The sequence below is a fragment of the Acanthopagrus latus genome, chromosome 20 (genome assembly GCF_904848185.1).
Source record: "Acanthopagrus latus isolate v.2019 chromosome 20, fAcaLat1.1, whole genome shotgun sequence".
NCBI classification, from domain to species: domain Eukaryota; kingdom Metazoa; phylum Chordata; class Actinopteri; order Spariformes; family Sparidae; genus Acanthopagrus; species Acanthopagrus latus.
Window position 1 is genome coordinate 7,139,439 of NC_051058.1, and position 228,029 is coordinate 7,367,467.

At 41.8% G+C, this 228,029-nt stretch overlaps 15 protein-coding genes and 1 long non-coding RNA gene across 28 annotated transcripts; 10 read left to right on the plus strand and 6 right to left on the minus strand.

Moving 5' to 3' along the window:
- The first annotated feature begins 24,960 nt into the window (after window positions 1–24,960).
- On the plus strand, window positions 24,961–59,626 carry shisa8b (shisa family member 8b). Its single transcript, XM_037082307.1, has 5 exons — window positions 24,961–25,065; window positions 25,623–26,308; window positions 40,317–40,441; window positions 52,122–52,235; window positions 57,831–59,626. Exons 2-5 carry the CDS (start codon window positions 25,665–25,667, stop codon window positions 58,418–58,420), a joined length of 1,473 nt encoding a protein of 490 aa, XP_036938202.1. The 5' UTR covers window positions 24,961–25,065; window positions 25,623–25,664; the 3' UTR covers window positions 58,421–59,626.
- Window positions 59,627–65,509: 5,883 nt separating this feature from the next.
- On the minus strand, window positions 65,510–69,645 carry LOC119010287 (desumoylating isopeptidase 1-like). Its single transcript, XM_037082311.1, has 6 exons — window positions 69,241–69,645; window positions 69,099–69,120; window positions 68,911–68,980; window positions 68,658–68,767; window positions 68,131–68,253; window positions 65,510–67,486 (listed from the first exon to the last, which is right to left on the minus strand). The coding sequence occupies exons 1-6, from the start codon at window positions 69,326–69,328 to the stop codon at window positions 67,405–67,407; spliced, it is 495 nt and encodes a 164-aa protein (XP_036938206.1). The 5' UTR covers window positions 69,329–69,645; the 3' UTR covers window positions 65,510–67,404.
- Window positions 69,646–69,730: 85 nt separating this feature from the next.
- xrcc6 (X-ray repair complementing defective repair in Chinese hamster cells 6) lies at window positions 69,731–76,084 on the plus strand. Its single transcript, XM_037082306.1, has 13 exons — window positions 69,731–69,867; window positions 70,257–70,346; window positions 70,648–70,760; window positions 71,476–71,617; window positions 71,914–72,165; window positions 72,379–72,565; window positions 72,756–72,942; window positions 73,234–73,402; window positions 73,635–73,796; window positions 73,931–74,060; window positions 74,864–74,964; window positions 75,077–75,193; window positions 75,380–76,084. Exons 2-13 carry the CDS (start codon window positions 70,274–70,276, stop codon window positions 75,577–75,579), a joined length of 1,833 nt encoding a protein of 610 aa, XP_036938201.1. The 5' UTR covers window positions 69,731–69,867; window positions 70,257–70,273; the 3' UTR covers window positions 75,580–76,084.
- Window positions 76,085–76,214: 130 nt separating this feature from the next.
- Window positions 76,215–81,324, plus strand: LOC119010286 (GTPase IMAP family member 8-like). Of its 2 annotated transcripts, XM_037082308.1 has the most exons (8): window positions 76,215–76,428; window positions 76,653–76,787; window positions 77,317–77,394; window positions 78,845–78,895; window positions 79,082–79,132; window positions 79,242–79,292; window positions 79,543–79,572; window positions 80,180–81,324. In XM_037082308.1, exons 2-8 carry the CDS (start codon window positions 76,742–76,744, stop codon window positions 80,905–80,907), a joined length of 1,035 nt encoding a protein of 344 aa, XP_036938203.1. In that variant the 5' UTR covers window positions 76,215–76,428; window positions 76,653–76,741; the 3' UTR covers window positions 80,908–81,324. The 2 variants fall into 2 exon arrangements, with proteins under 2 accessions (XP_036938203.1, XP_036938204.1); XM_037082309.1 differs by having other exon boundaries at window positions 76,215–76,787.
- Window positions 81,325–84,697: 3,373 nt separating this feature from the next.
- josd1 (Josephin domain containing 1) lies at window positions 84,698–93,725 on the plus strand. Its single transcript, XM_037081320.1, has 5 exons — window positions 84,698–84,909; window positions 85,461–86,385; window positions 86,482–86,610; window positions 88,029–88,223; window positions 90,990–93,725. The coding sequence occupies exons 2-5, from the start codon at window positions 86,015–86,017 to the stop codon at window positions 91,087–91,089; spliced, it is 795 nt and encodes a 264-aa protein (XP_036937215.1). The 5' UTR covers window positions 84,698–84,909; window positions 85,461–86,014; the 3' UTR covers window positions 91,090–93,725.
- On the minus strand, window positions 92,715–97,007 carry LOC119009754. The gene is made up of 2 exons (XR_005071815.1): window positions 96,351–97,007; window positions 92,715–93,003 (listed from the first exon to the last, which is right to left on the minus strand). It is a non-coding gene; the product is annotated as an uncharacterized LOC119009754 (long non-coding RNA).
- cbx7b (chromobox homolog 7b) lies at window positions 95,269–106,987 on the plus strand. Its single transcript, XM_037081319.1, has 6 exons — window positions 95,269–95,668; window positions 98,293–98,336; window positions 98,823–98,888; window positions 100,161–100,227; window positions 100,447–100,807; window positions 102,136–106,987. The coding sequence occupies exons 1-6, from the start codon at window positions 95,600–95,602 to the stop codon at window positions 102,336–102,338; spliced, it is 810 nt and encodes a 269-aa protein (XP_036937214.1). The 5' UTR covers window positions 95,269–95,599; the 3' UTR covers window positions 102,339–106,987.
- Window positions 106,988–108,318: 1,331 nt separating this feature from the next.
- Window positions 108,319–132,302, minus strand: ep300a (E1A binding protein p300 a). 5 transcript variants are annotated; one of them, XM_037080886.1, is made up of 31 exons: window positions 131,777–132,302; window positions 129,074–129,756; window positions 127,506–127,685; window positions 126,825–127,155; window positions 125,983–126,096; window positions 125,480–125,719; window positions 125,045–125,150; window positions 124,742–124,867; window positions 124,086–124,203; window positions 123,584–123,725; window positions 123,035–123,109; window positions 122,734–122,819; window positions 122,338–122,490; window positions 121,328–121,819; window positions 120,652–121,060; window positions 120,389–120,507; window positions 120,005–120,068; window positions 119,640–119,815; window positions 118,426–118,514; window positions 117,232–117,342; window positions 116,940–116,996; window positions 116,748–116,825; window positions 116,574–116,641; window positions 116,002–116,152; window positions 115,598–115,744; window positions 115,385–115,498; window positions 115,116–115,281; window positions 114,777–114,944; window positions 114,496–114,657; window positions 114,040–114,321; window positions 108,319–113,915 (listed from the first exon to the last, which is right to left on the minus strand). In XM_037080886.1, the coding sequence occupies exons 1-31, from the start codon at window positions 131,868–131,870 to the stop codon at window positions 110,661–110,663; spliced, it is 8,556 nt and encodes a 2,851-aa protein (XP_036936781.1). In that variant the 5' UTR covers window positions 131,871–132,302; the 3' UTR covers window positions 108,319–110,660. The 5 variants fall into 5 exon arrangements, with proteins under 5 accessions (XP_036936781.1, XP_036936783.1, XP_036936780.1 ...); XM_037080888.1 differs by having other exon boundaries at window positions 122,338–122,421; window positions 125,977–126,096; XM_037080885.1 differs by having other exon boundaries at window positions 125,977–126,096.
- A 7,910-nt stretch (window positions 132,303–140,212) lies between these two features.
- l3mbtl2 (L3MBTL histone methyl-lysine binding protein 2) lies at window positions 140,213–152,689 on the plus strand. 4 transcript variants are annotated; one of them, XM_037080896.1, is made up of 18 exons: window positions 140,213–140,242; window positions 141,088–141,509; window positions 141,646–141,739; window positions 141,900–142,033; window positions 146,387–146,462; window positions 146,572–146,651; window positions 146,947–147,064; window positions 148,830–148,964; window positions 149,245–149,333; window positions 149,441–149,687; window positions 149,843–149,892; window positions 149,974–150,078; window positions 150,215–150,362; window positions 150,915–150,997; window positions 151,108–151,342; window positions 151,518–151,577; window positions 151,670–151,846; window positions 151,939–152,689. In XM_037080896.1, exons 2-18 carry the CDS (start codon window positions 141,165–141,167, stop codon window positions 152,340–152,342), a joined length of 2,580 nt encoding a protein of 859 aa, XP_036936791.1. In that variant the 5' UTR covers window positions 140,213–140,242; window positions 141,088–141,164; the 3' UTR covers window positions 152,343–152,689. The 4 variants fall into 4 exon arrangements, with proteins under 4 accessions (XP_036936791.1, XP_036936789.1, XP_036936790.1 ...); XM_037080894.1 differs by having other exon boundaries at window positions 140,214–140,242; window positions 151,515–151,577; XM_037080895.1 differs by lacking the exon at window positions 140,213–140,242 and adding an exon at window positions 140,407–140,548 and having other exon boundaries at window positions 151,515–151,577.
- Window positions 152,690–153,563: 874 nt separating this feature from the next.
- Window positions 153,564–161,461, minus strand: chadlb (chondroadherin-like b). 2 transcript variants are annotated; one of them, XM_037080899.1, is made up of 12 exons: window positions 161,277–161,461; window positions 159,906–159,997; window positions 158,162–158,338; window positions 157,877–158,071; window positions 157,418–157,573; window positions 157,166–157,311; window positions 156,294–156,575; window positions 155,995–156,214; window positions 155,573–155,846; window positions 155,071–155,483; window positions 154,769–154,935; window positions 153,564–154,323 (listed from the first exon to the last, which is right to left on the minus strand). In XM_037080899.1, exons 3-12 carry the CDS (start codon window positions 158,336–158,338, stop codon window positions 154,023–154,025), a joined length of 2,331 nt encoding a protein of 776 aa, XP_036936794.1. In that variant the 5' UTR covers window positions 159,906–159,997; window positions 161,277–161,461; the 3' UTR covers window positions 153,564–154,022. The 2 variants fall into 2 exon arrangements, with proteins under 2 accessions (XP_036936794.1, XP_036936793.1); XM_037080898.1 differs by lacking the exon at window positions 159,906–159,997.
- A 144-nt stretch (window positions 161,462–161,605) lies between these two features.
- rangap1b (Ran GTPase activating protein 1b) lies at window positions 161,606–169,299 on the minus strand. Its single transcript, XM_037080901.1, has 17 exons — window positions 169,214–169,299; window positions 168,677–168,849; window positions 168,193–168,311; window positions 167,949–168,076; window positions 167,524–167,583; window positions 167,231–167,410; window positions 166,953–167,087; window positions 166,293–166,451; window positions 166,080–166,193; window positions 165,891–165,990; window positions 165,365–165,449; window positions 165,041–165,209; window positions 164,839–164,922; window positions 164,619–164,721; window positions 164,420–164,508; window positions 163,029–163,150; window positions 161,606–162,902 (listed from the first exon to the last, which is right to left on the minus strand). Exons 3-17 carry the CDS (start codon window positions 168,302–168,304, stop codon window positions 162,818–162,820), a joined length of 1,725 nt encoding a protein of 574 aa, XP_036936796.1. The 5' UTR covers window positions 168,305–168,311; window positions 168,677–168,849; window positions 169,214–169,299; the 3' UTR covers window positions 161,606–162,817.
- Window positions 169,300–170,199: 900 nt separating this feature from the next.
- On the plus strand, window positions 170,200–185,176 carry zc3h7bb (zinc finger CCCH-type containing 7Bb). 3 transcript variants are annotated; one of them, XM_037080890.1, is made up of 21 exons: window positions 170,200–170,498; window positions 171,364–171,425; window positions 171,525–171,561; window positions 171,847–172,044; window positions 172,931–173,089; window positions 173,377–173,517; window positions 173,604–173,646; window positions 173,743–173,984; window positions 174,141–174,423; window positions 174,938–174,996; window positions 175,192–175,291; window positions 175,555–175,716; window positions 175,794–175,999; window positions 176,090–176,190; window positions 176,322–176,503; window positions 176,613–176,692; window positions 177,010–177,281; window positions 177,524–177,629; window positions 178,556–178,664; window positions 179,194–179,327; window positions 180,237–185,176. In XM_037080890.1, exons 2-21 carry the CDS (start codon window positions 171,367–171,369, stop codon window positions 180,270–180,272), a joined length of 2,709 nt encoding a protein of 902 aa, XP_036936785.1. In that variant the 5' UTR covers window positions 170,200–170,498; window positions 171,364–171,366; the 3' UTR covers window positions 180,273–185,176. The 3 variants fall into 3 exon arrangements, with proteins under 3 accessions (XP_036936785.1, XP_036936788.1, XP_036936787.1); XM_037080893.1 differs by having other exon boundaries at window positions 173,743–173,975; XM_037080892.1 differs by lacking the exon at window positions 170,200–170,498 and adding an exon at window positions 170,519–170,799.
- A 1,635-nt stretch (window positions 185,177–186,811) lies between these two features.
- tefa (TEF transcription factor, PAR bZIP family member a) lies at window positions 186,812–197,701 on the plus strand. 2 transcript variants are annotated; one of them, XM_037081704.1, is made up of 5 exons: window positions 186,812–186,968; window positions 192,972–193,319; window positions 194,010–194,227; window positions 195,054–195,265; window positions 195,753–197,701. In XM_037081704.1, exons 1-5 carry the CDS (start codon window positions 186,893–186,895, stop codon window positions 195,772–195,774), a joined length of 876 nt encoding a protein of 291 aa, XP_036937599.1. In that variant the 5' UTR covers window positions 186,812–186,892; the 3' UTR covers window positions 195,775–197,701. The 2 variants fall into 2 exon arrangements, with proteins under 2 accessions (XP_036937599.1, XP_036937598.1); XM_037081703.1 differs by lacking the exon at window positions 186,812–186,968 and adding an exon at window positions 191,249–191,658.
- A 3,573-nt stretch (window positions 197,702–201,274) lies between these two features.
- phf5a (PHD finger protein 5A) lies at window positions 201,275–203,154 on the minus strand. The gene is made up of 4 exons (XM_037081559.1): window positions 202,999–203,154; window positions 202,644–202,667; window positions 201,833–201,999; window positions 201,275–201,493 (listed from the first exon to the last, which is right to left on the minus strand). Exons 1-4 carry the CDS (start codon window positions 203,048–203,050, stop codon window positions 201,404–201,406), a joined length of 333 nt encoding a protein of 110 aa, XP_036937454.1. The 5' UTR covers window positions 203,051–203,154; the 3' UTR covers window positions 201,275–201,403.
- A 419-nt stretch (window positions 203,155–203,573) lies between these two features.
- On the plus strand, window positions 203,574–212,103 carry aco2 (aconitase 2, mitochondrial). Its single transcript, XM_037081944.1, has 17 exons — window positions 203,574–203,635; window positions 205,391–205,533; window positions 206,149–206,407; window positions 206,501–206,593; window positions 206,684–206,842; window positions 207,046–207,196; window positions 207,308–207,412; window positions 207,601–207,692; window positions 207,914–208,019; window positions 208,148–208,305; window positions 208,403–208,476; window positions 208,569–208,680; window positions 208,768–209,046; window positions 209,152–209,343; window positions 209,574–209,706; window positions 209,914–210,035; window positions 210,164–212,103. Exons 1-17 carry the CDS (start codon window positions 203,600–203,602, stop codon window positions 210,296–210,298), a joined length of 2,349 nt encoding a protein of 782 aa, XP_036937839.1. The 5' UTR covers window positions 203,574–203,599; the 3' UTR covers window positions 210,299–212,103.
- Window positions 212,104–215,202: 3,099 nt separating this feature from the next.
- On the plus strand, window positions 215,203–225,440 carry csdc2a (cold shock domain containing C2, RNA binding a). The gene is made up of 4 exons (XM_037082249.1): window positions 215,203–215,596; window positions 221,063–221,435; window positions 221,711–221,833; window positions 222,429–225,440. The coding sequence occupies exons 2-4, from the start codon at window positions 221,248–221,250 to the stop codon at window positions 222,589–222,591; spliced, it is 474 nt and encodes a 157-aa protein (XP_036938144.1). The 5' UTR covers window positions 215,203–215,596; window positions 221,063–221,247; the 3' UTR covers window positions 222,592–225,440.
- The last annotated feature ends 2,589 nt before the right edge of the window (window positions 225,441–228,029 follow it).

Sequence of the window (228,029 nt, forward strand, 5' to 3'; positions counted from 1 at the left end):
AAATAATAAGTTAATTGTCCCTTTTTTGAAATTATTTGCCAACAGTTTATACTTTTGTCCTTTTAAATGTCAAGAAACTACAAAGGTCGGACCCTCAGTTTTTGCATTTGCTCTGAATGAATGATCATGAATCAGATAACTTTGTAAAGTCATCCCATCTTATTTCATGCTCGTTGTTATATATATATATCAGTATACAGTATTTACTTTTCAAGTATAAAGTGGCATCAAAAGGTAATTCTAAACGGAAATACAAGTACCTGAAATGTGCACTTACCAGTTACACCACTGTTGGATTCCTTTAACAGTGTTTCTCTGCATACACTCATGAACATTGGTACACTCCTCTTCATGTAGTCGTTTTACTTTGAAATGTGGCCGGATGTCCCTACAGATTCTCACGAGCCGTCTTCTTTTCAGTTGCTGATGAACCAAGAAGTGGTGAAATTATAATGATGTGTCAGATTCCTCATGTTTGTAGAACTTCTAACATGGATCACAGCAGCACGACCTTTGAGGAAAATGGCCGCTATGTGAATACATGGTCTGTTCTGGTTTTTGGCATTTTCTTCCTTGACTTCTTGAACCAAACACTAACCATGTTGTCATCTTTACTTATGTCCCGCTGGCACAGTAGAGTATAGTAGTAAAAAGTGTCAGGGGTTGGAATCGAACATCAAGGGCGTCATTTTAGAGCCACCATTTTGTTCCAGCGTGGTCCGTTCAGGGAAAAATCCCTTGATGAAAAGAAAATGATTTCTATCCAGTGACCAGAATTAAGGGGGGATATGTGTTTGTAATTACAGAGCTCTTGTTTTGAACAGTGAGGCTGAAGTGACCTCTTCATCACCATCATCTCCTCCTCGTTCCTTTCACTGTGACGCCGGGCTGAATCGAGCTCTAATGCCCTGTTTGACTCGCTCACACTCTTCCTCTTCCAGCCTTTCAAGTTTCACTCAGCTCGCCCCTCATCATCTCTCAAAGACCCTGATGAGCCCTCAGTAGCTCTCTCTCTCTCTTTCACTCACACACACACACACACACACACACACACTGAAACTAGCACATACAGATATCCAATGCACAGCACGCAAACATGCAATCAGCTCGGCACATTCTTATAGATTCATTTAACACACACACACACACACACACACACACAGGTCACAGCAGCAGCTCCCGAGTGCAGCATCAGTACCATCACCCTCTCTCTCTCTCTCTCTCTCTCTCTCTCTCTCATACACAGAGCAGATAAAAGTCCAGAGGCCATGCTACTAATTAACTACAGTGAGCTCCAAAGGGCCGCAGCGCCACAAGGGCTAAAGATCTCCTCTGTATTCCACATCCCACTGACAGGAGGCCGCCACCCTGCAGCCAGCAGACACGCATGATTATTACTCAAACGTGCTCAGAAAACCCTCTTTCACCGAAACGTTAAAGGTGCGAAGACTGAAGAGAACGATTTCGTTTTCATTGTAATGAACAACTCCCACATGTGTTGTATACGACTCGTCTTCATCACAGTTACTCTAATGATCACCCGTTAAGCAGCTTATTAAACTCATTTTTTACGTTTCTTGTTAGGTGGCGACCTCTAGTGGGTGAGGTTATTATTACAGCAGGGAAGCAAAAGTTCGGCGAGGTAGAAAGAGCAGCAAAGTCCACATAGGTGGGAGGTCAAGGACGGGTGCATTCGACTTAGACCCAGACAACCACCGATTGTGTCCTGTGTGAAAGTAAAAGTCAGGGGTGAGTTATTTTAACTTACCAACAAAGTTAAGCGATGTCATACAACTGAAGTTACATGCACGATGTAGGTATGTTCCTAACTGAAGTTACGTATGTAATGTAGTTATTTTAAGGTAAACTGCAATGTTTCCCTAAACCTGAGAAGTTTTACTGCCTAAACCTAACAAAGTAGTTTTAAACTTAAACCTAACAAAGTAGTTGTATACCTAAACCTAACCAGGTAGTGTTCTCTGAGCATCCAGCATGTTGTGTTGTTTAGGAAATTATGATATATGTCATTCTGGGAGTCACTGGCAATTGACCGGTTCAGTTGTTTAGGTCTGAGGATGTGTTGGTTGTACCAATACCAGGTGCTGTTTTATACAAATGTGAAAAGACTTTGGTATAATTTGACTTTGAATAGAAGTTAGTCATAGTAATGTTTGACCCCGTCAGTTAGAACAAAGGTATCACCAGTATAATCTTGAATAGTTCGTTATTCTTGTTAAAATCATTTCAGTATAGTAGTAGTCATAACTGTTAAAGGGTTGTAGTACTAACTGTTATTTCTTTTGCTGTATTACTGACACAGTTTCTCCTTTTCGTCACGTCACAGTTGTGACAGATGCAGTGCTCTGCACCCTCAGTGCATGCCTCATGGGGACCAGTGCAGACAGAAGATACAGACACTGCACCCACACTCCCCTGAACATGTCCCCACACACAACACATCCCTCATGTTGTTCCTGCAAAACTATTTGAGTGGAGGGATGAGTCCAAACAATGACTCTTAACTGGATTCTATACTGAAAGAATCTCATAAAGTACTAAATAATCCGCTAAATTACCATGATCCTGACACATTAAAAAAAGAATCACAACTTCTCATCAGACCTGTAACAGCTCAGAGGAAACTGCTTTGCTGCTTTTGTTCCATTCAGTTCCGTACCAGCTCGCTCCACCAGCTTTGCTTCTGTGGATGTGAAACAGATGCAGGTTTTGGCATTTAGCATAACAGAGATTGTTTGTGTAATTTTTAGCTGGGCACCTTCCCTTTAATGAGTTGTCAGACATATGGAGAAATGTGCTTATTTTCCCTCTTGCCAAAAGTCAGATGGGAATGGATCGGTCCCACTCACTGGTATGTGCTAGACCCAGGAGGTGATTAGCGTAGCTTAGCATAAAGAGGGAGAAACAGCTTGCCTGGCTCTCTCTATATATTATCTCTCTCTCTCACCATATTCACTGTCTTTGTTCATTGTATCACAATGTTGGTGATGACTGTAACAGCAATCAATGCTTAATTGCAACATCTGACCCATAATTGAGCTAAATCCTGCACACCGCCAAAGCCGAGCATGCACGTTTTAGTTTGTTCACCCGAACCGCCTCGTGCAAATGTTTCTCGCCGTGCCTCCCGTTTCTTTTTTGTGTGTGTGTGTGAGGTTGTATGATGTGAGAGGAGCAGTCAGGTTTGGGTGGATCCTGCTGCGACGGAGGAGCCTTTGATAGCAGAGGATGTGAAGGCTGACATTTGCACGGGCTGGGGGGCGATGGAGGGGGGGATCAGGAGGGGAAGTGGGAGGCAAAGAGGAATGAGGCCGCCGAAAGAATAGCGGGAGTGTTTTGCTCTACACCTGTTTGTTTGAAAGACGAGAGGGTGCGTCGGCAAAAGAGACAGAGAGCGAGATGGTCGCAGTGGAAGCCGTGCACCCAGCGCAGATAAAACACAGTCACTCTGAGCGAAATGTAAAGTCCTCTGATCCACAATCTGAGTGTAAATCATAGTTATTACAGTTGCCTATTGATTGTAAGGCACAGGTAACAAGTCTTGGTGTGTGGCTGTGGGGGGGCGGGTACCATTAACAATTTACAGAAACCAGCTTTAGTACAATAAACACCTGCCAGATGCACTTCATATGGTGATAATATTTAAATGTTGTGTTTATCCCTTATCATACTGCCCTCAAGTGGCAAACATCAATTAAGTTTTCAGACCTGAGCGAACTTAAAGGAACAGTTCAACCTTCGAGCATCTGTCCGTTGGCAATTTCCATTGGCTTGAGGGTGAGCAAGAAAGAAAAAAGTACAAATGAAGTCTCCTGAAGCCCAGAGATCGCAAATTGATCCTTAAAAATTTGAAATGTACACCCTTCTTAAAGCTGAGATACTCAATGTAGCCAACCTTAATAGTTAATAAAGTTTTGTGGACTATGAAACGACATCTAACTTTCCATGAGCATGGGGGAGGTGACTGGATAATGACTGAATTTTCAGTCATGGGTGAACCTGTCCTTTAACTTATCGTATCTCGTTGCCTGTGACAGTCGTTTCTATCAACCCAGTTTGTGAGTGACATTTTAAAGTTTTAATAGATTTTCAATTCCTGATCAATCTCAACATAACGTGAGTGAATTTTCCCCCCGCTCTGAAAAATAAATCGTGGCACCTTTGGGCGGGGCGGGTTCACCCTCGGTTGACTAGCCGTTATGTAACCTTGGTGCAGCGAAAACCGTGTGAGGGCGAGTTACACAACGCACCATGCTGGCCTGGTTCAGAGTTTTAAGTTTTGAGCCGGTTGGAAGGGGACGGAGAGCGATGCAGCGGAAGGTCAAATGTTGGTCCACCTGTTTAAAAGCTATTGAAGCCGTGGGCTGCAGGAGAGGCTTATGTGCAGAACAAAGCATGTCTGACTAGGAACAATGAAGCATGAATGTCAAGTTAGGCGCGATGGCCCGAGGCATCAATTTCACTCTAGATCAATGGATCTTCATTAGCATACAAGGGGCGTCAGACAGTTTGACGTCTAGCTAGGGCCCACTGGAGCTAACTGGTGTCATAAGTCCGATATGAGATAAGTTTGATGAGTTTGTTCAGAAAAGCGCAGAAACTGTTTCATGACTGTTGTAGATAAAACACGCTGAACAAAAAGCTCCACTTCTGATCCTCCATTGTAGTGGACAGATTTCGGTTGGTCGTGTTTTAGTTCAGCGGTGTATCTGTGTCAAGTGATCCGATTCCGGATCAGCGCATGATACTGAATGGACATGATGAGAGCACAACATGAAAGTAGGTTCATCACAATGGAAGCATCAATGAATTGACTGGTTTAGCCCAAACAGCCCTGAGCTCTCAGTTTAATTGGAGGGAAGCATTAGTTCAGGCGCTTGATGAGAGCGACTGAGCAGAGACGTGATCAGGCCGATCGTACTTAGAATCAGTTACATTTAGCAGAACGGTGGGACAACCGGGACGCCGGGTACAGTGACAACAGGGAGAGTCGTTACGGGATATTTATGTGTCGAAAGCATCCTGTAAGCGGAGTAATGGAACAGTGTCGGGAGTCTGTCTGTCTGTTTCCTTCTTCCAATTTTTTTTTTGTTCAAAACACACACACACACACACACACACACACACACACACACACACACACACACACACACACAGTTCTACATTATCTCATCTGCAACAAAATGCCATCAAACAGTCCACCATCTGTTTCCTCCCAATTAGTCTCCTAGAAGAAATATTTCGCTTTCAGCACCAAAAATAACTGAAGTTCCCACGAAGCTCACGTGCAGCATCGCTAAAAAACATTTTGTGCGTGCGTGTGTGTGTTTGTTGTCGTAGTAACAAGAGCTTAATTACATGCAAAGGATAATTAATGACATCGGGTGGTATTTTTATCTCTGAGAATGCAAACACAACAAGACCAGTGTGAGCTGGTAAAGATTGGATGTGCTCAGGAATATTCTGAGCAGATACTTGTGATGTTTTCTATGTATGTTTCACTTTACTTTCTGTCCATTGACTGCAGGGGAGAGGAGGAGGGAAAAGTTCTGGCAATGGTGGCTCAGTGAGTGCGAAAATATAATGAAATGCCATCCAGGATGCTCTTCTGGTAGAGAAAAGTAGTTATACTTAATTTGTATTGCGAACTACACACTATTAACTGTCACTTTTAATTGATCTAAACTAGGGTTTGGAACTGTTTCACCACAAATGCATCAGAGTTTTCTGGATCTGCTGCTCCACCATCTGCCCTTGGGGTGCCCTTTTTATTTGTTTGGCCCCTGTCCCTCCATGAGCCGGAGTCCACCCCTGCTGAAAACACTGCGTGAGGTAAATATGGGATTGTGTACTGGAGGAGAGTTGTTGGGAGTGTTGGGGTCATGTTTTCCTAGTTTTGGCAATCATTCCCACGCCCTTTCTGATATTGCCGTGCCGGTGTTGTTCTTGGAACGCCGTTAGTAATGTTGATCCAGGACCAACACAGCAACTGACCGATCACATTTTGTAATGTCGTAGTGTCGTGACTTTGGAAAAACATGCGCGTGGGAGAAGTCATCCTGTCTAACACATGGTTACGCACTGCGAAAGGGTCTGTTTTAACACAAAAACTGTTCTGCTAAAAGTATTTCTGTTGGCTTATACTGACAGAAAACAGAACAATATGTGAACTTTATGTAAAAATGATAAATAAACAGTATAACAGCATGTTCCAAACCCCAGTCTCCTGGGTAACAGTCCCGTATTCTACCCATTCAGGCACAACATCTTCCTTCAAATTTTGATTTTGTTGTTTTCTCTCAAGTTGCAATGAACGTCCCAGAACAACATAAAAAACAGTGTGGTGTAGGAACATCACCAACATGGCGATATTAATAACAATAACACATTCACAAAGTTGTGGATTGTCAAGATGCAGCATCATTGCTGAATTGACATGTGGTTAGTCATATGAAGACCAAAATTGGCCAAAATCAAAAATATACTTACTATACTATACGACTCGAGATAATACAGGAATAAATACCTGAGTGGCATTTTTAGTCTTCCATATGGTCAAACTTGGAAAGAGAAAAATAATATCAAAGTTTTTACCAAACTGACCCGTCATAAACACCCAAACAGTCTACAGACAAACCCCGGGGGTTCAACTACCTCAGATACTTCAGATTATGATTAGACAACTTGATTTTACTATTGGCTTGTTGACCATGTTGTCCCATTGGACTTTGTCGTAGAAATGTTGCTTGAGTTTTGGTGAGTAACATACTTTAATTAAGCTGGAACTGATGGACTAAATGGAGTGCATGGTTACAGCATGGTTCCTAGTTTTTTGTTGTTTTTTCCAGCCAGGGATCCTTGTTGCACATCACCACCTCTTCTCTCTCCTCTCATTTCTCATCCACCTCTTAAATGTCAAATAAAGGCCAAAATGCCAAAAAGAAAAAAAAAAAAAAAGATATAATGGGCAAAATGATAAAAATGAGACCCAATTATTTTGTTGAGCTGGAATTTCACAAGAGGAAGTTTTGACATCCTCATACTCGATCTTTCAGTTAAAGTTCACGGCACTGTTCGTTAAAAATGGTCACAGACCGGCTGGTGATGTGTGTGTATGAGTGGTCACTTTCGGGGAAAGGTGGCTCTTTCGAAGGACGCTCATCTGGGTGAAACTAGATTGGTGACCAGGTAGGGATGATGGGTATTATTTCCAGTGCAGCCGACATAATGACTTTCAAGCCCATACGTCCCTGGGAGACTCTGGGTGATTAACTGAGAAAAGTGAAAAAAAAAAAAAAAAAAAAAGCAGGGAGGACTGAGCGTTGTGAACCAGACGAGGGGGAGGCGATACAGATGTGGATATAAATAAAGACAAGTTGCAGCAGCGAGCGCAATGGGATGAGGAAGACAGGAAGTAAAGGGAGAGCCGGTGGAGGCCCCAGAGAGGACGAGAGGGGAGCTGCAGCACCGTGATGTGTTGTTCGCTGTGATTAACTCCAGAGAAAGAAGGCTGCTGGAGGACTTACCAAAATAGAAGCTCCCTATTAAAATCAACTACTGCGACTGCCACTCACCTGGCTGCTGCTTAGCATTGCAAATGTACACGACAACAAGGTACATCACAGCGTCTATAGGAAGTCAGGAGGAGTTTGTCCTTGTTCCTGCGAGATAGCGGATGTAAAGGCGGATGCGTGCCATCTTTGATTTACGGGTGTTGTGTGCAGAATATTGAACTAGATTATCTTAATTTATTGGTAGCAAAACACACATCTGTTCCGCCTCTGTCGGCCTCTAATCAGGAATTTATATTGGGAACTTTGGGGGAAATCTGCGGGATTATTTTACTGCAGACAACAGAAACAGGCATAGAGGTATGAGGCAAATGAAAAAGTTGGGGAACATCCATGACTTCTAATTTGAGATCAAACTTCACATATTGTGAAAACTTGGTCTTGAAGGCCACATCTAGGATATCAGGGGAGATGTGAAAAAACTTCAACTAAACTGAAGCAGCCCAGTACACATTTACAGTTCCTATGACTTGATTTTCATATCACAAGGGTGGAGGGAATGGTAGGAGAGTTACAGCTATAGGTGAGAAAGCTGGCAAGCCAGTGACCACGGTTCAAGACTTTGTTTCAACATTTGTAAGTGGGATATCGCTGGATATTTTTAAGGGGAACTCGGGACAATTTCCAGCTGCGTTTGTGGCAATAAAACCATGTTTTCTTTAATGAGACTTCTGGACATCTGCAGCCACGTATATGCACAGCTTTCACTGCAAGAGTTCAACATTCATTAGAACATCCCCACGCTCAGAATAATTGTCTTCTGTCTGTCCTTTCACGGCCCCAGACACACACACACACACACACACACACACACAGCAGCATGTTCAGTCACTACCACAGTTAGGATAAGTGGGTATAGCAATGCTTTCAAAATCAGATTGGGAGCAGAGAAGAAATCTGATTACTGACCTGCTGCTTGTAAAACAGTTTATAGTAACCATGACGGCTTATTTAATTACACTGACTGTACATGTACAGTATATTTCAATGTTGGATGTAATGATTAAAATTGAAAGTATGTTTGGCTCTGAGATTGAATTTACAACCTGATATTTATGTCTATGTAGACGTGCATAAGCTGTTTCAGTGTTTGTCTACCTGCCTGGGGACTGCAGATGGAAATCAGCTAGTAGCCTAATCCGATATATCTATTATCCTTTTATGAGATGGATGTTTTTGTAAATGGGCCCACCAATAAAGGTAATAAAATAAGATAAGATAAATATAAAATTAACTCTATGCAGTCTCACTGTTCTTGGACAGTCTGATCACCACAATAAAATACTAGCGGTTAATGTTTCTGCAAACCACTGATGTGCTCTGGATACTTTTGACAAGAGGTTCAGACATCTCCAGCCAAAAGATGATCTTTTCCTAACCCTAACCAAGGGGGTTTTGTGCCTAAACCTATAAACGCAGTGTCGGCACAGGATGTTAAATTGCAACATTAAGAAGTGTAATGTGGCAACTGGGTTGTCCTGAAGGTTTTAATGTCCTCTAATCATCCAGTCATCATTAGCTCCTCACACACTGCGTCAGGATATCTTGGTGCTGGTTATGTTTTTCTTGTTTTCAGACTGAAGCAGCAACTCTCTCATCTGCACTTTGTGCAGGTTTTTAAGGATCCTCCCCTCCCCAGTTTCTGCGCTCCGCGTCACAAGTGTGCTCTGTCACAGATATGAAAGCTTTGCACTAAGCCGTCCCTCATTCTTCTGCTATATTTTCTCTCCTTTCTTCCTCCCACGAGTCGCATTCAGACGCTCCGGTGTGTTTGTCTTCCTTTTTCCTCTATCCCTCTGAGGACAGGGTTTAACTGATGACTGCTCAGTGGTGGACATTTATGCTAAGTGTTATGCTAAGCTTAGATGAAGCTCCTTCCTGATATTCCTATTCATTGCTCTTATTTTACAGTTTTCTTGAAATAACTTTGTCACACGTAAAGCGCTTGTTCAGTTTCTTATCCAGGATGCAATTTCGTCATGGCTGCAACACATCAAACAGAATAAATGTACTATTTCCGACACATACCGTCCTGACTGTGCTGCCTTCATACAAAACAATACTTTGCTGCTCCGCCGAGAGGAAGCTCCGTGATTGGCCGAAGTAACAGGGAGCGCTGACACCGTGACCTTTTACAGCTGCGGGTCTCTGGCTGAGTAGAAGTCGATGGCTTGACTTCATCAATGGATTTTATGTCTCTTGTTGTAAGGTTGAGTTGTCGACATTCAAAATTAAACTTTGGTTGATCCACATGGGGGAAACTCGAGCAGTGTCTGATTCAGGAAAATAAGCAAAAATAAATAAACAAATGAAGTTATATAGAACAGCATCCATGGGTTAAACCATAACAAAACTTAAATAGGCTATGAAAGTTACATGAAATCTCATGAAAATCTTGTGAGCTTCAGCAAAAAGACCATGCAACCTCTTCCCTTACAGTAACTGTTCATTTAATGATCTGTCTACTCCATCAATCAATGGGACATTGGGTCATTGTGTACAGCTGTTCGTCAATGTTGATCCATCCATTATCTGCCCATCCATCCATCTCTCCATCTATGTATCCATTTGTTACTCAAGGTTTTCTGCCCTAACCGGAGGCCACAAGGGCAAAAACATCACTGAATGTCTATACTGTTCATGGTGTGTGTCTCTGTAATAAAGTATTATCTGCAGAACTGCAAGGCAACTGTCAGGCAGTTAACACCCAACTTTCACTCTTTTTTTTTTTTGTTTTTTTTAAAACTTTTTTATATTCCTACCTTTTTACATATGGTCTAGTATGTAGGATTTAAGATCATCTATTGGGAGTAATGAAATATAATCGTGGTTTATATTCACATGGAGCTGAAAATCATTGTTTCTTCATTACCTTCGAATCAAGCATTACATGCACTGAGGGGATCAGGTCAGAGATTTATAAAGAAGAACTGGATACCAAGTGCAAAGATGGTGCTAGTTCAAACTAATGAGCATTGCTCAACAGAGGGCTTAAGCCAAAAAGATTTCTCTTAACTTCTGGGTTTACATCCTGGTTATGTGGCTGAATGTTGCAACGTTTTGTAAATATAAAACTGCTGTGCATCAAAATTCATGGCAGAAAGAGTCATAATTGACCTGGTTTGCAGTTCGAGGTGTCCTGTCAAGAGTTTTACAGACGTTCTTTTTAAAATGGCAGTCTATACTGGAATACCGGAAGTGGCGCTGGGCTAAATTGGAGGCGAGGCTGAGTGGTGCTGTCCTGTCTGGGTTCTAGTGAAGTCCATGAGGCAGTTCCTCTTCCAAAGAGTCTGCCGTGTTGCACGGCCGTGTTTCTACAGTAGCCCAGAACTGACAAACCAAACACTGGCCTCTACAGAAGGTGTTTTATGTGGCCACCGTAAGGGAGGGCGAGACGAGGGAGATTCATTTGTTTGCACGCTGCAACATAACCGCTGGGTGCCATAACATCCTGCACAGTGATGTGACAATTATTCATATGTTAAAAATCAGAATCAGTGGCATCGACTTCCCAACTGACCTGTAGTCAGTACAGCTTTGCATTATTTGACCATTAAGAAACAACAGTGGCGCGACACTAGAAATACTATCTATGTATCTAATGCATACTGTTAAGTTATTCATGGTTCACAGAGTCAAGCCACTGTCAGGATTGGTTAATTAAGCGACGTAAAACATAACAAGATCGAGGAGAAACACGGTCGGGGCTGATTCACACTATTGTCATCACTGCATAACCTCGTTAGGCTTCGTCAGCTTCTTCCAAAATGTGACTTTCTGCAGTAAATCAGCCAGCCGGCGTTTAACTAGTTGGCATGCAGCCTGCACTTGGCGAGCACTCTGAATCCCTGGATTATTTGCATCTACATCATGCCGAGTCTCTCCAGTGATGAATCACGATGCATGTGTTATGTTATTTTAACACGGCTAAATCACCCCCAAGGGTTTATACATTGTTGAGCAGCACGGCTCAAGGAGTGGCACCGTGCCGGCTGGTCAGTGGGTGAGTCCACCACTTTGTTAGAGGCGGAAGTATGACAACAGCCTTTTACAGATATTTATGGTTTCTTCCTCCTTTACATTTACATTTTTTTAAGAAACGTCATGACATTACTGGATGGAACTCCACCACATTTGCTGTGGATATTCATGACTTCGGCAGGATTTAAACGCTTTAACGGTTTAATTTTTCATTTGGCACCATAATTTTTTGTTTTTTTGCGATTCACATACATTCAAACTGGATCCTGAAAGGGATCATCTTAAACTAAAGCTGAAACTTTTTCTGAAGAGGGATCAGTTTTGTGCTCATGCATTGTACTTGTAAGGTGTTTTCTTGTGTTGTATTACAGTTTGTGATTTATATTGTTCTGTTTGTATAGTACGGCCTTTTGGCTGAGTTCGTGTTTGTACTGTACTGTAAGAAACACAACTTATTTTGTGTGATATAGGCTATTACATGCAGTAAAATATTTTTCAAAAAGCCCAATAAATGGACAGTGCTTAGTCAGAGACAATGATGCTGGGTGTTCTTTACACATACATGGTGACATGCAATGTATTTAAATTTATGGTTGCATTAGGACTTGATATGTGAATTTACAGTAGCGCTTATATGTCTAGTGCTGTGATTATGATTGTGGCCTTGTAGGACAAAATTATTCTCAGTAATCCTCAAAACAGGGAGGTTACAATATATATCACGATATAACTGACTATGATCAAGTTTTTATCTGCGTTTGCTGAGTCTTATCTCCAAACTCGGGTTATGTTACAGACTAAGTTGTGCGAAATTTGAGGTAATGTATTCAAATGACTAAAAAAGTGTTGTTTTTTTTAGCAACTTTAATGTTGAATCACACACAGTAAAATCAGCACTTAGGTATTTGCTGTGTGCTTTTGCTCAGAACACACGATCTAACCAACAGGACATAGGTGTGAAAGCTGTGAGGGAGGAGAGCGGATCAGAGCATGGAGACACAGAGGCCGTGGGGAAATGAGATTCATTATAGTTCTTTTTTAGAAACGACGCCAGTAATGGACGAGGCAGCGTCAGGGCTGATTTGTATCTGTTGAGGAGAGTCGGGGGCCGGGGAGAGGCCCTTCAAATTGCTAATCAAAGCCGGCCGCGGAGAGTGACAGCTATTCTCACTGGGTGTCTGAACGGAGCTCATTCACTTCTATAAGTCACTGTGTGTGCAGTTGTAATAGGCCCAAATGAAGCTGGATATTTGCATCTCCTTTGATTTGGTAAAGGTCACTGCTGACAGGGAGGCCCAGAGGGGACCGTGTGGAAAATCACACACACACACACATACACACACACACACCAAACGGTCCCCTGATTGGAGACAATACTTTGCTTTCCTCTTTCTTGTGTCTAAATCCTCCAAAATAAGACACTCATTCTTTTAGTTATTTCTTTGTACTTTTTAGCGTGTGAATAGCACACAGTCAGAGTGTTTGTGTGCGTCAGTGGATGGTAGCTGTAATTCAGGCCCTCTGGGCTCTGCTGCCCTCTTTGTCTTTGCTTTTCTAATTGGCTGACAGAGTGCAGCCAAACAGTCAGAGGAAAATTACAAATCATTCACCTAACGGACTCTAATAACTCTGCCGTCCCTCTCTGTCTTTGTGTTTCTTTCCACACGACTTTCATGGAACACAGGGAACACTTAGGGTGCCACGCTGGAGAGCCAGACTTCGACCTCACCAAGCTTTTTCCTTTCATGAGACAAATTTGTTCAAGTAACAGGTGAATCAAGGCTTGTGAAAATCCTGAGCCACCGAACAGTTGCATTGGGTTTCAACAAACACCAGCGTTGCAACACTCCCGTATCCCATCCTCTGCTTTTCTAAAAATAAAGAAATGAGCTCTCCCTCTGTCAACAGGATGCAGTTTATATGCACCAACCTTTATTTCAATACCAGCGTAAACGCACTCAGCAAAAGCAATCGATGTCACTGTTGTTTTATGGATTATGGGTGCAGCCATTCTGCTTATTGTGCCTGGCTTTAACAGACAGACATACAAGCCAGTCAGTGATCAATATGGAGCTGGGTAACCCTCAACTTAAAGGTCATGCCCAACCAATTCATATCCGCAAGTGACAAAAGCCTAAAAAAAATATGATGAGCACAATGAAGCGGATGAATTATATAAAAATCTTGACTGCAGAACTATCGTTGTACTTCGGTGTTGTCCTGCATGTTCAGACATACTGGATTTTTCAGTAGAAACAGAAATAATTTGAACGAGGTAATTTTGTGTAAAAAACAAACATATACCTTTAATTCTTCCTTGCACATTTCGCACAGCCTCTTCTTCCTGATTTTGCACTTTTTATCTTGATAATCGTGGCATCAAAAGATGGAATTTTTTTCTTCTTTTTTACTGTCCAGAAAGCAATTGTCTTCTGTTGCCAGAACACAATTTTGGTAGTTTACGTTTCTGCAAACCATGGATAAGTTCTATTATGTACATCTCATACTTGGTGCAGTTCGTGCTTTGTAAAAAAAAACCTGGAAATTTTCAACCGGACGTCCATTACCTGATTTGTTTGAGGAGACTTTTTTTTAAACTTTTTCTTTTTTTTCTCTGTCGCAAATAAAGCTGACATTTTTGACGAAACAGTGGGACATTTTTTCAGTCATGTCTAAAAGTGACAAAGTGTGTGACCAAGTGTTTTTTTGTGCCTAAACCAAACCCAAACCAAAAGCATAGTGTTGTCACTGAACCCAAAGAGAATGTAAAGCTTCAACATGTCGACGTGGTTTGTAGAAACATACGTTGGCAACATTTAATTGGACAATTGGATTGCTGCTGTGGACCGAGAGGTGACTGATGACGGAACAACATGCAGGCATGGATGAAAAATTCTCAATTAGTGTGAATGTGACGCCTTTCTTTGCTGCGCTGTGTTATTTAAACTTTTACATGAAACATTACCTTATGCAAATGTTGTGTCACAACATGTAATTGTGATCTTTTTTAGACAAGAACAGAGACATGTCACAACGATGCATAATGGCCGCGAAGCGATGTTTCACCTCAAGTTCCCTTGTTAAAGCAGCAGCCGACGTATGACCTTATGTGTACTGTGCTGTGTTAATGCATGAGGGAGCAGACAGCTACGGACGGAGATATTTAAATGATTCTCCGGGCGAAACAAAATGGAGCCGGGGCAAACACTTCCCGACGTCACATCTCATATCAACAAATCAAAGCCCACCACCCCAAGGAGAGCTGTGAAGTCAGCAGGATTTAGTCTGGTCAAAACATGTGGAGCGCTAAACGTCTTTGACTCCAATCATTGTGTCAGTCTGACGGCTTGTTCGCCGCGTCGGTCTGTTGACGTGGCGTCAAACGAGTTCAGTCCTGCAGCATCGCAAACATCAGGCTCAGTCAGTCATTAGCTCTGTGCTGTGAACTTGTAACGTGCACTGACAGGCTGAACACACACACACACACACACACACACACACACACACACGCTTACTCGGCGCACATTTACATACACACGTAGGCTTGTGTGAGATCAAGGGATTGACAGCTGACACCTCAAAATCAAGACTTTACTGTACGTCAATAGAAGGGGAATAAGAGAGATAAGAGAATAAGGCTCACACACACAAACTGCACTTGACACACAAACATCACAATGATGCACCAAAACAGTGCAAGTCATAGCATTTCATTTATTACCAAGCTTGTTTGTAGTGTGTATGTGTGTTTGCATGTGTGTGTGTGTGTCTTCCAGTGCCTCACAAGGTAATTTGTAATTACCTTTTCCAGCTCCTTGGGGTATAAACTCTTCATATTAGAATTTGGTCCAATGAGAGCACACAGGAACAACACAGACTCCACTCGTGACCATATGAATGCAGATAAAGCATTGCCTGAATTAACATATGTAATTGGTATTCATTAAAAGGCCCTTGCATGAGCAAAGGCTTTATCAGGCGGAGTCTATTAGAATACTAACATTGGCGTTGCACTGAGAAGTGAAATGAGCTCGCTGACTTCATTATTGCATACAAAGTTCACAAAAAGTAACAACATATTGCAATTATATTTAAAGGACACCTATTATGTTGTTTTTTTATTTCCCTAAGTGTGTTGTAGAGGTTCTTGTGCATATAAAACATCTTCAAAGTTGAAGTGACTACAACAAACTTTCAGTTTTGTTGATCCTTACGGCCCCTTTTTCACAGAAGCAATATGACACCAGCACCCGTTGCTGTAAAGATCAGTGCTAGTGCATGCTGGCAGCGCCTGCATTTGTTTTGGAAGTGAGTGACCGGTTGTGATCGGACCCAGGCATTAATAATAACTACATAAAACAGCAGTCTTCTCTCTGATGGTCTCGTTTGCTGTTACAGGTCATTAATAACCATCAGAGGAATCATAAGACTGTTTCTTAAACACTTAAAAGTCCATCGTAGTCACTTTGGAGAGCCCATAGATCTCTGACACTGTGACATCACCATGTCACACATTTGCATAATATAAGGCTATATTCACGCTGGAAGTTACACCAACTTAAGCTTAAAAGACGACGGAGCAAACTGGAGTCACGGTGAGTGGTGCTGGCTCAGGCGTGCATGAGCTGACCGCCAAAGCAATCTGCATATTTCGCAACAAGGCCTTAAAGAGACAGGAACTAAAACAGAGCGTTCCAGAAGAAGGGAGGAATCCAGAGCTGCTGCACTGGACAGGATGAGAAAACGGGTGTGTTTTTTGAAGATTAAAGCGTCCTAGCCTGTTATAATAGTAATCCAAAATAAAATTATGAGCCTGAAAAATGGCATAATATGTCTCCTTTAACATTCTGTTTATCCCAACACTATCTGAGCTCCCAGTGACTGCAAAGAAAAGCCCTGAAAGACTGGAAGAAAAATCACCTCTAAGCATATTATTCATCAGGGTTCATGTAAAATGTGTTCTTTACAGCTTGACCTCAGAGGCTACATATCATCTCCACTGTGATGTCATCTGTTTGCAGTAATTTTCCTCCACTGAATCCCATCAATCGATATAGAGTAAAAACATGCAAATGTATATCCCAGCTCGGTCACACAAGCTCTTAGTAAAGTCACCGAATACATTATCCGACACGCAAAGGCATGCACACAGAGCTGCCTTCATGAGGCGGTTGCATGACATTATGCTGTACGGGCAGAGATCGATGGGCTGATGTTTGTGATCCATCAGCTTCCTGTTTGAAGTGTGCGGTCAGTGTGCTTGTCCCGGAGGAGATGACCTTATAATCGCCTGACCCAAAGCCCTGCACCCTGCCACACCAGCTGAGGGACACAGTACATCCTGTCTGCCAGGCGACGCTAATGTACAGTAACTCTAAGTGTGTGTGCCTGCGGGTGTATACTGTACGTTACTTCTACAGTCTCAGTCTGCTTGTTTTTTTGCCAGACATTTGTTTTCAGATTCAAGTTGCTGAAATGTTGTTGTATAAACAGTTTAATAGACACATACTGAATAGATATTTAGACGTCTGCAACATTTTCCAGTGTATTTTCACACACAATAGGTCAGCAGATTTGTTAAAAACAGGATGTTTACGATAGCAGAATCTGTGAGGGAGCATAAAATACAATTTACTGGCCCATGTAGATCAATTTGTGGTGCAGGAAGTTGGTTGACTCTCTGAATAACCTTTGGTCTTTAGGCTGCGTCCGTGCACACACACTGAGGCTCGACTGTGTTGGTCACCTGTAAATGTCGGGATGCACAATTATCACTCATGCAATGCAAATAGAAATGCCAGGAACATCGACTGCCCTGAGACAGTCACAGAGAGGCGCTGGTCTGACCCTCAGCCGTGACAGAACGCAGAACAAAACAACACAAGTCCTGCAACACCAACTGATGTGGCACACTGCTGTCATCCTTACCAGTGAGGCTACCTGACTATGTTTTCACTGTATTAACAGTATATTAATAGAGTTATTTTATAATATAAGGACTGGGAAGCTTACTGATAGCTTCAATTTTTTTGAGCAACAATCCATCCCTGGAACTCTTCATAACTCTGCTAATTTAGAGTTTGTTTTTTTTCCAAACCTTTAGCTAGCTAGCAAGCTAAAATGATCACAAACAAACAATCAATTAAATTGATCAAAGATACTCCAAACCAGCTTAGAAGTTAATCATATCCATTATTAAATTGAGGACAAGTTGTATGCATGCCTGCCACTATTCTAGCCTATTCTGAATACCAACCTACCATCTTCTACAACCTCTACACATGTGCGGTATATGGTCAGATGCTTTTTTGAGCACTGTATGAATATATATTGCTTTTTAATGGCTTTATTTGATAGCATAACTGAACAGAGAAAGTAAATGGGATACGAAAGAGAGAGATATAGGGTGACATGAAGGAAAGGGCCACACGTCTAAAATCCTGGGCTGCAGCAAAGACACAGGGGGCCCAACTGAGCTACTGGGGCACCCCAATAGTCAGATGTTTGACCGAACATTACAGTTTTGTTTTAACAGGTCGTACTCATTCTAAAAAGTCACACATGCCAGCTGAAAGCAAGTTATACAGCCATTTAAGCAGCTTTCTGGTGATGTACTGTAAATGCTAATGTCAGAATTTACCCTCAGTGACAGTGCTGACATGCTGACGTTTAGTAGGTTTAATGTTGGCCGTGTTCAAACTCTTCATTTTGAAAGTTAGCAGTAGCTAATCTGAAGCTATAGGGGTTAGCATATGTTTTAGATATTTGGTCGTCAACTTAAGTATTGGACCACTTAAAATCTTGATCCAAATTGGTGCAAATGAAATGATAAGAGGTCATAAAAATGATTACAGTTGAATTGGAAGGGGGCACGAATGTCCCTATAAGACGTCATGGCCATCTACCCAAGAGTTGTTTTGATGTTTCGGTCCGAAACAAAGTGGTGGACTGACTTGCCAATACTGCCTTGCCATGAGACATACCAGCAGAGTAACTAAAAAACAAATACATTTTAAACTGACAGAATATGTGTGCTTCTTGTTTACAAGTGATTTGCACATCCTAGCATGAGAAAAATATCCCTTTGATTGTAATTATAGCACAATTCGTCAAAATGGGATTTGCGCAGCGTATCGCATGAGGAAATCTCTGACTTGTTCTACTGTAGCCCTGCAGCGTTAGGTTGGTCCACCGATTGGAAAGTTTAAAGGTCGCTCCACCATCCCACCTCCTCCCTTTTATTTCCCAGGATCCCCTGAGAGGGGAGCAGCATCAAAGCCTCGCCTGGATCAACTCATTAAGGGGCTTCCCTCTGATCACAGCGCTGCACGGCTCTTCAGCCTCAAGTGGAGTACTCACTCTCTCATGCACACACACACACACGCACACACACACACACACACACACACACACACCATCATCCATGCAGACAGAGACGGCCCCGCTTTCAAAAGCACCAATTTAGAATCATCAAGTTTTATTCAAAGTTAGACCCATCCTCTGAAATTGCTTTTTAAGCAAGACGTAATCTCCTCTCTGCCTGCTGTACCTCTGTTTAATATCTGCTCAGCCCTCGTATCTGAATTAATAAGACATATATGTATTTAAATGATTGTAGTCAGATCATCCAGAATGAGTTAGTGCCTACGGGTTTTAAGAGCTCAAGAGCCTAATTGTTTTTAAGGACTGATCCTCTCTCGCTTAGCCTGACATCACCACACCAATCCACCGTGCATATTAATCTGGAACCTCTCAGTTCATTTTTGAATTCGGCTGGCGTTATCGATCCGCACAGACCAAAATTCCTCCCGATGCATTTGGGTAGACCTACAGCCAATCAAAGCAATGTAATGTGTGACACAGCACTGAGCCAAGACCAACCATTTGTACGTGACGTGAACTTCATCCATGTCGATCCCCACAAGGTTTTCTTGGAAAACCATGGACGCAAACATCTTGTTGTTCAGCACCTAGGACTGCAGGATACAAAATAAAAGCTGGCAACATTCAAGCTATAAGGCAGTGACTCCCAGTTTGGTCGCTTCCCTGATTTGTTCCTCCCACATCGTAAAGTACAACAGCTTGGTCAGTGGCCTGTGACTTTCTGCACACCTCTCCACTTTAGGTTTTGCAAGTACAGGGCTCTGTGGCAAAGTTTTCTGTGACAATTATTCAACACACAGTTAAACTTTTATATAAGCTTGCTGACAGAAATTTCCCATTTTATAACTTTTGAACCGTTCGTAACGTTGTGAAACGGTCACGGTTCGGTTTGGTTTAGCAACAAATCTACTTGGTTAGTCTTAGGTAGAGATCATCCTTTGGGCTGAAACAGGTACGTTACTTGTGCTCAGTCACTTAACTTACGCATCATACGTAACACTTAATTAACATAACCGTACGTATGCAGCATAGCCTCAGCAAGGGTCTTCGCTGACTCTTGGTCACACACAGGATTAGACCACCTGCATATAACTCAAACAACAACCCTGACCAACCCCCGACTTGGAATTCTTCTCACTCACTGTGATACCACACTGCACTACCAAACATCACATAGTCTTACAAGGTCCAAGATCACTGGTCTACATGGTCACACATGGGCTGTTGTTGGCTCTAGGGTGGACATGTAGGCCCATATCTGCTCAAATGATCGGTCAATCAAAAGGCTGCCATCTCAGGATCTCTGGTTTAGAGGTTTAATGGCTTTTTGCAGTTAAAAGCATTAAAAAACATCTGCAATCACAGCAATTGTTATGCCATTGTGGCCCCCCTCTAATCATGGAATACTGTGCTTCGGACTAAACATGTTACTGAAATGGATCCACTGGACATTTGGGGACACGAGAAGACAGTTTTTGTTGGAGTTTTGACATTTTATCGGTGAGTTGGCACGACTATCTGAATGCTAGTTTGCTAGCTTGTTTGTCTGATTGCACCTCGCTGATGTGGTTAAGTCTTATAACGTGAATAGAATCACAAGAATCTGAGCCTTCTGTGGCATGTCTACACGTGTTTGCCTTTTTGCTTTTGCTTTGTTCTTGTTGTTTGGCAAACTAGCCGGATGGTGGTTAGGTGTCTCATCTTTAACTCAAACATTAAGATGCAAGGCTTCATTACCTCCTCCGCAGTGGTTTTCTCTCTGTATGGTTGGTGTCAATAAAGAAGCGCTTTGTTTTGCAGCGACTGACACCAACACCTGAGACCGACTTTTAATTAATAACACTTACTCCACTATCAAAACTCCTTCGTATCCTGCTGGAAAAGTTGTGATGATATGGCGTCTCTGCTTGTCAGCATGAGAAAAGTTGAACAAAAAGCCCCCCAAAAAAACTGCAGAGTAGCAGTCGCTGATGTGAACATGTGTTTTAAGATTAAGTTCTTCCCGTTAACATGTATCAGTGGAAGCACACAAAGCCAAAATATGAATATTCATAGACGCTGTGAAGCCATCGGATGAAATATTCAACACTTTCGGGATATTCAAAGTGTCTCCTAATGAAGGGGGCAACACTGCTCGGGTAAATCAGAGACCTGCAGGCGCTTTGTGGATCTAGTTCAAGATGAACATTAATTCAACAGGATTATTTAGAATTCATGTGGTGACAACAGCCCCTCTGCATTTAAACTGTACCCACACACACACACACACACACTCCCGTCATCTTCATTTTCCCGTTCCTATTAAATGCTACAAAAACACACCGTGCCTCCTCATTTAGACACCTTGACCTCTATTTTCCTAAAGGTGCCATGTTGTCAAAAACAGGACTGCAAAAAAACGACGTTTTCATTGGGAAGAAACGTATCTCTATTTTTTTTTTTTGAGCTCTCCATTTAGGGTGAGATGGCAATTTGTGCATTTGAATGCTGTGAACGTTACCGGAGGTATTGTGCGCCAACACAAAACAAGACGGTGGTGTTCGCGAAACATATAGCAAATGGAAAGTCAAAACATCTGCACACTCATCCCTTCTGCAGACACAGACCATTTATTTTTTCAGTCACGCAGACCCCACCTCGCCAGAGCAGGAAACAGGCCACACACACACACAGAACAATAATGTGGTAGAAAACAATAACACACACACACACCTCTAAGCGTACACCCGCACTCCAGAATACCAGAGCATTAGATAAAAATATGCACACTTCTAAATGTATTCCGTCCGGACAGGTAATTTAAAATGACAATAGACTTCATCCAGAGAGACATAACAAAGAAGTGCAAAAGTAAAGCCCCCTTTCTCTTTAATAATCAATATTGATGAAAAAATGAGCCACTATCAAATCAAGTAAATTAGTTACGCTTAATTTTATACATACATAAAGTTCACCAGGACTTCGTCAGGATAATCGTCTTAGTTTCAGCTTGAGACTACAAACTTATAACAGAAAGCCACCCCTGGAGTTTTCAAAGACACAATCCAGTCGCATCACAGGAAGTGAAAATCCAGCGTTTTTGGAGCTACTGCTTCAGTTTCTGCTTTCTAGTCTGTGTTTAGTCTCATGCTAAAATCTAAGCTCGACCTGATATCGCAGAGTTGGTGTTAATTGCGATCTTCCAGGATTTGTAATTGATGTTTCCCCTGGACCATCATCGCAGATGACCAGTCATTTTGTCATAGCTTAACAACTGAGTGCAGAGGAAAAATGTTATCCTTTGTTAGAATATTTTTTTAAGGGGGCCTTTGTTCAGGAGGTTAAATGATGTTGGTGTTGTGTAGCAGTACGATGCTCAGTTTCCCTGTCAGTGCTGATGGTCATCTACTGCAGGTAATACACTGACTAGGAATAAGTACCTCACACAACCTTACAGCAAAAGACCCAAACGATCACTTTTAGTGGATTTGCATATAAATATATAACAAGAATTCCTACATATTGTCTGTTTAACGTACATAAGTTACGTCACATGTGTAATGAGACTGAAAATAGTTACTTTGATGGGAAATGGGATCTTTTTATAAACCTTGCTACGTTTTCTCGAGTCTGTGGCCGAACAGGAAAATCAGCTCTCCGGCCAGACATTAGTGAAAGTGTTGGTAACATATGAAAGCATCAAATGAGATGAATACACTTGGAAATAACATTTTTTTTTTTAAAAATGTATGTAAACCATTGTGTTCAGTGGGTTTCTAACCAGAAGTTACTGTTATTGTATGTAAACAAACATTGCTATTGGCTCTTCACCTGCATGGAAACTGTGACATCAACCTGCTGCTGTGATCACTTCCATCTCATCACCACTCTCACAGGCGTCAAACGGTGGAAAATAAATGCATCCTGTAAACAAATAAATATATTTATTTTCATTTGCTCTTCCCTTCATCACCGCTGCCTCTATGTTAACCATCTCCCTCTTCACTCCTCCATCCTGTACCTGTCGCCTCTCCGCTCCTCACATCCTCACGCCCAAACTCTCGCCTCCGTCTTCTTCCTCTGAACCCGTCGTCTCCGCCTCTATCTCCGTGCGTCTCTCCTCTCCCATCTTTGGTCTTCAGCCAATCGTTCATCCCCCTACCCACCTCTCCCTCCCCCACCTCCTTCCTTTCTTTCCCTCCTTTCTTTCCTTTCTTGTCGGCCCTCCTCCCCACTGCCCTACATTTACTCCCTTCTTTTCACTCTCTCTATTAGTCTTTCCCTTCCCCATCTCTCTCCGTCTCTCTCTCTCTCGCCGATATCCAGCACGCAACGGAGTGAAAATCAGAGGGAAAGTGGAGGAAGCGTTGAGTTTGCTCCGGAATGACAAGACATAAAGGAGGGGATTTTGGGAGAGGCGATTAGAGGGAGGCAAAACAAAAAGCCCCTTGTCAATCTGGCTTATAATTCCATTAAAATTGTACATGTGGTAGTTTACTTTGGGTAAAGCTCTTATAATTGGCCTCAGCAGTGGCATCGGTGTGTGTGTGTGTGTGTGAGAGAGAGAGAGGGACAGCAGAACACAGTTTATGTGCAAATGAGCAGGTGTTTATCTGCACTTTGTACATTTTCCCATGTGCGTGTGTGCTGAGTTTGTCTGTGTGGGTCCAGTGTGAGTGTGTGCATGCATGTGTGTGTGTGTATGTGTGTGTGTGTGCCTTTGGGAGTGTGTGCCAGTCTCAGCTCCAGGTTTTGGCATCTCCAGCGCAGGTTGCGGATTTAAACAAAAGAAGAGGCGAAGCTGGAGTTGGACCCTGCTGACTCCTTAAATCTTTCTGATGCAAACAGACGGGCTCAACACACACACACACACACACACACACACACACACAACACAGAAATCTGCAAACAAGTGTGTTATCTATGCTCGAGGCATGAGGGGATGGCAGGGAAGAAACGGCGAGAGACGGGAGAAGAAGGGGACTGCGAAGTGGGAGATGAGAGATTTGGAGGTGGGGTGGGGGGGTCGTGTGGTGATTCTCATTTGTGTGTGTGTGTGTGTGTGTGGTGTGGGGGCTGGGGGGTGCAGGAAAAGCGGGGGACAGACGTGGACGAGGAGAGCGATAAGTAGACGATGAGCAGGAGTGACCACAGCAGATGTTGACCGTCCTCCGCCTGCCATGCTAACACATTTGACATACAATCACACACACACAAACACACACACACAAACACGCAAACACACTCACACACACAGGCAGACAAAGAGAACGACACAAAAAAGACGAGAAAAAGATGAAAAAAGTGACAAATCACTCAGTTACAGTCCACATTTCAGTTTTCTCCTTCCTCGTTTTTATTTTTTCTGCCATCTCTTTCTCTCTTCCCCCACCTCCTCTCTCCTCCTCCCAGGCTTTTTTCCTCTGGGGATGATGGGAGATGCAGCTGGATATAACCCCCCCCCCCCCCCCCCCCCCCCCCCCACACACACACACACACACACACACACACACACACACACACGCATGCACACACACACTCTCCCTCCTCTCTCTCTCTCCCTCTCTCTGTCTATCTGGCACTGAGCAGAGGTAAACAGGGGAGGAGATCTCATTTGGTTCCTGAACTGTTGCAGCGCTCAGTGCCGCCACACACGTTCAGTTCCAGTCATACACACCTTCAGTGTATGCGCGCACACACACACACACACACACACACACTTACATACACACATACACACACTCACTCTCACGGCGCACAGGGGTCTTGGCAGCAGGAGATCCCGGACCGGTCTCGACTCTCAGCTGCCGGCGCAGACTGAGCAGAGGAGGAAACTGAGAGAAGAAGAGGAGGAGGAGGAGGTGACACGGGAGGAGGAGAGAGGGCGAGGAGAAGCAGAAGGAGCGTGTGTGGCTTTGTGTTTGTTGGATCGAGCACCCCACCACCACCCCAGCTGACAATGGAAAACACATGAGGATGAGAGGAGAGATCTGCGGGGCCACTCGGGGGGGACAGAAAATGCTGCTGAGTAAAGTTTGCGGATGTGTCTAGAGGGAATTTTTTTAGCCCTTTGAACTTTGGGGAAGAACCGCGGAGGAAGGGTCAACCGTGCACACACCGCGAAGAGACAAAGGTGAGAGCGCTTTCAGAGGATTCTCAGCAAGTTTTGTTTGTTTTATTGCTGTAAAAAAAGGGGGGGGGGGGGGGGAAACAGGATTGTGATTTTGAGGGTTTACTTTGTGTCAGCTGTCTCACCTCAGAATCAAATATTCGACTTCAGTCAGTCGGACGGCTGATTCTGATCATTACATTTGCCTTGACTGAGCTGCTCTTTTAGACCTAAAATTGGTTAATGATCACGTCTCACCGTGTGTTAACGGTCTCCAATAGTGATTCTCACTGACCTGTTTAAAACGTCCTCCAGCCTCCCTTCATTATTGACTCCATAAGAATGTGAGATCAATACATACATCATGTATTTAATCAGTCCAGCTCGGATCAGTGACTTTAACAGGAACCATCTGTTTTTTGTCGTCCTCTCCAAACCGCAACTTCAGCTTTCATCCTCAGTGAATTTACTGCTTCTTTGTTTTAACAGGTTTGAAATGATACACTGAAGGCATCTAATAGTGATTCTCCCTCTCGTCTTTAACACTTCTCCACCTCTCTCCAAACGTTTCCTGTCCAAAGCTTGCAGGTGAGACGCTGGACAGAGGGGCTCCTCCCAGCAGCATGGCGGCCGCCAACCAGTCCTCCTGCCACCTTTTCTTCTTCCTCCTCCTCTCCTTCCTTGTTTCTCGACCTGCCCTCACCCAGGACCCGTCCGTCACGGCCGGGACGGTACCTCAAGGTGACCCGTTCATTGTCCCCACCACCCTGGCCAACCAGACGACTCCCCCCTCCTTGGACACCACTCAGAACACTCCTCTGGAGACAGGGCTGTCCACTCCCACCAGCGGTGGGGACGCGGACGACGAGGACGTCCCTCCGGTCGGTGGGACACGTTGCATGGGTTACTACGATGTGATGGGCCAATGGGACCCGCCGTTCAACTGCAACGCCGGCGTCTTTCTGTACTGCTGCGGTACCTGCTTCTATCGCTTCTGCTGCCAGTTCCGCCAGCAGCGGCTGGACCAGAGGATCTGCTCCAACTACGACACTCCCATATGGGCCAACACCGGCAAGCCTGTGGCCGCCGTCACCGAGGGCCAGGAGGACCAGGACCGGGACCGCACGCACCTCATCGTCTACATCATCTGCGGCGTGGTGGCCATCATGGTGCTGGTGGGCATCTTCACCAAACTGGGCCTGGAGAAGAGCCGTGGAGGGAGCGGCGGAGGAGGAGCGGGGGCGGGACATGCTGACCTCAACTCCAGGTGAGGAGCATGAGGGTGTGTTTAAGTGTGTGTGTGTGTGTGTGTGTGTGTGTGTGTGTGTGTGTGTGTGTGTGTATGTGTGAGTATGAGTGTGTATGTGGACATTACGTCAAAGCTGTTCCAACATAGGGAGGACTTAAGCCGGGGTGGATAGAAGCCTGAGTGTGTGTGTGTGTTTGCGTATTTGCATGTGTGTGTTTTTGGATGCGTTGAGGGGATATTGGAAAGTTGGAAATTCTGATTTCAACTGAGCAGAAGAGACAAAAAAAAAAAAATTTAGTAGAACGTTTTTGAGGTGCAGTTTCACCAACATTTTAACATGCCAGCTTGAAATTTACAACTTCCAACTTTGAACGTGTGTCTGTAGGCCTACTAACACGTTTGCATGTATGTGTTTGCTTGCATGTGTGCAAAACCGTCTTTTTTCTAACAACACACAGGAAAGTGTGTGACCAGCTCATCCCGACCTTACAAAACCTCTCAGAGCAGAAGTTGATCACTCTGTCCTGGAGCGATAACTTTCATACTGACATGTACGTGAAGGGTTGGAGAGAGGTAGGACCGAATAGCTGAGAGAATAGATCAGAAATCCGAGCCATGTCCCTCCCTGAGTCACTGCTCAGCTCCATGCATGCCCATATGTCTCCACACTCCCACATTCATTTTGATTTTGCTCATATTTTTTCACATGATTTTTCTAATTTTGCATTTTTCTTTGTTTTCATGTCTCTGTGCTTGTTTTTTCTTTGTCTCTCCTCCTTTTCCATTTTTTTTTTTTAAATTCTTTTTCATATGCTTTTGTATTTCACTCCTTTGTGTACCATTGGCTTCGCTTGTAAGCATGACTTATATTTGAAATAAACAAAAAAAATCTGGAAAAAAAAAAAAAACATAAAAAAAAAAAAAAAATCGACCAAACCCTTTTTGTTGCATTAGCTGTAAGTTCGCCTCGTGTGTGTGAGGTTTTGCAGTGGGCACGGTTCACATCACATCCTTATGCTTTTGGATTGGAAAACAGGTGATTAAAAATGTCATCACTAACGGATGATTTCCACCCCATCCATCCATCCATCCATCCATCCTTGTGTAGAGAAGACATTTCTCACATGCGAGCAAGCACAAAACACATTTAAACACACACTCCCGCTGCAACTGGGTTCGATATGTTGGTCCGTGGGTTCAATCTGTTCGCCTCAGGAGATCATTACAGCAAACGGCGCACAGCATGGGCTCAAATCTCCCCGCTTTCATCCCAAACTATCTAACCCTCGCTGGCTGCCGCTCCTTATTCTTTTCCGTCTCCGCAGCTCATTCTTCTCATCTCCCCGAGCTCCTTGTTGCTGATCTCCGCAAACTTCGTTGCACATGACACCGTTTGTTCCGTCTCTCTCTTAGAATTTACACTGTCGTCCTCCTCGCCGGCCTTCCTCCGCACCTCCTGTGAGCTGGCCCTCCTCCTCCAAGAGCTGAGGCCGCTCACATCTTCATCGCCTGCTCCTCCTCCTCCTCCTCCCTCACCTATTCTTTCCATTTGTTTCTTTTTGCATTTCAATTGAGGTGGCGGACAAGGGGACACTCTCCTCCTCGCGTGTCTCCCATTAACCTGAGCCGCCAAGACTCATTCGGCGGATAACACACAGCCAGGATTAATATTTCCTGCAGGGTAGCACCTCACTGAAATAGAAACACTCCGGCTGCATAAACACCCTCCCTTCTCTCCGTGAGCCCATCTCGACAGATTACCGCTCCTCCTCGCGATTAAACAAATTTCACCAAGATTACAGCTTTACCGTTTCTGGACTGCTCTCTGCCTGCACGCTCATTTAGTTATTAGCCTGCTGACATAAATCCCTGGTCCAAAAGTGCACGTGTGGCTAAGACCTCGTGGACTCGCACGCGCTTCATGAGGTGGAACGCATAAATATGGATGAACGCCCATCCACTTTAGATTCCGATACTGATGCAGGGATGAGGTTCAAAAGGCAACTTCTGCGCTCTGACGTGCACCTTTTTCCCCCTCTTCCCTCTCCCGCCGTCTTTTTTTTTTTTCTTGCTTCGCCGCAAACATCCTGAAAGCAGACGATGATTAACGCTCCGAAATCCCACCGGTTCTTCCGAATCAGCTTTGAAAGTTAAAATCCAAAGTGATCCTCCTCTCAGATTACCCTCACACACACACACGCACACACATACCTTCTACTACGTGAACTCCGCTCCTCTCCCAGGTTCGGTGTGTTTGCACGCTGCACTAATCCTCAGCCAACAAAAGGAAACAGAGAGCGTCGCCTTAGGTCACACGTGTCACGTCTAATGAAAGGCCTCAACCGGAGAGAGGCTGGCCTTACACCCAGAGAGTAAACAACCACACAAGATGACCTTCATGACTGTTACGCACACACACACACACATGCACGCGCATGTACACACGCTGATTTATAGTTCAATTAACAACAAGAATGATAGTGGTGGCATTTAGACTGCAGGAGTATACGGTTCAGCTCACCGCAGCGAGGGGTCGCGATAGCCAGGAGGTGACTGCAAATACGACCTCCACCTTACACGAGCACGAGAGGCCCAGGACCAACACGGTGGCAGCGGAGGTCACATGGTTTAAACGGAGTGTGTGTGTGTGTGTGTGTGTGTGTGTGTGTGTGTGTGTGTGTGTGTGTGTGTGTGTGTGTGTGTGTGTGTGTGTGTGTGTGTGTGCAGATGTGGTGGAAAGTGAGAGTAAGTGCATCCATGCAAGTGAGTGCAAGTGTGCATGTGCATGTATGTTTCCTCGCCGTTTGTGTGGCCCCAGCGCTCCAGACGTCATCAACAAGAACAACCTTGTGTCTCCAAACATCAGATCATACGAATGTAATTATATATTCAATGAAATTCCCTGATTCATTTTGGTCATGAACTCTGCTCACATGTAACATGTCAAATGATTCGTCTTTAAAGGTACAGTGTGTAGTTTTGGGGAGTAATTGATTTGTATTTCATGCCAAAACAAACTAAATAAACTCTTTGTTTTCATGACTGAATAAACAACTCAATAAACAAACTGACCACAAACACAGTTTCATACTGTTCTACTTTGTTTACAGTTGGCGGACCCTGCCACCTTTCTAGCTCCAAACAGTGTTCTGGGGATCTTATTTCCTTCTAGAATAGCTTCTTTACTCAGTTATGGAAAAAATGAATATGTCTGAGTTTGTATCATTACCTCATTAAGATTGTAAGCACAAAAACATTCTCAGTTTGAGTTTCTTCTCCAAAGCTACATGGTGCACCTTTAATCTGAAAACAACATGTTTAGTTCTGGTGATGCAAGGTTTTCATCCGCCATCTACACAACATGCATACAGATCTATGTTTTGTGTGTGTGTGTGTGTGTGTGTGTGTGTGTGTGTGTGTGTGTGTGTGTGTGTGTGTGTGTGTGTGTGTGTGTGTGTTTGTGGGCTTTGTTAGCCACCGTGTTATGTAATGAAGGACACCGCCACTTGAAGGGCTGCCCCGTCCCACTCTGGCCTGATTGAGGGCCGACAGATAAGCAATACTCGATACAGCGTGGGGGTGGGGCAAACATATCGGCCGCGACCACACGCAACAAAGGGGAAACACTTTTCAGCCGCTCTCTCTCTCTCTCTCTCTCTCTCTCTCTCTCTCTCTCTCTGACGCGCACATGATAATGACATCAGGCTACGGCGTCATGGTTCATATTTAAGGTTCATTTTTGGCTTGCTCGTGGAATTTTTTGGGGGACAGTTTGAGCCTTTTGGGCTCAAGTCATACTTTGGCACCAAATATATCGTCATTTAAACATTTATAACACCTTCAGGGTGTGTACTCTGGTTTGACCTTCTAATATAAGGCTGCATAAAAGTTAATAAATGTTTATAAATTAGTAATAGGCATTAATAAAAGCAACCTTTGGTTCTAGGAAATCCCTTCAGCCAGAATAACTTTGTCTTTTTGAGAGCTCTCTAATCTCTCTTGATGGCTTATTAGAAAGTAAGAAACTCATGCCCCTAATAATGACTTACATTTAGAACTGCAGACTTGAAGACTTGTTAGAAAGCAATTAAGTCATTCATAGTGGGTCACCAAGTTTCTTAGTATTGAATTTCACATCAGATCTGAAGTTACAGATGTGAGCGGACCATAAAAAAGGGTTCTTCCATCACTGCAATCTGCAGGGGGCTGCGATTGTAATGAATGGATTTTGTCAGGACTGTCCAAAATCCTGCAAGTTGAATTCTCGAGAGGACTGAAGAGCAAGAAGAGGAAAAAAAACTATACACTCCAGCAAGAGGGATTTTTCACAACTTGGCAACCTTAAAGCCGTAATTATTAAGTTATTACCGATAAAACATTCATAGATAATTTATCAACATTTATTAACTCAACTTATAAACCTTTTGTATATCATGTCATGTTTTAAGAAGCATACTCTCAGCATCACAGCACTGATATCAATGTGAAGTTTCCTCAATTCAAGTAAATACTGCAGATGTCTTTTTTTCACAAAATACAAAATTGCAGTGTTTTTTAAAAAAAGTATGCAAAAGTCATACTAGAGTAAAAGTAAAGACATTGTGTTAGAATGTTACTTTTGTAAGTAGTGAAAGTCACCCGTATGAATTGTACTTGTGTAAAAGTCTGAGAGTATCTAATAACAAATGTACTTGTAAGTTTTAAAAAACTTACAAGTACATAGAGTACATACTCTACTTTTTATTCCAATAATTAGAAACTTTTTGATAATCTATTGACCCATAGTATACAATATATACTTGTAAGTTTTTTTAAACTTGCAAATCCAGCTCACCAGTGGACTGATGAATTCGCAGATATAAAATGTAAAACCTGCTTTTTCGGAAACTTCACTGCTTTTCTTTTCAAGTGGCCGAGAGCAAAGGTTGAGTTAGTGAGTCTTGAAGCCTTGTTGAGTTTTTATGAGGAGAACAACTTTTCTAAAGAAGAGATCACACTCGCTCAGAGTGGCTACAAAGTCATGATGGTGTCCATAGGCTTCCACTAAGTATGGAAGCCGTCACATGAACATGAAAACATACCGAAGAATGTTACATTTGTGCTCACTAATGTACATGATGTATCATATCTTGGAACCCACACACATATCGGCATCAGAAAATTCAAGCATACACATCTGTTGTGCTATTTCTGTGATGAGCTCCACCTCTCTGTTGTCGCTCGTTTCACAGTGACTTCCTCTGGATTTAAGGGAGAGGTGAAAAAAAAAAAAAAAAAAGACACTCCAGGCAGGAAACAAATCACACAAGTGTGAGCCCAAAAATACCTGCCATGTGTGAAAACACGTTTTCACCAAGACGTGGAAAGAGGCAGAACTTTCCCACAAAGTTGCCTCCCCCTCTGCTCTACTTTCTCATCTCCCCTCCATCTCCCCTGCCTTCTGACTACCTCCAGGGCTGTGCTGTCACTCTCCATCACCTCCGACTTGTCACCACTGTGGGCGCGATCATGTCTCCATGCATGTGCGCATGCGAGCCAATGTGTTAAAACGCGCACACGTATGCGCCTGCGTCACTACTTGCTGTAAATCCCCCCCAAAGTGAGAGGACATATAAGTTGACAGTTTCCTGGCTGCATCAGATGTGACAATTTTCACCCTCCAGCTGCTTTACCTTCCTCTCGCCTCTTCTTGCTCCTCCTCAGTCCTGCCAGGCTCTCGCCGGGCCCACACACACACTTAAATGTGGGTCAGCGCCCACTGACTCAAGGGTTTGGCTGTGTGCTGTTTTTGTGTTCGTCAGTCTGTTCATCAGGGTGAAGCTAAAATGTTTGACATATGAAAAAGTTGAAAGATTGGATGCTTTTCTTCATCCGTCATTCCTTGAAGGTGGCATTCCCATTTTTTAGGACCGAGTAAAATAGGAGATTCCGAAGATAAACATTTTGCCGGTCATAGTGAAATTCATATCAGTCAAAAGTGAAGTTCGTACGACCTGCAGACACACAGTGAGTCGGCCCCTGAAGCTCCATTTCATCCTTCATCCAAACTTCTAATGGGCCATCTGTTTGCAGCTTCAAGCAGGCATGGAAACCAGCTAAAAACAACCCAGATAAACATGTGAGATTCTCGGAAACTTTTAATTTAGCACAAAACTGCATTTCTTCCATACTGAAGCTGTTTGAAGAAGGAAAAAGAACAGACTTCAAAAGGCTAGTCTACACGTTAGGCAGAGTGAAAGCGGAACCACTCAGATGATACCGGCGTCACGCTGCTGAATAATACCCCAGAAAAAACCTAAAGGGTGCTTTTAGATCTGAAAAGTCCCCATATAAACTTTCTTGTCATTATCTACTCACCCCCACACTGACAGAAATTCAGGTGAAGTTTTTGCCGTCCGCAAAACATTTCTGGAGCCTCACAGCAAATACGTGTACCTGCAAATACCTGCATTCTCCTTAACAACGGGACTTGTTTTAAAACAACTCGAGAAAGAAAATAAAATGGCTCCACAAAGCCTGAGTGGTATAATCCAAGTCTATTGACGTACCAAGAAGCCACTAAGGTAACTTGTAGTGGTTTTAAAAACATAAAAAAACAAATGGCAAAAAAAAAACAACCCAAAAACATAAAATGGCTCTATACAGCTCATCTGGTATAATCCAAATCTCTGGAAGAGGCAAAACTGGCTTTAAAAGTCATATATTATGCCCTGGACACATGGTCATCCACTTCAGACTTGGGTTACACAAGATAATCTTTGTGGAGCCATTTAAATCTCTTTTTTTCAGTTGTTTATCCCCGTCTACTTCAGATATTTTGGAGAATGCTGCGCTACTTTTTTGCCACGTAGCTCCAGAAATGTTGAGTGAACAACTAAACTTAACCTGACTTTCCCCCAGCACATGAGTAAGTACATTTTACTGAATCTTTTTTTTATGAACTTTTTCTGTAAGTTTTGTAAGTGCCAACAAAAACAAAAGGCACATGACAACCTTGGCGTTAACGGGAAAGTTAAACAAGCTAGTTTGTTACTGTTAGCTTGAAAACACAGATATTCACAGCAAAATAATAACCAGGTACTGATAAAGTGTATTACCACAGAACTGAAAATCATCCTTTTGAAAGTATTTGTTCGAAAAGGACAGTCAAAATATACAAAACCTATAGGTAGAGAGAGACAGACCTACAAGTTAGCTTGTTAGCATGAAAACAAAACCAGAACAGATGACACCTACCTACCTGCTTAATTATAACCTAGAAAACAATAAAGGCCTTTTAATAACTAATAAATCACCATGGAACCGCATGTATTTTAATTTCAAGGTTGTTGAGAAAATCTTTGTGCTCGATGTCTAAGCTATATTTGCTTTTATTAGCATAAAACCACCCTGATTCTGCCTGAATCTAACAGCTCAACAATAACCCATTTAGCTATGTAGGCTAGGCTACTTGCAAATGAAAAAAATCACCATATGTGTCACCATTAATCCTGTTTGTCATGCACATTTATAATTACAGCTCCCTACATGTCTAAAAAAGACCAAGCAGTCAGGCAGTCAGATGCAAATAGAGTATACAGTAGCCTAGATGTTAATGCGTCATTGCTTCCATGTTTGTTTGTTTTATGACCCAAAAAAGCACACAAAAAGCATGTTTGTCACACAGATAAATTGTAAAAGTAGAAAAGTTCCTGTCAAACTAATCATATATATAAGTTATTATATATGTATCTATCTTACATATGTATATATTATTCTTGATAATATGAAAGTTACATATATTTTACTGTGGGCTATGTTGCAGCAGTTTGAATTTCTTCATCAATTTACTTGTGTCGACTTTGTCTTTGACTTAAACTTGCGTCTACCTATGACCAACATCATTTTTTATTTTTTTGTTTACAAAATGATCTCACCTAAAATGTTAAAGGATTTGTAAAATGTACATGAGATTTCAGAGACAATATGAGCAGACGTGAGAGGAATCTAAAACAGAAGAATCAACACACTGACGTCACAAAAGTACTTTGTGTGTGTGTGTGTGTGTGGTGTGTTTAAGACGTAAGTTGACACCTTCTCATTCTTAATCTGTAATTGCCAGTGACAGGGAAGCTGGTCTTAACTGTGTCTTTGATGAAAAGTGGGAGCAATGACTGACAGGAGTGCACTGACAACAGAGGGGAAAATAAAGAGACTGTGACACTGATATCTGACAGTCGTTTTACTTTTCAGTGGATTATCTAAAAGTTTTGTTTTGTAGTTAAATCTCTGGAGGGATGGTGTCTAGAAAATTTGGAAGTGGTTTCAGACAGATGGTGAAAGTACTGTAGTGTGTTGATGAGTCCAGTCGAGGGACATCACTGATCCGTCCCCCTGTGTGTTTATGAGTGTGTTTGTGCGTTTTTGTAGTGAGTTTTATCTGTCACTTTGTGTTTATTACTCAAGCTCAACACGGTTCTTTGCCAGATAACTTCCCAAATGTTATCGAAAAACATAAAAGCTCGACACAAATGTAGTTTAAATCTTAATTTCACTGGAACCTCAAAGACAAACTTATGCCATAAAGTGCTGCGAAAAGTGCACCCATGTGCAGCCACATGATCAATAACATGTGCATTAATGCATGAACATGACATGAGGGTGCTGAGCATCCCATCTTTAATGTATTCATTTTTCAATAATCAATGGAGTCGTGCTGCAGAGCGGCAGAGGGAGTATTTCTCTGTTTGAGGGGGTTTTGTTAATATTAGTTATAACAAATCACTGGGCGTGTGTTCTGACCTGTGTGATCTGTGTGGACTAATTGCTTGTTACAGGACATTAGCTAAGTCTCATCTCAGTGTGGTTTTAATGAGATGGGAGCGCATGGAGATGAGGTCTGCGTTATGTAATGTTATGGAGGATAAGGACTCATGGATGGAATATATACATTTCAGATAGTCTGTAAGGTTCCTCTCTCACAGAAACAAAGGAAGCCTTTTCTATAAATGGGTGTAAGAAATGCAGCCCAGATTAGGGATTTACAGGTTTCCTTGCTAAATTTACCATATTTTGCATTCCGTTTGCATTTTTTCCTCATTTAATTATCCATCTGACATCAGAAGAAAGGGGATGGTTTAAGGAACTCAGATTCTCAAAGTGAGCAGGACAACAAAGTTGAGTCATTTAGGGCATTTACGTGGAACTTGGCTTAAGAAGGATAGTCCTGTGGAGGGAAGTGCGTCTATATTTGAAGGTGTTTTGATGACATGATGACAACTGGTTGGATTTGTGGTCATTTCTGCAACTGGAGGACCGATGATGTAACAATAATGTAAAGACAAAGGACACGTTTCAAAAAATGTTTGATTCAATGCTGTAATACATATGAATCAGGGTTCGACCAGTATGTTTTTTTCAGGTGAAAATACAATAAATACAAAACAAATTTTAAGCAATCAATGACAAAGGTAACTGACATTTAGAACCATATACATTTGCAGTATAATCTGAAAAACAATATACAGATATTTTTGATGTAGTAAAATATTGAATATCAGAACTGATGACTGATCTGTTCCCTATTTTAATCACAGCATTGTGATGCAGATCATTTTCTGACTTTTGGCAGGTTGGAAGGAAGTGACATTAGTAATAAGCTAAAAGTTAGAGACGTTAAATCTTAGTAGTAGTTGTGAAGAGTGAAACTACAAAGAATCTGAGGCAAATGTTTCTAAGGCGCAAAACAGGCAGCAATGGGGTGACAAAATGTAGTGACAGTGTATCAGAGTTGATCCAGGCTGCACTCCATTAACAAACATGCGCCCGTTCATTCATAACATCACTGACTTGGACTTCATCTTTGGCAGCCAGCACAAGCCGTTTACCCCACCTCGCCAGTCTTAATCTTTAAACCAGCTGCACGGACATCTTCGCTCTTTCAAAGGCATCCGCCGAGACGCTGGTGAAGCTCAGCCAACGCCCCATAAACACTCCACAGCCTGGAGACAGGTGAAGTTTTTTTGTTGCAGATTAAAAGTCCAAATCAGCAAGTTGTTTGAGCGGCGAGCCAAGAGAAGAGTGCATGGAGGCCCGAGGCGGTGCACGGCAATGAGTCAGAGAGGGGATGAAGAGCGGAGAGAGACTGGAGGAGAGGAAGACAAATGATATGGTTTAAGGAGGGGGAAGACGAGAAAGAGACAGATTTAGGGCTGAGTTTAGCTGAGGGGGGAGGCAGAGAGCGGAGGAATAAGGAGACTGAAAGGAAAAAGAATTGAAAAAGAGAAGAAAAGATAAGAGAGAAAGTGATTTACATCTCACATCGGGAGGCGTTTTAGGGCTTTTTGTTGTCTGATGCAAATATTTAGACGGCAGCAATTTATAATCTAATACAGACTTTCACGGCCCCGCACACATTCACTGTGTACACAAAAGGATTCACAGTAAGATGATTAAGATATGAATTGATTTGAATGAATGAATTTAATATCCTGTAACAAAATAAGGCTCCAGAAATAGTGTGACTAATAAAAGTGTGACTTTCGGGCTTATTTCTTGTTGTCAATGTTCTGTTTGGTGGCTTGATATGAGACCTCTCATCTACTTTAGTTAGTGATTTTCTACATTATCAATAATTCCATTTAAGTTCTTATATGTAGGAATTGAAACATTTACAAACGTGTATGTATCTCTGTGATCACTGGAGTTACAGTGTAGAAACAAGTGATGGGGCGAAGTGGCTGAGACACCATTCAACCTATTACAAGACCCTGCAGCAGCAAAATGGTATTGAAGTTGTTATTCTAAGGTAAAGTAAGTTACATTATGTTGCTTTAATATTCCAAGAGCCCAATTTTTTCCCTTTAATAATTAGTGTTTGGTGCCTTTATTTTGAAAATGTAAGTGGATGTTGCATATTTATTATTGACCATGAAATGAGCCAGTGTTGTTTTCACGGGAAGGCGACGCCAAGCGTGACAGTGACAGGGTGAACTGGCAGGTCCGTTACACACTTTGGCCTGATATCTGGCTGTTGTTTGTTTTGCTCGCTCATGAAGGAGGGTGATTATTCATTGCTGTGTGCTACATGTTCTGTCTCTGCAAACTTCTGTGTGAACGAAGCGACACAAGACGATTATCGGTGGGAAGAAGAAAGGTAAAATGATGACATCAGATCAGTTGTTTAACAATGAAGACAACAACTCCCATGACCCACCGCTTCTTCACAATGACATCATCAAACTGTCTTTTGTCACCACTTTGACTGAGAGACCTCTAGCAGCGGAAATTGCATGCTTTGTATTTAATAAAGCCCAAAACAGGCCCAAGAAATAAACCATCCACCGAGTGTTTTAGGTTGGATTACTCCTTTCACAGTAACTAAGTCGCACAAACTGTACACACGTACCATTTGTTTACATGATATGATATGATATCTGACATCGAAACCACATCATGCCAACACCAGAGTCCCTGCAGGAGACATTTTGTGTGACACTGTTACTCCCTGTGATCATCACACCCACAAACAGTTTGTTGATGAGCGGAGAAGAGGCCAAAGGGACTCGCTTTCCTGTTTGAAAGGTTGGGTGTGAACAAGCTGCCCCTGGCCGTCACTGTCAGGTCCATCATACACTAGGTTGTGTGTGTTTTGTGTACCTGTACGTGTGCGTGTATTTGTGTGTGTGTGTGTGTGTGTGTGTGTGTGTGAGTGAGACTGTGAATGATAGAAAGGGCTAAACACATGAGCTTCGTTAGCGAAACAGAGGCACCAGTGTTTGAATTATTGATCAAGGGAGTGAATTCCATCAACACTGTAAATTCAGCAAATGCACAGGGTGCGGAAATATGTTTATTCAAAGTGATGAGTATGCCTGTGTGAGTGTGTGTGTGTGTGTGTGTGCGTGTGTGTGTGTGTGTGTGTGTGTGTGTGTGTTAGTGTGACAAAGAGGGAGGTGTAATCAGCTCTGGGAAAAAGGTTTGGGTGGTCGGCAGTGAGTCTTTAGATGATACTGAATTAATGAAATGAAAAGGCTAGGATCGACAAGAATGTGTTTGTGTGTGCTTGTGTGTGTTTTGTGCATGTGTTAGTGGTGTGTGTGTGCGTGTGTGCGTGTGCGTGTCATTCCTGTGCATTTCTTTCATCCAAACACAACAAGCCCCCGAGTCAAAACACGACCATATTGCAGGAAATCTTGCCCGTATGTCGTTCAGCAAAAATGGCCGCCAGTCAAATACAGCTGAGTGGAATTTATGGTGGAGGGGACACAGAACAAAACACACATAAACAGCAAAGGAGATGAGGCACTCTGAATGACATCTTTCTCAGCAACTATAAAATGCAGGAAAAAGGCTTAAAAACCAATAATTCGGCTCACTTTAATGATTGTAGTAAAATAAACCGGATTTGGGAATTAACGTTTCTATGAACCAGTGATATGTTTGCCATTTGAACGCGCTGTTGGCTATGTGCCAAACTCACGTCTCTACAAAATGTGTTATATCCAATTCACTTTACATATTTATGACTTTTAAATCAGGAAGTGGAGGCGATGGTGGCGGAGTTAAAGAAGAGATAGCTGCCAAGCCAGTGACCACTGTTCAACCCTGTGTTTCAACATTTGTATGTGAGAAACCACTGGATTTTTTTAAGGAGACCTCAAGACATCTCCAGCTGTGTTTGTGTCAACTAAAACAGGTATTTTAAGCCACAACATGATCTTTTCCTAGCCCTACCCAAGTGGCGATTGTGCTTAAACCTAACCAGACCATAAGCAAAGTGTTATCAACATCATAAAACACAAAATTGGACATGAAATAGTGTAAAATTGCAACATTACAGTGATATAAGGTTTCAGCATATCTGTGGTTTACGGACATGTACATTGCTAACAGTTATTCTGGTAGAAAGACTAAAATTGAGAGATGTTAAGCATCAGAGTGGTAAAACTCAGTCCAGTCAAATGTATCCGTATTGTATATCTGGTTCAACATCAGCAAAATGTTGATGAAGGTTCTCATTCATCCAGGTCATGGTAACTCTAATTTTGGCACAACATAGCGGAGCATTAGTTCAGGCACGGCACTAAGGTCATGCTTGGCATCAGCTGATTGGCATTAGATGCTTCAGTCATGTGTCACAATCACTGGCTCATTGACAGCTGTGCAGCTATCAGATGACTAAGCGTCCAACCAGATTCAAGTAAGTGTAAATTGCAGCCATTATAACCTGATAACCGTCAGTATTACTCTGCTGATGTTGTCATGGGGCGGGGGGGGCGGGGTCTTTCTCCAAGCAGATCCTTGATCCCACAAAGAGCAAAACCTTTTCTGCCATATCTAAGCACTGCTAAAAATGGCCAGTTCCTCGACTTAAGTTTCTTATCAGCCCAATATTTTAAGGCAATTGGCAAGAAAGACAAATAAATCATTTCAAAATGGCTGTGAGGTTTACTGGGACTATAGGGGAATCTGGCTTCTGTTTGTCTCTGTTGACCTCTGACCCAAACCCAAGCACACACTCTACTGATTTAAAATTACTGTACACACCACTTCTTTTCACATCGGATACATAACAACACAAACACAAGCTGGCAGGAATCATGAAAAAATTGCACAGATTGCACACACATTCACACACGGGTAACTTCCACACACAGTGTGTCACCTTCCCTCGGGAGGAGAGTTTTTACTGTAAATCAACTGCTTGCATGTATGTGTTCACACGTGTGCTCCAACTGTTCTGGAAAGGTCTCACAGGGGACCAGCGATGCACATCTGGAGAACAGATGATGTTTGTTGTGTCATTCACTGACAGTCTGAAGTCGTTTCAGAATCAAGCTGTGCAACTTCACAGCCTTTTTTCTTTTTTGAAGAACTTAACCTCAACAAGATGTGAAACAACAGTGCAACAATGCAAATTCATATGTTCGAAATGATACAAAATAAATAAAGAGTGTGTTAGAAATGTGTCACTGTGGTTCAATCTAGTCAATATTACACGTTGAGCACTAATTTATGTTAATTATGTTTACGTGTTGCTCTGCAGGACACTGACGGACCTGCTGAAGCAGCAGGGAGGTGAGGTGAGCTCAGTGGAAAATGCTACGGCCAGTTCGCCCAACGGAGGAAGAGCCAACGGCGTCTCAGCCAGGATGCTGCGCAGCAGGAGTGGTGAGTGCTGAGAGAGGCCGCACACACACATACAGACACACACATACAGACACACAACACAGCATACACCACTGATACGTTCACATTTGTTCATGTCATGTACCCTATTGACATCTCTACAAAACATGTCATATCACGTTGTTCACATTGTGGACTGACTGTCATATCAGGAGGTCAAAGGAACAGTGGCAGAGTTAAAGGCCAGAGGGCCGCCAAGCAGCTGACCACAGTTCAAGACTGTGTTTGAACCATTGTAAGTGTGAAACCAGTGGATATTTGTAAGGAGACCCAGGGACAATTTCCAGGTCTTTGTGGCAACGATATTAGGTGTTTTTAAAAACACAGCATTGTAACATAAGTACAGCGTTGTCACAACAAAAAAAGTGAAATTTGACCTCAAGAAACATAAAGTTGCAACATTAAAAAAAGTGGAGTTTCAATATAACTGTGGTTTACAGAACTGTACATTGTAGACATTTATTGTGGTGATTCCCTTAACAATATACTTTAGGTACCAATGCTGTACCTGCAGTAGCAAATCTCTATTGCTGGTGTAAGAGAGAAAAATACAGTGAAATTGTGTGTGTGTGCGTGTGTGTTTGATGTCAGTGGGTCCCCTGCCAAATGACTAAAACATAAAACAACTTCAGAGGAGCTCAACAAACAGCTTCCATGCAGCAGTTTAGATTCAACTCGTTTTGTGTGTTTCTGTTTTTCTCTCTTTATCTAATGAACAGTACTACGTGCAGGCTCATTGATGAATTTCACTCCATCCAGTTTTCTTGAAAGAGGAGTTTCACACCTACACTTAAAGTGGCGATCTTGAAGATTTCTGGAAGCAGGTGTGTTTTTAGACCTCGCTGCTTCCCAAACATCCAGTGTGACGTCAGTCAGTTGGCAGCTTCGCCATAACAATGCAACATGAAAGCAAAAAGTGAATGATGCCTTCCGAGAGAGCCATTATGACACTATGCTATTTACTGAATTAAAAATGGTTGCCATGAAAGTAACGTTATGTACATAAAAGCGTTGGGCAATGTCTGCCAAATCTGTATATGACGATGTCTACAATGAAACATGGTGATGGACGATGACGTCGTCGTTTATGAATTTGAGTCAGTGCCCCCTCAGTGTCGTCCCAACTTAACTTAGCTTTGTTCAGGCTCATATGCATAAAACAATGTTGGCAAAGGAAGCTAAAAAAAGAATTGTGTACTAAAATGGCCCCCAGGACAAGAAACACTGCTGCCACAGACTTAACCAAGTGTCATGGGTTCGCCTAACTGAACAATTTTCAAAGGTGTTTGAGGCAACAAAAAACAGCAATTTTTAACAAGACATCTGGACATCTCAAGCTGTGATTGTGTCAACCAAACTTAGAGTTCCTAACCCAAACTATAACAAGAACATGACCACAGGTCACAATGTAGAACTGAAACTGAACCTAAAGAATCATAAGTTGCAGCATCCGCAAAATAAAGAGGTGAAAAGTTTCATCATGTTTATCGTTTGCAGGGACGTACGTGGCCATTGGTGATTGGGTCGAGCTAAAAGTTCACAAGTCGCTGTTTCCATTTCACTTGGTCGCATTTTCGTTTCATCGGTGCATCTACTTATCCACCAAACTTTCCAGTATCTCAACTTTTTTCAAACTCTGGTTTTCTTAAATACCTACTGACACTGTTGTCAGTGCTGCTGGCTGCTGCTACATCAAAATGCCTCCATCTACATAGATGAACTCGCTCACTCCTCATCACGAGGAACGCATGCTGTTCAATGCTCAGACACTAGACACCTAATCCAGCTAAGTTGGCAGCAGTGATGCAGATTCATTGCAGAACAATGCATGCTACACATTATTAGCACTCGCTTGTGAGACTTTTTTTAGGCAGCGCTGAGGGGGGGAGGACGGAGTGAGAGATTGAACAATAGAGCACACTCATCTGTAACTAGAACACATGCTTGTTGCACGTGCAACACCGGTGCGCTACACTCACACACGTAAAACTGTTTAATTAGTATGTTAATGTAGGCAGACTGCACCCCTTCAGGCAGCATGTGACATTTTCCCCACAGTCTCTATACATGGACATACAGCTGCCTGTGTGGAACAGATTCTGACCAGGTGCATGCCACTCTGCAGCATCACATTGCCATTATATTTTCTTTACGTTCGGACTCTGTCGAATTTGGTTGTGACTGTACGTCCCCATGTGTGCAGATTAGTATGCATGTTTGTGTGCCTGCAAGTGAACATGTGAGCGCGCATGGGCGTATGCGTATCAGAGGGAGGGAGCGGGGAGGACTGTTTGATATGAGGGGCCCCCTGCAGCGCATATCTCTCATCTCTTGCTATGTAGATTTCACACACTGCTAATGACACGATATGACATAATGTATGAGGTGAACGCAATCCAGACTGGTCATACTCACTTGAAAAAGGATGATGGATACCCAGGCTGGAAGCAACATTGAAAAAGGAGGAAAACAGATGTCTGTTGAGCGAATGTGCCACACCGGCAGTGGCCTTATCATTTCACCTCCAAGTTATTGAGCGAATGTTGCTTGTGGCCAGAGAGCCCAAGGTACAGCGAGAAGCAACGAGGCGCAGGAAATCTATCAAGCGGTGATGGAGTGAAAAGAAGACGTGATCCTCAGATACTAGAGAACTTGAAGGCCCTGCAGTTATCACATGATACATATTAATGACCACATATCAGTTGATGTCAGTGGCTGACGTGATCTCTCTTGGCTGGTGTGTGTGAAGTGTGTTGAAATACGGTGCCCGTTATGTTCGGTCGGAAAGAAAATCTGCAGAGTCATGTGTGACAGCAGCTTGACTGATGCACATACACCACAAACAAATGCTTTTTAGTACTTTAAATTATGTTTGTAGACACTAAAGTTTATATAGGTTTTACCATTTCGATTTGTATTCCTGGGAAGCAGGGAGTTTAGACTTATACAATTACAATTAAGTGTTATATATATGTAACTATTCTAATAACTCAACAACAAAGTGTAAAATGTCACATTTTGTACATTAAAAGGGGCAATACGTAAGAATTATAGCTAAAAATATCCAAAAATTGAAGTTATCAACAGAATATGAAGAAATAACAGATCTGAAATCACATCACATCACATGTATTGTGTTGCAAAGATATCTACGGAAGCTAGCATGCTAACCAGCTAGCACAGACCCGTCCCGGTCTAAAGCTTCTGTGCGAGCAGTGTAATCACCAACTCACCTGGTTCTCTGAACTCCCAGCAGGGACCGCTAGCTGCACGGGTAACTGAGCTAACTAGCTAAAGACGGCTACAGTAAGCAGCAGATGCTGGAGGTGACTCTAGCAATATGCTTCCCCATGTGTCTCGGTTGCATATACAAGCCTGTGGACCATTTGTTTAATGTTGCTGGATATGAGTGCCTCCCCAGTGCCGTTCCACAGAGCCACTTTAAGGTAGACCCTGTTTACTTACCGTTAACAGCTAACGATAGCTTAGCCTGGCTGACTTCGGAATGTAAACTTACCAGTGAATGTTGAGCTGAAATTAGCCAGCTAACAAACGAGTTCTTTTAGAGTATACCCCGGGCAAAAGAACACAAATCCTTAAATTACAAAATCTTTGGCGCTAACAGTAAAGTATGTTTCTCTTTTGCTAGAAGTGAGCCAATTTATAACACCTCTGCGTCCTGCGCCAACCAAATGTTTATCAGAGAAGTTCTACTCCCAAATACAGAGACAAAACTGATATCAACCCTGCAATAAACTAGTAACTAAGTTTCAAATTTTAATTATCACATAATTTTTTGCTTTTTACTACACTTTACTGCCCAAAATGATGTTTTATTACTCCATGGCCTCTCTGCTTCCTCTGATTTTCTCTCAGGTTCTTTTCCTGGCTTCCCAAATTCTGTCTTTCCTCTCTTCTTCTGAGCTCTCTCCCGCTGCTCCTCCTGTTGCTGCCCTCAAAAAGGTTTAAGTCGTATTTCGTTGTCGACAGCGTAACCGAGGAATTTTAAATCCCCCACTGCTGCGAACCGCCGACCGCCTGGGGATTGACGCGATCATCCAGCTGCTACAGGAGGGCCACACGTCCTTCAACTGCTGGATGTTTTTCAAGCACATGGTGCAGCCTTGCGAAAGAAGGCAGCGTGCGGAAGCGAATTGGCTAAATGAAAACACAATGAGTGAAAAATGCAGGTGTGTGATGTGAGCGAGTGTGAAGTGACAGTGGCGAAAGGCAGCAGACTTGGCAGAGAAATCAGTGTCGATGATACCAATTGATGCTAATGTGTTCCGTGTTATGCACATTACACCCACTTTTTCCCAGAGGAGGAAAATGTCCACTGGCTGTTTACGATCAATAAAAACAGATGGAAATGAACATAAAAAAAAAAAAAAAAAAGTTCTGCAGGCTGCTTTGTGTAAATACAACAAAACAGAACTCCTCATCACATCACATCACATCACATCAGAACCCACAATGACAGGTGTTGATTTTTGGGAGGAAAAAAAGCAACATTCGTAATTAGAACTTGGCCCGAAGGCCGTCTTATAGCACGTCAGCTTGAAGCTGTGTAAACATGTACTCTTTTTGGTCATAACGTGGTTTTAAGAAAATTCACATCTTGACATTTGAGGGTCATCATGAATCACCTCCTTCTTTCCCCGATCCTCATCCTCTGATCACCCTAATAGACTCATGTCTGATTTCTGCAGGAATGCTTTTGCTTTTTCTGTAAGACAACGTGAATGTATGCTGGCACACATGCGTATGCAAATACAAGATGTAATGCAAAATGCTCCCTAATTGAGTCACAGGACAAAGCGGAACAGCACATAGATTTCCTGGGCAGAAAATAGCTGCAAATTATTGGTTTTTCCATGGTAGGCAAGATGGCAGACAGAGGCGTTTGGAAAAAGTAATGCTCATTACACACACAGTAATTGAACACTTTTGAACTTATTGGGTGCAAGTGTTAAAAGGTCTGCTAACTGTTCTCTTTGTGGTGGACACTCACTTTAAAGCAGAGTAATGTAACTTTATGAAAAAAAAAACAAAATCTTCCTGCTACACATGAAAAGCTGAATTCAAATTCAGAAGAGTGCATATTGTAATTGTGGAAAAGAAAAGCGAAAAGGAAGAACCATCACTATGAATCAAATGCACCCCTACAAGCACTGTGCCTTTAAGAAGCAACCGTTCCATTAATATGAGTTTAGAATACAGAGTGTAACACAGGTTGTATGACCTGCTGTCTGTGTTGTTGGAATTAGACAGAACATCACGAACAACAGTCAGCTGCAGGATTGCTGATGTAATATAGCGGTAACTACCAGTAGGCAGCATGTCACACCACACAGATGGGGAGAAGCAATTTAGAACAATTTCGAAGCAATGTGTTACAGAGATGCTGGAAATGTGATCAGGACCGGTTTTGAAGGTGGGTCTTGGTAGACAGCTGAGCTGCACTCAACTACTACCTTCACTGGTTGGTGCTGGTGTTGTACTGTGCTGTACTGTATACCTGGACTCTGTGCAGATCTAGTTATCTCACAATGTCTTCACCAATATCACTGATGGCAATATGTGATGGCATGTATTTGTATTCCCAAAGGATCAGGCTGATGACCTTTGTGGTCCTCCTGGTCTGATCACACAGGTGAGGAAGGTGAGTGCGTCCCATTCACTAAGCCTCACCCAGTATTATGTGATCCAGTGACATAAAAGGGGTTTGGGTGATCCTTCAGAAGTCACAATACAGTAGGATGAAGACTCCAACTTGTGTTTCACTGCATCTTTATTGGTTAGAAATGCCAAAAAGTCAGAAATCATCATTTACATGTGCCATCAGCAGCTGACATTAACCGAGCGCAGGAGGCAAATATTTGGTTTCAAAGTCTCGGGACATGACTCATGGCAGAGAAAGCTCGAAGCAAAACGTGATGACCTATTTATCAAAGACGACCGCAGAAGTGGCGTGACCCAGTAGCAAATCACTCTTCTACACAAATTTCACCTTGTCTTCCCTCACTTCTCTTTTTCATTTCTTTTTTTTTTTTCGGCGCCCCAGCTGTCAGAGGAGTCGCTTTCATGGCGCTCATCTTCTCCAAAATGTTTCCCTGCGCTCTCGACTCTTCCCTGGGGGTCATGAGAGGCAAACTACTTATTCTTGTAAATTAATGATCTCAGGATGAATCCCCTGCTCGTGTCGTGTTGATTACTCTGACAAGAGGCGCGTATGCGACCAGCTCAGCAGATCGCACAGAGCAGGGATTAAAAAAAAAGAAAGAAAGAAAAGTACGTGTGGGTGGGAGAGGGTTGTGTTTGTCTGCTCTGACTCTGCTGCAGTAAATGATGATGCACGCAGACTTGTATGATCTCACCGATGACAGGCGTTGGTGGCCTACGCTCGGCTTTTTTTCGCTTTATTCCCGCGCCGTCACTCTCTCTCAGTCAGACGAGCGGGAACGTTCACATTTCATCTCGGCGATGACAGACAGCATGCGGTGCACTCTCTCCTTCATCACTCTCCCGGCGGCACTTATGGCTGCTTTTATGTATCGCTCCACGCACAAACACACTCTCAGGTTTGTACACAGAACGCACAGAAAACACGTGTCGGCCTCGCTGCTTTTTCTCAGCGTTTGTCACGGTCGTGAGCACTCACAATAGCACGCCAGTGGAAACAGCGGTCAGATGGTATAGTTGTGTGTGTGTGTGTGCTTGTGTGTGTGGGACAGAGAGAGAGAGAGGATTCCCATTACATCAAAAACTCCCTGAGCTCCTCCTAAAAACTTAAACTCCTCTTAAGTTGCTGACCTGGAAATGAATCCCTATCTAAATGTCATGATGGTGCATCATTAGCGCCTCTGCTGAAAGTTGGTTAACTGCTTCCAGACCAGCAAGAGAGTCAAAACAGTAGACAAAGTAGATGCCTGTGACTGTTATGACTGATATTTTATTGATAACCCAGTATTTTTGCACGATGAGCGAAAAACTTCTCATATAAAAAAACCCTGCTAATCAGAGAATGTTTCACGTCTTCATGGCTTTATTATTTATTTTTAAGTGTCGTTAACAAGTGTCTTGTAAAGGGAAAATCGGCCATTAATACACAATCAGGAGACACAACTTTAGTATTCCTCACTTCTTAAAAATAAAAAAGGTCACATATTTCATCTTTTACTTTCCTTTACTGTTTAATAGGTCCCTGTGCATGTAAAAGATCTTAGAGGAAGAAGTTAATAAGGTCAAAGACCGTTCATGCAGATACACTTCTCCTGAAAAGCCTCGTCAGTAGTCCCTCCTTAAATTCTGCAACTTGGTGACGTCACACTCCGTCACCATGTCACACATTTGCATTTATTATTCCGAGTGGCTAGTTTGGCACGTATGAATTGATTTAGCACATCTAGCTGCTCTGTTGTTGTTAGCGGTGCTTGCTCCGGTGTGTGTGAGCTGACCAATCAGAGCAGACTGGATATTCAGGAGTTGGGGCCTTAAAGAGACAGGAGGTTAAACAGAGTGTTCCAGAGGGGGGAGAACAGATGTGTTTTTTGAGTATTAAAGAATGTAAACCTATTATAATAATCCTACATAAAATTATGAACCTGAAAATGAGCATTATATGCCTCTTAATGAGCATAATTGAGTAGCAAAGGGATTGGCTTATACGTGTATTCATATACTTTTTGAATTGATGATTTTGCTTCCTCCATGTATAACCTTTTTCTGTACAGTTTTCAAAATAAAGACTTTATTATGAGAAGTTTTAAATATAACTTCTCAAGAAATATTTAAATAAATGAACATATTTTTCATTCTTTAGTATTTCTCTCACTCTCATCATGTGGACAGCCCTTTGCAACTCAAATACGTGACCTACTCCTCTCCGGGCCGGGTCGTTCTCTTCGTCCCTCCGATCTGTCAGCTTCTTTCATCACTCCCAAGTCATTCAGACAGATGATACAAAGGGAGCCCAATCTTCACCTTAATCATCCCCCGCCAGTGACTCCCGCCGAGAGAGAAGATGTTACATAACTCATTATGCAGTGTTCCTGCCCTCTTGTTCTGCGCTTAAAAGATCTCGACGCCAGACGCTCACTTAGCTGTGCTTAATGGAGAAATTAATATGTGCAACCATGCTGGAGTTTTAACATTTACAACCTTGGAACTGGAACCTCTCCTCGTTCCCTCAGTTCCTGTTGTATGTGTCGGCTTGCGCATGCACTTACATACTTATTCCATTACGCAATCACTGAAACCTTGTACCTGAAAGAGGGTTTGGCCAAGCAGATAGACTAATTAAGGGGTATTGTGTATGTCTGTGTGGGGGAGCGTGTGTGCACTCGGGCATGGTTACTACAACACAAGCATTCCGATTTAGGTTTGTGTGTGCATAGCTGAAAGTTTGTTCATGGAATGTGGGACTTGAGATAATAATTTTAAAAAAAAGTTTTAGGAGATAAGGTTTGCAAATTCTTAAATTCTTGTTTTTTCCAAAGCTCAAAAGAAAATTCTGATTAAAATCCTCTGTAATTTATACTTTTCCCACTCAGGACAAAAAACCTGGCTTTTGTCTTCTGTGAGAAAGAGTTCAATTGGCATTCATTCCCAGGTCAAGTGATTCTGCAGTAATCAAGGGTGTTTTTGGCTCCAGATCATCAGCTGTGATGGAAAAATATCACCTGGTGGACATGCTAATTTCCACCCCAATTCTGGCACAATGGTCTGATTTGCGTTGAAGTTAAGGACTTCTCTATCCGTTTATTCTCCAGTTTTCATTGGGAGCTGAGTCTGATGATGAAGTATACGGTCTGCTGCTTCTACGGTTCAGTTTTCGGACAATTTGTGAGGTCAAACTTGACACACCAGAAAAAACAGAAAGGCAAACTCCCCAGAGCAGATTTATCACTCTAAAAAAACTGCACGAAGACACTAATTTTGGTGTGAAAATGGTACTAAATGCTGGTCAACAAGAATATGACATCACATATAAACTATTGATAAAAGATGATCATGTCAGAGCCTATTTTATTGTTTACCAGCAATCTCACGAGTAACATATACTGAAAACACTTGAAAAGGATGATTGTTTGAGGTTTACTTCCTTTGGTGCGCCGGTACTGCAGAAAAATTATGTCAAATATCGGAAAAGAAAATCCACACTCACACACTCCTCTTTGCCTCTAACAATAACCAGTGATTATATTGTACAGTACCAGCGTGTCTTATAACTTATAACTTGTCAGTTATTTACGGTTGCTCCAGTGGCGTCTTGAGGAACAATACGCAATGAGGTCGTGGAGGATGATGATGTAAATAGTGATGGGTAGTGATGATTTTGATGACAGTGTGAAGAGGAGGTTTTTTTTCTCATAATCCGCTAATCTTGCACATGCTGAGAGGTCAGCACCTCTGTATTACACTGGCTGATACACTGATCACACACACACACACACACACACACACACTCCGTGGCTAATCAGCTTAAACCACAGCGCACAGCACATGTATGTGTGTGTGTATGTGACAGTGATTAAGGTAGAGGCTCAGAGTTGTAAATGTTGTTACTGTAAAGACTAACCCCTGACATTTCTCCACCCACCTGGCTTCAGCATCATCTTGTAATTTATTCCACCAACAACCCGCCATCCTCCATGTTTCTCCCTCTTTCACCAGCTCTCTGTCTCTGTTCGTCATCTGAACCACACATGACTCTTTCTTGTGTGTGTGTGTGTGTGTGTGTGTGTGTGTGTGTGTGTGTGCAGTCATTAGTATTCAGACATTGTGCCGTGTACACCTCTTTCTTAGCACTGACAGTCACAGATGTGATGAAATCTTTCATCCCTGATGCTGTGCTTCTTCCACTGTGACACACACACACACACACACACACACACACACACACACACACACACACACACACACACACACACACACACACACTTTGGCACATGTGTACTTGTACACTGCGAACCAGATTGCTGAGCATGTCAATACACTTAACTGTTTCATTCAGTCAAAAAGATGCATCAAGTAAACACAAACAGGGGCACTGACACACACGCACACACACACACAAACACATTTTATAGGTAAAGATGTTAAAACAAAAACTGATTCTGTTGCTCAAATCAAGATGACATTCTAAGCCATGTTGTCGGTGTGTGTGTGTGTGTGTGTGTGTGTGTGTGTGTGTGTGTGTGTGTGTGTGTGTGTGTGTGTGTGTGTTATTTGGACATTCGTGAGCACTTCATGTGTGTCCATCCGTCCCCAGGGCTGACATCAAGTCCACTGACTGCATCAGTGGACTTCATTAATGCTAATAGCCAGGGCCTCGCCCTCTCAGCTAGTTTGTTCCATTGTTTATTAACCTCACTTCAGCTATCACAGGACTGGCTGGCTCTAATGGTATGGGCCGCTGTCTCACCCGAAAGTAACCAGCCTCTAAGTTAAAGGGGAGATGAATCTAAACTCACGTTAATCCAGTGTTTGTGTGGTCTCTTATTCATTGCACATTCCCACCTGAAGGATTCCCAGTACAACTAATGATGGACTTCAGGGCTACAACACAGGAGGTAATGAACGAGGCTAGAAACATCCCCAATTTGAATCCGACTGGATCACATCTCTCTCCATCTTTACTAATAGTGTAAAAAGACAACGCAAAACAAAAACTGTTTAAGTGTCTCATACGGTGCAAGTGGGACTGTGAAGCAATGCACTTGTGTTGTTGTATTCTGCTGGTGAAAAAAAGGTGGAGGCAAAAAGATCAAGAAGCCAAATGAGTGAAATCACTGACTTATTTCTATGCACAGACATTTGAACCTGAACTTTGTCAATGTTCAATCAGCGTCAGAAAATATTAAACTTCACTCCACTTTGCTTACAACCAGAGCTCCCGAGAGTCCAAAAAGATCCGACAGATGACCAACAGGTGTTGCGAAACAAATACTCACTGCAGTACAGAAAAACGGTGAACAGGAAGTTGCCACCATATTGTTTCTGTACTGTGAAAAGGGTGGCTGAAAAACTCTGATCAAACTGTTAAACAAGGCAGTGCAGATCAAATACGAACAGTGCCCTCGACCAAAGGCACTGACTAAGACCTGGAGTTCTTCCACGGGTGCGTACACGCTGCCCACTGCTCCCTCGGGATGGTTTGAAAACAGGGTACCAGTTTCACTATGTTGTATATTGGATGATATGTGACCAAATAAAAATTCTTCTTCTTCTTCTTCCTAAATTGTGCTCACATGCTGCACATGAGTGTGTGTTGGATTTGGGGCTGTAGGAAAATTACAATGAGGCTGCCATGTGTAATCGGCAGTGTGTTCGGTACACACGGGGTACTTGAAGGTGACAGGGTGCTTCCAGACTGCACAGGGTGGAAGGAATTGTTGGTCAGTTGGGTCCCACAGCTCGTTTCTGCTCCAGGGCTACCTAAGGGGGTTAATCCAGCCACGCTTCAATGCCACGATTTATTTATTTATCATCTAAATATGGCTACTATAGTATGGTTACATCATCTATAGAACAGAAGAAGGCTGGAAAATGCAAATATTAATTGTATGTATGAGACAGGACGCACACTCTGATCTAGACCATGAAGATAATGTGATCACTACCACTGACTCCACCCCTCTCTCTGCCCGTCTCTCACCAGAACAGTACCATCTGAATAACTCAGCTTACGGGCCGTTCGGACAAGGGCTGCCACACCCGCACAGCAACCACAGCACAGTGGGACTCAACAAGTATACCTCCCTCAAAGCTGTAGGTAAGTCGGCGACAAAGACACTCACAAGGTGACGCTGACTCCAATCGACACGGTGACCTTTAAGTACAGTAGGATGGCAGCAGAGGAGCTGTCAGGCGATGAGGGAATCTTTGCCTCTTGGCAAACTGGGAGGTGATCTTATAGAGGAGACCATGCTGCTCCTGTTGTGGAAGTGACTCTGAGAGAGACTGATGTAATCTGGGGTTTTCCTTTACAGTTCCCAGTGGCTCTACGAACTGTCCAGTCAGTTACACCGTAGGTTTAATTATAGTGCTCAAATGTCTTTATTGTTTTACATATCAACAATGCTGCGGTTTTATTAAATCTAAGAACGTGCCACAATATTTTTAAGCAGAGCTCTTAGGTCACTGCCAAGGACAGAGCTCTATATTACATGTACTTCATGTAACACAGTCTCTGGGAGCAGCAGTGGAGCTCTTTTAAGCAGAAAGAAGCGACTGGGGCGAACATGATGAAAACTGCGTGACTGGGGAGCATACCTCCAGTGTCTTCACTTTGATTTTATCTATACAAAATAAAACTTTAACCTCATTTAGAGTAATTCTCCAAACACTTTGCACATGATGTCTGAGACTTATGAAAGCTGTAAACTCACTAATCTTACATGTGGTTTTCATATCAAGGAAAAATGTTTCGGTATCTGACTAACACACTAACACACATAGAAAAAGTGGTAACCTTAGTCAACATTACTGAATGACACATTTATATTTAATTAAACTGTTAACAAACAAAACAATTTATAAACCATTTATTTATGTATTATTGTAAAGATGCAACTGATGTTTATAACAGATTAATAAATACTGTAGTTCATCTATAAAAAGTATTCGGGCGAGCATTAGAAAATTGTAACTGAGGTATGTAAAGCTTTACAAATGCTTTATAAGTTGTTTTTTGCAGTATTTTGTTGTTTTGTCTGTGAACTGTGAATTTACAGTTATTATAAAGTGTTACAGAAGAAGCTATGTCATAATATTGGCTGCCTTAATCAGCATTTAGGAATGAATAATTGACATGACTATTTTTTACCACATTTACTTTAAAGGTGCATTATGACCAGCGTGACAACTAAGTGCTCCTAACTGCTGCTACCTGTAGCTGCCTTTAGCTAATTACCAGAGATAGCTGTGCAGTTAGTGGCTCAGACAGGGAGCTCAGGGACCGAGGGTGTTTTAGTGTTTACACCGTTAGCACAGGAACCTTGGACTGGGAAAGGTTGGAGCTAGCTGGTTAGCACTGTCAAGATTGCATTAATCCCAATCTTCTAGTTTACAGTAGCACATATGGACACAAATCCACCAAATCCATTTGTTTTACTGAGGCACAACTTTCCTAAGCGTAACAATTTTCACTTTTTTGAACATTGTCCTTTGGGTCACTATTAGTGTGGTCTCTAACTGCACCTCTGTAGTGACTCAGACGTGGTTTCGTAAGAGATTTGTCATGTAGGTGCAAAGCTACTACAGTCATGAAAAGAGGCTGCAGGGTTTTTACCAGGTGACTGTACAGACGACAAAGGTCGGTCACATGTTGTTGTTGTCCTTGAGTAGTAGTGGGTGTTACAGTGTACACAACGACATCCAACCCCAGGCGTCAACCACCAGAACAAAACAATCTTCTACCAGTGAGCCAAAAGGCAAATCACGGCTCGTCAATGTAGATTTTTCGAGCAGCAGTGCTCTTTACACATTGTACATGAAATATATTTACACTTTTTTACACCTCGACAGATGAACGTGCTTTACAGTAGCTCCTGAGGTAAGGCCCCCCCAGCTCATGAGCACTAAAAACAGTAATTGAGTATACATAAAAGTTTATGCAGTTTTATATTTTGTAAGGTAAAAAATTGATCCTTAAATATAAATGATCCCAAATTATAAATTACTACTTGGGATCCTATTTTCCCACCTGTTCTTGAGTCATAAACACAGAAGACAACAATTTAGATCAGACTTAGAAAATAAATCGCACAATCTCTTTTCTTACTTGCCTCCAGTGCTTAGGTAAAGTACCATTTTGTATCTTAACAATACATTTAACAGATGCTTGTTTTTGGCCCGTGGCCCAAGTTTCGGTTTTGGCCCTCTAGGCGAAAAGATTTGGGCAGCCTCACGAGATTTGCCGCTTTTCAAATCCAAATCCATATTAGATAAATAGTTGTGACTGGGCCATCGCGAACCAGGTCGCAGAGAAATCTGTCTGAACATGAGCTCACAGATTTGTCCAGTTCCCAGGCTTACTTCACGCAGTAATTAAGTGTCAGTGTTATTTTTACATTACTGGGTTAATGGATCAAAACAGGCCTTCTGTTGGGTGGTTTCAACCCATGGGTACTTGGGTAAAATTAACACCATAACGCTGACACAGGGTCAAACACCCAGTTGGTGCTGGACAAAGATAACCTAGTATCGAGTCTGTGCTATATTGACCCTAAGGCGGGTCCATTTTAAACTCAGTGTATTTATAATTATATATCAATAATTATTTCTCAAAGTTTTGATTTGAAGCAGTTTTAGTACCTGTTTTTGAAAAAGACATGTAAAAAATAAAAAGCAGCTACTATCAGTGGACCCATCGTAAAAACACACACAGAGACAAGGTTACTGCTCATGTAGCCAGGACGCTAGCGGCGATGACCTCAGTTTTTAGTTTATTTAAATAATTCTCTGTGACATTCATGCTAGCCCATGACACACACGCACGCCCACGTGCACACTCCAGACTCAGGGCAAGGGTATTTATAAACCGTCACTGCTGTGTCCCCACATCCTGACACACATACCTTTACATCCATCATCTCCATTGCGCTCGTCACCGCTCTCTTGCCTCCTGCCCTCTCATCTGCCAGCACAAGAGGACTTGGAGGAGGAGTATTTACCTTCGGGGCACACACCAAATGGAAATACTTTAATCACTAGCTTTCCTCTTTGATCTGCTTCAAACTCTCTCATCCTGACTGTCCTTCGTCTTCTTCAGATTCTCTCTACATGTTATCTTTTCCACTCATTTAAAGGTCATTTTTTCCCCTCCAATTTCAAATTTTATGAACGCGATGGTTGCATTTATTTGTAATGTGAGAAAAGCACAACTTCTTTGGCTCATACTGACCCTTCCTATTGGGCACAGCTTTTCTACTTTTGTATTATTTCGTCATTCAACTTGCTTTCTATACTATCTGTGACTCAACCTTCACTTACTCCATGCTGTGCATCTAGTTTTACATCCAAAATCATCTCTCTGTTCACATTTGCTCATACTGTAAACTGTTTTACTGTTGTTCCTTACTTTCATTAAGCATTTCGCTAACATTAACCACCATATGCTAATACTGTAGCTAGCTAGCTAGCTAGCTAGCTATAGGTGAGGACAAAGAGGTAGAACCCCTGAATAAGTTAAGCAACTGTGTATTCTAATAATTAAAGCAAGGGTCATTACATGAAAAAAAATAAATCATGAATCTGTTCCTGCCACAGGCCCATAATAAGCCCATCCAATCATATGATTTGGTAGAGTCAAATGATTGGACGGCCTTGCTAGCCTGTCTAACTGTGTACCTGTCAAGACATATGACCAGAGTTTCCCAGGAAGCAACGAGGATAAATTGCTAAAGCTATTAGCGAGCCAGTCGCAGAATGGAAGAGAGCAGCCACAGTGAGAGCTTGACCACTTTAAGTATCCTAACAATAGCCATATTTGTTGATAATGCTCTCCGGGACAGCATCCCTCCACAAAGCCAGTTTGACAAACTGGCCGAGCCAGGTAATTACAACGTCACGTTAGCTTGCATTTTAAAAGATGCAACTGTAAAACCCTGGATAGATTTTTTAGCATCGCAACCCCAGGGAAATGACTTGTTTTACCATCACAACTTGAGGCGTTCTGTTCGATATCATTCAGAAAAAGTTAAAAGAGCCGCACCATTAATTGTTTTAGTCCAATTCAAGAGAGGAAGTCAATTTTTTTTTTGGCTTCACGGCCCACTGAGCAGCTTTGATAGGGATAAACATGGCTCCGCCTCCGACGCTGTATCCAGATTTCCCTTATTGGAGCCATGGTACACAGCCACTGAGCCACAGAACAATAAGTCTCTGCAGCAGAAACAGACTGGTGGCTAACCCAGTAATGCTAGCACATAGCACACACCTACAGCAAAGAGCAATAACTGCTGAGTGGGGGTAGCAGTTTCACGCCAAGGTACGTTCATTACAGCTATTTTGCTTGTGTTTGTATGATTGCAGCAGTTAGCAGCGTTGTTTATTTATGTATTTATTAGACCAAAAAAGCTATTATAACTTCTTAAATGTAGCAAACTAGACACTGACATGTCTGTCAAAGGAGAGGTGGTGTTTTTTTTGGTTGGATTTTTTCGAGTGATCGGAGCTTTAAGAATGCAAGTTTTCATTTGTGAAAAGAAGAATATGTAATTTCCTGTTTAAACCATCCATGGCCTCCCTTTAAAAGTTTTTCTGAAATACTTTGAGAGGCAAACAAGGATGACACTGCTGACAGGTTGGAGCCGGGAGGTTCTCGCATAAATGCATCGTGGATTAAGTGTGATTCAGTCGTCAGTGCTCCTACAATGACAAACTCTGTGTTTGCACATTGACAGTTCATTTTAGGCTACTTCTGCATGTGACTCAGAGCTGCATCAGACTGTGACAAATTAAATATGACTCTAAAGTATAAACAAGTTTTAAGAGGCCAAATATAGCATGTTTACTTTACTGGCCTAATTGTGAAGGGTTCCAAACAGAGCTTACAGTATACTGGAATATCATTCTTGTGGATTCCAGCTTCAATTTCAGTTTTGTGTCTTTGCCGATCGACCTCACGAGTAGTTGCTGAGATTTGAGAACATGTAACCTTGCCACAGTGAACAATGACAGGATGAGAATGGAGCAGATGGTCAGACAGATTGAAAGTATAACAAGTGTTTTACAGATTATCTAAATCCATTTATTTGGAGGTAAAAACAAAAATCAAGCATACCTACAGTTACCTGCAGTGCCTGTCTCCATCATTTCACAGGAAAACTGTGTACGCACAACTACATAGAGTAGGTAAGTCAAAGTTGAAAAAGGAAGTCTGCCTGGAGACTTATGCAGATGTTTAAAACACGGATGTATTATTAAGACCAGGATACAACAACGCGCTGAGCCTTGCTTCCAATTTGGCCCAGTTTTGCAGCAAAAAAACAGTTTCTCTGTCCACCATCATTACAAAAGACCTGGCAAACAAGGTCAATTATATTTGTAGCTTTCTTTGAGCCAAGAAAAGGATGTAAAAAGCTGTGACGTAATTAAACCGTGAAGGCAGGGCCCACAGGAGAAACATGACAAACACCACTGTACGTATTCAGTGGGCCACACAAACAGGAAGTAAACCCGGACGCTAGAAATGTTTTTGGAGAATGCAATTCTCATTGGACTGTATAAGATCCATTTTTGGGGTTTGTTGTGAGACTAGATCCAATCTTTAACAAACCGAAAGGATTGTATAACTTTACAACTGATGAATGGTCTGTAACTGTTCCTCACATGCTGTCACCACACACCCCTTTCTTTGTTACAGCGCACAGTGCTTCTCGTAGCTACTACAAGAGCTTCCCACTCATGGACTTCACCCAGTACCAACCTGTGGCGCCTCCTGCCTTCCAGCCTGTGGTGCCATTACCGCCCAAAGAGAAGTCGTACATCCACCACCACCAGCCCATATCAGCGCATCACGACCTCCACGCCCCCCTCTCAATCTCCATCCCCTCCAGCCACCTGGAGCACTCGCGCATTCCCAAGACCACCACGCACCCGCTGCTCACCAGCTCAGCCTTCAAAGCCTGGGAGCCGACTGGCCGCCACGTCCACAGGCAGGCCTCTGCCCCGGGGCAGACCTCCTCCTCCTCCTCCATGCACAGCTCCACCCGGAGACATGCCTACTCTACCCGCAGGCAGCAGAGCATAGAAAACATGCCTGATCTCTTCAACCATCCCTACGGGGGCATGTATGGAGGAGCTGGAGGGGGGGCAGGGCAAGGGCAGCATCTACAGGGGCAACATCCACAGGGTCAGCATCCACAGGGGCAGCACCCTTCTCAACCCCCCTACTACCACCACACCAGACAGAAGAGTTACTCCACCCACAGTACGACTGAGGTGACCGTCTGAGCTCCGAGGCCTCAGAGGTGTTTTAGCATACTTAAAGTCTTTGGTGTTAGCTAAATGCCAGAGTTTGGGACTGTTGGCCCAACAAATGAGGGATATTAAACGGAGAGATACATTCAGATGCAAAGAGAAGTTTTGATTGGTGGAAACAATGAGGCCCAGGAGAAAAACAGCGTAGCAGAACAACCACTCTGACAGATAATGCTTGAAAAGATTATTATTGGACTCTCAGGCTCGCACAGCTGTGACAGATTCTCAGTAGTTTTGGGAGTACACTGTGGTTTGTTAGGAGTTTGCGGTTGTACAGGCTTTAGGTTGATTTCGTCCGTGGAAAGGTTTTATGTGTTGGTTTCCTGTCAGTGAATTTGTGTTAGCCAAGTAAGTTTAGGTACAGTAGGTCAAGTAGGGCTGTTAAAACATTCCACAATGAGCCGGGAGCCGACCAAACTGGCATCCAGAGCACAGACTTTATGACATGGTCAATTGAAAGAGACAATCAGTGCAAACATGCAGCTATTTTCAGTTGCTGCATTTGATGCAAACACGGTTTATTACAACATTTAATTTCTGTGCGAAGAGTTAGACCTCAGGAACTATTCACTTAGATAAAGGTACACTGAAAATCTTTTATCCATATTGGCAACCAGTCGAAACCTCCCTCAAAACATATTCACTGCTCGATTCAAATTAAAGACTTAAAGAATAAAAGTGGTAAATACACCTAAATACTTTCTTGCAAAGAATTAGATGAGAAGATTGATACCACTCATAATTGTATGCTTAATAAGTAACAAAACAAATGTAACACAATAAAATAACTCCCTGGAGTCTTGTTGTGTCAAGATATAAAAGATACAAGTTAAATGTGTTGATAAATTAGATTTTTAATTGGTAGGCGAATTTTGTTACCTTTGGAAAGATCCAAGCTAGGTGTTTTTCCCTTGTTTGCATTCTTTATGCTAAGCTAAGCTAACTGACTACATATTTAACACACAGACATGTGTGGTATCAATCCGCTCATCTAAGTCCCAGCAAAAAGTGAATAAGCAAAATTTCCCAAATGTCGAACTGTTCCTTTAAATTACTTTTATTAAGTCACTGCTGTATTCAACAGGTACCTGGACATCAGCAAATGAATTAGAAAACAAACAAATAAATAAATAAATATATAAAATAATATGTAAAAGGTAAATATATCTCAGTGATAAATAAAAGATAAACGTATCATCTGCCTTTTAACAGAAACATGAGATTCAGATTTTCAGAGTAGTGTTTTCAGTGGTTATACTGGTGCACCTGACTTATTCATTTAAATGCATGAGCACACAATTTAGCACATCTTTATTGAATTTCCTAACAAATCATGTAAATGATTGCAAACATGAATAAATGTTTAAATTACGGCGCATGCAACAAGAAATTAAAATGAGTTTATAAGTGCAGATGTGCAAAGTGCTTGCTGAATATCAGGCGCACCAATGAAAAAGTTAAGTTACAATTGGCAGATTTTGGGATGCATGTTGCCCTGGAGCCCTGAGATTACAGTATTTTAATACAATTCTTTGCTCAATTCTTTGTTTTTGCTCTCAGCCGTCATGGAGTGGGATTTTGATGCCAAAAATATGAGCACCAGGCTACATATTATTTAAGCTGTTCATTGCAATGCTCAATTAGTTGTGTGGAGCAGTAAAAATCCATATAAAGCATGAATGGAGCACAAGGGTTTTGAGCGATACCCCAGTTGCTTATTGTCTGGTATAAAAAATCCATTAAAATGCCATTAGCCATAAAAATGTGACTACAGATGATCATCCAGTACTTTACCACAGTTAAATTGTATAACGACATCCTCAAACACCCATAAAGTTTACATTTCTGTGAAATAGCAACTATCTTACTGGATCACAGAACAATCAGTCAGAAAAGGCTTTCAGATTAGGATTTAATCTAGAAAATGTAAAAGTTACATGAAATAAACTTAAGTATGTAATTTGTATAATCGTAAATCATCTCAAGGTAACACAGTTCAGGTCATTTCCAGGCCCCGTAGATGCCATTCTGTGCAGTTCTTTCAGAAATTCCCTTGTTCTTCTTGTAAAAACACCTCAACTACTTTGCATCTCTCGGTCTACCTCCATGCACAGCTGTTCTCTCTGCGTTTTGTTTCCTTCCCCTTTCGGCCTCTCCCACCCTCTTACCACAATGAAGCGCTTTGCATTCTGTGCCATCAGGCCAAGCATACAGGGACAGCATCCCCGGGGTCACATTAACTCGATGGTGAGGACAATGCCACCATCATGTCAGCTCCCATCAGCCTCCATCCCGACCAGAGAGAGGGAGAGGAGGAACGAGAGGGGCAGAGAAAGAGCCAGAGGCTGCGACTCTTTAGAAAAGAAGAGAATGGGAGGGGAGGGGAGAGAAGAGGAAAATAGAAAAACAAACGTATGTGGCTGCGTGTTTTCCTTCCTTGGGGGAAGGAGTCACTGTGGATCTGGGTCTCTCACTACTGAACCGTCTGGGTCATAAATCAGAGTGTATGGACATGTGTGGATGCCTCTGTGTAATTTCTAGCCCCCAGGCACCATTGCAGGGGGATTCGCTGAGGCATTTCTGGACCCGGAGCGTTAAACATTTTGCATCTTGTCTCCGAGGCCTGGACAGCAAAGGACACTGCCGCTATGAACGTGCAACAGTTAATGCAACGCCTCCATCGTACTTGTTGGTGAAAGTTTGTGGCTGCGACACCCTCAGGAACTGCACAATGAAGCGAACTGTTGATAATTGCACGTGTGCACGGAAATCCTTCCCTAAACTTCTGTAATATTTGTGCGAACAGAGCAGAGAGGATATTACGATGCTATTTTTTTTTTTTTTTTTATTTGGTTAGGTGTTAAGTTCTTTGTAGCGGTTAAGATTCAAGCAAACAGATTAAAGGAGGTGAGACGGAGCCAAGAACAAATGCAAATGATTGACAAATCATAGAATAACAACGCAACACATACTGTAGCAATGACCAAATGTCTCTTTGCAGCTCATCTACGCACTTATATAAACAGCATAAAACACACTGGGGCTGTAGTCACTGACAACACATACATTCCCAATATGTCACCAAATCAGATTCTGGTGTCTCAGTACTCCACATCAACATATGACATATACAAGACCTTAAAGGTGATCTATATGCAAGCCTATTGAAAAGCCTTTGATATCATGCTTTATGTAGAAAAGCACGACATCTGTGAGCAGCTGTGATCCTGCCATAACAAGAGAACATCGTCTTCCCTGATGGAGGACATGTTTGGCGGCGTCACACCAAAGAAGATTGGTGAAATTGGATTGCATCACACGCATAAGGAGAATCCTCACATTGTCCCTCTCACATGATCTCATGGGGAGGAAGATGTAAACAAATGAAGAGTTGGGGCGCGACATCTCGCATCTTGTATCTCTGTGGTAATGATAATACTTTGCTGTATTACAAATAAACAAAACCCTAAGATAAGAAGATGAATGAGAAAATGGTGGGGGGGACGCAATCATGGTGGTTTATCCATCTTCAGTGAGAACCAGACGTAAGATTTTAGTCATCAGTTGTATTACCTGTCAACAGTAGTACACTAGTTAACATTAGCCTGAGGGGCTACGGTTGTTCACAGTTGCTTGACAACACCGTCAGCTGCTCAGGGACATCTCTTTCATTGGCTATTTTGAGAGTACTGACCTACTGACGTAGTGAAATTCGGAGTCGTCATCATTTGATATGCTTAAAACATGTGGTATAAATTTATTGTAGCAGTTTGGGAGTTTTAAGAGGAGTGATCACACCAAAACACTCACCGTCCACAAGGATAGTTTGATCATGGAGATACGTGATCATAACTGCCACTCCATATTGACCCCCAAGCCACACACACAGTCATCAAAGACAGATCACAAGACGTGATGTTTTATGAGTATCTTGCTGCCGGCTGAGCCCTTTCTTCACATCCACTAAAAAACACCAACATACAAGTCTGTCTTTCTCAGATTTTAACTGTCTATTCAATATGTTGGCGCATTAAAGGATAAGTTGACCCAAAAATGAAAATTCAGTCACTACCCTAACTGCGATGGAAAGTTGGGGACTTGTTTTAAAATGTTCAAAAATGAAAAATAAAATGGTTCCATGGAGCTTATTCAGCTTAAGGCAAGTCTCAAGGAGCCACAAGATCTCAAATTGATTTAAAACGGCATTAATGACACCCTCAACATGTGATGGGTGCAAATGCTTTTAGCAGCCACAATGAAGATTTCTACTTTAAAAGGGGTGTGAAAAACATCTTTTTAAATCAGTTTGGGATCACTTCTGGAGACTTGGAGGAGTAGCTAATGACTGAATTTTTATTTTGGAGTGACCTATTCCTTTAATAAGTGACATTTAGAGCACTGTGACTGGTGGCGTGTCTATAATCTTGTCTCTTTTTCACTGGACACATCTCTTCTGATTTTTTTTTTAATTCACTTTGCTGCAAACACTATGTCTGATCACTGACTGTGTCTGATTACCAGTGCAGTAAAGGATCCTGCGCAGGCTTAAATTCCTCTCGATACATGTTGTCATGAGTCTGGTTTAGAGGCACAAAATCAGTTTTTATAAGCAATAGTTAGGTCTTCGCTGTGAACGAAAGCTTCCAGTGTTTCTCTTCTCTACCTGTACAACGGAACCCCTCTGTTCTTTGTAGATCAAACAAACCTTTTTTGTTTTCATCTTTTACTGATAAATGTTTGACATCTTGTGTACATTATGATTCAGTATTTTTGAACACATGACATTTTCTAGGTTGTATGTAGTGCAAACTTTATCTGAAATCACGTGTTCTGCTTTATTTATGAGTAATGTGTAAATATGTTTATTTATTGGAATTTCCTATGTATTTTTGTTTAAATAAGGGCTGTATGAACAAAGTCATTTTAATTCTAAGACTATTTATTAGAACTGGTGTTGATGTCAGATTTTAATGGAATATATTAAGTCATGTCAATTTTTCATAACATGAAACGATGCATAGAGAAATCTTTATTAGCTGAGTTGTGCAATTTTCTGATGTGCAATAGAGGAGGATAAAGCAGGCCTATTGTACTGTACCGTATGTCACAATATTTTTCACATTAGTGGCAAAACACGGTGACACATTAACTGTGGTGTAGGTAAAAAAGCACACTAGTTGTCTCACACCATTGATAATGTTTCTACTGTGTGATTACACAATAGTGACAAAAACAGGTAGTGTTGAGTGTAAATTTGATTAGCAGTGAAACATTTGTGAAAATGCAGCAATTGGTTTCAACATATAGAGAGTAGACTGTGATATTCAGTGCTGTTAAAGAACATTGGACTGACACTGCTGAACTGCAATACAAATAGTTGGTAACACTTCATAATGACCATTAATAAATGGGAAATGTATTGTTAATCAAACCTTAGTGAATATCTATTTGATTTTTAATAAATAATGAAATTCTATATAACCCCTTTAGTAAAGTAGACCTATTATGCTCATTAGTTTGTTTGTTTTTTCAGGGTTACAACCAGAACCGTTTACATGCTTTTATGCTCAAAGAGCGCATCACTTTTCTCACACTGTACAGTGCTACAGCTCTGTATTACCTGTCCATCTGAAACACTCCGTTTAAGCTCCTGAATACCCAGTCTGCTCTGATCGATCCACATATGTCTGAGCCAGCACCACTGACAACAATGGAGCAGCTGTGCCAAATTAATTTAATTAATCATTATTTAAAAAGTGCCAAACTAGCCGCTAGGCATAAATTATGCAAATGTATGACATAGTGACATAATGTGATGTCACAAAGTCACAGAATTAAGGGGCAGACTGTGTGAACACACACAAGAATATTTATAAACCAATGAAAAAGCACAATAGGTTTCCTTTAATCAGTTCTAAATGTTTATAAAACAATTGGTTAAAAAATGTTTTATAAGGAATTTCATTGTTTGTTTAAAGTAAAAACGTAACAGTTAATTACATTTTTATTAACTATTGATTTACCATTCATTAATGATGGTTATAAAGTGTTACCTTATCATGAAGTGAATTCATCGCACTTTGACACTATGAACCTCTGCAGGTTGTGAAGTACCTTATAGTGTCTTTTTAATAAAAGAGTATATAAGAGAACAGAGCTATTATAAATGTATAAATATAAATGACAGCCAAGTAAATCCAAAGTGTATTGGTGTGATATACAGTATGTAGCAAAAATGTGTAAATACAGTACGTACTTGTACTTGACAAACAAATTTATACCCAAAATGTTCTAGAAATGTTCTTTGCAGGAGATTGTTTAGTAACTGATGCCACTTTTGAAGATGAAATATTAAAGATTGTAAAAATTCCATTGAGGCTTTGTTTGACTTGTGTTTGTGTCAGAGAAATGTTGGATCTTTGATTCTTTTGGGTAAAACACAATACCGAGAGACATTAACGGGCTTGGCTAAATGCTGAACACACTGAACCAACAACCTCCTTAAGTCAAAAACTTTAAGAGAAGTTCTGTGTGGGAGCACGCAAACGAGTGAAACATCATAATTAGACAATATGGATTAAAGTTCTCCAACTCTTTGTTAATAGTAAATAGTGTGTGTCATTGATGGGAATTGATTCCAAAACCACTGCTATGATTACAAGTGATCACTGACAGGAGATTGTGAGCACACTTGTGGTTTCACCATCAGCAGCTCCTCCTGATCTCACGGACCCTCATGCAACATTTTCCCAGGTGGTATATGAAACAGCAACAAATCACAAACATGTCCCAGTTACCACTAATTCCCCCATCAACATTACAAACGTAAACACGCTCGAGATTTATGCGTTGCCTTGATGGATCAACAACCTGCCACCACTGAAGTGATCCTGTAGTGTCCCCCTGTGGCTGTTCATCATACTGCATGAACAAAAATCAAGAGAGGATGATTTCCTGAAATCTTACTAATCCGCACTCATTCAAATGACAGTTCACTATGCTTTGCATTTTTGTAGTCATTTTAAAATGCGAGAATGGTTATGAGCCGTTCTTCAACACAAATCAGTTCACAGCATAACAATTTTAATAATAAAGGATATTTTAATGTCATACACATTTCACAACGTGCACCTTGTACTACCAATTACATCTAGTACTAATGAGCCCTGTCAAGTTATAAGTTGTTATAAATAACATGTTAATTCTCTATCGGTTTCACAGTATGACAGGTCATTAAAAGGGGAGTTCAGTTTATCTAGAACAGGCATTTTGTCAAACAAGTTCACTGAAGTGCAAGAAATAAAACAAAATCATTATACAGTCCAATTCAAAATAATTATAAGTTACTTTAGAGGCCATATGTTGAATAAAAATGGAAGATCATTTCATGTGTTTTAACCTGTTAAACTTGATCAAGTATTTGTAAGCACAGGATTTCGGTTAAACATCAAGTATACTAAAAATGTTAATGATTTCAAGGTAGCTATTCAGGAAGTTAACTGTCCTGACACGAGAATAACTTCAGAGTAAAGACACTGATGGCATCAACAATATATGTTTTTCTTTAAGGAGGGATCAAGGGCTCTGCAGTAAAACAGGTAAGTGGCTGTGGCTGTATATAATATTTACCATGCCAGTAAATACAAATTATACAAAACTTCAACTTTATTAAGTCTTGGCAAGTGAAGTAACTGAAGATGTTCAAATGATTGGTCCTGTACTATTGCGCACACAGTACGATGTAGATGTTCCTGAGTGAAGCATCTCAGAGGTCACACGTGTGTACACCCTTCAGATCTGGTTAAACTGTAATATCTAAAACACTGAATGCAAAGAAAGGCCAGCAGAACTGTTTTACTGTACTCATCATTTAAACTGTTCCTTACTCTGGCCTTGCCTTTGAAGTGCAGTCCTGTCATGTCAATCATCACAGGGGAAACCCTAAGCACTTAATGACACAACTTTAAAAAGCGGAATGATTAAGAGAACAGTTCAGTGAGTATGTGTGTGTATTCTGATCCAGATCCAGATAGAGTAATGTAGCTTTTAAAGTAACACATGTAGAGGAGTGCAAAAAAACTTACAAGACCTGTTAACACATTAGAAACACAAAATGAAGCATAACTCGACAGGTATCAGGAGGATTGTGATAAATTGTAATAAATAGCTTTACTCACAATGAAGGGAGGCTCTAAAACCAGGAGCCCATATGACCACAAGGTGGCGCTGGGGGGGAAACTAGCATCTTATAAGAGGTATTACATGGTGACAAGGAGGGTGAGAGACAAGGCTGTATGATAAAGCTGAGGTATGATGAAGATAAAAGCAAGTTATATACCAAGTTCTATATATACCAAGGAAACAACATATCTTAATTATTATATGTTTAAATATTAAGCATCTAAAAATGTTACCTTCTCGTATCTGAATTTGTACATATCAATTCATTTCTGGACTGGTCCTTCAATTTTGACCCACTTTTAAATCCCCGAGTCCCCAAGTAAAGGACAAAGTCATATTTCAAAAGCTTCTTAAGAGCACAGCTGTGTAAAAGGGTGAACACATCCTCTAAAATACCAATTCTTAATACAAATCTTGATGATATACTGATTAACTATTTGGCCGAACCAGGTAAAGAACACCAATGATATAAAACACACAAAAACTCATAGCCGCACTTGATTATCTCAACCAGAATAGAAACTACCTGTTAAGTCCCCTGGCCCCAGTGGCTGGCACACTTCAGATAGGCAAAATGGGAAGAAACTGAATGGCTGAAAAACTGAAGAGAGAAGACGGTCCAAACGATGGCTGGTTAGCTGGAAAAGTGACTTAGAGCAAAGATCAACCTGTAAACCACAGGTGTCATCAGGGTCTGAATGATGGCTGTTGGTGAGTCACGCACTCTTGCCAAAACCCTTAAACAAGAGTATTCACTTTAATGAGCAAAGCCCCATCTATCGCTGTCCAGTTATGTTGTTGCCTCCAGGACTTATGACGACAGAATCCAGCAATGGACGGAGAGCCTGGCCAAAAGGCCTAAAGAGGAAACACAGCAGACAGTAAAGGACTGATTGAGCAAACCAAGGAAAGACCAGGAAGAAATATAAAAGAAAGGTGTCAATGTTACAGTAACTAAAATATCAATATTATTTATTTTTTTTAGTATCATATCAATATTTCACTGCAATAGAATATTGTTTAAGTGTCACCTCCACGGGGAGGTATATATGTGTATGTATTTATGTTTTGGGAAATAAATGGGGGGAATGCAAAAAATATAAAACAGAAATTTTCAAACTAATAACTTCATCAATAAATGCACATTTAAATGGTAAAATTAATAGAATAAATACAAAGATAAATAAATACAGAAGCAATTAAAACAGAAATATTATTTCATGCCATTTTGTAAATTAATTGATGCCTACATTTATGTTCAATATTCATTTTGGTGCATTTAATGGAAAACAAATTTATAAGGTCATTTATTAATTTATCTTTATCTTGGCAGTTTCAGACCTCCAAATGATCAGCTATTCAGAAAATATGTAGGACTACAATATTATGAATTCAACATTTCTATTGCTGCATCGCCAGAGATAGCTAAACTACAGATTCAGAAAAGACAGATAGAAAAAAAGGAAGATCATTGAAACACTTATTAAATTGAGTGAACTCACGTGGACAGAACTTCAGATGGAAGGTCTGTGATGTACGATGGGATCTTTTTGCCAGTGAGGAATTGAGCCACCTCGTTGCTGAAAACGTTGCAGTTGTGCTCAAACACGTTGTACTTGTCACGCCTTGGCACAAGGAGAAAAAAGATGAGAGAGAAAGAAATGAGACAGACATATTTCAGAGAAAAGACAGAGAGGCCCGACAGGGTGGGGATGGGTGGGCGAGCAGGAAAAGACAAGATAGGAACATCTTGAGAGATAACAGGAAGAACTGTGAAGTGTGAGACTTTAAATATGTCCTGCTTTCTTTATTTGATTGTTCGTTTTTTGTTCCTCTTGGAGAAAAAGTACATTTTTTTATTCTACAAGAATTACAGGCCAAAATGAAAATTCACTTTGGCGTGTAATTCTTACAGGCATCTGGGGCAATTTCCTGGCATAAACATCTTAAAACGCTGTAGGTTATCTTATTTACACATTTTGCCACACAAATGTTTTTATTTCACTAAATCAGTGTGGTCAACACTTACCCATATGTGGACTCTGACAGTGAAGCCAGGTAATCCATGAAGAGCTCTGCAGTCACCTCAGTGGAGCCAAGGTGCACGATGGAGTCTGGTTCACCCAGCGGAGTGCCACCCTAGGAAGCAACACATCTTGTTTAGTTGCATTTGATAAACACTTGTTGATCAGATACTTTTCCTTTACATTAATTAATGTGACAAAGGACTAGTAATATTGCATGTGCTTTGTATTTGAGGAAGGTATGATAATGATTCTTACAGGTGGACAGTTGCTGATACCCTCTCCTCCATAGAAATACTCCTTTCCATGGACCACAATAGCAGTGTGCCTGTAAGACACCAAAACACGTGTAACAATACAAACCAAACCGCTGAAAACTGTTAACTATAGATAACTGAATCGTCAGATGACTTGTACAAAATAAGCCCGTAATAAACTGTACTTACCAAATTCCATCAAGTTGTTTCCCTGCGATGATTAAAAAAAAACAGAGCGCAGTCAGAATGACTTATTGAAGTGTTACAGGTCTGATCACAGTTTCCGGCCTCCACGAGTCAGACCAACAGGTAGCTATTTTCATAAACTTACCTAGCATGACAGGACTCAGCTGTCGGGCCATGCCTTTAGACAAGTCGTAAATGTACAGTAGCGCTGGGTAAGAGTCGGTTTGGTCCATGTTTAAAAAAAGGAATTTGTTCAAAATGACAACTGCAGCTACTCTAGCGTCAAGTTAGCTGACTCACATCCAACAAGACTTGACCGGTGGGTTAGCTAGCTTACCGGTAGCTAGCAAACAAAACTTTCAAAATAACTTTCAAAATTAAAAGCTTATCGTTGAATTGTTACAAGCACAGGCTACAGACTATTTACATTGAACGTAGGAAATAAAGTAACGTTAGCGAAGACAAATCCACTAGAAACAGGCCGAGGACGCCGGGTGCTGTGTCACTCTCTCACTGTAAACAATAACATGACTGTCAAAAAGTGCATCCACATCATGATGGAGGAGCGAGCGTCCATTCTTCCGGGGTCGAGCCTCTCTGTGAAACAAACCCCGCCCACCTCTCTACGATTGGTCAGTATCTTAGATTTGTAGACAAACGTCCAATAGACGACGTGCCGCTCAGTACGCTTTTCAGCGTGCTCGTTCACGTATCTGAACGCGCGAGCCATTGAAACTAGTCCGGACTTGTGGGCAGAAAGTAGCAGACCACCGTAAGTTGACTGCATGCCCCTACAACAAATAAATATCCATTCATGTTTTTTAATGTTTTTAATCCACAAAGTTTGCGTTCATTGTCAGAAAGATTTCTTAAATATGCTACCTCAAGATACCTGAGGAACGAACAGTGGCTAATTACAAGCTAAGCTAGCCTGCTAACGTAGACATTGCCCTGGCCATGTTAACACCTAAAATGAACATAACTAATATAACCATTAAACATTATTAATTGTCAGAAATGACTGTCTTATGCATACTTATTGTTGTAGGGCGAAATAGGCACTTTCTATTTGTTACAGTAGCTAAGTATAGGTATTATTCAAGCTAACCAACTTAATGTTACTGTTGTTGCATCCTGTTCAACTGCTGAATCCTTTGACAGAACCAGAAGCTGCACAAATGGCAGAGTGGAACGCATACTACCGGAATGAGGATGAGGAGGAAGAGCAGGAGGAAGGAGAGCAATCTGGAGGTGAGATTAAAGCCTCCTCACTACTTCATGTGAAGTGCAAATTGGTCAAAATTATTCGCCACCTTCAATCAACTCTGATTTTGGCATGGCATGTTATCATTACTCTATGTATTTTACCAATTAGAGGGCTTTATTTAACTCTGCATGCCATGCAGTCAAGTATGTGAACTACAGTTTTTAACACATTATTTAACATACAGATTTAAAGATTTTACCAGATACAATTTTAAAACCATACATTAGGGCGTAGTCTGAACCATTAAAGTTACACAACAACTAACCAGGCTCTGTGTCTTTTCAGGAGATTACTACAAGACAGGGAGAGACAGTTTGGTCTTCCTGGTTGATGCTTCCAGGGAAATGTTTGTCAAAGGAGAAGACGGACAGCCCTCCAACTTTGACATGACCATGCAGGTAAGATGGCCAGTTATCTTTACTGTCTTTTGCTTTGTCTCTGTAGTGTACTGCCTCTTTGGTTCATGTAACAGCCATCCTTGTACTGCAACCACTGGAAATTTTCGTAAATTGAATTGGGTAATTGTTCCAATTGTAATATGTTTGGGAATTGCAAGAAATGTGCTGGAATTATTTCAAAAGTTAGGTAAAAGTTGAGTCAATTAGCCTGTCACGATAATTAGATTATTGATCTATCATATGTTATATTTACCACATAATTTACCATTTACCATGTTATAGACTTATGAATGTATGTTTTTATGTATGTATGACCATAATTTTTTATCTCCATATTACCCATTGTTTTACATTTGTGCTAGTTTACATTAAAATGTCATGGATATTTTAGCCAACATGATAGCATTATAACGCTTGGATGCAGTATCTGCTAATTCCAGTGTCTAATTTTCAAGAATTAAAAAGTTAATTTGTCTCTAAAAGGATATACTTGCTTTATTATGATATATTGTTATCAAATCATTGGCATTAAAATGACAATAATGTCGTTAGATAGTTAGATAGAATATAATAAAAGAAGTTATCTTGACAGGCCAGTCCAGTTTTTTGGATTAAGAATTTCTAAGTGTAAATAAGCCTCACAAAAGTATTTAAGACTTTATGTTTTGACTGAAATTACATGAGAAATGATCATGTCTGTGTTGTCTCCTTGTAGGTTTTGCGCAGTGTTTACACCAAGAAGATCATCAGAAGTCACAGGGACTTGGTGGCTTTAGTTTTCTACGGCACAGAGCAGAGCAAAAATCCGAGGAACTCATTCAAGCACGTCTACGTGTACCATGACCTTGATGAACCTGGTAAGATGCTGCAATTTTTAAACAAACACCAACCAACATTTTTTAGTTACAAATGTTATATCACAAAAGTAAGCACACCCAAAAAAAGACCAATGTAATGATTTTAGTGAATATATACATCAATGCATGACTTATCTAAAATGTAAGCATTGTGAGAAAGTTCTGCAATGAATTCTTTGAGCCTTCGCAGATCAGAATGCATTTAGTAATGTTTAAAATTGCTCTTACTTCCCTGTTCATTCTTTTTTCCTCATCTTTACTCTCACATGTGCCCGTCAATCCTTTATTTTCCATAGGTGCAAAGCGAGTGCAGGAAATAGACGCTCTCCGGGGAGAAAAAGGTGCCAAGCTAGCAGCAGAGACCATGGGCAGCGGAGAGACATCATTAGGCGACGCCCTGTGGTGCTGTGCCAACCTTTACAGTGACATCAAGCTACGCCTCTCTCACAAGCGGCTCATGATCTTCACCTGCAGGGATGAACCACATGGGGGCGACAATACAAAGGATCGACAGGCTCGCACCAAGGCCAATGACCTCAAAGAGACTGGTATGTGGAGGCAAAGGCTGCTCATCTCTCAGGAAAACCTGTAGTCCAGTTTAGAAAATCTAATCAGGCTGCAGAAACTCTGTTGGCAAATTTCAGTTTTGCAGACTAAAAGTAGGCTACAGGTGCAGTTTCACATTAAATGTGAACTTTGCAGCTTTTATTGTGCCAAGCCTGTATGTTATGGACTTTCTTGACTCATTTGTTCTCTCCAAGGTGTTGTCATAGACTTACTGCATCTGATGAAACCGGGTGGCTTCGATGTCTCACGCTTTTTTCGTGACATTGTAAGTCCTCCGGAGGATGAGAGCGAGTTGGGACTGCAGCTGGAGCCTAGTGACAAGCTGGAGGGACTCCAGAAGCGGGTGTGGGCCAAAGAGCAGACAAAGCGAACCCAGGCCAGGTAGAGATCGGTGACACATTAGCATTTCCAGATTAAGCAGATTAAAAGTTATTCACACTGTCTTGAATCCTGCAGATGATTTATCACCCAGTCTTTTGCTTTCTTCATCCACTGTGGTTTGTCTCTGTGTCTTTTGAATCACTCAACCCCTCCTCTGTCATTTTCTTTACACCTTCTATGCCATCTTTAGGTTAAACCTGTGTCTGGGTGAGGGCTTAAACGTTGCTGTGGGAATTTATTCAACAGCTGTTTCGGCTAGGAAACCATCAGCCTGTAGACTTTACAGGGAAACCAACGAGCCGGTCCATAGCAAAACTCGAACCTTCCACACCCAGACAGGCAGCCTGCTGCTGCCCAGTGAGATAAAGAAAGCCCAGGTAGCAGCAGTCTCATTATAAGCTCTTTTTGATTTGGTATCATCAAAGTGTGTTTTGAGAAAGATTTAAACTTTTATTTACATGACTCTTTAAGTTACACAGTGTAGTAATGACCCAGTAATACATGAAATTATGTTCCATTACCCGCTAATAGACATGATGACAAACATCTTAGCAGAAAAATGCATCAGCCAGATCAAGACTTACTGAAAATCAAGTAATGATCAGCATCACTGTCATTATCTGATTTAATTCAGTGTTTTTGTTTTGTCTCCTGCACATCTGCTGTAGACGTTCGGTAAGAGGCAAATAGTAATGGAGAGGGACGAGGTGGACGCCATCAGGAAGTTTGAAGATCCTGGATTGTTTCTGATCGGCTTCAAACCGATGGAAAAGCTCAAAATTCACCACCATATCCGACCTGCTGTCTTCCTCTATCCTGAGGAGGGTGAAGTGAAAGGTAGCACTGTTTGTCTGCCTGTGTCTTATTGACTTCAGACCTGACAGGAAGAATCAGTTGATATGTTTATGATATTTTGCCTTGAGTGTTGTCTGCTTTTAAACATGGATGCTTTTTAGTTTTGTTATTTTAAAATGTTGTACCATGAGTGAACAGCAGAACCTCTCTGTCTTGTCTGTTTGAGCTCTAATGTATTGTGTCTATTCTAATGTATGCTGCGTTCTCCATGCAGGCAGTGCGTGTCTGTTCTCTGCTTTGATGAAGAAGTGCAGTGAGAGGAATGTGTTCGCTCTGTGTCGCTGTGTTTCTCGCCGAAATTACACACCTCGATTTGTTGCCCTGGTGCCACAGAAAGAAGAGGTGGACGAGGGGAAAGTACAGGTTACACCACCAGGTAACACACTACTGAGCTCAGATGGAGTTCCACTGGGTTTAATTTCTCCAAAGTGTAGCATATTATAGCAAAACTTCAGCTTATTTTGCCAATTAAATTTCAAAAGCGGATGTCACCTCTTTTACCTCTATCAGGTTTTAACGTCATCTTCCTGCCATATGCCGACGACATGCGGACTCTGGATCCTCCCCAGTGCCCATCTGCCTCACAAGTACAGGTGGACAAGATGAAGGAGATCGTCTCCAAGCTGCGCTTTAAATACAGGTACCTGTACATGTTCACTGCTTTAAAGAAGTCTTAGTCCTAGTCCACACGTACACTGGACATACATGCATGCCACGATAAACAGGGAGGGGACTGTAAACTCTGGTCAGTTGCTTAGTTTCAGAAAATACTATGAATGACGGAGGGAAAGGTGATTGCTTGTCACAGAATATTTTTGATAAATGGTATTTTGTCTGTTAAACATTGTACAATGCAACAGCCATTTTGGCACTCTTTTCAGTCATTGTATTGTCAGTGTCCATTTCTGTCTTTCTAAATATAAGCAAATTGACATCCATTTTGCCACAGTACAAACTCAAATACTCCAGTATCATAATACATCCAGTATCATAATACATACTACATTTGCTAATGACGCTACAAACACTGATAATGTGTGGGTGTGTGTCGTTTCTGCCTGTGTTTGCCAGTGATGAGTTTCTGAATAACATCACCCTGGCAAGAGTTTTTAGTTTTAGTGACCTAGAGCAGCATTTAGACGTGTACGAAAAGGCCAAAACACAGAGAAACAGCTTAGTTTTCCTTAACCATGTACATGTGGGCATCCACGTTTAAAATGATTCTGTAGATTTTCAAATTCTGTATTCCTAGAAAGCAAAAGTGTGTCTGTAAGTTTCTTCAGTCACTTCAGAGGGATACTATTCATGCATTTAATTTAAAAGAAAAAGGTAACTCATTTATTTTCATCTGCAATCAACAAATGTTATCTCTGTTCATAACAACAAGGTCATTTCAATGGTTTCCTTTCTGTAACATCTTTTATTCTTTGCAACGTAACACAGGAGTGAGGCCTTTGAGAATCCAGTGATCCAGCAGCATTACAGGAATCTGGAGGCCTTGGCTCTGGATATGATGGTTCCAGAGGAAACAGAGGACCTCATCAGTAAGATGCAGACATACAAACTAGCAAACAAAGATCTTGACTCCTCATGTGGTTGATACAATCACTTATCATCTCTGTCTCACACTGTCTTGTCTCTCTTTGTCTCTGTCAGTGCCAAAGGTTGAGCAGATTAACAGCCGACTGGGTCCTTTGGCTCAGGAGTTTAAAGATCTGGTCTACCCTGCGGACTACAACCCTGAGGGCAAACCAGCTGCCAAACGCAAAACAGGTCAGAGCTGGAGTCTAAGCTAAATATCTCTGTTCTGCCCCAAAAGGCCATATTTCCAGAGATTTGAATCTAATTATTGATCAGCATTGAATACTTTGAAATACTTTTTCTGACTGCTTTGGTCATTTTGTGCTATGGTACAGTAAAAATTAGACTTTCCTTTTGACTGAATGTCTTCTCTTGCAGCTGATGCCGGAGGCGCAGCTGAGAAAAAGCCCAAAGTGGAGGTGCCAGAAGACGAGCTGAGGGCCCACGTGCAGAACGGCACCCTGGGAAAGCTAACTGTGCCCGTGCTGAAGGAGGCCTGTAAACAGTTTGGGGTTCGGACCACTGGGACCAAGAAGCAGGAGCTGATAGATGCTTTGATTGCCCGGCTGGGCCCATGAGGAGTTAGAGGTTCTCCTCACTGTGCCTTCATGAGCTTGTTCAGATCAGTGTGTGTTCAGGCCCAGTCCACAATCCCAGTTCTGGTACATTTTGCAATTCATTTTAAAGGCAGATAACGGTTTTAAAAGTCACTGTGTGACCTGTAATTTGGGACAGACAGGACACTGATGAGAGTTCAATAAAGGGTTTCCTGTTGTGTTTGACCAGATTGAATATACCTTTTTTAAAAGGCAGCATGGTGCAGTGCAGCTCACTGCTAATGTCTGCAGTTTGTTTGTCAGTTCCACATTACATGAATAATGTTTGAATGGAAAAAAGAAGTGATTTTCATGTAACCAAGATCTCTAAAACTGGTTAATGTGGGTAACAATATATTGAAAAAGTCTTGTGTGCATTAGAATACACTGTACTGTAAACATAGTCATAAAAATACTCCTAACTACTTATGGCACCTGTTGATAGTCTTGCATTTACTTTAATAAAACAAAATCTTTTACAGCTCTACATCTGCTCAGTTTATTTGAATAACTGCCTGAGTCAGTACACTGCACTTCTTAAGCTGCACTTCCAGTTCTTCTTGCAGCAGGAAAGAAGGTGTGTCCTTCCAAAATAAGACCACAGCATTATCAGCATACCGGGACCTATTCACTGCATTGTGTTGCCACACAGCAGAATAAAGTAAGGGCAATATTCCTGTTGGGGGCAGGCCTACACAGGCAACTTGTTTCTTCACAACAGCAGGAAGAAGGGAGCATAAGACAACTTTGACCTCATGTGAGTTGCGTCAGGTTTTGATAGAGTGACTGTAGATGGCATTCCTGCGGGAGGATTTTCTGACTACACACCAGGTAATGGAGCTGTAAGAACATTTCAACATTGCTGTGGGACAAGAGACTTGTGTCGACACATGTCGAGCGTTTAATGCATGGTTTGAGGCTTCGCTATGTGTATACATACAACTGACTGATTATGGAGCTTTTCATTGTTGTGAAACTAGTTTCAATTTGATTTTGTATGATTACATACACGCTGCAAAATATTTGTCAACTCGGGTGTTGTGTTCAACTTTTAGGGCCTTTATTTTACAAGTTCTGAGTAGAAGTGCTGTCACATATTCCTGCTACCTTTACACCGGCTACCGGCTGTCAACCACAGAGAGAAATGGAGTGTCAGTGTCCACAGGAGAACTCTGAGGATGCTGCTGCAGGTGAGAAGCCGATTTAAAAACTCATTGAACATAATGTAGTTCCTATAGACATTAACGATGTCTGCACTACTTTATAGAGATCATACAACATATTTATATTTTAATTTAAACAGGGGTGTAATAACTTCTGTTACAGACTTCTACAATGTTGAATTTGTGTGGAGAATTTAGTCTATAACATCAAGTTAGCAGCAGAATCTTTTTGACTTGACAGTTTTAATTTGCTAAGCACAAACAAGACATTTTCATAGTGACATTTGAAACAGTTCTCTACACAGCTTCCGTGAGCTGCCATATTAAAAAACTGTGCTTAGGTTTCCTGTATTGACCCAATCCTGAATCAAATGAGTGATGAAAGCATTTATTTTGATTATAAACCTGAATTCACACACACAAAGCCCTGCGTAGAACAATAGATTATTCATGGGAGTATTTCATTCTGGACTTAACATGTGGGTGAAAGGTCAACCCCATGATAAGTTGTGTACAGCACTGCAACACTAAAGTCATGCTCCCCTTTCCTCCACAGGCTGGTGGATGAACAGCAACAGCGTCCAGATGGGAGCTTTCACTGTGGTGGGGTATCTTCTCTACAGATTCTCACAGAGTCAGTCCCTCACCAACACACACGTTCACACTCATTCAAAACAATACAAAACCGTCAATCCCCCTTACATATAGCCATGTTGTTTCTCTTACTGATTGGTCTGTTCTCCTCAGAGATAAAGTCTAAACTAGATATCACAGAACATCTAAAACACATCCTATGAAAAATTCTCCTAACAAGCACTTCCCATGAGGCCAGATTCCTCTACACCTCCATTGTCTTCAAAAAGTTATGAAACACACCTAAAAGAGCCACACCATCTTACTGAACATGTTTGTTAAAATACAGTTAAAGCAACATTATGTGGTTATTTGTGTTTTGTGCGTTTTGGCGCCCCCAGCTGTCACTTTCTCTCTTCTTTGCTTCCTCGTCAGCGTTATTTTTCTTTCACATTCACTTTTGTTCACCGCCGAGCCCGTTACTGTTGCCCACCTCCTCCACTTCTGTGATAGCGGTGTAGACACCAGCCTTCTCAGGAGCTCTCCGACCAGAGTCGGAGCGCTGCCGACAGATTCCTCTCGTCTAACAGAGTTAACTTGTAGCTACAGTACGCAGCAGTTACAGGTTGTCTTCAGGAAATCCAGCGACAGAGGAGGACATCAGAGGGAAAATCAGATGACATTTTGAAAAATATGTTTCAGTTTTATCAAAATCAGTGATGGTGCTGTGTGATGTACTGCAGTGCAGCATTACACGCTGTAGTCCTACCCACTCACTGAACTGATACAGCACAAAAAAAATGAGAGAACATTCATCCTATTGTAAGTCACTGTTAAATTATTTTTAAGCTGACATTTTAAGGCATAATACTTACAAATTGCTGCTTTAACCCCACATACTGCAATGTGCTGCTGACCTGTCTACTGCTAAAACTAGTTCTCAACAAATGCACAATCATCTCCTGCTCAGCTAACATTTACTGAAACACCAATGCCCATCTGTTTTAGTAAAAGACTGAGGCACTCTTTAAAAACAACCAAATCAAACAACATACAGAGTTTGTGACCTGTTTTAAAGATGCACGTCTCTAACAGGAACAAATTGGCTTCGGGCTGACTGCCGCAGACACGATAACAAAGTTAAAAAGCATTATGAATTATTCATACATAGATACACACCGGGAACCACAAAAGGTTTTTTTAATTCACTGGAGAGCATCCTGTTTTCCCTCCACATTTGTTCTTCTACGCGAGATGTTATTAAAATGTAAACTTTGTCTCATTTTCTTTTTTTCTATTTGAATTATAATTTGCTGCTGGTTTAGTGAATTAGAGAAATCTGCACGGCGAGGGCAGTTTGCAGGATCGGAACTTTAATGTCTCTGATTTCGAGATTCACCTTTAGTTAGCCGCTTCCATCAGCAAGTCAGGGTTCTGTCTTGTCGTGGATTATGTCTTCACATTTACAGTATTCATCTGAACGTACTGATCGTGGTCTGTTTTCCCTGCAGCACTCCCAGCTCTGATCCGCTGGCCGATCCGTCTGTTCTGCTCTCTGACTGGTGAGTTTAGTTTTAGGGTGATCAATCAGAGGTCACAGTCTGGTTTTGGCTGACAGCACACAAAGCTGAGGTTGCCATCAATACAATGGGTGAAACACCTCTCACGATCTGTTACCATCCTGTCATGTTTGTGTGTGTTGTGGGATAAAATCACCGGAACAAGAACATGTGTTGTTCCTACCCCAGGTCTGACAGCTCTTTGGAGCTGGGTGAGTCGCCTCGTGGGAACCCTGCGTGGTACAAAATATACATCCCTCATTTCTCATCCATAGGAATAAAAACACAAATACCACTTATGTTTTAAAAAGCCAGATGCTAACTTTTCTGTCTATGTCTTGTGTCTCAGGGATCCAGAGCCTGTTTAAGTGGCTGCGTCGGATCTGGCGGTTTTTCGAAGGTGAGCGCTGCCCGCATCTGTGCTGGGATGTCGTTTACTCTTCACTGTGTGCTTCAAATTGACTTTTTAAAGTGAAGGTAAACAGGTCAGGAGAAGTGTACAGTTTGAGTGGGCAGAGGACGTGACTCAGAAACTCAGCAGACACATGACAGCAATTTAGTATCTCAAGGGACTGGAGCTATTTTAGTGACAGATGAAGGTAATAATTACAGGCCTATAATAACCGTCTTACAATCTGCTCCTCCATCAGGACTTTCCTCCAAGTTCAAGTCAACCACAGGTCAGTTCACTAGAACCTGATACCATTCCTGGAGATTTTATGTTAAATCATCCTAATAATCTTTTTTTAACGTTTATAAACTGATTTTTCCCCAAGCTTCTGCATAAAACTATATAAACTTGCATGATTTTTGGATCTTAGTGCTTTAAAAACTGATGTAAACTATGCATTGCTGGATTTGAAATCTAATTGGCTACTTGGTGCATCAGTCAACTGGGGACTGGCATGTAAGAGGCTCAGGAGTAAGGAGAAAGAAGCGAGAGTGGGTCTCTACACGATCACTCTTTGGCTGTTTTAGGCTCTATGGCGGGCACATAAGCTCAGATCTGCACAAATGAACTGTCAATCAGATTGCTACTTTCTCCAATGTACAGGGATTATTGCATCTGATGTGAAATGAGATTCTTGTAACAGATTTTTTTTTTTTTTTTTTGCCATTTTGTCACCATTCAATCATAGAATACTTTGTTTTGGGCTGAATATGGTGCAATGTTTTGGGGGCAGCGTCGAGGGTTCTGCTTTCTCTCGCTTGTTCTGGGCTGAGAATCACAGCTTTTTCTCTAAAGTGCTTCATCGTTTATCTGATAAACACTTGTGACTTTTACAGGGTCATCCAGTGAATCAGACAGAGACCGGACCCGCAACGGTTCCAACCAATCTAACTTGAGGCTGATCCTTCTGGGGCCCGCCGGTGGAGGAAGAACTTCCCTGGCACAGACTTTGTTAGGCAACAGTGAGACAAGGACACCCATGGGTCCCCTAATGGAGAGTACCAAGAGGTGGACTGTAATTGATGGTGAAGAGGTTGCAGTGATCGACACCCCAGATCTTTTGGGGCTATCGTTGGGGAGCAGCATGAGAGCCAGGGAAGCTCTGAGGAGCCTCCAGCTCACCAGCCCTGGACCACATGCCTTCCTGCTGGTGATCCGCGCTCCTGCCCCCAGCACGGGCATCGATCAGGATGCCGGCCGGGCGATCAGAGCCACCCTTCAACTGTTTGGAGACGAGGTCGCGGGGTACATCATCCCAGTGCTCACCCATGCAGACCATCTAGGTCGAAGGCGCACTGTAGAACAGCTGCTGGACGTGGACGCCGGAGGTCTGAAAAAGGCTCTGTCTCTATGCGACCAGAGGCCAGAGCTGGTGGACAACAGGCCTGGGTGCCCCCTGGAGGAGCAGAATGCGATGCGCAGTCAACTGATACGGCGTGCGATGGAGATGAAGACACAGAGGGGACATTTTGTCCACGAGCTGCAGAGGAGGGAGGACCACATCAGGGAGGAGCTGATGGCTGAAATGTCATCTGCTCTGGCTGGAAAACTGGGACACATGTAAATAAGAGAGAGAGACTGTGCTGTTGGTCTTTGTGACAGAGTTGCCCCGGTGTTGAAAGCATAAGCAGGCCGGATTCACTCAAGTGTTAAATGTGCAATTTTAGCTTTAAGTGCAAGGGGTGATTCTTTGGCCGAGGAAGTTTTGCCAGTCTGCTGGTTCACCACTGTCCCAATGAATTTACTACCTCTGGCCGCCTTTTGGTTTTCAGCATGCCACACGTGTTTTTGGTTACTTATGATGTTCGCATACACGTTTAATTTTTCCCATCCTGGGGTGTTGTAATCCTTTGCTGACCTGTCTATTCTTTTGTATATGCCTGCTCTGCTCCAGTGCTTTGCCCTCCCCTGTCTTTCATAATTCAAAAGAGTTATCAAACTTTAAAGATGGCACGGGGAAAATAAACTGAGGTCATACTGAGACTAGAGTTCAATTTACTCTGTGCTTTCTCCAGGATCCTCTGAAACAGCATTTAGACCAAGACGTTACCTAAATAAACAAGCCCAAATGTAATTGCTGGTTTTATGGACTGTACTTAAGTTGGTGTGAACAAGCATCAAGCATCATTTTGGCAACAGATGACAGTGACAAGTTGATATATGGTACAACAAGAACTGTGATTTAATATCAGTCTAGCTTCAATTGTGAAATATCAATAGCATCTTTACTTCACAAGTATACTGTTTGTCGCCAGTGCAGTGCAGTGGAAACCCACTTTAATTGTTGTGGAGTTGAGGTTGCCCACATTTTTATGACCTGAAACACAAATTAGTCTCGTAAAGCACATAGGCCATGTGGTTAGAGAGAGCGTTCAACATAACAGTACAGCACCCTCAACAGACCAGTCAGGTTCCTCATGGGCCTGATAACGTAAAAGGAAAAAATAACACCCACTGGTCTGCTGTTCTTATTCCAAGCCTGACCTCCGACCCGAGAAAAAGACGCAATTGTAGAAAAGTGGTTTGATTTTGAATGGATGGGACTGGAACATATTGGACTTTCAGATAAGTTTAGCTGAAGAAAAACTCGACCTTTTCTTTCAGCACAAAATCTGCACACAATACCAGCATTTCTAAGCTTATTAAATTTGAGGCTACTGACCGCAGTATCAAGTGACTCCTCTGATTCAAAATGGTCACTTGTTGTTGCCGAATGGACGTGCAAATATTTGCGGCTTTTTAGCCACTTTTAGCTCACATTCAGAGGGGCTGGCAGACCACAGAGTAGCTAAAAATAAATTGAGTAATATTCCTCAGATGGAAACAATCACCACATCAAATGGATGACAATATGTTCTTGTGTCTGCTCTTCGCTAACATGTGGGCCACAATAACTCGCAAAGCTCGGAGTCGTGTTTGTTTCGCCCCCTTGTGGTCAAGAATTACTAAATGCAGCTTTAAAGTCAGGTCTGGTTTATTTGGTGGTGATTGCAAAGGAGTCACTGAAAAAGTGTGTCGTTTCAAGCTACAATTTAAAAAAAAATCAACAGAAGAGGAACAAGTCCTTTAAGTTTTTGCAGCGTTGCTAAAGAAACCACGGGCTGAAGTGATTCATTGTGTCACATTGTCTTAACAAGAGGAGACCATCAACAATGTCATCATTATGTTAAGTATATCCTGGAAGCAGCTCTTGAGGACATGAATCCATTGTTTCCTGTGGATCCCCTGTGCATTGTATGCCATCTGAATTCTGCACAAGAAATGCAGAGTCAGTCCAAATGAGGCCACTATATAAAGATGCAGTGAAAGAATGCAAATACATTCAGTGGCTATAGCTGAGGAGATATCTGCCCCAGATACCATCAAAAAAAGGAGATTTGACAGACTGAAAATCTTTAAGTTGAACATTGGTACATTTTGATATCTGGTCAGATGACTTGGAGGCAATTCAGCTTGTTGTAAATACACAAATAAATTAATATTCATACTTTATTCCTTACATTGTGGCCTATTTATACATCCAGCAGACACAGTCGATAACATTCATGTGGGGTCACTCTGCTTTAAAGGGAAATTCTGGTATTTTTTAACCTGGGCCCTATCTTTAACATTTTTGTCTTTATATTATTTATACGTTCCAAAGGTTTTGCTTTATCCGGCCGCTGAGACTCGATTACAGTAACTGCCATGTAATCCTTTGGGGAAACTCCAACCCTCAAAATGACATCAAATAAAAGTACTCCCTTATGCCACTGACAGGCTAAGGCTGTTATTCAAAGTGTCTAACAACATTACAGAGACAATTCCAATGGCGATGTACACCTTTTTACTAATAATAAGACCCTTTGTCAGGTCAAAAAAGTTAGTTTAGATCAATTATTACGTAACAGCTGCTGAATATCATGATGCATTGTCATTGCTGCTTCGCTAAATGATCAATACAAGGACAAAACAGATGTTTATTTTTTGTGAATACATGTGGTGAAGGGAAAAAAAACAGCCATTGTCAGCGGTGACATCTGCAGAATGGCAGAATCCACTTCAATGTAAACATGAGGGAGATGTTGTGAAGAGGCTCCCTGTGTCCTCATCTGCACCACAGCCACATAATCAGCAGCACCCTGAATGATGTCTTTGACTAGTCAGCACTTCCATCCGTTGACAGAGTCTTCGAGACAGTTTTTTACGTGACAAAAACACAAGTCTCGCCCTGAAATCTCGCAAGATGATTTGTTCCAGTTGTTGCCTCATTACGATTGACAAAATCAGTGAATCAGCCATGATTTTAGAAATAAATATTTGCCTTGCATTTCCTTTAAGTCAGCTCCAAAACTCCCTCAAACTTCTCACTCAGGTTTTCTCCGCCGTCCTCCTGCAACAGCTCGACTCTTGTGTAAACCTGTGGGCCCTGACACACCAGGCTGATGGTCAGCAGTCAGTCAATGCCAATGTTGGGGCTGTCGGTGAGTCTCTGTGGCCCTAGTTTTTGTTTTTGTGTCCAGCACCAATGGCACACATCAGTACAGTGGATGTGAAGCATGTCAGTTGGATAAATCGCTCTGACTGACTGCTCAGTTAAGTGAATCAGTGCACAAGAGGAGAGGTGAAAAAAACAAAACAAAAGGAAAGCTTTCGAGCCTTTTGCATTAGTGTCCGTGATCTCACCCATTTAGAGGTGTTCCTCATTATGTTTTTGCCTCCATCTCTTTGCCAGTGCCATTTGCCATTTGCTATCAGACATATTTTCAGTAGGATGTGGCTTTATGAGTTAGTTAGTTCGTCGTCAGATGTAGTCTTTGTGGTGTGTTCACCTGCAGCTTTTTTGACCTACACACAGGCAACTAACTAGTCGGCCTGCGTCGCCAGTTGTTTCTTGATGTCAGCATGGGGGTCAGTTTTAAAACGACATCTGAAAAATACAAGGCTCTTTAGCTGCAAAGCAAGTAAAAACCAAAACAATGTGCTAAAAGAGGCTAAAAAGCTCCACAAATCTCAGTGAAACTACACAGTCGGGATATGATAACCTGTGGCTTCTCAGTCATGTGATCCATCATTGACCTGTAAGATACTGGTTATAGACACTTGAAGCATTCAGTACTCAGAAAAAAAAACCAGTTCATTGTGTTAATACATTCAAGATTAAAACTCATCAAAAAGTTTTTTGTTGTTGGTTTTTTTCTTAACTACTTGTAGATGACTGCTGCAGACGGGATGCAGAGCAGCATTGTTTTAAACTTTTACTTGTGTATTTTCGACTTGTCCAGGAAGAATACGGTTGGACATATAGGGTTTCGCAGTCTCAGGGGAGGGACTGTCTCCACTGTCTACTGACGCAGGCGGTGACAGCAATATGGAGCCAGGCAGACGCCACTGCGCATGTCCGCGTGTGCACGGACGGAGAGAGAGACAGACCATAGACAGAGAGAAAGAGAGCGCTGTAGCAAGGGGAAAACTGGCAAAGACAAAGGACCGAACAGTGTTTGGGCAAAAGCAGCGGAGAGTAGACTGAGTTTTCGGACCGGTTTATGACAGCCCGGCTGCGACACCGCCGTCGGGAAGCGGCCAGGTAAGTGCTCGGAGGGAGAAAACGAAGTTAGAAGACGTGAAGGAAGCGCCGTGCTTGTGTTCGCTGATAGACAGCAGTCACGTAGAGCAGCCAGGAGATTAACGCCGAATATCTGCCACTACCACGGATTAAATGCATCTGTACGTGCGTGGTGTCAGAGTATAACATTGGCCGTGTCTCCCGAGTGGACTGTAAGCTCTCTAATGTGTGCGTGTTGTTGTGTGCGGGGCTGTTGTTGTCATATGTCGCTAGCTTACTTAACAACAGCCTGCTTCCTCTCTCCAATCCAAGCTGCTGGAAATGTTTACCTTCTGCTCATTTTTAGAGTCTGCTGACCAAGGGGAGGTTGGATCGGCTTCTAATATGATCTCAGCTATCTATCATTACCAACAACAGCATGAGCATTGTAATAAAGTGTTGTTTAAGGTGTCTGGCTGCTGTTCAGATTAAGAAAAACAGCAGTTATCAGAGGTCATTTCGGGCTCTGCTAACTTCTGTTGGGAATCTGGGCCCATGATTGTTAATTTTAAATGAGACTTTCTCTCTTTTAGGTGTTTTCAGGCACTGCTCAGCATCAGATCCCCTCTCTGGTGTGTTACAGTGGAAGTGACGCTTCATGGTCAGCAGCCTGGGGATGGAAAGAACTGCAAAGCTATAGGCTGTGTGACTGGATGGAAAGAGCTGTCAGCGGGCGCTCACAGATGATGGAGGAAGTGGAAATGCAAAGACAGCAGTGGCAGTTTGATTGATGACACCGCTCCAGTGTTGTTGGAGGAGTGATCTTTCATTTGGGAGCATCTGGAGTATCTGCTTAAGATTTCAAGTTCCGTTTTTTGTTTTGTTTTGTTTTTTTCACCCACGCCCTCCTGCTGACCTTTCGTCACATCTCTCCTTTAAAGCGAAACAGCCATAGGTCTTATTCACCTTGCAACCCCCTCCTCTCGCGCATCGAGAGCCACAAGCCTCCTCTCTTCTCTGAGAGGTTGCCATGGAAGTGGTTGTCATGATGCTGATGTAGCGTTCTGAAGGAAGTAGTTGTGGAGGTAGTGGTGGAGCCGAAGGAGGTGGTGCCGGCGGCGGCGGCGGTGGAGGTGGTGTTGAAGGGATGGGGAGCGCTCCGTATCCAGCCGGTGAGTGGAAGGGGAAGGGGCGAGGCGGCCTGCAAGAGCTGGGCTGCATGCGCTGGAAGGTCAGCAAGCAGAAAGGTGGCGGTGGAGGAGGGGAGGTGGTGGCAGTGGGAGTGGAGGAAAGGAGGTCCAGGGATCCCACGGACTCTCAGCAGCAGCAGCAGCAGCAGGATCTCTCATCCTCCTCTTCCTCCCTCACCCCCCCACTGCCTCCCCAAGCCTCTCTGACACCTCCGGCCATTTATCATGAGAAGCAGCGGAGGGAGCTGTGCGCCCTGCACGCGCTCAATAACGTCTTCCAGGACGGGACGGCCTTCAGTAGGGACACCCTGCAGGAGATATACCAGAGGTGGGGAAGCTGGTGTATCAGTCTATGTTAATAATTACCTTGTGGTCATGAAATGTTGGGGATAATCTGTTGTTGTCTCTCCACAACTTGTTGCAGGCTTTCTCCCAGCACTCTGGTGACACCTCACAAGAAGAGCATGCTGGGAAATGGGAACTATGATGTAAATGTCATTATGGCAGCCTTGCAGACCCGAGGGTTTGAGGCAGTTTGGTGGGATAAAAGAAGGTATGTAAGGCTGATGCTGCAAACTTAAATTTCTCTTGTTACTACTGTTGCACAGTAACGCTTTTATTAATTTTTGAAAAAAATTTCACCCTAGTTTAGATAAATTATTACAACAGCTGCTGAATATCTTAATATCTTGTCATTGGTGTGTTCATAAACCATCACTGTGAGGATCAAACGGATGTTTATTTTCAGTGAATACACGTGGTGACAGGGAGAAAAGTCAAACAACCATTGCCAGCTGTGACATCTGCAGTATAGCAGTATCCACTTCAATCATAGAGTGTAAACATGAAGGAGATGTTGTGAAGAGGCTCCCTGTGTCCTGATCTGCACCTAAGCTACATAATCAGCAGCGCCTTGAATGATCTCTTTGACTATTCAGCACTTCCATTGGTTGACAGAGTCTGCGAGACAGTTTTATCAGCATTTCTGTTTTTCTCATTAACGGGCTTACATGACTGTTGACGACAACAAACTGCCACATACTTGCTTTATCAGTGAAACGTTAATGTTATCAGAAAAGCCATATTCCTGTTTCTCTGTCTTGACCAGAACAGGAACTAAATCAAAGCTGACCCCTGATCTAGTGACAAAAACAACAATAGTGTTCTCTGTTGCTGATTGACGCAGCAGTGGTTGTTCGACCTACAGCATGTGATTACCACGCTTACATTTTTGTCATTGTAAATATATAGGAGGGTCGTGTTTTTAAAACACAAAATGTACAGATTGCCACTTTAATGCACAGTATGAAATTTCTGCTGCTTAAGGGGGCTCTCAGTCAGAAACAAAAGTAGGAAGTAGCATGGGATCATGGGAATTGTTGCCTTCAGTGTCAACACCACCACCAGGCAGAAATGTTCATGGGCGTGGTAAAGTTTTATTCACGTTACATTTAGTCACATTCTCCAGTGAACATTGGTGTTAACATCACTCTTCTTGTCAGTGCATGTGAGTCATACTTACCGGAGACTCTAACAGCCAAAATTAACTACTACATACTGTTGTATTTCTTTAGAAGAAAAAATATCAATATGAGAACATGTAAATAAAGACTCTTTCCACTTATGATAACGATCTTGGTTTCAACATTTAAGGTTTCAGTTCAGGTCATCTTCCAGTATCCTTAAACCCAGGCCTTATATTTACATGTTTTGGTGTGTTAATTATTCATGCTTACCAAAGGTCCTGGAATCAGGCCAGTAGATCACCTTAGCTAGCAGCTGGGAAACCAGCTTTAATGGTTGCAATGTAATCCTTTGGGGAAACTTGGACTCTCATAGTTACGTTCCACTAAAAAGGCTTGTTTTTTGCCACCTATGATGCCACCTGGTGAAGTTAACATTCTAAGTGTATGAAACCTTACGGATATGATTACTCTGTTGATGTCTTGTCTGTTGTCTTCCCTCCTCTAGGGATGTAGGCAGCATTGAGTTGTCCAACGTGACCGGCTTCATTCTGAATGTGCCATCCAACCTGCGCTGGGGGCCTCTCCGGCTGCCGCTCAAACGCCAGCACTGGATAGGAGTCAGAGAGGTGGGAGGGGTCTACTACAACTTGGACTCCAAGCTGCGTAGCCCGCAACCCATCGGCAACCCGGATGAGCTCAGGTGAGAGTGACGTGTTTAAACACATGTGATGTGTGCTGCGACAGCAGTGGTCAGAAATGTTATGTCAACCAGGGTTATGGGATTTGGAATAGTTATAGATTTATCAGTGTGGAAACACCAGATTTTACCCCTTTTAGCTGCAGGGTGGTGATGGTGATCTTTTATCTATTGTATTGGTCTGTTCAGACTGGACCAGGGTAAAATTTATTTATAATGACAGTATCAGCTAAACTGCTATGAAACTTGATTGTTTGATACTAAGCTTAATCAACACTTTCTACAGCTGTAAAACGGCCTTTTAGTTGTTAACACATTCAAGGCTTTTACTGTGAAGCAGCAGCAGGAAGTGTTGAATGTGCAGTAGAGTAAAACAGCAGCACAAATCATCGCTGCTCTGATAACACAGAAGAGGAGAACGGGTCACAAAATAATGTGGCCCCTTTTGTTAGATACGATAGACATAGCTATTATGATGATGGGCAAATTCGTTATAGTTGCCTGCATGTCAACATTAGGGTAATTTTGTTGTTGTTATAGTTGTCATTTCAAACAGCTATGTTTTCTAAAAACCTTGGTGCATGCCTTTACAAAGTTGTTGTTGAGAAGGTGTCAACAGTTGAGAAGGCCGCGAGTCAACTCGCATTTAGTCATTTTCATCACAGCTCTTCTTTTTGATAGATACCTTGTTGTACACAGAATGACGCAGAAGAAAACTTAACAGTGGTGGAAGTAGAGAGGGGTGACTTCTCTGACTGGAAATCTGATAGTTTCACATCACAGATGATGAACAAAAGTGTAAAAAGCGTGGGTCTTACAAGTCAAACAGGAGAGTTGAGTGTGGGATGGGTGTGCTCAACTGACACCAAGTCAGCAGAGGAGTGAATCATGCATTTTTCATATTTGTTAGTAAGGTGTAAGGAATGGAACAGAATACATCTGTATTGTGTGTGGAAATGTGTCTTGGTCTCTCCAAATACATGTAATAACAACATAAAAATAGATAAACAGTGACTAAAATAGACAAACAGGCCAGATCACATTACACATGAAAACAGTTGATATCATGTTCATGGTTTACATCTCATCATTGCAGAAACTACATTAGTAAGAATTTTTATTCTTTATAAACATGAACATGAAAGTATCTGCATGAATGAAGTAATCACAAACACATGACAAATACATATGCCAAAGGCATTCGTCTGAAGTGTCAACTATGAGTCAATTCTGAAAATCCAGAATCAGAAATAGCCTTGGTTTGAGGAAATACACATTTTATATAAAAACATGCCAAGCTAAGCAAATCAGCTGCTGGCAGTAACTTCATATTTAGTTTACAGATATGAAGAGGTATCAGTCTTCTTATCTAACTCTTGGCAACAAAAAGATTGAGTGAATTTCCTTAAATGTCAAATGATGCCTTTTAAAGTAGCAATAATCCATTTTTAAAAGATTGTATATCCAAAAATATATTTTTTATAAAAATATTATATCAAATGACTATGTATAGTCATGTATAGTCAGCTCAGTGGAGTTTTTTTGCATTTCTTTAGCTCATTGTTTGCGACTTTTGCCCTTCAAATTCCACTCCTGTGTAACCTTTTTCCAGCAGCAGGAAAATTAGTCATTATCAATATTGTTCATCATCAAAGGCAAACCCCATGCAGGAGGAAGGATGTGGCTAGTAGCAGCACTTTCGCAGCAGCGACTATGACTGTGTTGACCAGGGGTGAAAATCGGATGTCAACTTTGGAGGGGACAGTGACATGAGATTTTCCTTAAGAGAAATTCTTAAGGAAGACACTGAAAGCAGTGATGTAACTCTGCTAACAAACACCCTGTCAGCCTCTCAGATAAGGAACATTATGTTTGATTGCTGCCCTCTGACTGGCTTAAATTCAAACAGCTTGCAAATACCAGATGATGTTACTCTAGCTAGCTAGCAAATTTCAGCCAGTGTGACTTTTATTTCAATGCAACGAAAATGAAGATTGGTGACAGCTGTAAACATGATTGATTGCAATGAGTGGTAGTGGTAAAGAAATGCCTAACAAATCTTTAGAAGAGGTCAGCCACTAATGACAGACTGTCAGATTGTGAGAGTGGGCAGTGGAAAGTTGGTGGGGGGAAGTGGATCCAACCATTGTGAGGCACACGGGGGGCGTTACAAACTTTTGAGACTTGAAGAAGTTCCATTTCATGTATTGAGAGGACTTAGTTGTGTTTACAGTGGTATATTAGGGGTGACAAATCATATTTTTCCCTGGAATCATGTCCCCTGTCTCCTCTGGGATTTACACATATGGTGCTGAGGTGTGGAGGCTGCTGTAGTTGAGCGACACAGCCATCACGGGCTGCTCACGCAAGCAATGTGGCTCTGGCGGAAAGCTTTTACAAACCTATTGCATACAAGCAAATAACATGTGAACACAGTGGAGTATTAAACAGCTAATGAGTGAGATATTCCCATCTGGAGTTGCTGGAGATCAAAACAGGAGCAAAAAGGAGACTAAATATTGGTGTTACAATTATTAGGTAGCCAACATGACCAGATGTGTTAACACTTTGAGCATAACAACTTTAGAAACTAATACTGTGTTAATTTGTCTTTGCTGCCACTCAGTACCCAGATGTTGAACTTGCAACTTTAAGCAGGTCTACCTTTTATATTGTCGGGTTCGCTTTCTTTCTTTATATAAATTGGCAAAAAAAGATTTGCTCATCCTGCATTTCATCATTATAACTGTGTTTTTCAACTCACCACAGGAAGTTTCTACGCCAGCAGCTGCGAGGGAAGAACTGTGAACTCCTATTGGTCGTCTCAGAGGAAGTGGAGGCACACCAAACATGGCGTTCTGATGGCTAAGGGTTCCAGCAGCTGACCACAGCTCCACCAGGGCCAACGGGCCAATCACAGAATGAAGAGGAGAGGACGCAGACGCGTGCACAGCCAATCACATGGATGCACACTTGCAGATGTATTTTTTCCCTTTTTTGGGTTTTGTTTACACAAACATTGCTGGACTCAATTAAGACGCAAAGCGATGAAGGAGGCAAACACTTACAGGGAGAATCAATGAATCACAGTCCTTTACTCACAACACAGTTAAGACTTATAGAAAGTCACTCTTCTGTTTCAGCTATTCCTGTGTTTTTATATATATGGACTATTTTTCAGTGTCAGTTTTGATCTGTTTATTGTTTTTTTTTTCTTTTTACTGTTGAAGTTTCCAAAGTCATGGGAGATCAGGCGTAATGAAAAATGCTGTGTTGATCTGCCGGTCTCCCTCAGTGATCCTCCCTGCTTCAGTCATGATGTTCGATGATGTGTCTTCGTGTTCCTGTCCTTCCCTTCATGTCGTGAAACTGTCTCTGTCCGTATCCTCCATCCTTCACTTTCACCAAAGCGTGCCCTTCCTTTGCCTCAGTGTCACTAGACCTAACTCCTCCTCCTGCTCCTCCCTGTCCCTTTTTTCATATCACATGTCAAAATCGGTGATTTATCACCTTGCCAAATTCATATTTCATCCACCTCCCAAACACTCCTGGCACAGTCTGAGCCTATACTGTACAGAGCCTGTGCTGACACAACAGTTTTATATGCAACAAAGCAATGCAACACCCAGGCAAGCACTCCCTCTAGTGGAGGTTTGCCTCAATTTCCTTTCAAGGAAGAAGTAAATGCTTCATTCTTCCAGTTTGTTTTAATTATTCACATTCAAATGTAATGGAGAGTTGTTGTAATCAAGGAAAAAACGCAGTTGAAACGATGATCATCTTTCACTAGAATTTAACTGTAACATGGTTTAATGTTTATGAAAATAGAGTGATAAGAAAACATGTTTAAATCATAGATACAATCAAGCTTTCCCTAAATCTAAGTGACAGAAATAGAAATTGGCCATACTTTGTGCAAAGAATACAGCATGGCAGTTAACATTTTGGCCGTGGAAAAAAGCCCTTCTACTCACAGACTCGTTCAGGAGCTTTTGACTGAGTCACTCGTTCCTTACCGGCAAAACAAGGACAATTAATTAGTTGCATTAGAGGTAATCTTTTAAATGTTTAAACCACATTCATTTATAATAGTAAACTGAATATCTTTGGGTTTCGCACTGACAATCAGACTAAAATCGAGCAATTTAGATTGAATTAAATTTACATTAATTTTGTTAAAATTTGATGCAGATTTTTTAATTATTATTTTGCTGACCAAATAAGGTAGAGATTATAAAGATAACCTTGAGTTGCAGCCCTACATTTCAGTATAGAGTTGTGTGGCAACTGAGTAAACTTAAGCAGCTGAAGTCAAAAGCTCCAGAACAAGGGAGTAAGTGATCTTCGAGCGATAATCAATATAAGAGATCATTTTTTTTTATCGTTACTCATCAATAGAACCCACTTCTGCTTAATTAGAGCCACAATCATTTCTTGCACAGTGGTCAAATGACACCACACAGACAGATGACAAAATAAGGGAAGATACTTATGATTCATTGGTAGATTTTTATTTTTTTTTTCCCCCTTTGGCTCCACTCTGGTCCACAGGGTCACCCCTATAGCAGCCCTCTGTAGCACAGGAGCTCAGCTGATGCAGGGTTCCTCTTCTTCCTCTTCTTCTTCTTCCTCAACATCTCTTGTCAAACCTGCCAAACAGCTCTGAGAGGATGTCACAGCTTGTCCCACCACGTCATAAACAGTCAGCAGTGGTCTCTAATGTGCGATGCTTCAGTCTTGTGGAGGGGTTTTGTGGGAAGTTGTCAGATGGAGTGCAGTGTGCCTGAGTAGAGTATAATGTAGAAAAAGAAAAGAGAAAGTTGACAGGTTGTGAGCACGCGTCTAGTCAGATGTGTGTTTGGTTGATAATTGTGAAATGAGCCTTTTGAGAGAGTTTGTAGCTTTCAAATCTATTTGCGTAAGAGAAACTGTTATACTGTACGTGTATTGTCTGAGACAATTGTCAACGACAATATTGGCCTTAACTTGTTTACATAAAAAAATATTTGTTGCTCTAAAAGATTAAGAGGGGCTGTGCAGTTTGACATCATTTCAGGAGATTTATTCCAAAGCATCAAGTTATCGTAAAAATCTAGAGGGAAAACGGCTGAAGCTCATCCAATGTGATGTTTTCACTTTTGCAGCCAAGGGCTCTATGCTTTATTTACGGTTATTTGAAATGGTATGATTTTATAAAGACTAGATCACATGTTTTTCCAATGGTTCATGTCTTACTTTGGGATGATACTCTTTGATTCCAGCCCAGTCCGTAGACCTTTAATGTCATATCTAAGTGAACCTGAATCAAACATCAGAGAGCTTGTCATTCATTTTGCTGAGATACCCAATCACATCGTGGCTAGCATCTCACAGCTGCATTCAACGTTTGATTTTTTTGCCATGACAATCGTTCAGCCCTTAAACTGATTGTCACTGTATTTTGTTTTGTTTTTGTATTTTTTTGCATAGAAATAAAATGCTTATAATGGCACTTTATGTATAAGACACAGTGTGGGTGTTTTTAAATGGGTCATTATTTGCTTGGAAAAAGTCATTGTCCTCTCTTCTTTGCTTAAGTAAAGGGTAACTTCACTAGTTTCACACCTTACTAGTAATATGCATATGTGCAAACATCATTTAAAGCCTTTTGTGGCTCTAGAGGAAGTTGCATGTAATCTAAAAAATGCCTCCAGTGATGTCACTCAGTTGCATTGTGGGTAATGTAGGGACAGGAATTTGATAATTGCATGTCTATAATTCATTATGGATTGTTTAAAAAGAAGCAATCAAAACTGATAGCAGAGCCAGAGCTACCTGGGACTCTACCCACAATGCAGTTAAGCCAGAGTGACGTCATTGAAGGCTGTTCATCTGGTTACACACAGCTGTCTTCGAGCCACAAAAGGCTTTATACTACTTTTGCTAACATTTGCTATAGTGCTCCCCAAGTCCTGTAAATACACTTCATATGTAATATTGGTGGCATTTCCCTTTAAGTACATTTTCTCTGGCACTGTACATATTTGCTTTTTTTATTTTGTGCTATACATTCTAGTTTGGGAACTACTGGATTAACTACAAACTGTTTGTATAAAGTAGCTAAGCGCTCTGCTACCAACAACTAGAGTTCTGTTTTTTTCACACATGCAACAGTATGTTGCAGTAACAGTAACATGTCAGATTGCTCGAATCATGATGATACCTCTCTGCAAAACTAACATAATAATGTCTCTGTTTTTCTACCAAAATTCATTCTTAGATATAAAACTGTTTTCTAGGTCCTCTAGACATACAGACCTTTTATTATGATCTATTTTGTGGCATAGTCCAATGGTTAAATGTTTTGCTTTGTAATCTGGTGAGCGGGGTTCAGTTCTGACAAAGAGCCTATTCTTCATGCTTTCAAAATATTCAGTGTCTAGTTCAACTTCAACTTCAAATCATAAGCAGTCTTAACTTTTCATACCACCCTTTCATTCAGGTAAAACTGTAACTCAAATCCAAAACCTGTTTAAGCCATTTAATTTCTGCAAGTTTAACTGGAATATTAGATTGTTTTAAACCGATTTTAATGAGTTTATAGTGACCCTTGGTATTTATATAACAAGTTACACAGATACAAGTTACCTACGTAGAATTTTATCCCAACATTTTAGGAGCAATGACAGAAACAAAAAACGTTCTAATTGTCCCTGCTCTCCCCTGCTTAAAGGGGCAGTGTGATAGTAATAATGACATTTACAATGTTAATGAGATAAAGATACCATGTCAGAAATATTCCCATAAGTGAATAAACAAGCTACTCTCAAAGGAAAATAAGATCCCCAGAACATAGTTTGAAGCTAGAAAGGTGGCAGGGTCCGCCACATATAGACAAAAGTAAAACAGGATGAAACTGGCATAAAAGAAGGTACTTTTAAGGTAAAATGTACAATTATTAGTCTCTACTTTTAGTTCAGTGCGACCCTGAGTGCCACTGCCAGAGCGTTTTACATGGTAGCGTGACTCCAGCGGGCGGTGTTGTGGATGCTGTGGGTCCATACACTGGTTGAATGATGAGGATGATGAGGCAGCTGACGGCGCGCGCGGACTCATTTTAAGTGGGCGCGCGCTCCGGCAGACGGGCGCGCGCGAAGCGGTGTGCAGATGTGTCGCAGATTTTGTAAAGTCACTGGGCACTCGGAAAGATCCAGTAGGAGGAAGTCTCCCCCGGTTAGTGGGGACCCCCTTAACATGTCAGGGAAACAAGGCGGCTGAGGGAGAAGCGGGAGAGGAGCCGAGAGCAGCACGCTGACACCAGCAGTCCACGTTAGCTCAGTTTGGAACGAAAGACGTTACTTTGACAGTTAAAGAGCCGAGCGGCGGCCGCGTGCACAGGGATGGAGCTGTCAGCGATCGGGGAGCAAGTGTTCGCTGTTGAATCAATCGTCAAGAAAAGAGTTAGAAAGGTAACCCCTGCACGTTTTAACCCCAGTGTGTCAGCCAGCTAGTTTAGCCGCGGGACATGCGAGGGGGACGCATTTTTTTAAAGGATGCTACTTTAGATGCTAATGAAAGCTTGAGAGATTAAATGAGCAGAATTGCGCGGCTAATCTGGTTATCTAATTGCAGGCTGTGTAGAAGGGGGCGGGTTAGAGGAGGACGTCCCTTTAATGTAGCGTGGAGAGTGTTGTCATTACAACGCAGTTTAGCATGTCAGGTGTTTGGTTAAATAAGCTGGAGGAGGACACGGGGTGATGTTCGTTTTGGGCCTGTTTGCCTGCTAATTGGATTTGGGGGGTAAATTACTACACGGTGTTGACAAAAGAGGTGCGCAGCTAGAAATTGTGGTTCCCCCGTGGCGCAGCACCCCCCCTGAAACTCCTGTGTTTACAACTAGTTCCCCCACCAGGGTTACTCGTGTTATGACAGGCTTCTCTCTAGACTATTTAACATTGATTCAACACTTCATGATGAAAAGTGCCTCAAATTATGAAGTATAATGAGTTATAAGAACAGATAAAAATGGAGCACATATTAGCATTCAGTCCCAAGTAGCACCTTAATAATGAGATTTCCAAGTAGTTTGTGACAGCTCTGCCCTAATACAAGATGTTGGGATGCATGACATGGAATTTTTCTTTCAATTACCTGCTTCTCATGGCTGATACTGTTGATCACAAACGAAGTTTACAAAGTTGCTCACTACCACCTCCTGTGCCAGAGTGTGTAGATGCAGTGCCTGTTAAAGCTGCTGTAAGTGATATACTTTTATTGAAATAAGTATTAATAGCTCTATATTTCAAAGTGTTTGGGCAGTAACGGATGTCTCTCCTGCCTTCGTTGATTTGTCAAAAAGGTAAAGAAATGTTTTGGTATCCCTGCCCACTTTATCCAATCAGGACAGAGAACTCCACAAAGAGGCAGTCCTGTCTGTGTGTGAACTCGTAGCGAGTAGGATCCTCCTGTTTCCTGCTTTGTATGGTCATTATCATATTCGTGTGGTGGTGTACAGAGGAGAGAGCGGATCGCTAACTGCAAATTGGGCAGGAAGTTAGCTAAAGTGAGAACAACACTTAAAGCAGCTTTAAGTCAATTAAGGCAATTTGGCTTCCTATTATCAGCTCTCATTATTAGCTTTAATTGCACCGTTACATATGAACAGTTGATGTAAAATTTCCATCAACAGGCCATTATTGTATCAGTCTGATAAATATATTGTGCATTGTTATATTTTCAAATCTCCTCAGTGGTATTTGAGTATCAGTGGTAAATGCTAGAACTGGGCATCAGAATGAAATATCACAATATTTTTAACCAAATATCTCAGTACAAATATTACAGCAATATCATAAAGATGACTATTGATACTTTTACTTTACAAATTATTAACATAACATATTTTTTTTATTTTTATTTTTTTTATAAATAACAAGTTATTGATATCTGATATCACTGTTGTTTTGCAGTTCAGTCTAAAATAACCATCACAATTAGACTTTTTCAATTTAAATGTATAATCATCAGTCCAGGGCCTAATTTAAAATATTATTTTTCAGTTCTTACGCAAGTTTTCTCATAATCCTGTCAGCCAGTGGCACCTTATTTGTCTGCATTGGTGTAATCACTTTATGACTGGAGAATTGGCGCCACCTTATGCTTATCTCAATGAACCAACTTCGTCGTGCAATGGGAATGGATGGAAGGAAGCATTCATTCACTTTCTTTGCAGATTTTCTAGGAATTCTGTAAATATTTGCAATGCAGTTGGATAGAAACTAATGAAGAGAGAGAAGAAATCCTCAAAAATCTTTGTCTTCAGCAAATGACATACATTATGCTTGAGAAATGAGTTAAATGTTAAATGTGATCACCAGAGTCGCTGATATTCAAGCAACTGATTAAGCAAAATAAAATTACAGCACTAATTTACAGAATGTATGCACAAAGTGCATAACACTGACATTCTGCTTTTACTAAGTACATTCACAAGGTGTATGCAACAACAATATGGCAAAATATGCAGTTAACAAAATAGAAAGGTGCTAGTGTGCAATGTAACTCTGTCAATTGAGGCCCTAAGTCTCACCCAAAAGACAGTAGATGCATTTTTGTTGTTTTTTACTGTGTGTGGGGAACTGGGTGAGTCAAATGAAGTCGGGAAAAGTGGTGACTTCACCCTCTGAGAACACGTTTTAGGGCTTGGAATTATTATGGGATGATGTCACCGAAGGATGACTAACTCTGAGAAGCATGGCTGGTGTATGGAAGACATACTGCTCATTTTATATTATCTGTTAATTATAGATATTGCCTGATGGCATGGTAACATCCTCCTACACATAAACTACAAATAACCAGCAAGAGCATAAAGGAATGTAGAGTTTAAATAAGTAAGAAGATGGTTTTCAATATTACCTTAAGGAAGCAATCATTGTTGACAAGCAAGAAAACCTTTTATAGATGTGGATGGGCCAAATATGCACCACATGGGTTAAGGTAGTAATAAAAAGGCAGTGAAAAGCTACAGTAGATATAATTTATGACATTAACCTCTCGGCTGATGCTGCTGTGAAACTTTATGTCTCCACAGGGTAATGTGGAGTATCTGTTGAAGTGGAAAGGTTGGCCTCCAAAGTGAGTATGTAAAATCACTCAGAAGGATGGCTGGATTATATATCGCCTGTGAATGTACATCATGTTCACACTGACATAAGACATGGAATGCTGTTGGATGAGCTAATGTGAGAAGCCATTTGACAGATTGACTCCGAAAAGTACGGAAAATGGTTTTCATGACTTCATGATTATGTGTCTAAACTCTGTTCAGTTTAATGGTCTTATTGGCAACAGAAACGCCCCCATGTCTGGCGCATTTTGTGATTAAAGAGTAAATGATTGGTTAAGTGTGTAGAAGGTACTACCCACTCTGAGTGTTTACTCGGCGTAGAGATACTATGAAGGAGATAAATCTGTAGATGAGTCCATTTTTCAGACAACACACTTTTTTCCAGCAAGAATCCTTTTTAAAATGGAAAATCTTAAACAACAGTGTGGTAATAAACTGATTTAATTCCCCGGTTGAAGGCGGTGACGTGCAGCGTGTTTTTGTATGTCTGGCAGGTACAGCACATGGGAACCCGAGGAACACATTCTGGACCAACGCTTGGTGCAGGCCTATGAAGAGAAGTAAGGCCCCACTCAAACTGCCTTGATGAAAAGCCCTTGCCTGGATCAAGGAAAAGCCCAGAGGGTTTGACACATAGTGGAGCAGGAATGTGCAGAATAAACCACTTTTCTTCTTATATTATATTAATCATAAAGAGCAGCACACCAAGGCCCAGATCCAAGACCTCTGCAGCTGGCAGCAGCATGTGTGTCAGATTGTAACTAAACATCCCAAGACTCACCACAGCCATATTTAAAGGCATTTGTAAGGAGTATGTTGCCTCCCTATTAACTCCAAAGGTGGTCAGACACACATAGGGCCATATTTAGAGGGGAGGTTTAGCTACAGTATTCCTCTAATATGGATGTTATTTTTTAAATGAACAGACTGTGTACTCTGGTGTAGTATTGTCACAAAAATAGATTTTTAGATAGATTTGTCCCTGTCATATCCCAGTGGTATCTAAGATCAGTATTTACCTGGTATTGTAGTATTGTATCAAACTCAGACAGTAAAGTATTGTGACAGTCCTACCCTGGTGGACTGACAGCAACTGGCACCAGATGTTTTTCTCTGGAGTATTAAACGATACCATTAATTTGAAAGGAGGCGTGCACTCAAGTCAGATTTGCTTTAAGGGCACCCTGTGGAGTTTTTTTTTTTTTTTTTTTTTTTTTTTTTAATAAACAAAGCTTTCATTTACATTCAGTGTTACTCACAAAACCACCGTTTTAACTTGGCAGTTCAGAGTCTTCATTGGTTGGTCCCTGTGTGCTTCTCCTTTATCTCTCTCTTTTTTCAACTTGTTTTCTTCTTGTTTTGTTTTAATGATTGATGCCTCTTGTCTTTCCAAATGTGTCCTTTGGGGACAAAGATTGAAAGTAAAACATTTGGTTTACAGTGAGGTATTTGAAATATGATGCCTTTTTGTTTACTTGTTTACCTGCTATTGGTTTTCTTCTTTGCAGTCCTGCTGGTGTTTTTAATCTTGTTACTTCCACAGTGTAATAATGTAAAACCTTAGTCAGAAATGTCATCATTGTGTTGATATGGGTGAGGACAAACAAAACAGAGCTTCACAGTGCTACTAGTGGTCAAACACTCCACATGTTACCTTTTGAGGACAGATGTTTGTTGATAATACACGGGATATGTTTGTGTAATTGTAATCCAGTGGACAAAGAAAAGAGTCAAACTGAGTGTAATAACAGCTCCTAAAATGGTCAGAGAACATGTGTACAGGAGACATTTTGTCATCCGCCTGTTTTTTAACAGTGTGCTTGGCTTTTTAGAGAGCAGAGAGACAGAGCTCTGGGTCACAGGAGAAAAGGATCCAAATCCAAAAGACTTCTTCTGCAGGTAAAGTTTGGTGTTCAATTAAAAAAGTTGAGGAGTAAAGTTTTTTTCTAATCTACAGAATTTATACATCATTTTTTGTTTGGTAATACAACTATCTTTGTTTGCCCCTGTCCAGCAACGTTGCTCTAAACCAATAGTTTGATTTTTCAGTCAAATAATTGATTTTTCACTTAATACAAGTTTTACTTGTTGAGTGTTCTCTCTTTGATATTTACTCAGAATACTGTCTACACCATGGACCTCCGCAGCGCTCACAAAGCTCCTGAGAAGCCTCCGCCTCGCCTGCGACTCTCCTTGACACGCTCTCTGGTCTCTGAGGACGAGGATCAGCCGTACAGTGCCTGCAGGCAGGACCCACAACCGCAACTGGCACATCAAAAAAGCAAACCCAGGAGGTCACAGTTCAAGTGCCTAGACTCAAACCCTCCAAGTCCCACACAAGAGGACTGGGAGGTTGGGGGAGAGGAGGACGAGGAGGAGCAGGAGGAGGACAATGTTGAATATGAGGAGGACAGGGAGGAGGAGGAGAAAGAGGAGTCCGTAAAGGACACAACAGAGAAGAGCGGATGCATTTTAAATCGTAAGTGTGTCAGTCGGTCAGCCAGTAGACTCTAATCAGCATCACGACCCAGTTTACTTGACTCTTTGTGAACCTTCTAGTAGACATATACGGTCTTTTTAGTCAGTGGGCACGCAACCAAAAACATGAAAACTTCCTCGATCAAGAGCTGATTAAAGAGCAAATTATGTAGAGTTCAAAATGTAGACTCAGTAGAGAATCTGTATTTAAAGACTTGTGCGAATATAAATGAAGTGCAACAGTTAGTGTAGAGTCTCTACGAAGATCTACTTACAGTTACACATTCTATAACAAAATGTATCTTTTGGCTTCAACATTTGACACCATAACTGTGAGAATGAAAAGAATGAGGCATTTAAAGGAGACATGTTGTGACAATTTTCAGGATAATGATTTTATTTTGGGTTACTACTAGAATCGATTTACATGTTTCAGTGCTTGAAAAAACACAGCAGCTGCAGCACTGTATTAACCCTCTGTCTGAATCACCACACTTGCACAACTCCTCCCTTTTTTTCTAGGCAGGTCTCTTTGCCTCTGTCTTTTCTGTAAGTGTTTTTTGGCACTTGGCCTGTTTGGTGGTATATGTTCCTATAGCAGACCGGACCTCCCTAATGGAGTCCTCTGCGCTGACTGGACAAAGAGCGTAGGGATACCAGAAAGTTCCTTGTCTTTTACTGCATGAGCAGGGGGAGGAGATACATGGATTATTATTATTAAGCACTCTATAGTGATTTCTCTTTGAATACACAGTTATTTAACACTTATTTTGATAAGAAACTAATGCTAACAGCAGCTTTGATTGAACTTGTGTTACCCTAACCTGCAAAAAGCCACCAGGATAAAGTCAAGGTGGTGCTGTAAAATGTGTGAAACTTTAACAAGAATTTGAAAATGTAAATGGCCAAAACTGGTCCCTTGATCTTTACAAAACCAGATGTGATCAGCTAACAAGCAGTCGGCGCTCAAACTTTACAAAATCAAATCGTGACCTTTAAATCAAAAGTCAAATAAAAGCAGGAAACTGTGGAATCATGATACTCCGAATGATTTAAAGTTGAGACTTCCTTGTAAAAAAAAAAACAAAAAAAAAACTGAGGTTGTGTGCAGACTGTGGCACGTCTGTCACCTCAGAACCACTCAGAGCTGTCTGTTCCTGCCTCCTCTCTGCCTTTGTCAGTTTATAACATCTATCAGAGCAGAGATAATCTATTCAGGCCAGTCCAGGGAGGTTAACTCAATAACAGTACATGTGATATGCTTAATGCAATGCAACTCTACCTTTCCCCCCTTCCAACTTTCTCTCTCTGTGTTCCCGTCTCACTCAGGACAGAGAACAGAGGAGTGGAGCTCCGCTATCAGACCAGACGAGGTCACTGGAGAAGAGAAGCCGGACGATGATGCCTGGAGACCCGTCATCGGTCCAGGGGAGGTGACCATCACAGATGTCACCCTCAACTCCCTCACGGTGACTTTCCGAGAGTCGAGAGTGCCCAGAGGCTTCTTCAGAGAATGGGGCCGGGGGGTCTAAAATAAATAAGTCTGAGTAGGTTGGTGGGGAGGGTGCTGCGAGAGGGAGTTTAAAGGTAATGGTGTCATTGCTGTGTGTGAATGGTCCCTCTCTGTTACCTCTCGCTCTGCTCTTCCTCTCATCAGCTACTTCCGGCCTAGTCAGCAGGTCGTTTACATGCACAGAGTCATGTGGAGAATAGCTGAACTCCAGTCAGTGTTATATTTAGGTTGAGCTGTTCACATTCGGTACAGGTGACCTTGAGTTGCCTTGAGTCAAAGGGTTATTAAATAGTTATAACTGGTTGCGACTCAAGTCGGTGAAATAGGTTGAAACCAGCAGCAGTGAAAAGCTCCGCAGGCGACCTTTAAAGCAGTAACAGAATGGGCCTCAAACATGATAATTATTCACTCTTTAATCTAACATAATGAGTTTGCGTTAGGGCTGCAACTATTTTCATTATTGCTACGTCTGCCAGTTATTTTCACAATTAACGGATTAATCGTTCAGTGTGTAAAACGTCAAATATTTTCAGCGAGACCTAAATTGGGTCTTAAAATTGCTTCTTTTGTCCGACCACAAACAGTTCAAAACCCAAAGACCCTTCATTTAACCAGCAGCATAGACAGAGAGGGATTACAGTAACCCTCTCTCTACATGGCTCTGGGTATAACTTAGTCGAGAGTTGCACCAAACATTTTTTTCAAACGTGTCTGCACTCCCATCTAGTGAGTTTCACTGCCTCTGCCATTGCTGCCGCACTGCAAGCTGATTAGCTCGCTTGTTTATTCAAAGTTTGTCAAACGTGTCGTGATTCTTAACAACATCGCTCTTGACGCTGCACTTCGTTCTTTAGCAATACACCCACCGAGTGTGATGTTTGGTCGGAAGAGCGGTTAGCGAGGGAAAATGTTCAGAACAATTTCAACAATTAAAGAATTCTGAAAGTAGTTGGAAGTTGGGTTGCAGTGGTACAGCATGGGATTCTTATGGTCTCAGAACATTTACAGTTGCAGTGATCCTTAAAGGTTCAGCATGTACGAATCAGCCACCTGTCGGATTCAGCTGCTAGTTAGCTCAGTCAGCGGTGCAACTAGTGATCTTGACTTGGAGCTCAAAGTGGTGTAATGAGAATGGGCAGGGCGGGGAGAACTGGCTAGCACGCTAAATTCATAGATATCTCTGCAAAACAGTATATTTTTGTAGCATACTGTCAAAACTCTTGTTTCTTTACATTTTGTTTAAAATTTTAGTTGATTTTTTAAACCTAAATTCATACATATTTCAACTTTAACAGAATTAAAATTTTAGAATTAGAATTTTTTCAGTTGACGAAAATGTATTATTATAGGATTCTTATTCCTAAACACAATTTATCATGACAGACACTAAACTTGATATAAACTTGAATTTTATTTATTTATTTATTTTTGGTAACATTAATACAGTATAATTCAATACTTTAGGAAAGCAAATAAACACGGTAGGATAATCACTAACTTCGTTTCCCCAGTTTACCTTGAAAACAGTATATTGCTAAAACCCATGTTGGCAACCAGTGTTAGATTGATTTATTGACTGCTCGTTCAGCTTTAGGTTGCATTTGCAAAGTAAATACTTTGGACAGTCCTCTTGAACATAGTGGTACAGCAGTATAAAGTAGCACAGTAGCAGATTTATGACATTTACATTTGGTGACCTCATATCATGTAATGTAAATCAGAGGTAGACGATGAGTTCTCTGTGCATGTAAACATGGCCGCTGTTTCCATCTCTTCCACACTAAATTAACCATCAGTACTGGACTCATACCTATTGTACATACTCCTTACTACAGTGAGGTGGGTTTTTGCTGTCAGTCCCATACTAACATGCGGTGATGTACCTGTATCCTGTGAACACATAGACTGTTACTTCTGTACAACACGTGGCTTAGTCTTGTATGCGTTTCAAACTCCTCCGAGAGCTGATTTGATCCGCCTGCATGCCTTTCTCCTCCAGTACAGTTATAGCGATGCAAACACGCACAGTGTAGTTTCCTCCATCCGCCCTGCTCTTTATCCCAAATCATACCAACACACCATACTAGTGGTGACCGAGTATTGTACCAAAATAACGTGAAAAACTAGATGAGACTTGGTGACAGAATGTATCATGGAATTGCACTGTATTCACTGAACGTCACGAGGGTTTGTGTGTCCATCAGGAGCCTCTTTGTAGAGTTTGACCAACAGGGTAAATCAAATAGTTTACGTCTATTTTATAAAAAAAAAACTCCAAAACGGTTTAATTGATTTCCTACCTTCCAGCTACCTTTCACAAATCAGGAAAATCAGCGTTCCTTCTTGTAATCTATAAATGGAAGCCCCTTTTAAAAAAAAAACATTTTCTCGTCTATAAAAACAGGTGAAGGAAAAGTCTTTGGGATCCTTTTTCCACAGTGAGTTTGAATTCCTCCATGCATTCTGAACACAAGACAGGAATGTTACACTGCTTGGTAACACACAGCTCATGTTTAGGGTGCATGAAGAAATTAAAACTCACCTAGAAGAAAAAAAAATGATTTTAGTCCTATTTACAACAGGGGTCAGTGGTGCCCTGCTGCCTCTTGTGGCCAAAATGAAAATGACAAAAACAAGCAGACAGAAAAATGATCCTTCATCATCAGAATATTTTTCCTACTTTTCTCTCAGGGCTTCCTTATTTATTCAAGTTAACAATGTGTGTCTCCTTTATTTATTTGTTAGGCTGTGTAATAGTGACATGATAATGTGAAAAACTGAACCAAAACTAAAACCAAAAGGAGGATCATGTGAATTTAGAAGTTTTGTCTCAGGACGGTCAGCATCTCTATATGGGATGAATGTAGTAGGTTCTGTACATAACGACCCTGAAGACTTCCCTTCCTGAGGCAATTTTAGCGCTGGTCGGACAAAATCGCCCAAAAATACATTTCAAAGTTTATCTGAAGTGTTAGCAGTCTGTGCCCTCTTTGTGTCTCCACAAAATGATACAGACAAGAAGACTTCAAGACTTCAAAGACTAGCTTCAGATGAAATCTTGAATGCATTCTTGCGTTCAAGAAAGGCGACTATGGTTGGATCTGATTATTAATGACTGGCACGAACTGATGGAATGACGACAGGAAGCTAAACTCTGAGTGTTCGCAGGGGCGCCTGACTGCTGTTATGAGACAGTTCAGAAGAAATGTGAGCCTGTCCACTAAGGGGTGGGTAGCAGTCAGAAACAGCCAGGAACCACTGCTCTGTGTCTTGGATGTGGACTTACTAAAAACACTTGAATACACCAACAAGAAGAGAATATGTCTGCCAGCTATGTCATTATGGCATAAAGATGAACTGCATGGCTGTAATGCTGTATAAAATTAAATTAAAACAGAATTCAGTCATTTTGCAAACAAAAATCAATGTGGATAAAGATATTAAAATAAGTATCTGAGTCCGAAAGCATAGGAATTTCTAAAACTGCAACTTCGTGACAACAGTGCGAGCTACATGAGAGATAAACTGCTGTTGCCTGGAAGGTAGGAAGTCGATCGGAAAAACTGTCATTATGGTTTAAAAAAGTGGTCAGCAGTGGTTTATACAGTATATGCAATCTGTAGTTAATGGGCTAAAAACTAACCAACATGACCGCCATCAATCAGACAATTAGAAACAAATGATAATAATAAATTATTCTAAATAATTATATTAAAGCCATTTTACTCATAATGGCGCATTTTGAGATCACATAAACTTAAAGTAAAATATTTCCCATCGGTTTTACAGACTTGTTTCATGCAACTGTGTTCAGGGATAAAACTGCAAAGTCACCAATCTAAAGCATAAAAAGCTCAGCCCTGAACCCAGCGTGTCCAGTATATCTGTCTAACCCTGCTGGCTTCCTGCCCAGTGGACACAGAAGCTGAGCGTGATGTGTCACGTCGGTGGAATCTCCCACGGTGGCGTCCCGTCGGTCCTCAAGTTGTTTGTCCCACACTGAGGGCGATGGGTAAGCGTCTCGTGATTCCGAAAACAGTCTCTGTGTGACGTGAAGCCGCAGGGAATGGAAGTGCCTGATGTCGCATCATTTTCATCCGTACGGCTAATGCCTCTCTTTATCCTTTACACACACACACACACACACACACACACACACACACACACACACACACACACACACACACAGAGTAAACATGAATACCGTCTCAGCTTATTTGGCTTCTGTATGTCTGACTGCACTGTTCCTCCACTGATGTTATGAAGACTTGAAATGTGAGCAGACCTTAAAGGGGAGGAAGATGGAGGGAGAAACATGTATTTTTTAAGTCGTTATTTTTCTACATTTACCTGAATGTATATTTATTGTTTCAAGACACCTGTGTTTTTTGTCGCGCAGATGACTGAACAGAATAGTTTTTATACAGTTTGTGATAACCTCTGAGCTGATGCCATATTTAAATGTACTGACATGACAAAACAAGCACCTGGATTTGACGTCGCCTAATGTGGTTGCTTGTGCTGCTTTTCGTCCACCACTGAGCGAAGAACCTTGCACTTTATTGTGATGTAAACCTGCACATTACCTGCTCCGCTCCATTAAGTGTCATTGTGTATAGAATATTTCTATGGTAACATTAAAATAAATGTTGCTCATGTTTAATATCATTTTAATCCACTTTGTTCCATTATTGTTCCTGTTCTGCAGTTCTCACCTTAAAGGTCCCGTGTGAGGCTCATTTTCAGGTTCATGCTTTAACATTCAGAAAACACATTATTTTTCTCTGACTGTATATCACTCCAGCACCTCTATTCACCCTCCGTCTTCACAGTCCTTTTTAGTATGCATCTCTTTCAGACCCCAGTCCCAAAAGGCCCTGTCTACTCTGATTGGTCAGCTCTCACAAGCCTGAGCAGGAGTCGCCTAACGTGTTTCCACATCAGCACCCTGGTGTTCAACCAAGGCCATGGGGGTGGCATGGTTGAGGGCAGTGACTGTGTAGTCGTGACGTAATCATAAACTTACTTAAGTTCTAATGGCTTATTTAAAGGCAAAGTTTTGAAATACAGCCTGTGTGCATTTCTCTGTGGATTGGTTGACTCAGGAGCTGTTTTGATACTGTCTCTGTAGCTAAACAGCACGTAGACCTGCTTTATAATCAACAAAAAGAAATCTCACTTTTCACAATATGGTTCTTTAATCACACTAAGGGACTATACACAAACAATGAGTGGACGTGCGAAGAGGGAGAGGCTTACGTATTTTGATTGTTTGATGCCAAGTTGAAAAAATGTGATATATAATGGCAGCTGATAGTAGCTCAGCTGCTAGAGAAGGTCGACCAGTGATCGGAAGGTCGCTGGTTCGAATCCCGGCTCTGGACAGGGTTGAGCTGCATGTTAAAGTGTCCTTGAGCGAGATGCTGAACCCCACATTACTCATCAGTGAGGGCCCTGCGATGAGCTGGTGACTTGTCCAGGGAGTACCCTGCCCTCGCCCTGAGACAAGGCAGGGATTGGCTCCAGCAGCAACACGACCCCATGGAAAGGGATAAGCAGCTATGGACAATGACATGACATGACATAATGGCAGCTGATTTTGAACAAAATAGTAACTGCTTGGTTTTATATTTAGGTGCAGATGAAGAATTCAGAACAATTTCACAAATTACACTACTACATTACACTGTGCAATCAGCATTTACAAGCTGATATGTTAATATTAAGTTGAAGTAGAAAACTTGTCTATTGGCAGTTAAGTTATATTTTTTCATGAGTATTTGATAACCACATTTGAGGAATCATTGCAAAGGATGCGTATTTATGTATATTACTTGTAAATGATATCAGCCTGTCAATTGATTTTGCAAATGTTTTACTCCCCTTTGCGATGTTGGCCTGAAGAAATCCTGCATCGGTCAGGCTCTAAATTGCTGTAGTTATTTAATAACCTGCAGAAAATATCTTGCATTAGTATGAATAAATAAGCAACAATCAAGTCTTTTTTCCAATGGTACAAACATACTTTATTGTACAATTAATTTATTGGCAAAAAACAATCAGACCACCAAAATAACTTAAAAAAAGAAACTAATGAAAATGGAGCAACAGTTATTTTTGCTTTCTCTCAGCAAGCACCAAAATTGTTAACAAGAAGAACAAAAAAGTGGTCAAAGATTCCATTTGAATACTAAACAAATATTTAAATAGTCTTATTTCCAGTCTCTTTTAAGGAGAAGAAATGATTAAAACATAACTATTTGTTCAGTTGCCATCGGTTTGTACAGTGATTCAGTATGTTTACAACTATATTCATGTACATGAAACATTTCTTAAAAAGGATGGTATAATATACTCCGCGGCCTCCCCAGGGCAAACTGAATGACTGTCTGCAGTGTCTTTTTGCATCACCATAACATCTTTAATACAAAACAAAACGTGTTTTTATCTAATAATTCCTGTAGCTTCAAGTTTTATTTCCAAAAAATAAAATTAAATAATATATCTATATATAAAAGACAGTTTTTCCTTGTTTTTCTTATAAAATAAGTCTCAAGATATATTGCCACCTGGTTCTGATGCGTCCCCTCCCCATACCCAGCAAGCCCAACATTTTGAGAAAAATAGTGAGTATGTGAATAATGTGTCTTCAGTCCTCTCCATAAAAAGCTAAGTGACCAAATTTAAACTCTTTCATATCACACCTCTAATCAACCTCTGCATCGGCTCGACTTCATGTGGATTTCATGTCTACATTTTGAGATTGTTCAGGTGTGTGACTTGTTGCAATAACCCCTCCCTCCCCAAAACCTTGTCAAAAATACACAGAAAAAGGCGCATTGGTGCTTGTGACCTACTACACCCCATACTGTACCTTTTAGAAAAAAATCTCAATACTGTACAGTAGCTCAGGAGTACTTTTTTTTTCTTTTACAGATACAGCAAATATCCAATCAAACAAGAGGGGAAACGAGCAGCAGAAAATAGTTTCTCTGCTCATAAGGTTTTAAAGTATGTACAGATTTGTTTTTTTTGTTTTTTTACATCTTTCACTTTCATTACAAAAAAAAACAGTATCTAAGTCCACCATTTCTTACTTTGTACAGTACTAACATTGAATTAAATCTTGTGGCTGAGAGGCAGTCATGAGGAACCAAGGGGAAGAAGAGAAAGGACTGCTGAAAGGGAAACCGTTGCGGGGCGGGGGGTGAGGATACAGGCAGGATTCTCTTAAACCTCTGCAGCCCAAAAAACAGACAACTTTCTCCATGTCACAGTTCATAAACAAGGTTGTAATATATGTACACGCACAACCTTTTAACATCAGCCAGCTGGAAACAGGAGCACAATACACCTCTGACAGCTAGACCATCGGACATCAACAGTTCATCCCTCCATTTTGAGCAGGGGTGGGGGGGTGGGGGGCTGAGGTTCAGGGTAGGGAACGTGTGCACATTCATAGAAGAACTGAAGATGGAGGGTGGAGAGGTGGCCCACAGGTGCAAGGATTTGTTCTGCGGATCTGGTCATCATTTGCAGAAAAATATGACCAAACCCACGGTCATTGTCACCCCACTCCCCAGAACACTGTTGAGGTTTAATTTCAACCTATAAACCCTGTCAAAAAAGAAGTAAACTATGAAACCTGGCAAAATCAAACTGCATTTACAGAACTCTCCCTCCCACCTATCAAATTAAATAAATTCTTTATGAGTGAATTGTTGCAGTCGCAGTAAAATGTACATTTGCTGTGAAAACTGTCCAGAAGATGACTCCCGTAACAGAAGATATGTTGATGCTTGTTTTTAATGATCCATCAAGGGAAAAAATAATAATTCAGAAATAAAATATACTTAACTCTCTGCAAAATAGATACAAGTATGCCTGGGTATTTGAAGAGGAAAACGGAACAATAAAAAAGGTACATTGTGTCAACTCACTAATTTTAGCCACATTTAAAATCTTAAAAATATTCATAAAAAGGCAAAATTCTCAGTCCCCAAAAATATTGTGTCATAGACTAAGGAAGAAGTATCTTCAACCTGAAACACTGCCCTTCCACCTTTTGTACACAATTGGCAAAAATATATAGATATATATTAACAGCAATAACTTACCATTGTTTTAATTTATTCATTTATTGACTTCTAAGATTTATGTTGCATCTCCCATAGGAAGGAAGCTTCAGTTCTTATTTATACATCACAAAAATATTTAAATAAAAAATAAAAACTTCTAAAACCCCAAAGCCGTAGTCCAACCTTGCTCTCATTTCATGGCAGTTTGTCGTTTGGGGCAACTGATCAGAGCATCCAGACAAAGAGACAGTATGGAGTCAAGGCTACATCAGGTCTAAACTGTTGTGGTTAATGTTCGTTCCCAGCTCCTGGTTGTTGTTGCTGCTGTTATTATTCCCACCCAACATGTCCGACTGTCCTGCCTGCCCACTATGCATCCCAGTCATCCCGCTCAGCTGGGACATGATGGAGGACTGGTCTGAACTGAACTGACTGGGATCTACAGAACTACCCTGCTGCTGAGATAATGCCTGCTGCTGGGACTGTGGAGGTTGGGGTGGTGCCATACTGGGGTGGTGTTGGCCTAGGTGGCCTGGGTGGGGTGAGCCAGTCTGGGTCTGAGGGGAGATGCGATGAGGTGAGGGTTGAGGCTGCGGTTGGGAGGAGGGCTGCATGCGCGGGGACGGGCTGGAGTGCGGAGGCTGTGACTGCGGCCTTGGCGATGGTTGAGGTGACCTGACCTGACTGCTGAGTGAGCCTGCCGGACCAAGTCCTCCCTGGCCTTGGAGATGGGGGTGAGGGGACTGCGCCATCTGCTGTTGGGGACTCATGGGACTGCTGTGTTGGGCTGGAGAGCCCCCACCAAGGTGCTGCTGCTGCAGGAGCCTCTGGTGGATATTCTGGTGAATCATGCCTTGGGAAGTTTGCGACAGTGGGGGCCCGCCACCAGCTCCACCTTGTTGTTGTTGCCCCTGTCCTGGTCCACCTTGTCCAGGCTGGAGTGGAGGTCCCCCTGGTCCTCCAGTACCTCCACCAGGCCCTCCATCCTGTCCTTGATGCCCGCCTATAGAATTTTGTTGCTGCTGTTGTTGCTGCTGCATCTGCATCTGATGCTGAAGCCTCTGTTGGAGCGCTGCAGCTACCTGTGACATGGAGTTGGGGTAGCCCTGCTGCTGGCCTAGCTGTCCTGGTCCACCCTGTGGCCCTCCTTGTTGCTGGGGACCCCCAACAACTCCACCCCCAGGCTGGGGTTGAGAAGAGGGGGGTATCCCTGGTTGTCCCTGGCCAGGTTGCATGAAGCCTTGCTGGCCTGGCTGCTGCTGGAGTCCTTGAGGTTGCTGAAACTGTCCATGGCTCCCCATCTGCTGTTGCTGCTGCTGTTGTTGTTGTTGTTGCTGCTGCTGCTGCTGTTGTTGCTGCTGCTGCTGCTGTTGTTGTTGTTGCTGCAGGTGTCGTCTCATCAACAACTCTCTGAACTGTGGACTCATATTAGTCATGTTGCCTTGTTGCCCTGTTTGCATTGCTCCCTGTTGTTGTTGCTGTTGTTGCTGCTGTTGTTGCTGCTGTAATGCAGCAATTTGCTGTTGCTGTAGATTCCCAGGCAACATTGGGCGCTGCTGCTGCTGCTGCTGCTGTTGTAGCTGCTGAAGCTGAGCCATGGTGGGCATATTCCCTCCACCTGCTCCACCCTGAACCATGTTCATCCCCGGCTGTCCTGCCTGGTTCACATTAACCTGCTGTTGTCCATCCATGTTAGCCAGCTGGTTAGCCCCGGGCCCTCCAACACCAGACAACCCTCCAGCAGCCCCCTGGAACCTCACACCTCCAGGGGCCCCTTGTGGAGGCCCTCCTCCTCCAGGGCCACCCTGACCACCCTGATACCTGGCTGCTCTCTGTCTGATAAAGGCGGCCATAAGAGTTGGGTTGGAACGAAGGATGTTGAGGACTTGCTGCTGTTGGAGGGGGGAGCTGGGAGAGCGCAGTGTTCTCAGGAGGTCTTGTAGTGCTGCCTGGGGTAGGTTTCCTGATGCAGCTGCGCCTGCTAGTGCAGCAGGTACTCCTGCTGCCCCTCCTGATACACCCATTACTTGCATCAGCCCACGGTTTCCCGGTTGTGGCTGTTGCTGATTCATCGGCTGTTGCTGAGCAACTGCTGGCTGCTGCTGTGGTGCCATGTGACCCATCATGCCTGGTCTTTGTTGCGGGTTCATGGCTGGTCCCCCAGCACCCCACTGCTGGTTCGCTGACTGAAGTTGTCCACCTCCCTGCTGGACTTGTTGAAGCTGCTGCTGAACTTGAGGAGGCAATTGTGACTGAGGGCCACTTTGCTGCATCCCTGCTAGCATTCCCTGTTGCTGTGGGTCTAACATAGTCCTGCCAACAACTCCCTGAGCCTGGGGGGGCATGCCCTGGGCCCCAATGTGGGGCATGCCCATCTGGGCCTGGGTGTTCTGATGGTGAGGATGTGGGGGTATCATGCCCCCCTGACCCAAGCCACGAATTTGGGCCTGGGCCTGAGCCATCTGTCTCTGTGACTCTGCTAGGCGCTGGATTTTTAAGGCTGTCTCTACAGCAGCAAGAGGGGGCCCTTGCTGCTGACCTTGTCCTGGCATGGAGCCCTGGCCCTGGTTGGGCTGTTGTTGCTGCTGGGGTGGGGTGGCTGGACCCAATCCAGGTTTGCCCAGGGACTGGTGGAGAGGGGAAGCTCCAGGGGGTCTGGGGTTGTACGGAGGCAAACCACCAGGGTGCTGCTGCTGCTGGAGTTGCTGGACATTAAGAGGCTGCTGTTGGAGCTGAGGCACCATCTGCTGCTGAGGAGAGTTCATCATCCCCCCTCCACCTCCACCACCCACTTGCTGAAACTGATGGAGATGGTGTTGCTGGGGCATGGCCCCACCTTGCTGCTGAACCTGCTGCTGTTGGACTGGAGCTCCCATTCCTCCCATTCCACCCATCCCAACTCCCTGCTGCTGGGGAAGTGCAGGCATGTTCCCTTGGGTGGGTGTCTGTGGAGTTGGAGGTTGTGTACCCACAGATGTAGGCGTGCCAGGACCAGTAGCTCCATTGTTGGCTCCTGGAGAGGGCAGGCCATTACCCCCCGGAGCTCCTCCAGGTGTGGGCTGGCCCACTCTCTGCATGCTGGCCATCCTCCTTCGTAGCATCTGGGCTTGCTGAAGCCTGTGCTGCAGCTGCTGCTGGCGGAGCTTGTGCTTGATGTTTAGGCAGAACGGGACTGGGCACTTGTTCTCCTGACAGTGCTTAGCGTGGTAGCAACACAATGCGATAAGCTGTTTGCAAATGGGGCAGCCACCATTGGTTTTTCTCTTGCAGCTTTTTGTGTGCTGAACAACACGTTTCATCTTCTGACAGGACGGTAGAGAGCAGTTGGCATTTCGACACTGGCAGGCGTGGACAAGGGACTGGATGCAACGCTGGATGCTGAGGCGTCGAGAATCTCCAGGGCTCTGAGTCGTAGCGGCAGACTGGTTGCTGCTCTCGTCATCCAAACCAAGGCCTAACTTCTCCATCTTGTGCTCGTGGCCCTTAGTGTTGTAACATGTGATGCAGAGGTCGTAATCCTGTGGGGGATGGCATGAATAATGGTTAAAAATGTTGAGACGTGAAAATAAATTCCACAGGCTTCATATTTTCCTACAGGTTATCAAGAATCAGAACTACCAAAACAACTCTTTCCCATCTCACCTCACAGACAGTACAGTGGAAACGAGTCTCCACATGGTGCTTGCATTCGTTACAAGTGTAGACAAAGCGGTCCTGACTTTGGTTATGCAACTCCACCAACATGCACATGGAGCTCCACTTAGACCTCCTCAGCGAGCTGAACTCTAGGTGTTTGTCCCGAGCTATTGTCAAGAAAGCATCACGGCCATCCATGAGGTCACATGCCATAAGGCCATCAGGGTCGACAATAGGGGGCAAGGCATTTGCCATAGGGCCTGCAATCAGCCGGATCACAAAGAACACCTAGGACAGAAAAAAGATACAGGAGGGATGGGTGAAATGTGCTTATTAAACTTGAGAAAAATATGGAAAGTCAAGTCAATGATTGAGCCTTCCTTCAGTCCACTCTTTCCTCTCCTTCAGTTAAGTTGCCTGAGAGTGGTGAGATTTAGGTGTAAGTATTTATTTTTCTCATACCTCTTTGTGTTTTTCCATAGTAGCGTAAAGTTTCTGTGAGAGATCATTGGAGACATTTGGCATCCCTGGCTTCTTCTTATTGGCTCGGCTCAGGCTGCTCTTGTTCTTACTCGTCTTCTTGTTGTTCTTCTTCTTTGCGTTTTTACTGTCACCTTTTGAGTCCTGCACAAGAAAGAAGGGGTAATATCAATGACAGACACAACAACCTTTTTTTCAGCACAACACCACAGAGCAAAATGTATACTCATCAGGAACATATCGTTAAATCATAGCATTCGTACATCAATACTCTCATTGGAAGTGCTGTTCTCCTCCCGTTTCCTCTCCTCCTCCTCCTGCTCCAGCTCTTTGATGCTCTCCTCCAGCACATTGGGCCAAAAGTCACCCTCAAAGTAAGGCAACTCCTTGGCACTGGTCAAACGGTCCTCTGTAGCCTGCTTGAAGATATCCTTTTGGGGTAAATTGAAAATACAGTTAGTGTGTAGTGTTTTGTTTGGACGGTAATCAAACAAATAGTAACATCACCTATACCATTATACATATACTTTATCACTGTGCTTCTCGCAACTTCCAACCTCGAATCTCCAAAGTTACCATTCTCTAACACATGGCCTCTCTACCTTGTAATCGTGCACTATCCGCTCTGCCACAGCTTTGTCTAACATCTTCTTGTACCACTCCTGGAGGCGTTTGGGCTTTGGAATCTTCTGATCTGCAGGGTGACAGTGGAAGATGTAGTCATCCCCTTCACTGGGAGGGCAGGCCCAGATGTGCCCAGTGACGTACCTAAGGAGGACACGCCAAAAACAGTACACAATAAGCAAAACTGAATAAGCATTCAGATAGCTGTAAGTAAAAATAAATGTTTAAAATGAGGAGCACTACTCACCCCAACTTCTTGACATACTCCAAGTAGCCAATGAGGACTTCATGGTAGACTGCTGTTCTTAGACTGCGAGGCCGGAAGAAGTGTACGCTGTCCAGGTAGGATATGTATACTCGTCTGAGATGATGAAAGAAGAAATATTAATGTTTTAAGAAAACATTTCATTTTCAAGAAGCTACGTATTTAGTTATGCTTCTAATATTGAGGTGTCCTTACCTCTGGTTGGGCTGAGGGCAGTCAGATCCGTACTCTTGAACATGCATACCAAAAAAGCAGACTTCTGCTCCGTCAATGTCCTCAAATGCAAAAAGGGCTTTTGTCCTGTATGGAAATGACTCCGACATCTCTCCACTGTCCACAAATCTGTCGACAAAAACAAGAGTATAAACTTTGTGCCAGTAAAATAACAGAAAATATATCTGCATCACTCAAATCATAGCAAATTACTCATACAATATAAGTTCTTGAGATTGAATAACCCTACTATTTTAAAAATCCGCCTGAATGCAATTTGACAAATCTGTTCTATTCTATTTGACAAGAATTAAAACAGACATCTCTAACTATTGATGGGGAGAGCAGGATTTGTTAAAACTCAACTCGGACAATGTGTCTCTTACCTGGACTTCATGCCTGGTTTGACCTCTACAACTTTGTCAGAGACATGGACGACGCGGATGGTGACTTCTCCCGACTCTGGGTGGTTCTGTCGCTTAAGGAAGTCATTTATCCTATTCTCGAGGTAACTGCCCAACTTTGTCTGTGGCAACCCTGTGTAGGGAAGCCAGGCAACACATTTTAGTTTTAGTTTAATTATCTTAAAAACAGACAGAAAAGTAACTTAAAGCTATACGAAATCAGATTTGGAATTCTGCTTTATCCAAATACATATGTAGGTATACTAGTGACAAACTGTGCAAAGCCATTAAGTAACCAAGTTACAGTGTCAGAAAAACTACACTGAACTATAATTTTATTTGGTGTTGATTTTATACAATTCTCTGGCTAAGTAGTGATGGAACTAAAGTTGAAGACTGGTAAATGATGATATGAGATGATTTTGTGTGACAAGAATCTAAAATGAATAGGTTACAAGTCTAATACACCATGTTTCTGTATGAAAGGTGTACACACACATAAAACAGACAAAAACAGACAAACTGGATAGAAGAACAAGAAGTATCAAGCTTACTTTTGGCAGAATACTTGTTCTCTTTCCTTGTCTTATTTGCCTTCTTTAAGCAGCCATCACATACAAAACTGTAAACAAAAAAAGAGTTGAATTACATGTACTGAATTTGGCTTTTACCATTTCCAGTTGTTCTCAACTCAGGTTGTTTTTTGCTTAACATTGTTTGCCTCTCACCCCGCTGGCCAGATTGTGTCATTGTGCAAAACACAAATCTGATGCATCCTGCGCCCACAGTCCATACATTCAACAAGCCTGAAAAGGGGGACAGAGATGAACATACAAATTACACACTTTGGTCCTCTAAACAAAATTCCATTTCAGTTTTCTTCGAGAATGCTAAGATTTTATATTTGCAGATCAACTTACAGCTCAGGGTCCAGTGTGTCATTCTTCTTCTTCTCAAACTGTTCCTTGTTTATAGATCTGAAATTAATGAAGAGATGGTGTAACAATGTGTAGGATAACAAGAAGAAACTTTCAAACTACAGCAAGAAAAATACTGCTGTGAAAGTTATAATAGTCAGGTATGATTTAAGAGTTGGTGGCACATAGCTATACAATTAGGATAAGATAATTAAGGCCAGGGTAATCACTTTTCAAGTTGATACAAGAATTTTAAGCTGGGGTTATCTTGCTTTATACATGGACTATCACTCACGTCTGTGGCTGGGTGGGGTCGTCGCCCAGGGAAACCGTCTCTCCCTGGATCTCGTTGAAACACTTCTCGCAGAAGTGGTACCTGTTAGCAAGAAGCCCAAATGTTGGTGAACTACACCGTTCCCCACAGCACAGTCAATCACAGACAGCGCATGGGAGGGCAGTCACCAATTGGCACGGGACATGGGCATGGAAGGGTGCCACAAGTGGAGCAAGCAGGAAGTAGGAGCGCAGGACAGCAGAAGTCGTCATCACAACAGCCAGTCATGATTTTGAGGGGTGAGGGTGAGGGGATGGGTTTGGAGGTGCATGGTTGGTCAAGGCAAAAGCAAGCCAATGTTGATATCACAGCCATTGGAAGACAGACAAGTCATATGGACCGGGAACAAGAAGAGACGAACATCCAAGACAAAACACAGCAGAAAGCCGAAGCAAAGCACTGATTAGCAATTTGGACATGACAGGATGAGCAACAACAACAACCAACATCACAGTTGGCAGAGCAGGAGCAGAATCAACAGGGGCTAAACGTGAGGAGGGAACTGGAGCAGGAAGTTGCAGCACAGGACATAATGCAGACACTGAACAAATGTGAACAAGAAAGCACAGACGACTGCTCAGCTGTTCATTCATTCAAGCTGTTCATTTTAACGTCAGTCCTTTCACATTCCATTAAGGCCTTCATAGGTGTGTAAAAAAACAGCGACAGGAAGCACTTTTTTTTGCATTATTGCTGCATCTTCCTAAACGAATGTTTACTGTGCATTCAAAAGATCGTCTTGTGCAAATGCACACAGCACTAAAGAATCAGAACATTATCAGTGCTTTTGACGGCAAAGCTTTTTGTAAACACTTTTTTTTGTTTAAACATTCAGTGCTGAGGTGATATTTATAGTTTCATGACACCAAGAACAACTTAAAGAATGTGAGAGGAGAGGACCGACTGTTAAAATGCCAGTGCATTAGGTGCCAAACAAAGGTAAAAAACGGGGAACATGAGGTGAACGGAAGCGTTTAGAGAAACAATTTATACACTGATGACTTTGCAAGAGAAAATGAGAAATGGTATACAATTCAATGTATACTTTTTTGCTTAAATCTTTTAAAATGAATCCCATCTATAATCCCTTCCTCTTAAAGTGACCCATTCAAGCACCAATCTAGTTGTCCCTCCCCTATTAGTTTCCCTCCATACCTGTTCTGATAGCTGAAGTAAGCTGCGTCTCGGGGAATAGTGCACAGCTGCTTTCCGTAGCAGCACAGTGTCTGGGGAGAGAACTCCAGCTAATGGACAGAAACAAAAAAGGACATATTAATTTTCCAACTTTAGCGATGCTGACCTCAGCTAATCGAAGGTCAGCACACCTGTAGTTAACATTAACTGGTGCAACATATGAGAGTTTAGTCGAAACTTAAACATGGTTTTCCCAAAAAGATTTTACAGACTTTACGTGGAACTGCACTATTATAGTCCAACTGTTTTATGTTACCATTTATATTGGCAAAATAATGATTACAAGCTAAATGTAAGATTTGTATGGCCAAATATATTGACTGGGACATGAGCATCGCAAAATCCGTGATATTGTCAAAATGAAATATCATTAGTGACGACAGTCCTGCTGTGTGAGATGAACCTATATCCACATTATAACTGGAAAAACTCCCCCAGTGGAGTGCTTAAGCTCATTTGTTTTGGGCTTAGTTATGTAAAAAGTAATTAAAGCTACTTCACATTTCTGATTGTCTGACCCTTCAGCAGGCCTCTCATAATAAGGGCCAATCAGTTTTGTTATTTGTCTGCAAAACCAAAAATAGCAGAGTCTAATGAGAGCTGAAATGTGATATGGCGATGGTATGCCCAAGGCCAAATTTAGCTATGAACCCACTTCACTGCTTCCATGTTCAGATGTGAATGATGAGAGTTAATTTCTGTAGCTAAAACATAGTCAAAACATTTCTTCACACCTTCTCTAGACATATTCCATGTATAGACACATTCTCAATATACATAAAATCAAACACTCCATCTCAGCGGAAGGCTCTATTCACCTGATGGTGAGTTTACAGGCTGAACCGTACCAGAAATGTTGGTTCAGTGACTTTGAAAAAAGTTGAGGAAAGGCTGGGAAAATTAAAACTATTTGGGAGTTACCAGCCTGTCACTTTATCAAGTAAAGCTTTAAGATGGTGAGCAGAGCAGTACCATAAAATGCAAGAAAATAAAATAAGTTTAATGGTTGATAAAGGCAAATCAGCCTATTTTTAAATAATAATTCTCAAACTCAAAATCAACAAAAGACACCCTTTAAAGCTAAACATCCTCCCTGATTTTTTCCAACATTGCCCCTCACCAACACAGATTTCAAATTTCACCCATCTGGTGATAAGTCCAGCAATCTGTCTCACCTTCCTCCCACAACAGTAGCCAAGGCTCTGCATGACAGGATCAATCTCCTGCTCAAACACCTCAGCCAGCTTGGAGCAGTACTTGTAGACTCTGGATGTTTTGCGGTTGTATAGCCAGGCGTTGTTGAACATCAGCCAGATGTCATCCACATACTGCCAGGGATCCTGGTACTGACCTACAACCAAAACACATAGCAAAATGGATGACAGAGTGAGATAACTCCCCAAATTTAAGATTACAAATTTATTTACAACTTCACTGAATATGTATACACACATTTTGTTTAATCTTCGAAAGAACCAAAGCAAAGCTTAATGTGGTACCTGAAGATTCCCTGTTTAAATATTTGGCATCAAGTACAAACCTGTGTCCAGCTTCCGCTTGATAGTAGACAGGTCCATAGGGTTCTTTACTATCTCAAAATAGTCCTGCAAGAAAACAACAGGCATGTTTTACAGCTGAGCAATTGTAACTCTTGTGCCAGTTTCTGAGAGACAATTATATACACAAATAAAGCAGGAATGGTGGAAAGTAGATAATTGTAAATACACCACAAGTAAACAGCAGTCAAGACATGCTGGGCTTTCATCCAAGATCTCACAAAGTGAGGGAACAACACCAAAGGCAGTAGCAGTTTCAATTAAGCAAACGAGGAGAGGAATACAAGCAGAGAAATCCTGAACCATGACAGGGACAGTGCAGTTTAAAACAGGAACAAATACATCTCAGCGTCCGCAGGGATACATACAGGTATGCACAGCAGTTGTGGGTCCACAGGCATTCTGAAAGGCAGAGACTCTGGATCTTGTCTGTAGAGAGATTCAAGTGTGGGCATCAGGGCCTGACGGAGCTCCTCTGGCTTGAATACTGGGAAGAAATAAAAATCGGAGAAGAGAATGAAAACACTTGTATACATATACACACACACACACACACACACACACACACAGGGGGATAAGAAATTCAATATACATTGAGAAGTTTTCTGATAGAAACTTAAATCCTCCTTACTCTTCTTTTTCACTGTAGCCTGTGGTGTAGTTGTGTCCGATGTCTCCTCTTCCTCTTTCACCTCTTTCTTTACCTCTGGTTTCCTGTCTTCTGTCTTCACACTGGCCATCGGCGTTGTTGTCGATGTATCCATGGGAACTCCTTTACCTCCCTCTCCAGGACACTCTTCCTTTTTCACCTCTGATTTCACAGGTTTTTCTTCTGTTTTGAGGTTGCTGAGCTTGCCTCCTTTGGAGCAGCTGCCAGTATCACTCTCCTCCTCCTCATCCTGCTGCTTGACCTCCATCTTGGGGTCAAGATTGCCGGCTGAAGTGTTCGACTGTGGCTGCTGGGAGGAAGTGTCCAGGCTGCTGACAGAGGCTGGAGTCAGGGCCTGACTGTCTGCTGGAAATGAACCCTTCTGGGACAGCTACAGAGGGACAAAGTAACAAAGTCAGGTGCATAGAAATAATGAATATAACAGTGATACACAAGAGTGTACAAACTATTAAATGACAGGTAACATTGACAAGTTTATGGTCTTGAGAAATGTTTGGTCTCATGATAAAGACTGAGCAATGTACGAGGAAGAGGAAGATGAAAAAAAACCTGCAGGACATTAACTACAACAGGATCAGTAAGATCTGTGGAATAAGGTGGAAATGTGTAAGATTATAATAGGTTAAATCCCACTGACCGGAGTGCGTGGCAGCTGGGCACTGTGCGGCGTTGAGCTAGAGGCCATTCCAGGGTGAGACGGAGTGGTCGAACCAGCTGGCCCCATGTGCTGCTGCTGGAGGGACTTATTGGAGCCGGGGCCCTGGCCGTGTTGGCTCTGCGGGGGAACTGAAGGTGGAGCCAGCTGTGGTGCATTAGGGGTGTGAGGCTGTGGGGTCTGGGACCCAGCGTGTCTGGGGGGTGTTTGGTGAGGAGTAGGAGATCGGCTATGAGCAGGGGAGGGCGAACTGCCGCGCATGGCAGCCAAATGGGGGATGGAGTTGGGCTGCTGGTTTGTGTTCGATGGAGTCATTGAGGAAGCAGGGGCTCCAACAGCTGAGTTGGGACCTCCGCCACCCACGCTCTGAGGACCCATGGGCCCCACTGATGGGACACTACCTGGACCACTGGCTGAACCTGGCTGTGCTAGAGGACTAGCAACTGGATGAGAGGGTGGGGTGCCCATCTGCGTCTTATGATAGAAGAGGATGAAGAGAGGGGTGAAAGAAGGGAGGGTTGCAAAGATAGAGTGTCAAGAAAATGAATAGTTCAAGAAGAATATTAAGCATTTATAATCACTCTCAGAGGATTACCTCTAAATTCATAATGTGCTACAACCTACAAAAATGCCCAAGGAGAAGAAGTTGTTTACCAAGTCTTCAGTGTTTAAATTTAGACATTTATACTGTAGGAAAATGTTTAAGAACTGTTATACACTTTATACAATACACTTCTATTTGTAGGTCCTGGGTCAAAGCTATTCTCCCTAGGAGACCTATAGTGCTCTCTGATGGCACAGAAAAGACTCATTTGCTGTACCAGGTGGTCCTGGTCAACACCTGCATTTTAAACTTACATCAACTTCCTACCATTACAAAAAATAGACTACAGAACATTTTTTTCTAAATGAATATTTGTGCTTCAGTATTAACAATTTGCTACAAATCTAACATTAAAAGAAACAGGAAAAAGAACTTCATGCCCGCTTACCTGTGCAATGCCTGCCTGGGCTCCGGATTGACCCATCCCAGGCTGGGCTGCTCCGACTCCTGGTCCTGAGCCCGGAAACTGACCCTGCGATAGATACTGATTCTGAAGCTGGTTGACATTGGGTTGCCCCATCCTAGGTCCGACCATTCCCATCTAGTATTCAAGGTTAAAAGGGCATGGGAAGGGTTCTTAGACAGGTTTATGCAACATTTTCTGCCAAGCCTTTTGAATAGTTGGGGTAGCATTTTGTAAGCTAGTTTGTAACAATTCATTTTCACCTCATTTAAATTCCACTGTGTATGAAAAATCTGAGGGCACCCAAGTACATTCTTAATTGTGTCTATGGGCACTTAAAAAAAACAAGACACTGTGACATATTGCAAGCTCACTACTGACCTGGTTGCCAGTTGCTCCCATGGGGAGAGGAGGCGTGGACCTCTGGCCCATAGACTGCATACCCATCTGATTGAACTGATTCATACCTGACAAAAAACGCACGGAATATTAAGATACAACACACAACATTTTATGTGTTAATATAGGTATATAATGTATTTTGTTCTAAAATAGATCCCATAAATGTGCAGGGAGGTTTTTATGTGTTTAAGTGTTCTGAACACAGTGCAGTATCATCACGTTGCTGACTGAAAGTAAGATCTAAGCTGATACAATACACACAATGCCTATGATTCTTTACCTGGGCCTTGCATCCTATTGACCATTTGATTGGGGCCAGTTGGTCGCACCATTGACGGGTCAGGGAGGGGGCCGTCTGTAAAAATAGAGATACAAGATTGAGATAATCAACCTCTCACTGTGAGAACTGGGAGGAGAAGATTTGGAAACACCCCAACCAAGCATGTGTGGAGACAGACAAAATCTGGAATGTTTCATCCTTTTTATCAAAAGATCCGTGGGACACTTCATTAATAATGTGTGTCAAATCTGACCCAAATCAAGACACAGACAATACCAGGCAGACTGACACAAGTTTCTCTATTTAGAAGACCTAACATTACCAAAAAAAAAAAAAAACACTGGACAAGAAAATGCATGGGAAAAAGATCAAAGGAATGAATCAGATAGATGTCTACTCCCCCTCTCAGCTAAAACAAAACTTTGCAAAAAACAAGCTGACAAGTCTTTAATCTCAATAAATTAAGTAAGGGATATAAAACAATGCTAAAATGTCACATTCTGTTGGATTAAATCATCATCAGTCTACATATACACCATGTCCACTTACTCGGAGGCAGTCCAGTGGGGGGCTGACCCATGCCAGTCGGACCGATGCCCAGACCCTGCTTCTGGAGCCGGGTCCGCCTCTTCTCCTCCAGCTCCTTCTGGATCTTATAGATCTTCTCCGCTAGCAGGTGATAGTACTCAGCCTATTAAAAAAGAAGGTAACAAAATGAAGACACTGTGGCAACAGTAAAGGTCTTAAACATAGAGGAGCAGGAGAAAACAACTATTTGAATATCTACTGTTGAAACAAAACTACAGTAAAAGTTCCCTGTGGACCTCTTATTAAGGAAAAGGGGGTTGTGGCAGTATAATGTATGAAAAAATGAAAAACTTGAGTTTAGAAGTAGTTCAGCTGTTGGGCTCCAATGCTCTAGGTCTTTATCCATGGCCTACAATGGCATATTGAGTAAAATTTTAAATTTTTAGGCTCAATTTATGGGAGAACAAGTGGCAGGCACCCAGCAGTTTCCCCTTTTTTTCTGAAACTGAGGAGACCAACTTACTCTACTGTTGGCTGACTCATACATGTCTCCCTCAACCTTTCTGGCATATGCCACCAGGTTCTCCATTCGACGATCCTTGAGGGCAGCAGGATCTGGAGTTGGAAAGATGGCCTGAACACTGTGGGTGGAGAAACAGAGATGAGAAGGAAAAAGGAATGCGTTAGCTCCTGTATTTGTTTATTTGTGCATCTAAACCTTAATCATAGGCCCTGTGAGAGAGCTTCTATGTGGCTACCTCTGTTGTAGCTGGGGTAGCAACTCACTACCTGCTGTGTGAAGTGTCAGAGCACAGTCATAACCCTGCTGTTTAAGTTAACATTAGTGTTCATCAGCAATAAATATCTTGTCAAGCTCTGACTATAGTATAGTTATAAGCAGGTCCATGTGTTGCATTAATTGCACAGAACACGTAAAGAATCTCTAGCTCATATACAATGTACTGCAAGAGCTTGGTGTGTGTTAAGTGAATATCAGGATGTCATAATCACATGCTGAAAGGAAGTTTTGAAACAAAGAAGACCCATACATGCTTGTTTTGAACAGCAGTTTTTGACATTGGAAACACTACTTGAATTACTGTAATATACCAATATGATCACATTCTTGTTCAGAGCAAATAAAAATGCCGTCAGTGGTGGTACTTCTTTAATACTTACAGCTTGTGAACCAAGTGGTTTCGTAGGTCCTGCGTGATGTCTTCATGCCAACTTTTCCTCATGCCTGAAGCTGAGGGAGGGCCTGCTGTGGGCATGGAGCCGACCCCACTCGCATCATTCATCAGACTACAAGGGGTAGGAGGACACAATTTTAATTCTCATCTTCTTATAATAACATAGATGGTGTCCTGCTGGTTTGATGCCGAACTGATTAGAAATACCTATCACAGAGCTCAAGATTTTGAGTGTTTTACTCAAGGTATCAGCAAAATGGCATGTTACGGTGTTTGCGGTCCTTCTTACCCTTGGCTTGTCACGTTGAGGTGCATCATGGTATCCTGCAGCAGGCTGGCTTGTTGGTTCTGAGTGGGAGTTCCCACACCTCCATTTACTCCCATAGGATTTGTACCTATGCATAAAAAGTACAGGGCATTATTTAATCATTAGTTTTAAGTATGTATTCCTTTCCTATTGATAATAGCACAGTTATATATCTATCTCTGCAACATGTACCTTGTAGTGTAGTTAAGTTACATGGCATCAAAAACATATCTGATCAGACTGCTATATCTCTTATCTCTATATCTTTGGGCTCTTTGAAATATGCCTTTAGTGAGTACATTTTAGAGTTCCTTCTGGAGAAACAACCACTGAAACGTAAGTTGAATTCCCACTTTTAAAACAAAAAATACCTGGAGAGTGAAATAAGTGAGTATGCAAATTTCCAACCTAACTCACCCATTGGGTTTAGAGGCCTCAAGCCTGCCTGGCCTTGGAGGCCTTGGTTGGACATATTAGGCTGGCCGGTCTGAGCCTGGACCTGGTTGCCCTGGTAGGTGAGGCCCAGAGCTGCATAGGCTCTTTCTATGGAGCTGGGGTCGATCTGGCTCGGCGGGTTGAGGTTGGGAGTAGTTGGTTGGCTACCAGGTACTGCTCCAAGGGAGCTGCCCAGACCTGCAGCAGCACTGCCAAGTAGAGCTGTGAGGGCATAAGAAGAGGAGAGGTGATGGTTATACATCTGACCTGTTCACATACATACATAAACTGTGACTGAATATTCACGCAAAATGCAGCCAAAGATCATACTGCAAGTAAAATTAAATAATAATGCCAAGGTTTGCAGGTTCACATCGAGCAATATATTTGCAAAAGTTACATAAAATGAGACAAATTGGTAAGAGCATTTTGTAGTGAGAAAAAAGGGAATGTATGGCGTTGTTTGGTCAGATACAGACACTCACACTGCGGGTTCCTCTTGTCCCCAGCATTCTTCAGCGGCAGGCAGACAGGACAGTCGTGTCGTGTACAGTTCTTCCAATGGGAGATTATCTGCCTTGATGATGCACAGTGAGCAACTGAGGAGGAAAAGGGGCAGGAACAGTTGGGAAACCCAGAGGTAGAAGAACAAGTATGAAACAAAAGTGAGGTCAAAGAACAAAAGTTAAAATTGCCAGTGTCTGACCTAGAAACAACTGCTAAATCAGCACGACACAGAAAACTGTTGTCTAATGCTGCTGTTAATGTATCTTTTTACTACTACCCAGAGTTATAAAAATCTATCAAGAAGCATTCTCTCTGCAGTCACACACTTGTATAGCTTATGCCTTCTGTACCATTTGCCAAACAGCTATAGCGCCACATAGGCCATACCTATACCTTCACTTGGCCATTGTATTTAACTGCTCTCAGCTTGTCAATCTAGCAAATCAGTGTTAACACCAAATCTCTTCTCTGAGCATGCCAGGTGACATCAGCCCAACAGAGCTTACAATTACAATCATCACAGTGTTGTTTCAGAATAAACTATGCTGGCTCAACCCATTATAATGAAGAAAAATGTCAAAAATCTGATGAATTCCTTATGTTGATATTATATTTTCCAGACAACAATGGATTTCTAGTATTATGCAAAGTGGGATGCAGACAACATTAGCTAAATGGATAAATAAAGGGTAATTATGAGGTTTGTTGGCCAAGATAAAGTAACCCTGTGTTAGCCATGATAATGTTCAAATATCTCTGTACAGCCTGCCATCATAGCTATCCGCTGAGTACAGGAGCATGCAGCATCCCTTCCACTAACCCTGACAGGATTTGCCAGCCTGGCAGTGAGTCATGTGGTTGAGGACGTTCTTCATAGTGCGACAGTGGGGCAGGTTGCACTGACGGACTTCACCATTGGCCTGCTCCCGCCGCTGGCACTTGTGTGCATGAAGCAGGAGTACCAGTTGTTGCTGGATAAGCTTGCGCTTCTCAGGGTCAGCTGTGGGTGGTGCTCCAGCTGCAGCAGATGCTGCAGAAACTTGGGTACCTGGACCAACCAGACCTGCCTGAGCATTGGGCACCATCCCTGAGGCGCCTCCCACAGGGGTACCAGAGGGACCACCCACACCCGTTTGTGACTGCTGGGAGCCCTGGTAAGTAAAGAGGGAGGGAATAAGAAGAGAGGGCATGGATCAGACAAGAGGTATAAATAAACAGGGAGTGGTAACGTAGAAGGTAATAGGGAGGGTGAGAGGAAGAAGATCATAAAAAGAGAGAAGAGGTGATGTTTAAATTAAAATAAGAGATGAGTGAGGTAAGTGAAAAGAGTACAGAGCAGTAAAGTGGAAAAAAAGAAGGGAGGGAAGAGGTGAAAGATAAGAGAAACATTTTTTAATGTATAATCACATCTGCCAACTTGGTAAAAGAACTGTAGTACAACTTATACTTGTATCTAACACACAAACATTTTTTCCCCAATCAGTTTGCACATGTTCCCTACCATGGCAGCCATTCCTTGCATGGGCTGGTTCTTCTTGTCTACATTGAACTGGGCCAGGCTGTTGGCCATGGGACCTTTGTTCTGGAGCTGAGGGCCCAGCCCTGCACCTCCCAGACCTTGATTGCCCTGCCCTGCATATGGACCACCAAAAGGGCCCCCTGGGTTCCCCATCATACCCATCTAGGAGTAAAAACAAGAGGGGAGTTGGTTAGAATTATAACAAACCATACAGAATAGAAAAGAATGATGCATCATGCAAAAAACAAGTTAACAATTAATGGTGTGGTGACAAACACACTTCACTGATGTTAAAAGTGATGGCTTTTCAACAGTGATGAACAGTATTTTGCATTCTGGCAGTTTGCAACATCATTTTCCAGTCCCTTCCAAGGATCTCAAATCTTGGGTGTTAACTGAGCAGGACCTGTAGATATGTCCTCACAACATGAACTTCATCAAAGCCAAGAAAGTTCAAGAAAAGATTTAATTTCACCAGTGGATATCAAATGTCTGTTTTCACCACTTGAATTGTCTATTGCTCAAACTCAACAGCCATCAAGTTACAATAATGAAGGGAGAAAGGCTACTTTTAAATTAATCAGCCAGGCTACAATATCAAGTAATGTGTAATTAGTATTTGAAAATCACCTTAAACTTTAGCAAACCAATTTCTTTCATCAACAGCAGTAACAATGGCTAGTGGAGTATGACAGCAACCTGACATAAATAGTCCCCCTTTTCTGCCTGCACACTGAGGGGGTTGTTTTTTTTTTAAAAAAAATCACTGATCTATTCATCTTTAGTATCTTTGTCTCTTTTTTCTTCCACCACCTTCACAAGTTCCAGTGCATTTTTATTCTATCTCTTCCTATACCTTGCCTGGAAACTCACTGCTTTTGATCTCTATGGCTAACTCAAACATCAGTGTCTCCACCACATTCATTCAGCAGTATCAGCCTGCCACTGCAACATTTCTTCTGTCACTCCTGTGGGACCGTCAATCACACAAGCAGAGCAGCTTTCCTTCACTTCAGCTGCAAGCACGAGCATGGTGTGTATTGCTCGGTTGTTAAAATACGTTCATGGAGCCAAAGAAATACTTTGGATTGAAAAAAAGCTAGAGTATACATTGATGTAGCTTAGGTTAAATGGAAAACAACAGCAAAATATAATTTGAAAATACTTTTTTTACTGACCTATCATTAATTAGATAAGTTGTTTTTTATCCCACGACTTACCAAACGATAAGTGTAAGCAATGATGATGCCTTTTATGATACTATGCACAAACTTTCCTAAATAATTCATGTTTCTCTTCCAGAAGTTAAGGTTTTGAGTATCAGTAAAGGTTTTTTACCAATTAAATGGAAGACAGCGGGAGTTCTACATGTGAGAACAACATTGAGCGACTACTTGGATAGAGGTTTTTTTTTTAAATTTTTACCCAATATGGCGTTTACTACATCACTGCATATACATTTAATCAAATTGCATACAATTGGCTAATATGCAATGTTTAAAACATGTCCACAGGAGAAGAACATTTCTATAATTAAAAGAAGTTCCTACCTTGTTCATCGCTCCAGGTTGCTGGCCTCTCATCCCGGCCTGGCCCCCAGCTCCCGGCTGTTGAAGGGTCTCAGCCAACAGGTTGCTGTTGCCACCCATCCCCTGATTCCCAAAGCCCATCCTGGGGGAGCCATTCATCACCTGGTTCCCAATCATGCCTGGCTGCTGCTGTCCATTATTTCCTTTTTGCTGCGCTCCCATCATGGCCCTGTTCATGCCACCCATCATTCCAGCAGCAGCGTTCTGTTGCTGCTGCATCATGTTGGCCTGCTGCTGAGGGGAAAGATGTTGCTGCTGCCCCTGGCCCATCATCTGTGGAGGCCCCTGGCTTGGAGATGCCTTCATGTTCGCCAGGTGTTGCCCCATGGTGGTGGGACCACCTGGGCTGCCCATGGCTCCTTGGTGCCCCTGTTGGGTGGAGGTGGGTGCGCCTGAACGCAAAAGTTCGGACAGCTGTTTGTGCTTGGCCACTGCATCCTGACCACCAGGACCCCCTCCAGGACCAAGCCCAAGACCCATTCCTCCCGGCCCTCCACTGCCTCCCCCAGGGCCTAGCCCTGCAGGTCCTGCTCCCAGTGTGGTGTGCAACTGGCTGAGGTCCCCACCATTGATCAGGCCAGATTCATTAGAGCTGATGAGCTCGTCTGGGAGATCATGCTCTAAGTCAAACAGTGAGCCGAAATCTAAAATGGAAAAGACATACAAAGTTTAGGAGGGGAAGACAATGACATGGGAGACAGGGAAAGGGTGAGAGGAGGACAAAAAGGGCCACAGCCATGTTAAGCTGGTATAATCCTTCATTTTTCAGCATGACTGACTGAAAATGCAATTGCATGCTTGTCATTAAAAACTGATAAAAGCAGTTTAGATGTGTATGACCAATTTTCTCACATCAGAATGAATAACATGCCATCACACACTACAACTGAACACTAAAGTACAGATGAGATCCAGAAGCAACTTGTGTGTGTGAGCATGAAGACTTATATGCAAACAAACCCGCCCACATGGCCTATTCGTACACAGAATCCTCGTCCAGTGAAATAATTCAACATGTTGGATAGACAGGTTTGCACAGACATGGTGACAAATTGACCATTTCATAGTAGTGACACGACAAAATGGAGCCACGTCACAAGAAAACACACAGCTTCGGTGATCAAGAAAGACGTGTGATGGGCATCACATATCTTTAAGTTGGACATCGTGACCAAAATAACCCTCGCCCCCCAATTTCTCACAGCACAGAATTCAGTCTTGATATCAGTTCTTCCATAAATCAGTCTGTATTCTAACACAGCTAGGAACCACCCAATCAACATTTATACATCAATAAGTTCCTCAAGACTTTTTTTTTTTTAAAGTAATAACACAATAATGTAGATCACAAAAGTTAATGCTTCAGATTTGTGGTTACAGGTCAGATAGGTTGAGTCAGCTAGAAGTCATCACTACAGGTTAACAACTGTGATGATCATGTGCCATTAGTGTTTGTTTTTTTTATTTGTTTTGATGAATTGTGACCATGTTAAATGATTAATCTAGAGTGGAAATTATCTGCATTTGATGATTTTAAGCACAAGACCAGAAATAAGTGTGCCAGAGGTATAACAATTTCATGTCTTGGGACTGTATTACTCACATTAACTACAAACGACCTGCATGGCAGGGTCACTGACAATCTGAGAAGGCAACACATGTGTGCAATAAAGTGCATCCTTTATCCACAGATCATTTTCTTTACAGCGCAGCTCTGATCGTCAGTATATAGCATGCAAGGTAACACAAATGTGTGCGACGTCTAAATGATTTACCCGTTACAGTCCCTTTCCCCAGATGTTGACTGCCACTGACAACCTTAGCTAAGTGCACAGCCTTATATGCAGCCGATCGTGGCAAAATGATTGAGTGAAAGATCAAGTAATACAATCTGGTTGACTGTTTCGTGCTTGGAGCAGCATTTGCTTGATAACTTGACTCGATGGTTAATATCGCAGTGGCTGGGCATGGCGCTGTCCATGCTCCACAGTTTTGTTCGCAGGCCACTATTCCAGCTGCTGTCACACGGCATCCACCAAAAAACACACCAACAATGGCAAATTGAGCTTAACAATCAGTCGGACCCGTGGGCCTAAATTTAGCTCTCACACAAGGCGATCCCCACCACCATTGGCAACCTCTGATTTCAGTAATACCATCAGCGGTAGCTAGCTAACGTTAGTTGGGAAAGGGTCCGAGTTATGATGGGGCAACACAACAGACTGTTTCAGACGTTAGAAGACTCAAAACTCAATTAACAGGATGGGGCTGGCTGTAGCTGACTATCAATATGGCAAAACTGGAAGAATACGAAAACTTTATCATAAGTTGGCTTGGCATTGCGCTTATTATCAGTCCGGCTAAAGTAGCCATTAGACACGGGACCGTCAGTTGAGTACCCGCATTCGGCTAGCCTAGCATTAGCCGAGTGGCTAACCTCAGCTACCTCCGGCTAAAATGGCTGTTAGCATGCGAGCTAGCTGGGGGAGCTCTTCTTCACGTCCGACACACACTCACTACTAGCAAGCTAACGTTAGCAAGCTACGACAAAAACAGAGGAGTAATCCCGCGTCTTCTTCCTCTTTCAAGTCAACCCAAGCCGCCCAAAAATAACAAACTGAACGAATAACACCGTAACAAATGATATCGTTAAACAATACTTACCATTTCCATCGCTGGCGGAGGCGGAAAGTGCCGGAGAGGAGAGTTTAGGCCTCTTGGCTGAAGGCGGGCCAGAGTCCAGAACGTTCTCGGCCATATTTTTTCGAAATAAAAATATATAAAGTATCCACAATTGCAGACGTTTTCACGCCGTTAGAAGCTCATTCCTTTTCGTTTCCAATATTGCGACTTTTCCCCCTCCTTTTGGGGGACTCAGAGGGGGAAAGTCCCGTGTACAAATTACTCCTCTTTCCCTAGGTTCGCCTCTCGATTTCAGCCTCGGCGTATATCAACCCCCCTCCCTCCCTCGTCGGATTTTTTGTTCTTTATAAATTTCTGCCAGCGGAGGAGGAGGGGGTCGGTGAAAGTAAAGAGGGAGACACACGCAGCGGCTTCCCTCTAAACTTACACAGCCTCTTCGGATGTAAATAAACTGTCCCCGCGTCTCTGTCCCATGGTTGCATCCGTCATTTCAACCTCCTTTCCAGCGGAGTCTGGATGGAGATAATGTCGGGCAGAAAAGGCTTGTTTGCCTGCGAAGTGATGGTGGTGCTGCTGGTGGCAGCGGGTAAGGATGAGGGGATGCAAATAAAAAAATAAAGCGGACTACTGTACCGCTGCAATGGTGGATAAAGTAATATGCTTGTTCATTAGACTGAAAAGAACAGAGAGAGACAGAGAAATAAGAAAAGTTATTTATCAGGAAATTCGTCCATGCAGGGAACCCGAGCTCGCATCTGCTTTTCGGTGAGGTCTTGTTGCAAAGATTGAAGTTGGATTATGTCAAACACTTATTTCATGTTTATAATCTAAATGTTTGTCGCTTTTGCAGCCGGTAGAAAGAGCAAACGTTTACAGCAACTTTCAGTAGAGCAGACCGTGGTGGGTTCACTGACACTGAAAACTGCATCTGGAAAGATTTGGTGGAACTTGATTTCTTATTAACTGACATCAGATAACTAATCCTGTCATCCGTATCTTAACTCATTGCATACATGTGTACGTTTATCATACATTACAAAAAACCATTTCCTCAGCCTGTTGTGGAGTGGGCTCCATGGCCAGCCTCGTTCATGAGGACCACAGTCACAAATATTCTTCCTGTCTGGCACCACAACAGTCACCAGTACTCTGTCATTTGTTGTTGACTGTTTATTCATCATGTAGGAGAACATTTCTCTGCTTATCTTTTTCTCTTATGCCCCCCCGAATAATTTACTCCAGGGAAAGTCTCGCTGAAAAAAGTTTTCCAACTGCAAAACAACAACAGGTTTGAGAAGCGGATGTTTTCCTCTCAGCCTTCACTTACAGAAGCACAGGAGCCCTCAAAGGATACGCTAATGTAGACGTTACTGCTTCACACCCATTCACTCAATTCAGTCATCAGTGTTTGCAAATTAACTCTCCATACGCACTATAAAGTTAGATTTTTAAAATGATGGGGTTTTTCTTTACACCCTTGATTTTGACACTAGAGATCAGGAAAAAGTCTCCTGCACACTGTCCACTTCACCTGCCATTAAGCTTATTGACAGCGACGTTTCGGCACTTAGACCTTTTTCAGGTTATCTTACAAGACAATGGGTGGGGATTGTTTTAAGCAGGGTTGTGGACTTGAGTGGCCCCGATGAATGCCATCAAACACACCTGGACAAAACAGTTTGTTGGTCCAATAAACAATCCCGTATTCTAAAGTCTAGTTTAGAACATTAACGTTGTTGTCGATAAACTTAATTGCAAGTGAAGTGGACTGTGTGCGGAGTGGGAGTCTTTTTCAAGATTTTGTCAGCCTTCGGTCTTCTGTCGCACGCACCTGTCGACCCTAAGGTGTGCAAAAGCTGCACCCTGTAGACGCTAGAGATCAAAAAGTAAGACAGGAAAGGGGGGGAAGACATGCAGCAAAAGGCCACAGGTCAGAATTGAACTCAGGGCCACAGCTGAGGACTCAGCCTCCGTACTTCACACTCAACCAGGTGAGCTATACTGGTGCCACAGAGATGTCACTTTGAATTACTGCCCATTGCATCAAATGAGAACATGAAGCTAGAGAATACATGTACCTTCTTCAGTGGTTCCTTGTAATACAGCATGACATGATGATTTTAAACTTTTTGATCCTAACTAGAATTTGGAATAAAGGTTTGTGAATCTGACATCTGTTTGGCCACAGTCAATGTTAGTGTTAGTCCTGGTCCACGACCAGATGATCAGAGGGCAGAGACACACCAAACCTACATCAAAGAAGTAAGTAGTGCAGAAGGCTGACTGTTAACGCTGTTACGTATCTCGGCCAAAAGCTGCACCGCAAAGACTACAGCTGACGACCAACTGCATAATAGGAAATACCTTTCTATACTACCAGGTACAGGTTGTGCAAATTGGTTATTCAAACAAAGGAAAAAGGGCCATTTTGGGCCCTCTCGTGTCCCAGGGCCAAGGATAACTGAGCTGGTGTGAAAATATACACTGCAGGTGATCATTATTTGAGCAAACATGGGCCTCTATCACTGTGTGTTTTGGTTACCACTCACCATTTACCATCTTTAATACACATGGCAACATTTATTTGAGGTGAAATTAAAGTGACATTAAAGTTTGACTGCAAGTGATTCCTTTAGTGGACTGCCTTGCAGGTTTAATGAAAAACAACAACTCTTTCTTAACAGAACGTGGCTACAAGGTACTAGAGGTCCTCTATCCATACATTTTGGTTGTGAACAGATTACAACCAGAACTTAAAAATCCCATGTTTTTTCCAGACAAGTTTATGTTATGCTGCTGCGGGCACTGTCTGCTCTACTGATATTTTGCAAGCTGACACAAACATTAACTTGCATTATTGCTATCGGAAAATGTTATTCCACCGCAAGGGAAAGCTGTAGGCTTCATCAAACTTGTTTTACTATTTAATAAACACATCAGTGAACCATGACACTTGAGAACAGGACCATACAGGCCCCTCCAAAACTATTGAGGCCAATTCCTTTATTTTGGGTGAACTGTGAAAACACTTGGGTTTAACATCAAAAGATGAATATGAGACAAGAGATCAGCCTCTCACCTTTCATATATATCTAGATCTGTTACACAACTTAGAATATAGCATCATTTGTAACGGATCACTTCATTTCTAGGTGAGCAAAAGTAAAGGAAGAGATAGACTTATAATAGATTAGAGTGAATAACACTGAATATTTAGCTGTAAATCCTTTGCTTGGAAAAACTGCATCAAGACTTCGACTCACTGACATCACCAAATCTTTGCATTCTTCTTTTTGTGATGCTTATCCAGGCTTTCACCGCAGCCTCTCTCAGTTGTTGTTTGTTTCGGGGTTTTCTCCCTTCAATCTCCTCTTTAGCAAGTAAAATGCATGCTCTGTAGGGTTTAAGTCTGGAGATAGCCAGTCTAAAATCTCCCACTTCTTTCCCCTGATGAACTCCTTGCTTGTCTTGTTGGTGTGTTTTGCTGCATGATGAAGGATCTCCGGACTGGTTTGGTTCCATCTCTATTTAAATTGAGAGATCAGTGAACCCGTCCCAGGAGAAGTCCTGCAAGCCCAAGTATCTACATTACCTCCACCTTGTTTCACAGATGAGCTTGTGTGTTTGGGATCGTGAGTAGATCCTTTCTTTTATCCATTAGTCTTTCTATCACCTTGGTAAAGGTTAGTCTTTGTCTCATCAGTCCATAAAACTTGAACCCACAACTTATGAGCCTCATCTTTTACTTTTTTTTGGCAAAACTCTGTACTTTTGTTCAAAGTCTTCTACGAGCGGTGGATTGTGATACCTTCACTCCTTCCCTCTGGAGGTTGTTGGTGATTTCACTGACAGTTGTTTTAGGGCTTTTCTTCACATTTCTCACAATGTTTTGTCATCAACTGCTAATGTTTTTTCTTCGTCTACCAGATCAACATCTGTTACTGACTACACCAGCGGTTTCTTTCTTCTTCAGGACATTCCAAATGGTTGTACTGGCTATGACCAATGTTTGTGCAAATGGCTCTGATTGATTTTCCATCTTGTCTCAGCTTCAAAAATTGCTTGCTTTTTCTCCCATAGACAGCTCCCTGGTCTTCATGTTTGTTACGCCTTTTTAACGATAAACGCAGTCTCCAAAGTCAAAACCCGAAACTGAAACTAAGAGTGGACATTCAGCGCTATTCATTGTTTGAATAATTAATTTGACAGGACACACCTGGGCAGGAAAAAACAGCTGTCAATCACATGTTCTGATAATTTCGCTCACTTGAAAAATGGGTGGGGTTCATAAAAAAGTTGCTATCTTCTCAATTTTCGAAAAGGTCTAGATGGAATACCTGGAAATGGAAGCTGACACGCTGACATCTTGTCTCATATTCATCTTTTAGGTGTCAAGCATTCCACTAAGAATCAACCCCGGCAGTGTGTGCATCATGCCCAGGCACAAGGTGAGAACCATGGCTACATAAACCCACTAGGGGGCCCCAGGGCAAAACTCAACTCTGCCAGTGATGAGCGCTGACTACTTTGTACATTTTATACATTAATATACGTTAAAGCAAAGGTATCATGCCCTGTTTGTACAAGATCTAAAAACACAATATTTGCTGACTATTATATACTGTTGTTTTGACTAAACTTTGCATTTCAGGGCCTCAATCATGCTTGACCCTTACTAATTATTGATGCTTTGTATAAAGCACAAAAATAAAATGTGCACAGAAGACAAACACAGGGTGCTTTAATAAATGTGAAGGTGCTTCTAAGCTTGTAACTTATTCAAGTGGTGCACGTTCCAATACAAATGCGCATTTGAGCAAATTCCAACAAACCAATTCACCTGCCAGGTGAGTAATCCAGCTGTAACCAGGAACCACACATTTCACTAATGTTAAAAAAAACAAACAAAGAGACTTTAAAAAAAAAACAAAAAAACAACCTTTGCCAAGTGTTGGCAAAAACCAGAGTGCATGGAGTCCCAGAAATTAGAACAATAAGCTTATCTGACAAGTTAGTAGTTAAATGAATGAATGACATGATTGAATGAAAAAAGTAGGTTTAAGGTGACTGATGGATTATGAAATCTACAAAGTTGTAGACATGACAAGCAAACAAAAGTGAAGAATTAACATTAGGTTAATTCATGAACAAATGGGTATTGCACCATTACTGAATAAGTGAAACCTGAACTGAGAAATGATTCACCTAAAGAAGGAGGCCACATGGATTTTAGTCTTTGCAAGAATTGGAGGGCCAACACTGGAGTCCAGCTGCCGGAATAAAATCTTTGGCATGTTACATTTCTGTAAACCACAGATATGTTCAAATTTGTACCTGTCATGCGCACTACAATCAACATTTCTACAATACTAACTCGACATATCAGGTTAGCATATGAGTGGACATTCGAGTTGTGAAGTGAAGGGGATGGTGATGTCGTAACAGCAAGCAGGAAGGATGCCAAGCCAGAGACTGGTGTTTGAGACAGCATATCAACACTTGTATGTGTCAAACCACTGAATATTTTCAACAAAACATCTGGATATTTCCAGCTGTGTTTGTGGCAACAAACCCAGCTGAATTTGCCAGAATTTTCCAGCCCTGATTGTGGTTAAACAGTTAAGAATAAACATAATCTTTGTCTAATCCTGCTCAAGTAGTTGTGGTAAAAAAAAACAAAAAACAAAACATCATCTTCTTCTTGAACATATTTTTCACTTCTTTTTTTTCCAGAAACTCAAAAGTAATCCTTCCACACATTGTAATCCCTTCATTCACACGCTCCCAATGTGCTTTGTTGCACCTTTTAACACAGACATTAATGTGGCTGTTTAGCGCTCAATATATATCACTTGGAAGTTGAAGTAAATCTCATTATTGTATAACTTTTGTCTGTGAAAATTCTTAATTTCTAAGATGATCTGAATTGAAATTACATTTTTTTTTCCATTTTGACAAACATCACTAATGTTAAGTATTCAACAATAGAATTGCACATTATTAAGTTATAACCCAGTGTTGTTCCATGTATCTAAGCAATTTGAGAATAATGGCATTTTCCAATACTATGTCAGCCGTGGCTGGAGAAGTTCTCATGTTCTCTGTCCATGTAGGTACGTCCCATTCTTGTCACATTTCCGGAGTTTCTTCAAATTGGGTACAAATGTTCACTTGGACTAATGTGAACTGATTAGATTTTGGTGGTGGAAGGTCAAAGGTCAAGATCATCGTGACTTCATGGCGCCCCATTCTTCTGAATGCAATATCTCAGAAACAAATTCAGGGAATTTCTCAAAAATTTGTACCAATGTCCCTCATGACTCAAGGATGAACTGGTTAATTTGGTGGTCAAAGGTCCAGAGGTCAAATGTTGTGACCCCTCAAACCTATTTTTATAGCTATAATTAAAGAAATCATTTAATAAATCCATTCAAAGGTTATAAATTATAAATTACTATTTTATGACATTTGAAATCCAAAAGGTCAGAGGTTAAATGCTCTGGAACATCATGATATTCTGCAACTATTCTGGAACAGCAACTTGGCTGGTGCATAGAGGCATACAACTGCAACACCATAATTCTAGATTTAATTTTAGTTGTCAGATTGGACTTTCCATCTGGTACCGCGGACAACCAGACTAAAATTGTAAACCCCCAAATCTGAGCACAAAAGTTTGTCAAACTCTGTAGTGTGGAAGTAAGAAAACACATGGGGTAATTTAAAGGTTCACCTTCTGGTGACTGGGATAGGCTCCAGCCCCCCCGCGACCCTGCAGAGGATTAAGCGGCGTACATATAATGTACAGATAATGGATGGATGGATGGACCTTCTGGTGAGCATGAATATACTTGGTTGATTTGATGGCACCTGCACGTTAAATTTCTTGAGTGGAAACGTTGGCCTTAAGGTGAAACCAGGAAAAAAGCCTGGGCGTCACCCAAAATATTAGGATTCTTCCTTTTGAGGACCATTCGCAGGTTAAACTGAAATCCTGCCATTAGATTTGGGGGACAGCTTGACTATTAAAACATGCTGCTCAAAGGTAAATTCTTGGCCTGATGGTGTCACAAAAGGAAAGATCACAGAGTCCACAAAATTACAGGGTGTAAATATAACCGTGAAAATGCCAGAGCTATTTTAATGTTTTAGAATATAATATCTTGCTCCACACTGAAGTTGCAGACAGACCGACAAATGTTTTCCCTATGGCCTGCCACCAAAAAAGAGCGAGGGCAGTTCAGCTTGGAGTCCATAATTATCGAACCGCGCTGATAAAATCCTCTGAGAATAAACTGCTGTGATGTTTGCACAGACAAGAAGATGCTGGACAGCAGGAAAAGAAAACCATATAGAGATAGCTAATTTAACACCTGCACTCATTTCAATCCCAGGTGTATATTGAGATGTAGTGATGCATGTGTGTACAGTTAGACAAGTATGCATTTGAACTAATATGCCGTTGAAAATAATGTTCCCCGCGACCCTGCAGAGGATTAAGCGGCGTACATATAATGTACAGATAATGGATGGATGGAAAATAATGTTGATATGATTTTCTATAATATGTACATTTGAGGCCTAAACTCTAAATAAACTTTCATCATGCTAAAAAAAAATGTCCCAAACTATGCCTGAGTGATGAATGCATCAGTTCATCTTGGGCTTCTGCAGCACTACATCATTATGATGCTGTTTTACCTTTATCAAAAAATTGCAGCTTCTTGCCATTAGGATATTGCACTTTCCCATATTATGACTAACTGCCCAGATCCAAAGCCACTTTGGTACACTTCAACATTCCCCTGGTGCTCCGAACTTCCAGCTCTTACTGCAAGCTCTGCGGCTAACTAAGCTAACTAGCTAACAGCAGTTATAGTTGAGCAGTAGTAAGTGGTTACTCTGGAGATATGCTGCCCCAAATTTGTTTTGAGTGTGATTTAGACAGGTGGCAGATTACATCTTTATTTGTGCTGCACTATCAAAGAATACTTTTTTTTTTTTTTTTTACAAACAAATCAAATAATATGCAGTTGTGGCATATTACATTATATACACTATGGGGAGATAACAGATTATAAACAAATATTGTGGACACACAAAGAAAAATCAGCATGCAGGTGTATTGTCTGTAAATATGATAATATTGTGCAAAACAGAAACATGAATTCAATACTGAAGTTTCAAAACGACAGAATACTTGAGTTTTAGGTTTTTGTTTTTGTTTTTGTTTTTTTAATAAAAAGAAGCGTTACTGTTGCTTATTTGACCTTAAAACGTTACTATTAAAATCATAATTACTTTTATTACTTCTACGATAATGATTAGTAAATGACGGCATCTTCTCTCTACTTTTATATTTGTACATTCATTCATTTGAGAAAAGAATAGATAAATGACTGACTGGTGTTGCGTTCCAATTCTCCTAAAACCTCAACTCCCATAATGCCTTGCCGCGCGTAGGGAGTGACTACGGTGACGTCAAAGGTAGGGGACCACTGTACAAAGCCGGGGACCACTAAGATGTAGTTAAACAACTTGTATCTATAGTTTTGTAGTTGAATGTAACATTTCAGTGAGTCCCCAGATCAATATTAACCACTTCACTTTGCCGCGTAAAGTAAACACAAGAAAATAGCAGCTGCAGAACCGGACAAACGACCTATTAGCACTGTTAGCACTTAGCTTGTATGTACAGTAGCATGTGAGCAGGGCACACTTTTGTTTATGTTTTGACCGGCTCACTTATGAATCTGTTAACATTAGCACGAACAATCTGCTCATAACAGCGAGGTTAGATTCATTTTAAAGTGTGTTATTTAAAACGTGAGGCCTGATAATGACAGATACTTTTTTGTGAAATTATTTATATATTTTCAGTTTATTTACCTTTTCAAGTTAAGGTTTGTGGAAGTTTGTCTTACCTACAAATGAAATTTTCGTTCTTGTACATGCTTTTATTGTTGAAATCAACAACAAAAACAAGCGTCAAGTCATTTCATACAGTGTTGACAGATGGGATGATGTGGAAAAACTATTTTCTGTAATATGAATATAATAGCCAGTTGGCTAGGCCTTAGTTACTGTTCATTATAGTAATAAATAAACTGCAATGCGTTATTTCAGACAAAATCGTAGTAGACCAAGAAACAGCATAGATTATATAAACTATCATCCAGCTGCCTTGATTTGCCACTGATGACCAACTGTTTTCTCATCTTTGGTGTCTGGAATTAGTGTAACCTAAAAGTAAATGTAGAACATATTTTCTGTGGCAGAATTACACATTTTAATGGTAAAAAAAAAAAAACAATCATCATTTTCCTTTGCAGAGCTCATAGAACAACTCAAAAAGGAAAGGATGCATTGGCTGTAGATCCTGCTTTGTCCTTTATGAGCAGACCTCAGGATGCCGTACCACTGTGTTGCCTACGGATGCGGCAAAACTGCAGAGGATGGTGTGACACTCTTTAAATTCCCCAAGGACCCAGAGGAGTTTCGCAAATGGGAGAAGCAGGTGCAGCGCACCCGCACCCAGTGGGTTGCCACACCAAACTCTTACCTCTGCAGTGAGCATTTTGGCAAGGAGTATTTTGAGCCCAAGCCATCCACGGGCTCTCTGAAGCTGAGGCCGGGAGCTGTTCCGACAGTGTTTGTCCGTCCTCACTGTTCTTCCTGCAGTGGAGTTGGCTGTAGTAAGTGCCTGCCTGCTATCCAACGGCGGGGCATTGCAGCTGAACCGAGAGAGCGCACCGTAAGTGTGTTGTGGGAAGGTTACTGCGGAAAGAAAGTCTCTTGGTTGTTTGCATGTTTGATGTAAAAACATTCACATTCATGCTCTTCATATGTCATTCTGTTATCTCTCTTTGAAACATGATAAAACGCTGCAGATTCAGTTTGATGATACTGATGGAGGAGGCAATGAAGAACACCCAGCAGGAGGAGGGGTGAAGCCGGGAGAAAAAAGCGGAGAAGAACGACCAGGTTAGGAGCAAATGAGAACAAGGACTAAGAGACAAATGACATTTTAACATGATAGGAGAGTCAAATGAGTGAACTTCATCTGTATTACCTCCGGGGACTGTTAATAAAGTCAGATGATGTTTTTTGTCTGTGTAAATGTATTTATTTCCTTCCTTTACAGTGGTGTGTGAGATGTGTGGCATCAGCGGCTACATCAGCACCTTCTTTTCAAAGTCCAAGCGTTTCTGCAGTACATCCTGCGCACGTTCCTACTCATCCAACTCCAAGAAGTCCTCCATACTGGCACGTCTGCAGGTGAGTCCACAACAAGCAACTCAGAATGATGGTTTCGTCTGCAGGGAAGTTGTTGGATGTGGCATTTTTCTCATGTACACAATCTTACATTTTGGGCTGAGGCTTTTCATGAATACCTGCTGGTGTTTGTTCCTTCAGCTCACTTGTTTTCACGCAAAGCTTAGTTTTTCATTCAAATGCCTCCTGACGCAAAAGAAGAAGTATTTCACACCTAAAGGTTTTCTGCCTGTCCTTTGTGTCTGTGGTTTAGTCAGTTCTCACTGCTGTGCATACTAATGCTGTACCAGACACATAGTGACGAAGTCAGTATCCGGACTAAATGTTGTTTTTCAGTTTCTTGGATTATAAAAAAGATTTTTTGTACAGAGGGTACACTACTTGTTGACCACTGACAGTGTCTTCAGTAGGTACCACCTGTGGAGCAGCAGTGATAAGGTTGCTTTGTGACAGTTTACTAGTCTTCATCCAGCTGCTCTTTATTTCTCAACTCTTGTCCTTCCTCTTTAGTCACAGAAGAAGGCTGCCCCCTCTCTTGTTTTTCTTCAAGCACCCTCACTGCTCTCTTCGCTATCAGCACTGCTAACACCTTTGTTCCTCTTCCTCTCAGAGGCCAGGCTGTCGTGGTATTATCAAACTTCTGCACTGCCTCATACATCAGATAGAAGTTCCTGAGAGCTTTGCTCTTGTAAGCAGCCTCTGTCAGCAAATTAACAGTGTAAACAACAGTGGATTTCAATTCCTCAAAAAGTAGTGTCATAAGCATCGTATTGATGTTTTTAGTAGTAACAGTGTCAGCACCGACCTTTAATAAGAATTGATTTTCAGTTTTGGATGCGATCAAAAATCAGCAGAGCATATCTTACTTGACAGGTGTGAACACAGAGATTGATGGAGAACATCAGTCAACATTAGTGATGAAGGAAAGCAAAAAAAGAAACAAACATATCGTGAGGACTTAAAGGGGATGTGGGCTGCCACTTCTTGTTTCAGTGCTGTAAAGCACCGGGGTTGAGCCATTTTTGTGGTTTTTGTGATCATTGTCACTTCATTGTTCGTTGAAGAATATGTAGCCAAAAACAGAGCTCTGCCATCCAGCCATGCCTAACCAGTTTTGATTTTATGTGATCTTTCGAGGTTCAAAAACTGTAGGTGGGTCACATCAGCTTACAGGTTTGTGTGTGCTGATCAAAGTCCCCTGGAACATTTTAATACCATGAAATCTAGTTTTTTTTTTCCTTTTGTTTCACTAGTGTGTTGGATTTAGTGGCATCTTGTGATGTGGTTACAGATTTCAACTAAATACTGTCCTACCAAAACCGACCCTGCTCTGCTTCTGATTGGTTGCCTTCATTAACCCCATTCACAGTGCCACACCGATCCTTCTCCACACCGTCTGTGTGAAAGTTACAGATTCGGAGAGGGGGGGGGCGAGTTTCGCTCCGCCTCTGTTCCGCCCCCGGAGCTGTGAGATTGTTTAGGGTTAGAATATCATTGTAAGAATATAACACAATTTAACAGGCAGAGCAGAGTGGGCATCAACAAAAAAAACGGTTGGGTCTATAAAGACTCCATGACTCGGTCTCCCCTACAGTGGCTGCTAAAAACAGGAAAGGACTTCTCCAGGGTCAGTGTGTTTGGTTTGTCCATTCGGACTACTGTAGAAACATGGCGGACTCTGTGAAGGAGAAATTGTTTCCTCTGTAGATAAAAAAGGCTCTCAATGTAACACAATACATTTTAGTTTCAGATGATTATACATTGATAAAAACACAAATGTGAACATTATGTATTTTAGATAGATAGATCACCAGAAATTGTGCACACTGGACCTTTGATGTAGCTTTATTTTTGCAAAAATAATCTTACTCCACTCTATCTGACAGGCACATATGTTCCTCTAGACAGTTATTTCCAATGTTCATTGACCTGCCAACTCTTTTTCTCGCCCAATTAATTTATCTTGAATGTCATCACAATTTCCTAATACAGAAGATGATAGCTTTACAGCGACTTGTTTTAGCTGATAGTCCAACACCCAAAGGTATTTGGTTAACTTTAATTAAATTGTTAAAAAGGTGACTTAACTTTTGGAATGATCTTTTACGCAATTATTCAGTTGTAAATTATGGCAGCACAATTTCTATCCATTTTTTCCCCCATACTTTTCACACAAATTCAGCATAACATAAGCTATGTTTGGAAACAGTTTATGAAGTACACTATCAAACGCTGATTTTCCACTTCATATATTTGATTTATTTTTTTTTTTGTTTAGCGACATTGTATTTACGCAGTTTATAATTACGGACAAACGGTGGCAGTATTTCGCGAAAAAAAAAAAAAAAAAAAAAAAGCCGTCCACGCCACCACAGAAGAAGAAGAAGAAGAGGACCGCGCTGTGCTTGAAATCAGTGCACCGACCTGAAAGACTCTGCGGGCGTGTGTCCGACTTGTCCCCCTTCCGTCCACTGAAGCCCGGACACAAACACAGATGGTGCACCGGTGTTGCGTCGAGGACTGCTTCACCTCGAAGAGCCGCAGCGTCGCCTTCCACCGGTTCCCCCTCGGCGACCCGGTGCGACTGAAGCAATGGCTGTTTGCTCTGAACATGCATGTCAACACTCCGCCCCACGTCCTCAGCAAGCTCTTCGTCTGCCAGAAGCACTTCGAGGCGGACGACTACTACGACTACCGCTGCCCGGACCAGCCGGTCCGCCGGGGCCGCCTCCTCAAGACCACCGCCGTCCCCACCCAGTTCAACCACACGCTCACCTCCGAGACAGGTGACCACACCGTCAGTGTCCTCCACCAGCTGGTAAGTTTAGGGTGGTGCAGAGAGGATGGCAAACACATGGGACTTCCTCTGCGACATGAGAGACAGGAGCTGTGAAGCAGCCAGCGGGCGAATGGACCTGAAAAGCAAAAATAATTCAAGTTTTCCTAATATTGTTTAGCTGAACTTGAATTGTCTCTTTTTTGAAATGATTTCATTACAACAAATTGCACAAACAGATCTAAATCAATTGGTTGACTTGTTTTGCTGTCAGTCAAAGAAAATTCATCTCCAACTGTTCTGATGATTGATTAATTGGGTTAAAAGCTACATTACAGCAAAGTTGACAACATTTACTGCTTCTGGGTGACTTCTCAAATGTCTAGGGCCGCAACTAATGGTTATTTTCATCGTTGGCACATCTGTTGATTATTTCTTTCAGTTGTTTGGTTTTTAAAATGTCAGAAAATGGTGATCAGTGTTTCCCAAAGCCAAGATAACGACCACATCATTGTTGTTTAGTCCACAACCCAGCATTTTTGAGTTTACTTTAAAGAGGAGCCAGAATATATTCACATTTAATAAGCTTGAATCAGAGAATTTTGACTGTCAGCTCTACAAACGTATAACAAAATTAAAATTTTCTGATCAGAGTGTTTTGCTGCTTTTTTGACATGTCAAAGTGTGGAAGATAAATGAATTGATTGAGTAGCTCACTCAAAGATCAGTTAGTTAAATCCTTCCACAAAGTTTTTTTGTCTCTCAGGTCAAAAAGCCGGTCACTCAAATACACTTCAAGGACCACAGCCAACGGCCAACTACTTTGTATGTTCTGCATCTACGATAAAGGGAATACCTCTCTGCTGGGATTGAGCAGTAACTTTTGATAATACTTGCACTAATATAGGTGCTCCTAATATGTCTGTGATTATTCCCATTGACGAGCTGCCACTGATTCTACCTGCCCAATTGGTCAAAAAGCCGCTGACAGTGTCTGTCCAGTGCCAACGGTGCAGGACGCACCACGCTGGCTAAAGCCACAGTTGCTCACTGACGGCCCTGACAATGTCCTGTGAAGGAATTTATGTGGTGTATATCTCCTGCATGTTAACACATGAAAATTTGTGATTGTAGTAATCATTTACATTCTTGAAAAATGTGCAAGAAAGGGAAAAGAAAAATACTTTCCAGGTCCTTTTTTCCTGCGTGATGTGTCATAAGAAGACAAGACACTTTAGTCCCAAAGACACTTTTTGACAAATGTTCTGTTTTGCCTTTTTTAAAGCTGCTTCATAGTAATCCTCTTTACCTATGACTACTGAGGCAAATGTAAGTCAGAGCATTAGTGTGCACAAAACTGTTAACCAGAGACACAGGTGTTTGGATGCCAGACTTCTTTTACATGTAAGGATTCATAACAGAAATTTCACTAAGAAGTTATGGATCTGGCTCATGAAAACTGTTTGAAATGAATAGTCATGTGGCTAAATGTGCTGGAACCTTTATTCAGATGACCGCAAAAATGTGGACAGTGAGTCTTGAGTCTTGCGCAAACTTTCTTTCTACTTCTTTCTCTCCAGGGAAGGCCGCCCACGAAAAAAGCCACAGTGCTGAACAAGGTGAACAAAGTCCTTCCAAGCCTAACAGGAACGGATGGTGAGGGCACTGAACACACAGGCACACTGAGGAAAATGAGTGTTGCGCACAAACATTGCACAGAGTCTTACCTCAGCTCTCTGATTCCTCCGTTCTTTGTATTCTGCAGCATCTGCGTCAGGTTTTGAGTGGGGAGCGTACTTGGAGAAGGAAACCTCTCTGGCTGCGTCGGTTTCCTGCTTCAGACATGTGAGTCCTGTCTGACAAATACAGTTCGAAACACTTTAACTCAAATATATTACATGTTCTGTGTTTTTTTTTTTTTTCTTTCTGATGTTGTTATAAGGGCATCTCCAGTTTATGTAGAAGTTTATACGCAAAGCCTCTAAAATGGTATGCTCAAATATCAGCTAAACGGTAAAAGTAAATTCTGAGCGATGCTGAGATTAATTATTGAAATTCTTGGAGAAGGCGTGACTGTGGAATAACATGAAACACTCAACACTGATGATCTGTAAGGAAACATATGATCTCCTGCCTGCAGGCTCCCCTGTGTGCCCAGTGGGATGACATCATCGTAGGCATGAAGGTGGAGGTCCTGAACACAAACGCAGTCTTGCCCAGTAAAGTCTACTGGATCGCTACCGTCATCCAGGTTGCAGGTGTGTACATCAGTCTGTGTTTGACCCCCTTGAATCACTTTGGATCTTTTTTCCATGAGTAGACACCCATTTTGCTTATCTCATACATGCACATGGCACAGGCCTACATGCACGCAGGTGATACAATACACATTCCCGCCTGTGGTTTCACTCTATTCCACTGATCTACAACTGGCAGTAACGCACTGAGATGAGCCGCAATGCACCAGCAAAGGCAGAGGAGAAGAAGATGGCTGTAAAGTAAACAATGGAAGCCAACAATCCAGAACTCAAAAAATACTTTAAGAAACTCAACGCTGCAGATGTTGTACAAGGAAAGATATCCATTCCACATTTAGAACATTTGTGAGACCTAACAGCGAGTATAAACACAACTTTGGTTTGTGTACAAGAAAACTCCAGTAGGCAAACTTGACCACACTGTGCAACTTTCTGTCATGTAATCAGGAGTGTTGCATTCGTTGTGGTTTGCACTCCACATGACTGAACAGCGTCAGGGGAGCGCACAGTACCAGATCACACATGCAAGATGCAACACGGGAAGTGACACAATCCATGTTGTTTGTGCCCTGATTTTCAACGTAAAAACAGGGACGGAAAAGAAAAGAGAGAGTGAGAGGACGAGCTAGGATGTGCAGGCAGCGAAGATTATTTTAGTAGTGAAAACAAAAGTGAATGCTTATTGTGGTTCAGCAGGAATGGCACATTTAAAAGTATAGTTTGTACATGTATTCTATGATAGAAGCTATAAGCCATTAGTGTTCCCACTCTGCACAAATATGAATTAGAAATAGAAATATTTCATTGTACCCTGACCCTTTGATGACACAACCAGATATTTCGCTTGCTACATATCCAGCGAGTGTCTGCAAGGAATCACGAGATATGATCTTGGAACATTTCACACATAGCAATTGTTACACACATTAGTGCTAATTTGCTTCTGATCTAGGGATTTTTGTCAGCAATCTCCAAAAACTGTGAACTGGAAAATCAGGGTGAGAATCTTATACAGTGAACATAGCTTTAAACATCAACAACATTAAAGTCAGCCAAAATAATAGAATTGTCCTCTCATGACTATATGTCAAAAGATTTTTGGTGTAGTGTGGCAAGTAGTTGTCAACGTACCTCAACCAACCAACATAGTCACCCTTAGGCGATTTGTGGAGTGAAAATGATTGAACCTTCAAAACTGAAAGCTACATGTTAATTGCAACTAATAGTTTGGGCCCCTAAACTTTGACAAATGTGGAAAATTGCGCTTTCCTGGAAGCCAAAGTGAGACTTTCAGGTGTCTTGTTTTAAATGCCCAACAGTCAAGACCCCAAAGATATTCAGTTCATGTTGATGTAAAACAGACAAAAGCAACAAATCCTCCCATTTTAAAGGCTTTTAAGAATGTGTATTCTATTATCAAACCTATCGAAGACCTATGGCCTGTCATCTGAATAAATGTAGCTCCAACTGAAAATGTTGGGGGTATGTCAAAAGAATTACAAATAGTCAGCCCCCAGAATTGAGTTTATCCTCAGTTTAAGCCTCTAAACCAGCATTTCAACTTACAATAGAAAATACTGTACAATGGTAGCAATATTGGATTAGGATACATTTGGTTGAATGGCGTCCCATAAATAACCAGTGTAATATTAAATAAAAGTAATCCATAATAAGATGATTGCTTCAATAAAATCGTATATTGGCTGCTTATTTTTTTGTAATGCAGTGTCATAAATGGTAACTCTGACCCTTGCCTTGTGTCCAGGATATAAAGCCCTGCTGAGATACGAAGGCTTTGAGCACGACAGCAGCCATGACTTCTGGTGCAGCCTCGTTTCAGGAGAGCTGAACCCGATTGGATGGTGCGCCATGACGAGCAAGCTGCTGGTACCGCCACAGGGTGAGTACTCATACCATGGTCACACTCGTGGCATTGAATCAACAAGATTCAGCTGCTTCCTGATGGCTTTAGGACAGTTAACACAAGCACTTACTGTCCTGGTAAAGAAGAGACAGGTGAATATAAATATGTCTTGATTGGCCTGGATCATTCATCTATGGAATATATTTTAATCTGACATATTGTGTGTGTGTGTGTGTGTGTGTGTGTGTGTGTGTGTGTGTGTGTGTGTGTGTGTGTGTGTGTGTGTGTGTGTGTGTGTGTGTGTGTGTGTACATAGATGCAAAGCAGGACATCCCAGATTGGAAAGCGTATCTGATGAAAAAGCTGGTGGGGGCTAACACTCTACCTGTCGACTTCTACCTGAAGGTAAACCTGACTCCTGCCTGAAACAATTTCTATCATCTATCTTGAAGGAGACATGAATGAAAATTAATTTCATCCCTTTGCCACTTCTCCCTCTGTCCTCCCTCTAGTTGGCAGAAAGCATGAAGACCTCTTTCAGAGTAGGTATGTATGTGGAGGTGGTGGACTCCAAACACATTAGTCGCACCCGTGTGGCCACCATAGACCAGATCGTCGGCGGCCGTCTGCGGCTGGTGTACACGGACCAAAGCGAAGCCCCCGAAAACACCACCCTTGACTTCTGGTGCCACATGTGGAGTCCCCTCCTGCACCCGATAGGCTGGTCCAGCAAAGTGGGTCATGACATTAAAACGTCTGGTAAGTCGAGCATTCTTTTTGCTCATACTTATGATTGAAAGCATGCAATATGTTAGTGAAAGTATCAGTTTCTTCCCTTGACTGAAATGAACAACACGTTTCACACCTGCCTCAAACAAAAAAATAAGGAATGTTTCTTGTTTAAATCATTGCAGGAACTGCTTTTAGAAGTAACATGAACAGTTCATCCCTGCTCTTCAAAAAGGTAAGAAGAACATCCAGTCAGAAAGCAAATGTAGTCGCACCGCTCTTGCACGACTTTTAACGAAGACTGTGTGATCTGCAGCCCAGGTTTGTCTACATGGAGGGTGGTTTCTTTGAGAAAGGAATGAAGCTGGAGGCCATTGACCCTCTAAACCTGGGAAGCATCTGTGTGGCCACTATACACAAGGTCGGACTGCTGTCTTGAACACTCAGTTGGTTATGAATTACACATCACATCACCAGCAGTCAGAGTTAGAAAATCATGTAGTTGGACCTTATCTTAAACAGTTTATACTGACCGCACCACCCTCTACTCCTCCCAGGTTCTGTTGGACGGCTACCTGATGGTGGGTATCGATGGCACCATATCAAACAATGGCTCCGACTGGTTTTGTTACCACGCCTCGTCTCATGCCATCCTTCCTGTAAACTTCTGTAAAAAGAACAACATCCCTCTTACAGTACCTGGAGGTAAATATAACCATGCCTGTTCATTCAGTCTCTGCTTCAGCCAGCCCAGTAGTAGTGTGAGATCATGGGAGTTGCTGTATTTGTTGTTTAACAATGACCATTAACGATGAAAACCACCATTACTGATGAAAACCAATCTGACATGACTTGAGCAGAAATGTTGTACATTTTTACACACTTTGTTTAGTCTCGCTCTCTGTTGACTGTCTGACTCGCTCCCAGAGGTCAGAGCCACAAGCGACCAAGTGAAATCACTGTTACGTTAAATACAAGGTTTTAAAAGCATCTTCAACTCTGCACCACTTGACCACGACGTCGGTGTTTTCAGCCACTGCAGCTTGAAACAAAAGTAGCCAGCTGGCTATTCTGAAGAAGCTAATAAAACATAAATAACGTCATGATTGAGAGAAACACACTAACAGCAGCCAGCAGAAAAGAAACGCCATCGTCCATCGGCCTAACCCTAACTACTGCATAGGAAAATAATGTATTGTGATTAGAGTAAGGCGTTACTTTAAATGATAATACATGCATATTTCTTTGTTTTGGCAGGCTATGACTCGCAAACGTTCACTTGGGACAACTACCTGAAGGAGAAAAAGGCTAAAGCTGCACCAGCACATCTCTTTAATGCTGTAAGAAGTGAAGGAAGTTAAAACCTCATGCAGCTCTTTGTGACCTGCTAACAATTTGAAACTTGTAATCCGTAAGTGTTAAAATGAACCCACCGTTTCTCTTTTGTCAGGACTACCCGGGTCACAGCTTCTCCCCCAACATGAAGCTGGAGGCAGTGGACTTGATGGAGCCGCGTCTGGTGTGCGTGGCCACCGTGAAGCGATGCGTCGGCCGCCTGCTGCTCATCCACTTCGACGGCTGGGAGGACGAATTCGACCAGTGGATCGACCACCAGTCACCGGACATCTACCCCATCGGCTGGTGTGACCTCCTGGGCTACCCGCTCCAGCTGCCTCCTGGACTCGGTAAACAACTTATTTAAAAGCAACCCCATTTCAGCAAGTCCATTCTGAATGTGTTCAAACAAGGCATTTTAATTGTGAGTCAGCTGTATTTTGATTATTCATTCAATTAAAGACCAAATGATGCAGGAAACTGTCCCTTCTTCCTTAACAAATTTGCAATACTGTCTTCCAGTAGATTTAACCGAAAACCAAGCAGTACACAAGCACCGCAAGCCCGCTGTATTTGGAAAAAAGAGTAAGATTTGACTCCAATCTAGATTAACTGTCACATCTAGTGTTCTCATACATCTGACACTTCAGTCACCTCCTTGTTTTTGCTTTCTGTAGGAAAGAAGAATGCAAAAAAGAGGCTTTCTCAGGAACAAGCTAAAGATGACGCTGGTCAGCAGTCTGAGGCCACTGAAATGGATGGTCCTCGAGGTCCAGAACGTCAAAGTCTGCCTCCAGAAGTGCCTCCAAAAGCGCCTCTCATTGAGCCCAAGCCAGAGCCAGAGGAGCAGGAGAGTAAGTAGAAGAAAACTTCAGCAACATGCCGTTCACTTTTTCTCTGGTATTTTTGAGACAGATTTGGTAATTTGCTTATTTTGTCTCTGTAGTCTTTCCAGTGCAGGTGAAAGTGGAAGAGGTAGAGATGGAGATGGAGACGCCCATTGATCCTCCAGACCAGCCTCAACAAGTACCTCTGGGTGTTATTAAGCGGGAGGAGGGAGGTGAGCAGATGAAGTCAAGACTACATCAGGCGTCACGGGAGAGCAGCTTGGAAAATAAGAATGTGGAGCGGAAAGAAACAGCAGCAGGAAGAAGCGAAGAGTGGGCATTATGGGAAGAGAACCTTACTGGTGAAAGCACCATGGAGCAGAGTAAAGACAAAAGCGGTGATGTGGAGAAGATTCAAAAACTAGATGAAGTGGAGGACGGCAGGGGAGATGACAGCGCCATGGAGGACATTTCAGAGAGCAGTACAGAACAGGACACTACAGGAGAGGCTACAGTCAAATGAAAACAAACTAAGAAAAAACTGAAAGAAAACCACTGAAAGAAAAAGTATTACACAAAGTCAGGCTGACATACTTAGAACAAATAAATGTACAGTACAGCATCAGTGCACTTTTGAATCTCTGTTGGTTTAAAGTTATGATCCTCAAGATTTCAGTCCTGGTTGACCTGCAGATACATTGTGGCAAGAGCAAGTGTGCAGGTTGCACGCTTTTGGGGGAGACGAAACACACTATATTGTTTTAATAAAGCTCTGACAGTGATGGGAGACTGATCATTAAACCCTTACAGTTAAATATATCATATATGTCACATCACCGAAATACAACTACAAACAGTTGCACTGGATTACATGCACACGTGTCCTGTGAATCTCTTGGTCTAATGCTGTGTTCCAGACAACATCAGAAGGCCAGATGTCCCGGTTGAAACTTCCTACCTCAATGGTTTCCAGATACACAAGACAAAAGTGAAGAAAAACTAGATTCATCATGACAAAATAATGTCTCTTTAGCAAGTTTACACACAGTTGCACTCTCAGAAGGGCAGTCTCCTGCAATATGAACCAAATAACGGAGGGAACCAGCATGTGAGGAAACTTGTTTGTTTGTATTTGTTTTTGTACTTAAGATTCCCAGCTGAGTGAAATGACCTGGAAGTATCAAAGTGGTGACCATGATAAGAGCTGGTCAGATTTTCTAAATGCTAAGGAACATTGCCTCAATTCCTCTTATTTGCTTAAGCAAATCCATCCTGTACAAAAGTAAAGGAGATGCTGTCCCACAATTCCTTGCACCCCTGGTGAATGCAGTCAGATTCTCTTAGCACCACAGTTGTCTATAGTTATATAAAGTTGTATAAATTCCTCTTCACATTCTCCTTTGATTTCATGACTGACCATCACAATTAAGGAACTCTGTAGTTGTTTGACAGCAGCCTGTCAAATATATTATACAAAAACATTATATTTGTGCATCATTCCTAGAGTAATATCAAATCTATAAATATGACTTGGAAGTGTTAAATCATTCTGGGTTGACACAACACACAAACATTTGTTGTAAAATTTTATTTGTTCCTGTTTTATATCCAGATGTGTTCTTTTTTTGTAAATCATTGATTAATCATTGATTAAAAAAGACTTTCTGAGTTGAACGTTGTCTCAGTCTATTTTTACAAATGGGCGTCAGAGTTTGGTACATTCTGCACTTGTGCTGTAGTGGTTAAGGGTAACAAGCCTGAAGCCAAAGATTGTATAATTTTTGAGCAAATGACAGTCACTTCATTTGTTGCCTTTGAGATGCTCAAATGTCCAACAGAGCTGTTCAGGAGCTTGAGGATCAGGGAACGCGTATCTAATACTGTGAATATGAAGCAGGGCGGTGATGACGAAGACCATCTGTGCTCAGAGTGCGCTCCCTGGATGATGGGGGAAAAACATCTTTTTGACCTTTTTCAACACTATTGATTAAACAGCAAAAAAATACTGCAAATAAAAAAGAGAACTGTCTAAGGGAAGCTGACTGGCAGGAGATGTGAAACAGCCTCAGCAGCTACAGCTTCCACTGACAGCAGAGGTTACAGTTTTCAAGAGTTGAATCCGTCTTTTAACCCCCAAATCTTCAACAGTTGCCAGTTTACTGGAAGCTGTGGACTCAAATCATCAGTACAAAAGGCAGCAGGTTCAGGCCATGCTGCGTGTTTTGGTGGTCTTCTTGGCTGCTGCCGGTTTTGTGTTGGGACTTTTGCGAAGCTTGGATTTGGCTTTGAGCATTTTGACTTGCCGAAGGCTGTTGAGGTGCATTGGTTTGGGTTTGGTTGCCTTGGGTGCTTTGGCAGGCTTTGGGGTGACAGTAGGGGCGGAGGGGAGGTTCTCGCCCCCGGGACAGGCTTTGAAGACATGGACATCCTTGACTTTGCGGCCCCTTAGCTCAGGGGGATTGGCACAAGTGGCTCGTACCTTCAGGTTGACTTTCTCAATCCACCTTGATGGGAAGGAAATGAAGACGTGAGGATGTAGGATTACTAGTAGCTAAATATAACAAGGGCATTGCTTAAAAGTGGGAAACTTTTACCACTGTATTTAAAGATGCACTCTGCAGTTTTAGAAACTCATTTTCATTTTGCAGTATTGGTAAGGAAATAATACAAACTCCTAAGGACAGGAAGTTGGAAGCTAGAGAGGTGGTAGAGAACTATTTGATAATTTAGTTTGTTTAAGCATGAAAATCATTCATTGATTTTTGTCTCTTCTATTCAAAATATATGATCAGAAGGCCTTAAAAGGAATCCTATGTTCAAAGAAAACCACCCCACATGAGAATACAATATTTTAGATGTAAAACAACATTGAGGGAACTTTAAAAACAAAACTTAAAATAAATACTCAAATCATTTCTGACTACACTAAAAGTGGTGTGATTGTCTTACAAGCGCAGTGGCAGCAGAGGGCAGTCACACATCAGAGGGTTGTCGGCCAGGTTGATGACCTCCAAAGAAGTGAGAGGGTGGAGGTTAGGCACCTCCTCCAGCTGGTTGCCCTCCAGGAAGAGACTTCTCAGCCCAGGACCCAGACCTGCCAGGGAGTTCTGTGACATCTAGAGTACAAGATATCACATTAAAAAATGTTAGATAACTCGATGAAATGTTTTATTACTGAGGCAGAAGGTGTAACTGAAGGGCAGGTTAGAGATAAATGAAGAGACAGGTGTAGGTTGCCATAGCTCACTCACCTTCTCCAGCCCCATGTTATCCAGATACAGCTCCTTCAGTGACCTCTGCAGTGTTCGAAAAGCATTCGGCCCCACCCAGCGGATTGAATTCCCGGACAGCCTCAGGTCTCTGAGGTTTCCCGTCTTGCTCAGTGCTTCACTGGGCACTTCCGTCAGCTTGTTTCCTCCCAGGTGGAGCGTATCGAGGTCACTGGCCTGCTCCAGAGCCCTGGGGGACACGTGATCGATGGCGTTCCCGGTGAGGTAGAGGGCTCTGAGGCCCTCGGCCCCAGTCAAGATGTCTGGCTCCAGCTTGGTGATGGCGTTGTTTTCCAGGTGAAGCGCCAGCAGGCTGGGCACCAGTCTGAAGGCTCCTCTGGGGAAACCAGTGAAGCGGTTCTTCTCCAGGTGGAGGTAAGTCAGCTGAGGGAGACCTGTGAATTCAGATGATCTAAAGTCAGAATTATGAATAGAGTCAGAATAATGAAGCCTTTTCTACTATTTAATGTTCCAATTAACAGACCTTTAAAGGCGTCGGGGCTGAGGGAAGTGAGGTCGTTCTCCGACAGGTACAGGTAGATCAGTCCCTTCATTCCACTGAAAGCTCCACCCTCCACCTCCACAATCTTGCAGCGCTGCAGATGCAGAGACACCACCTGGGCAACACCGGGGAAGCTGTTGCTAGGGATGTAGTGGAAGTGGTTGCCACGCAGGTCGAGGAGACGCGTGCTCGGAGAGAAACCCCGAGGAACTTTGGTGTGGCCGCGGTTCTCACACGAGGAGTGGTGTGTCTCGGCCTGAAGAGGGGACAAAAACGCACAAATCATTTTATTTTGAAATCATCTACAAGAAGTTAGAAGCAGGTTAGGATTGAGTGACAGTATGCTACAAAAGCAAATCACAAAACTCTCCCCTGGAATCTGACACCGCGTGAGCCCCACTCACCTCGCAGGCACAGTTGGCCGGACACTTGACCTTGTTCTCTGGCGCTTGAGTGGGCGGTGGCGTGATCCTGGTCGCCTCCTCGAACTCTGCCTTCAACATGGCTTCCTGGCTCTGACAACGCATCTCAGGAGGGTAAACGGCTTCCAGGTTCTCTCCTGAGAGATGGGCCGGTCCTCCACATGTCCCCATCAGCTTCACCTTGTTGCGGATCGCCCACTCCCTGTGGTGAGTTCGTCAGGAGGATTAGCACATTCTGACTGATGTGATTAAAGCACTGAGGCCACAGAGGTCTGCTGTACCTGAGGGGACGCAGGTAGCAGTTGCAGTAGACGGGGTTCCCAGCCAGGTTGACACGTGCCAGGTTGGGTGAACCTTCGGAGAAGGGCTGGATGACACGCAGCTGGTTGTAGCTGATGTCCAGGTGGATGAGGCTGGGGGATTTGGACACAGCTGTGTGGGCCATGTCCTGCAGGGACATGTGGTCCAGGAAGAGGTGGGTCAGTTTGGCCATGGACACCACCTCCTCGCCGAGGTAAGTCATTGGGTTGTAGCTCAGATCGAGACGGGTCACCTCTGGCAGTCTGGATACAGCGAGGGAGAGGTGAGGATTATCAGGATGGGATTTTCAGGTTTATTAGATTTTCCAAGACATCAGGCAACTGTGAAATTAACAAAGATTTTGTAGCCGTGCTGGCAGCATGGCTCTAGGTGGCAGTGTCAGGTCGTTAGCCCTCTTCTTTAGTACAGACTTTGCAACAACTACTAGCTAGGTTATCATCAAATGTCCAACTACATATATTTCCATTCCTAACATTTGCTTTTGGATTTGACTTTTGGATTGTTTGCCCCATCACAGATATTCAGGAAGCATTTTAAAACTCCTCATTGGTTTGTGACCACACGGAACTGATGACATTCCCGTCAGCCTCAGCTTTCCTTTATAATTAGTGAAAATAAGCTTTTAGCATGCTAAAACTAAACTAAGATGGTGAACATGGTAAACATTACTGCTAAACAACCAGATGTTAGGATTGTCAATATGAATGAATGCTCATGGTAGCCAATCAAAAGCAATAATTACCCACAACAGCAATTTGTTTTTGTAAAAACAGTAGAACTTGTTCATTAACACACTCAACCTAAATAATGGTAATGGTGCCAAATAGCCCACCTGGTCATGGTCTCGCTGGGGAAGAACTGCAGCTCGTTGTGGTCCAGACTGAGACGTGTGAGCGTGAACAGACCAGCGAAGGCCTCGGTGTCCAGGTAGTTCAGAGAGTTGTGACTGAGACGAAGCCATTTGATGTTCTGCAAGCCCTGGAGGGAGAAGACGTCGCCTGTTTGACAAATGTTCCGACACCAGGAGACTTTTCTGCAGTTCTTTCAAAACCATCACTTCAGAGTTTTTTGCAGGTGGTTTTACCTGAAAGGCCATGTTGGGGATGTAGACCAGTTGGTTGTGTGTGAGGGAGAGCAGGTTGAGGAAGCCGAGCTGAGAGAACGCCCCGGGCTGGATCTCTTCCACACGATTACGATCGAGCATGAGCTGCTTCAGCGAGGACAGTCCATCGAAGGACTCCTGGACAGAGGAGGACAGAGTTTGGTTTAATAAGGAGGCTAATGGAGACTTTTTTTTTTGGTCTCTCATTGATAGAACAGCTGAAGATATGATAGGAAACAGGATGAGAGAGAGGGGGCCGCTGCAGCGAGGACAAAGCCCAAAGGTTACCAGAGACTTTTAGTTAAAGGGTAACAAGTGTGTTTACATGTTTGAAGCCTTTTGTGGCTCCAGAGGAAGCTGCAGATAATCTGATAAATTGCCTCTTGAAATTCCAATTTTCTTTATGTGTGTGTGTGTGTGTGTGTGTGTGTGTGTTACAACCTGGTAGAGGATGTCAATGTTGTTGTTGGCCAGGTTTAGGAAGACCAGGCGACCGAGGCCGCGGAAAGCCCCCTCTTTCACCCTGCGGATGTTACAGCGCTGCAGCGACAGGTGAGTCAGGTAGGGAGTGTGTTTGAAAGCCCCGGTGGGGAGTTCCTGGATGTCATTGCCTCGGAGATCTAATTTCACCGTGATCTATAAAGAAACAGGGTTACTTATCAGACAGAACAAGATGGGACCTAAATATGCTACGGAAAGGGATGTATGCTCGAGCGGATAAAAGACCTCGTCAACAGTGGGTGGAACTTGGGTGAGGTTCTTGCTGACGCAGGTCACAGTGAGCTGGATCTGGTCACAGATGCACTGCTGTGGGCATTTTGCTGCGTGTGCAGCAGGCACGCAGAGGAGCAGCAGGGCGGGCAGCAGGACCCAGAGGGTGTCCGGACCGAGCTGGGAGTACATCTGAGAGGAACAATAATCACATCATTCATTCTCTACCCTAACCCTCTCATTCAAAATAGTTTTTTTTTAGTAAAGTTATCACATTATATTTTCCATCTAATTCTATTACATAAGTTCAATGTAAAGGGTCACATTTAATGCAACGTTTTTTCTATTATGTTGATTTAATGTACATTAAATAACTAGATGTGACTGTGATTTATTATAGTAGACAGATCAGCCAGTTTGAATTGCTTTCATTTTATGTATAATGCTTGAATTTTAAACGCTTGAAAAGCACAATATGTTTATGATAAAGATCCCCTTAGCTTTATATTGATAATGGAAAAAATAGAACAAGGTTTATGTCTAACTTAAACTGAAGACTTTGCATTAAATGTGACCATTTACACTGAACGGATGTAATAGAAGTAGATGGAGAATTCACCCTATTAAGTAAATGATTTAGGCAAGTTATTTTTTGAGTGTTGGCCATGCAGGGAGACATGAAATAAAAGGATACACAGAAACAACCATTCATTCTTCATTCATTTACTTGCTCACAGTTTATTCAGTTTATTTGGCCATGGCGGTGTCTACAGAGGAAACACTGAATCGACATCATTCATCGTTCACTCCTGTGCTCTCTGCTGAACTGTGTAGTGCTTCACACCTGTAACCGTGTCCAGCTTGTCAGAAATAAACAGTTTGAGGATTGAATGTTGATTACTTCCCTAATGATTAGCTCTTGTACAAACTCACTGTAAAACCTCCATAATCTGCAAGTCTATAATAATAATCTAGACTATTCATAAATTGGTTTTATGTTAAAGGGCAGGTGCGTCGCATGAACTAGGACCCCAAACCTTCTCTCTCTCAGAGCAGCTGTTTTGCATTTGCACTGCATATAAGACTGAAATGTTTTATATATGCTTGAGGTAGAGGGCCAGTGCGTATTATTACTGTGGATTTAGGGTGGAATATACTATAATATTAATAATTATGTTCCATAAGTGTATAATCACCTGAAACTAAGAGACGTGGTATTTTCATTACCTTAGAATGAGTCTTTTATATCGACAGAAAGAGCAGGTCCTCCATGTTTCTACAGTAGCCAAGAACGGATAACAACAGGGACCAACATCTGCAGAATATTGTACTTTTTACTCCCCTACATTTGTTCCGTTATTACATTCATGTCATTTTTCAGATGAACATTTTACATTTAAAATAAACATATGATACATTATAGAATACAACGCTTAATTATGTCAGTCCACCTCAGACTTATCTTGGGACACTTTGGAGGGGGCCGGACCCGAAGACAACCACAGGAATAAAATGTTTCTAAGGTAGCAGTAGTAAACTCCAACTCCAACAACTGTAGAAGTGTAAGTTGCAGAAATGCAGTGTAATGCTCTCATGTGGAAGAATTAACTATTTAATGATGTGATATATAAAGATAAACGGGTCAGTCACAGGGTGCATTTTTCTGCACAAAACAGTTGTTCTCCTTTTGTTACATTTAGCTGACATCACTTCTGTTCTTTTCCTAATTAGGATCGTACTTGTAACTGAGTATTCTTACAGTGTGGAAGTTTTACTGAGGGATCAGAGTGCTTCTTCTGTCACTGCATAGGTGTTGTAAACAGCCAACAACAGGAAGAATGGGTAGCCTACCTGTGCAGGTAAAATAAAAGAAGAGGATGTCAAGCTCAGGAACAACCAGGGGCCCCTACTTACAGAACCACACAGGTCCCTGTGATTGAATGTTTGGCACTATGATTCAGACTACAGTACATCACTAGATATATAATATTTACTGTATGCAAAACTAACAACTCTACCAGATCCTCACTAAAGCTCAGTTTGATGAAAATCATCTCCATTGTTCTGTGTTTTTTGGGGATTAGTGTCATTTTGGTCAGATTGGGTCGCCCTAGTCTTCACTGGAATGCCTTAAAACCACATTCCCATGACGGATCAACAGTCTTGATCCGCAGGAATGGACATGAAAAGCTTCGCAGCTCCGCACTCTGAAACTCGGAGTCTCAGAATGTTGACACGGTGAAATGGTGCCTACCCAAACCTCTCTGTCAAAACTGCAGCGCCAGACCCTCTCAGAGACCCATCACTGCTCCAACCACAGCGAAAACAATATCGCAGTGTATTTATTGATTCGTTCTGTACATCTGAACTTTACTTTGAGGTTGCGTGGAAAAGAAGCTGACTTCTTACAGTAGCCTTTGTCAAAGAGTCTCCACCATTTAGCGTCATTTAGTCCCTCAGACCCCCTGAGCAGAGAGGGGCCAAGAAACTAGAGACGGTGGAATTTCCTCCGGCCGGACTATTTGTCCGCGTCCCCCCGGGGATCAACAGTCCTGACCGCAGAGGAGCTGCCGCGCCGGCCGCGCACAAAGACGCACAGTGTCTTTCTCTGCCGGTGTTGAGCCAAAGTTCGTTTTCCCCTGAAAAAAAAAAAAGTGTCTCCGGGCCAAGAACAGTGAGGAAACTACTGTCAACCGGTTCTCATTGGGATTAAAAGACTAACATCGCAATTCCTCCCCCATATTTTTAACATTATGTTAACGTTATCCTGTGCGTAAATGTTGATTTAATGACGTTTTGGGAATTAAGAAAATCTGCTATATGATCCAATGTGGAAAATTGCTTGTTTTAGTTGAGATCTCACATTTAACGACAACCAATCTGAACATGAAACCAATACTGTTGCACAACTTTTAAAACTTTTTGATGCAAAAATGCGCAAAATACACAAAAACGTGTCCACGTGATTTAATAACTGAACAATCTGGGGACTAAAATCTCAATATGTATCATCTAGTATTGAAGCGTCCATCTGTCACCATTACATCACTCAATTAACCGTGGCATGTTTAAAATCCTGCTCTTTGATCGTTTACAGTAAGTACAGGGCTCCATTAACGCACGGACTCACCTTGGTTCCGTCGTGGTTCCGTCCAGCTGCTGGTCGTTTACTGGACGCTCACTCTCTCACGGTCTCTGCTCCCTCTGCCGCTCTTCCCCCGGCTGTCCCCCATCCAAAACAAACTGCGTTTATCCCCTTCATTCACTGACACTCCCCCCGCAAGCCTGCACACACACACCTCCCGCCTCTGGAGTCTGCACACTGCTCCACTGAGCCTGTCAAAGGAATAACTTACTGCAAAATAAAGTTATTGAGCTATTTCACCTCACTGTCTGGCTGAGGACTCATCTCTGTTAATCACACCCACACACAAACACACACAGAGGAGAAGAGCCAGGGGTTGTTAGATCAGTTATATTTCAGAACAAATCAACAACATATCAGTTAAACAACATAAATCCATTCCACATGGTCTATTGTTAATGAGTATCTAAATGCCATTAAAGTGTAATCCATTCTCATCCTGTTTCCCTTTCATGCTGGATCACATCGCGGACACATGAGGTAACACACAGCAGCTCAACTTGTGTGAGACAAAGTCATACAAGAGCACATTTTGTTTCAATAAGACTGATAAACAAGAAAGATAACAAACAGGTAAATGTGATTGTGGTCCCCTGAGCTCTGCAGTGGGTCTGTGTTTCCAGGCTCGAGTGTGTGTGTGTGTGTGTGTGTGTGTGTGTGTGTGTGTGTGTGTGTGTGTGTGTGTGTGTGTGTGTGTGTGTGTGTGGGCTCCATTCCTGCTCACAGTCTGATGCACACAGTACTCTGAACTGACTGGACTTCATGGACAGAGGTACAATGATTGTGTGTGGACAGGATGTCCTGAACGTGTTTCTTTCGCCTAGCAGTAGAACTTTTCAAATAAGACGTGTAAGACACAAACATCCTGCTTGTAAAATGTAAGAATAACGTCAGCTCTTTATTTTGCACTGACTTATTTTGACATATAGATTTTTAGATTTTGTTCTGTACAATTATCATGCACAATTGTCTTGGATTACCCATTTCCCAAGTTTTCAGAGCGACAAACATCAGAGCACGTGAGATGCAGGCCTAAAAATCCAGCAAATGTGAATGCTGTAAATGTTATTCTGTTGATGTAATCATTTCCATGGCTGTCTCATAAGACAGACGCATCGTTTGATAGTTGTTTAACAGGGCGTCTGACACTACATACCATTAAATGCAAGGCAATATGTTGAAAAGGTGCTGGATTTGTTACAGTAGCTCCACTCAAAGTTAAAATCTTTTTTTTTTTTTTTTTTTAAATCAACCTCAAAGGTTAACTGATGTGTGTATTTCTATATTTTTATTATTTGTATCTCTATTTACTATAAAAAATATAAGTCATAAGTAGAAAAATAAAAATTAAGAGATTCTGGACAATATTTGTCAAGCCTTCATAAAATATACAAATCAAGAGTGGAGATATGTTAAGTGGTTGTCTGAGTTCAAGTGTAAAACGCCCCTGTTGGTTCTGTTACTGAGGAGATTAATGTCAGTACAGTGTGTGTCTGTGTCCCAGTGTTACTACTGGCAGTGGCTGATCAGTGCTGGTCGTTGCACTTCTTCTCCAGAGCAGAGCTCAGCCTCTCTCCGGCAGAACTGCACGACTTGAGTGCTTCACTGTTCCTGCAGATATTCACAAAAAAAACAACAACAAAAAAATAGGTTTTTACAAACTGTAGTCGTTAATGCTAATGCTTTATTTAGAGTTTTCGCAGAAGTGAGCCAAAACTTGTGAAAAGATCATCCTACTTTGATATGAAGGTGTGAAGCAGCGAGGCGTGATGCTGTGAGAAGTATTCCTGCTGGACGGCATGCTCCAAACACAACAGCTGACCTGGGACCAGTGACACCTTTTTCAACTTCCCCTCCCCCTGAAACACCAAATGGGAAAGTAGAAACCTAAATGAGGTGAAGTTTAACCAATATATAACTATTTAATATCAAATGGTGACAGAAAGGGAAGAAAACCCAGCGAGGATTAAGGCTGTCCTAAAGAACAGCCGATGTGATGGTTTGATCTTTTTAACCAAAACACACCATTATATCATTGTGAACAAAAGAAATTAGCAGTTAGGTTGACAAAGTGGTGTATGTGTATAGACAGTGCCAAAGAAAACCCTTCAAGATACAAATCAGATTAACCAACTACTAAATAATATAGCATAATAAAAATAAAAACTATAATAACTAAATAATGGAAACTGATGTGAACAGAGTCTCTACAGTATAAGAGGATTATTCAGCACCTTGGAGAGAGCACACCAGTGCTTTGGTGAATAAAATGTTCTGGAGGGAGACACTGAACACATTTATTTACAACACGTTCATCTTGATACATGTGTCGTTGTCACATCTTGTTAGCAGGAATCAATCTGACAGTATTACAAGAACACAAAATGTTCTTTATGTTATGGTAAACATTTATCGTATCACATACGAAGCAGACCAGATGATATGAGTTGTTACTGTACGTGCACAACTTTTATGTCAATTGAGTCTCAATAATAGCAAATAATGACAGTAAATCTCATGCTTGAGTGTAATATTATTGTTACACCTCAGTTACCATCAAAATAATGAAACCAAAATGTTTTCATATTATAGGGACATCTGATTTTAAGATAAAAAAACAACAAAAAGTTTTTGCTAGTGTTATCCTTTTCCCTGGATATACAGGGGTCTGAATAAGAATAGGGTCGGCAGACCCTTGCAACCACCTAGAAACAGAGTCCTGCTGTAATGAGTCCTACAACGTGGAAATAAGTTGCATTTTTCATTTTTTTTCACAAGTTTTAAGTAAAGTGCCTGAAATAAGGTCTGTGGTAGCATAAGCTTAAGAGATTTTGGCGTTTTGATCTACTACACCAGTCAGTATTTTTCCCACTTGTCTTTAAAAAGGTTGAAGCTGATACGTGGCTACATGAGACTAGAGGTTGTCTAGGACATTAAAATACTCATCTGCTCACGATGTTGGTCTAGTTAGGTCTTAACGGGTGGACTTAAAGTGAAACTCTAGCCAAAAAGCAAGCTAGGCTTTATTTGTGAAAGTATGATTCAAACCTTCATGTAAAAGCATAATTACAACTACAGAGGCACTTATAAGATTTACTGTAGTAGGGGTACTTGTAGCAGCACTGTACCTTGAGGAGTCGCATCTGGACCAGAAGCGTGGAGAGGAAGCAGTAAGACTGGAAGGCTGAAGCAGAGAGGAGCTTCTTTAACACAGCATCTGTGGTGGGACACAGTGATACAGGACAGTCAACCAAGATGGCAGATCCAACTCTCAAAGCCAGGATGAAGATAAGCATTTGTTTTCAGTAGTAGCAACATTTTGTTCACCAGTAGTTTCAAGGACAGCTGTCTTGGTCTCTGATTCCTCACTGTACAAAGAGGCGATTTTCAGAAGGACATCTGCTGCCATGTGTGGGTCAGATGGATCCACCTGATAAGAATGAGAGATTTATGAGCAAGTTACATCCATACACAAAGGTTACTTATTAATTTTTTTTTACCTATTCAAGCACAATGACACTTTATTCCATTGTTTTTAAATTCCTACCTGTCGACTGAGGTCTGTCCTCAACTCTCCCAGCTGAAGAAGTTTCTCTACAGAGGGGCAGCTGAGGAAGGACATGATCTCTGCCTGAAGGAGGACACAAGGTCAAAGTCAGACACACAGCAGGAACCTTCGACTAGAAAAACTGTCTGGTTTATACATCAACGTAAAATGTTTCTATAACATATTTAAGGTGTCATCTTACTGGGCTCTGTTGTTTTTCAGGACTGTCTCCTTTTATGATTCCATTCTCCTTCACAATTTCATCGTCCTCCTCATCGTCTTCATTACAGTTGTCACTGGCATCATCATCATCACCGTTTTCACGGTCATCGTCATCTTCCTCCTCATCCTCAGGTTCTCCCTCATCATCACTGTGGTTCAGTCAAAGAAACATTGAGTTAGTTGTACTGAAGAAACCAAAAGGAGCTTCAGGAAAGATCAGTTTGATTGCATGACATTAAACACACACACACACACACACACACACACACACACACACACACACACACACACACACACACACAACCTGAGTGATGACAGCATGTCTCCTTTGTCCATGTTCTCCATAGCTTCTCTCAGAGCCTCACAGCCCTCCTCTCCCAGACAGTTACCTGTTAAAGTCACATTAGAGAATCATTTACATCAGGGAGCCTCATTTGTTGGCACTAGAAAGATTAGCTGGTTCAACTTATTTTCATTTTATTAATGTACACATTTAAATTACATATTGACATAATTTACACTGAAATGTCGTGTTCCTCTTTGAAAAAACAATCATCCCATTCTAATGTTAACAGTGACAGTTAACTCTCGCATCTGAGATGTTTGCAATCACCTAACAAGCCAGCAGCTTTAAAATATGGTTTATGATATGAATTTAAATGCAGCTCTTACAATGCAAGCACATTTTTTTCCAAATGATTTCATATGAAACACATGTTAATATACACACACACACACACCACCCATATAGATTATATTGTACTCAATTCCACTATTTTCTTTCATTTAAACACTTGGGAAATTAGTCGTTCAACAGTCAGCGTGCGTACCGTTAAGATCCACTTTCTCCATATGAGGTTTGTCCATGACAGCCTGAGCCACCACGAGTGCTGCTGCCTCCGTGATCTCACCAAAGGACAGATTAAGCTCCTGAAGACAAGAAACAGAGCACTGTGATCAGGCTGTGGAAAGAGAAGACACACACAGAGATAAAGACTGGACTTTGATGATAAACTGACCTTGAGGATTGGCAGTCCCTCACGGAGCACTGCGGCGAGGGCGATGGCTCCTTCAGAGCGGACCAGGCAGTCACCGAAGTTGATCACCTGTACATTCCTCAGGTGTCTCAGAGCCTATCCATGAGACAGAAGACAACATGTACAGAAACAATTTGGTTTATACACACTGGCTACATTCCTACCCTACTTAAGGATTATGTGACCAGGCCTCACCTGTGCCATGGCCAGCGTTCCCCTCTTGGTGAAGGTGTTGTCGTTAAAGTTGAGGACGCGGAGCTCTGGGTTGTGTCGCATTGCTGAGGCTAATGCCATCACTCCTGCGTAGTTGATACCATTCTGGGGCATGTGGACTTCTTCCAGGCTGCCGATTATCTTACATGGTAAAACACAGATGAATGTCAAATGTCTCATTTTGTTTGACCAACAGCCTAAACTGCCAAGGTTTTAAAAGTGCAGTGAAAGGAAACAGAGACGCTGCAAAACCTCGCATTTGAAAAGTTGAAAATAAGGAGTGTGCATCAATTTTGCACAAAAATAATGACAGAACAATTACCTGATTATTAAATAGTTCCTTTTTTATCGACTAATCAAACTGAGTTCTGCTCTATTTGAAATGTTGTCTCAATTATCAGAGGGTGTGAAAGTAAGTGTTTCATGTTTTCATTCCCTGAAATTATGAATGATACATATTCAAACTTAAAGTGTAAGTGAAGATTTCAATAATATTATGAAAAACATTTTTGCTTTTTTCAATTGATAATATTCTTACTATAACTGTAATTACTCCTACATTACTAACGTTTCTGAAGCTTTAGAATTTGTTTTTTTGTAATATCATATTAATCCGTGTATTAAAAAAAGTGTGCTCTCTACCTGGAAGGCCTTGGCCAGGGCACGGGCTCCTTCATTTTCCAGGCGGTTCCTCCCGGCAATGAACACTCTCAGTTTGAGTGGAGCTCCGTGTGCTGATGACTGTCTATGGCACTCAATAAGGGCTTCAGCCAGGATCTACACAAACCATAGATACAAATCAGTGATGCAAATCTTATTTTCTTCAATTTTGTTTGAGGGCATCACAAATTTACTATTTGATGTTTGAATTTGGAGGTACATGGGAGGTATTAAGGTATTCAGCACTGCTTCAAGCTCACCTTTCCTCCTCCGATCCCCATGCCACAGTTGTTGAGCTTCAGCTCCCTCAATGTGTGGCAGGAAGGACTCTTCAGCAGCTGCTCGATTCCCTTCACACCATCTGGCCCAAAGGCGTTATCGCTCAGGTCCAGCTCAGTCAGTCTGGCCCCTGAACTCATTAATGCACTGCCTAGGGAGCTCTGATAAAGCACAGAAAGGGAAGATGTCAATCACTAATATAAAATACACCACACTATGAATCAACACGCGTATAAGATACATCACACAATCACACATAATCTGCAATTCTCACCAGGGCTGTTGGGATTTCAGAGCGCAATCTTCCGGTGAACATATCACTCCAGAAGCATCTCTGAAAGACAAAAAGAGCTGTAAGATAACGAAAAGGTACCAACAGTGCTGCATCTTCTTTTCTATAAAAATATACAGACAGTATCTGAAAGTATCAATACAGCAAGATTTATATTGTATTCAGCCATGGTACTTTTTGAGCTCTGACCAATTTGTGTGTATTTGTTATACATTTTATCTTAACAATGATCTTGTTTTGTTATTTACGTTAACACTTGACACTGATGCATTTGAGAAGTTTGTTAAATGAGAACAGCACTGATGAAACTGTCCCCTGAAAAATATCTGAAGGATAATCAGCCACAAGACACATCAGTACTGGTAATACAGTTACTGGTCTTCGGCCAGGCTTGAACAGAGGTGTACCTGGAGCAGGTCTTTGTTCTCCAGAGCCTTGGCAATAGCCCTGGCAGCATCAACTCCCAGAGTGTTTCCCTCCAGGCGCAGAGCCCTCAGCCCTTGGTACTGCTCTATGTCACGGACCAGCTCCTCCACTGGAAACACAGATAACAGGTTGTCAGGGCTGAGCAGCATACAGGGACCAGCCCTCTGGTGTAACAGTGTACTGTGGCTGATAACACGGGGCTAAACCCTCTCTACGACGTCTGACCTGATGCTGCGTTGTCCAGCTTCAATCCCAGACCTTTAAAGCTCAACTCTCCATCCCCGACATGGGTCTTTGAGAGAGCGTCCGCCAGCTGAGCGATGTCATCAGAGGCCATAATGACTCTATGGAGACGAACAGAAGTCAGACAATAGAGGAAAGGATCAGGTTATAGTAACTTCCTGAACATATGAAATGACAGAAATGGCTTCCTTTCGAATCAGTTACTACAGCCGAATTCGGAAAAATGTCATTAAATGATAGTTGACACATTACAAACTGATAATTTTCTAACACAAGCAACGTTAGAAGAACTATCAACAGCAGTCAAGGTAGCTTTTTAGCCTCACCGGTGCTAGCTAACAGAGGCACCCAACACGAGCAACACTCACAGCGCCAGCCCAACTAAAAGTGCTTCATAAACTGTATTCTCGTGTCTGTCGGCCATTACAACAGCCACACAGCTCACAGCAAAGCACCTGAAACTTACCACAAAGTGTATTTTCCAGGGAGGTGATGGCGACAGGGACACGCGCAGCTCCTCCGAGTAGCGCGCCGGTTGCTAAATCATGTGACGTCACGCTGCCCCGGTTTCTTTTTCGTTGAATGTGGTGACGTCAGTTAAAATTAGGCTACAGGTGGTTTGGCGCCACCTGCTGTTACCTGTCCTAATACAGTGGTCCCACTTTTTATTGACTATTATTGACTGATAAATATTTTAATTAAGGAGCGAATTATAATTGTTCATTCATTAAGGTTAGTTCTGACGCCGTCACCAATATTTACAATATTTAGAGATATAATTAAAATGGTATTTGTATGTTTAATTGCACTAAAAAATGTTTTACTCAATGTATTACCTTTTATACATGACAAAATATCGCGTCCTTTTAAATGTAAGATTATTGTAATAAAGTCAATACACATGGTTTTACAAATTCTGTCAAACTACAACCAAACGTTCCTGTTTTCTTCATGAACTTCCAATTTCACACTTACTTTTAAAATAAGTTTCATCTCTACCAACCTGCTTTAGTTTGGTTTGTTGTGTCCCTGTGTACATCTGTCCCATATTACTGGATCCATCTGCCTCGTTTGTTTACTATCATTCACAATTAAAAGAAAAACAAAACAAAACAAAACAAAACAAAACAAAAAAACTTGCCACTTTGTTAAAAAAAAGAAAGCTGTCGCAAAATTGACCAGTGCATGCAAGAACAGTGTTTGCACCTGTTGTGCCTCAGGAGGGGGCGCAAATGATCAACAACAACTTTGTTTTACCTCACACATTTCTCAGGACTCTTGATTTAATAAATAAACAAAAAAAAAACAAAACAAAAACAAAAAATAGGGAATAAAAAATAAATCAGTAATTATATGGCTTTAGGTTCGGTATCTAACAAACCTTTTCCGATCCAGCTGCAGTAACATTTAATCAATTGTCTACAGGGGCATAAATGCTTACGCCTCTACCTGAAACACGGGGCATCATCTAAATATTCACTATAATAAATGTTTTCAAATACTCCGTTAGCTGTGGATTAGAGGACAGTGGGACTCGCAGTATCACCAGAGTCTCTACGTATAGCTCAACTGAACCAAGTGCGTCACTTCCGCACTAAACAGTTCGTCTGAAAAGATGCGTACTGCTGTTAGTCACGCAAAACTATGTTGAAGGATTACACGAGGGTTAGACTCATATACATTCACAAAAAAGCCTAGGTTGCATTTTGGCGAGAGTTTCACTTTATATCATTTTAAAGAGAATTATATATATATTTGTTATAGTTGACAATAACCCTGAGTATGTGAAGGGGGGAAATAGACCAGTCTCAAACAACTACGATAGTAAAATGGTGCTTCCACATGGTTGCATTTCTAATTATAATACAGCATATAACACTGAAAGGGCATTCTGCCTTTAAAAAAAAAAATCTATAAGTAATTTTAGTGATAATATAGCTGGGACAATACTAGCTTTATTCAAAAGGAATCAATACCTCACACACCTCTGGAGAAAACAGTGACACAGTTTTTGCTGCCCTCTTGTGGACACACGTCTCTGTGAAACTTGTTGCGATCTGCACTGGCCGATGGCTAGCAGTTAGCTAGCTAGCTAACATTAGCCAGTCAGCATCTAGCAGAAGTCGTAGCGCAGAGAAACTCGTGTTCCGTCCACATACTAATGACAGGGACACTAAACACACAACTATGCGCCGGGATAGAGACTGATATTTGGCTGGCTGCTGTTTTTTGTCTTTATCGCCAACGCTCTGTGAAGCTATCTCTGTTCTGAAAAAACTAAACTCTCGGTGAGTTGCCGTGCTGTGTGAGGGTTTTAGCTGTTAGCTGGGGCTCTACTAACAAACCAAGTTAGATAATTTACCTGGTAGCTAGGTAATCCTAGGTTTATATGCACTCTTGCAACATATGTCAGCTCAACAGCCAGTCTTTGTTAACAGTAAAATCAACGATATATTGCGTGTGACTTCGAAGGGATGCAAACCATTTTTGAAAGCTGTTTTCGTTTCTTTACCGCTAGCTAAGCTAAGTTGGTGACTAGCATTTGACTGAGTGAGTGAGCAGCGTTAGCCGGCTAATCCTACCGCACCGGTGGGTAAATTCGTGTGGCATTAAACACACGTACGTTTTTTTTACAGCCAACAAGATGCAAGTTGCGCATTTTGCGTGTATTGCTGTCGGTGTAAAGTTAGCATTTGGTTGGAGTTGAAAGCATGTAAGCCTGCAAATTGCACGCTAACGCTAGCTAAGGCTCATATATCATACTCCCCAACATTATTGCCTCTTGAAATCTGAACCTAATGTTCCCGTTCAGATGCCTCCTGCCTACGAAATCTGCATTTTTTTGTGACAGATGTGTCGTGGACGACTGTCATCCTTTTATTACCCAGCTGGGTTACGTTCACTAGCAGCCTGCTCCACCGTTAGCTGTCCCCGCTGTTTATTTACGCAAGTCCGGTGGGTTGCACAGTGATTTAGTGGCAGGCCTCAGCTTGTATAGGACGACTGGAAGTAGTTAACAGGTCTTTGCAAACGTTTTTAATAATGGCTGAACATGACCGTATCCACCAGGAGATTAGAGGGGTACCTGGACTGTCTGTGCCAAAAGTGGAGATTCAAACTATTGAAAGCCAATCCTGTTTTTTTCACCCTCAGGCTATGGATCCAGATCGGCAGAAACGAAGAGAGGAAATTCAAAAAGCAATGAGCTTTATCCAGTAAGTTAACAAATCATATGTGGATTTTTAATGTCTACTGCACAACCACTTGTGCTGACTGTGGGGACGACTGACAGCCTTCTCATGTACTGTCTACAGGTCATCGTTGCCCTTCCCAGAGCCAGAGAGCTATGAGGTTTGCATGGACTCCTCTTATTCTGTTTTCATTCACAATATTTTTTTAAATCCACCATGTGTTCCTACTATATGTGTCCCAAACTATATGTAAATCAGCTCAGCCTTGTCATTTGTCTTGACCTCGATCTTTTTCCCTCTTGCTTTTTTTTTTTCATTCCCCTCTTTCTCTCTCTGACCATCTCACATTACCTTCCTGTTATTTTTTTTGTGTCACCCTCTCCCTCCCTCTATCATCCTCCTCATTATGAAATCTCTCCGACCTCCCTCTACACATTCCCATCAGGCATTTCTGACCCAGTTGGTGTGCAACTTGCTGGATGAGGGCAACGCGTGCTTTCGAGATGGGGACTGGCGCCAGGCGAGCCAGCAGTACGGGGAGGGGATCAGTGTTGCCCGGTACGCTCAGGCCGAGGCCCTCATCATCCCCCATGAGCTGCTGGAGAGCCTGTATGTCAACCGGGCAGCTGCCTTTTACCAGACGGTGAGAGAGAGTGATAAAAGAGGGGATGTGTCACCTGCAGATGCTCATGTGCACAAACTGCAAACATAGCAGGGTGGCACTGCAACTAATGATTACTATCAATGCTTATTTGATGTTTTCAAATTACTTCTTTTGTCCTACTAACAGGCAAAAACCCAAAGACTTATTTTTCCACCATAAATGAGAAAGAAAAGCAGCAGTGTCATACAATCTAAGAAGCTGGAATAAGCAAATGTTTGACATTATCGCTTGAAAAACAACTGATACAATTTAACATGGATCAAAAAAGTTGGCAACTAATTGTTACAGCTCTACAGTCAGTCAGTTCGACTTATCATAGATTAATTGCTGGTAAACCAACGAAGTGAACAGTTTTTCACTTTTGTGGGGTTAAAACCATTCTAATCCCAGGGCTTGCCTCCGTAAGTGCAGAACAAGCTTCCCTCGCTGCGTCCTAGGTTTAGCATGGCCAAGATGATTGGGATTGTTAAAAAAGAAATGTAATCTTCCCAGAACGTCCCCCCACCCATACAAGAATGACAGTGGATGTAACAAGACCTTTCTCTTTCGCTGACAGATCGCTGGAGGAAGGTCTTAATGCGATTTTAATGGGAAATGCTATAATTAGAGACACAATATACAGTGCGTGATAGTGTTGGGGTGAACTGTAGACTTTTAGTCTGTGACTGTGGTTGTTTTATCAAGGTATCTTTGCCAGTTTGACAGTTCTGCATGGATGTATCCCTTTTACAAGCAGGAAAGTCTTGCAGATCCGGTTTACCCATTGGACAAGACTCTTTGTTCCTGTAAACAACATATTACCTCCAAATACCTTTGTGCTCATCATACTGTGTATGTCTTTTTCATTTTTCTTTTTTTGTATCAGAGGGAGTATGAGCGAGGCATCCAGGACTGTGAAAGTGCACTGTGTGTGTCAGAGGGCAGTCGTCGGGCTTTGTACCGCAAAGCACTCTGTCTGAGGGAGTTGGGACGACTAAGAGAGGCCTATGAGTGTGGAACCAAATGTCTCCTCACAGCACCGCACGTATGTCATCAACAAATCAATGCAAATAAATGACTTTTTCCTAATCAGCTTGACATTGTTGGAGATTACCTCTCAGTATTTTCCCCAGGAAATTAGTTAGAGGAGATGGTAATACTTTAGCAGAAATTTGGCTTAGAATCATGAATCTCAGTGTCAGTTTGCATATTGGGTCATGGACATGATTTATGTTAGAACATTATGGACTAAATTGTGCTTCTCATAGTTTTGAAACTTGTGAAACTTGTCTTTGGTCAGTGTGGTCTTGTTTTTTTTGATTCGTCTTCCAGGACAGGCAGGTGAGTGAACTGGCCCAGGATCTGGCCAATAAACTGGGTCTGAAGGGCCGTAAGGCTTACGTCAGCCCACAGACAGAGTCCACATCCACAGACGGGGAGGGCCATGGGGAGTCTTCTGCACCCACAGGAGAGGTAGCTGCTGCTGTTGCAGTGTAAAGTTACATATTTGGTGACTGAACAAGAAGCTAACCCTGTCTTGTGTTTTTTTCCCTCTTCAGATGTCCTCCAATGGGCTGGAGTCTCTGGGTGACATTGGACCAGGTATGACAAACCCAGAACTGTTCTGCTCCTACCCAGTCTCCCATCTGTTTCCCATGTACATTTCCTTTGCTACATTGCTTTTTTCATCCTCCTCAGCCGACCTGTCAAGTGCACAGTGCATACCTGCTCCTTTGGCCACACCCATCCCAGTCAGCGATGACCCAGCAACCCCCGTGGTGAGCCCCTGCACTGACCTGTCAGAGAGCCCCAGCAGCCAGGCCCTGCCCCCCATGCCGTACTCTGTCCCCGTGTCGGAGCACATGGAGGATTGCAGCAGCAGTGTCATCAAGGATGAGCTTGACAGTCTGCTGGAGTCTATTCCCAAAAAAGTTAGTGAGGTTAGTGAGTGATGTGCTCATTTATTTATTGTAGCACATCAGTTGATCTTGAGTTGTTGGTAATTATTCGATTAGCAGGGCTCAGTTGTGTTTTTAGTGTTTTCAGTTGGTGGGCCCTCTACATGAAGTAATCCTTGCCACTGACTTCTGATCCAGAATCCAGTCCAGGGTGCTATCCCAACCAACCTCCCCAATACAGCAGTGGGTCTCCGGCCTCCGTACTCTCCAAGCCTTCCGGCCCCGTCTCCTCAACTTCCCCCAGCCTTCTTCAGCACCTCCATCAGTGACATGCCACCTCTGGATCCTTACTCGCCGCTGGGCCAGCGGGATCAGGGCTCCACCCAGGCGCAGGACGCACTGGGAGGCTTCCCCACCGATGGAGAAGGGAAGGGAGTCGCTGCTGGCGGGTTGGACTCATTGTCTGAGTACACTCTCCCTGGTAAGCAACAGGCAAAAAGCAAAAAGTCTTAAGATGTTTTTTGGCAATTCAGTGAAAATTTTATAAAAATTGTTGCAATCAATGTCTTGACATATTGGTTGAATTGGATAGCAGAAAGATATGTGTAATGTTTGACATTTTAAATCCAATCACTAGAATTTTCTTTCAGTGAATATTACATATGGCTTGTATTAGTATACCGTAAAATGAAAAGGACAAGAAGGGAAAAATTAGCAGAATAACTTTAAGCTGTACCCCATATGATTATTCAAAATTGCTTAGATGTGAAACATCTAATGGAACTGAATGCTGGTTTAAGGCCATACAAGATCATCACAGTAGGCCTTGTTGTATCATATTGATCCAGTCATCCAGTCTTAGATTGCTCGTCCTCAGTTACCAGAGCACAGGTCCTAAGGAGCTGCTCTAACCTGAGACGTGTGTCGGCAGGACACAGTGAGTCAGCACCATGACAGTATGTCTGACATCAATGTCCTTGTGTCTTGGTCCTCAGGGGGACGAGTGTGTCACAGCTTCATCCCTGGAATGCGCAACCACAGTGCTGCACATGCAGTGAGTAACAAACACACACTATACACAAACAGTAACTCATTAATTTGATATTTTGCATAATCTCTTGCAGGGCAAGCTGCTTTCACGTGGTCCAGTTAATTGTGGCATTTTTTAAAATTTAGCAGCATTTTCTGATAGGCCACTAAGAAGCCATTGTGATAAATGTCATATCCATGTCTGCTTTGTTTTCCTCAGAATGGTCCAGCAGGGACCAACCTGTCTCTGCTCTCCAGGAATCCTCTGGCAGCCACACATGAGTTTCGGCAGGCTTGTCATGCCTGTTACAGCCGAATAGGTTTGTTCAAGCTACAAACTTCTGAATTAATTTGAATTTCTTGCCCTTGACCACCAGTGGGTCTTTTTCTTCATTTTTGACAATTGTTCATGATAGGACGCTACAGCCTTGCCATGTCCTGGCACAACAACTGGGTTTGTCATATTTGAAATATCATAGTCCTTTTTGTGGATGTACGTTATCTCACAAATACCCTAAAAAATGTAGCTGTTGCTCAATTTACAGTGTAATTTAAGCCCCCTTTTCCTCCTTTTCCCCCTCAGGTCCACGAGTGATGGACTACAAGTATCAGCCAGAGGCAGCACACCGCTGCAAGAGGGATGTGCTGCTGTGCCGCCTCAAAAACACAGATGATCCCACGTGGAAGAGGATACGGCCACGGCCTGCACGTAACAACTTCCTGGGGGCATTTGTACTCTGTAAAGGTGTGTAAATATATCAATAGAATGCATGAATGTATGTTGAAGGAGGGAAAACCAATTTCCCTCCCTGGGTTCCACAGAGGTGCAGGAGCGTCAGGAGTGCCAGTATGGGGAGAACTGTACGTTTGCTTACTGCCAGGAGGAGATTGATGTGTGGACCCAGGAGAGGAAGGGTGCTCTGAGCCGAGAGCTGCTGTTCGATCCGCTGGGCAGCACAGAGAGAAGGGCGCTCAGTGTCACCAGACTGCTGCAGCTCCACATGGGCATGTTCATGTTCCTCTGTGAGGTGAGACCACAGTCTGTGTCCCTCTTGTTCTTTTTAACCTCTTTAGACCAGAACGTCTTAAGCACCACCAACACTGTCCTCTTTTAACAGGAATGTTTTGACAGTAAGCCTCGCATCATCAGCAAACGCAGCAAAGAAAACTTAGCAGTGTGCTCAAACCTCACAGCTCGACACCCGTTCGACGACAACAAGTGAGTCTGATGTGTGATGAGTTGTTTTGATTTTGTGTTCAAATTCAGTAAAGCTTTATTCAGACACATAGGAAAATTCCTCAAGATGCATTTTTTGTTGCTTAATGATTCCACCACTCTGCCTGCTGCAGGTGCCTGGTGCACGTGGTGAGGTCAGCCAATGTGCGCTACAGTAAGGTGCGCCCCCTGCACCCTCTCTGCCAGTTCGACGTTTGTCGCCATGAGGTTCGCTACGGCTGCCAGCGTGAGGACAGCTGCTCCTTTGCTCACTCTGTTATAGAGCTCAAATGCTGGGTCCTACAGCAGGATACTGGTAGGTGTATCACTCACATCAGGTGTCTTTTCAAGTGATGAGAGAGGGAAGGGTTTTACATGAATTTGCTCACTATATATATTATAATAAAATAATATATTTCCTTTAGGTATCACCCATGAAGAGATGGTGCAGGAGTCCAAGAGACACTGGCAAAGGCTGGAGCAGAACGCACAGAAGCAGCAGAAGGTGAGGCAGGAAAGGGGAGTCAAACATTTAGATTTTTGTGAGGGAGATTGCACTTAGAGTTTGTTATAGTGTTTGGTATGTGAAGATGCCTGCAGTCTAATCATAAGTTGTTGTTCATCACAGACTTTTGTTGTAACTTTAAGGCTGTATACCTCAAACAAAATTCAATGTTATGATTTCTCAGACGGTTGAAGAGCTGTCCAATATAGGACATTTCTCATGATTGTGTATCCAGCTTCAGCCCAAAATGCAATGATTTAAAAGTAAAATAAGCTAAAATGTGTCTGTCTTGTTCCTCTCTTTCTGTGTGTTTTCAGCCTATTCACATCCCACATCCGAGCAGCAGCATACCTGCAGGAGGAGTAGGGGGTATGGGGGGCGGGGGTGGAGGACTGGGGGGAGACGGCATCGGTGGGGGCGGTGTGAGTCCAGTGGGTGGGATGGGGGTTGGGGGGTTGGGAGCGATGGCTGGAAGAGGACGCCCACTTAACCTGAAAATGAAGTTTGTGTGCGGTCAGTGCTGGAGAGAAGGACAGGTCAACGAGCCCGACAAGAACCTCAAGTACTGCACCGCTAAAGCACGGCACAGGTGAGGCCTGTTTCTCACACTGACAGCAGCATCTCGGATCAAATCTCATCATGTGACTGAAGATCTGTGTTGCAGTTTATATACCAACAACTTTTTTTGTGTATTAAGGGCACATTATCATCTGCTTGCCATATCACTCTGTTATTATAGTAGCGAGAGTTGAACACAAGGGCTAAAGGAAACTCATTGTTTGTATGTTTGTTTTCTCTGATTGAATTCCTGTCGGCTCCGTGTCTCCCCAGCTGGACGAAGGAGCGTCGGGTCCTGCTGGTGAAATCATTTGAGAAGAAGAAGTGGGTTGTTGTTCGGCCTCTGCCCTTCTCCCGCACCTATCCACAGCAATACGACGTAAGTTTGTACAGTCATGAGTTGGAAGTCTTGAAAATGCTTTATATATGATAAAGGCTCAGAATGTCTTGTAATTTGGTTTATGTACATTGCAAGTGTTTGAATCACCTAAGAAAAACACTGTGAACCTTGTCATACATTCTCTCTGTTCTCCGCCTCTCCACCTCACATGCGGATACAGCTGACTCTGTTTTTGCCTCAGGGGAGAGGTTGTGGTGTTGTTGTCAAACTCCTTACCGCTGCGTCTTATTATTCTGTAGCTGCTGCTGTGTCTTCGACTGTGTTTTCATGTTGACACAGTTAATAGTAGGATTGCCACATTCTAGTGATCAGAAAGAGATGTATTAAACAATCAATAGGTACTTAACAAAGATATAGACCCAACATTTGTTTTTGTTCCCATTTTTCACTAGTTGGAAGTAAAACATGTAAAACTCTTCTGTGCACAACAACTCATTTCTCTCAAACGTTTGAACACAAATTTGTTGAAATCAGTGTTGATGCTGATGCCAGCAAGACAGGAAAAGTTTTAGATTAACTTTACATATAGGACATTTAGCAGACGCTTTTGTCAAAAGCGACTTACAAAAAGTACATTTGTCAAAGAAAGGAACTACAACTTATCACTGTTGATAAAGTAAGAATGAAAAAATTAAAACAATGTTCTTACTTCAAGTTGTGAAAAATGGGAGCAAAAACAAAAGTGGATTTCAGGTTTATATTTTGTTGTGTGTATTTACTCTACTCACTGCAACAGAAATTACAACACTAGTTTTCTGACACACTTAATCATGGCCTATAATTGACATAAAAACCAACAAAGTGACAGTTTCACAGTGAAGAAGGGTAAATTGGCTTAGGTCCAACAGTTGCAATGCTCTTGGCATCACTCTGTAACTCTTTACATTTGCCTGTCTCTCATTCAGATGTGCGTGCATGTGATGAAGCAGAAGAAGTGCCACTATATCGGGAATTGCTCATTTGCTCACAGTCTGGAGGAGAGGGACGTCTGGACGTACATGAAGAACAACAGCTGTAAGCTCCAGCTTACATTTTGACCTGATGCGTTCTGAAATCACTGCATTATAGCTTTTAAAAGAAGGTGGTGTGTTGTGTTCTTCACTTATTCAGATCTGGATTTAGCTATCATGGTACACATCAGATTTGAAATAGCAGTTATAGTTGAATAGTTTTTTTTAATTTTTTCATTGTATTTTAATACATCAATAAACTAGATAATTCATTATTTTTATATATATATATATATATATATATATATATATATATATATATATATATATATATATATATATATATATATATATATATATATATATATATATATATATATATATATATATATATATATATAAAATCTGCCTTTTTATCAATAACCAATCATGGGCTCTGGACCGTCGATCTCCTTTTTCTCACCACCATGATGAATTGATTTTTGCAGTGCCTCCCCCACTCCACCCCCACCGATTGCTGCTCTGTGTTAACATACTGAATTCAAGTTTACAGAGTTTGTCTCCTCTGTGTCTTGTCTTTCTTATCTCTGCAGTGAGAGACATGCAACAGATGTACGAACTGTGGCTGCAGCTCACTAATCAGAGTAGACGCACAGATAGCTCTGCTGTGACCCCGCCCCCAGAGGACAAGCAGGTCACCATAACAGCAGATTACACCGAAAGCATGGTGAGTGGTTATAAAGCAGTCAGCAGGTGTTACACATGCCCGCCACTCTTTTCAGTGGTCTGAGTATCAAGAAAATATGGAAGAGAAGATATTCTATTGTAATTTTACCATGTGACGTCAGTGGTTAGTGGAAACTTAATATGATTTGTTGCATGTACTGTTACAGCACAGTATTTAATTAAGGGCTTAAAGACGATTCTGGAGAAAGACAGCTGATCGTTGAGTCTCATTGTCAATTTTGTCAGACATCGACGTTTGGGGTTAGAATTTCGAGTCGGACACCAACCCAAACCGTAGGTGTTTGACTACTTTTTGAATGAGATTCTGAGATGAGATTGAATGAGATAGCTCATTGTTTTTCTATATCTCACTATGACTGAATGAAAATAATTTAAGAAATTGAATAAATGACTGAATAAATGAATATGGCATTCAGAGCACCAAACACACTGTTACAATAAATGTAGTATTTAGTAATTTATAAAATGTGACACAAAGTCATTTTTTGTTTTAATTTTCTTCTGTATTTATTCACTTTTGTATTAATGCCCATATTTATTTACATTCCCATTTAACTTGCAGTTCAAAGTATTTTTTTTCTGCATTCCCCCCATTTATTTCCCCAGACCAATTTATTAATGTTTTTCTGCTTCACTCCCATTGCCGTGGCCAGGCTCACTGTTAATTTATTTATTGAGTCATTCATTGATTAATTTATTCATGATTTTGGTGGTTAGGATCCTCCATACTTACACCTCCATAGAATTAAAGGCTTAGATGTAAAGTCAAAAGAAGAGTGAGAGTTTGGAGACCTGTGCATGTTTAGGGTTAGGTTATTGTAAATGACTTACATGTCTGCTTGCGCAAGTCAACGTGAATGTTGAGTTGTGTCCATTTGTTTTGTCCCAGGGAGGCCAGCGGATGTCAGATGGGGACGATCTCTGAGTGCATGGAGGCAGCCGATCGCCGCTGAGCTGCAGACGTTGAGAGAAACAGGCCTGCCATACCAGCGACGACCGAATAGTCTGTCATCTCACCGGTCTGACCTCCTCTAGCGTCTAGCCAGCAGTTTGAGAGCAGATTGGCAGCAACGAAACGGTTGACCCCATCACCATTTACATAAATACACACATACACATACACATGCAAACCCATTCATACAGGACATAATACACAAATCACAGGCACTGATCAACACAAAGAGAAAGATTTGTAAGTGACAATACAGGATTTGGCTTTAGAGTCAGGCTGCAGTTACACACAGCACCTTTAGCTTCCCCCTCAGCAGATTATACTGCAGAAATTCCACAGACAACTAGTTTTGCTCTGACTAAAATATACACCTAGTATTCCCTAGTGCTCTTTGAACTGAGTTTCTCTTTTTTCTTTTTCTTTTTTTCTTTTTTAATTCCTCGCAGCACTGACACAATTCTTGGGTGGGCGCGCTGGTCGTAGCTCTTACATTTTGCTTGGTGATAGATCCGAACTGAATTGAAGCTTGGCACTCACATGTTTTAAAGTTTGAATTAGAACTTTGGAGTGCCAAAAATACCAAGCCCTCAGTGCTGTTGATGGTTTACTAGACTGAAGAAACTATGAAGAACTGTGGATCTTGGTGGATACAACCAAACTCCACTCTACTTCCTTCACGATAATAGAGCAAGAGGGTCAAAGTAACTTTCAGGAGATTAATGATTTTGAGCATTTCTTTTTCCAAGGGGAGTTGTGCTTCCTTGTTATATTGTCTGCCATATTGGTAGAATGCTATGAATGTAATGCCTGCACGGGCCTTTAAAACTAGGAGATTAGTCATTTAAAATGTTGCTGTGGTTGTGGAATGTAATGCAAGTATATTTACAAGCCCAAAAACCAACTTGTGTAACGCGACAGTTCCCCCCTTATCAATATGAAAAAAAAGAAAGCTGGTTATGCAATCATACCAGCCGATCCTGCATGGGACGAGCACAGGCATGCGCACACACTCACATATTAACCTTGTAGTTTCTGTCAAGGTGAATCAAGGCGTGTGTGAGTGTCAGCTCCTCGCGATTGACACAAACGGAGGACAAGAAAGGTAAAGTGATCACCTGTGGCTGAAGTATACATGGCTAATGGCTCAGAGCAATTGTTGCCAAAACGACTGATCACATCATGTATTTCAAACTGTATTGCAAGGCCGCTGGCGGAGAAGTGACTGCAGAACACAGATTCCTGGCTAGAGCTGCTCGCAGCATTAGGTCAGTTCAGACTGCAGATGCCCATTAATAAATAATGACCTCACTTGGACTGAAGAACAGTGAAAATACTGATCATGCAGAAGTCTTCAGTTGAGAGTTTTGTAATTATTAAAGGAAAATAAGATGTGCAGATGATAGATAATTTAAAGAGTGAGAAGCGTAGAGGAACTGTTTTATGCAAGAATTGAAGATCATTATTAAGAATGTATTTTTCTATAGTTTATTGTGAGAATATTTAAGATAATTTGAAAGTAAGGGCAAGTTGCCACTTCTTCAGTTGAACTGGGGTCATTATTTCACTGAAAAACCAACCATGCCCCCGCAGCCTTCAAATGGAAACCTGTGTTCCTCATTTGTATCCAAGTGTTCTCTTCCTCAAAGCTAACGGTAGCCCCTAAAACTAACTCTTTCATTACGGGACACCTGCTAGCTTTAGACAGGGAAACGATTCGCACCACATATTGTGCCTATAAACACATCAACATGTGACACGAACACACATGCACACACACACACACGCAGAGGCAGGATATCTGTTGCCACCTTATTCTAGCCTTTAATGTAGACTGAGACACTATGGAGGAATGTCTATATTCAGATGCATATACACACATATTATACATATTTACAAATAATGGTATACTACTAATGATAATTGATAACTTAGCGGTTAAGCTTAATAAATATATAACCTGAAAACCTGTATTGATTACATAGAAGAACTTCTTGTTATTGAGGTATTGCTATATGACATGTATCGCTGAACTAGATGACTATAGTGATTTTTTTTTTTTTTTTTTTTAAATGATTCTTTTTATTTTGTAATTTTTCCTTCTGTGTGGGTTGTTCCAGACAGGGCTGTATGCAGATAAGATTGATTTAAGTTTCAGGCTGAGTGTGTCAAAATGGATAACTGAGGGTTCAATCTTTACTCGGAGAGCAGAGGTCTAGGGCTAATCAAATAAATTACCCTTTTTTTTCTTTATTCACAAGTGCAGCAACCAAACTGGATGCATAGGATATGAATATGTTGCTGTTCTTCAGTGTGTAGAATACAATTCAGAGGAGCTGCTCTTTATATTTCAACCATTCATCTAATTCCTGCCCAGACTGACCTCAGCTCAATGTATAAAATCAATTAATGGATTGAACCCAAAATACCGAAGAACATTAAAGTCCATTGGAGTAAAGTGTGGGTTTGGATCAGCGGATAAAGGGGAAAAATTGTGTCCTAATTATCCAGCTCCTAAAACCTGACAGGTGAACAGCCTGGGTTAAGTTGAAAACACAGCTCTCAGGTCTGCTTCGCTGGTCACTCAGCAGCCATTTTGGGGATTATTGATAAAGAGCCCTCATCTGGAACAGCCCAGTATTAGCTTCTTTGAGGGATCGTATTACTACTACTCCTAGTATTATGATGAATATGATGACGATAATGATTGCTATCTATTGACTATTTCTATTTCTTCTCTATATGCTATTGATATATGTATGTTAATTGCAATGTATAACTCTCTTTATATATGTATCCATGTATGAATATAATAATTGACAGTAAATATGCGCCTGTGTATGCAGCCGTGCACAGCTCTGTCTGGGTGGCAGTGAGCAGAAAACGTGCAGCTTCTGATAGTTCATGTAAGACGCTTGAGTTTTTAATCCTACAGGTGGTGATGTCAGCTATCACAGCTGTAGGCTCTGTAGTACAAGCGATTTTACGCAGTACGATTTAGACCTGCTATATATTAATGTCGTCTGAGCTCTGTTTGTCGGCTTTAGGATTATTTGGGAGATTAGAAGATAGTTGATGTGTTAAAGTTTACAGTACATATACTGTAAACTGGCTGTCTCCCTGTATGAAGTGTTGATCCTACCAACAGAGCTCGCTGCTCACTGCCTGTGCTGTGCGTTTTTGTTTAAATTGATTTACCAGGCTAAGACAGATCTGGAAGCAAAAGCATACATAGTAGCCTATATACTCCCGTATAGCGCCTTATTCGATATACTACACCTATAAGATGATACATACCCCTATTGTATAATCCTGCTTACTATATACAGTATATGATACCTGATACCTATTATAATATTTAGACACCCTTATAAGATAATTTAGATAAGAGATGGTGGAGCTGTTTTTTTCTGTGGCTGTGGCAGAGTTTGCTGTGGTCAGTTGTGTATTCCCATCTTGTTTTTCAGGGTGTTAGGAGAGTGCCACACACTCAAATGCTCTTTATCATTCGATTGTTTGCAAAGCATCTGGGGGGGAAAGTCAACATCAGCCACTTGCAGAAAGCTTGTTAAAATGAATTTTGGCTGACAAAGCTAAAGCTTGTAAAAAGCTTGGTTGAATTGCTGCCACTAAAGACAGTGAATTAAAGTAGAGCATTTGAGGGGAGGCTCCTCTTCCGTTGTTGAACGGCCAGTATTGATGATATGACTGACACGCACAGAAAACAAAAGAGAACGGTGGATAGCTGTGCTGCATGTTCTGTGTGTGTGTTGTTAAAGGCAGGCAAATCATGACACAAACTAAAAGGAGAGACAGGTTTCTGCTGCTTCATCTGTACATGCATCAAGTGTCACATAGTCACTTCATTGCAATGATCTCATAAAAACTTTGCACATTTTGAAGATGAAGACACTAGACTGAGTCCCCAATTTCGATTGGCAGAGGACTTGAACCCTGGTGGCAAATCACTGTTTGATTCTTGATGTGATAAAATAATTTAAAAATATAATAAATCATGTTGCATTGATAACAGTTGTCATCAGATGTGGAAGAAATTCAGCATTGCATTGCCTGATTTTAGTTACATCTTGTAACCAACCACATTAATGCGCAAAATTTACGGTTTGTTAAAAGACTAAGGGAATCTTAGATCATGGTCCAAATGACATCACTGTTCTCCTTGAATGGTTATTATCATATACTTATTTGTCTTGGCTTTGGTCTTTATCTCAAAGTGTCCGAGCCACTCAGGTGGGCTGCAGTAGAAAGTAAACCATGTATAGACTTTCCATCATGTTTCCTAAAAGTCACCTGACATAAAGATTACCTGCTCTCTGATAAGAGTGGTGTTTGTCTTAATCTAACTGGAGTCTGGCCCTTACACTCTGCAGCAGTTTAAATTAAGATTAAATGACACGGTTCTTAGTTATAAGACATGTTTGTCAGCTCAAATGTTCATGTGACACACCCTGCCTTTTCTCCTCCTGATACGGTTTGTGTCATTTGATTCCCAGTGCCAGCACACACCTACACAGCCACACAAAAATCTTAATTTATCGATTTACAATCAGTTAGAAATTATTGGTAATTTGACTTGTTTGCAACAACTCGGATGAAGACACCAGGGTTGTAAGAAGTGGAAAAAACAAGGCCTCTTTTTGTACTGTATTTTTACATTTCGTTGTTTATGCTTTGTTTTTAACTTCTTGACTTTGTTTTCTCTTTTCTCCTCCCTGGTTGGAAAGTTCATGATCACACAAGTGGACCAAATCTCTTGAAAGCATTTAATAAACGGACTGTTTTAGAAAAATGTGTCATGTATTAATCGACGCTCACAATTCACATTGTGATCCCAGGACCCTGACGTGATGTGTTGCCAATATTGTTACAGTAGTTATTTCTCCTAAGTTTGGTGAATAAATGCTTGTGATTCTGACTGCTCACGCGTGTCCAAAAGATTGTCTAGGTTGGTAAATATGAAATGTATTGGGTAACACTTCACAGAGCCTTACATTTTAATGTTAAGTAGGTGGTCATTACCATGTAAAATATTTGAAATGTCGTCAAATTTTGGTTGAAAATTACCCCAACATGATTGAAATAATAATATTCTGCTATTTTCCAGCTCGCAGTTGGAACAATTATGACCTCCTGGGCCCTCAGTTTGACAAGTATTTATTTTTTAATCAAGTATTTAACATTCCATATACTACAGAACTACTTGTCCCTACAGTCATGTATAGGAGGAAAGTGCCATATTGTAAGTAAAACCATGCTTTTCTACCATTTAAAATGCAATAATGTATACATCAATGTTAATTACATGATAGAAGTGACAGAAATACTAAAAATCCAATTAAATATAATAAAATGTGAAGTGAAACGTCCCCTTAAGCTGTGTCACTGATGGCACTACGCTGTGACAAAAGTGTTGTAATTTTGAAGAAAGAAAAAAAACAGTTATAAGCAATGTTCACATATATCTCAAGATATCATCTGAAACTGATACTACTGGGTTGATGTACATGATTGACAACATGTGGTTTGATGCCTTACAGCAACGATTTTGTAAAAGGTATTTTTCTAGTGTTACTTCCCATATGGGTGACACAGTTTTTTGTATTATAGAGACAATGAGTTATGGGATGATGTGGTCTGATGTTAAATGTTAGGAACGGAAGTCTGGACATTTTGCCCTTCCAAAGCTGGATGTTTCTGTGGGCTACCTTCACTTCAGTCTCACGCTGGAGTTCTACGCAGGGCTTTAGTGAATTCCAGCCTAAGTAATAGGCCGATAAAACACGCCGGTGTGTCTGCTGGCCCCTGGGCATGTCTCTCAGGTACACCCAAGTGTGAAATGTGACATCAGTAATGTTAGATAACGTGCTCTCTGAAAGAAGTCAAAATGTGTACAGTGAGAAGCACACGTGTTTTTGCTACAGAAACGTCAACTCCGGTCCGGACTTAAAATACACGTGAGCTTCAAATTAGCATCTTGTAGCCTCGATATGTTGCCCCACAACTCTCTACAGTGTGATTTTAATGAAACGTGTCATCTGGTGGTTATACTTAGTGTAGCTGAAATTAAATGTTGCTTTTCGAACAAACAGTGGAGCCCGGATGATATACAGGAGCTGTTTGTATTTATTACTTTGTACATTTCGTATTTTTGTTTATAGCCCGCTTCCTTACGTAAAGTTTTCTTTTTCTTTTTTTTCCCCCCTTAGGTAACTCAGACGCAGCCAGCGATTGGCTTTCAGCTCTGTGATCGACACACTTACTGACCTATTGGCGGTCTTTCCGTCGATTGCTTGAGAAAAGCCTGCCTGTGATTGGCTGAGCTGGAGCTGGAGGGGTTGGCCTTTGTTAGGTAACTTGTGTGGCGTTCATAATGTGGGCCCCTACTAAGTTTGGACGTCTCTAACACTTTGTGGGAACTGTTAGGTTCACCTAAGTGTCGTCGGCCTCCAGGATCTAGTGCAGTTTTTAAGGTTTTTTTTTTTTTTTTTTTTTTTTCTAACATTGCTTCCAGTGAGCTGCTGACCAGCTCTGAATTTTTCTATTGACCTAATTGCAATTTAAAGGGGGGAAAAACCATGTCTGCAGAGATTCCGGAGGTTTTCAGGGCTCTTCTTGAGCATCCATTTACTCTCCCAAACTTCGAGGATGATGGTAAGTGGCTGCTAAATCAAACAGTGTGTTTTGTTGAAGTTAACATGCAGCAGCACAGTGAGTTGAGAGTTTTTCTTGTTTCTGAACTACCTGCAAGCTGACTGTACATTTGTTGCATAATCCCGATCAGCTGAGCTTCATGGGGAGTTGCGCCAGAGGCTGGTCTGCAGGGGTTTGCGTTGGCCTTTAGAGTCCAAAGGTTTGCAGAATCTATTAAATCACTTTCCCCGGGACATAATCTCGTTTTCAGTAGCAGTTATTTTAGTTTTCAGCACCTTTAAAGACAATTTTAGTGATCATTGGATCTAGAAAGACATGAAGGTGGAGCAGATAAATTAGCCTATTTAGACTGATTTTGTGAAATAATGAGTGTTCTGTGATCATCATATTAGTGTCATTCTGTAAAAATGCTCATTTAAAACGTCCTTCTGGACTAGGTTACACATGTAGCCAGCCTCTTTTCATCTCAGCTTTATCACCGTGAAAGCAGGGTGACAGATGTCATTTAGTTAGAGGAATGTCAATGATTTGTCTGCATAAAGAGAACCAACATGTGGTCTCTCTGTCCTGGTGCACCTTTTGTGCAACAAATGCTATACCAACTGTATCCAAGCAACTCTGTCAGGAGCACATGTTGGGTAGATGCTGGCTGAAACACACTGGTGTTTTTTTTTTTGTTTTTGTTTTCCTACACTAAACCTGTCCTTGGGATGTGTTGATCAGATTAAGGAGAATAATGCACCCACAGGGTTTAATAAGTAAACATGGTGGTGCTGTCATTGTCCTTCTGTTTGATGTCAGTGCTGAGTGAAAGTTTTGGCGAGCAACTGACTGATGGTGAATTTAACTCTGTGCTCACATAACCCAGTTGGTGTGGATCTGCGCTTGTCACCTGCTTTCATCTGTCATGGTTAAGTGTGCGTGTGTGTGTGTGTGTGTGTGAAGTGCTTTGTAGGCTCCTGATTGAATCACTAGGTGGCTCTGTTTGTCTTCTCTGGATCATGTACGGATCAATCAGATTAAATAGAAGTAATATCATTACATTGAGAGGTGTACAGCTACAATAACATCCTTGTCCATTGTGTTTTTTGTTAAAGGATCCCTGCAAAATATATGATTAATGATATGCCATCATCATTTTTTTCTCTTACATGTTAGAACAAAACTAATGTAATAAACATAAGGCACATTGGAAATTATGGAGTCACACTGTGGTAGTTTGGTAACAAAATGTTTGAAGATAATCGTTTTTCTTAAAGGTTTTTAAAGATATTCACATTGGTGTCAGATGAAGTGACAGAAGTCATGACTTTTGGAATATCTGTGGGTCATACAAGTGATGGAGTGAACGTACATTTTTGGATTAACTGCTCCTTAACTCAGATAATTAGATTCGAGCATGACATACAGTGTGTTGACCATGATCACAGGCTGCAGGGCTTGCAGACACTGTACCATCAGCTGAGAATCACCACAAAGCGATCCTGAACATATTTCACAGTAAATGTGTAACACGAGACATACGTGCAGGACAGAGCCGATTGTATAATCCTCTGTGTGTGCAATATGTACTGACCCAGGACTCTCAACATGCAGTACCAAAGAATTTACTATGCAGGCTTCAAAGTCATGAACTCTGTATTTATAGATATACAGTTGGAATGTGTTTATTACTGCAGCACCTGTGGGACAGTACTTCTTTATGTGTATAATCTGTCAGGTGGTTCCACGTCTGTTCCCCTCTGTGTTTCACTTCACTTCTGTGTGATGATTAACAGTGACTTATCTGAGCCACACCATAAGACACACAATTAAGAGAAGAAACAAATTTTAAAAAAGCTAAATATGCTGCAGTACATTATGGAGATGTGCTTTTCAGCACAATGATTCTCTTTGCTCCAAACGACTCAGTCATGCTAACACCCAAGTTTGCTTTCAGAGAAATCCATTGACTTTTTATTAACTTAAGCAGTCTGGGAAAAGGGCATTGTCAGCTGATTAAATTTGTTGTCATGCATCCGCCTGCGTCAGAAAGCAGGGTGAGTGGATGTTGCTGTCTCACCTCCGTTGTGGACCTATATGCACGTGCACGTGATGTCATGAGTGCTTGTAAACATCAAAGGTGCAATATCTAATATTTTCAGTTTATTTCTAAACTTTAAGATTAGGTTAAATTATCATCAGACTTCAATAACAGCTTTGACCTTGTGTCAAAGATGTGTCTGTGTTGTGTTGCAAATATGTCGAATAAAGTTTGCCTGCTAACCAGCTAGCCTCAGTCTGTACTGTCTTGTCACACTTTGTAATTCAAGAGACAGTAGTCAGATACCATAAACCCTCCATTCACCTATTGAGGTAAATGGTCACTGCAGTAGCTGACCTTGAGGGTTTCATGTCTTCTCATAATGTTGTGCCAAAAACAGACAGTGTGTGACACATGCAACATGAGAGGGAAACACTGCCTGCCCCCCACCACCGAAGTTGAAACCTGAGGTTGAACAGGGCCTGCTGGGGTCGTCAGAGTGTCCTTTCTGCAATTCATCACGCTGTTGTTTGCGTTGAAATCAACTGGATAAGACATTTGGTGAACATGATGGACAATTTGGAGGGGACACTGGATGATGTGAAGGACGCATCCTCTAGTTAAATGTATTTATTTGTCAGAGAGAACAGGATTTACAGCCTGGAATCACATTTTGTTTGAAAGTACACCCTGTTCTGTTTCTCTTTAATAAATGGAAATCAATTACACAGTTTTCTCTTTCTGGATGGGATTTTCCCTCCATTTAATAGCCTATGTGACTTGTAACACATCAGGAAACACTTGAGAAAACACTCTATGATTTTTATGGTTTAGAACTTTTATTTTACCGCTCTATAATCAGCAGAACATGCAGTTGAGCTCCCTATAAGATGTCTGAAGGTGACAGGGCGAGTGTGTGTCAGGAGATATACCACCGCTCTTTTGGTGGGAGCGTATAGAAATACCTATAAGGGCGGCGGAGCACGTGTGTTTACACGTGTGGGGAGCAGCGTGAGCGAGGCAGCAGTAAAGCAGGGACATCATATGTGTTCATATGTGCCACGTACTTCTGAGTGACTGTCTTGACTTTAAGTTGAATAGTAAAGGAAGTTGCCATGTCGAAATTGAAACTCGTCTTATTAACATACAGCGATGATGTGATGCGCTCTGCTCAGATATTAATTGACGCCCAACTAATCAAACCTTACTGAAACTCGGTGCAAGGTCAAGTTGCAGTGCCAAATATGCCATGTTGATGTTCATCAGTCAGTCTGTTTAAACTTATCCTGCAACACATATATACTGACCAGTTACTAGCAAGACCAGCAGTGTTCTGGTGCTGGTCTATGCTTTTTTTTCCCAGCAGGATGCTGTTCTGTTTCTCCATAATAAATGGAAATCTATTAAACTTTTTGTTCGTTTGTTTCTGGATGTTTTTTTTTTTTTTTATTGTTTAGCCTTGGGATCCTCCCAGAAGAGCTGGAGGAAGTGTCCGGGGTGAGGGAAGTCTGGGTGTCCCTGCTCAGACAGCTGCCCCCGCGACCCGGTAACGGATAAAGCGGTAGAAGATGGATGGATGGATGGATGTTTAGCACAAAATGTGACTTTCATTTTATTATTGCTCTATAATCAGCAGAACATGCAGTTGAGTTCCCTATAAGATGTCTGAAGGTGACAGGGCGAGTGTGTGTGAGGAGATATACCGCCGTTCTTTTGGTGGGAGTGTGTACATATATAAGGGCTGCAGAGCACGTGTGTTTACACGTGCGGGGTGCGGCGTGACCGAGGCGGCAGTAAAGACACATATGTTTTCGTATGTGCCACGTACTTCTAGGCGACTGTCTTACTTTATTGTTCAACTTGAAGTAAGTGACCATGTCAAAATTGAAACTCGTCTCATCAACATACAATGCCGATGTGATGCGCACTGCTCATATATTAATTGACGCCCAATTAATAAAACCTTATAGAAACTTGTGGAGCCAGCCCTATCAGCGGGCGTCTGTCCACACACCGTGAAACATCGTCTCAACCACATGAAAACAAACTTTAGTAGACGACTGCGGAAACAACCTCGGGGCAGGTCAAGCTGCACCGACAAATCTGCCATGTTGATGTTTATCAGGTACTGTATGTATCCTTATGGTGCAACATATATAACTCGGTCAACCAATGAGATAGCGGCTAGCTGCGACGTGACAGCCGCCATTGGCTCGTCACCACAACGCCCGCCCACTATTTTAAGATATTCAGAAATGTAGGACGCAGCCCACCAATCAACGTAAGGTACTGTCTGTTCTGAGCACCAACACCTCCTATCTTGTTAATTTTGCGGACAAGTGGGACAACGAAGCGAGCTGCAGGGAATGTATTGGCGGTACTCACAGCAGTAAAGCGTCGTTTTTCGTGGACTGAAAAGCACCAGAACCAGCCCGGAGCGACAGTGAAACCGTCTGGACAGCTAACATCACCGAGCAAAGGGGACGACCGCTGAGCTTTGTTCCGTGTTGGTTCTAGTGTTGTTATTCGGACAACGAGGGGGGAACATGTCGGGAAAGCCGATTCTCATCAAGCTGGAAATGGCCACGGGGACACCCAGTTCTTTCCCGGTGGTTTTGAAGAAAGTAATGGAAATGCCTCCGCCGAACATACTGGAAGGCGACGACGGTAAGCGGAAGCTGCGAGCGGTGTGGGCTAAAACGAGCTCAGCCGAGAAAAAGCCAAAACACGTAAAAAACAAAAAAACAAATGGTGTCATATAAATGTATCAGATGTCTCCGAGGTAAGCTCGGTGTTCAACATCGTCGTGCAACTATAACTAACTTGTGCAGACAAGGATAAAGAGTTTTCTTTTGGTCGGAAATGGCCCGTGGGAGAAAGCTTTCTGAATCACTATATTGTGTTTAAAGAGAAGCGTTTATTACAGTCCTGATGAAAGTCAGCAATAGTCAAATGGCGACATCTGCGGGCCAAACCTCCAATACTCGATCCAACGGAGGGGTTAATTCTGTGACAACACGACGAACTAGTTTTGTGAGAACGAACAAAATGTACGACTGTTTTAAAATAAAGGGCTAGTCTGAAAGGTCGAAACTGTAGCGAGTAGCCCTCGAACGCATCACCAGACCGTCCTCACCATCTGGACTTTTCTAGACGCGCCCTTCGATGTAAAAGCTGATATGTTGACAGAAAGTTCTCTTGTTTGACTTGATTTCACATTTGGTTTATTTGGCACCAACGAGTAAATTACGGATACACGAAGGAAAGTGCCTCAGGTCTAATGTTTTGCTCCAAGGTGCACAGGCACGCCAGCTATCATGTACAATATGTCCTGGCTATGTCATTGATCGATCTTCACTGAAGTAAAGGACCCTTTTCACAGCGAACATATTTGTCGAGCAGGAAACGCACAAGTGACCAGTAATGCTTATGAGGGTCTTCCCAGTAAGACAGGTCGGAGAGGAGAGCATTCACAACAAGTCCACTGTAAGGTGCACAGGCTCAGAGCATTCACTCAGTAGTTGTACTCACTGTGCGGTGCAGTAAACACTTATTTATGGTTGTAAAACTTGCATTTGGTGAACCCAGGACTAAAATAGAGTACATCAGTAGTAGTTTGTTCATGGGGACTTAGCTGAGTCTTTAGTAGTATGGGAAAGTCAAATTAAATGTTTCCACATTTGCAATTATTTAAAAAAAAATAAAAATAAAAAAAAATAAGATGATTTGTTTGGAGAAGCTGGGTTTTGGTGCTTGAGAGACATGCCTTTTTTGTTTGTTTATGTTTTTGGAGGGGGAAACATAGAACATTAGAAAAAGGAATTAGAAGGGCTGGACTGTTTATTGTGCTTTGCTAGAGCAGTTTACATAAGAGTAGACACAAAGCTGCCTTCTGATTAAGAATAATTTCCAATACATTCACCCATTTCTGTGCAAAACTGCCTCATTTAATCTAAATGTGTATCTGTCTTGTGTTTCAGACACTGACAAGGAAAAGCTGTGTCTGGGAGATAATGTTGACATGGGCATGGGAGGTGGCGATATGGGGCCCTCAGCTGCCCTGACCCCCGCTATCTGGGACAAAACCATTCCCTATGATGGCGAAAACTTTCACCTGGAGTACATGGACCTGGAGGAATTCCTCATGGAGAACGGCATCCCCACCTTGCCTGACGAGGACTCCCAGAATGGTAGCATCGCAAAGAAGAAGAAGTCAGTAAACGCGTCCCCAGTGGCCCTGCTGCCCATTCAGGAATTGGACAAGAGTGGGGAGGAAGTTGTGATCATCACCAAGAGTGACTCTGATATCATTTGTGATGTTACTGCAGGTGAGTGAAGGCTGGAGGATGTTGCTAACTGTGTCAAAAAGACCAGCATGAAGTGAACAAGACCCTCAACATCAGTCTTAACTCTAGCATTAATGCCCTAAGATAGGTTTTCTTTGCATCTGGTTTCCATATTACTATCAGGTGTGGTCACATGGCTCTGTCACACATGACAGGCAAACCTGATATGCTGTGATCCGGGAGCCTCCTCAGAGTGTCAGTCTATGCATGAACAAATCATAAGTTGAAATGGTTGATGAGACGACAGAAATAGATATAGATGTCTGAGCCCCTGCATAGCAGAGACAGTCACGTTTCCTGTGGGATTATCAGTGGTCTGAACATGTTAAATGTACAGACACCCTAGCGGGTGGTTGACACCCTGCCAAAATATGTTTTCTTGGTGCAGGTCACCTGTAAACCAGCATTACCTCTTAATTTACTAATAAACACATGTAGTAGCTGGATTATTCAATGTGAAACATCCACAAGTTGATGCACAGAGAAGCACACCAGTGCTTGCTTGATATTATTCATCTTCCCACAGCAAATTCCAGATTTTTTAAAATTATGATTTTAAAATAAGAATACTCTCCTTTTGTGCTAAAGTGAAAATAAATCAAATACAAGTATGTGCTGTCATGCAGAAGACTGCCAACCTTCAGTTCTCATGTTCTTCTTCTGTCTGCTCAGAGGTGACCACTGAGGACGACGAGACACCCGAGACCATCAGCCCCGATGAGATCGAGGTTGATGTGAACTACGAGCCAGACCCCACCGACCTGGTCCTCTCCAGCGTCCCTGGAGGTGAACTGTTCAACCCCCGCAAGCACAAGTTTTCTGAGGAGGAGCTCAAGCCACAGCCGATGATCAAAAAGGCCAAGAAGATTTTTGTGCCTGAAGAACAGAAGGTACAGTATGTTAAACAGTCCTCAGTCTTTTTATTACATTTGTGCATAGTTTATTTTATGTGGGGGAAACCCAAAAGACAGGCAAATGGGAGCATAAAGCAGGGCTTAAAAACGTAAAGCTGCATGTTGGAAGAACTTACAATGGTGGTGAATGGTGGCCCCTGCTCATCTTCAGATGTAATAATGATTTCTAGTCCCACTTCTTACAATGTAAGACGACCATGTTTAGAGTAACTAAAATGGTAGGGTTAGTGTGCCACTGGCTTCCATATTTTCATCAATACAAAACGAGTGTGGTTATAGGGCAGTGCAATATTATATCAGCAATATTCTCTAAGAATGGAGATTGTTTACAAAGCTCAAAGCACGCTCAAAAGAATATCTTGGAATTTATATTACAGATCTTGATATTATTATAAATTCTCCCTGAAGAATGGAATGTAAACAATTCCATTGGCCGGTAATTTTATCAGCCAGTTTCCACATTCGATACTGATGTGAGAGCAGAGACTTAGATTTGAGAGTAGAAATTGGGGCATTTCACAGTGAAGCGGTTGTGGAGACTCACAGTGACTCAGCAGCCTGATAATCATCAAATTGATGTTTTCCTTCCTCCCCTGACTGAGACTACAGGATTTGTTTAAATACACAAAGGAGCCTGGCCGCCGGCCATATTACACACTTCACATGTTGTTTTCATATATAGGTAGATAAGAATATACACAAGGCTGTTGAACTATGCTTCCTTAGTGGCCAAGCTCAGAAAGCATGTTAGGATCTGGTGATGTGTCACTTTGATGCGCTTTGAACTCTGCTCCATCTTCAGGATGAAAAGTACTGGCAGAGAAGGAAGAAGAACAACGTGGCGGCCAAGCGCTCACGTGACGCCCGCAGGTTAAAGGAGAACCAAATCACCGTCCGAGCAGCCTTCCTGGAGCGTGAGAATGCAGCACTGCGGTCAGAGGTGGCCGACCTGCGGAAGGAGAGTGGGCGCTTCAAGAATCTCGTTGGTCGCTACGAAGCCAAGTTTGGACATCTGTAAGGGACCCTGACAAGCAAATACATGAACATTTAAAAGGACATTCATATAACATGTAGCACAGAGGTCAGGATAGGGATTTAGTTTTGGCCGACAGATGCCAAATTTACCGGCAGCTGAGAAGACAGTGTTTTGTGGGGGAGTTAGCCCCATGGGTTATATCTAAGTTGATGGTCTTTCTGAATTAATAGACCCTCCTCCTGACCAGAGCTGGGCACGAAACACCTGGGCTAGAAATTAACGCATCACACGATGTCACATGAATCGATTGAATCTTACTTCTAAGTCTTTTGCCAAATATTCTACTTTACATTAAGGATTTAAGATTTCATGGTTTGCTGACTTACTCTGTGGTTTTCACAGCAGAGCTTATGTTGGATACAAGAACCAAATGTGTGACCTTGTGAATAGTGATCCAACTGTTTAATATTGACCTCTCCCTTCCTTCCCCTCCCCACCTCAATCCTTCTTTTCTTCTCTTTCAAGTGAGGTGCCAGAAGACCAGTAAACATTTTGATTTATTCATTTATTTTCTGATGAATAAATGAATCATGCTGATGGTATTCGAAAAACTCTTTATCAGTCAATCAGACGAAGAAGAGGAGAAGAGCATATGTGGGGGGGGGTGTGTGACGGATGTTGCAAAGACCCTATATATATATATATATATATATATATATATATATATATATATATATATATATATATATATATATATATATATATATATATATATATATATATATATATATATATATATATATATATATATATTCTTTTTGCTTTTTATGACTTTAATTACCATCCATGTGAGTGAGATTAAAGGGTAAGAGGATATTCAAGTGCTTCTTCAACGCACCTCTTTTATGAGGTGCACTTGTATCATGTTTTGTACACCGTTGGTCGAATGAGATCACTTGATGTTTATTTTTTTGGAAAAAGTGGGGGGTTATTTTCATTTTTTTTTTCTTTTTTAAATGAGATAGGTTATACTTGGGTAGCATATGCAATAGTTCAGACTATATTATTAGTCTTTGATGATGTTGTAGAAATAGATTTGCAGGTTGCTTTCAGACATTTTATTGAATTCTGAGACCTATATGTCCATCTGTATTTTCAAATTTATATATTAACGTTGCAGATTGTGTGAAGAGCTGGGCTTTTCTTCGCCCACAAAACCTTTTGACTGTGACATTTCCAATAATTTAAGCTTCTTCAGGGGATTGCAGTGACCTGGCAAAAAAAATGTGTAGCCATGTTCACTTCTCGTTTATGTACAAATACTCATTTAACCAGCAGCACCGCGCTGCAAAGAAACTCTGCTTTCCAGTGTAAGTGCTGTATCGTACCATGACCTGGATGACTGAGAACTGTCATCTGCTTTCCATGTTTCAGTGTATCTCACTGTCGCTCTTGTGCTGCTTTTGTCACCAAGAAGGACACGTTCTTTACCCTCAGCGGGTGGTCGATGTTGACTTGTCCATTTACGTCAGTAACGCTCACAAGTGTCGTGTGAGGCCACAGATGCATGTACTGTAAATAGTTGTAGCCCACCATTCAAACTCGGACACAGTTTAAGTCAAGTTTTTGAACAACTGTTTTAGGACGTACTGGTGGATGAAATTATCAAATGGTTATCTTCCACTTTTTCTCATCATTTGTGTCTGAGTCTGTCCTAAGGATTGTAATCTGACTGTCTGGAGCCAGCTTTCTATACATATTTTTTTTTTTTTTTTTGACAAACCAGGAAGCCTCAATAGCTGCAGACTGTATCGGGGCTGCCCTCCTCATCAATTAAGAACTCCCAGAACTCTTGAAGCCATTTCAATGCATTGTGCAGTCTGCCAGTTTACAGAGGGGGGGCATATTGTGTAATGTAACAGAAACCCAGGATTATTTTACTGTCCAATTTTGACAAAAAGCAGAAACTGTTATTTTGATGCTGTGCTTCCATCCATAGACATGACTTTTTACTAAAATAAACTCAAAATCATTGTTGTTTTTTGAGGGAAAGGGTTATCATGTGTGAGGAATGTTGTTCAAATACTTTTAAGTTAAAACTATTATAGGTTCTTCTTGTACTGCTTTACTCCCAGCATCATTGACTTCAGTCAGAATGAGACGCATTTTCCATCACAAGGTCTCTGTATTGTAGGTTTTTTTTTAGATTAAACTAAGTACAATTCTGACAATAAGGAGCTACCTGTCTCATTTTTAATGATTTTTTAAAATGTTTTCTGCTATAAAAAAGATTGCTTCTGCCTTCTAACTGGAACAGGTCAATTTGTTAACTTTGAGGGGTTGTTTTTAACCTTCCTGGTTCCGTCTTTGTATTTCTTTGTAAAGAGATGTCTTGGCATTTTCAGTGTGGCTGCCTTTTGTGTCTTGTATATACAGTGTATATATAAATAAAGCCTTGTTGAGAACGTCCTAAATGCGTTTAGCTCTTTCCTGTGGAGTCGTTGCTTTATAGTTCCAGCAGCTTAGGTCCACACTGAGGTCTGATTTAACATGAAAACTGGTTCAAATGATGGGAATAGCTCTGCCTGAGTTCTGCTCTTGAATCTGTAGCACACCAAAATAAATCCAGTGGTGAAATCTTCATGTCAGATGCCAGGTCAGTGTGAAAGACTGGAGTGAGTAAAAGACTGATGAAGTTCAAGAAGAGGCTGAAAGAAGCCTGAAAGTGTAACACAGCATTCAGCATTTCAGATGACCTGCTGCCAGGAGACACCATGCTGAACCCACTTTGTACTGCATTACTTAATAATACAATACATCTTCTAGTCTTTGTGATAATGAATATTAACATTCAAAAACATGCTGTTTTCCAGTGAACAGCAGATTAAGCTTCACTTGTTATAAAAATCTAAAACTATGTTTAAGATCTAAAGGTGCAAATTGGGGCTGCATGATGTGGTAAAGAAAACCATTTTTGCAACACAATTTTCATTTTCACATTCTCGTTATTAAAATCATGATGACGTGACATTTTTGGGGGGGTCCGCACGAAAATAACAAACAGCTTCAAGATCCCAAAATGATTTGAAAAGACATTATTCTCTTTTTAAAGCTGACATCTTTACACTCACACACACTTGGAGCTTCTGGACACTTTGATTACACCAGACAAGCTGTGTGGAGCCAGTACATGTTAATGGTTTTAGCTACCCTTTTATTTGTCAAGTTTTAACATGTGTCCCCATGCTGTTCAGTTGTTTAGGAGAATGCTGCAACGTTGTTTTGCTGTGAAGCTCCATGGATGTTTTGTGAACCACAAAATTTCATCTGACTTTACCATCTGCATGGTGATGAGCAGATAATGAGAATTTAAATTTTGGGGTGAATTCATCCTTTAAGGTGTAATATTGATTTCTAGTTAAGCTGACTACAACACACAAAAAAAGAACTAAATGTGTCCCACTTCTAACAATGTAAGACATCTATGTTGTGAGTTGTGAAGATGTGAATTAAAATGATCTCGTCTTGTAAGGCATAACCAGTATGAATATTTTATGATTATTTCTAATGTTACTTTGGCTCCTATATCTACATCCTGCTGTCTCTTCTTTCAAAACAATGTGAGTATGGTTATAGGACTGTTGTTCAAGCAAAATGCTTTAAGACACAAAAAACAGATTGTTTTTCTTTTACAAAGCCCAAAGGATGCTGAAAAAAATCTTTGAAATTCGATATCATCACAAACCAAATGTTTCCGTGAAGAAATGGAATGTAAACAATCATATTGGCTTGTCATTTCATCAGCCGGTTCAGCCCTGCGCACAGCGGATGTAAGAGCTGTGGAGACTCGCTGTTGACGGTCGAAATCAGGTCATGTGAGAGTGAAGCGGTTCTGGAGACTCACAGTGACTCAGCAGTTTGGTGATAGTCAAACTGATGGTTGCTTCCTCCCCAACCTGTAGCACTGAGAACACTTTCCATGCTGCTTTACAATGCACTCAGCATCATAGGACGTAAAAGGTCAGATACAGAGCAGCAACTATAAGAGCTGATTTTTCTCTGTGAAAAAACTTTAAGTCATGGGCTACTGAGGTACAGATTTGACATCTCAGTGGAAAACATTGTCCTTTTTGCCCCACAATATTTGCCTGACAGATGTAGTAAATAGTTCTTCACATTATAGGCTCTTGTAACCTTCCTGTCCACTGAGCAACTGTTGATTTATTGAATGTTTCTGATAGACTGAAGGATAACGTGTGTATTTACTGGTTGAGAAAATTCTCCTTCTAGGTGCCCTGAAGCTTAGTGAACTGCTGAAAAGCCTGCTTACATTGGCTGGAGAATGCATCCTGGCAAAGCTTTAAAAAGGTGCTTTGTCTTTTTTCACAGGACAGCAACACTACAAATGATTGTCTTATAGAATGTGATGCATGGCTGCAGATTATACTAAAGTAGTTAAAATGAGCTCAACCTTAATCATATACAGAAATAAGCATACACATGAATCCAGCAGTCCAAAAACATCAGATATGATATGAAACCACTGACAGGGACATTTTAGTGCAGTGTGTACTTTTATCTGTCACTTTTGCTGATAAAAGTACTTTGATTTAAAGGATCTGAATACTTTTTATACCACTGGTGTCAAATGTGTGCTTAAGACAAGACTGTCAGATGCTAACAGGACTTCAATTGTTAGGCAGCTGGAGATGAAATCTTAAAGTGTGTTTAAAGGTCTTGTACGTCTGAGTACTACTGCATATGTGAAATGCCCTCTAAAGCACTTTGTGGCTCCGGAGGAGGCTGAGTGTAATCTGATAAAAGTGCCTCCAGTGATGTCACTCTGGATGTTGCACTCTGGGCAGAGAGGAGGATGCGTGGAATCAATATGATGATATCTCTGGTACATCTGGGCCACTAATGATCTTTTTTTGTTTTTGTTTCTTAAACTGTCCATAATGAATGTAGCTACGTTAAAGGAATGCAATGCTACAATATTGGACTGCTTTTCAAATCCTGGCCACTATATTACCCACAATGCAACTTGGCATCACTGGAGGCATTTTTTCAGATCACCTGCAGCTTTCACTGAAGCCATGAAAGGCTTCAGAATACTTATTTCACAAGTGCTGTGGTACTCCTCTAGATCTGTAAACACACCTCAATGTGTAAAACTGGTCTAAGTCTGCTTTAAGCCTAACACGTCGCCTACAGTGCCATTATCAGCTGTGACACCCATGTGAGGGCATGTTGTCGGTTAATTAAAGTAGTCAAGCTAAAACAGGTATTCACAAGAAATGTCCCAACATTTTCAGTGTCTACCATTTGTATTTACAGTGCATATAAAAAAAAAAGCCTTGGTGAGAGTCTGTGTTGACTTTCCTTTTGTACATAGATGTTTCTTCATATTTTAGCAGTGCACAGTCACATTTACAAGACCTAAATCCAGTCAAATTTTACTGAAGCTCAAACCCACAATGGTGTCCAATATCACATGAATATAGGTTTTAAAAAATGGGTACAGTTCTTAACCTGAGTCTGGACTCAAGGCTGTTGGACCAACTAAGACAATATAGAAATATGTGTGGCAGGCTACTTTCTGATTCCATGTAATATAATTGTATTGTATGAGTAATTGTATTGTATCCTAGTGTTAAGAGTTCTTCAACCTTCTCTTCTACAGTCATCTGATTTGTGTGATAACATTATGTGTCAGGACATTTGCACAAAAAAACCCCACTGAATTAAATTATCAAAATGTTGCCATTCATTCAAGTCTACTCATTCATGTGTTTTATTCATGTGGAGTTTTTCCTGGCACTACAATTTAATCTGTCATTGCAAAATTGTCTGATCTCATAATCATTAATTTCCTGTGATTCTCTCCAATTTGAATGCAAGTCCACAAATAGGTTGTGCGATTTAGAAATCAGGGCAGTGTGAGCTGTTAGGGGTGTGTAGAAGACACAGTAGACAGTGTGAAACATCACCCTCTGGTGGAGGAAATTCACTTAGAGGATGTAAAGAAAAGAGTCTCCACAGTTGAAGACCGAAATATAAAAGAGAGCTTTATTGACAAGTCAAAAAACATTTCTTGAGGTTTCAAAAAAAAAAATTAAAAAAAAAAAAATCTGCAAAAGCTGAAAAACTAAAACAAGGACTGGGCAGTAGCGTCTTCACCTCTTCTTGAAGCCATACTTCTTCCTTTCATAGAACAGATCTGTTTTGGAGCTGCCAAGATTCACAATCTTAGGACAGCCATCCCGCTGTAAAAGAAACAGAGAGGAGGGGATGCCAGTTAAAAAAAACAGTTTAATTTCAAAGGAGCAAGACAGTTCTTAAAATATACAGTAAAGAGTTTAATGATCATATTTGTAATAATAAAATGATTTTTGAGCCTCACTCCCAACTCGTTAAAAATTTACGCTATGGGATGTTGGTAAGTAAGTGCTGCTTACTTCACCAAGACTCACTTAATTATATAGAGTAATGCAAGATAACAAAAACCAGATAAATATGGCAAGTTCAACACAGTCTCTTTCTTTACTTTGTTGCCTAAATGCTCCATGTCAAATATACAAAAAAAAAATAAAGGTGACACTCACATCTTTCTCCTGAATGGTGCACTCTTTACAGTAGTAGGCATCAGACACGCCGGGTCCTCCGCAGATGACACAGCGTCCCTGGTAGGAGCCGTAGTTACACTCATCGCAGATGCGCACCAGTGTGCAAGGCCTCACATAGGAGTCACAGATGACACATTTTCCATCACCTGGGAGGATAGAAGTAATTAAAAATGGTCAAAAGTTTTTGTTCCTTACATTGACTTCACCTTATAAATCAAATGTGCTTATTTGGGTGTTTGTCAATGTAAAGCCACACTTCTTTTTTTTTTGATTGATAATTCAGTCTTTGAAATAAGAGATATGAGCACAAGCTTTCTTCAACTCAATGAGGTGTCTTCGAGCTGCTTGTTCTTCCGGAGGCTGCATCACACAATGTACGCTTTAAAGTGTTTATGAGAAACTGTATCATAACAACACTAGAATCAATTCACTTGAGGTTCATCAGGTGCCAAATCCATCCAGCACAACTCCAATGGCACCTCTGTAGTCAAACGTTTATAGGAATGTCAATGGTTTATCAATACAGAAGGCAAGTATTGTTTGTAAAAGACATGAAATTACACTTATTCTTTTAAACATGATTGGCTTTTGGGGCTGTGGTTTAAGTGTGAACAACTGTCTGATTAAATGCTTATTTACACCCAACGTTGCTGCTACATATGCATAAGTGAGGACAACATGGACTAAAACACACAGCAGCAGGCGTTAATAATTAATGTAAGCTTCGGTGAAAACACACAACTGTTCAAATATCAAATTTGTAATATTAATCACAGCAGGAAATACTTACACTTCTCGCAAAGTCTCCCGATAGCTGCGGAATGAAAACAAAGCAGTCAGACTGTGTGGCCAGGCTAAATAATTCACTCACATCGTTCTGCTAGCTCCGAGACAATAATCTTTACCTTCCTCATATCTACACATACAAGTTAGCACATTTCTGTAAAACTGTAACATTAGCCTTTATAGCGACTTAAAGTTGTAGACATGTCCAAGCTAGCTCCATACTTTCAATGAAATCCATGCTGCTACCGTTAGCATAGCGGCTAACATTATATCGAGCTAAACAACAACAGACGACATTAAGCTGCAGCAGAAAATACCAATATTACATGACGTGCTCAATGAAATGGGTTAAGTCTTACCGACACCGGCCTGTTTTCTGCAAAAGATCAAATCTGGATGATGTTTAGCCATCGTCGGCTAGCATGGGAACGTAAGGCGAGCGCTGCAGTGTCGAGTGAACTTTGAACTCTGACCAGTAAACTTAGTACGAGAAGTTGCATTACCGCCACCTAGCGTCTCCAAAAGGAAAGAACAAAGAAAACGATGATCTCTCCATATACATATATAAATGTATGTCTATGGATATCTCAATATCAAAATATTGTATTTTACCAAAAATTACGTATTTATACAAAAATTGGAATGACGTGTAAATAACCATATAACGATAAAAAGAAGAAATAAACTAAAATGTCCTTTCAGCCATATACAAATAAATCACAGATGAAATCTCTATTTTACATGGGTAAATTTCAATTTGTAAAAACGTGTAAATTTGTAAAAGAAAAAAATGTAAAGATAATTTCTAACTGATACTAACGCATCTTAAGTTTAACTCACATTTCGAGAACAATCTAAATATAAAATCCGTAAACATTTTGTCCTTAAAGGACCTGCGAGACCGCGGCTTATATATATGTGACGTCACCATAGACCGACACATCTTTGTCAGTGAACAAAATGGCAACCTACTGTCTCACTGTCGCCCGGCTCCAGGTAAGAGACCAAAATTGTCTATTTCTACCATATTCGTTAACTACTGAAGGATGTCACCGGCTATGAATGTAATGTAACCTTAACCTAACACAATTAAATCTCTAAAAGCAACTTCTAATGATAAATAAGCTGTGAAACAGTCACCGGTTAGCTGGCCAGGTCATCGTGTCCTGACTGCACTGGACGCATCCAGTTAGTAACAGCTGGTTTGCCACTGGATCAATAAAATGCGGATAATGTTTTTATTAACAAGGACATATCACCGACATCCCGAGTCCTTAAATGAACATAGCTAGGTTCGCCTAAGACACGGAGTTTGGTGTCTAGCAGCAAGGTTAACCACAAGGTTAGAGCTCCCAGCAGCCTCACAGGCGATCAGCGTGTAAAAGACAGAAAACATGTTTGTGGAAATGAAGCAAATAATACATCAGGCAATATCTAACCTATTGATTTTGTATTAAGCCAAGTTAAAGCAATTTATTCAGTCTGCCTTACAGTTTTAGCCGCCGCTGACAGGATTTTGTTGCTGACCTATTGATAAGGGCGCACCATGTGTCTAAACTCCCAATGTCTGAGCCAAAAGTTAATTTTGAGTCTGTTTGAGTTCACCTTGACATTTACTTTGACCTGGGTGACAGATCAGGAAAGCGGATCACCAGAGCACCCTTCTCTAATGACGACGTAATGCACAAACTACAATCTTAAAACTAAAAATCACATGTACTCCAGTTAATGACACTGACCAGACTCTATAATGGCAAGGATACACTCACTTGTCTTGTAAATCTCCACTGGAGTTGTCAGAAATTCTTTGAGGACCTTGAGCCAATAAAAACTGGGGATTATACCTCATAAAGTGACTCAGGCCAGCTTCAGTTTAAACCTTTCTCTTGGCTCTTATTTATGTCACAACAATGTATTAAATGCTGGAAAAGCTCCTTAATTGATTGACAGCAACTCTCTGCTATAAGCATCTGACAGCAAAAGTCAGCAGATTAATGGTTGTAGTTTCAGCTGCTCAGTGTCACTTCTTCCCCTGAATGTCAGCTAATTGTAAATGCCTTGTCTGGTCATTGAAGACCTTCAGCTGTTTCAGTGTTGGTTCTCTTGTGTGTCTGCTTTGATAGCATACTCAATCCACTATTTGGAAGGAGCCACTTCATCACGCTTGCTTTATTCTGGCAGTATTTATTTTTTACAAATACTATCAGCAAGCAGTAGTCTCCTGGCAGTAAATCGGTAGCTTTTATGGGTTAAGGGCACCTTAAAAGTAGCTTGGTCCAGGAACTTTATTCAGCCCTTGTCCTTATGTCCCCTCATCTAATGTGAACAGTGCACACAGTCCCACAAACTGATCTGAAAATAGAATGATGTAGCTTCTCTAACATGTGTGATTATCAACAAATTGGCAGGGAAGATGTCAGAAATGTTTTAGGTGACTGGAGTTGGCATCTCCACTGTTGTATTTGTGGTCGGCCATCATGTCGACCTGGGATCACCCTGATATCTGAGGCTTGGGAGTGAACTGCCACTCAGCATTGCATTCACACGCTGACCTCCAGTCATTCTTCCATGTGAATACAGCTGTACTATAAGTTAAATATTTTCTCAGTCTGCTCTCTCAGTTCTATTTCTCAAAGAAGATTTTCAGAAGAAGAATATAAAATCGATACCAAAATGTTAAAAATAAATCCTTTGAGTGAGGGCTAATCTATTTGTTTAACCTGATAATGTTTATGTTGCCAACATCTCCAGCTGGCTCTGGGCCATGGTGTACGGCGCCTGCATGTATCAGCAGCCTACAGAGCCAAGGCCAATGTGTCTATGAGCCGCTTCGAGCCATCTTCCTTCGTCAACTACGAGAGGCTTCAATCCAACGTAGACATTGTGCGAAAAAGGTCAGTGTTTTCTCCTCAACTCTGCTCTATATTTGCTCTGAATCACATCACTGATTCCATAAACACACTGTTATCTCTGCAAATGTTTAATCTCTAGGGTTTGTTTGCCCTTTAACACAGATTTTCTTTCCATCACAGTTGTAGCCCTTTTACTAGCTGTAGTCAGCTCGCTGTTCATAAGAGGGTGTGTGTTTGTAAAGGACAGACACAGTTCTGTGCTGAATGTGAAGATTGTTGGCTTCTGCTTGTTCAGGCCTGTAATTACTCCCGAAGTTTAGACTGGAATACACTGCTAATTATAGGACCACACAATGAAGAAATATTGTTAGATGAAAAGAAACAACTTTTTGATTTTACTTAAATCAGAAGAGGAAACCTACAATATTTTACTTTGGATCCAATAACATAACATAATACTATAAGCTTCTTGTTTCCACAGTAATGTGTGTTTTTTGTATGTAAAAAAAGAGAAAAAAACCAAACACCTCATTTCTTTATACATGTTTTGAATACTGTACATTTATTCTTATCATCTTACTTTTGCCCTGCTGAAACTTCCTCTCACATGGCAATGACCTAATATGAATAAACTTGTATATTCTATTTTCTGTCCAGACTCAACCGCCCCCTTACCCTCTCAGAGAAGATCGTGTACGGCCACCTCGATGACCCCCACAATCAAGAGATCGACCGCGGCCGCACTTACCTGCGACTGCGTCCCGACCGTGTGGCCATGCAAGATGCCACGGCCCAGATGGCGATGCTCCAGTTCATCAGCAGCGGCCTGCCCAAGGTGGCTGTGCCCTCCACTATCCACTGTGATCACCTGATCGAGGCCCAGACCGGAGGAGTCAAGGATCTGGCCCGAGCAAAGGTAAAGGGAACTTATTTTTGACAATAATTATCTCTCATGAATAATGTTGTAATGAGTTGCTAACATGTGTTGTTGTCATGATTCCCCTTCTAGGAAATCAACCAGGAAGTCTACAACTTCCTGGCAAGCGCTGGAGCAAAATATGGAGTAGGCTTCTGGAAACCAGGCTCTGGAATCATCCATCAGGTATTATTGCTTAAAGTGCAGATGCAGTGCCTCTAAATGATCATTAGCTGTAATTTATGCATGCTAACATTAGATTTCACATACGAACAGATCATCCTGGAGAACTATGCCTACCCAGGAGTGATGCTCATTGGCACAGACTCCCACACACCAAATGGTGGTGGGCTTGGTGCCATCTGCATCGGTGTCGGAGGAGCAGATGCTGTAGATGTCATGGCAGGAATCCCCTGGGAGCTCAAGTGTCCCAAGGTCAGCAGAATACAATGTTTTAATGCATTTTGTTGGCCTTGTCGTCTTGAACCTTTGTTTACTTTGTTTACCTTTTGTTGTGTCACCTCTATCCTAAATTTTCCATTTCTTTTGTCTGGACACAGTAGTTATTGCAGTTTTTTTTTTTTTTTCGTCACATTAAATTCATTATAACACTTAACAGATCAATCTCTTCCTCCAAGGTGATTGGCGTGAAGCTGACAGGCACCCTCTCAGGCTGGACGTCTCCTAAAGATATCATCTTGAAGGTGGCCGGCATCCTGACTGTGAAGGGAGGAACTGGGGCCATTGTTGAATACCACGGACCAGGAGTTGACTCCATTTCATGCACAGGTCAGTGCAAAGCTTTTCAAAACCTTACTTGATTACAGTTTGGGAATGTGTTTGCCTATTGGCTGTTTGGCTTATATCTAACTTTAATTTGTTTTGTTCTGATTTGTGCAGGAATGGCGACCATTTGCAACATGGGAGCAGAAATTGGAGCCACAACCTCTGTGTTCCCATACAACCACCGCATGCGGACCTACCTGGAGAAGACTGGACGTGCAGGTATGTTTTGGGGTTTGGTCCTTCATGATTACATACAATTTTGATAGTGTTGTTAAGTATTTGTAATAGCACTATATAAACTGTATGTGTTTGTGTCCCTCCCCATTTTCATAGAAGTAGCTTGTAACAGAAGAAAGTCTGGTGTCCTATTTGATTGTCTCAACACTCATCCTCTTGCTTCTCCCCAGAGATCGCTAGCCTGTCTGACGAATACTCAGACTTGTTGGTACCAGATGAAGGATGCGAGTACGACGAGCTCATCGAGCTCAATCTGGATGAGGTCAGTCTATTTGTGAAATAATCTTTTGGTGTGTCTGCCTTTCGTTGGATGGTTCAGAGTAGAGAACAGGTAATGCATGAAACATAGGTCATTGGTGATTTATGAATTGTAGTCTAGAGGGAGAACCTTACCTTTCCAAACTAGAGGTTATTTCACATTAATTATGGAATGTGGTGTATTTGAGGAGATCTGAGTTCTTTTAATTTTGTTTCTTACTCTAGCTGAAGCCCCACATCAACGGACCCTTCACCCCTGACCTGGCTCACCCAGTGGCTGATGTAGGTGCTGTCGCTGAGAAGAACGGCTGGCCGCTGGAGGTTAAAGTTGGTAAGGAATGACCATAGTCATAGTGCTGCTGTTTACTTTTTAAGAACATGAAGTAACTGCTGATACTACATGAGTAGTAGCTTGTTTTCACTGATAAAGTCTCTGACATTTGCTCCTTTCCCCTTTAGGTCTAATTGGCAGCTGTACCAACTCCAGCTATGAGGACATGGGCCGTGCAGCCTCTGTGGCCAAGCAAGCATTGGATAAAGGCCTGAAGTGCAAAGCTCAGTTCACAGTCACCCCCGGCTCTGAGCAGATTCGTGCCACCATTGAAAGAGATGGATATGTAAGTGTTGGTGCACAAAGGCAGGAACTTAAACTTTATTTTAAGATTTATTTAGATGTGAAGTGACTAAAGCTAAGATGTGTTTGTCTTCCTGTAGTCAAAGATCCTCGGTGATGTTGGAGGTGTGGTCATGGCCAACGCGTGTGGCCCCTGCATTGGGCAGTGGGACAGGTGGGTGTAACTTTGGAATATACATAAATCATGACGTGCTTTGTCAGAGTGGTTAAATTCAATAAGTTAATACATTGCGTGTTTGCCTGCAGGCGTGATGTGAAAAAGGGAGAGAAGAACACCATCGTCACTTCCTTCAATAGGAACTTCACTGCCAGGAATGACGCTAACCCTGCAACACACGCCTTTGTTACTTCCCCTGAGGTAAACTTGCACTAAAAGAATCCAAGATGTTCAACCTCAAGCTTACTTTTTGAAGCTAAACGCCTTCTCTGTCACCCCTCTCCTCAGATCGTCACTGCCCTGGCAATTGCTGGAACACTGAACTTCAACCCAGAGACAGATTACCTTACAGCCCCCAACGGTGAGAAGTTCAAGCTGGATCCCCCCTACGGAGACGAGCTACCTCTCAAGGACTTTGACCCTGGCCAGGACACCTACCAGCACCCGCCTGCCGATGGTGGTAGCCTCAAGGTGGACGTCAGCCCAGAGAGCAACCGTCTCCAGCTGCTGGAGCCCTTTGACAAGTGGAGTGGGAATGATCTGAAGGACCTGAAGGTCCTCATCAAGGTCAGGCCCATCAAATGGCTGCCCACGCTGGTAGTTTGTATTTAAACATTCTCGCAGCAGCTTGTGTTGTGGATGGAAAAGTTCTAACTTTTTCTGTTTCTGCAGGTGAAGGGCAAATGCACCACAGATCACATCAGTGCTGCTGGACCTTGGCTGAAGTTCCGCGGCCACCTGGACAACATCTCCAACAACATGCTGATTGGTGCCGTCAACAGCGAGAACGATGCCATCAACAAGATCAAGAACCACCTGACGGGCGACTATGGTGGTGTCCCTGACGTTGCCCGTCACTACAAGGTGAGAATGCAGAGGGGAAATGTTTACCAGATTATTGGGCCAGAGCTGCTCTTTGGCAGGAAACCATTACTGTCCTGACATAGAGAAAATGATATAAAGTAAACACAGTTACTGTGGCGTTCATAGGATAAAAGAAACAGCCTGATGACTTATAATACATCCGTCTAGTGTGTCTTGGTGCATGACACATGAATCCACCTTTAATAATCTTTCTGTCGTGTTGTGTGTAGGCCAACAGTGTTTCCTGGGTGGTGGTTGGAGATGACAACTACGGTGAGGGCTCCAGCAGAGAGCATGCTGCACTGGAGCCCAGGCATCTGGGAGGAAGAGCCATCATTGTCAAGAGCTTCGCCAGAATTCATGGTACTGCATAATAACGGCTACAGATGTTAGTGCTGCCATAAGATTCAGTGTATGGGAACAAGTCTTAGAAGGCTCCATAGCCTGTTTGTAGTTTTTCCTGTATTTATTTAAAGTAATGGTGGTTTTTTTCCCTGGACTGAAGACAGAAATCTTTAATTCATACTAGTTATTCTCTCAGTTAATAAAATGTCTCCCTCCTGTCCTCAGAAACCAACCTGAAGAAGCAGGGTCTGCTGCCTCTGACCTTCGACAACCCATCAGACTACGACAAGATCCGCCCTGATGACCACATCACCATCCAAGGACTCAAAACCTTCGCTCCAGGAAAGGTAAAGTGTCATCATAGGTAGAAAATGATTTCTCTACAGCTGTTAATTAAAAATAAAAGTGTCCAACATGAACTTCTTCTCTTCCTCTCTCTCCTTCTCTCTCCTCCTCACTCTCTCTCTCTCTGCAGCCTCTGAGCGCACTCGTAAAGCACAGCGACGGCAGCGAGGAGACCATCGTACTGAACCACACCTTCAACGAGACACAGATCGAATGGTTCAAGGCAGGCTCCGCCCTCAACAGGATGAAGGAGCTGCAGCATTGAAGAAGAAGAGGAGGAGGACTGGGTAGACAAAATGTGGTGGGAGGATTTTCAGGGGGAAAACAGGGTGGTGAGGATTGTGGGTAAGAAGAGGGATGAAGAATGTTAATGATTGTTCCTTCATCTGCATTTGCACACAGTTTAGACTGAAGTAACGTGTCGGTTATACCTCAGAGATGCCAGTAGATTGCCTCAGACTAAGTGCCAAGCTAATGTTGATGAAGGAACAATAACAACTGGTCTGTGGTCAGATTTCTCAAGCCTTCATTTGTCAGTACATAGCTTTCGTGAAGGTACTATATGCTGCTATGTTTCATAGTCAAACAGTGATAACAAGTTAGACATCAGAGTCTGTTGTAAACACATACACACACACTTTGACACACTAAGCTTTGACCCAAACAGTGACATGATATCCAGCCAGCTGATGTGCTGCCGGTGTTTCTGCAGCTGTTCAAACAGATTGAGTGCAGCCTGGAGCTCAGCCAGCTGATCACACTCCATCACCTTGTTGCTTTAGGATTGTGTTACACACTGCATGGCAACAGTAACAAGCTTTAGTCGACTTTTTCCCATTCACTCTGAACAGATGAACATTGATGTTGGTTGGGTCCATTTGTCATTAAATGTAGTGTTATTTGCTATGAACACATGGATCCAAAAGGAACTTGATGGCACACTCATTCATTCACTCACTCTCTCACATCCTTGTCTTCCCCCCAGTGGCCATGAGGAGATACTGTTGAGTGTACAAGACACAGTAGCTCGCTGGATTGATCAAAATTACCGCTTTGATGCAGGTGTCTTTCTATGGATTGTTTGAAATGCATTCTGGGTAACAGGAAATGACATAAGTACGTGAGGCAGTTTGAGAACAGGTGGTTTTCAACCTAAAACTAAATTAAACTCACATAGCGTAACTTGATTACTGTATATATGACAGTGAGAGCATTTAGGGGTCAATTTTTTGCATCCGTCTGTAAGGAAATCATGATTTTTATCCATCACAGCACATATTCAGTCAGTGTGACAAAAGGTTGCAGAGAACCACTGCAGATCATATACAGAAAGACTTTTATGCTTTAATACTCTGATATTACAGTAACAAAAAACCCTCTTCTTCCTCAACATCACCACCACCATTTTTAAACTGCCTTCCTGATCAGTCCTAACCTCTTCACAAGGTCAAACGCATCATATGGTTTTTCCCATTGTTTATTTATTTATACTTTTTTCCTGCAAAAGGTTCAGTTCTTGTGTGTATTTTGCATTAAATATTTTGTTCAAAATCAGATTTCCTCCTTTTGAACAGGGTAAACTTTCCTCTTTCATCCCATATTCTCAGTGCCCTTCTTGGAGGGTAACGAGTGACTTTTAAACAAATGAACTGAAATTGTATTTCACACTCAATTCTACTGTGAACAATGTAGAAGAGCTGAAAACTGATGTGATGCTGTGTATTACCACTTGCTATAATTGAGCAATGTGGCCACTCAGAAGAAACCGAGGTTACCTTGTCAGCCGGTTTTGGTCCTCTTCGGGTATAATTAACTGAATTTCACTCCAAATCCTCAACATTGAGGATCAGTACTTCAGATCAGATGATCAATATAATGTTTAGAAGAAGAAGTTAATCACATGAAGTGAAGTTATACCACTTTCTTCCTCTAACCCACTGTATGTAAAGTGTCTGGTTCCATGTACATTTAAGTGTTTGTGTTTTTTTCTTTTTCTCCCAGATTATCTTTTCTGTGTTACAGAAATGCCAATGGGTTGTAAAATAAAAATTCACAGATCTCATTTATTTATATTGGCTCGGGTGATGTTATTAATATCTGTTGATAAGGTGAAGTTGCTGGTATATTTGTAGAGATGTACAGCGATATACTGATCTATCCTCGTTAAAACTCAGTGAATATGCAGTTGATGTACAGAATGGATAACCCTGAGCAAATTAACAGCATTAAAACTGATCTGATCTGGTCTTTATTATGTTGGTTTTAATAAATGGGCTTTAGAAAGACTTCAAAAGAATATTTAGATTCCAAAATGAAATGGTAGCGCCCCTTTGAATGTATAAATATAAATCCATGGATCCTGTTTTGAGTGGCAGGGTCTTGACAGCTCAGATGTCTCACATGTTGTCTGGGGGAAAAAAAGGGATAAATATGGTGGTTGGTTTGCTTCCACCAAGGAGGAAATTTGCATCCACCATGTCACTTTCATATTGTCTTAATACAGGATGTATTTAAAAAAAAAAAAAAAGACACTGCCCTCACTGATCAGCTGAGAAAATGGGGGATAAACTGGATTGGAAACTAGTCTAAAGAGGATTTAAGCAGCATATTTCGACACATGCCGACCTCTGTTCATTATGACGGTCCAACGTGGCCTTTTAAGAATGTTTTCATCCCTCAATAATAAGACGCTTGTCTCCTCTCTGCAGGAAAAAAGGCTTGATCTCTTTCGGGAAATGTCACAGAAACAGCCCCGGAAATTATTAAATGGAGGAATTTCCACAGTGTCTTCTTTCCTCTTCTCAAAAAGGGGAATATGATTTCCCTAAACGTAGAAGATACAATACTAGAGCAGCAACGTTAGTCTGTGGACTGTGTATGTTGAGAGAACTGCAACAGACATGATTTAAGATTTTAAAAAAAATAGATGTATTATTATGTGAATAATAATTTGATGTGTGATTCTGTTTTCTTCTTCAAAAAAGTCATATGCCTCTTCTAAAATTCTTTCAGTTTCCTATACTCATTGAAACATTCAGAATCTATAAATATGCAAATAATCTTCACTTTGAAAGTTAAACTTTAGGACACAAGTCGTCTCCTACTTCACTGAAACATCTTATCACAGTGTATGCATGCACTGGAAGTTTAAAGCTTCCAAATCACATTTTAACGTGTTGCATAGTGGAACATATTTGTCTCCAAACTTGTTGGGATGCCGCTAAATCATCTTGTACTTAATAACTTTCAGCAGATGATCATCATCATCAAAGTACTGAATTGCATGGGTTGTAGGGTCATCTTGACAGTCAGGAAGCCCAAGTTACACAGGTGTGAATCTATTATGATGGAGAAATAAAAAAACACCAAATCTACCTGAATTGAATGCAGTCAGGTAGTAGTGCATCACTGGGACACTTCCAGTGTTATGGATGTGATATGGTCAACAAACTTTGCATTCTTGAGGCAATTTGCATTTACTTCATGATACCACTTTGGAAATCTTCAAACCTCAAGGATCACTGATAAATACCACTGATGCATAGCAATATGTCTACTTTGTGGGTGATACATCACATGGAATTACCCATGTACTGTAAAATACAACATAATTTTATCATGAATATCAATAGTGGCCAATAACTTGCACTGAATATATCACCGTACAGTTACACCACGAGGATTAGACGACATTAAGCTAACTGAGTTACATACATTTCAATCATCCAACATCATCATAAACACTGGTTGTTGTCATCAGGAACTTATCTCTACATGTACAGCTAATAAAACACACTTTTGTCCATAAAATGAACAGTGTTCTGGCAGAGCTCTGTACAACACGAGCCAGCATGGGTCGGTACCAGCAGGCTGTTGTGGACTAATTAATTACAGGGTGCACCTGTGAAGTCTGCAAGGGCCCAGCCCACTGTGGCGTTCAAATACCGTAGTAAATCTCATTGGCATGATACAAAATAATGAAATCAGTAATGGGACAGCAAGACAGGTAGCAATGGCAAGTGAGATCATTAACTATACTAACTTCATTACAAAAGCACACAGAATGTGTTCATATAGCACAGAGCACAGCACCTTCTTCCGTACAATATTTCTGACCACTGCAGCCGCAGGATTCTTCTCAATGTGTTTGTAGACACAAAGGAAAATCATCAGTGACTCTTCATGACAGCCATTGTGAATAAATGGAGAAATGTATGTTTAATTAAACTTTAGTTAATACTTTATAGTTATTTATCTGTTAACAAACAATGCAGTTGTAAAGGTTTATAAACATCAGCTGCAGCTTTACAAGCAGCTATTGCTTAATGAATGTACTAAAGCATTTCACTGTTTGTTAACAGTGAAGAAACTATGAACTGAAGCTCAGTGAACTTTAAGTTTACCATCAACAGCACACACTGACACAGTGACAGACTCTTTACAGCATCTGTTGTATATTGTCAGCATGAACAGAAACAAAAATGTCATTAATAGCAGCTGTAAAATGAAAAAACCAGAATGCATGCATCAGACATGATGTTTAGTGTGAAGTCTGTAACTTGCTATTATTTCTGTGGACACAGATGCCGTCTGTGATGCAAGTGGTCAGTTGGAAAATATCTAAAAATAAATGATGTGTCTGTATTTGTTTATGTTTAAAAATGGTGCGATCTGCTTGATATGAGTGAATTTGTCATTCATTTACCCCCCAACACATAATCAATACATGTTTAGTCAGGTGTCTTATGATGCATTCAGGTCCCTTGTGCCTTCATGGCAGTGGGGCCACTAAAAGTGAGTGGGAGAGTTTGTGGGAAAAGGGGGGGATGGGTCGCTCAATGCATTTTCGGGTTTCAGTACAATAAATACATCATCCTGAAAAAAAAGGCAAAATTGCTTCACACCATTTTATACCAGGATGCATGAAACCATAACAATAGTAAAAGTGGACGAGTGGGAAGTAGCCTACAATCTGTTGCGTGTTTCTTTTTTGAATGACATTTAATTTTGCGGTGTAAAAAAAAAAAAAAAAAAAAAAAAAAAAAAAAAAGAGAGAGAGAGAGAGAGAAAGACTCCATCACTTGTAACATGAGTAGATGTGACATTGATACAGTGTTTTAGAGGACGTCAGCTCAGGCTTCACACACAACGCCTGCGTGTGGATCCAATAAAACATCCCAGCTCATCCAGCACCCTGTTCAATCTCACTGGTCCGATGACAATAAATAAATAAATGAGAAAATAAACATTGAGAAAGCGTCCACGAGCAGAACAAAGAGTGGACTGTAGTGCGGTGAAGCCCGCTGTTGTGTGTTTTCAGCACAGTAACCCTCTGCACCCCCGCCCCGTCTCCGCCGCCTCCTTCTCATTTGCTGCCGCTGCCTTTTCATCCCGCCTGTGTGCGCCGCATCCATACCAACATCCCCCTCACTCATTCACCACATGTCCCCGCTGCTCTCAACACCGGCTCCGATCGGACTCGATTGCCTTAAATCGCCTCAAAAAACAAACAAACAAACTGGGGGGATGATCCTGTGACCGACAGCCGATCGGCGCTCTGACGGTAAGCGATCCGCGTGTAATCGATCGGGGGGATTTTTTGGATTTGTGATTTGTGATCTGTAGCGTGGCTTCCCGAGTCTTTTATTCTCCGTGTCGGGCAGACGACAGGTCGGGTTTTTATGGCAGTATTGTGTTGAAACGTCTTCAGGTTTGTCCGTCTCATGCCCCCCTCGTCTTCTTTCATGTGTCCCATTTCGAGACCCATTTTCTTGGTGTCACGTTTGTTGGCCACCGGGCGAAGCATCCCTCTCGCCCTGTTGTCTCAAGCTGCCACAGTGTGAGAATGTTCTGGAAACAAGCCGCCTGGAGGGCTTTTATTTTGTAGTGAATTATTAAGGCTCTGCCAGCTTCACACTCGTACAAATGATATCACACAAACAGGCTGCATGTGTGTATGTGTGTGTGTGTCTTTAACAGCTTAATATAAAGTTTAAAGACTGGCTGGCCCCCCTGTGTGTGTGTGTGTGTGTGTGTGTGTGTGTGTGTGTGTGTGTGTGTGTGTGTGTGTGTGTGTGTGTGTGTGTGTGTGTGTGTGTGTGTGCAGACTAGTTGACGTGTCTGCCATGCTGATGCAGAGGAGTACAGACAGCCACAGTGCCCTGGTTTCACAGGGAGCCGCTTTTATTTTGGCCTTTTGTCTGTCTTTTCACAAGCTCCTCTGGCCATCCTTCTCAGTCAGTCAGTGATCTGGCTTTTCTCTCTGTTTTTAGCCTCCCTCCTGATTAAATGGTTCATCAACTCATCTGACACAGAAGCACCACGGACTCATTTAAGGAGTCCACTCCCGGCCCCCCCCCCCAATAGCAGGAGCCCCGGCCGGTCAAGTTGCTGAATTATTTAGGCTGCATTGGTTACTGCCTCGTCATCCGTCAGCCCGTGGTGTCAGTCCTGTGCCACCAACCATGACAGATGTGCGTGTTCATCACCGCTGCATCAACACCGTCCGACACGATGCCAGGGGGATAAAAGCCCCACTCGTCATCAGCCATTTGCAGGATCTTTTGGCCAAATGAGCTCATAAACCGGAGGGATTAGAGCCGCTCCTGTGATGATGCTGGGGGCCTTCTGAACCCTTGAACTAGTTTTGGCCTGTTTGGATGTGCCTGGAAGAAGTAAACCTAAACCTCTGTGGTTCTCTTCCTCAAGTAGATTCTGCCCCTCTCTAATCCCCTTTTTAAAGATGTGACAGAGGAGATATGTTTTTCAGATGGTGATTGAGCCATAAGGTATTTTCAAAAATATCCATATTAATGCTACCTCACAGTTAATCTACACACTAAGTGGCACTTATATTAATGCTACGCTGTCCGAGAATAAGAATTAGGCTAAATAACAGAATTAAAACTTATATTAGCATGAATTGCTTCTCCAGTAATGCCCAGACTGAAACACGTTTATAATCAATAACATTTGCAACACCATATTTTCTATATGCCCACAATTTAAGTGTTTATTGAAGTTTATCAGACATTATTTGTTGGAGTTGGGAGATGTTAAACCATTGTAGTCCTTTATGTCTAATAGCAAAGAGGGCAGATAGGCAAGCAGGTGACCAGGTGATGTCATTCTACCAACAGTGAACACTGTGTTTTAAGGTGCAACATGTTGAAATTGGCCACCTGTCAAATTCATAACGCAAACTGCTGCTTTTTATCTAAAACATATGACTTGTTATCTCAAGGACTTGATTTTTTTTTAGTTAATGTCTGTAGCTGCTGTTAGCGAGTTAGTTCAGGTAGCTGTGCGGGTAGTGTTTGGACTGGGAGCACAGGAGCTTTGGATCAGGATGGACCAGGACTAGCTGGTTAGCATGCTAATTTTAGCAGATATCTCTGCACCACAATACAAAGATAGCACAACGTCAAAATTGCTGATTACTGACATTCTGTTGATGATTTCAGTTAAAGTTTTTGTTTTAAGTTCTTAAATAATACTTTTACATAAATATTTCAAATAAGTATTTACACACAGCATCATTAAAAAGTAGAACGTAGAACTAAAAATGTAAGCAGATACACTGGAGTCCTAGTACCTGACTCAGGGCGAACAAGAGAAATGTAAGCATGCTAACACTGCAAACTACGATGCTCAACACGGGAAACATTACACCTGCTTAGCATCGCCAAGTTAACATTGTCATTGTGTAGGATGTTGCCATTAGCATTTAGCACAAATAATAGCTGTAACTAGTACAGTCTCACAGGGTTTGTAGCTTGGCTTTTGTTTTAATGCGACTGCTAAGGTGACTTCCGTTTCCACAGAGGTTAAAAGAACAAGTGACCGCGTGGGTGTGAAACTCTGCTAGCTCACCCGAGTTGGCAACATTAGCTCCCATAGGCTGTGACTTGAATTTATTGTTCCTGATAAATGTAAAGTAAAACAACCCTACCTTGTAAACCTCATCATTTGTTCACAGTTATTCTGGAATAAATCCTGATGAGAATTGTTAAACTGTGCAATAACAAGAACGATTCCACAACACTGTTAGCCTGAAACAACTGAACTTCTTAACCCCCAAATTATTATCTCATTTATGTTTCTGTTTTCGTAGCCTATTTTTGTAATTCTAATGGGCTGTTGTTTTTGTTCACTGATCGTTTGGGTTTACAGTCGAAGGACACTTTCTCCTTAAATGGTAAAAGGAGGAAAATTATCTTACAGTGTGTTATTAGTCATCAACTGACAGCAGATGGAGGCGGGACCAGTGAGGAGACATTCGTGAGGGGGTTAGGTAACGAGCAGAGGTGGCAATAGTTTGGAAAACGACACGTATCAAAATGAACACTGGTGCTTCCATTGCGGTAGAAGTTGTTATCCTAGGATTGAAACTTGAACACCTATTACATATCTGTCGAAGAACACACACTCCTCTCAGAGAGAGAAGTGATCGGACGGTGGGAGATAGGAGCCTCTGGATCTCAGAACTTGTGTGTGCAACACCAATCTGCATCTGTGATATGAAGTGTGTACACATCAGGCTTGTTAACCTCTGCCTCAGGACCCTCGCTGCTCAGTGTGAAAGCAGCTACCATCTCTCTCTCCACGGACACACACACACACACACACACACACACACACACACTCTTAACCTGCTATATTTAGACAGCCAGCGAAAGAGGCAGAGTGTGATATTGAACGGAGCCTGTGGGATTGACTCTGACACACACTGAATTCGTCAGTCCCTGTCAAACAGTCAGCCTGCAGATGTTACGTCAACGTTAAGAGACAGTGGGAGGTTGCTGCTGATAGCCCCGGTGACATCCACTAGATTTCGGTGTGGGCATTCAGCTTGTGTACAACAGTGCCCTGCAGCCCTTTGTGTTTTGTAGTGTGTAGTGAGTGTCAAAAATAATGAGCTGCGTGATGATACACATCACAGCTCCCACTTATAAAACGATAATTGGGTTTTGTGTCGAGGCGTGGTGGCAGAGCTCATTCGTCCTCACAGTGACTGTCTGAAACATTCCAGTGAGCAGCTTGTTGTTTACACACACACCGTAAGGAGCGATCCTCTAATGGATGTCAGTCTCGGCGAGCGGGGATTTCATTTTAATATAATTGAGCGTGATGAGCCGAGGCGGGGTCCTCCGGGGCAGGATTGTTATTTGCATAGTCTCGGGACCTTTTCAAAGCCAGCAAGATTGCAGGCTGGTGCTCGGTAATCAAATCGCTCAGTTATTTTCCTTTTGATCACAGCAGCTTCCAGCTATTGTGCACCTGGTGTTATATCTACAACTGAGGGGAAAATCCACTGCCAAACACTCTAGCTATGAAATATTTAGTTTCTGAGTTGTGTTGTTTTGTGATTCGTTTGCTGTTGTAGTACTGATGTGACAGTGTGCACAGTTTGAGCTACAGTGGAGTCTGATAAAACACACTGAAACAAGAAATCTGTTGGTGTCGGCTTTTTAAAATCAGAGAGCGCTGGCGTCTTACTAGATCGAGGTGAGCAACCTTTATTATCAAAAGAGACATTTCTCCACCCCTCCCTCGCCAGAGAAATCTATATTAAAGCCCTGTAATGAAGGTAACACAATGAAGGTAACACAGCCTAAACAAACACTTTTTTAACCGGTGTGAGTAGAAAATACCATCAAACTTGCTGTATGCCCCACCAAAAAAGGATAAAATTCGTTCCTTGAAGCACACATGCAACCACGAAGTTAAAGTTTGTTAAAAGTGAAATGAGCAATGACAGTATCAGCTCAGGGTCGTTCAGTTCATTGACAAAATCACACCTTGCTAGAACAGACACCGCTTGGCTTCGCAATTTTACGATCAAACAATGTAAGAATCATTTTTGGCCTATATGATGTTAAGAAAAGATAACTGTTATTCATTTCCATATGATTGTTTTTTTTGTTTGTTTTCAAAACCACCGCAGAGCCACAGGTTGCTGCCCCCCGTTTTAGACTCACTACAGTATGTAGCACAAACACTCAGTATTAATGCAGCACTGAGAGCAGCTTCTCTGCTCACAAGAGCCTCAGAGGACTAGAAAGCAAAACAGTGTGAGGACACGAAGTCTGAGGAAGACTATTCAGGGTCAATGATGTATCAGTCTTTTTATCAGTATTGGGAAATTAATTCTCAAAAAATACTAGTATGTGCTGACTGCTTGACCTCTTGTTTTCTCAAGAGCTGCTCATCCACTCTGTCTCAGACTCGACGCTGCACTTTGTAGGGTTCCTCAGCGATACGGCTGCCAGATGTGAAATCGCTTGCATTATCATCGGCTTGTCGAGACATACAAAATGACACCCAATTCGCTGCTGTAAGTCGGAGCTGTGCGTCTGTGCATATGCTTTTAAAGATATCTTTTTATTCCTCATCCAAACAGCTTCACACTCAACAATGCACTTTCTCTGGCCCCCAGCCTTACACCCACCCAGAAGTAGTTCTATGAGACAGACAGACAAAGATTCCTTGCTTTATAGATGATGTCATCCTTATCCAATGACACCACCAATATGCCTGATAGATGACACTATAAATGATGTGTGCATGATACTTGTGTTCATTATAGGAGGTCATATGTTCTTCCTCAGCTTTGGAACATTTCTAGGTAATCTAATGATTTATTATTATTAGATCGATTGTTGTTTCCCTGTGTTGGCAAAAGTCGACATCCAACTTAATGTGCACTCTCGAGACGATAGAAGGGAGCCGATTTCCTGTTTTATGTGAGATCGTCAGCGTCTTACAGGAAAGCTTTTCGGATCCATTAGCTGGAGAATATGTTTATGTGTGTGATAAGTTCAGATAAGTACCAGTGAATCACTGTTTTCAGACATCTGCGACTGCACCAAGGGCACAGGTCCACTGTAGCACATCAGCTTTGCTGACAGAAACAGGACACATAATGAGACTGCAATGCAATTTAAAATATCTCTGTCAGTGCTCGCCAAAATAAACATAAAAACGTTTCTGTCTCTCTCTCTTTACTTGCCTCCCTCCTCTCTTGCAGGGTACTGTTGCTCCTCAACCTAGAAGACCTCCTCTCTGATCATCTCCCACACACTCTTGGCATGCAGGAGGTGTAACCCTCCACCTTCTTCTTTCTTGTGCACCATCGGAGGACACCTAAAATAAAGAAGAGGAAGAAGAAGTTAAAAAAAAAAGACCAAAAACTTCTACCCGTAACCAGCTAAGATGTCAGAACCTGATGCCTCCTCACCGGCAGACCCTCCGCTGCCGCTCACCTCGCCCCGGACCCCCCTGCAGCTGTCCTTCCCCTTCCTGAGGGAGGGCAGCCGGGTCTGGGAGAGGGAGCGGAAACCTCCACAGCCTGGAGAGCTGCCCAGCCCGCTGCCCACCAAACGCACCCGCACATACTCAGCGTGAGTCAGCGAGATTTTAATGTCGTCTTGACATTCATCTTCTTCAGACACAATATTGCTTCAATAATTGTTAATAAATCATTTATTATTGCTGGTAATAGGTTTAATAATGTAAAAATAACGGAAAAACAGGTTTTCTCAAGGTTTGAGCCCACAACCAGAATTTAGAGATTTTCTTAAATTTAACAGCTTTCAGTTTAATTATAAAGTGTCTCATTGATTCATTAAGCGCTCAGAATAACTGTGATGATGTCGCCCCCCTTGTTTCTCTGCAGGACAGTGCGAGCCAGATCAGGTCCAGTATTTAAAGGGGTGTGTAAAAACTTCTCCAGGTCTCAGGGTCATGGATTCATACGCCCCTCTCGTGGAGGAGAGGACATCTTTGTCCACATCTCTGAGTGAGTGAATTTGTTTAGTTTAATTTACACAGTCGGGGTTTTTCTGACTTTAAGTGTTTTTTTAGTGGACGAGCTGCTGTGCTGTTTCAAAGCATTTTGTTCGGAGAGTGCAAGAATTGAACTTTTAACATTTATTTAACATGATACGAAAATGTTGTCATCCCTTCATGGGAATTTGGAAATGACAGTATTTTGATCAGCATCAGAACTTTAAGTATTATTGCTTATTTAGATCACCTATTGCTCAAGAAGAAACAACAGACAAGAAGGCAACAAAAGGAATACAAGATTACTTATAGTTTATCATTTGCATAACACTCCACTAATTTTCCAGAAGTCTGAAATTTAAACCCTGTAGTGTCAAGGTGACGTCTACATTTTTAAGTGTGACAGGACCGGATGTTTTTAAGGAGACCTGGGGACAATTTCCAGCCATGTTTGAAGTGACGAAATACTGATATTTTGGTGAGATGTCGGGACATCTCCAGCTACGTTTGTGGAGACCAAAACAGGCTTGCAGTAGTAAAGCGCTACGTTGCCCATTAATGCCCATGTGAAACACGATGTTGAATTTGTGTCTGTGTTTCCTGGGCAGCATTGAGGGAGAGTACGTGCCTATGGAGGGGGACGAGGTCACGTACAAGGTGTGCCCCATCCCCCCCAAGAACCAGAAGATCCAGGCAGTCGACGTGGTGATCACCCACCTGAATCCAGGCACCAAGCACGAGACCTGGTCAGGTCAGATCATCAGCTCCTAGACCAGCGCTCCGGGCCGCAAGACTGCAAAGGCAAAGGCGGATTTATATGTCATTTTAGGTTTTTTATGTTTTCAGTTGTGAGATCTGGGGAACAGGGATCGGAGCTCGGCGTACAGCAGAGCTCAGCCTGTGGTAGCTCGGTTATAGAAGGGTGAACGTTTGAGTACAGAGGTTGGCGTTGAATGTATCTGTTTGAATGTTTTCCTTTTGAAGGTCATTAGTTGGGTTTGGATGTTTAAGTTAGGGTTTGAAGGTTTTGTCAGGGCTTTGTGCTAGCATTTAATTTCACCATAGGAAATATATTTTAGTCTGGAATCAGCGGTCGCTCAAGAAGAAGCGATATTTGGGATGTTGAAGAGGCCGAACCACATTTTGAGAAATTTGACCCAGTTTAGCAATCACGCAGCTCCACGGTCACATCACAGACAGGAAACTTTCAAGGGACCAACTCAGTGGAGTTCTGAATTGAAACCCTAAACGCCTAGGCAACTAACGGATGTGATTTACGTGCCGCCACTGCCAAAAGTCATGTGACAAACATCTGATTAAAGTAGAGTATAGCCATATTGTGTCTGTGTTTACAGTGACAGATGGAGATGTTTGCCTCACATCAGAACATCAAATCAAAAGGAAATACAAGAAAAATACACTTGTTTCTGTCGTTTATGATCTGCCTCGGCTCAACATGGAAGGATCTGCCTTCATCTTACTGCCTTCAGAAAATTTGAACATTTTCAAGGTTGTTTCACGCACCACGCGAGCTAGTGTGTGGCTGCCAAATGAAAACAATGAATGCACTTAACAGTGGAGAGTCAGTCTGACAAAGATCCAAATGGCTCTTAATGTGCTCCGGCCTCAGGAGCTGTGGTAAGCTCCACATATAAGGAATTATTTTCCTTCTTAATATTGTAGCACTACTGTATTTTGTCTATTCTGCAAATGTAGAAATCCAGTGATCTTGTAGCCAACTCCTATGACGGTCCTAAGTTTTGGTGGTAGAGACAATAGCTGGAAGTTGTGAGGGCCTGCCACTGGGAAACCAGGCCAGAGGGTTTGGGGTCAGGGAAGGAAACAGAGAAAAAGAAGAGGAAGGTAAGGGAAGGGAACAGGCAGAGGATAGAGTGATTACCTGTAGATGTACTTGAGCTCAAACACAGCTTGATTGGAAATGTCGTAAAGCACGTGCAAGAGGGAAGACGATGAATGAAAATCGGCAGTTCTCAGCCTATTGGTTGTCAGGTTAACTTGATAACATAAAGAAATAGTTAAGCATTTGGGGAAATATGCTAATTCTCCACCTTGCCAAGAGTTCGAAGAGAAAATTGAGACCACATACCTGCGTGCAAAATATGAAGCTACCACTAGCAGCCAGTTAGCTTAGCATAGCTTAGCTTAGCTTTGCTCAAAGACTGGAAATGGAGAAGTAGCTAGCCTGGCTTTGTACCAGTACCAGTGTAAAAACAACAGTCTTTAGGCTAAGTTAAACTAACTGCCTGCTAGCTGTAGCTTCATATTGACCATACAGCCATGGGAGTGTTATCAATCGTTTCTTGTTCCTCTTGTCAAAAATTAATATGTATATTCCCCAACTGTTTAACTTCTCCTTCAAATCATTTACAAAGCTTTATCATTTTGAAGATAAAGCTTTAATGGCCACGTTTTTGTTTTTTTGTTTTTTCATTCTTGTGATAAATGACTCCCTCTTGTGAAATGCTGTATTTCTTATTTTTTGTGGTGCGATATGTAAGAATGGTCCTTAAAAATGTAAATTAACCAAGATTTTCAACAGAACGTGAGGAAATATTAGTTTTGATGTTTTATATTGTGTTGCAAGATATCCAATGAAGTTAGCATGCTAACCAGCTAGCCCCGGCAGTACAAGGCTCCTTTACTCTGAGGTCCAAGTCTAGCTACACTGCTAACTGAGCAGTTAGCAGTTACTCTGGTGATACGCTGCACCCTCCTTGTTTTGGATATGAATTCAACAAGTGACCAATTCTTACACAGTGCACCTTTGATATAGACCAAGTAAATGAAACTGATACAGGGAAATAAGCATCACCGCATCAAATTTAAGCTCAGGAGGATGAACTGCTGATTTTTAGGTGGAAGGTTGTTGACCGGGGAGTCCAGTAAGTTTCATTGCATCATGGCAAATGACTGTGAAATTAAAAAAACTAAAAAAACAAAACAAAAAAAAAACCCAGAGCAGCAAAAGCTTCCTGATGTAATTTTAAAAAGACTATTTATTTATTGACTTATTTATTTTCATTTGTAACTATGAAACCATCAGGTGTTTGGTAATCAAAAGCTGCATTTATAAGTATTTGTGCAAATGTAAGCCTAAGTGAATACACTGCACACCTCACTCTAATGATACTACCCTGTTAATACCCCTTTGCTACTGTTGTGTCAATGTTGACAGGGAAGAAGAAGAAGAAGCAAACCTTCCACCTTTCCGTACACAAGTTTCTAATTTCTACATAATCCTTGTCTAATTTTTAATAACTAAGTGATGTTCAGGACAACAAGCAGTCTCGCTGTCTTGGAAATGGGCATGTTCCGTAGCGTTTGTCGTAATTTGTATGTAGAATGTGTTGATTCTGTTTCTTCATGCAGTAACACGGTCGGAGCCTTCAGAGGAGCGTCTTCAGGTCTCCTATGCATCTTTGATTTCTCACCATGACTGTGACTTAACACCATTGTAACACTGTATCTGTTTGGTTTCCTTGCTGTGAGAGAAATGAGTTTGATTGAGTTCGCAAGCACTTTTTATTTTTTTTCAAATCACTGTGACACTGTCTTTTGCCATTAAGAAATAGTTTGAATAAAACTTACTACTGTATTCACGGACTTGTGTGTTTATTATGCGGGTTATATAGAGCAGAGGACTACTCTCTGTGCTCATTTTCCCTCAGTCTGTTCAGTCTTCACTGGTGTCAGTACAAAGTGGAATAAACTAGGGCGGTTATTTTAAGGAGCCCTCTTCCACAAAGTGTTTTTGCAGTGAACTTTGCCTCAGTCTCTCAGGCAGCTGTTTGGAATCTGAAACTGTTAGTCTGGGTTTGATTTGGCGTAGACCTCGATGTGTCCACATGTTGTTTTGTCTTGCTGGAGTCCACGAGGGAACACGGCGGCACAGATAATTTTATTGTTCATTATGAATGTCAATGGAGAAACCATGGGTAATAAAACAACACAGACTGGGGGAAAATTGGACTTCACAGACCAAGTTTTTGTTAAAAAAAAAAAAGTAAAGAAAGCAAATGGGGCCAAATGGACAAAAAAGGTAAATTAGACTGACTTTCAACTCCTTTAGAAGTAACAGGCTACCACTGACCTGATCTGGCAACCCAACGCTACAGACTGGTTTTCCACTTATAGTGGGAAGGAAGTATTCAGATCAGCTGCTAAAGTAAAATAAACACCATCACATGGTGGAGATACACAGTCCTTTATTGAAAATGTTTATGATGTAAAATGTAGTTGAAGTAATAAAGGCAGATGTACTCATAATACAATAAAATGGTGTCTATGGTTGTTTTACTAATGATACTACATTTACAACATTTAACATTTACAGCACTTATGCTATATTATTGGATTATAATCACTGATGAAAGGTGCATTTTATTGTTGTAAGTGGAAAATAATGCATCTCATTTTATCAGCTCACCGTGTGTTTTGAACGTAAAAATCAGAATTTGTAAAGTGGCTTCAGCTCTAAACAGCTTCTTTTTCACACTTCGTCTCTCCACTAGGTGTCAGCAGTGTGTAACCTTTAGTTTGACACAATCTCTGCCAGCTGAGTCAAACAGGTGGAGTTATCTCAGTTTGTCTTTCATTGTGCCATAGGGCTGCATTCAAAATGGAGACGACACTGGACTGCACTAACTATCCTTCACAGAGACGCTAACTGGACACGAAGGCCGCATTGCAGCCCAATAATAAAACTGGAGGCCATATGTAAAGCCATGCCCCGGATGCTGTAATTGAGCATGTTAATCGTTGCAAATATATGGAGGAATAATGTATTGAAGGATGTCAAATTGATTTTTGTAACTAAAAGTCAGGAATCAGTAGATAAGATGCTGAAACTTTGGGAGAAATGTCACCCTGACGAAATGTACCCACTCACAGGGGAGATGGGGAGAGTGATCATGCTTGGTCAAGTAAAACAGAGACATTTTCGAATATTAAAGATTAACTAACTTGTGTATAGTGGGGCTTAAGGGCTCATCTTTTTCACTTGTTCACTTTTATGACGTTGAGTTTGTTTTTGAAAATTGTTCTGAGATGGGACACAGTTTGTAGCGGTCCAATTGTTTGTGGCTCGCTATTTTTTCTTTGTCTGTGCTGATTTTTTATTTCCCCTGGGGCTTGTAGGAGGCACTTGTTTAGTATACCTGGAAGATAAATTGTTTATCGGGCATTTCCCCCAGAATTTCACGATATTTGTTCATATTTTTATGTAGGTTGGGCCGGCCTGTAAATGATTTACTGCCAGTACCACCACAAGTTCAAATATATTCTCGCCGTACAATGTTCGATAACCCGCCACACAGCAGCTAACTGGTGATTATCAGATAGCAACTGATGCAGCTGTATGACGATGGCAAAAAGAAGCTCACTCGTAAGGACACACCTGATGTGTCCCATGATGCAACTCAAAAGTACAGGAAACTGTCTGCTAAAGCAGATGCCAAAAGGGATGTATACAGTTATTTTGTTGGGGTTTTTTGCTCTTAAAGCCGGCAGATTATCAGACAAAAATGTGCCCTTTTTATCACCGTGTAGCATGTACTCTTGATCCAAAGTCATTTGTTCTCCTGTTTTAGGTTTCAGACCTCTTTGTAAAAGTCTGCTGAGAGACATTTTGCATATATTGAATTCAACAAAAGGGAATATTTATCCTTTTTTATATATTTCCAGAGCCTCTAACACAGTTCTTACTGGAGACACCAGATTACATAAGAATCTGAAATGTTTTCACTTTAAGGTCTCATCTCCAGTTTCTCCCTTGTAAAGTTTTCACTTTGGTGAAGACCAATAGGTTAAGACAGTGGATGCACACAGTCAACTGTAAACAAGTCACAAAAAAAGAGAAAAGAATATGCTTTCAAAATGTACAAGGGGAAAGAAAAACAAAACACCTAGCCTGACACACCCGAAAGCCAAACATGTTTCAGGTGTAAAATAAAATCAATATAACTGACAATGATAATAATAAAAAAAAAAAGGAATAGAAGAAAGCAAACACAAGGAAACCCATGATGAGGCAGACAAGACAGGACTTTGGTCAGATTAATACACACCGTGTTTGTTCAGTTTTAAGGAATGATGTTTCATCTTCAAAAGACTGCAGCCATATTTTATAGGAGCCAAGAGTTTGGAGTGTTTCTTTATTTTATTTTTTTAAATGAACACACCAGCTTCTG

What these genes read in the sequence shown, in the direction of transcription:
- shisa8b (XM_037082307.1), top strand. Translation starts at nt 25,665, where the DNA reads ATGGCGGCCGCCAACCAGTCCTCCTGCCACCTTTTCTTCTTCCTCCTC. An exon ending in CATGCTGACCTCAACTCCAG is followed by an intron (nt 26,309 to 40,316) that starts GTGAGGAGCATG and finishes GTTGCTCTGCAG; the next exon opens with GACACTGACGGACCTGCTGA. An exon ending in TACCTCCCTCAAAGCTGTAG is followed by an intron (nt 52,236 to 57,830) that starts GTAAGTCGGCGA and finishes TCTTTGTTACAG; the next exon opens with CGCACAGTGCTTCTCGTAGC.
- LOC119010287 (XM_037082311.1), bottom strand. Translation starts at nt 69,328, where the DNA reads ATGGACCAAACCGACTCTTACCCAGCGCTACTGTACATTTACGACTTG. An exon ending in AAACAACTTGATGGAATTTG is followed by an intron (nt 68,981 to 69,098) that starts GTAAGTACAGTT and finishes GGTGTCTTACAG; the next exon opens with GCACACTGCTATTGTGGTCC. An exon ending in CTGTCAGAGTCCACATATGG is followed by an intron (nt 68,254 to 68,657) that starts GTAAGTGTTGAC and finishes CCTTGTGCCAAG; the next exon opens with GCGTGACAAGTACAACGTGT.
- xrcc6 (XM_037082306.1), top strand. Translation starts at nt 70,274, where the DNA reads ATGGCAGAGTGGAACGCATACTACCGGAATGAGGATGAGGAGGAAGAG. An exon ending in ACAAAGCGAACCCAGGCCAG is followed by an intron (nt 72,566 to 72,755) that starts GTAGAGATCGGT and finishes TGCCATCTTTAG; the next exon opens with GTTAAACCTGTGTCTGGGTG. An exon ending in GGAAACAGAGGACCTCATCA is followed by an intron (nt 74,965 to 75,076) that starts GTAAGATGCAGA and finishes TGTCTCTGTCAG; the next exon opens with TGCCAAAGGTTGAGCAGATT.
- LOC119010286 (XM_037082309.1), top strand. Translation starts at nt 76,742, where the DNA reads ATGGAGTGTCAGTGTCCACAGGAGAACTCTGAGGATGCTGCTGCAG. An exon ending in TCTGTTCTGCTCTCTGACTG is followed by an intron (nt 78,896 to 79,081) that starts GTGAGTTTAGTT and finishes TTCCTACCCCAG; the next exon opens with GTCTGACAGCTCTTTGGAGC. An exon ending in CAAGTTCAAGTCAACCACAG is followed by an intron (nt 79,573 to 80,179) that starts GTCAGTTCACTA and finishes TGACTTTTACAG; the next exon opens with GGTCATCCAGTGAATCAGAC.
- josd1 (XM_037081320.1), top strand. Translation starts at nt 86,015, where the DNA reads ATGGGGAGCGCTCCGTATCCAGCCGGTGAGTGGAAGGGGAAGGGGCGA. An exon ending in CTGCAGGAGATATACCAGAG is followed by an intron (nt 86,386 to 86,481) that starts GTGGGGAAGCTG and finishes AACTTGTTGCAG; the next exon opens with GCTTTCTCCCAGCACTCTGG. An exon ending in GTTTGGTGGGATAAAAGAAG is followed by an intron (nt 86,611 to 88,028) that starts GTATGTAAGGCT and finishes TCCCTCCTCTAG; the next exon opens with GGATGTAGGCAGCATTGAGT.
- cbx7b (XM_037081319.1), top strand. Translation starts at nt 95,600, where the DNA reads ATGGAGCTGTCAGCGATCGGGGAGCAAGTGTTCGCTGTTGAATCAATC. An exon ending in TGGAAAGGTTGGCCTCCAAA is followed by an intron (nt 98,337 to 98,822) that starts GTGAGTATGTAA and finishes TATGTCTGGCAG; the next exon opens with GTACAGCACATGGGAACCCG. An exon ending in GAGCGGATGCATTTTAAATC is followed by an intron (nt 100,808 to 102,135) that starts GTAAGTGTGTCA and finishes CGTCTCACTCAG; the next exon opens with GACAGAGAACAGAGGAGTGG.
- ep300a (XM_037080885.1), bottom strand. Translation starts at nt 131,870, where the DNA reads ATGGCCGAGAACGTTCTGGACTCTGGCCCGCCTTCAGCCAAGAGGCCT. An exon ending in TACTTCAGCTATCAGAACAG is followed by an intron (nt 117,343 to 118,425) that starts GTATGGAGGGAA and finishes GGAACGGTGTAG; the next exon opens with TTCACCAACATTTGGGCTTC. An exon ending in GACACACTGGACCCTGAGCT is followed by an intron (nt 116,826 to 116,939) that starts GTAAGTTGATCT and finishes CCCCCTTTTCAG; the next exon opens with GCTTGTTGAATGTATGGACT.
- l3mbtl2 (XM_037080894.1), top strand. Translation starts at nt 141,165, where the DNA reads ATGCCGTACCACTGTGTTGCCTACGGATGCGGCAAAACTGCAGAGGAT. An exon ending in CGGTTTCCTGCTTCAGACAT is followed by an intron (nt 146,652 to 146,946) that starts GTGAGTCCTGTC and finishes TCCTGCCTGCAG; the next exon opens with GCTCCCCTGTGTGCCCAGTG. An exon ending in CCAGCTGCCTCCTGGACTCG is followed by an intron (nt 151,343 to 151,514) that starts GTAAACAACTTA and finishes ACTGTCTTCCAG; the next exon opens with TAGATTTAACCGAAAACCAA.
- chadlb (XM_037080898.1), bottom strand. Translation starts at nt 158,338, where the DNA reads ATGTACTCCCAGCTCGGTCCGGACACCCTCTGGGTCCTGCTGCCCGCC. An exon ending in ACATTGACATCCTCTACCAG is followed by an intron (nt 157,574 to 157,876) that starts GTTGTAACACAC and finishes TCCTCTGTCCAG; the next exon opens with GAGTCCTTCGATGGACTGTC. An exon ending in CAGCCCCGACGCCTTTAAAG is followed by an intron (nt 155,484 to 155,572) that starts GTCTGTTAATTG and finishes CTGAATTCACAG; the next exon opens with GTCTCCCTCAGCTGACTTAC.
- rangap1b (XM_037080901.1), bottom strand. Translation starts at nt 168,304, where the DNA reads ATGGCCTCTGATGACATCGCTCAGCTGGCGGACGCTCTCTCAAAGACC. An exon ending in CTGAAATCCCAACAGCCCTG is followed by an intron (nt 167,411 to 167,523) that starts GTGAGAATTGCA and finishes GTGCTTTATCAG; the next exon opens with AGCTCCCTAGGCAGTGCATT. An exon ending in TCCAGATGCGACTCCTCAAG is followed by an intron (nt 163,151 to 164,419) that starts GTACAGTGCTGC and finishes TTGGTGTTTCAG; the next exon opens with GGGGAGGGGAAGTTGAAAAA.
- zc3h7bb (XM_037080890.1), top strand. Translation starts at nt 171,367, where the DNA reads ATGGATCCAGATCGGCAGAAACGAAGAGAGGAAATTCAAAAAGCAATG. An exon ending in AAAGCAATGAGCTTTATCCA is followed by an intron (nt 171,426 to 171,524) that starts GTAAGTTAACAA and finishes TACTGTCTACAG; the next exon opens with GTCATCGTTGCCCTTCCCAG. An exon ending in ACCACAGTGCTGCACATGCA is followed by an intron (nt 174,997 to 175,191) that starts GTGAGTAACAAA and finishes TGTTTTCCTCAG; the next exon opens with AATGGTCCAGCAGGGACCAA.
- tefa (XM_037081703.1), top strand. Translation starts at nt 191,538, where the DNA reads ATGTCGGGAAAGCCGATTCTCATCAAGCTGGAAATGGCCACGGGGACA. An exon ending in CATTTGTGATGTTACTGCAG is followed by an intron (nt 193,320 to 194,009) that starts GTGAGTGAAGGC and finishes CTGTCTGCTCAG; the next exon opens with AGGTGACCACTGAGGACGAC. An exon ending in TTGTGCCTGAAGAACAGAAG is followed by an intron (nt 194,228 to 195,053) that starts GTACAGTATGTT and finishes CTCCATCTTCAG; the next exon opens with GATGAAAAGTACTGGCAGAG.
- phf5a (XM_037081559.1), bottom strand. Translation starts at nt 203,050, where the DNA reads ATGGCTAAACATCATCCAGATTTGATCTTTTGCAGAAAACAGGCCGGT. An exon ending in CAGAAAACAGGCCGGTGTCG is followed by an intron (nt 202,668 to 202,998) that starts GTAAGACTTAAC and finishes TTCATTCCGCAG; the next exon opens with CTATCGGGAGACTTTGCGAG. An exon ending in CGGGAGACTTTGCGAGAAGT is followed by an intron (nt 202,000 to 202,643) that starts GTAAGTATTTCC and finishes CTATCCTCCCAG; the next exon opens with GTGATGGAAAATGTGTCATC.
- aco2 (XM_037081944.1), top strand. Translation starts at nt 203,600, where the DNA reads ATGGCAACCTACTGTCTCACTGTCGCCCGGCTCCAG. An exon ending in GCTCTGGAATCATCCATCAG is followed by an intron (nt 206,594 to 206,683) that starts GTATTATTGCTT and finishes ACATACGAACAG; the next exon opens with ATCATCCTGGAGAACTATGC. An exon ending in CCATTGAAAGAGATGGATAT is followed by an intron (nt 208,306 to 208,402) that starts GTAAGTGTTGGT and finishes GTCTTCCTGTAG; the next exon opens with TCAAAGATCCTCGGTGATGT.
- csdc2a (XM_037082249.1), top strand. Translation starts at nt 221,248, where the DNA reads ATGTCAGAACCTGATGCCTCCTCACCGGCAGACCCTCCGCTGCCGCTC. An exon ending in CGCACCCGCACATACTCAGC is followed by an intron (nt 221,436 to 221,710) that starts GTGAGTCAGCGA and finishes GTTTCTCTGCAG; the next exon opens with GACAGTGCGAGCCAGATCAG. An exon ending in ATCTTTGTCCACATCTCTGA is followed by an intron (nt 221,834 to 222,428) that starts GTGAGTGAATTT and finishes TTTCCTGGGCAG; the next exon opens with CATTGAGGGAGAGTACGTGC.